General features: G+C 39.8%; 2 protein-coding genes and 1 non-coding gene across 4 annotated transcripts; 1 reads left to right on the top strand and 2 right to left on the bottom strand.

Annotated features, from left to right (window-relative positions):
- Nucleotides 1–65867: 65867 nt before the first annotated feature.
- 6030498E09Rikl (RIKEN cDNA 6030498E09 gene like) lies at nucleotides 65868–265002 on the bottom strand. Of its 2 annotated transcripts, XM_063280314.1 has the most exons (5): nucleotides 264798–264980; nucleotides 72254–72757; nucleotides 70069–70455; nucleotides 69032–69176; nucleotides 65868–66419 (listed from the first exon to the last, which is right to left on the bottom strand). In XM_063280314.1, the coding sequence occupies exons 3-4, from the start codon at nucleotides 70433–70435 to the stop codon at nucleotides 69061–69063; spliced, it is 483 nt and encodes a 160-aa protein (XP_063136384.1). In that variant the 5' UTR covers nucleotides 70436–70455; nucleotides 72254–72757; nucleotides 264798–264980; the 3' UTR covers nucleotides 65868–66419; nucleotides 69032–69060. The 2 variants fall into 2 exon arrangements, with proteins under 2 accessions (XP_063136384.1, NP_001103101.1); NM_001109631.1 differs by lacking the exon at nucleotides 72254–72757 and having other exon boundaries at nucleotides 65870–66419; nucleotides 264798–265002.
- Rpl10al2 (ribosomal protein L10A like 2) lies at nucleotides 200680–201399 on the top strand. Its single transcript, XM_039100209.2, has one exon. It carries the CDS (start codon nucleotides 200704–200706, stop codon nucleotides 201355–201357), a length of 654 nt encoding a protein of 217 aa, XP_038956137.1. The 5' UTR covers nucleotides 200680–200703; the 3' UTR covers nucleotides 201358–201399.
- Nucleotides 265003–272941: 7939 nt separating the features above from the next.
- On the bottom strand, nucleotides 272942–273073 carry LOC120099489 (small nucleolar RNA SNORA17). Its single transcript, XR_005498660.1, has one exon. It is a non-coding gene; the product is annotated as a small nucleolar RNA SNORA17 (small nucleolar RNA).
- Between the last annotated feature and the right edge of the window lie 15285 nt (nucleotides 273074–288358).

The following is a 288358-nucleotide window of genomic DNA, read 5'->3' as shown; positions in this document are numbered from 1 at the left end:
ATCATTCCTTCACATCAGAAGTGCCTCCTAGGTTGGAAGAATAACAATGGTAGAAAATATGCTTAGCATGCACAAAGTTCTAGGTTTAATAATCACAACGAGAAGAGAAGAGAAGAGAAGAGAAGAGAAGAGAAGAGAAGAGAAGAGAAGAGAAGAGAAGAGAAGAGAAGAGAAGAGAAGAGAAGAGAAGGGAAGGGAAGGGAAGGGGAGGGGAGGGGAAGGGAGGGGAGGGGAGGGGAAGGGAGGGGAAGAGAAGAGTAGAGAAGAGAAGAGAAGGGAAGGGAAAAGAAAGGAGGAAGAAAGGAAGAGACAAGGAAATGGAGAGAGAGAGAGAGAGAGAGAGAGAGAGAGAGAGAGAGAGAGAGACTATTATTACAAATTATTTGGTCTGGGTAAAGATCAACAATAAACTGTTAGCTTATTGTACATGAAGCATAGAGTTTGACCCTTAACACTGCAAAAAGTAACACTCAGTGTTAAATGATCCACTGCTAAATGTTAACCAATAATCATGCATCACTGTGATAGTTTGAATCTAGAACATCCCTCAAAGATTCATGTGCTGAAGGCTAAGTCCTAAGTACTGTTTGAAGGTGATAGAAATATTAGTAAATGGAGTCATTTAGGACATGCATTTAACACAGATATGGGGAATTTGACCCATCCTTGTCTCTCTTTTCTCCATGGCCACCATGGATTTGCTATCTCACACACTTATGGCATAACATTGTACCTTGGAACAAGCCCATAACAATGGAGCCAGTTGACCATGTGATCAAAGTTTTGAAATTATAAGCATCGACAAATCTTTGCTTTTAAAATCATTTTCTTCCTATATTCTGAGACAACAATGGAAAGCTGACCACCCATACCATCATTCATCTAAGGACAGATATAAACAAGAGAATCTTGAATTAAAAACAATGCAGAAAACAGAAACATGTTAATCTATTAACATCTTTAGAGTGTCAAGAGATGATATTCTACATACTAAACAAAAATACTGCTAAGAAAATAAGAAATAAAGAGAATGAGAAAGAGAACAGAATGAGATATGTACATCCATATAAATAGGTATTTATACATATTGGGAGAAAAGTTAAACTTTCCCTAGAAATCAAGACAAAAAGACAAAGAAATAAGCAATAACAGAGAAATAATAAAATATAAGGTCAAGCCAAGGCATTCAATAGCCACAGAGTAAGAAATAATGAGAAGGAAATTAAATAATTCAAAAAATAATGCTTTAATTTAGGAGTCATGTCATCACAGGTTTAAAAACACAGAGCAATGGTTAATGCAACATACAACAGGGCACCTCAAATGGAGTTTGAAACTGTCAAAGGGACAGAACATAAGACGCGCATTTGGACTATGAAAGCAAATAACAGAGCTTCTTGCCAGCAACACTAGAAAGTAAGAGAGGAGCAATACCTTCAAAATCCTGAGGCAAACCAGTTCTGGACCCAGAATTCCATTCTTCATGTCAAATGTGACAATAGACTAACGACACTTTTAGACATGCTAAGTAAGTCTCAAAGACTAATTAGCTCCATCAGAAAGAAGACAGAAAGCCAACAGACATGACACCATAGCATCCCGAAAGCAGAACCAGCAAAACTGAGAAGCCAAGACTGCTTGTGGTGAAGGGAAATGAAAAGAGGACTGCTACTCAGGTAACTTCACATACAATTTAGATTGAGCTGAGTGAACAGGAAATTCACGAGCAACTAATTGGCTGATGACTGGGTCTTGGTATCTGAAGAGCGTACTGCTTTAATAGAGTATAATAGATAAATAGAAAATGAAAGCAAATATAAAGTCATCATTAGTTCCAAATAAAACAGCACTTGTAAAGAAAAAATAGAGTCATACACAGCATAGTTCATAGTATTTGCCTTTCTATGCCATGAAACACTAAATATTGATTATTGGCATATTAAAATGCTAATAGTGTCTCAAAGTTCAAAACCAATAAAAATTAATTAAACATTTTTAGAAATATAAAAATAATGAAATACTTAAGCACAGGTATAGAAATCAGGGCAGGATGACTACTGCTTTCTCACATCTGTCTTATACTACAAGTCAACTTTTAAAGTTCTGACAATATATGACTTAGATTTAAAAAGCAAATTTAAAGATATATTCTTGTCACTGTTTCAAATTTTGCCTTAAATGCAATAATCCTAATGTAAAGAGTCCACGAGATAAAATTCAGTTCACTTAAGATGAATTCTTACCAGTGGTCCATCCTCAACCCTCATCCTGGATAAATCATTCAAAAGCTATGTCTTCAATCTCTCAGAGTCCTGAGTTAGACATGAGTTCAAATTCAAAATCTTAAGAAATCCAAATTTACCTTTCCCAAGAACAGAAGAAACTAAAACTTTATATCCATTGTTTTTACCAAGGTAGTCCATGGTCACTGAGTATCATAAAAGAAAAATATACAACATACGAATGTCCTGAATAAATGTTTTAACTTAGATGCTCTTTCCTGGTTACTTGATTATTTGTTTGCATGAACACACACACACACACACACACACACACACACACACACACACAAATGTATGTGTGTTATGTGCACCTCCATAGATAAAATAGAGCAATAATCTATCACTAAAATTGAGAGTAGATTTCTCAATTAATATGTTCTTTATTGTATGAAAAGGTTCTACATACAGGATAAGACTAGAGAATACTTAGAATTATCCAACAACTCCCATAGAAATTTGCCTCTGAACCGCAAACAAAAGGGGCGTTTTCATCCTCAGTAATCAAGTGAGTAATACCAGCTGTGGATTCAGGACCACTGGGACCAATGAAAATTCACATCTTCAGACAGCAGTGCTCAGAGAACCGATGTTAAAGTATTCGAAAGTGCTACAGTTGATAAAGAATCAATAGTATGTAGTACCCAAAGAAATATTTTAAGGTAAAACTAGACATTCAGCCATAAATATACACAATAGTTAACTATCAGTTAAAAATAACTTGGTTTTCAAAAAATACATGTATGCATTTATTAAAAAAAATCAATGAAAGAAAAAAGAGGCCATGAATTCTAAAGAGAAGAAGGGGGTGGGGAGTATATGTAATGGTTTGGAGGAAAAAAGAGAAGGAAGGAACGACGTGTTAATATTATTGTTTAAATCCTTATTTGGTTAAATTTCAAAAATGTATATGTATGTTTGTTGTGTATGTATTTGTGCATAAACATACATATCAATGCAACAATATTAATCAAAGAAAAAAGCTATAATTTCAGAGGATAGAGCATAGGAGGGGTTCAACTTCACTTCAGTATTCACTAATATCTAGGAGAGATTGAAGGGAATAAAAGAATGATGCAAATAATGTAGTTCTATTTCAATTAAAACATATTTTTAAAATATTCAGATATGTATCTTTGAGACTAAGCTGTATTTTTTAATGAGCTATCTCTCATCATTTTCAGGGTCTTTGCTATATGTTTTAAGCCTTAATTTTCCAGTGGAGTTGCTTCACCCCATCTCACAAATATATGCTTTCAGTTTGCACGCACACAGACACACTCACATTCACATACACGGTTAATTACTGAGCTCACCTCTCAAATACTCTACTTCCATGTTTTAGGTAATATATTCTATCTACTGCACTGGTAAATTCCTCTAAGACACTCTAAGTGGATTTGTGCCTGCCTCAAACAATTATATCCGTTTACTTGCTAGGTGTGATGGTGTGTTATGTGAACTTTACCTGAAAGATGTAAACAAACATCTACTTACCCTGGATGGGCCATCCCTGACAGGACATGCATGCTATAAGTCCCCCAAATTTTGACTTGGTGAACCAATTGCTTCATCTGGCTTATTAAGACAGTATGGGTGAGGGGTTTCTTTTGGGTGGCAGGGGATGGGGGGTTGGGAAACAACAAAACAGCTACACAAGCAAAGTCTTACCTCAGCATGGACTATGTTTTCCATGACCATAGCTGAGAGGAAGCCACACTGCCCTGCTTCAGTTAACCTTCTCCCATCTGTAATTCAGCATCTCTAGACTATGAACCCATGTATAATTTGGAGTGGGCAGAATTCTATAGCTGACAGGGGGCGTGCTGCAAGGGACTAGCTTACTTAGATCTCAGGTATGGATCTGCTTACCCTCCCATCCTTTTTTCCTGAGCAAATGTCAAGAGGCCAAATCTCAAGGCTGTCTTGCAAGTAGTCACAGCTGCTCTAATGAAGATAGCAGTGTCTGTTATGACCTGAGCACAGTGCTCTATAACACTTGTACCCACCTTTAAGTCTAGTACTTAGCAGCCTAAGCCAAAGGGATTGTGAATTTTAAGCCTGAGCTACACAGTATTTAAGTGTGACAACCCCACACACTTATATGTATGAGCTCTAGAGTGTCACAAACTAGGTCTACTTTCCCTTCTTGCTCTTGAAAAGCCTAAGTTTCCTCTCCACAAGAATTTTTCAACTATGTTTCATGTACAAATTCACTACAGAAAAGCTACTTTTAGTTTGGCTCTCCCTCTCAGAATATAAGTAGTTAATGGATTCTTTTTAACCAAATGCCATTATAACAAAAATATACTTACTTATCTTTTTATGGAGGTGGTCCTTCTACTGCAGTTATTTTCAGACTAATGGATCTAAAAAAATCTTCAAAGGTGCATCTAAAATGCATAGCCTAAGCTCTATGCCTCCTCCTACTCAGGAAGCTCTGAATGTAGCTTTATGGTGAAATCTAAATATCTACATTTTCTATAACACTGAGGTAATTCTAATCCTGGGGATAAAATAGACATTACTTCAAAATGCTATGCCTGTTAGCTTGTCAATACAGCCCACGTGTATCCACTTAAGTAACAAGAAATTCAGTGTTTGAAGACTATACATCTGAAAGCCTGCTTCTTTTCCTCTGATGGCATTAAATGCACAAGAAATCCAGAGTTAAACTGCTGTTGCTGTCTCTTTAAAGGGCATCATTACTCTGAAAATGAAATGTTTGCTTGCTTGCTTCACAAAGAAAAAGTTATGCTTGCTGTGGGAGTAAAAGGTGTTATGATTGCAAAATTTTCCTTCACCAGACAAATCCCAGTCTTTTCATATGGCTTTAGACAATGCTCTCTCCTAGCTGTTTGCACAGCACTTCAAAATCCTGAGGAGGTGGCTTCATTGTTATTTAGAGAACATACAGGCAGACTTCAAATTGCTCCAGGGGACAGAACAGTGGCCTCCAGAATGATGGTACTTGCACTTTCTGAAGTCACCATGGCACCCTAGAACCTCTCCTCAACTCTTGGTGAGTAAATTACGTTTCAAGTTCAATGAGGAGAATCAGGCCCAAACCACTCTGGGACAGGATCGCTATTCCCATAAGACACTAGGCAAGAGCAGCAATACGAAGATTCATTTTAACTTCTGACATTTTCCTAACATATTTTGCAAGTCATTTCACTCCTCCAAGCTTACAGAATTAAGATATCAATATTTACCTCACAAAGTGGTTGTGGAAATTGAGTTTCGTTTATGAAAGTATAAAGCACATCATCTGACTCACAATTTGGTTTAGAGTCAATGTCAAAACAATTCCTTAATAGCAATGAGAATATTCTCCAGCCATTCTTTTTTTTTTATTAACTTGAGTATTTCTTATATACATTTCGAGTGTTATTCCCTTTCCCGGTATCCGGGCAAACATCCCCCTACACCCTCCCTTCCATATGGGTGTTCCCCTCCCAACCCTCCCCCCATTGCCGCCCTCCCCCCACCAGTCTAGTTCACTGGGGGTTCAGTCTTAGCAGGACCCAGAGCTTCCCCGTCCACTGGTGCTCTTACTAGGATATTCATTGCTACCTATGAGGTCAGAGTCCAGGGTCAGTCCATGTATAGTCTTTAGGTATTGGCTTAGTCCCTGGAAGCTCTGGTTGCTTGGCATTGTTGTACATATGGGGTCTCGAGCCCCTTCAAGCTCTTCCAGTTCTTTCTCTGATTCCTTCAACGGGGGACCTATTCTCAGTTCAGTGGTTTGCTGCTGGCATTCGCCTCTGTATTTGCTGTATTCTGGCTGTGTCTCTCAGGAGCGATCTACATCCGGCTCCTGTCGGTCTGCACTTCTTTGCTTCATCCATCTTGTCTAATTGGGTGGCTATATATGTATGGGCCACATGTGGGGCAGGCTCTGAATGGGTGTTCCTTCAGTCTCTGTTTTAATCTTTGCCTCTCTCTTCCCTGCCAAGGGTATTCTTGTTCCCCTTTTATGGAAGGAGTGAAGCATTCACATTTTGATCATCTGTCTTGAGTTTCATTTGTCCTAGGCATCTAGGGTAATTCAAGCATTTGGGCTAATAGCCACTTATCAATGAGTGCATACCATGTATGTCTTTCTGTGATTGGGTTAGCTCACTCAGGATGATGTTTTCCAGTTCCAAACATTTGCCTACGATATTCATAAAGTCGTTGTTTTTGAGAGCTGAGTAATATTCCATTGTGTAGATGTACCACATTTTCTGTATCCATTCCTATGTTGAAGGGCATCTGGGTTCTTTCCAGCTTCTGGCTATTATAAATAAGGCTGCAATGAACATAGTGGAGCACGTGTCTTTTTTATATGTTGGGGCATCTTTTGGGTATATGCACAAGAGAGGTATAGCTAGATCCTCAGGCAGTTCAATGTCCAATTTTCTGAGGATTCTCCAGACTGATTTCCAGAATGGTTGTACCAGTTTGCAATCCCACCAACAATGGAGGAGTGTTCCTCTTCCTCCATATCCTGGCCAGCATCTGTTGTCCCCTGAGTTTTTGAACTTAGCCATTCTTACTGGTGTGAGGTGAAATCTCAGGGTTGTTTTGATTTGCATTTCCCTTATGACTAAAGATGTTGAACATTTCTTTAGGTGTTTCTCCGCCATTCGATATTCCTCAGCTGTGAATTCTTTGTTTAGCTCTGAACCCAATTTTTTTTTATTTTTATTTTTTTTTTAATTAACTTGAGTATTTCTTATATACATTTCAAGTGTTAATCCCTTTCCCGGTTTCCGGGCAAAATCCCCCTCCCCCCTCCCCTTCCTTATGGGTGTTCCCCTCCCAACTCTCCCCCCATTGCCGCCCTCCCCCCATAGTCTAGTTCACTGGGGGTTCAGTCTTAGCAGGACCCAGGGCTTCCCCTTCCACTGGTGCTCTTACTAGGATATTCATTGCTACCTATGGGGTCAGAGTCCAGGGTCAGTCCATGTATAGTCTTTAGGTAGTGGCTTAGTCCCTGGAAGCTCTGGTTGCTTGACATTGTTGTACTTTTGGGGTCTCGAGCCCCTTCAAGCTCTTCCAGTTCTTTCTCTGATTCCTTCAACGGGGGACCTATTCTCAGTTCAGTAGTTTGCTGCTGGCATTCGCCTCTGTATTTGCTGTATTCTGGCTGTGTCTCTCAGGAGCGATCTACATCCAGCTCCTGTCGGTCTGCACTTCTTTGCTTCATCCATCTTGTCTAATTGGGTGGCTGTATATGTATGGGCCACATGTGGGGCAGGCTCTGAATGGGTGTTCCTTCAGTCTCTGTTTTAATCTTTGCTTCTCCCTTCCCTGCCAAGGGTATTCTTTTTCCTCATTTAAAGAAGGAGTGAAGCATTCACATTTTGATCATCCGTCTTGAGTTTCCTTTGTTCTAGGGATCTAGGGTAATTCAAGCATTTGGGCTAATAGCCACTTATCAATGAGTGCATACCATGTATGTCTTTCTGTGATTGGGTTAGCTCACTCAGGATGATATTTTCCAGTTCCAACCATTTGCCTACGAATTTCATAAACTCGTTGTTTTTGATAGCTGAGTAATATTCCATTGTGTAGATGTACCACATTTTCTGTATCCATTCCTCTGTTGAAGGGCATCTGGGTTCTTTCCAGTTTCTGGCTATTATAAATAAGGCTGCGATGAACATAGTGGAGCACGTGTCTCTTTTATATGTTGAGGCATCTTTTGGGTATATGCTCAAGAGAGGTATAGCTGGATCCTCAGGCAGTTCAATGTCCAATTTTCTGAGGAACCTCCAGACTGATTTCCAGAATGGTTTTACCAGTCTGCAATCCCACCAACAATGGAGGAGTGTTCCTCTTTCTCCACATCCTCGCCAGCATCTGCTGTCACCTGAGTTTTTGATCTTAGCCATTCTCACTGGTGTGAGGTGAAATCTCAGGGTTGTTTTGATTTGCATTTCCCTTATGACTAAAGATGTTGAACATTTCTTTAGGTGTTTCTCAGCCATTCGGCATTCCTCAGCTGTGAATTCTTTGTTTAGCTCTGAACCCCATTTTTTAATAGGGTTATTTGTTTCCCTGCGGTCTAACTTCTTGAGTTCTTTGTATATTTTGGATATAAGGCCTCTATCTGTTGTAGGATTGGTAAAGATCTTTTCCCAATCTGTTGGTTGCCATTTTGTCCTAACCACCGTGTCCTTTGCCTTACAGAAGCTTTGCAGTTTTATGAGATCCCATTTGTCGATTCTTGATCTTAGAGCATAAGCCATTGGTGTTTTGTTCAGGAAATTTTTTCCAGTGCCCATGTGTTCCAGATGCTTCCCTAGTTTTTCTTCTATTAGTTTGAGTGTGTCTGGTTTGATGTGGAGGTCCTTGATCCACTTGGACTTACGCTTTGTACAGGGTGATAAGCATGGATCGATCTGCATTCTTCTACATGTTGCCCTCCAGTTGAACCAACACCACTTGCTGAAAATGCTATCTTTTTTCCATTTGATGGTTTTGGCTCCTTTGTCAAAAATCAAGTGACCATAGGTGTGTGGGTTCATTTCTGGGTCTTCAATTCTATTCCATTGGTCTATCTGTCTGTCTCTGTACCAATACCATGCAGTTTTTATCACTATTGCTCTGTAATACTGCTTGAGTTCAGGGATAGTGATTCCCCCTGAAGTCCTTTTATTGTTGAGGATAGCTTTAGCTATCCTGGGTTTTTTGTTATTCCAGATGAATTTGCAAATTGTTCTGTCTAACTCTTTGAAGAATTGGATTGGTATTTTGATGGGGATTGCATTGAATCTGTAGATTGCTTTTGGTAAAATGGCCATTTTTACTATATTAATCCTGCCAATCCATGAGCATGGGAGATCTTTCCATCTTCTGAGGTCTTCTTCAATTTCTTTCCTCAGTGTCTTGAAGTTCTTATTGTACAGATCTTTTACTTGCTTGGTTAAAGTCACACCGAGGTACTTTATATTATTTGGGTCTATTATGAAGGGTGTCGTTTCCCTAATTTCTTTCTCGGCTTGTTTCTCTTTTGTATAGAGGAAGGCAACTGATTTATTTGAGTTAATTTTATACCCAGCCACTTTGCTGAAGTTGTTTATCAGCTTTAGTAGTTCTCTGGTGGAACTTTGGGATCACTTAACTATACTATCATATCATCTGCAAACAGTGATATTTTGACTTCTTCTTTTCCGATCTGTATCTCCTTGACCTCCTTTTGTTGTCTGATTGCTCTGGCTAGAACTTCAAGAACTATATTGAATAAGTAGGGAGAGAGTGGGCAGCCTTGTCTAGTCCCTGATTTTAGTGGGATTGTTTCGAGTTTCACTCCATTTAGTTTAATGTTAGCAACTGGTTTGCTGTATATGGCTTTTACTATGTTCAGGTATGGGCCTTGAATTCCTATTCTTTCCAGGACTTTTATCATGAAGGGGTGTTGAATTTTGTCAAATGCTTTCTCAGCGTCTAATGAAATGATCATGTGGCTTTGATCTTTCAGTTTGTTTATATAATGGATCACGTTGATGGTTTTCCGTATATTAAACCATCCCTGCATGCCTGGGATGAAGCCTACTTGGTCATGCTGGATGATTGTTTTGATGTGCTCTTGGATTCGGTTTGCCAGAATTTTGTTGAGTATTTTTGCGTCGATATTCATAAGGGAAATTGGTCTGAAGTTCTCTTTCTTTGTTGTGTCTTTGTCTGGTTTAGGTATAAGAGTAATTGTGGCTTCGTAGAAGGTATTCGGTAGGGCTCCATCTGTTTCAATTTTGTGGAATAGTTTGGGTAATATTGGTATGAGGTCTTCTCTGAAGGTTTGGTAGAATTCTGCAGTAAACCCGTCTGGACCTGGGCTCTTTTTGGTTGGGAGACCTTTAATGACTGCTTCTATTTCCTTAGGAGTTATGGGGTTGTTTAACTGGTTTATCTGTTCCTGATTTAACTTCGATACCTGGTATCTGTCTAGGAAATTGTCCATTTCCTGAAGATTTTCAAGTTTTGTTGAATATAGGTTTTTATAGTAAGATCTGATGATTTTTTGAATTTCCTCTGAATCTGTAGTTATGTCTCCCTTTTCATTTCTAATTTTGTTAATTTGGACGCACTCTCTGTGTCCTCTCGTTAGTCTGGCTAAGGGTTTATCTATCCTGTTGATTTTCTCAAAGAACCAACTTTTGGTTCTGTTGATTCTTTCTATGGTCCTTTTTGTTTCTACTTGGTTGATTTCAGCTCTGAGTTTGATTATTTCCTGCCTTCTACTCCTCCTGGGTGTATTTGCTTCTTTTTGTTCTAGAGCTTTTAGGTGTGCTGTCAAGCTGCTGACATATGCTCTTTCCTGTTTCTTTCTGCAGGCACTCAGCGCTATGAGTTTTCCTCTTAGCACAGCTTTCATTGTGTCCCATAAGTTTGGGTATGTTGTACCTTCATTTTCATTAAATTCTAAAAAGTTTTTAATTTCTTTCTTTATTTCTTCCTTGACCAGGTTATCATTGAGTAGAGCATTGTTCAATTTCCAAGTATATGTGGACATTCTTCCTTGATTGTTATTGAAGACCAGTTTTAGGCCGTGGTGGTCTGATAGCACGCAAGGGATTATTTCTATCTTTCTGTACCTGTTGAGGCCGGTTTTTTGACCAATTATATGGTCAATTTTGGAGAAAGTACCATGAGGAGCTGAGAAGAAGGTATATCCTTTTGCTTTAGGATAGAATGTTCTATAAATATCCGTTAAGTCCATTTGGCTCATGACTTCTCTTAGTCTGTCTACATCTCTGTTCAATTTCTGTTTCCATGATCTGTCCATTGATGAGAGTGGGGTGTTGAAATCTCCCACTATTATTGTGTGAGGTGCAATGTGTGTTATGAGCTTTAGTAAGGTTTCTTTTACATATGTAGGTGCCCTTGTATTTGGGGCATAGATATTTAGGATTGAGAGTTCATCTTGGTGGATTTTTCCTTTGATGAATATGAAGTGTCCTTCCTTATCTTTTTTGATGAATTTTAATTGAAAATTGATTTTATTTGATATTAGAATGGCTACTCCAGCTTGCTTCTTCTGACCATTTGCTTGGAAAATTGTTTTCCAGCCTTTCACTCTGAGGTAATGTCTGTCTTTGTCTCTGAAGTGTGTTTCCTGTAGGCAGCAGAATGCAGGGTCCTCGTTGCGTATCCAGTTTGTTAATCTATATCTTTTTATTGGGGAGTTGAGGCCATTGATGTTGAGAGATATTAAGGAATAGTGATTATTGCTTCCCGTTATATTCATATTTGGATGTGAGGTTATGTTTGTGTGCTTTCATTCTCTTTGTTTTGTTGCCAAGACGATTAGTTTCTTGCTTCTTCTAGGGTATAGCTTGCCTCCTTATGTTGGGCTTTACCCTTTATTATCCTTTGTAGTGCTGGATTTGTAGAAAGATATTGTGTAAATTTGGTTTTGTCATGGAATATCTTGGTTTCTCCATCTATGTTAATTGAGAGTTTTGCAGGATACAGTAACCTGGGCTGGCATTTGTGTTCTCTTAGGGTCTGTATGACATCAGTCCAGGATCTTCTGGCCTTCATAGTTTCTGGCGAGAAGTCTGGTGTGATTCTGATAGGTCTGCCTTTATATGTTACTTGACCTTTTTCCCTTACTGCTTTTAATATTCTTTCTTTATTTTGTGCGTTTGGTGTTTTGACTATTATGTGACGGGAGGTGTTTCTTTTCTGGTCCAATCTATTTGGAGTTCTGTAGGCTTCTTGTATGCTTATGGGCATCAATTTCTTTAGGTTAGGGAAGTTTTCTTCTATGATTTTGTTGAAGATATTTACTGGTCCTTTGAGCTGGGAGTCTTCACTCTCTTCTATACCTATTATCCTTAGGTTTGATCTTCTCATTGAGTCCTGGATTTCCTGTATGTTTTGGACCAGTAGCTTTTTCCGCTTTACATTATCTTTGACAGTTGAGTCAATGATTTCTATGGAATCTTCTGCTCCTGAGATTCTCTCTTCCATCTCTTGTATTCTGTTGGTGAAGTTTGTATCTACAGCTCCTTGTCTCTTCTTTTTGTTTTCTATATCCAGGGTTGTTTCCATGTGTTCTTTCTTGATTGCTTCTATTTCCATTTTTAATTCCTTCAACTGTTTGATTGTGTTTTCCTGGAATTCTTTCAGGGATTTTTGCGATTCCTCTCTGTAGGCTTCTACTTGTTTATTAATGTTTTCCTGTGTTTCCCTAAGGGAGTTCTTCACGTCTTTCTTGAAGTCCTCCAGCATCATGATCAAATATGATTTTGAAACTAGATCTTGCTTTTCTGGTGTGTTTGGATATTCCATGTTTGTTTTTATGGGAGAATTGGGCTCCAATGGTGCCATGTAGTCTTCGTTTCTGTTGCTTGGGTTCCTGCGCTTGCCTCTCGCCATCAGATTATCTCTAGTGTTACTTTGTTCTGCTATTTCTGACAGTGGCTAGACTGTCCTATAAGCCTGTGTGTCAGGAGTGCTGTAGAACTGTTTTCCTCTCTTTCAGTCAGTTATGGGGACAGAGTGTTCTGCTTTCGGGCATGTAGTTTTTCCTCTCTACAGGTCTTCAGCTGTTCCTGTGGGCCTGTGTCTTGAGTTCACCAGGCAGCTTTCTTGCAGCAGAAAAGTTGGTCTTACCTGTGGTCCCGAGGCTCAAGTTCGCTCGTGGGGTGCTGCCCCCGGGCTCTCTGCAGCGGCAGCAACCAGGAAGACCTGTGCCGCCCCTTCCGGGAGCTTCAGTGCACCAGGGTTCCAGATGGCCTTTGTTGTTTTCCTCTGGCGTCCGAGATGTATGTACAGAGAGCAGTCTCTTCTGGTTTCCCAGGCTTGTCTGCCTCTCTGAAGGTTTAGCTCTCCCTCCCACAGGATTTGGGTGCAGAGAACTGTTTATCCGGTCTGTTTCCTTCAGGTTCTGGCGGTGTCTCAGGCAGGGGTCCTGCGGCTCCTGGGCCCTCCCCCACGGGAGCCCAGAGGCCTTATACAGTTTCCTCTTGGGCCAGGGATGTGGGCAGGGGTGAGCAGTGTTGGTGGTCTCTTCTGCTCTGCAGCCTTAGGAGTGCCCACCTGACCAGGCGGTTGGGTCTCTCTCTCACAGGGTCTGGGAGCAGAGAGCTGCTGCGTGCCAGGATCCGCGGGTCTCTCCAGCCATTCTTAAACTTGGGACTGCACCTTTTTCCAGTGAACACTCTGCCATTTAATGTCATTGGGTTTGGGGGCAGGTACAGTTAAACTGTGACCTGTCAGTTACCAGCATGATAAGCAGCAAGTAGGATGTGGATTTTAATACTAGTTACAATTCTAATCTAATCCATTTTTTTTGCAGTATTTCAATGGCATTTAAAGAGGAGGCACAGAAAAATTTAACTGATCAGATAAAGGGAGAACTCTCAAAGGTACAATGGAACCAGGACAGTTTTCTGAAGTGGGTGGTATAGCAAAAGCCAGCATGTGTAGCAAACACTGCATTACATTTACTAAGGTTCACAGGATCCTCAGACTCCGTCAGTGATATGATGCTTAGAACAGCTATAAGTATTTAGTCTAATCGTCCTGGGAGTTTGAGGCCAAGCCTGAACCTTCTTCTAACCCTGAAAATAGATAACATGAGTAAAGTGTTTTACAATCCCACTGAAGACTTGTATGGGCTCCTTTAAAATGCTTAGATTCTCAAAAAGAACTACATACAGTGTATGTCTGGGCAATGATAGTGTTGTCATGGTGAGGCAATTAAGAAATGAAATTTATAGAAGTTTAGTGAATCTGTTTTCCAGCTTCTCTGGGTCAGATTGAAGTAGAAATCAAGGCAGAGAAAATAGTCCAAGAAGACTGCATTTCCTCTGTGGGCATAACCAAATGTTATGAGCCATATCAGCCACATTGTTGAATGTGTCTTACAATTATGCTGAGAAATACTTGTGATCCACTGGTGGGAAATGCCTCTAAAACTGTCCCGTCCAATGAAGCGTTCAAAGTACATAATTCCAAATTATCTGATTCTTAGATACCAAGAATTGGTGAAAGATCTGTTTTGCAGATGGCAAGTAACTATAAGTGACCACATAGAGAAAATAACGAGAATTAGACAAGTAGAGGCGAGGCAACTTGTAAACTGTATTCCATTAGCTTATAAAAATTTTATAATTTTCATTGTAGGTATGCACCATTATTCATAATCCATCTGCCTCCCACAAAATGCTCAGTTGTAAGGGTCAGGGCCCGCCATTATTCAGATATAAACTAAGAGTCTCAGACTTCTCTCCAAAAAGTAGTGAATATAGTGTTGTTTCTCTATAAAACATAATCCCCACCCCACCCACTTTTGAGAGAAAGTTGATCAAGACAAGCATAAAAGCTACAATCAAGTAAAATGACATGTAACTGACATATACCACTTATGTGGTTTATATGCATGCCATTGAGTTCATTAAAAAAAATATTTGACCTTATCAGGTTCATCTGGAGAATCAAGAAACACAAAGTAGTATTTATTACTTTTTCTAAAGATAGATGCTCTCCAGGAGAAAATGAGGGTCATTATTTTAAGTTGTAAAGAAAATTAATGCTTCTGAAACTAAATGAGTAATTAATGAATTGATATAATCAAGAAGAGAGGTTAAAAGAGAACCTTACAGCTAAAAAATAAAGTAACAGAATTTATCTGGTTTTATTACTTAGAAAACATAGAAAATCTTTTTTTTTAATTCATTGCCTTCAGCAATGAGAAGCAGTGCCAATACCCAAATAGCAGTGGTACTCAGTAAATATAAAATCATCCATCAATAGGAAGGTTATGATTTAATGCTCTCATGGGTTGGTACTGCATTTTCTGCCCTTCTATGCCAAGTTCCATAGCTTTAATATAATCTATGTACCAAGTATTACCCATGTTTTCTCCAGGCCTAACCTCTCACAAGCATTTGGGCTAATAGCCACTTATCAATGAGTGCATACCATGTGTGTTTTTCTGTGATTGGGTTACCTCACTCAGGATATTTTCCAGTTCCATCCATTTGCCTATGAATTTCATAAAGTCATTGTCTTTGATATCTGAGTAATATTCCATTGTGTAGATGTACCACATTTTCTGTATCCATTCCTCTGTTGAAGGGCATCTGGGTTCTTTCCAGCTTCTGGCTATTATAAATAAGGCTGCGATGAACATAGTGGAGCACGTGTCTTTGTTATATGTTGGAGCATCTTTTGGGTATATGCCCAAAAGAGGTAGAGCTGGGTCCTCAGGTAGTTCAATGTCCAATTTTCTGAGGAACCTCCAGACTGATTTCCAGAATGGTTATACCAGTCTGCAATCCTACCAACAATGGAGGAGTGTTCCTCTTTCTCCACATCCTTGCCACCATCTGTTATCGCCAGAGTTTTTGATCTTAACCATTCTGACTGGTGTGAGGTGGAATCTTAGGGTTGTTTTGATTTGCATTTCCCTTATGACTAAAGATGTTGAACATTTCTTTAGGTGTTTCTCAGCCATTTGGCATTCCTCAGCTGTGAATTCTTTGTTTAGGTCTGAACCCCATTTTTATTAGGGTTATTTGTCTTCCTGCAGTCTAACTTCTTGAGTTCTTTGTATATTTTGGATATAAGCCCTCTATCAGTTGTAGGATTGGTAAAGATCTTTTCCCAATCTGTTGGTTGTCATTTTGTCCTAACAACAGTGTCCTTTGCCTTCACTCCTTCTTTAAATGAGGAAAAAGAATACCCTTGGCAGGGGATAGAGAGGCAAAGATTAAAACAGACACAGAAGGAACACCCATTCAGAGCCTGCCCCACATGTGGCCCATACATATACAACCACTCAATTAGACAAGATGGATGAAGCAAAGAAGTGCAGACCGACAGAAGCCGGATGCAGATCGCTCCTGAGAGACACAGCCAGAATACAACAAATACAGAGGCGAATGCCAGCAGCAAACCACTGAACTGAGAATAGGACCCCCGTTGAAGGAATCAGAGAAAGAACTGGAAGAGCTTGAAGGGGCTCGAGACCCCATATGTACAACAATGCCAAGCAACCAGAGCTTCCGGGGACTAAGCCACTACCTAAAGACTATACATGGACTGACCCTGGACTCTGACCTCATAGGTAGCAATGAATAGCCTAGTAAGATCACCAGTGGAAGGGGAAGCCCTTGGTCCTGCCAAGACTGAACCCCCAGTGAATGGGATTGTTGGGGGGAGGGCAGTAAGAGGGGGAAGATGGGATGGGAACACCCATATAGAAGGTGAGGGGGAGGGTTACGGAGGTGTAGGCATGGAAACCTGGAAAGGGAATAACATTTGAAATTTAAATAAGAAATACCCAATTTCATAAAGATGGGGGGAAAAGAAAGGATGCATTAGTGTAACAAGTTCTCAAATAACTTTCTAATTCAAATCCCAAATTTGTGCAAAAGTCAGCACAAATTCCTTGTACTGTATGAGCATACAACCTCATTCATAACCTTAATTTTCACTAACAATCCTGATGTAAACAAAAATAAGGCAAAGGTTGATAGGAGGATGGAAGCACAAGTAGCATGCTGAGGTTAGCTCAGGATATCTGAGTAGTCCTCCAGCCAAAGACTCTGAGAATATTCACAAAAGAAGGCTTTAATACAGAATTCATATCCAAGATATGGTCCATAAAATCTAAATTCTCCAGGAAGGGCGTAACACTGAAATTAAAATTGCTCTTCACAGGCCATAAGGGAGCAATTCTGTCTTATAAAAATGTCTACAGATGGGTATTAAGCTCAAGAATATGTCTAGCTATGTTTTTTGTTGTGGTAAGGTAATAACGAAAATTTATAACAAAAATAAATGCAAGTGAATGGAAAGTTCGCTTAAAACTAACTAAAAATCAAAGAAAGCTGCACATCTACCAGAAACACACACACACACACACACACACACACACACACACACACACACACACACACCCTGCATATGGTTAGAACAATGCAGGAATGATTAAAGAAATATTACACAGAGAGACATAACTTTGAGGATTTGTGTTAGAAATTCCCAAGCGTTGTTGTATGATAGAAACAGAAAATTTAAATTCCTAATATGTGGTGTGGACCTGTGCCCATTCCATCAGAATGGCTAAGGGTGGGAGCCAAGCATTTTTTAAATCCCCTGGTAGATTGTAATGTGAAGCGAGGCCTGGGAACTAGTGGTTTAACTGATCGATACAGAAATCACCATCTTTCCCTGAAGCCTCTGAAGAGGCATAAATGGCAAGGAAGCCTTTGAGCACCTGGGGTTATTTATTCAATCAATACTCAAGGTAAGATTCATGATCATTAGGATTCTTGAATCTTCCTTGCAATCATGGGCTTTGTTCTTCCCCGAGAAGCATCTCTTCATTATTTCATCATTATTTTATATTATTTCATCATATAAGAAATGTATGTTTCTGAAGAGAGGGAGAAGAGCGACTCCCAAACTTCTTTATTGGAGGAGACCTGGGAGGGGAGGGGTGGAGGTGGTGTTGACACAGTATATTGCAGCTGCACTGTAAAGCAGCACACAATACGTGGGCTGTGTTTGTTAGGATGATGACTGCAGGTTGTGAGGCAAGATGAAAGCCATCACTTGTTAGCACAGTGAGAGAGGAAGGAATGCACATTTCCTTTCTGGTTAAGGTGACTTTTAGCAAAAGAGGGAGAAAGGTGGGCGTTTCACTATATCTGAAGCTTCTTAGCACCATTTTCTCTATGCATTCATATGTTTGTCAGGCTAAAATATTGTAATTATATATTTGAAAATTACAATTATGTACTTATGTGTACAAAGTGATGATATAATTTTACCTACAATATTGAATGAATAAATAAGGGTAAATGTTCCTCATCTCAAACATCTATCTAATGTGTATCTGTGTTTGTGTGGGACAAGAACATCGGAAATTGACTTCTGAAATTGTAGCAACAGACCCCTTCAATGTTCCTTACTCCATTATTTGTTGCAATGACCACAATAGCAGTTCTCCTGAAGATCTAATCCATGCTTCCTGTGAGAGACTTCATAAGCATTAACTATCATCTCATTTTCTGGCCGCTCAATACCAGAAATATAAAAATACAATCTCTGCTTTTCAGATCCTTTTTTTTTCTACTTTCCACACATGCTTTAGAACACACAAAATGGACCTTTCCTTCCTGAGTCCTTTCAATTTGCCCAAATACTTCCATGTATTGTCATAAGTGGAAGATTTTTTTCTTTCATTTTAAAGACTGAATACTATTCCGTTGTGTACATAAACTTGTTCCTTCTCAGTTCATCCTTTGATAGACACATTGGTCGATGCTGTAATCATGTTGTTATGAACAGTACTTGAATTAACTTGAGAGTGGAGCTGTCTCTTTAGAAAAATTATTTCATTGCTTTTGAATATATACACTAAGATACGTTTAGAGTCATGTGAATAGTTAACTACATTAGTTTAAAAAGCTTAAATAGTTTAAGTATGAGGTTACATTTTTCATGCATGTAATCTTTCAAGTATTGTGTTTCTCTAAGCCACACCCCTTCTTCTCAAGTTCCTTCCTTCCTTCCTTCTTCCTTTCCTTACTTTTTCTTTCTTTACCATACTATTCCCTTATATAAAGGAACAGAGAATATATATACATATATATATACACAGACATAGACATAGACATAGACATAGACACACACACACACACACACACATATATATATATATATATATATATATATGAGAGAGAGAGAGAGAGAGAGAGAGAGAGAGAGAGAGAGAGAGAGAGAGAGAGAGACTGGCCTTTAGGATGTAGTCAAAGTATTTCACTAATAGCTATCTCATGATTTTAGACCCAAAATCTGATAGTAATTCATTTGTCACTAGAGTGTTGTGGATTCTTGGACAGCCACTAAAACTGGGCTATGCTACATTTCTGAAGACATTGAGTAGATAAACTTGTCTGTGAAAGTCAGGGCAAGGAAACCAAAAAAAAAAAAATTCTTTTTTTTTTCATTTTTTTAAACTGGGTATTTCTTAATTACATTTCAAATGTTATTCCCAGGGTGTTATCATGAAAGGGTGCTGAATTTTGTCAAATACTTTCTCAGCATCTAATGAAATGATCATGTAGCTTTTGTTCTTTCAGTTTTTTATATAGTGGATTACGTTGATGGTTTTCCCTATATTAAACCATCCCTGCATAACTGGGATGAAGCCTACTTGATCATGGTGGATGATTGTTTTGATGTGTTCTTGGATTCGGTTTGCAAGAATTTTATTGAGTATTTATGCATCGATATTGATAAGTGAAACTGGTCTGAAGATCTCTTTCTTTGTTGGGTATTTGTGTAGTTTAGGTATAAGAGTAATTGTGGCTTCATAGAAGGAATTCGGTAGTGCTCCATCTGTTTCAATTTTGTGGAATAGTTTGGATAGTATTGGTATGAGGTCTTCTACGAAGGTCTGATAGAATTCTGCACTAAACCCGTCTGGAGCTGGGCTCTTTTTGGTTGGGAGATTTTTAATGACTGCTTCTATTTCTTTAGGAGTTATGGGGTTGTTTAAATGGTTTATCTGTTCCTGATTTAACTTTGGTACCTGGTACCTGTCTAGGAAATTGTCCATTTCCTCAGAATTTCAAGTTTCGTTGAATATAGCCTTTTGTAGTAGGATCTGATGATTTTTTTGAATTTCCTCTGATTCTGTTGTTATGTCTCCCTTTTCACTTCTGATTTTGTTAATTTGGACACACTCTCTATGTCCTCTGGTTTGTCTGGCTAAGGGTTAATCTATCTTGTTGATTTTCTCAAAGAACCAACATTAGGTTCTGTTGATTTTTTTTTTAATTCAGGGATTTTTTTTTTTTATTAACTTGAGTATTTCTTATATACATTTCTAGTGTTATTCCCTTTCCCGGTTTCCAGGCAAACATCCCCCTAATCCCTCCCCCTCCCCTTCTTTATGGGTGTTCCCCTCCCCATCTCCTCCCATTGCCGCCCTCCCCCCAACAATCTAGTTCACTGGGGGTTCAGTCTTAGCAGGACCCAGGGCTTCCCCTTCCACTGGTGCTCTTACTAGGATATTCATTGCTACCTATGAGGTTGGAGCCCAGGGTCAGTCCATGTATAGTCTTTAGGTAGTGGCTTAGTCCCTGGAAGCTCTGGGTTCTGTTGATTTTTGTATGGTCCTTTTTGTTTCTATTTGTTTGATATCAGCTCTGAGTTTGATTATTTCCTGACTTCTACTACTCCTGGCTGTATTTGCTTCTTTTTGTTCTAGAGCTTTTAGGTGTGTTGTCAAGCTGCTAATATATGCTCTCTCCTGTTTCTTCCTGCAGGCTCTCAGAGCTATGAGTTTTCCTCTTAGCACAGTTTTCATTCTGTCCCATAAGTTTGAGTATGTTGTCCCTTCATTTTCATTAAATTCTAAGAAGTCTTTAATTTCTTCATTTCTTCCTTGACCAGGTTATCATTGAGTAGAGCATTGTTCAACTTCCAAGTATATGTGGGCATTCTTTCCTTATTCTTATTGAAGACCATCTTTATTCCGTGGTGGTCTGATAGGACGAATGGGATTATTTCTATCTTTCTGTATCTGTTGAGGCCTCTTTTACGACCAATTATATGGTCAATTTTGGAGAAAGTACCATGAGGTGGTGAGAAGAAGGTACATTCTTTTGTTTTAGGATAGAATGTTCTATAAAAATCTGTTAAGTCCATTTGGTTCATAACTTCTGCTTTCTGTCTATGTCTCTGTTTAATTTCTGTTTCCATGATCTGTCCATTGATGAGAGTGGGGTGTTGAAATCTTCTACTATTATTGTGTGAGGGGCAATACTTGCTTTGAGCTTTAGTAAAGTTTCTTTTTATGTATGAAGGTGCCCTAGTATTTGGAGCATAGATATTTGGGATGGAGAGTTCATCTTCGTGGATTTTCCTTTGATGAATATGAAGTGTCCTTCCTTATCTTTTTGGATGACTTTTGGTTGAAAATCGATTTTATTTGATACTAGAATGGCTACTCCAGCTTGCTTCTTCAGACCATTTGCTTGGAAAGTTGTTTTCTAGCCTTTTACTCTGAGGTAGTGTCTGTCTTTGTTTCTGAGGTGTGTTTCCTATAGGCAGCAAAATTCTGGGTCCTCATTACGTATCCAGATTGTTAATCTGTGTCTTTTTATTGGGGAATTGAGTCCATTGGTGTTGAGAGATGTTAAGGAATAATGATTGTTGCTTCCTGTTATCTTCACATTTGGAGGTGAGATCATGTTTGTGTGTTTGTCTTCTCTTTATTTTGTTGCAAGATGATTACTTTCTTGCTTTTTCTAGGGTGTAGCATGCCTCCTTGTGTTGGGTTTTTACCATTTATTATCCTTTGCAGGGCTGGATTTTTAGAAAGATATTGTGTGAATTTGGTTTTGTCATGGAATATCTTGGTTTCTCCATCTATGTTAATTGAGAGTTTTGCTGGATACAGTAACCTGGGCTGGCATTTGTGTTCTCTTAGGGTCTATATGACATCTGTCCAGGATCTTCTGGCTTTCACGGTCTCTGGTGAGAAGTCTGGTGTAATTCTTATAGATCTGCCTTTATATGTTACTTGACCTTTTTCCCTTACTGCTTTTAATATTCTTTCTTTGTTTTGTGCATTTGGTGTTTTGACTATTATGTGATGGGAGGAGTTTCTTTTCTGGTCCAATCTATTTGGAGTTCTGTAGGCTTCTTGTATGCTTATGGGCATCAATTTCTTTAGGTTAGGGAAGTTTTCTTCTATGATTTTGTTGAAGATATTTACTGGTCCTTTGAGCTGGGAGTCTTCACTCTCTTCTATACCTGTTATCCTTAGGTTTCATCTTCTCATTGTGTCCTTGATTTCCTGTATGTTTTGGGCCAGTAGCTTTTTCCGTTTTACATTATTTTTGACAGTTGTGTCAATGATTTCTATGAAATCTTCTCCTCCTGAGATTCTCTCTTCTATCTCTTGTATTCTGTTGGTGATGTTTGTATCTATGGCTCTTTGTCTCTTCCTTTGGTTTTCTATATCCAGGGTTTTTTCTCTTTGTGCTTTCTTTATTCTTTCTATTTCCATTTTCAATTCCTTCCTTTTTAATTGGGTTTTCCTGCAATTTTTTCAGGGGTTTTTGTGTTTCCTCTCTAAGGGCTTCTACGTGTTTACTTGTGTTTTCCTGCATTTCTCTAAGGGAATTCTTTATGTCTTTCTTAAGTCCTCCACCATCATTATCAAATGTGATTTAAAATCTAGATCTTTCTTTTCTGGTGTGCTTGGATAGTCACTGTTTGCTTTGATGGGAGAATTGGGCTCTGATGATGCCATGTAGTCTTGGTTTCTGTTGCTTGGGTTCCTGTGCTTGCCTCTCGCCATCAGGTTGTCTCTGGTGTTACCTTGTTCTGCTATTTCTGACATTGGCTTGACTGTCCTATAGGCCTGTGTATCAGGAGTGTTGTAGACCTCTTTTCCTGTTTTCTTTCAGCCAGCTATGGGAACAGCATGTTCATTCCACTGGCTTTCAGCTGTTCCTGTGGGCGTGTGTCCTGAGTCCACCAGGCAGGTCACTTGGAGCAGAAAAGTTGGTCTTACCTCCTGGGTTTCAGCTATCTGTGAAGGCAGCAACCAGAAGGACCTATCCCCCCTTCTCCTGGGTTCCTATGCACAGGGGGCCTACATGGTGCTAGGCATTTATCTCTAGAGTCAGAAATGTGGGCACAGTGTAGTCTCCTCTGGTTTCCCAGGCGTGTCTGCCCCTCTGAAGGTCTAGCTCTCCCTCCCACAGGATTTGGGTGCAGGGAGCTGTTTGACTGGGTCCATTCAGATCCGGGTGCAGTCTGGACCTTAGGGCTCCTGCAGTTTGCCTGCCCCTATCTTCCTGTGCCCAGAGGCCTTATACAGTTCCCTTTTGGGCCAGTGATGTGGACAAAGGTGGGCAGTACTGGTGCTCTCTCCTGCCCTGCAGTCTCAGGATTGCCCACACTTCTGGGCAATGAGCTCTCTCTCCCATGGGGTTTGAGAGCAGGGAGCTGTGGGCCAGCATCAGCAAGGAAAAAATCTTTCTTTAATCTACTTTTGTATAGGCTGCAACCAGAAGGTGCAGATCAGAGTTAGGGTGGGTCTTCCTGTTTTAAATAATCTCATTAAGAAAATACCTCACAGTAGTTTCCAGAAGCTTGGGTTTTATTAGATCCATGTATAGTCAGCTTGACAACCAAGATTAACTCTCAGGACCCTCTTTTTCTCCCTCACTTCCTCCTCCTTATTTTTCTCCTCTCCCTTCTTTTATCAATCTCCTTGCTATTGTGGGAAGAACTATTTGACACACAATTATTACATCACTTTATTATGTCCTCAGCTCAGATAGCTATCTTCTTGCTGTATTCTCACATGGCCAGTATACCAGAGCTACCCAGAGTCTTAGTATGAGAATATTTGTGGCCTTATCTAGTCACTTTTATATGCCTCCCCAACACACTTCCTAATATCATCTCACTGAAGGCTCAATTTCAGCAATATACTAGGATAGAAGCATAGTCACTCAATCATTAATACTTTATAATTGCTTGTGTGGTTCATCATACCACACAAGCCAGTTTACGTGCCAGTTTAGATGAGGTAAAGCTCACAAAGCTCCAAACCTAGATGAAAATGAAAAGTTACATGTAGTCAAGGGCTGCTGGCAGAGGAAAAATCAGTTATATCCAGGACAATCCCCTGACTGGTTATCCAATCTCATGTGGCCAGATCTAAACACACACACACACACACACACACACACACACACACACACACACACACACAGAGAGAGAGAGAGAGAGAGAGAGAGAGACAATGTTCTTAGTTCAACAACAATTATAGCAGAAGAAATTATGAATTCAAAACAAGGAGTACAGGGGGAAAGCTAGAAAGGGAAGGGAGAGGTGCCAATGATGTAAATACAGTGTACTTGTATATGAAGTTCTCAAAAAATTAAAAATTTATAGAGAGAACTCATTTCTGCACTAGCATCACTATTTAGCATTTCAAATGCAACAATTGAGGAGTACAAGATATTGAATAAATTTATTTCAAGCTGTCTCACATAGTCTCTTGGGTTTTGTCTTCTTGTCCAGGTTTATGCTTAATAGCAGGGCAATGTTTTCAGTCATCTTCTAATATATTCAGCATATTACACAGCCTGTAATCCTAAGACCCCAGCGAAGGTTAAAAATAAAAATCAGGATCCCTGCCCGCAGCAGCTTTCTGCTCCCAAACCCCGTGGGAGAGAGACCTCACCGCCTGGTCAGGTGGGCACTCCTGAGGCTGCAGAGCAGAAGAGACCACCAACACTGCCCACCCCTGCTCACATCCCTGGCCCAAGAGGAAACTGTATACGGCCTCTGGGTTCCCGTAGAGGAGGGCCCAGGAGCAGCAGGTCCGCTGCCTCTGAGACACCGCTAGAACATGAAGGGACCGACCGGATAAACAGTTCTCTGCACCCAAATCCCATGGGAGGGAGAGCTAAACCTTCAGAGAGGCAGACACGCCTGGGAAACCAGAAGAGACTGCACTCTGCACACATCTCTGACGCCAGAGGAAAACACCAAACGCCACCTGGAACTGTGGTGCACTGAAGCTCCCGGAAAGGGCGGCGCACATCTTCCTGGTTGCTGCTGCCACAGAGAGCCCATAAGCAACACCCCATGAGCAAACTTGAGCCTCGGGACCACAGGTAAAACCAACTTTTCTGCTGCAAGCGACCTGCCTGGTGAACTCAAGACACAGGCCCACAGGAACAGCTGAAGACCTGTAGATAGGAAAAACTACACAACCGAAAGCAGAACACTCTGTCCCCATAACTGGCTAAAAGAAAACGGGAAAACAGGTCTACAGCACTCCTGAAACACAGGCTTATAGGACACTCTAGCCACTGTCAGAAATAGCAGAACAAAGTAACACTAGAGATAATCTGATGGTGATAGGCAAGCACAGGAAACCAAGCAACAGAAACCAAGATTACAAGGCATCATCGGAGCCCAATTCTCCCACCAAAGCAAACACAGAATATCCAAACACACCAGAAAAGCAAGATCTAGTTTCAAAATCATATTTGATCATGATGCTGGAGGACTTTAAGAAAGACGTGAAGAACTCCATTAGAGAACAAGTAGAAGCCTACAGAGAGGAATCGAAAAATCCCTAAAAGAATTCCAGGAAAACATAAATAAACAAGTAGAAGCCCATAGAGAGGAGTCACAAAAATCCCTGAAAGAATTCCAGGAAAACACAATCAAACAGTTGAAGGAATTAAAAATGGAAATAGAAGCAATCAAGAAAGAACACATGGAAACGACCCTGGATATAGAAAACCAAAAGAAGAGACAAGGACTGTAGATACAAGCTTCACCAACAGAATACAAGAGATGGAAGAGAGAATCACAGGAGCAGAAGATTCCATAGAAATCATATATTCAACTGTCAAAGATAATGTAAAGCAAAAAAGCTACTGGTCCAAAACATACAGGAAATCCAGGACTCAATGAGAAGATCAAACCTAAGGATAATAGGTATAGAAGAGAGTGAAGACTCCCAGCTCAAAGGACCAGTAAATATCTTCAACAAAATCATAGAAGAAAACTTCCCTAACCTAAAAAAAGAGATACCCATAGACATACAAGAAGCCTACAGAACCCCAAATAGATTGGACCAGAAAAGAAACACCTCCCGTCACATAATTGTCAAAACACCAAACGCACAAAATAAAGAAAGAATATTAAAAGGAGTAAGGGAAAAAGGTCAAATAACATATAAAGGCAGACCTATCAGAATCACACCAGACTTCTCGCCAGAAACTATGAAGGCCAGAAGATCCTGGACTGATGTCATACAGACCCTAAGAGAACACAAATGCCAGCACAGGTTACTGTATCCTGCAAAACTCTCAATTAACATAGATGGAGAAACCAAGATATTCCATGACAAAATCAAATTTACACAATATCTTTCTAAAAATCCAGCCCGGCAAAGGATAATAAATGGTAAAGCCCAACATAAGGAGGCAAGCTATACCCTAGAAGAAGCAAGAAACTAATCGTCTTGGCAACAAAACAAAGAGAGTGAAAGCACACAAACATAACCTCACATCCAAATATGAATATAATGGGAAGCAATAATCACTATTCCTTAATATCTCTCAACATCAATGGCCTCAACTCCCCAATAAAAAAAAGAGATTAACAAACTGGATATGCAACGAGGACCCTGCATTCTGCTGCCTACAGTAAACACACCTCAAAGACAAAGACAGACACTACCTCAGAGTGAAAGGCTGGAAAACAACTTTCCAAGCAAATGATAAGAAGAAGCAAGCTGCAGTAGCCATTCTAATATCAAATAAAATCAATTTTCAACTAAAAGTCATCAAAAAAGATAAGGAAGGACACTTCATATTCATCAAAGGAAAAATCCACCAAGATGAACTCTCAATCCTAAATATCTATGAAACAAATACAAGGGCACCTAAAAACGTAAAAGAAACCTTACTAAAGCTCAAAACACACATTGCCCCTCACACAATAATAGTGGGAGATTTCAACACCCCACTCTCATCAATGGACAGATCATGGAAACAGAAATTAAACAGTGATGTCATGAGCCAAATGGACTTAACGGATATTTATAGAACATTCTATCCTAAAGCAAAAGGATATACCTTCTTCTCAACTCCTCATGGTACTTTCTCCAAAATTGACCATATAATTGGTCAAAAAACGGGCCTGAACAGGTACAGAAAGATAGAAATAATCCGATGCGTGCTATCAGACCACCACGGCCTAAAACTGGTCTTCAATAACAATAAGGGAAGAATGCCCACATATACGTGGAAATTGAACAATGCTCTACTCAATGATAACCTGGTCAAGGAAGAAATAAAGAAAGAAATTAAAAACTTTTTAGAATTTAATGAAAATGAAGGTACAACATACCCAAACTTATGGGACACAATGAAAGCTGTGCTAAGAGGAAAACTCATACCGCTGAGTGCCTGCAGAAAGAAACAGGAAAGAGCATATGTCAGCAGCTTGACAGCACACCTAAAAGCTCTAGAACAAAAAGAAGCAAATACACCCAGGAGGAGTAGAAGGCAGGAAATAATCAAACTCAGAGCTGAAATCAACCAAGTAGAAACAAAAAGGTCCATAGTAAAAATCAACAGAACCAAAAGTTGGTTCTTTGAGAAAATCAACAAGATAGATAAACCCTTAGCCAGACTAACGAGAGGACACAGAGAGTGCGTCCAAATTAACAAAATCGGAAAAGAAAAGGGAGACATAACTACAGATTCAGAGAAAATTCAAAAAATCATCAGATCTTACTATAAAAACCTATATTCAACAAAACTTGAAAATCTTCAGGAAATGGACAATTTCCTAGACAGATACCAGGTATCGAAGTTAAATCAGGAACAGATAAACCAGTTAAACAACCCCATAACTCCTAAGGAAATAGAAGCAGGCATTAAAGGTCTCCCAACAAAAAGGAGCCCAGGTCCAGACAGGTTTAGTGCAGAATTCTATCAAACCTTAATAGAAGACCTCATACCAATATTATCCAAACTATTCCACAAAATTGAAACAGATGGATCACTACCGAATACCTTCTGCGAAGCCAAAATTACTCTCATACCTAAACCACACAAAGACAGAACAAAGAAAGAGAACTTCAGGCCAATTTCCCTTATGAATATCAACGCAAAAATACTCAACAAAATTCTGGCAAACCGAATTCAAGAGCACATCAAAACAATCATCCACCACGATCCAGTAGACTTCATCCCAGGCATGCAGGGATGGTTTAATATACGGAAAACCAACAACGTGATCCATTATATAAACAAACTGAAAGAACAGAACCACATGATCATTTCATTAGATGCTGAGAAAGCATTTGACAAAAGTCAACACCCCTCCATGATAAAAGTCCTGGAAAGAATAGGAATTCAAGGCCCATACCTAAACATAGTAAAAGCCATATACAGCAAACCAGTTGCTAACATTAAACTAAATGGAGAGAAACTTGAAGCAATCCCACTAAAATCAGGGAGTAGACAAGGCTGCCCACTCTCTCCCTACTTATTCAATATAGTTCTTGAAGTTCCAGCCAGAGCAATCAGACAACAAAAGGAGATCAAGGGGATACAGATCGGAAAAGAAGAAGTCAAAATATCACTATTTGCAGATGATATGATAGTATATTTAAGTGATCCCAAAAGTTCCACCAGAGAACTACTAAAGCTGATAAACATCTTCAGCAAAGTGGCTGGGTATAAAATTAACTCAAATAAATCAGTTGCCTTCCTCTATACAAAAGAGAAACCAGCCGAGAAAGAAATTAGGGAAACGACACCCTTCATAATAGACCCAAATAATAAAAGTACCTCGGTGTGACTGTAACCAAGCACATAAAAGATCTGTACAATAACAACTTCAAGACACTGAGGAAAGAAATTGAAGAAGACCTCACAAGATGGAAAGATCTCCCATGCTCATGGATTGGCAGGATTAATATAGTAAAAATGGCCATTTTACCAAAAGCGATCTACAGATTCAATGCAATCCCCATCAAAATACCAATCCAATTCTTCAAAGAGTTAGACAGAACAATTTGCAAATTCATCTGGAATAACAAAAAACCCAGGATAGCTAAAGCTATCCTCAACAATAAAAGGACTTCAGGGGGAATCACTATCCCTGAACTCAAGCAATATTACAGAGCAATAGTGATAAAAACTGCATGGTATTGGTACAGAGACAGACAGATAGACCAATGGAATAGAATTGAAGACCCAGAAATGGACCCACACACCTATGGTCACTTGATTTTTGATAAAGGAGCCAAAACCATCCAATGGAAAAAGATAGCATTTTCAGCAAATGGTGCTGGTTCAACTGGAGGTCAACATGTAGAAGAACGCAGATCGATCCATGCTTATCACCCTGTACAATGCTTAAGTCCAAGTGGATCAAGGACCTGCACATCAAACCAGACACACTCAAACTAATAGAAGAAAAACTACGGAAGCATCTGGAACACATGGACACTGGAAAAAAATTTCCTGAACAAAACACCAATGGCTTATGCTCTAAGGTCAAGAATCGACAAATGGGATCTCATAAAACTGCAAAGCTTCTGTAAGGCAAAGGACACTGTGGTTAGGACCAAATGGCAACCCACAGATTGGGAAAAGATCTTTACCAATCCTATAACAGATAGAGGCCTTATATCCAAAATATACAAAGAACTCAAGAAGTTAGACCGCAGGGAAACAAATAACCCTATTAAAAAATGGGGTTCAGAGCTAAACAAAGAATTCACAGCTGAGGAATGCCAAATGGCTGAGAAACACCTAAAGAAATGTTCAACATCTTTAGTCATAAGGGAAATGCAAATCAAAACAACCCTGATATTTCACCTCACACCAGTGAGAATGGCTAGGATCAAAAACTCAGGTGACAGCAGATGCTGGCAAGGATGCAGAGAAAGAGGAACACTCCTCCATTGTTGGTGGGATTGTAGACTGGTACAACCATTCTGGAAATCAGTCTGGAGGTTCCTCAGAAAATTGGACATTGAACTGCCTGAGGATCCAGCTATACCTCTCTTGGGCATATACCCAAAAGATGCCCCAACATACAAAGAAGTCACATGCTCCACTATGTTCATAGCAGCCTTATTTATAATAGCCAGAAACTGGAAAGAACCCAGATGCCCTTCAACAGAGGAATGGATACAGAAAATGTGGTACATCAACACAATGGAATATTACTCAGCTATCAAAAACAATGACTTTATGAAATTCATAGGCAAATGGTTGGAACTGGAAAATATCCTGAGTGAGGTAACCCAATCACAGAAAAACACACATGGTATGCACTCATTGATAAGTGGCTATTAGCCCAAATGCTTGAATTACCCTAGATCCCTAGAACAAAGGAAACTCAAGACGGATGATCAAAATGTGAATGCTTCACTCCTTCTTTAAATGAGGAAAAAGAATACCCTTGGCAGGGAAGGGAGAGGCAAAGATTAAAACAGAGACTGAAGGAACACCCATTCTGAGCCTGCGCCACATGTGGCCCGTACATATACACCCACCCAAAAAGACAAGATGGATGAAGCAAAGAAGTGTAGACCGACAGGAGCCGGATGTAGATCGCTCCTGAGAGACAAGGTCAGAATACAGCAAATACAGAGGCGAATGCCAGCAGCAAACCACTGAACTGAGAATAGGTCCCCCGTTGAAGGAATCAGAGAAAGAACTGGAAGAGCTTGAAGGGGCTCGAGACCCCATATGTACAACAATGTCAAGCAACCAGAGCTTCCAGGGACTAAGCCACTACCTAAAGACTATACATGGACTTTCCCTGGACGCTGACCCCATAGGTAGCAATGAATATCCTAGTAAGAGCACCAGTGGAAGGGGAAGCCCTGGGTCCTGCTAAGACTGAACCCCCAGTGAACTAGACTATGGGGGGGAGGGCGGCAATGGGGGGAGGGTTGGGAGGGGAACACCCATAAGGAAGGGGAGGGGGGAGGGGGATGTTTGCCCGGAAACCGGGAAAGGGAATAACACTCGAAATGTATATAAGAAATACTCAAGTTAATAAAAAAAAAAAAGAAAGAAATCATCGACTCAACTGTCAAAGATAATGTAAAGCAGAAAAAGCTACTGGTCGAAAACATACAGGAAATCCAGGACACAATGAGAAGATCAAACCTAAGGATAATAGGTATAGAAGAGAGTGAAGACTCCCAGCTCAAAGGACCAGTAAATATCTTCAACAAAATCATAGAAGAAAACTTCCCTAACCTAAAGAAAGAGATACCCATAAGCATACAAGAAGCCTACAGAACTCCATATAGATTGGACCAGAAAAGAAACTCCTCCCATCACATAATAGTCAAAACACCAAATGCACAAAATAAAGAAAGAGTATTAAAAGCAGTAAGGGAAAAAAGTCAAGTAACATATAAAGGCACACCTATCATAATCACAACAGACTTTTCGCCAGAAACTATGAAAGCCAGAAGATCCTAGACAGATGTCATACAGACCCTAAGAGAACACAAATGCCAGTCCAGGTTACTGTATCCTGCAAAACTCTCAAATAACATAGAAGGAGAAACCAAGATATTCCATGACAAAATCAAATTTACACAATATCTTTCTAAAAATCCAGCCCTGCAAAGGATAATAAATGGTAAAGCCCAACATAAGGAGGCAAGCTATGGCCTAGAAGAAGCAAGAAACTAATCGTCTTGGCAACAAAACAAAGAGAAGAAAAGCACACAAACACAACCTCATATCCAAATATGAATATAACAGGAAGCAATAATCACTATTCCTTAATATCTCTCAACATCAATGGCCTCAACTCCCCAATAAAAAGACATAAATTAACAAACTGGATACACAACGAGGACCCTGCATTCTGCTGCCTACAGGAAACACATCTCAGAGACAAAGACAGACACTACCTCAGAGTGAAAGGCTGGAAAACAACTTTCCAAGCAAATGGTCTGAAGAAGCAAGCTGGAGTAGCCATTCTAATATCAAATAAAATCAATTTTCAACTAAAAGTCATAAAAAATGATAAGGAAGGACACTTCATATTCATCAAAGGAAAAATCCACCAAGATGAACTCTCAAGCCTAAATATCTATGTCCCAAATACAAGGGCACCTACATACATAAAAGAAACCTAACTAAAGCTCAAAACACACATTGCACTTCAGACAATAATAGTAGGAGATTTCAACACCACACTCTCATCAATGGACAGATCATGGAAACAGAAATTAAACAGAGACGTAGACAGACTAAGAGAAGTCATGAGCCAAATGGACTTAACGGATATTTATAGAACATTCTATCCTAAAGCAAAAGGATATACCTTCTTCTCAGCTCCTCATGGTACTTTCACCAAAATTGACCATATAATTGGTCAAAAAACGGGCCTCAACAGGTACAGAAAGATAGAAATAATCCCATGTGTGCTATCAGACTACCACGGCCTAAAGCTGGTCTTCAATAACAATAAGAGAAGAATGCCCACACATACGTGGAAATTGAACAATGCTCTACTCAATGATAACCTGGTCAAGGAAGAAATAAAGAAAGAAATTAAAGACTTTTTAGAATTTAATGAAAATGAAGGTACAACATACCCAAACTTATGGGATACAAGGAAAGCTGTGTTAAGAGGAAAACTCATAGCGCTGAGTGCCTGCAGAAAGAAACAGGAAAGAGCATATGTCACCTGCTTGACAACACACCTAAAAGCTCTAGAAAAAAAGAAGCAAATACACCCAGTAGGAGTAGAAGGCAGGAAATAATCAAACTCAGAGCTGAAATCAACCAAGTAGAAACAAAAAGGACGATGGAAAGAATCAACAGAACCAAAAGTTGTTTCTTTGAGAAAATCAACAAGATAGATAAACCCTTAGCCAGACTAACGAGAGGACACAGAGAGTGTCCAAATTAACAAAATCAGAAATGAAAAGGGAGACATAAATACAGATTCAGGGGAAATTAAAAAAAATCATCAGATCTTACAATAAAAGCCTATATTCAACAAAACCTGAAAATCTGCAGGAAATGGACAATTTCCTAGACAGATACCAGGTACCGAAGTTTAATCAGGAACAGATTAAACCAGTTAAACAACCCCATAACTCCTAAAGAAATACAAGAAGTCATTAAAGGTCTCCCAACCAAAAAGAGCCTAGGTCCAGACAGGTTTAGTGCAGAATTCTATCAGACCTTCATATAAGACCTCATACAAATACTATCCAAACTATTCCACAAAATTGAAACAGGTGGAGCACTACCAAATTCCTTCTATGAAGCCACAATTACTCTTATACCTAAACCACACAAAGACCCAACAAAGAAAGAGAACTTCAGACCAATTTCCCTTATGAATATCGACGCAAAAATACTCAATAAAATTCTGGCAAACCGAATCCAAGAGCACATCAAAACAATCATCCACCATGATCAAGTAGGCTTCATCCCAGGCATGCAGGGATGGTTTAATATACGGAAAACCATCAACGTGATCCATTATATAAACAAACTGAAAGAACAGAACCACATGATCATTTCATTAGATGCTGAGAAAGCATTTGACAAAAGTCAACACCCCTCCATGATAAAATCCTGGAAAAATAGGAATTCAAGGCCCATACCTAAACATAGTAAAAGCCATATACAGCAAACCAGTTGCTAACATTAAACTAAATGGAGAGAAACTTGAAGCAATCCCACTAAAATCAGGGACTAGACAAGGCTGCCGACTCTCTCCCTACTTATTCAATATAGTTCTTGAAGTTCTAGCCAGAGCAATCAGACAAAAGGAGGTCAAGGGGATACAGATTGGAAAAGAAGAGGTCAAAATATCACTATTTGCAGATGATATGATAGTATATTTAGTGATCCCAAAGGTTCCACCAGAGAACTACTAAAACTGATAAACAACTTCAGCAAAGTGGCTGGGTATAAAATTAACTCAAATAAATCAGTAGCCTTCCTCTACACAAAAGAGAAACCAGCCGAGAAAGAAATTAGGGAAACGACACACTTCATTATAGATCCAAATAATATAAAGTACTTCGGTGTGAATTTAACCAAGCAAGTAAAAGATGTGTACAATAACAACTTCATGACTCTGAAGAAAGAAATTGAAGAAGATCTCAGAAGATGGAAAGATCTCCCATGCTCATGGATTGGCAGGATTAATAGAGTAAAAATGGCCATTCTACCAAAAGCGATCTACAGATTCAATGCAATCCCCATCAAAGTACCAATCCAATTCTTCAAAGAGTTAGACAGAACAGTTTGCAAATTCATCTGGAATAACAAAAAACCCAGGATAGCTAAAACTATCCTCAACAATAAAAGGACTTCAGGGGGAATCACTATCCCTGAACTCAAGCAGTATTACAGAGCAATAGTGATAAAAACTGCATGGTATTGGTACAGAGACAGACAGATAGAACAATGGAACAGAATTGAAGACCCACAAATGAACCCACACACATATGGGCACTTGATTTTTGACAAAGGAGCCAAAACTATCAAATGGAAAAAAGATAGCATTTTCAGCAAATAGTGCTGGAAACTGGAGGTCAGCATGTAGAAGAATGTAGATCGATCTATTCTTATCACCCTGTACAAAGCTTAAGTCCAGGTGGATCAAGGACCTCCACATCAAACCAGACACACTCAAACTAATAGAAGAAAAACTAGGGAAGCATCTGGAACACATGGGCACTGGAAAAAAATTTCCTGAACAAAACACCAATGGCTTATGCTCTAAGGTCAAGAATCGACAAATGGGATCTCATAAAACTGCAAAGCTTCTGTAAGGCAAAGGACACTGTGGTTAGGACAAAACGGCAACCAACAGATTGGGAAAATATCTTTACCAATCCTACAACAGATAGAGGCCTTATATCCAAAATATACAAAGAACTCAAGAAGTTAGACTGCAGGGAGACAAATAACCCTATTAAAAAATGGGGTTCAGAGCTAAACAAAGAATTCACAGCTGAGGAATGCCGAATGGCTGAGAAACACCTAAAGAAATGTTCAACATCTTTAGTCATAAGGGAAATGCAAATCAAAACAACCCTGAGATTTCACCTCACACCAGTGAGAATGGCTAGGATCAAAAACTCAGGTGACAGCAGATGCTGGCGAGGATGCAGAGAAAGAGGAACACTCCTCCATTGTTGGTGGGATTGCAGACTGGTACAATCATTCTGGAAATCAGTCTGGAGGTTCCTCAGAAAATTGGACATTGAACTGCCTGAGGATCCAGCTTTACCTCTCTTGGGCATATAACCAAAAGATGCCCCAACATATAAAAAAGACATGTGCTCCACTATGTACATAGCAGCCTTATTTATAATAGCCAGAAGCTGGAAAGAACCCAGATGCCCTTCAACAGAGGAATGGATACAGAAAATGTGGTACATCTACACAATGGAATATTACTCAGCTATCAAAAACAGTGACTTTATGAAATTCGTAGGCAAATGGTTGGAACATGGAAAATATCATCCTGAGTGAGGTAACCCAATCACAGAAAAACACACATGGTATGCACTCATTGATAAGTGGCTATTAGCCCAAATGCTTGAATTACCCTAGATGCCTAGAACACATGAAACTCAAGACGTATGATCAAAATGTGAATGCTTCACTCCTTCTTTAAAAGGGGAACAAGAATACCCTTGGCAGGGAATAGAGAGGCAAAGATTAAAACAGACACAGAAGGAACACCCATTCAGAGCCTGCCCCCACATGTGGCCCATACATATACAGCCATCCAATTGGACAAGATGGATGAAGCAAAGAAGTGCAGGTAGACAGGAGCCGGATGTAGATCGCTCCTGAGAGACACAGCCAGAATACAGCAAATACAGAGGCGAATGCCAGCAGCAAACCACTGAACTGAGAACGGGACCCCCGTTGAAGGAATCAGAGAAAGAACTGGAAGAGCTTGAAGGAGCACGAGACCCCTTATGAACAACAATGCCAAGGAACCAGAGCTTCCAGGGACTAAGCCACTACCTAAGGACTATACATGGACTGACCCTGGACTCTGACCTCATAGGCAGCAATGAATATTCTAGTAAGATCACCAGTGGAAGGGGAAGCCCTTGGTCCTGCTAAGACTGAACCCCCAGTGAACGTGATTGTTGGGGGGAGGGCGGCAATGGCGGGAGATGGGGAGGGGAACACCCATAAGGAAGGGGAGAGGGAGGGATTAGGGGGAGGTTTCCCCAGAAACTGGGAAAGGGAATAACACTCGAAATGTAAATAAGAAACACTCAAGTTAATAAAATAACTAAATAAATAAAAATCAGCTGGGGCCAAGGTAGATGTATTTGTTTGGGTTAATGTTCTACTTGAGGAATGCCCTTTGGGAGGTAAAACAATGCACCATACATACAAATGGCACAAGTACCTTCCTAATTCACGAAGATAAATACCTCAGACTTAACTCATCCATCACTCACAGAACATATACTTGCTACATGCTACAAATTGTGGTTGGGACTGAAGACTCAAGATTCTCTCATGCAAAATTAGCAAAAGTTGGAATGCTTTAAAATACAGAGCAAGATACAGCACAGAGTGCTATAATATATGTAGCCAAGAGATAGTTTAGTGAAGAGAAGCTAATTGGTACTTATAAATGTACTTGTTCTAATTTGCTTTCTGTTGGTGTGATAAACACTACCCAAAAAAGCAACTTGGGTGGGGAAAGTGTTTATTTTACATTCCAACTCCAAGTAATTGTCCATTATTAAGGGAAGTTAGGAGAGAAATTCAAGCAGGAACAGTGATAGCAAACACAGAGGAACACTGCTTACTTTCTCCCCAGTCTTTGCTTAGCTAGCCATCTTATATAGTCCAGGAAACCCTGCCTAGGGATGGTACTGCCTACAGTGGGCTAGACCCTCCTATGTCAATTATCAATCAAAAATATCCCCACAAACAGGCCCACAGGCCAATCAGATGAAAGGAACCCCTTTTGAGTGTCTATCAGATAGTTCTGTGATGCCATTAACAGGTGATGCTAAGAGTACTCAGACAGTTTATCTGACTACTGGTAGAGCACTAGCTAGTTAACTAAGAGTAAAGGCATGGAAAGGAAGTAATTTTAGAGAAAGCAAACAATGTCAACATGGTTAGAAAATGACTGTATTTATACCAACATGGAGAAGGAAATGAGTAGAGTGTTAAGAAATGCCTATAATTGAGAATATCACCCAAGCATATCCCAGTGCTTACAATGAAAGTAGACCTTCTGATACCAAAATAGTTACTACTTTCTATTACCATTCCTGTCCCAACTGTTCCAGTCAGTGCCCACCCACGTCTTTATTTGTATCAAAAATCAATGAACTTAATCCATTCAACCATACATTTTATAGATACTAAGTTTGTTGTGTGTCTATGAAGGATCCAATATATGTCCACCAGAACTATCTTCTGTAACAGGCTTGTTTGACATGTGAAACCAAAGAGAGCATAACTTAAGTGCCTCATCATTCCCATCATTCCCATCATTCCCATTTCCTTCTGGGGTATCTGGACACAGCCTGGGTAATGTAATCCCTCCAAGATAGGTGTCATAACTGGTATATTTTCCAAGACCTTAATTTCTATTAGTCTTTAACTCTTTAATCATGTCCCAAGGTCATCAGTAGAGCTAAAACAAATCACAATGACTGCTGGTAACTTTGAACTCTTATCAGTGAGATACATGATTTAGTGTGGACGAAGGTGGGGCCATCCAATGTATTTCCTTCAGATCAAGCGGTTGTAAAGGAAAGAAGATAGTAAAGATGCTCCCTGAGTACACAGAGCCTTTATGTAGATAGAATTGTGAGAGCTAAAATTGACTATCACCTGGATTGCATTGAAACATGCCTAAAAGATTAATAAAACCAACCACTTTGCATGGGAAGATGATTTCAAAGGCAATTAGACCTGAAGAGTTCTGATATTCACAATGTTTAGATTATTTATAAGACCAAAATTATGGATATGGATGGTACAGTTATTAAAACATCTCCACTTTTATAAAGAAGTCAAGAATGCTGTACCTGGTCAATAGGATAAGTATCTTGAAAGCAGCCCAATAGTTGCCCACCACCATCCATTACAGTCTCCAGGGTATACAATTGTAAAGTCATTTAAAAGAGTTTTCTTTTCCTGTCAGAAGAGAGAAATACATGATGCCTGCTCACCAAAGTAAATCTACAGAATGGTTTAACCAGGTTTAATCATCCAGGGACTCACAAACTATTGTGCCATACATGGGATCATAGTCTCCTAAACTGAGATTGCCCAGGAAGCCTCAGAAGGCCACACAATGTATGACAGAGCAATGATCCTGCAAGAAGCCTCTGAGAGGGGCCATAAGTAAATATGAGAATCCAAGATGCTGAAAATGCCAAAAGCATGGATTATCTCTTGAGCAAAGTCACAGTTATGAGTGCAAGTAAATCAAGAGACAAACCACAGGAGTACATAGTTGGGAAGATGTAGGGGTGAGTATACTCAAGCTCAAGTAATACCAGTACATGCCCTGATACCTGACATGGACCCATGGGCTTTCCTGTTTTGTCTGCTGGGTTGCAGCCTTGCTTTGATTCTTTGCTTCCTTGCTGCCCTTTCATTCCTCTTTTTCTAGAATGAAAATATTATCCTCTGCCACTGCACATTACAAATATGTGAACAGTTCTTCAATTTTCAAAAGGCTGAAAACTAAGAGTTTGGGATCTGGGCTGGAATATTTGAAAAATGTTGAAGTGGTTAAATCCCTGGGGTCTCTTAGAGATGAATTTATCTTGGGAAGGTTACAACCTTTGGGGAATGGGATGTTAAAGATTGAATATGTGGAATGCCCTTCACAGTTGCTTATGTTGTATATTTAATCTACTATTTTGGGTATTTGTAAAAAGTTTGGAGGTCAAGGTATATTTGAGGAACAAATGCCATGGAGTATGTTTTCCAGGGAATGTCTTGTCTCTGGCACTTGACTGTATCTCTGCCTTTGTTTTCTGTCAACCAGAATATGGAATGTTCCGGCCATATACTCATGCCACCATGCTATTATGCCTTACAAACAGCCCCATGAAGACAGAGACAAGAGATCATGGACTGAGACCTCTGGAACAGAGAGACAAAGGCAATAATAGCTCACTCTAAATTGTTTCCACCAGATATTTTTGTAACAGAACTGTACAAACTAACAGCCCCTGAGAAATGAACTTTCTATCTATGAAAGAGTCAATATTAAAAATTGGTCTCTCTCATCTCTACAACCACACACATCAAAAGTTATTGGAATGGAAAGACTCCCCACCACTTCTCCTGTGAGTTTTTAACCCCAACCACAAGAAAGAGGGAAATCTAAAGGGAAAGGTCAGACAGCAAAAAGTCTTCATAAGAGGGCTGGTCATTGTAGTGGAATAGTCTGTGTCCTTCTTTACCATCCAGTTATACTTTTTATTTTGGTGACACTGTTCCAATAAAAACACCCAAAGTAGGAATTAAAATGTGCTGTCATTACGCATCAATGGATTCACTTTCCAAGAGACGACCATTTTAGAGTCTTATCCAGGTTCACTAAAAGTTCTCCTTTTATTCCATTCCTCAAGCTCACCAAACATAAAGGAAGAGCTTCCTTTCAATACATGGTCAGTACCTAGTTCATTTTTCTAGAGACACAAAAGGGTAGCTGTCCTTATCACGCAGCCTCCTCTTTGAACAGATATGCATCCCTGGACATCGAATTATGCCTTCACATTCATTCTTAGGGTAACTGCTCACAAAACCAGTGGCTGCTTGGTTTTGCTAACAGCAGTAGGACATGATGCACCCTACCACATGAGGCATTTTCTATTTCCAATATGAAATGTTTATTTTTCCTAGTATCATTTTTTTTGTCTTCTTGACAACATTTGCTTTGGCTTGGCTGGAATTTTATTTCTTTTCATTCCATTTGAAAAAACATCATTTGAATCAATGTCCTTTACCAGGTACACTTCATAAGGTAGATCTTGTGCTTTCCTCACTCCTTAGGTTCTTTCCCACTGAGAACTTGCCATTGAGAAATTTTGTGTAGTTAACAAGCTGTGTTTTATTATTTCTTTAAATAGTGTTTAGGCATGTATGTCTGTGTATACACATGAGTACAAATGACCATAGAGGCCAGAGGATTCCCTAGAATTGGATTAACAGACAATTGTGAGCCTCCAGATGTGGGTAACAGGAACTGAACTCAGATCCTGTACAAGAATAATGCACACTATTAACTGCTGAGCCATCTTTCCAGACCCAAAATCTGCTTTTTCAGATGAACGTTTAAGTTACATTTTTTTAAATTTTTTATTCCCCTACTCGAAACCCTCACCTTTAACCTTTGTTCCCCTTTTTTCAAATTACCCCATCCTCTCTCCCCTTAACCACTGAAAGGGTGCTCTCCAACATCTCCCTTCCCTGAATCATCAAGTCTTTACAGGTTTAGGGACATCATCTACCACTGAGGTCAGAAAAGGCAGTCTTCTGCTACATATGTAGTAGGGGCCATGGACCAGCCTTTGTATTCTCTTTGGTTGTTGGTTTAGTCCCTTGGAGGGCTGAGGAGTCCGGTTTAGTTGATGCTGTTGTTCTTCCTATGGGGCTGCAATCTCCTTCAGCTCCTTCAACCCATCCCCTAACTCTTCCGTAGGGATCCCTGACCTCAGTCCAATGGTTGGCTGTAAGTAGCTGTATCTGTCTCAGTCAACTAAAGCAATGGCAATACCCAGTTTTGTCAACAGAGGAATCATCATCTGCCTAGTGTCTTATTATTTTGAAATTTTATATAGATACACCAGTCAATACTTTATTTTCTGTTCTTGTTCCTAAAATAAATTGTCCATTCCCCATTTATAACTTTTAATTACCAGATAATGGCCTCACAGCTAACTCAGAAGGAATGTTTTCCCTGACTGTACAATTGTTCCAAGCCTGTTTTCTCATCTTAGTGAAATTAGCCCATGACACATGAAGCTTTATAGAGCCCTATTTGCAGTGTTTAGAGGGCTCAAATTTATTTGTATAAATTTAGGAATTTTATAAAATCATTATTAGGAATTATGAAATCATCAAGTCTACACAGCATTACTACATGAGAGTACATCTTCATGTTAAATCTGCCCAATAGTGTGGGCTAATGCCAAGGACTCATTAGCTTATGTAATAGTGACAGAAAAAAAACATACATATTGGCAGCAAGAAGGAACCTTGCCTCAGAGCTCACACATACCAGTACCTTCAAAATGGTGGGCCATCTCCAGAAAAGTCATGTGCATGCTGATAGCTTTTCCTTCATGGCTTCTGACAATTTTAGCAGGGGATAATATTTCAATTGATTGATAAACACCTTTTTATTTGACTTTCTTTTTCCATTACACATGTTCCTGCATGGTGACCCATTATGGGTTTAAAATGCTTAGTCACTGGGGCAGGTTGCACTCTTTGTATCTGGAGCAGATGTTTGTGGGGAAGATACCTGTTTGCCTCAAAAACAAATTCTACAGTAAACCTGAGTGTTTATTCAACCCCACTCTAGCAAGCCCTCTTGAAACAGCTAATCATTTGGAAGGCCCATTTGCTAAGAATCTGTTCTCTAACAAGTCATGAACCACAATGATATGCAGCATTCATTTGTGTGGGATATAAAACATTCATTTGTGCTTTACTTTCAGGTTTCCCTCTCTCTGCTAAACTCCCTTCTGAAGACCCACCATCATCATATGCAAGTTCATGCACTGAGACTATCTCTCAACAAACTCGGGTTGGTAGAAACAGTAAATATTTTCCCAAAACTGTAAGAGGTAATTATAAAACTTGGCTACATTATGTCATCGGGTAGAGATTCCATAGGCCCCATTTTCCTGTCAGAAACCAGCACTAAGCCACAATAGACTGCCTTAGTAGAGACTATAACCTTGCTTCTGCCTACACTATTAAGTGCAACTAATTTCCCTCTTCCTGCTGCTCCTTACCACCCTAAGTCACAGCAGTGATCTGTGGGTCACTTTAATTCCCATCTTCTTGTGTCCCTTCTTTTTGTATGTTCCTGCATCCCTTTTCTTCACCCCAATAGTCTCATCTGATACATCTGTCCTTTTCTCTTCCACCTGCACTGCACTCTCCACAGAATCCTCTGACATGGAAGCCTTGTCTCTAGTTTTTTGTACTCCTGGAACTGATAGGCATCCTTGGACAGATATAGCCCCAGATCGAGCCACAGAGCCAGGCCAAGGCCAGATCTAGGACAAAAATCATGCTAACAGTTAAATCCAGGCCCTGGTCCTAGCCTTCATATTTATAGAAAGCGCCTATTATACTTGTCTTCTAGAACATCTGGTACCAAATTGAGGGGTAACTCATTAGGAAACCAAATCAGGAGCTGCCATATAAAGTCAAGTTGAGATTTAGTCATTGACCTAGATGCAGTATATAATGGAGTGCATCAAATCCAGAAACTTGAAAGTAGAACCAAATATCCAGAACTAACATACTTCCAGTGCCATGTCCAGGATCATCACCAGATCCTGCCCATTCCCTTTATCCAATATCCAAGTCTGCCTTCAAATCCTCAAGCTACATGTCTCAAGACCAGATTGCTCACCAAACTCATTATACAGGTCTTTTCTTGGTCTATGACCTCTATCACCCCAGGTCACCAATGGCTTCTTACTCATGCCAACATCAGAACCTCAGTCGTTCCCATCACCAGTTCCAGCCACCCAATCAATTCCTATCAGATTAAGCTGACCATTCTGACCTTTCTGGTTCCTGTCTCAAACCCTTACAGCAGATAGGTAGGTTACCCCAGGCAATGTGAATGGATCAGGGAAATAACAAGCATGAAAGAGACAATTTCCACAGCTGAAATAACAGATGCTGATCTGGCTGCCTCTGAGAGGAAACTGGAGAGTGGGGACTGAAGTGTAGTAAGGGGCCTGGGGAGAATATGACAGCTGAGAGTGCAAGGGTGTATTCTGATAGTTAAGGAGTACCATGGAAAGAGCAAGGGCATGATCCTTAGTGTTACCACTCAGACTGGTCTGAGATGATCTGGGTCAGGCAAGAAAGGTACTGTGTGGCAGATAGTAGGGTGTGCATTGTGAAGGATCGGCCAACAAAGTCAGCAAGCTCAAAGCTGACTCGTTGAAAAGTCAAAATCAAGATTAGTATATTCAGTAGCCAATGGAAAAAATGTAATTGATAAATTGATATCTCCAGGTCCTTGCCATATAACAAGCTATAGTCTTCTTTGTTCGAAAGGAAGGATTTATATGTCTGCCATTCAATAAATAATCGAGGTTTGTAGAAGGTCACAGGACTTTCACTTAGTTGCCAGTGAAACCCTTTTGGTTCAAACCAGTCTTGCCTTTGTATTTTGTTTTTAATTTTCATTCATTGGTAAATTTATATTGCTTCATCATGAACACAGCCCTGCAGCATGAATAAAGTCAATTATTTGACAATATCCACATGGTAAAGGTTCTTGCAAGCAGAGTCATAAAAGTGTTATGTGAGGCTGCAAGATGGCTAAGCAGATTTAGGCTCATGCAACCAAGTCAGATGATCTTATTTCAATCCCTAAAATATATATAGTGGAGGGAGAAAATTGGCTCCCTTAAATTATATTCTGACTTCCATATGTGAACACACATAATAGATACATAGATAGATACATAGATTAGATAGATAGAAAGATAGATAGATAGATAGATAGATAGATAGATAGATAGATAGATAGATAGATAGATGGAATGTAATTTTCAAAAAGTGTTGTATCCATGTTCAAGTCACAATATCTGCCTTGGTATCCAGGCACACAGAAGCAGGAGTAGCCATTAATTCCATCCTGGCACACAACCCTAACCCTAACCCTAACCCTATCCCTAACCCTAACCTAACCCTAACCCTAACCCTAACCCTAACCCTAACCCTAACCCTAATCCTATCCCTAACCCTAACCTAACCCTAACCCTAACCCTATCCCTGAGCTATCAGAGTAGGATGGTACCCAGTGGAGTGGCCTTCCTCTTCTCAGAGGTGAAGGGAAGGGTTGGGGGAGGAGCTGTGTGAGATAGGAAATGAGGGGGGCTTCAATCAAGATGCAAAGGGGATAGATAAATAAGTAAATATAAATGGGTAAAGGAGAAAAATTAACCCTCCTATGACATCTATACTTGCTTAATTTTTGCTGAGTAGAAAATCTTATAAATTTTAGAAAATAAATGTAATTCCTTTGATTTAAAAAATATGTGGATGACTCAGACTTCAGCAATTGTGAAAGTCGGCCCTCCTGAAGACAATAAGCATTTAAATGCTTTGACATGGTTAAAGCTACCTAGAAAAGAATGGGTAGAGTTTAAATGGATGCGATCAGGACTGTTGAAAATGTAATAAATGCCATATCCTGGAAGGTAGTTAATTAATTCTGCCAAATTTTAAAACAAAATAAAGGCAGAGTGTTCTCAGAAGAGGAAACTATAATAGACATCAAATGGTCAGGGTTGCTAAAAAATATGTGGAGCAATATATCAAGACTTTGTGTTGATTCCAGTCAAAATTAATACTCAAATCTTTAGTCTGAGATGTATGGAGAAAGCCACTTCTATTTTATATCATCCTATAAAAAATTGTAACACTAAAATTAGCTTTTGAAAAATATACCAAGTAAAAGATTTTATATATTATGTTTAGGAAAGATAATACCATTAAATCCTATCAACTTAAGCAGGGAATATTTTCTCTCATTGACATAAACAAATTTAATATTTTTGTACTCTCTCTGGTGTCATTTCGAAAACTAAAACATTATGATATGATAATTCATTGATTTAAATCTATAACACAATGTAGAAAAATCTCAAAACCAAAATTTTTCAACAATTGCTATAAACTCATGGTAGAATTGCAATATGAGATGAGAGGTGACCTTAGCAATTATCCTCTGATGTGTTATGCGAGAGGTTACTCATGTATAGACCTCAGCTTTATCTTCTATGAAGTTAGGGAAATGATTAACTTGTCTCAAGGTTGCTTTTAGAATCAAATAAAATAATGGTGTGCAAACAGTACATTGTGAAATGTTATGCATGCATACTATTGTATCAATAATATTTCTTTCTCGATTTCTTGTCCTTGAATTATTGGAGTGACACTCTCCAGTAGTTTCATAGTCTTTCAGAGACCATTGTAATTTGCTTCTGAAAGAATAAGCTTTTTCCCCACCACATGAAATTAGAGATTGCCTCACTGTCAGAGTTTATAGTCTGTCTTCAGTCAGTTCAGGGAGATAGGTAGATGGAATAAGATTGTATTTATGGTTTTAACCCTGTGGAAATGTTATCCTACTTTTCTTTGACGTAATGTTTCTCGGTGCATCATTTTGAAATTTTATGTCTCAAAACTCTAACAATGCTTTCTTTGTCATGGTTTTTACTAGTGCATACTCATCATACACAGGAATGGCTTTCCTAAGGACATTTTCAAGCAGGTATACCACATAATTTGACCATGTTTCCCCCATAACTCTTCCTGCCTCCTTTGTTCTCACTTCCCCACTCCTGCTAGTCCTCTCCACTCCCCTAAATAGTTCCATTCTTATTTTTATATCATATATGCATACTTTATATATTTATACAAAACCTAAGATCCACAAATTAAAGTAAACATATAATATTTGTATGAGTCTGACTTAATTCACTTAGTATGAATGCCTTCAGTCGCATCCATTCTTTTTTCAAATGACACAGCATCTTTTTTCTTTGTGGCTTAAAAGAAATTCCTTTGTATATATGTACCAGACTTTTTTTTACCCATCTTCTGATGAACACTTGGTTGGCTCCATAACATAACTGTTGTATATAATGCTACAGCACACATTGATTTGCAAGTATCTCTCCAATAATATTGAGTTACAGAAACCCTCAATAAATATCTCTGAGCGGTATAGCTATGTAATGTAGTAGATCTATTTTTCATGGTTTGAAAACCTCTATACTGATTTCCACTATGGCAAGATTAATTCACATTCCTACCAGCAGTAAATAAGGATTCTCCTTTCCACAGGTGCTCAGCAGTATTTATTGCCATTTGTTTTGTTAATGACCACCACTCTGAATGGGGCAAGAGGCAGCCTCAATTGGTAGTTCTAATTTACATTACTATGGTTGCTCTCACCATTGGGTATTTTTCATATTGCTTGACCATTTGTATTTCATCTTTTGAGAGCTGGTTATGTCAATGTCCATCTGTTGATTGGGTTGCTTGAGTTCTTGGTATTGAGCATTCTGTACTCTTTATATATTTCAGATATTAATCCTCTGCAGAATACCTTCATTTCAACTTTGCAATATATTTTTCTTATCCATCCAGTAAGAATCTATTTGATATTTTGTTTGGGGGTGGCCTTTGAAAATTTTTACATTTAATTCCTTAATCCACAGCATGACAGTAAAGTTTCAGCTGATTTTTATTTTAAAAACTCACCTATAGCATCATTTGTTTGATCAAATCCCCCTGTATGTTGATATGTAGCCATGTTCTCTTCTGTATCTTCTATAAAGGCAGACGTTCATATTGTGCTCAAATTTCGGGGCTGAAAACAGTGTCTAGATATCTAATCTAAGCCCAATCTTTTTTTTATTTTCAAAGCTATACTACTTAATGAAAAATCAGTACTAAAACTGGTATGTATTCACCTTTAATCTAAAGTGGAGTCATCCCTGATTCTTGTACATAGAACATTAGCAGAGCCCTTGACAACCCAAGCTTATTTAACCAGAGAAGTAAGTGACCATGAATTCAGTGTCTAGTACTGGAGACCAGCCTTTCAGCATGGCTCCTGAATCAGTCAAAACTTTCTAAACAAATGCATGTAGCAGCTTGGACCAGACATCCCCAGAATATGCATGTAGCACTATTTTAGCTATAGCAAACTCAAAGTAATTAGAAGAACAAAACAAGAAGAAAAAGCAGCTTACGACATGCAGAACTAGGCTGGTATACACAGCTAGACCACCTCATTCTCCCAAAGTTGAAGACAAAACAACTTCATGGCATACTTACAGTAAGAGCACTCTGTATCCCTGAGAAGTGAACACTAAATAAAGGCCTTTATAATTCTACCTAAAGGAATTTTTAAAATGAGGTAAAGCCCTAAACGTCTTCATCTTTTGGCTAAAGTGTCTATATTTCTTTGTCACATATGACTATATCCTAGTTATTATCTTTCTCTATAAATAAAATTATTGAACTATCAATCAGAATTACCCTTACTTTCTGGAACCATTTCTTCTAAAACAAGAACATAGTATGTGTTCTCCCTTAAAGCAATGAGTAATAAATCCAAACTTAAACTACAGCTACAATACTGTTAGTCTTTGGCAGAAGGGCAATTATAAGGTAAACATTTCTGTTATTAGACTGTAACATATTGATTGATTCAGTCAAGTGAGTTAGGAAGCAGCACAATTGGTGAGCTATTCCTAGCACATGTTTCCCAGAGGATGGAGGACTTTTCAATGACCTTTTGATGCTTATACCATCACAGGTTGGTCCCAGAATAGTATGGCTTGATTTACCGTTTTTAAATTTATGGTGGTTAAAAAGTGGACACACCCGAGGATCCCGGCCCGCAGCAGCTCTCTGCTCCCAGACCCGGTGAGAGAGAGACCCAACCGCCTGGTCAGGTGGGCACTCCTGAGGCTGCAGAGCGGAAGAGACCACCAACACTGCTCACCCCTGCCCACATCCCTGGCCCAAGAGGAAACTGTATAAGGCCTCTGGGCTCCCGTGGGGGAGGGCCCAGGAGCGGCAGGACCCCTGACAGAGACACCGCCGGACCCTGAAGGAAACAGACCTGATAAACAGTTCTCTGCACCCAAATCCCGTGGGAGGGAGAGCTAAACCTTCAGAGAGGCAGACAAGCCTGGGAAACCAGAAGAGACTGCTCCCTGCACACACATCTCGGACGCCAGAGGAAAAAGCCAAAGACCATCTGGAACCCTGGTGCACTGAAGCTCCCGGAAGGGGCGGCACAGGACTTCCTGGTTGCTGCCGCTGCAGAGAGACCCTGGGCAGCACCCCACGAGCGAACCTGAGCCTCGGGACCACAGGTAAGACCAAATTTTCTGCTGCAAGAAAGCTGCCTGGTGAACTCAAGACACAGGCCCACAGGAACAGCTGAAGACCTGTAGAGAGGAAAAACTACACGCCCGAAAGCAGAACACTCTGTCCCCATAACTGACTGAAAGAGAGGAAAACAGGTCTACAGCACTCCTGACACACAGGCTTATAGGACAGTCTAGCCACTGTCAGAAATAGCAGAACAAAGTAACACTAGAGATAATCTGATGGCGAGAGGCAAGCGCAGGAACCCAAGCAACAGAAACCAAGACTACATGCCATCATCGGAGCCCAATTCTCCCACCAAAACAAACATGGAATATCCAAACACACCAGAAAAGCAAGATCTAGTTTCAAAATCATATTTGATCATGATGCTGGAGGACTTCAAGAAAGACATGAACACACTTAGGGAAGCACAGGAAAACATTAATAAACAAGTAAAAGCCTACAGAGAGGAATCGCAAAAATCCCTGAAAGAATTCCAGGAAAACACAAACAGTTGAAGGAATTAAAAATGGAAATAGAAGCAATCAAGAAAGAACACATGGAAACAACCCTGGATATAGAAAACCAAAAGAAGAGACAAGGAGCAGTAGATACAAGCTTCACCAACAGAATACAAGAGATGGAAGAGAGAATCTCAGGAGCAGAAGATTCCATAGAAATCATTGACTCAACTGTCAAAGATAATGTAAAGCGGAAAAAGCTACTGGTCCAAAACATACAGGAAATCCAGGACTCAATGAGAAGATCAAACCTAAGGATAATAGGTATAGAAGAGAGTGAAGACTACCAGCTCAAAGGACCAGTAAATATCTTCAACAAAATCATAGAAGAAAACTTCCCTAACCTAAAAAAAGAGATACCCATAGACATACAAGAAGCCTACAGAACTCCAAACAGATTGGACCAGAAAAGAAACACCTCCCGTCACATAATTGTCAAAACACCAAACGCACAAAATAAAGAAAGAATATTAAAAGCAGTAAGGGAAAAAGGTCAAGTAACATATAAAGGGAGACCTATCAGAATCACACCAGACTTCTCGCCAGAAACTATGAAGGCCAGAAGATCCTGGACTGATGTTATACAGACCCTAAGAGAACACAAATGCCAGCCCAGGTTACTGTATCCAGCAAAACTCTCAATTAACATTGATGGAGAAACCAAGATATTCCATGACAAAACCAAATTCACACAATATCTTTCTACAAATCCAGCACTACAAAGGATAATAAAGGGTAAAGCCCAACATAAGGAGGCAAGCTATACCCTAGAAGAAGCAAGAAACTAATCTTCTTGGCAACAAAACAAAGAGAATGAAAGCACACAAACATAACCTCACATCCAAATATGAATATAACGGGAAGCAATAATCACTATTCCTTAATATCTCTCAATATCAATGGCCTCAACTCCCCAATAAAAAGACATAGTTTAACAAACTGGATATGGAACGAGGACCCTGCATTCTGCTGCCTACAGGAAACACACCTCAGAGACAAAGACACACACTACCTCAGAGTGAAAGGCTGGAAAACAACTTTCCAAGCAAATGGTCAGAAGAAGCAAGCTGGAGTAGCCATTCTAATATCAAATAAAATCAATTTCCAACTAAAAGTCATCAAAAAAGATAAGGAAGGACACTTCATATTCATCAAAGGAAAAATCAACCAAGATGAACTCTCAATCCTAAATATCTATGCCCCAAGTACAAGGGCACCTACATACGTAAAAGAAACCTTACTAAAGCTCAAAACACACATTGCACCTCACACAATAATAGTGGGAGATTTCAACACCCCACTCTCATCAATGGACAGATCATGGAAACAGAAATTAAACAGTGATGTAGACAGACTAAGAGAAGTCATGAGCCAAATGGACTTAACGGATATTTATAGAACATTCTATCCTAAAGCAAAAGGATATACCTTCTTCTCAGCTCCTCATGGTACTTTCTCCAAAATTGACCATATAATTGGTCAAAAAACGGGCCTCAACAGGTACAGAAAGATAGAAATAATCCCATGCGTGCTATCGGACCACCACGGCCTAAAACTGGTCTTCAATAACAATAAGGGAAGAATGCCCACATATACGTGGAAATTGAACAATGCTCTACTCAATGATAACCTGGTCAAGGAAGAAATAAAGAAAGAAATTAAAAACTTTTTAGAATTTAATGAAAATGAAGATACAACATACTCAAACTTATGGGACACAATGAAAGCTGTGCTAAGAGGAAAACTCATAGCGCTGAGTGCCTGCAGAAAGAAACAGGAAAGAGCATATGTCAGCAGCTTGACAGCACACCTAAAAGCTCTAGAACAAAAAGAAGCAAATACACCCAGAAGGAGTAGAAGGCAGGAAATAATCAAACTCAGAGCTGAAATCAACCAAGTAGAAACAAAAAGGACCATAGAAAGAATCAACAGAACCAAAAGTTGGTTCTTTGAGAAAATCAACAAGATAGATAAACCCTTACCCAGACTAACGAGAGGACACAGAGAGTGTGTCCAAATTAACAAAATCAGAAATGAAAAGGGAGACATAACTACAGATTCGGAGGAAATTCAAAAAATCATCAGATCTTACTATAAAAACCTATATTCAACAAAATTTGAAAATCTTCAGGAAATGGACAATTTCCTAGACAGATACCAGGTATCGAGGTTAAATCAGGAACAGATAAACCAGTTAAACAACCCCATAACTCCTAAGGAAATAGAAGCAGTCATTAAAGGTCTCCCAACCAAAAAGAGCCCAGGTCCAGACGGGGTTAGTGCAGAATTCTATCAAACCTTCATAGAAGACCTCATACCAATATTATCCAAACTATTCCACAAAATTGAAACAGATGGAGCCCTACCGAATTCCTTCTACGAAGCCACAATTACTCTTATACCTAAACCACACAAAGACACAACAAAGAAAGAGAACTTCAGACCAATTTCCCTTATGAATATCGACGCAAAAATACTCAATAAAATTCTGGCAAACCGAATTCAAGAGCACATCAAAACAATCATCCACCATGATCAAGTAGGCTTCATCCCAGGCATGCAGGGATGGTTTAATATACGGAAAACCATCAACGTGATCCATCATATAAACAAACTGAAAGAACAGAACCACATGATCATTTCATTAGATGCTGAGAAAGCATTTGACAAAATTCAACACCCCTTCATGATAAAAGTCCTGGAAAGAATAGGAATTCAAGGCCCATACCTAAACATAGTAAAAGCCATATACAGCAAACCAGTTGCTAACATTAAACTAAATGGAGAGAAACTTGAAGCAATCCCACTAAAATCAGGTACTAGACAAGGCTGCCCACTCTCTCCCTACTTATTCAATATAGTTCTTGAAGTTCTAGCCAGAGCAATCAGACAACAAAAGGAGATCAAAGGGATACAGATCGGAAAGGAAGAGGTCAAAATATCACTATTTGCAGATGACATGATAGTATATTTAAGTGATCCCAAAAGTTCCACCAGAGAACTACTAAAGCTGATAAACAACTTCAGCAAAGTGGCTGGGTATAAAATTAACTCAAATAAATCAGTTGCCTTCCTCTATACAAAAGAGAAACAAGCCGAGAAAGAAATTAGGGAAACGACACCCTTCATAATAGACCCAAATAATATAAAGTACCTCGGTGTGACTTTAACCAAGCAAGTAAAAGATCTGTACAATAAGAACTTCAAGACACTGAGGAAAGAAATTGAAGAAGACCTCAGAAGATGGAAAGATCTCCCATGCTCATGGATTGGCAGGATTAATATAGTAAAAATGGCCATTTTACCAAAAGCGATCTACAGATTCAGTGCAATCCCCATCAAAATACCAATCCAATTCTTCAAAGAGTTAGACAGAACAATTTGCAAATTCATCTGGAATAACAAAAAACCCAGGATAGCTAAAGCTATCCTCAACAATAAAAGAACTTCAGGGGGAATCACTATCCCTGAACTCAAGCAGTATTACAGAGCAATAGTGATAAAAACTGCATGGTATTGGTACAGAGACAGACAGATAGACCAATGGAATAGAATTGAAGACCCAGAAATGAACCCACACACCTATGGTCACTTGATTTTTGACAAAGGAGCCAAAACCATCCAATGGAAAAAAGATAGCATTTTCAGCAAATGGTGCTGGTTCAACTGGAGGTCAACATGTAGAAGAATGCAGATCGATCCATGCTTATCACCCTGTACAAAGCTTAAGTCCAAGTGGATCAAGGACCTCCACATCAAACCAGACACTCAAACTAATAGAAGAAAAACTAGGGAAGCATCTGGAACACATGGGCACTGGAAAAAATTTCCTGAACAAAACACCAATGGCTCATGCTCTAAGATCAAGAATCGACAAATGGGATCTCATAAAACTGCAAAGCTTCTGTAAGGCAAAGGACACTGTGGTTAGGACAAAACGGCAACCAACAGATTGGGAAAAGATCTTTACCAATCCTACAACAGATAGAGGCCTTATATCCAAAATATACAAAGAACTCAAGAAGTTAGACCGCAGGGAAACAAATAACCCTATTAAAAAATGGGGTTCAGAGCTAAACAAAGAATTCACAGCTGAGGAATGCCGAATGGCTGAGAAACACCTAAAGAAATGTTCAACATCTTTAGTCATAAGGGAAATGCAAATCAAAACAACCCTGAGATTTCACCTCACACCAGTGCGATTGGCTAAGATCAAAAACTCAGGTGACAGCAGATGCTGGAGAGGATGTGGAGAAAGAGGAACACTCCTCCATTGTTGGTGGGATTGCAGACTGGTAAAACCATTCTGGAAATCAGTCTGGAGGTTCCTCAGAAAATTGGACATTGAACTGCCTGAGGATCCAGCTATACCTCTCTTGGGCATATACCCAAAAGATGCCTCAACATATAAAAGAGACACGTGCTCCACTATGTTCATCGCAGCCTTATTTATAATAGCCAGAAAATGGAAAGAACCGAGATGCCCTTCAACAGAGGAATGGATACAGAAAATGTGGTACATCTACACAATGGAATATTACTCAGCTATCAAAAACAACGACTTTATGAAATTCGTAGGCAAATGGCTGGAACTGGAAAATATCATCCTGAGTGAGCTAACCCAATCACAGAAAGACATACATGGTATGCACTCATTGATAAGTGGCTATTAGCCCAAATGCTTGAATTACCCTAGATGCCTAGAACAAAAGAAACTCAAGACGGATGATCAAAATGTGAATGCTTCACTCCTTCTTTAAAAGGGGAACAAGAATACCCTTGGCAGGGATGGGAGAGGCAAAGATTAAAACAGAGACTGAAGGAACACCCATTCAGAGCCTGCCCCACATGTGGCCCATACATATACAGCCACCCAATTAGACAAGATGGATGAAGCAAAGAAGTGCAGACCGACAGGAGCCGGATGTAGATCGCTCCTGAGAGACACAGCCAGAATACAGCAAATATAGAGGCGAATGCCAGCAGCAAACCACTGAACTGAGAATAGGTCCCCTATTGAAGGAATCAGAGAAAGAACTGGAAGAGCTTGAAGGGGCTCGAGACCCCAAAAGTACAACAATGCCAAGCAACCAGAGCTTCCAGGGACTAAGCCACTACCTAAAGACTATACATGGACTGACCCTGTACTCTGACCCCATAGGTAGCAATGAATATCCTAGTAAGAGCACCAGTGGAAGGGGAAGCCCTGGGTCCTGCTAAGACTGAACCCCCAGTGAACTAGTCTATGGGGGGAGGACGGCAATGGGGGGAGGGTTGGGAGGGGAACACCCATAAGGAAGGGGAGGGGGGAGGGGGATGTTTGCCCGGAAACCGGGAAAGGGAATAACACTCGAAATGTATATAAGAAATACTCAAGTTAATAAAAAAAAAAAAAGTGATGCATATTCAGAAGAAATAACTCTTTCCATTCTGAAATTTGACTTTCTTCTGTGCTGGTGAAGTGCAGTGGTAGATGTTCTCCATTTTGAGGGATGGAAGTGAACCACAGCTCTCAGTCAGTTGTGTGATCATGGTAGCAACACAAGAGATACTCTGAACTGCATTGGATGGCTAATCTATGGCTTCCATTACGCTGGTTTTTTTAAAGAACAAACTTGACTTACAATTTTTAGTTTATTGTAAGTTGAGTAAGACATAAACCCAATCTAAATAAAGAACTTCTGCATAATATGTCTTTTAAAATATCAAGATGAAATCAAACAGACTTAGTTACCTTTCAGAATTAGTAAGATAGACTTTGGTATAAGAAAACAAAAATTACTCTTAAAGTTCATGCTTGTAATTCCAGTATTTAGGAGGCTGAAAGAATAGTGTTGGCTGTAGAATGATACTCTAAGAAACAACAATAAGAATGTTGGAGAGACAACAGATACAGAAAGATAGAAATAACACCATGCATCCTATCAGACCACCACGGGCTAAAGCTGGGCTTCAATAACAATAAGGGAAGAATGCCCACATATATGTGGAAATTGAACAATGCTCTACTCAATGATAACCTGGTCAAGGAAGAAATAAAGAAAGAAATTAAAGACTTCTTAGAATTTAATGAAAATGAAGGGACAACATACCCAAACTTATGGGACACAATGAAAGCTGTGCTAAGAGGAAAACTCATAGCTCTGAGTGTCTGCAGAAACAAGAGAGAGCATATATCAGCAGCTTGACAGCACACCTAAAAGCTCTAGAACAAAAAGAAGCAAATACAGCCAGGAGGAGTAGAAGGAAGGAAATAATCAAACTCAGAGCTGAAATCAACCAAGTAGAAACAAAAAGGACCATAGAAAGAATCAACAGAACCAAAAGTTGGTTCTTTGAGAAAATCAACAAGATAGATAAACCCTTAGCCAGGTTAACTAGAGGACACAGAGAGTGTGTCCAAATTAAAAAAATGAGAATTGAAAAGGGAGGCATAACTACAGAATCAGAGGAAATTAAAAAAAAAATCAGATCCTACTACAAAAGCCTATATTCAACAAAACTTGAAAATCTGCAGGAAATGGACAATTTCCTAGACAGATACCAGGTACCAAAGCTAAATGAGGAACAGATGAACCATTTAAACAACCCCATAACTCCTAAAGAAATAGAAGCAGGGCTGGAGAGATGGCTCAGCCGTTAAAGGCTAGGCTCACAACCAAAAATATAAGAAATAGAAGCAGACATTAAAGGTCTCCCAACCAAAAAGAGCCCAGGCCCAGACGGGTTTAAGCAGAATTCTATCAGACCTTCATAGAAGACCTCATACCAATATTATCCAAACTATTCCACAAAATTGAAACAGATGGATCACTATCGAATTCCTTCTATGAAGCCACAATTACTCTTATACCTACACCACACAAAGACACAACAAAGAAAGAGAACTTCAGACCAACTTCCCTTATGAATATCGACACAAAAATACTCAATGAAATTCTGGCAAACCGAATCCAAGAGCACATCAAAACAATCATCCACCATGATCAAGTAGGCTTCATCCCAGGCATGCAGGGATGCTTTAATATACGGAAAACCATCAACGTGATCCATTATTTAAACAAACTGAAAGAACAAAACGACATGATCATTTCATTAGATGCTGAGAAAGCATTTGACAAAATTCAACACCCCTTCATGATAAAAGTCCTGGAAAGAATAGGAATTCAAGGCCCATACCTAAACATAGTAAAAACCATATACAGCAAACCAGTAGCTAACATTAAACTAAATGGAGAGAAACTTGAAGCAATCCCACTAAAATCAGGGACTAGACAAGGCTGCCCACTCTCTCCCTACTTATTCAATATAGTTCTTGAAGTTCTAGACACAGCAATCAGACGACAAAAGGAAATAAAAGGGATATAGATTGGAAAAGAAGAAGTCAAAATATCACTATTTGCAGATGATATGATAGTATATTTAAGTGATCCCAAAAGTTCCACCAGAGAACTACTAAACCTGATAAACATCTTCAGCAAAGTGGCTGGGTATAAAATTGATTCAAATAAATCAGTAGCCCTCCTCTACACAAAAGAGAAACAAGCCAAGAAAGAAATTAGGGAAAAGACACCCTTTATAATAGTCCTAAATAATATAAAAATACCTCGGTGTGACTTTAACCAAGCAAGTAAAAGATCTGTATGATAAGAACTTCAAGCCTCTGAAGAAAGAAATTGAAGATCTCAGAAGATGGAAAGATCTCCCATGCTCATGGATTTGCAGGATTAATATAGTAAAAATGGCTATTTTACCAAAAGCGATCTACAGATTCAATGCAATCCCCATCAAAATACCAATCCAATTCTTCAGAGAGTTAGACAGAACAATTTGAAAATTCATCTGGAATAACAAAAAACCCAGGATAGCTAAAACTATCCTCAACAATAAAAGGATTTCCGGGGGAATCACTATCCCTGAACTCAAGCAGTATTACAGAGCAATAGTGATAAAAAAAAGTGCATTGTATTGGTACAGAGACAGGCAGATAGAGACCAGTGGAATAGAATTGAAGACCCAGACATGGACCCACACAGCTATGGTCACTTGATTTTTGACAAAGGACCCAAAACCATCCAATGGAAAAAAGATAGCATTTTCAGCAAATGGTGCTGGTTCAACTGCAGGTCAGCATGTAGAAGAATTAAGATCGATCCATGCTTATCACCCTGTAAAAAGTTTAAGTCAAAGTGGATCAAGGACCTCCACATCAAACCAGATACCCTCAAACTAATAGAAGAAAAATTGGGGAAGCATGTCAAAAGCATGGGCGCTGGAAAAAATTTCCTGAACAAAACACCAATGGCTTATGCTCTAAGATCAAGAATCGACAAATGGGATCTCATAAAACTGCAAAGCTTCTGTAGGGCAAAGGACACGGTGGTTAGGACAAAACGGCAACCAACAGATTGGGAAAAGATCTTTACCAATCCTACAACAGATAGAGGCCTTATATCCAAAATATACAAAGAACTCAAGAAGTTAGACCGCAGGGAAACAAATAACCCTATTAAAAAATGGGGTTCAGAGCTAAACAAAGAATTCACAGCTGAGGAATGCCGAATGGCTGAGAAACACCTAAAGAAATGTTCAACATCTTTAGTCATAAGGGAAATGCAAATCAAAACAACCCTGAGATTTCACCTCACACCAGTGAGAATGGCTAAGATCAAAAACTCAGGTGACAGCAGATGCTGGCGAGGATGTGGAGAAAGAGGAACACTCCTCCATTGTTGGTGGGATTGCAGACTGGTAAAACCACTCTGGAAATCAGTCTGGAGGTTCCTCAGAAAATTGGACATTGAACTGCCTGAGGATCCAGTTATACCTCTCTTGGGCATATACCCAAAAGATGCCTCAACATATAAAAGAGACACGTGCTCCACTATGTTCATCGCAGCCTTATTTATAATAGCCAGAAAATGGAAAGAACCGAGATGCCCTTCAACAGAGGAATGGATACAGAAAATGTGGTACATCTACACAATGGAATATTACTCAGCTATCAAAAACAACGAGTCTATGAAATTCGTAGGCAAATGGTTGGAACTGGAAAATATCATCCTGAGTGAGCTAACCCAATCACAGAAAGACATACATGGTATGCACTCATTGATAAGTGGCTATTAGCCCAAATGCTTGAATTACCCTAGATCCCTAGAACAAACGAAACTCAAGACGGATGATCAAAATGTGAATGCTTCACTCCTTCTTTAAATGAGGAAAAAGAATACCCTTGGCTGGGAAGGGAGAGGCAAAGATTAAAACAGAGACTGAAGGAACACCCATTCAGAGCCTGCCCCACAGGTGGCCCATACATATACAGCCACTCAATTGGACAAGATGGATGAAGCAAAGAAGTGCAGACCGACAGGAGCCGGATGTAGATCGCTCCTGAGAGACACAGCCAGAATACAGCAAATACAGAGGCGAATGCCAGCAGCAAACCACTGAGCTGAGAATAGGTCCCCCGTTGAAGGAATCAGAGAAAGAACTGGAAGAGCTTGAAGGGGCTCGCGACCCCAAAAGTACAACAATGTCAAGCAACCAGAGCTTCCAGGGACTAAGCCACTACCTAAAGACTATATATGGACTGACCCTGGACTCTGACCCCATAGGTAGCAATGAATATCCTAGTAAGAGCACCAGTGGAAGGGGAAGCCCTGGGTCCTGCTAAGACTGAACCCCCAGTGAACTAGACTATGGGGGGAGGGCGGCAATGGGGGGAGGGTTGGGAGGGGAACACCCATAAGGAAGGGGAGGGGGGAGGGGGATTTTGCCCGGAAACCGGGAAAGGGAATAACACTTGAAATGTATATAAGAAATACTCAAGTTAATAAAAAAATAAAAAATAAAAAAAAATTAAAAAAAATTAAAAAGTAATAATAAAAAAAAAAAGAAAAGAAAAAAGATAGCATTTTCAGCAAATGGTGCTGGTTCAACTGCAGGTCAGCATGTAGAAGAATTAAGATCGATCCATGCTTATCACCCTGTAAAAAGTTTAAGTCAAAGTGGATCAAGGACCTCCACATCAAACCAGATACCCTCAAACTAATAGAAGAAAAATTGGGGAAGCATGTCAAAAGCATGGGCGCTGGAAAAAATTTCCTGAACAAAACACCAATGGCTTATGCTCTAAGATCAAGAATCGACAAATGGGATCTCATAAAGCTCCAAAGCTTCTGTAAGGCAAAGGACACTGTTGTTAGGACAAAACGGCAACCAACAGATTGGGAAAAGATCTTTACCAATCCTACAATAGATAGTGAGTTTGTATCCAAAATATTCAAAGAACTCATGAAGTTAGACCGCAGGAAGACAAATAACCCTTTTAAAAGATGAAGCAAAGAAGTGCAGACCGACAGGAGCCGGATGTAGATCGCTCCTGAGAGACACAGCCAGAATACAGCAAATACAGAGGCGAATGCCAGCAGCAAACCACTGAACTGAGAATAGGACCCCCGTTGAAGGAATCAGAGAAAGAACTGGAAGAGCTTGAAGGGGCTCGAGACCCCATATGTACAACAATGCCAAGCAACCAGAGCTTCCAGGGACTAAGCCCCTACCCAAAGACTATACATGGACTGACCCTGGACTCTGACCTCATAGGTAGCAATGCATATCCTAGTAAGAGCACCAGTGGAAGGGGAAGCCCTGGGTCCTGCTAAGACTGAACCCCCAGTGAACTAGACTGGTGGGGGGAGGGCGGCAATGGGGGGAGGGTTGGGAGGGGAACACCCATAAGGAAGGGGAGGGGGGAGAGGGATGTTTGCCCGGATACCGGGAAAGGGAATAACACTCGAAATGTATATAAGAAATACTCAAGTTAATAAAAAAAAAATTAATTGGCTCCATCCACATCCTTTATTCCTTTCACTTACCTAAAAAAAATGGGGTTCAGAGCTAAACAAAGAATTCACAGCTGAGCAATGTTGAATGGCTGAGAAGCACCTAAAAATGTTCAACATCTTCATTCATAAGGGAAATACAAATCAAAACAACCCTGAGATTCCACCTCACACCAGTCAGAATGGTTAAGATCAAAAACTCAGGTGACAACAGATGCTGTTGAGGATGTGGAGAAAAAGGAACACTCCTCCATTGTTGGTGGAATTGCAGACTGGTACAACCATTCTGGAAATCAGTCTGGAGGATCCTCAGAAAATTGGACATTGAACTACCTGAGGACCCAGCTATACCTCTTTTGGGCATATACCCAAAAGATGCCCAAACGTATAACAAAGACCCATGCTCCACTATGTTCATCGCAGCCTTCTTTATAATAGCCAGAAGCTGGAAAGAACCCAGATGCCCTTCAACAGAGGAATGGATACAGAAAATGTAGTACATCTACACAATGAAATACTGCTCGACTATCAAAAACAATGACTTTATGAAATTCATAGGCAAATGGATGGAACTAGAAAATATCATCCTGGGTGAGGTAACGCAATCACAGAAAAACACACAATGTATGCACCCATTGATAAATGGATATTAGCCCAAATGCTCGAATTACCATAAATTTACAGAACACATGAAACTCAAGAAGGATGACCAAAATGCGGATGCTTCACTCCTTCTTTAAAAGGGGGAAAAGAATAACCTTGGGAGGGGATAAGAAGGCAAAATTTAAAATAGAGCCTGAAAGAACACCAATTGTGATCCTGCCCCACATGTGGCCCATACATATACAGCCACCAATCTAGATAAGATGGATGAAGCAAAGAAGTTCAAGCTGAGGAGAACCAGATGTAGATCTCTCCTAACAGACACAGCCAGAATAGGGCAAATACAGAGGCGAATGCCAGCAGCAAACCACTAAACTGAGAACGGGACCCCCGTTGAAGGAATCAGAGAAAGGACTGAAAGAGCTTGAAGGGGCTTGAGACCCCATATGAACAACAATGCCAAGCAACCAGAGCTTCCAGGGACTAAGCCACTACCTAAAGACTATACATGGACTGACCCTGGACTCTGACCTCATAGGTAGCAATGAATATCCTAGTAAGAGCACCAGTGGAAGGGGAAGCCCTTGGTCCTGCTAAGACTGAACCCCCAGCGAACAGGATTGTTCGGGGGAAGGCGGTAATGGGGGGCAGGATGGGGAGGGAGCACCCATATAGAAGGGGAGGGGAGCAGTTAGTGGGATGATGGCCTGGATGTTGGCCTGGAAACTGGGAAAGGGAATAACAATTGTAATGTAAATAAGAAATACCCAATTTAATAAAGATGGAGAAAAAAAACCAGTGGTTCCTACTGTTTCAGAAAACTTGAACTCATGTACGGTAGCTCACAACTGACTCTAACTCCAACTACTAAAGATCTGATGCTGTCTTCTTGACTCTGTATGTATCTACATCTGTGGCACGCACTCATAAGCATATGATATATTCATTCTAGTATTTCTGTTCCTTTTGAGAATCCACACACATATATACATACACACAAACAAAAAAATGAAACATCCTGTTAAAAAATGAAGCAAGAAAAGACATCACCTTTAACCTCACTTTATTATACATGAATAATGTACATCAGTTGACATGTAACTGTATTTTCTTTTTCCATGTTGTTGGGAAATTGAAATTTTCTCTTGACAGAATACTTTTTTTTAAGACTGTATACATTCCATTTAGTGTATTATCTGTGTACAAATGGAAAAGACAGGTCTATAATTTCTTTAACATACAGCTATTAAATTTCTGTGCAATGCCAAAAGGAAAAGTGTAATATCCTCAGTATGGTTATTTCTATAAACCTCAAATTATATATGTAAATGCATTTATATTTACAGGTATATAAATTTTTTCTTTTTTTTTCTTTTTTCTTTTTTCGGAGCTGGGGACCGAACCCAGGGCCGTGCGCTTGCTAGGCAAGCGCTCTACCACTGAGCTAAATCCCCAACCCCAGGTATATAAATTTTTAATAAATGTTTTTATATAAAAAATCAGTAATAGTATGGTATATATCAATGTATCAATAGCTTTTGAGATTCTGAAATTATTGAAATATGTACCATCTGCATTCACATTAAAGTGCACATCTATAACCCCCATGCTGTTGAAACAGAACAGGCATATCTCCAGAGTTCACTGGCCAACTGGTCTATCTAAAACAATGTACACAAAGTTCAGTGAGATACTCTCTCAATATTTAAGTGAAGAATAACAAAGGGAGAACCCTCCATTCAACTCCTGTACTCTACATATACAAATATGTTCATGAACCCTCCAAATATACAGTTTTAAGAGTAAACATAAACAGATTTTTAAAGTTCTATTACTGTTATCATATCTGGCATTATAGTTAAACTAGCTTCTCAATTATCATGTAGAAAAAATCATACTACAGTAAATATTTAAAACAACTCTAAATAAGTCAGACATAGTGGTGCAGATTTTAATCCCAGCACTAGGAGATACAGGCAGACAGAACTCCGAGTTTGAGGTTAATCTGGTCTACAAAGTTAGTTCCAGGAGAACAAGAGCTGAAAAGAGAAATCCTGTCTAAAAAGAAACAAACAAACAAACAAACAACAAAAATAAACCTCTGATAAAGCAAGTCCCTATTATCTGTAACAAAATCAGTACAGAAGGTACAAAATATTTTACACCAACCCACATACCATATAGTATTATCCTACATACATAATTTTAAAAGGCAATATTTTAGAGTTGATTCTACTAGCAATTTGTAACACCACCACCGAGAAGTAAACTTTTTGCACCATGGAAATTTCAGTGTTGGGAAACAGTCTTCCCAACTCTCATTCCTAAAGGTGCATTCCTTCCAAAAGTTACTAGGATAGGGAGTGCCTCTCTCCCCATTGACGCACCTACTCACAAGTGAGCCAGGAGGCTCGAAGGGGAGAGTAGGAAAAGGGCAGTCATTATAAGAATGCTGCTTACTTGTGAGGGGAGGAGCAGTGGTCCAGTACATTCTGACCTCTCTCTTCCCATCTTTGATATCACCACCTCGACGTAGAACTCCCAGACTAGCAATTTAGATGTGGGCATCTTTGCAGCAGAGTTCCTCAAATGGCTTTCCAAAGTGCAGCCAAACTCCCCTGAAGTTTCACCCAGGTTCACTAGAATTTAGTAAATTCTTAAGTATGCTCCCTTCTTCATCCCATCCTTCAAGGCCAGCATTTGGTAAGCCAGAGCTTCTATATATTCCTGGACTGTAAACTTAGTCCATTTTCCTATTGACTCCAGAAAAATAGCTACTTCTGGTTTTTTGGGCCTAGTTTGCTTTAAACAAAAATGCCGCTCTGGACATCTTATTGGCCTTTATATTCTGAGAGGAACTGCTTGCAAGGGATGCTTGATTCTCTTGATAAGAGAATAAGATGTAACTAAACACATTTCAGTGCATATTTGCATGCAAAACATGTACTTTTACTAATGCCATAAATTTGCCTTTTGATAACTATATTTTGAGTTGACTTGATTTTATTCCACTTTTAATCCCACAGTGACCATTTCATTCAAATAGATGTTCTTTACCAGAGTATTGGTAGAAAAGCTATGCATATCTCCCCTTTGTCCTCTACCGAGTAATTCTTTTTGGTAACTTTCCATTGATAATTTATTGAGTAATTAACAAAACTCTGTTCCAGGATGAAGAGATTAAGTTCTATGTTTAATGTCCAGAGAAGCATTCTGGTGGAGTTTCAGCTTATTTGTAGCTTCCTTAAAGTTTAGAATATGAAAAATACGACAAACTTGTTCTATAGTTCATCTTAGCCTGTGACATTGGGAGGGACAGTAAAATAGGATAATGACAATGAAATAGGTTGTTGTTCTCTCTCATTCTATCCATCCATCCATCTATCTATCTATCTATCTATCTATCTATCTATCTATTTATCTATCTATCTATCTATCATCTATCTATCATGCTTGTGTGTGTGTTGATGCTAAAGCCAGAGGTCAGTCATGGGTATCATTCTTCAGACACCATATGACTTGGCTTTTTTTGAGTCAGGTTCTCTCACTAACCTGGAACTTGCCAAGTAGGTTTGGCTAGCTGGTCAATGAGTGTCAAGGATCCACTTGTCTCCACCTCTCTGAAACTGACATTAAAATTACATGCCACCACACCCAACTCTTTAAGTGTGCTCTGTGAATTGAACTCAGGTCCTCATCCTTACATGACAAATACATTACCCCTTTCTCTCTTCATCCCTCAAAACATGCTTAAGAGGTTGTTTTGTTCAGAAATGGCCCTCTAGAAGTGGACCTGGCCAAATTGCTAGTGTCTGTGTAGGTCCTGATATGGAGGTTACATATTATTCTGGATTAGTACTGGGGATCAGGAGACATGTGGTAGAAGGGATACAGCTAAATACAAACCAGTTGAAAGCAATCTCTATTGCAAACCTAGTCAATTTCAGAATCGTGGATCTACTGTGCTCAAGAAACAAGCTATGACACACAGTGAGAAAGGGAAAGGGGTAAGGGATAGATATTTAATTTAGTCAAGAAACATGTAACTGGGTTCAGAACCATAGTTCAGTTTAAGACCCTTGCTTATTTCAAACAATTCAATTGTGTTGTTTCACAGTTTATATTCTTCCATGACAAATCTTCATAATGGCAAATGATAGGTTTTGAATATTTGGACTCTTCTAAGATCTGCCCATACTCCAGGAAGAACTTTTCCTTCCTTGGTAGTATTTTTGAAACTATAGAAAGTACTACTAGATACATCTATATATTCATCACATAACTTTATAAATATATACCTTTACTACGTTACATTTCTAGGGATGCAGTCAGTCTGAGGGAGTAGTTTGTTTCATTAGATTTCATCTATGTGATGTCACATCTCTACTCTTTTGGAAACATGTAGTTTTCCACAGCCATGGTCAATCTTGGTCCAGCTGTGGCTGATTCCCCTTCCAGCCCTTGCCATCCCAATCAGTCTATTTGTAATAGTTTCAGGCCAGTAAAGTAAGCCTGGTCCTACTTTAGATGAGTTTCAGATGGTACTTTAAACCAGTGAGCCTCAAGACTTCATGTGCATAAAATCTTCTGGAGAGCTGGTTAAAACATGGGAGACTGGTCCACAGTCCCAGAGTAACTGATACAGTTGGCCTTGACCAGAGGCCAAGAAATCCCCCCAAGAAGTGCCTTTTAGATGCTAAGAAGTTAAACAAAATGGAAGGCCCAAATGGGGATGCTTAAATCCCATTTAGGGGAAACAAAATAATCACTGAGGGAGAGGGAGGGAGGGATTTGGGTGGGAGAGGGGAGGGGAAGTGGATAAAGTGATCAGGATCAGGTATGGGGAAGACAGGAAAGAGGCACAGAGGGCCAAGAGAATGAATGTAAATGTGCAGCTATCAGGCATGGGGATGGGGAAACCTCTAGAAAGTCCCAAAGATGGGCCCCCCAGGACTCAATGTAGGTGACCTTAGCTGAAATGCCCAACAGTGGAGATATAGAACTTAAAGAGACCACCTCTAGCAGTCAGACAGGACCCTCAGTGGAAGGATGGGGACACCAACCCACCTACAAAACTTTTGACCCAAAATTGCTCTTGTCTAAAAGAAATTCAGGGGCAAAAATGGAATAGAGACTAAAGGAATGGTCGACCAGGGACCAGCCCAACTTGGGATCCATCCCATGGGCAGGAATCAGTCCCTGACACTATTATTGATGCTATGTTGTGCTTGCAGACAGGAGCCTGGCATGGGTGTCCTCTGAGAGGCTCTACCAGCAGCTGGCTGAGACAGATGAAGATACAGCTAATTACTGGACAGAGGTTGGAAACACCTGTGGAAGGATTCATGAAATGATTGAAGGACCTGAAGTGGCTGGCAACTCCATAGGAAGACCAACAATGTTAACTAGCCTGGAGCCCTAGGAGCTCTCATATACTGAGCCACCAACCAAAGAGCATACATGGGCTAGTCTGAGGCCCCTAGCCCATATGTAGCAGAGCCTCATCTGGCCTCAGTGAGAGAGGACACCCCTAATTCTATAGAGACTTAATGTCCCAGGGTGGGGGGATAATGGGGGAGTACCCTCTCAGAGTAAAGAGGAAGGGGAGGATGGGCAGAAGGACTCTTTGAGGGGGGACCGGGAGGGTTGGCAACATTTGGAATGTAAATAAGTAAAATAATTAATAATAATAATAATAATAATAATAATAATGATGATGAACTAAGTCAAAGACTGTTGGTCTCAGCAGAACTGTGTGGCCTCCAGATAGCCTGGTCCACCCATAAAATTTTCTTTAAAAATATTCACTAGTGTAACATTGTACAGTGACATCTAATATGATTTACATATAGAAATATAACACTTTCCACATCAGTCCTAAGAAATAAAAGGAAACTGGAAACATTGTAATGCTGTATTTTTATTCTCTATATTTATTACTTTTTTGGCATGTCTAGAGTTTAATAACTTACAGTATTTTCACAACTCCAGTACATGTAAAATCAGACCAGCCATATTTGAAATGGTTAGGAGCTACAGGTGGTTAGTGACTAATGCAGTAAATACCACAGTTAGCAAGGCCTTTCACATCTCTCTCATAAGAAAACATATTTCAAATGTGGTATTATTTCTACGGATTTTAATGAATGACAAAATGATGTACAACAGGTTTACATTTCATTGAGGAAAAGTTTGTTAAATGGCTGAAAGATCTGTATCATGATTATTTAAGTAAAATCTCTATATTAATTAAATTATATTTTTAATATTGCCAAACATGGTCAAATGTGTTTGTAACAAAGAAAAGAAAGGGTGATTGTCTTTAGATACCCCTTTAGGTGTGATGAACTTCAGAATGATGTCAACATTAGAATTTCCAAGGCCTTCCAAGAAATGAAAACTTAGGACAGTGAACCACAGATTCCTCTTCATTCTCCTTCTTCTTTTCATTCCTTGTAACTGAATGATCAAATGAGAACAAAAGAGTGATTATACATTAATCAGTATCAGTGACTTTCTAAATGTAAGACAATAAGAAAATGTCCACATAGACATGTGTGCTGTGCAATTGTATAGTATATCTGAACCAATAAAAAACTTATAACTTGTGTGATTGAATATCCTTATGATGTCTTTATAGATATTAATCCTGTGGTCACAGCAACTTTTCTTCTACTTGGTAAGCACTAGAAAGCTCTTTATATATGTGAGCATGTGTTTGTGCATATGTGTGTTCATGCATGTGTATGTGTATGTATGTGTGTGTGTGTCCATACATGCACACACTGTGCTGTATGTTCACTTGAGAGATAATTCTGGCATTTAAAAAACAAGATTCTTGGTTGCCATATCTGCAATGTGAAAGGGAGGCTGTCATGAACTATATTGTTGTGAAAATGGAGAAAGAACAAATAACAAAATGCTGATTCTTTAAATCTGCTTAAAACCAAGATATACCTTAGGGCTTATTTGTAAATTTAAGTATAATCGTGCAATTTAAATAGCAAAAAAAGTTAAATTATTTGTATTTTCAGAAGATAGGATTATATAAATAAAAGACCCCAAAGATTGTTCCAGATTTCTGTTACTCCTGAATTTCTGAATGTATACATTCAGAAAATTTTCAAGATAGAAAGTCAACAGGGTCAAATCAGTTAGTTTTTTGTGTTAGTAAACAAACTTGCTGAGAAATTCAGAAAGCAATTGCATTCATAATAGCCTCAAATAAAAGTAACAAAACTACAAATAAATCTAAACAAGAAAGTGACTGACCTACAATTAAAACTACAAAAAAAAAAAAAAAAACTGAGGAGACTTAAGCAAACACTACAAAATAGAAGGATGTTCCATTTTCATAAATCGGCATAATTGAGACTGTGTTATGTTAACTGATCTGTAGACTCAATGCAATCCCCACAAATCCAATGATGTTCTTCATAAAACTAAAAAAAAAAAAAAAAAAAAAAAAAAAAAAAAAAAGAAAGAAATCCTAAAATTCTCAGGTTCACACGGAAGTACTAAAGAGCTACAATAATCCTAAGCAAAAAGCCTATTACTGGGAGTATCACAACCCCAGAACTCAAGGTATACTACAAAGACATAATAACAAACACAGAATGGTACTAGCACAGAAATGGACATGTAGGAGGGGAAACAAAACCTCAAACAACTATAGGCAGGTGATTTTCAATAAGGTTACCCAAAATAGTCATTGTAGAAACGACAGCCTCTTCAAAAATGGGTGCTGCAAACCTGGATATCCACATAGAGATGAATGAAGACAGATCCTTGTTTCACCCACTGGATGGAAATTAATTCCAAACATATCAAAAGGCATAGTGTCAGGGCTGAAAGTTTTAAATTGCAACAGGAAAACCCTCCAAGATAGAAGGATAGGCATGGACATTCCAAAACAGACTCACATCAATCAGGAAATAATACCAAGAACTGAAAAAAACTGGGTTTGCATAAAATTAAAAGCCTTCTGCACCACAAAGGAAGCAACAGAACAGAAAATAACCCTCGGAATGGGAGAAATTTTTTCCCTGAAATCACACCTGAAATGTGATTCATATTTAGAATATGTAAATGACTCAAGTACTGTGATATGCATATAACACAACACAAACCAACCAATCAAAGAGTTGGCAAGGGAGCTGGAAGGAAATTTTTCTTGTAAGAAGAAATACAAATGGCCTGTAAGCATAATGCAAAACTTCCTTATATCCTTAGTCAAGAGGAAAGTGCAAATCAAAACTATTATCAAATCACTGAGATTCCATCTTGCCCCTCCCTGCCCCAGTGCCAATGGCTATCCTCAAAAGAACAGATGCTGGGGAGAATTTTGAGAACAAAGAAGCCTTAAAACCCCTGTTGCTGGGGATTAAATCAGTGCCACCACTATGAACAGTGTGCAGGTCCCTCAAAATACAAATACAATGATCCAGAATAGGAAGGTGACCAGCAAGAGTGACTGAAAAGCATGAATATGAGAAAAGTATGAGGATGATGCACATGCACGAAAATACCAAAATGAAACCCATTATTTAGCATGCTATCTGGAAAGGTTAATTTAAAATATACAAACATCTACAACTAAAGACATACTTACTACCTATCAAATGTGCTTCTACTTAACATTCCAACATTTTTCCTATTTGACAGCACGCATTAGAGCCACTGTTTCTAGTTAATATGTGAGGCTGCACCTGAGACCTGGAACCACTGGCCCCACTTGTGCCTGCCCCAGCCATTTATGCTGTTGTTTTCAGTATCTGTTTTCTAAATAGGTCTTGGTGTATGTCTGATAGAGGTGCGGGGTCTATGGCATTTAGCATATTTAGTAGCCTAAGATTAGACGAAAAACAAACTTGGAAGAACCAATGTATTGGAACACAGCACAGTTTGTTTTACTATGCACATTAATATTCTGGAAACAATCTAGATTAACTTGAATTTCATTCTGCACATCAAAAATTTTCTTAATGTGCTTGAATTTAGTGAGTACTTATGCTCCAAGTAACAAGCAAATGCAGTAAGAATGAATACCACACAAAACAAAACACAGATACCTGGGCTGTGGCTGTCCTACTGGGTCTTCTCAGGCTGCTTTGGTCTGAGGATAATCTTGCCCACCGCCTGCTCCTTCTTTCACTAACTCATCTCCAGCAAATTCATGTATATCCTCCCAATTGTCATACTCATATTTACTGATTGCTGGAGTGACAAATTAGGCAAACATGGGGAGAGTCAGTCATGGACAAAATAACCTAATTCAAAGCTAGTAGCAGCATCCATACTCCACCCTCAGGAGAAGCAATGGGATAGAACTAAAAAGAACAGCGGAGCACCTTCCTGCTGTTGACATTACCTACTCTGCCTTTCACATTTCTGCTCCATGATCATTTCCATAGTTACGTTGCTCCCTGGGTCCCCATGAGTCTCCCAGTCAATACTATTGATAAACTTCTCCTTTGAGGAAGAAGGAAACAGAATCATTGGAGCTAGTGGTAACTTCTATACTTGGGCAGAGCATTGCAGGGAAGATAATTGTTTGCTTCAGACAAATTCTACAGTGAAGATGACTGTTTCCTCAAATTGCTGCTTATTCTCTTTCCATCAAATGCTCCCAAACCAGTTCATCATCGTTGGGTGAACTGACTTTCTGAGAACCTTTGCATTTCTTCTTTTGAAGTGCAAAAGTCATAAACCAAAGTGAAGCAAAAACAGTCTTATTTTCCTTGAGCTTTCCTTTCCTTTTCCTGCCAAGCTTTCTGCTACACACCAGCATCCCACTGACATTCATGTGTGGGCTCATGAGTTGCACTGAGAAACTCTGCTGTCTTATTAAGCATGGGTTGGTAGAGAGTAGCAGATGTTCCCTCAAAACTGCAAAGGTGTTTACTGAACTGAACTTTTACTCCAGCACATCCAGCCTTATATTGGAGGAGATCCCGCCACCAGTTCCCTATCTAAGAGCTACAGAAGCAACCTACAAAAACCTACAGTGTCCCTGCTTCTATGGAGCATCTTGTGAACTCATTTCCCTTTTCCCACCTCCTACCACTGCCTTCCACTTCCAAGGGGCAACTCCCCATGGATTACTTACCCCTTACGTCTGAGATCTGCCCCATGTTCTCATCCATCTCTTCCATGATAGATCCCACAGAATCGTCCTTAATGGCAATATTATCAGTTGACTCCTGGTGTACAGAATCCAAGGAGGTCATCTGGGACATGTCAAGGCTCCGACCTAATTTGAAGCTCAAGCCTGTACCCAGACCCAGGCCAAGGCTTAAACCAAAACCTGGGTTTAAACCCAGGCCCAAACCCAAGCCCAAGCCCAGGCCCAGGCCAAAGCACAAGATCAGATAAAGGCAGAGGCCATGGACATTGCTCTTCTGGGAAATAGCTTTCACTCTTCGCCTCGGGGAAAACCGGCTTGAGCCATTAGACGTATAGAAGCGGGGTCTCATAATGAGAGATCACTGTTGGGCTGAATCAGAATGGAGTAGTTGTCCAGATGCAATACAGAAGGTAGTTGACCAGATCCAGAAGCATGAAAAGAAACCAAACATGGAGAAATTACATCTATGTGAACCAGGTCCTGTTTATTATTGCCAGATCTCAACCCTTCTACTTCTTTGAGGGGCCTATCAAACCAGTCTTCCTCAGTATTACTGCCCTCATTGTCTCTGGTGAAGACTAAGATCGCTGACCTACTCCCTCCTTGAGCTATTACTTGGCCTCTGTGTTCTCCAACAGATAGAATTGGCTTCTCTGGCCACAGATGCTGCCTTGCACAACTACAGGCCATGAATTGCCCCATTTAAGATAAAGTCTCAAACTAGCCCACACCTTCTCCCTACACTACCTTTGCCCACTCACTACACCCAAGTTGATGATGGGCTCACCTGACCATTTTGACCCCATTGGTTTTTGTCTTGGTCCCATGAGTTAGACATGATGTCTGTGGGAAGATTCTGTAGCATCTATATGCTATCTCATGTAGAAGACTCAAATAGATTCTTCAACAGATCTGCAATTATGATTTGACAGCTAGGGCTATGACTAACAATACCCACTACTATTAAGATTGTGGACAGTGAGCTGCGTTAGAGAGCAGGTCAACACTCAGGCATAAGGAGAAGGAAAAACTCAAACAAGCTAAACAATGGAAGGTTAAGAGTGGTATCTGCAGAAGCAAAGGAAAAACAAAGGCCCAAGGTGGAACCTTTCAAGGGTTCTGTGTGGCAAGTGATGGAATAAGATCACAAAGATTCAACCAATACCTTTTATCCAAACCTACATTGCCCCTTGTGTTTACACCAGGCAGGGTCATCATAGCTACATGCAGCAAGCTCTTCTTTCCTCCAAAATCAAGACTGACATATGTAGCAACCAATAAATTACAAGGATACCAGGTTCTACTATGACTTAGAATCAACTACCTTTCCATTCAGGCCTTGGTTATCATCAGGTGTACTTTATAACCATCCTGCCATTTACTTATATTTACAGGCAAAAGCAGAGTGGTTCAAGGAAACCATGACCCCTTAAAGAATTCATCAACCAGTTGCCATATATCAATGGTTCCTGCAAGTAGGAATAGTCTTAAAAATATTGTGTGGCTCAAATCTCACCAGAAGCAAAATGTTACCAAGAAGAATTAGATTCTTATGATGTAACATACTTAAAGCCACTTTAAACAGAAAGGGCACAGTTGAGAGAACACTGAGACCTCAGTACTGAAGAGACAAATGATGACATACTGGAAGGTGTTCAGTGTTTAGCGAGTCCTGCCAGGTTCAGTCTATGCCTACAAAGACTGAAAGAAAGTTTGTTCTTAGCATCAAACAATGAACTAAAAACACATTCTATTGTGAAATGCTATGCCCATGTATTATTACACCAGTAGGAAAATTTTCTTATCCTTGAAGTTTTTTAAAGAAACTTTGAAGGAATTTTATGTAACTTCAGTGGACTCCATAATTTGGATCTTAAAAAATCATTTTTTAGAGACATGCAGAATTATATACCACTTCCACAGTGGAGTTTATGCCCAGTCACTTCAGGGAAATGAGTTGATAGAATGAAATGATATTTAAGATATTTGCCATCTGGTTTTATTTGACTTTTTAAAGTTGATTCTCCCTTACTGAATTGAATAACCAACCCAATTTATTCAACTGCAAGTATGTTTTCTGTAGGTATTGGATGGAAAACAATCACAAGGAAAGCATTTCTGTCTTTACCTCAGACAATGAGTCAGGAGATAGCACAAAAATACATACTCATTTCTCATGACCATCTTCACAGAGGAGGAAGGACCTGCAATCCAAAGAGGGATAATACATCCTCGCTGAGGACAATGACAGAGAAAAGCTGTTTTCTGTGCATAGTCTTTGTTGTAATACTCATGATCCCACAAAAACCTAACACTTGGGGGTAAGTGAAGGATACGACATTGACCTGGAACAGAAAGTAAAACAAGGGGATATAATAGAACTCCTCAGATAAGTAAGGTATCTAATAGTATACTGGTTCTTCCAACAAGGCTATATCTATACTTGCCTCTTTTTTAACTAAATATCCACAGAGCAAAGTTTAAATACGTCATGAGCGATCTTACTTTCTAAGGCTCCTTTCTGTCTCTATTCAAACATTCTTGTTTCACAAGTCTCAACAGTTTTACTAATATTCACTTACAGGAGTCAGCACGGTACAAAAAGTAAAAATTCCAAGCCCATACAAGCATGTTCCCACATCAAGAAGAGTTCAGCTCTCTCCACTTGAAGCTGTAAGATAAATTTTCCATGCTCTTGTCATCCACTCATTCACTGAGCACATACTGATCACTTTAAGTCTGGAGTAATGTTAGAGGATAGGAATTCAAACATACTTAAGATTCATGGCCTGTTCTAACTAGTCCATGCTCTAGAGAGTTATACAGACATTTGGATGACATTAAGTCATGTCTAACACACTAACTGAGAGGACGACAGTATGCTATGGGAACTCAAGAGAGAGAAAGGCCAGCTAAGGTGGGGAGAGTCTGCAAGGGAGATGCCTTGGTGTGTAGGAAAGCTGGAGACATGCTGCAGAAATAGAAGCTCAGCTGGCAATAGACAGAGGTGGCAGGTGGCTGTAGGTAAGAGAGCAGTATGAAAGTAGCAGGGGAGTGTGTGTTTGTGTGTGTGTGTGTGTGTGTGTGTGTGTGTGTGTGTGTGTGTGTAGGGGTTGTACAAGCATATATATTTGTCCAGGACAAAATATCTAAAGCATGTGGGAGAGTTTAGGGTGGGCCTTTAAATGCTTCATTAAAATCTTTGCTGAGAAAAGTAGATCTTCTTCCTTCAGAACAACTTTTGAGGTAGTAGCAGAATCGAAATAGTATGTGGTGATTTTATTTTATTTTTATTACATAAATGTATACTTACACTTTACGTTGTTTTAGTATGTATATTTTTGTACTTTATAAGTTCTTTTATTTGGGTTTTACACTGTATCTTGTTGGGAAGAGGTTTATATCTGATTTCGCTTTTCTCTAAATCTAATATTAAATATTTTATCTGTCTTTTCATAATCTAACTCTGTACTTTCCTTCCCATTCTTACTTTACTTCTTCTTCCCCCTTTCACATTTCCTCCTTACTTCACTAACTTAAACACTGATACCTTTAGCTCTTAAAAAAGGAGACTCTGAACTTTGCTTTCCCCAACCAGAGTACCTATTACTGTTGACTCTGAACTCAACTGGGAATACATAGTTAAGTGAACAAAATTTTTTTCCTGTAGCTAGCACTGAAACTGCTGCCAAACTATCACAGTTGTTACTGCAGCTGGCTTCCCCTTGAAAAATTAAAATTCAGAGGACATATGCATCCCAGCAGATGTACATAACACAACAAACAAATACAAAAAAGCCAAGAGACAGCATTCTACTATGACACCTCTACAAGGTGACAACTTCTCCATACTAGAAAAGAAAGATAAAGAGATAGCTGAAATGCAAGATAAACATGTTAGATTCCTGCCTTAAAAGGTACCAACATTCCATACAACACTCAAATAAACAGATATAGAAGGAAATTCAAGATGTAGACATGAAAGTTACTAAATAAATTCAGGACCTAGACAAGAAATTTACCAAAGCAGATGAAATAATCAGCAACTTGGAGGAAAATTTTTAATATATAGATGAACAATTCAGCAAGGAAACTGAGAATTTCTGTTCTGGAACTTGTCAAGAAAATAACACACACACACACACACACACACACACACATGTGCACACACACACACAGTTATAATTAATGAACATGAGCAAAATTTCTAAGAAGCTTTGGATTCAACATATTTAATAAAATTGTAGCAGAAATCCAAATCTAGAGAAAGAAATAAACACACAAACATGGTCAGCATTTAGAATCCCAAATGAATATGATCAGAGAAGAACATTTTTGATATGCCAGGCTATATCAATATCAAGATGTCAAAAATAAAAAGTAACAATATGATGGCATGGTGATATTCATAACTAATGAAGTAGACTTCAACAAAACGTGTCAAAAGAGATAAAGATTTTCAGTAAGTATTAAGAAAGAGAAAATGCATCAAAAATAGTTAAGTATTTCTTCACAGAATATTAGGGCTCCATATTTAATAAAGTGAATTTTAAAAGGTATAAAAATCCACATGGGACTTGACAAAATGATAGAGGAAGATTTCAATGTCTTACTTCACATTCACATAGGACTTTTGAAAATGAAAAGATCAGCAAAGAAACTTCAGATAAGAACTACAAAGCCTCTCCCCAGCATATGAAAACTTTGTATTTAATAACATTATAGACCAGAAGCAACCCCAAACATGCATAAGCAAATGGAAATAATTCTCTGCATCCTATCAGACCACTGGGGAGTAAAGCTAGAAAGCAGCATCAAAAATCTTCAGGAACTACACAAAGCTCAGGAGCATTATATACTTTTGAATGAACAAGGAGTTTGCACCCCATAGGAAGAACAACTATATCAACCAACCAGACCCACCAGAGCTCCTAGGGACTGAACCACCAATCAAAGAGTACGTATGGAGTGACCCACGACTCCAGCAGCATACGTAGCAGAGGATGCATTGTCTGGCATCCGCGATAGGAGGAGAAGCCCTTGTTCCCATGAAGGTTCATTTCCCCAGTATAGAGGAATACCAGGGCAGTAATGTGGGAGTGGGTGGGAGGGGTAGCACCCTCATAGAAGCATGGAGAGAGGGGATAGGATGGGGAGATTCTGGAGGGGAAGCCAGGAAAGGGGATAACATTTGAAATGGTAAATGTATAAAATATTCAATAAAAAAGAAAAGAAGAAACCAAGTAGGCAATTAAACAGTTTGTAGAATAAAATCAGACAAAGGTGCCCACACTTTCCACTCTTCCTTAGTATAGTGTTTGGAGACTTAGCTAAAGCAGTGAAAAAGATATAAAGAAGATGAAAATGAGTCAAATTATACCTAGCTGAAGATGTCATAAGTTTATACTTTAAAACCACAGTCTCTAACAAAAAACGTTTGCTTCTGATAAACAAATATTTACAGAAAAGGAACAAGGTTCAAATCAGCAGGTAAACTCAGTATTTTTATATACACCAATAACAAACTTCCTCAGAGAGAAGTTAAAAAAATCCCAGTTACAATAGCTCCGAAAATACCTAAGAATAAACATAATCGAGGAGGTAAAATACTTCTGCAATAAATTATTTTAGAGATTAAAGAAATTGGAAAAAACACTAAAAAAAATCTAGAAATCTGAACATCTCTCCATTCTCCGAAATTGGTAGAAGTAATACTGTAGATAATAATAAGCTACAGATTAACTGCAATGCTCATCAAAATTCCTGTGACATGCTTAACAGAAATTGGGGAGGAAATCATGTGGAAACACAAAATAGCCAAAGCAATCCTAAGGATAAAGAACACTGCTGAAGGTATCCCAATACTTGACCAAAAACTACATTACAGACTGATAGTGACAAAGATATCTAGGTACCAGCACAAAAACAACAGATGAGCAGAACAATAAAACAGAATAGAAGATCCAGAAACAGACAGACCTATGAACACCTAATTTTTGATAAATGTGTCTAAACTATACACTGCAAAATATTATACATTATTCAACAAATAATTTGGGAAAAATTATGTATCTACTAGCAAAAGAATGAACTTAGATCCCTGTCTCTAGCCATGCACAAAAATCAATTCAGTGTGGATCAAAGGTCTTAATTTAAAACATAGGATCTAGAGAAATAGCTCCATCAGTGAAGTATTATTCTCACAAGCATGAAGACCTTTCCAGCAAACACATAACATGTCAGGCAACACATTGAATGGACCTAATCTCAACACTGAGTATATGAAGATGGAGATCCCTGGAGCCTGGTAGCTAGCCAGACTAATTAGAGAACTTGTGGCCAAGGATAGACTTTGCCTCAAAGGAAGTGGAGGATATTCCTCGTATGATACCTGCTTTACCTTTCCATTGTCATGACAAAATTCTATGACCAAGACAACTCACAGAACACTTAATTTAGGAGCTCATGGTTTCAGAGAATAACTGTCATGGTAGAGAGCATGAGAGCAAGCAGGCAGGCAGGCATGGTGTTGAGACAGTTACTGGGAGCTTATGTGTAATCCATAAATACAAGGCCGGGGCAGGGGGAGGAAGGAGGAGAGAGTTGATTAGGGACGGAAATAGTGTACATTTTGAAACCTCAAAATCCACCCCTACTGACACACCTCCTCTAATAAGACAACACCTCCCCATCCTTCCCAAACAGTTCCAATAACTGCATTTAAATATAAAAGCCTATGGGAGATAATAAAACTACCACAACAATCAAGGTTGTCTTTGGCCTTAACATATGCATGTACACGTGCATGCATACCTACACACATAAACACACACACACACACACACACACACACATACACACACACACACACACACACACACACACACACACACATTTGAAAAGAACCTGTAAATGATAAAACATCTAGAGAAAAAAATATAGGGAAACATTTTAGGATATAGGTATAGATGAGAACTTTTTTTGTTGTTGTTGCTTTGTTTTTTATTGTGTCAATCCAGGAGAGGAAGAGAGGAAGAGAGGAAGAGAGAGAGAGAGAAAGAGCAGAAGGAAGAGTCAGAGTGAGGAAGAAGAGTGAGAGTCTCCTGTAGCTTTATTCACCACTTATATACCCAAGTCTCCAGGTAGAAAATAACTGGGAAGCACAGTGGGAAACCCTGGCTCCTGACTACCTGGCTTGTGACTTTGGTACCAAAAGACCGACTACTAAACCTCAATTAATTAGGGAGAAATCCGAGAAGACCAGCCTAAATCTCAAGGATAAAGGTTGAGGAAGCAAAAGGCAGAAGTAAATTGACCACCACCCAGGTGTGGTCCAGGTGTGTCGGTTCCACATGCATCAGCCGGGCTCAGCAGAGGTCATGCAGTGGAGACACTGGGTGTTACTACTTGGTCTTTTCTTCCTGTGCCGTAAATACATGGGAGAGGCCTCTGTCCAACAATCCCATGACTTTAACTGTGGCCATACAGTTACAAAGTGGCCAGGCCCAAATCCAATATGGCTCACTACATATCCCCCGTTATTCTTTTCTAAAAGACCATTAGGTGGAAGTAGTGGTCTGAGAGAGATCAGACATGCCTCACAAAGTGCCCAGCTCGGCCATAGCGAGCCACTCTTGCAGTTAGGACTGCACCCCAATGGCTAGGAATGAACTTATGCTGTAACACACCGTTCTGGGCTCTACGTGTGTGTTTATTGGGGGAGAAACTGGGCAGAGGAGCATTTGACCGGCCCGTACATTTAAACGGGGTGTAGCTACCTCTGTCTTAGGATCGACCTCTCAGACCCCAGCCTCTCTGTCATAGGACCACCTTGTCACCCTCAAGGTTCCATGTCTAGATTGGTCAAGGGTCAGAGGAAGTTGCCCGTCACTGAGGAAAGCTACATTAGATCATCTTCTCATTCCTCTTACTTGAGCCCAGGGGCGAAAAAGCAGGGGCCAGATGGCATTAATTTAAGAGATTGTGGAAGTTGAGCCTCTCCCGATAAGTAGTGGGCACCTCATCTGGTTCTCCTCAGCTGCTACCACCAAGGGCCGTAGTCAAGCCACTCCTATAATAAAATTTAGAATTCCCAATTGTTAGCAACTACTCCAGAAAGTTCACCCACTGTGCTTGCCTAACAATAGATTGGGGGAGGGTAACTCCAGACACTGCAGACACAATGGCTGCAGCAGTAATGGCTGCTACAATAGCAGTGAAAGTAACAAGGTCTTTCCCTGGACAGTTTAGGATTGGTCATTCTAGATGAGAACTTTTTAAAATATACCACCAGTAGCACAGGAAACATCTCCAAGAATTGATTCGTATGACTACATGAAAGTAAAGAGCTGCTGCACATCAAAGGAAACAGATGCCAAAACAGGATAATATTTTTGTTAGCTATACTTTAAATAATGTGGAAATATACAGAATATATAAATAGCTATAAAATTAAGCCCCATAGAAATCCAAAAGTGTCTATTAATAAATGGGCCAATAAACACAAGAAATACAAATGAACAAATACCTATATTTAAAGTGTTCATCATAGCCATTAGTGACATGCAAATGAAAACCACTCTGAGATTCCTTCTTCCCTTTCTCAGAATGTTAATCATCAAAATAAATAAATAAATAAATAAATAAATAAATAAATAAATAAATAGAAGTTCTAGCAAGTATGTGGGGAAGAAGAAAGCCTTATCTAGTGTTGCGGGGGCATGTAAACTGCTACATAGCCACTACAAAAATCAGTATGGAAATTTCTTAAAAATTAAACTGCCATATTATCTAGCAATTCAGAATATATACCCAAAGAACTCTATCACCTACTACAGAGATCCTTGGTCAACCATATTCATTGTTGCTCTATTCACAATATCCAGGAAATGGAAATAGTCTAGATGCCTATGAACTGATGCATGGATAACAAACATATGACACATATACACTATGACACCCTTGTGAGCTACAAAGAAAAATGAAATTGCTACAGTTGATGGAAAATGGGTAGAGCTGGAAATTATTAAGTGACATGACCCTAGTTCAGAAAGACAGAAACTTCATGTTCTCTCTTACATGAGCATCCTACTCTCTATTTTTATATATGTACGTTAATGGATCAGTTCGTATGAGTATAGGACATGAAACTAAAGAAAGGACCATGCAACAAAGAAAATGAGTTTAAGGAGTATGAGTACAGAGGGTATAACAGAATATACGTGACATAGAAGGCCAATACTGAGGATACAAATGGGGAGGGGTGCAATGAGATGGGTGAGGAACAGTAGATGGTCAGGATGAAATCAATCATACTGTTTTGAAAAATCCTTAAGGAAGTCTGCTACATTTTCTGATAATTTAATAATAAAAGTATTGTGAAGTTTAAAGAACTACCTAAGAGATTCCACTATAAATACTTGGAAAGGAGCTAATAGGTTGGGTAGATTTTGTTTGTTTCTTTGCTTTAGGTTTTGGTTTTTTATTGTTGTTGCTGTTGTATTTCTTTGTTTTGTTTTTTCATGCTAACAAGTAATTTTTAGAATCTCGAAATTGTCAATTTGGGATGAACATGATGTTATTTCTTAATAAGACATGGACTCTTGTTTCCATTAAGTTTGAATATTACACTCTGAGAGGAAATTAGGCAAGGACATGGCAAAATTCAGAAATTCAAGGCCAAATCTGTGCAGTGAACACCTTTGATTTTGTGCCTGTTTAAATTTTGATATTTATTTTCTAGCCCCAACATCCCTGTGATATTGAAACTGTTACAGAAAAATCTCCAATTTGCTATGGCTTGACTTCAGTTTCTCACTTTACAGTGGTAGAAATTTGATGCATAGTTAGAAAACTTTATATTCTGAATTTTGATGTTTTCCTGGGCTACTGAGGTGCGATATGCTTTCTCCATGCTGAGCCCTGGCAGTGGGCCACAGCTCTCAGGCATCCGTGAGATCAACATGATAAACAACACAAACTCTACAGAGCACTCTGTACGTTAAGGCCAGTTGGTGCACTCTTAATTACTCTCGATTTCTTATGGGTTTTTCTGTGTTCTTTTCTTTCGTGTGTTTTATTTTGTTTTGACTGGAGGGGATATCCCCTCCTAAGTTAAGAAGCATTTATACTAACTGTCTTTGCAAACAAGGAAACAAAAGGGGGGATTAATCTATTTTCTTGCATTTTTATTTTTACTGTATGTGTATGAGGGGTTTGCCCACGTGGATGTCAGTATGCCATGGGTATAGTGCAGGTAGAAGTCAGAAGAAGAAGAGTCTCTTTAGAACTGGAGTTGCAGATGGATGCAAGCTGCCATGTGGGTGCTGGAAACTAAACATGGTTACTCTGGAAGAGCAAATATTGCTCATACCACTGAGCCATCTCTCTAGACTGTTGGCAGTCTTTTTAACATCATATAACCAGTAAAGGATAGAACCTGATTTTTGTTAAATCACCTTGAATCGGGGAATAGAAATAGTCACTCTTGTTATTTGTTATATACCGATTTACATTTTTGCAGATGTTTAAGAAACTATAATTCTCGACTCATTGTTATCTACAAAATTAAAAAATGGTAGATTACCTTGCCTCATGTTTCAGAGGTTCCAGTCCATCATAGCTGGGGGTGGGGGGCAGGTGTGAGGGACCTGGAAGGGCAGTGAAGCTCACATCATGACAGCCAAAAATTAGGAAAACAGGGCAGAAAGGAGGAGGACTTAGATAAGATACCCCAAGAACTGAACTTGCTTTTAGTGACCTATTGCCTCCAACTAAGTAAACCCTGCCTCCTAATTCTTCAGCACCTCTCAAATAGCACCAAAAAAGATATTTCATTTTCAAAACAACAGTCAGCCTACCTGTGTTTGTCCCAGCACTGGTCACAACAGCCAAGTTACTGACTCAGCCTAGATTCCCACCAATTTTTAATAAAAGCAGGGAAATGAATGTTACTAGAGACTAACACCTTATTTAAAATAAATGAGACTTCAAAATCAGCTATCATTTTCTCTCCTGTGGAATCTAGGAAAAAGATTTGACAGTTGAAGAGACATTAAAGAAGAAAGGGACAGGTCCTTTCTGCAGGAACAGACTGCTAGTCTGCTCCCTGGAAGAGGATTTATCTTGAGATGTACCAGAGGTTCGACAACACTCAGCATTTTCAGCATTTGGTAAGACTATCCCCCAACATGAAGTACCACAGCAGCTGCTAGGGAGCAGTGGACTGAGGGACTCACCATCCCCCAAAACCGCACTTGCCAAATACCAATCCCCTTCTACCTGCTCCTTTCTGCTGGGACAGAGTGCTTGCTAGTCTGCTCCCCAGAAGACTCTATATCCTGAGGCATACCAGAGGATGCTCTGCACTCAGAACATTTAACTTCGTATCCTAAAGCATACCAGAAGAACCACTGCACTCAAAACATTGGATACCACACCCTGTGGCATCCAGGGAGACCTGCTTCCCAGGGCACATGACACCACAACCAGGAGATCCACTTCACTCAGGACACCACAGCTTGAAGGCATTCCGGAAGTTCCTCTGTACACAGGGTAACTAGGTAATTGACACCACAGTCCGAAGACCTCACAGGGGCTCTGTGGCATGCAGGGCAACTGATCCAAAAGACTAAAAGCCTCCCTGGAGTGTGGCTGCACACAAGAAAACAGAAACTATGGTCCATTGACACTCACTCCCTCCCGGAAAACAGCTTCACACAGGACAACAGGTTGACTGCTCCTCTGAAAACCCAACAGTCTGAAGGCCTCCCAGGAGATCTACTGCAGCCAGGGCAACAAAGCAGCAGCTTCTCTGCCCCTCTGAATAACCTGCAGGTGGAAGGATTCACAAGAGGTCTGCTACAGCCGGTGCCACAAGCCTACCGGGAAACCTGTTGCAACACAGTGACAAAAGAGGCAAACTCCACACAGAGTCACGCAGACCAGTAAACACTAGGGATAATCAGATGGCGAGAGGCAAGCACAACACCATAAGCAACAGAAACCAATATACATGAGCATCATTAGAATTCATTTCTCCCACCACAGCAAGCCCTGAATACACCAATACACCTGAAAATCAGGAAGCTGACTTAACATCCTATCTCATGAAGTTAATAGAGACCTTTAAGGAAGATATAAATAACTGACTGAACGAAAGAGAGGAAAATACAGGAAAACAGGTAAAAGCCCTTAAACAGGAAACAAATAAATCCCTTAAAGAAATACAGGAAAACACAATCAAACAGGTGAAGGAATTGCATAAAGCAGTCCAAGACCTAAAAGTGGAAGTAGAAACAATAAAGAAAACACAAATGGAGGCAAACCAGGAAATGAAAAACCTAGGAAAGAGGTCAGGATTTGCAGATGTAAGTATCATCAACAGAATACAAGAGATAGAAGAGAGAATCTCAGGTGTAGAAGATATTGTAGAAGAAATTGGTATAATGGTCAAAGAAAATTCAAAACCTAAAAATCTCCTAACCCAAAACATGCAGGAAATTCAGAACACAATGTAAAGACCAAATCTAAGAATAATTAGAATAGAGGAGAATGAAGATTCCCAGCTCAAAGAAACTGAAAAGATCTTCGAATCATATAATAAAACTTCCCCAACCCAAAGAAAGAGATGGCCATAAAGGTACAAGAAGCCTACAGAACACCAAAAATATGGGACCAGAAAAGAAAACCCTCCCATCACAAAATAGTCAAAACACTAAACTCACAGAACAAATAAAGAATATTAAAAGTTGCAAGGGAAAGGGGCCAAGTAACATACAAAGGCAGACCTATAAGAATTATACCAGACTTCTCAACAGAGACTTATGAAAGTCAGAAGAGCCTGGTCAGAGATCATGCAGACTCTTAGAGAACACAAATGGCAGCCCAGGCTACTCTACCCAGCAAAACTCTCAATCAACATAGATGATGTTATGTTATGGTGTCACAAAACAACCCTCAACTGATACAAGATTGAAATGATCCCACGCATCCTGTCAGAGCACCATGGCCTAAAGCTGGTCTTTAATAACAGCAAAAGCAACCGAAAACCCACATATATGTGGAAACTAAACAACTCTCTACTCAATGATAATTTGGCCAGGGATGAAATAAAGGAAGAAATTAAAGACTTCCTGGAATTTAATGAAAATGTTGACATACCATACCAAAACATATGGGACACAATGAAAGCAGTGCTGAGAGAAAAATTCATAGTGCACTGGTATAGAAACTGGAGAGATCTTACACTAGCACCTGAACAGCACACCTGAGAACTCTAGAACAAAAAGAAGCATATTCACCCAGGAGGATTAGAAGGCAGGAAATAGTCAAACTCAGGCTGAAATCAACCAAGTAGAAACAAAGAACAATACAAAGAATCAACAGAACCAGGAGCTGGTTCTTTGAGAGAATCAATAAGATAGATAAACCCTAACCAGAGGGCACAGAGACAGTATCCAAATCAACAAAATCAGAAATGAAAATGGAGACATAACAACAGAAACTGAGGCAATTCAGAAAATCATCAGATCCTACTAAAAAAGACTATACTCAACAACACTGGAAACGTAGGGGAAATGGATGGTTTTCTAGACAGATGCCATGTATCAAAGTTAAATCAGGAGCAGGTAAACTTTCTAAACAGGCCCATATCCCATAAGGAAAGAGAAGTCATTACAAACCTCCCAGCCAAAAACACCCATGGCCAGATGGATTCAGTTCAAAATTCTACCAGACCTTCAAAGAATACCTAATACCAATATTCCTCAAACTACTCCATAAATAGGAACAGAAGGAACATTGCCTAATTCATTCTACGAAGCCACAATTACTCTGATACCTAAACCACACAGGGACCCTACCAAAAAAGAGAACTTCAGAAGAATCTTGCTTATGAATATTGATGCAAAAATACTCAATAAAATTATTGCAAACTGAATCCAAGAACACATCAAACCATCATTCACCACGATCAAATAAACTTGATCCCAGGGATGAATATATGAAATCCATTAAAAAAATCACATGATCATCTCCTTAGATGCAGAAAAAGCATTTGACAAAATACAACACCTCTTTATGTTAAAAGTATGGAGCAGATCAGGAATTCAAGGCCCATATCTAACCATCATAAAAGCAATTTACTGCAAACCAAGGCTCGATGCCCCAGTGTAGGGGAATGCAGGGCAGGGAGGCAAGAAGGGGTAGGTAGGTGGGTGGAGGAAGACCCTCATAGAAGAAGGAAGAGGGGGATAGGATGGGGGTTTATGGAAAGGAAACCAGGAAAGGGGATAACATTCAAAATGTAAATAAAAAATATCCAAAGAAGAAGAATGGATTCTATTTTCACATGAAAAAATAAAGAAGCTAACCACCAAAAAAAAAAAGAAAGAAAGAAAGAAAAAAGAAACAAACAACCCAATCAAAAAATGGGGGATAAAAAATATACAAACAACTCAAGAAGTTAGACTGCAGGGAGACAAATAACCCTATTAAAAAATGGGGTTCAGAGCTAAACAAAGAATTCACAGCTGAGGAATGCCGAATGGCTGAGAAACACCTAAAGAAATGTTCAACATCTTTAGTCATAAGGGAAATGCAAATCAAAACAACCCTGAGATTTCACCTCACACCAGTGAGAATGGCTAAGATCAAAAACTCAGGTGACAGCAGATTTTGGCGAGGATGTGGAGAAAGAGGAACACTTCTCCATTGTTGGTGGGATTGCAGACTGGTACAACCATTCTGGAAATCAGTCCGGAGGTTCCTCAGAAAACTGGACATTGAACTGCCTGAGGATCCAGCTATACCTCTCTTGGGCATATACCCAAAAGATGCCCCAACATATAAAAAAGACACGTGCTCCACTATGTTCATAGCAGCCTTATTTATAATAGCCAGAAGCTGGAAAGAACCCAGATGCCCTTCAACAGAGGAATGGATACAGAAAATGTGGTACATCTACACAATGGAATATTACTCAGCTATCAAAAACAATGACTTTATGAAATTCGTAGGCAAATGGTCGGAACTGGAAAATATCATCCTGAGTGAGGTAAACCAGTCACAGAAAAACACACATGGTATGCACTCATTGATAAGTGGCTATTAGCCCAAATGCTTGAATTACCCTAGATGCCTAGAACAAATGAAACTCAAGACAGATGATCAAAATGTGAATGCTTCACTCCTTCGTTAAAAGGGGAACAGGAATACCCTTGGCAGGGAAGAGAGAGGCAAAGATTAAAACAGACACAGAAGGAACACCCATTCAGAGCCTGCCCCACATGTGGCCCATACATATACAGCTATCCAATTAGACAAGATGGATGAAGCAAAGAAGTGCAGGCCGACAGGAGCCAGATGTAGATCTCTCCTGAGAGACACAGCCAGAATACAGCAGACACAGAGGTGAATGCCAGCAGCAAACCACTGAACTGAGAATAGGACCCCCGTTGAAGGAATCAGAGAAAGAACTGGAAGAGCTTGAAGGGGCTCGAGACCCCATATGTACAACAATGCCAAGCAACCAGAGCTTCCAGGGACTAAGCCACTACCTAAAGACTATACATGGACTGACCCTGGACTCTGACCTCATAGGTAGCAGTGAATATCCTAGTAAGAGCACCAGTGGAAGGGGAAGCCCTGGGTCCTGCTAAGACTGAAGCCCCAGTGAACTAGATTGTTGGGGGGAGGGCGGCAATGGGGGGAGGATGGGGAGGGGAACACCCATAAAGGAGGGGAGGAGGGAGGGAGATGTTTGCCCGGAAATCGGGAAAGGGAATAACACTCGAAATGTATATAAGAAATACTCAAGTTAATAAACAAAAAAATGGGGGATAAATCTAAACCAAAAATTCAAAACAGAGGAATCTCAAATGGCTGAGAAGCACCTAAAGAAATGTTGAGGGTCCTTAGTGATGAGAGAAAGGCAAATCAAAATGACCCTGAGAGTCCACCTTACACCAGTCAGAATGACTAAGAATAAAAACTCAGGTGACAACACATGTTGGTGAGGATGTAGAGAAAGAGGAAGACTCCTCCATTCCTGGTAAGATTGGAAACTGGAAAATAATTTGGAGGTTCCTCAGAAAATTGGAAATAGACTTACCTAAAGACCCAGCAATACCACTCTTGGGATCAAAGGATGCAGGGGCACATGTTCCACTATGTTCATAATGGCCACATTTGTGATAGCCAGAAGCTGGAAACAACCCAGATGTCCCAGGACAGAAGAATGGATACAGAAAATGTGATTCATTTATACAACAGAATACTACTCAGCTATTGAGAACAATAACATCCTGAGTTTTGCTGATAAATGGATGGAACTAGAAAATATCATCCTGCTTCAGGTTTCTGCCTGAGTCCACGGCTGACCCTGTGACACAGTTCTCAGTTCTGGCCCAAGAGGAAACCATCTGGAACCCTCTGGACACAGGTGCCAAGGAGCAATCCTGGGACAGGATCCTTTCGGTTTCTGCCTGCACCATGAGCTGACCCTGGAATACAAATCTCTATACCCAGATCCTGCTGGAAGAAAGCTGGTCTCCAGAAGTGCTGACACACAGGCTTACAGGATGGTCAAAGCCACTCTCAGAGACAGCAAGACCAGCTAACCTCAGAGATAAGCAGATGGTGAGGGGCAAGCCCAGGAACCTAATCAACAGAAACCAAGGCCACATGGCATCATCAGAACCCAGTTCCCACACTACAGCAAGCCCTGGATACCCCAAAACACTAAAAAAAGGAAAAAATTTATTTAAAATCAAAATTCAGGATGATATTAGGGGAAAAAAGAAATATAGGACAAGGGGGAGAAAACTGGACTCTCAGAAGTGTGGACAATCCTGAGAGCTCAGGGGAGACCACCATTTCTGCTCACATTCCTGTCCAAAGAGGAAGCTGCCTAGTGCCCTCTGGATATGGGAAACTAGGAGTAACCAGGGGCAGGACACATCTGGTTTTTGCCTGCACCCAAAGCTGAAAGCCAATCACCAGGAGTGTGGACAAACCTGAGAGCAGAGGTAAGACCAATTCTTCTGCTCCAAGTGACCCGACTGAAAGCTTCAGGACACACAAACCCAGGAGCAGTCTGGGACAGAACCCTTCCCGTATCTGCCTGCACCTGGAGCTGACCCTGTCCCACAGCTCTCTGTTCCCAGATCCAGCAGAAAGAAAACAGGCCAACAGGAGTACTGACAAACAAGCTTACAGGAGGGTCAAGCCACTGTCAGAAACAGCATAACAAGCTAACACCAGATACAACCTGATGGAGAGAGGCAAGCACGGGAACCTAAGCAACAGAAATCAAGACTACTTGGCATCATCAGAGCCCAGTTCTCCCACCAAAGCAAGTACTGGATATACAAACACACTGGGGAAAGCAAGATTTGGATTTAAAATGATATCTCATGATGAGACTCAAAATATTAAGTGAAATGAGCGAGCTAAATGTAAAGAAAATGTGCTATTTAAGATTATAAGAAATCGGCTCTAGTAAATATATTGTGATTTAAACCTAAATCAAACTTTCTTCTTTATTTGGCATTGCTCATCACTTCTTTGCTGACTTGAACTGAGTCAGTAGGGAAAGGTGATGGGATACCATACCTTTGGTGTATTAATATTGCTGGCAAGGTACACAGAAAGCCTCTTCTCTAATGCAGAAATGGAACTGTGATACGAGATAAGGGAAATGGCAGCAGCTTGTACGTATTCAAGCATATTATGTATTTATGTCTAGAATTAGATTTCTCTCATACGGTTTTTGCTTTTCTCTCATTTGTTTTGCCAACTGAATGGGTGAGGGATTCAGCCTCCTATGTTATGGCTTCTCCTAAGGGATAGGGATGGCACACTTGCATTTTTATATAAATAGGATGATTTTTGGTTTCTCTAAACTTCCATTTTGTTCACTGAAACAAGAATGAAAGAAAGATACACTTGGTTAGGCCAATCTTTTCAGCATATGGTAGTGGACCAAAATTCACTCTGTATGCTTGCTTTCATGGTTATTTCCATTGATATGCATCATCCTTACTAAAAGGTGATGATAGCATGCGACCATTAGGTTTTAACTTGTAACAGTCATAAACATGTTATATATAATATAATCAATTAAATTATAAGTCTATGAAGTAGGTATACTTCTTTCTATTTTATTGTTTTTATTGGATATTTCATTTATTTATATTTCATACATTCCTGATCTCCCCTCCTCAAACCCCCTATCCTATATCCCCTCCCCCTGCTTCTATGAGGGTTCTCCCCCACCCACTCCCACCTCACCACCCTGGCATTCCCCTACACTGGGGCATCAAACCTTCAAAGGACCAAGGGCCTCTCCTCCTACTTATGCCAGTTAAGGCCATCCTCTGCTACATATGCAGCTGGAGCCAAGCAAACACCTTCAGCTCCTTTGGTCCTTTCCCTAACTCCTCCATTGGGGACCATTCTAAGTCCAATGATTGGCTGTGACCATTCTCCTCTGTATTTCTCAGACTCCAGCTGAACCTTTCAGGAGACAGCTATATCAGGCTCCTGTCAGCATGCACTTCTTGACATTTGCAATAGTGTCTGGGTTTGGTAACTGGATATGGGATGGATCCCTAGGTGGGGCAGTCTCTGAATGGCCTTTCCTTCAGTCTCTGCTCTACATTTTGTCCTCATATTTCCTTTAGACAGGAACAATTCTGGGTACTTTTTTTTCCTATTTTATAAAAATGAGGAAACAGCTTCAGAGTCCATAAGTTTGTTAAACTCTACTTTCTAACCACTGTGAAATACTGTCATATTGTTAAAAATTAAGAATTCACAAGTATGGTAGCCAAGATTTTTTTTTATTTTCATATAGGACGTGTAGTTTGAATATACTTGGTACAGGGAGTGGCAATGTTAGGAGATGTGACCTTGTTGGAAGAAGCATGACACTGTGGATGTGGGTAATAATACTGTCCTCATAACCATGTGAGAGTCAGTCTTCTCATACAAGCCTTCAGATGAAAATGTCAAATAGCTCCTCCTGCACCAAGCCTGCCTGGATGCTGTCCTGTCCCCACCCTGATGATAATGGACTAAACCTCTGAACCTGTAAGCCAGCCCCAGTTAAATGTTGTTCTTACAGGAGTTGCCTTGGTCATAGTGTCTTTTCACAGCAATGAAACTCTAAGACAGGACATAGGACAAACTTTCATTCATAGAATAAGACAAAAGAATGTTGAGATGGCATTCATATACATACTAGACTTGATAGGGGAGAAGAAAACAAAACTCAAAATTGTATGGGAAGGAAAAGAAAGTAGAGATGATTGATATGGAAGAAATTGATGGAGGGGTGACTATTTTCCAAACACAGTGTGTGAAATTCTAAAAGGATAAAAATACTGTTAAAAGACTATAATAATTTTAATATTGACTATGGATATAGTATATGTCAGCCAATTTTCTGTGCTACAATTTATTATAAGTCAGAAGTTTTCCTGAGTATGCACTTCAGTTCTTTGTTAATGTTGTTTACTGAAGGTCAGTAATAGAACTCTTGATGTCAAAAGCTGTGTTTCTCCTAAGGAGCTTGTATAAATTTCATTGTGTTTTTCTAATAGCTCTCAACTTCACATATAAATTAAATTACTAGTAGTATTGAAGAAAACAAATTCTTCTCTATCAAAAAAAGCTTCCTTCTCTATCAGGGCTATAGCTGTATGAGCAGATAAGGGAATGCTGTGGACAAATGGGTATTCATTTGTATATGCTTGTATGTATGATTGTTTCCCGAGAAAGTATATATACATATATTTGGTATATACTTTTTATAGAGAGGTCTGTTTCTATAAGAACATATATTAAAAATTAAATGTGATCATCTCTCATGTAGGGATCATTTTGAATTTTTCTATGAAAGCAATGAATTTTCCAATTTTTAATGAATGCTTATACTAAATGGAAGCAGCACAAATTAAAATTAGAGGAATATTTTTATCAGATTTTTATTGGGATGAGAAAAGTAGAGAGTCACCCACTGGCTAGAATCTAGGAATAGGAGAAACAGGCTGTTGGCGGGGAGAAGACTTTATAACAATTATGACAATTAGCAATATGGGGGTTGTTTTGCAATGTAGTGTTCTACAACTGTGAGGCCGGATATGGACTCTTGGAACAGGTTTCCTCTTCTAGCCATTATGATACTACTTTTGTCAGCAGATACAAATAGACACAAGAAGAAGAGGTTTGTGGTTCCTAGGTCCAGTGTACTGTGGTTGGCATCGTCCAAATAAAAGCTTCCTCAGGCCGCTCCCCTCTTAGGTGGCTGTGATGGTTTATATATGCTTAGCCCAGGGAGTTGCAATATAAGAGGCATGGTCTTAACTGCACAGAATTGTGTGGTTGATCACAAGTGAGCACAGGCATGTAGGCAGGAAGTCTGTCGGAATGCATGCCCATCCCTGATGAGAGGAAGGTGAGAACTATGCAGCCTTTTGGGTTTTATCATTATAAAGCCTTGGCTATTTAATCCAGCACCATACTCTGGGAAACCCAGAGAATGGACCCAGCTAATATCTATAATCCTGGCCAGTATTTAATAAAGCTTGCTTCAAATTTAAAAAAAAAAAAGAGGTGTGGTCTTGTTAGAGTAGGTGTAACCTTGTTGGAATAAGTGTGTCGCTATGGATATGGGATTTAAGACCCTCATCCCAGCTGCCTGAAATCCAGTCTTCTCTTGGCAACCTAAGATTAAGATATAAAACACTGACCTCCTCCTGCATCATGCCTGCCTGGACATTTCCATGCTCCCTCCTTGATGATAATGGAATGAAATTTTGAACCTGTAAGCCAGCCCCAATTAGAGTTGCCTTGGTCATGGTGTCTGTTCACAGTAGTAAAACCATAAGAGTGGTTTTGTGGTTAGTTTCTATAAAATGATATAACCCATGAAGCCCAGCAAAAGCATGCTTCTGGAAATGTTCAATGGGTGGTTTTCTGGCAAGTTTTATGAGTATAGCACTAAAGCAAATGTTTGTCTACCAGTTAGCCACAGCTAGACCTTTTCCATCATTATCAGAATCTCAGCTCTTTGCAGAAACAAAGGTGGAAGAAACTCTCCCTTTCACAACCTCTCAGCCCAATAGTTTGTGCATGTGTGCATGTGTGTGCATGACTTGTGTGTGTGCCTGTGTGAGTGTGTGAGTGTGTGTGTGTGAGTATGAGTGTGTAAGTGTGTGTATGTGTGTGTGTGTGTTTAAAAATATTGCATCACCTTCAACAGAGGAATGGATACAGAAAATGTGGTACATCTACACAATGGAATATTACTCAGCTATCAAAAACAATGACTTTATGAAATTCGTGGGCAAATGGTTGGATCTGGAAAATATCATCCTGAGTGAGGTAAACCAGTCACAGAAAAACACACATGGTATGCACTCATTGATAAGTGGCTATTAGCCCAAATGCTTGAATTACCCTAGATGCCTAGAACAAATGAAACTCAAGACGGATGATCAAAATGTGAATGCTTCACTCCTTCTTTAAAAGGGGAACAAGAATACCCTTGGCAGGGAAGAGAGAGGCAAAGATTAAAACAGACACAGAAGGAACACCCATTCAGAGCCTGCCCCACATGTGGCCCATACATATACAGCCATCCAATTAGACAAGATGGATGAAGCAAAGAAGTGCAGGCCGACAGGAACCAGATGTAGATCTCTCCTGAGAGACACAGCCAGAATACAGCAGACACAGAGGTGAATGCCAGCAGCAAACCACTGAACTGAGAATAGGACCCCCGTTGAAGGAATCAGAGAAAGAACTGGAAGAGCTTGAAGGGGCTCGAGACCCCATATGTACAACAATGCCAAGCAACCAGAGCTTCCAGGGACTAAGCCACTACCTAAAGACTATACATGGACTGACCCTGGACTCTGACCTCATAGGTAGCAATGAATATCCTAGTAAGAGCACCAGTGGAAGGGGAAGCCCTGGGTCCTGCTAAGACTGAACCCCCAGTGAACTAGATTGTTGGGGGGAGGGCGGCAATGGGGGGAGGATGGGGAGGGGAACATCCATAAAGGAGGGGTGGGGGAGGGATTAGGGGGATGTTTGCCCGGAAACCGGGAAAGGGAATAACACTCGAAATGTAAATAAGAAATACTCAAGTTAATAAAAAAAAATATTGCATCAATTATTTTGCCTAATTGGACTCAGACTGATACTGAAACCAGGATACTGAATCTGGATGCTTAGGTCTAACAACAGACAGGCCCTTCTTTGGCAACTAAAGAGAAGGAAACTACATTGGGAAGGTATGTATATACCTTTCTGACAGTTATGGAAGTACTGAAGCAAAAGTGGGTGCATAATCCAGAGTTAAATGTCACCATTCTCTTCTTAATGGCTCAATACACTACTCATTTCCTGAATCAATCAAATTTCCCTTTTATAAAGCAGAAGCTATAGAACCTATCCTACATTTTTCATAAGAATTAAGAACAATGAATATAAAGATCCCAGTACTCGGGTAAGGAAGAAGTACATGCTTCTAATCTCAGCCTTTGGAGTATCATGAGTTTGAGTCCAAACCAAGCCATTTCGAGTCTCTGTATCAAAATATAAAATCCTAATATAGTACTGCTCATGTAATTAAATAACAGTACACAATGATACACAGTGATATAACCTAATAGGAGGAGGGGAAGGAGGAGGAAGAAGGGGAGGAGAAATAGTATGTACAGAAGACTACACTCTGATAGATGTAAAAAAAAAACATGAAGAAGAAAGTTATAATCTTAAAGGTGAAACTACACACACCTGTTCGGATAGATATCAACATGACAGTATGTAAAACTTTCTCCTTTCAATCACAAAGACCCATTTCTGCAACTGTATTTGGGTGAGGAAGAGTCAGGATGGAGTCCAGACATAGGTGATGAAAACAGCACAGGTCCTGGTAACTCCTGACTGAATTTTCTGTGCTTATAGGTGAAAGAGACTAGATATAACTTAAAGGATAGCACTGTTGAAAATTCTTAGGGTAATGATCATATGGTGCTGGTAATTATGGCTCCTACTGCTCTGTGTCAGACTAAGACTAATTCAGTTTGCTTTCACTCTTAGGGACTTAAGAGAGTATTCATTTGCTCATTACTTAGCTTCCTTGTTCTCTCTCTCTCTCTCTCTCTCTCTCTCTCTCTCACACACACACACACACACACACACACACACACACACACTCACTAGCTTCTGCCTGGTACCATGACCTGGCTAAGCCTCTGCTGTGTCCCACCCGCCTCTCAGAGCATACTTATGAGTCTCTGCATTCATTAACATTCATCAGTGGGGAAAGGGCTGAAATGAGCATCCCTTCTGCAGTTGCAGTTCTGGTAATTACTTTGATCAGCTCTACCTTCAGTGTTTATGGCTAGATGGCTTGGCCTTCTACAGAGGTAGAACAGCATTGCCGTTTGAATTAAGTTACTGAAGACTCTTGTTAACATTTATTGGCCACTTGATCTGGTTAAGATTGTGTGAAAGATGATGTAAACATCTCATTTTAATCACCACAAAACGATGAGGCAGATCCAAGCATCTGGTTTAATAGATAAGACAATAGAGGCTTAGTTTAAGTTACTAATCCATGGTCACACAACTAATACATGGCCTTTAATCAGTCAATTAAACTTTTTTAACATCTATAGTGGCCCTGGTATTATTCCTAGAGGTAAGAATACAGCAAGAAACCATTGAAAATATCTCTGTCCTGATAGAGCTCACATTTCAAATGATAATGGACAAATAATTGATATTTAAGTAACATTCTATAGCAACAAGTGTTGAAAAAATATATAAAGCACAGATGAACAGAGAGCATATGTGTTGGATTATAATTTAGATGGGATGATAAGAAATGGCCTTACTGAGATATATGAAAATGTGCACAGAGAACATTCCAGTCAGAGAAATTAGAAATTGCAAAAGGCAAAATGTTTCAATGCACTGGATGTCTTCGATGAACTACAAAGAAGTTAGCAACATGAGCAGAGTAAGGCGATGTGAAAGGAGGTAAGAAAGATGACAAGAGTCCAATAGGTAGGATCTGTAGCTATCATAGGATTTTTTTGTTTTGGTCTTTACTTTTATTTTAGAGCTAAGAGTGAGGGGAGAACTCAAGTTGGTTGTGAAGGAAGGTGCTGAAGATCTGGGAGAAGTTGGAGAAGGGAAAACTATGATCAAAAAATACTAAATAAATTTAATTTAAAAATAAAGAAAACAAAAATAAAAGAGTGATTCTTATATTGGGGATACAGAATTTTAAAGAGGGCATCAGATCCCATTACAGACGCTTGAGCCACCATGTGGTTGCTGGGATTTGAACTCAGGACCTTTGGAAGAGCAGTCAGTGCTCTTAACCACTGAGCCATCTCTCCAGCTCCAATTCTTTTTTTGAAAGGGGGAAGATGGGGAAAACCTGCTTGTTACATTGAGAATATACCATGTTTGAAGGGGTTGTAACAAAGAAAAAGGATCCTTTAAGTAATTTCTTCAAAGATTGTCTTTGAGTTCAGTTCAGCAAACATTGAATGTAGAGAAGAATCCAATACCTGTGGCCTCTGAAGTAGTACTCTGTTTGAGATCCTTCTCAAGAATTCAAAACTAGGAATAAAAGTGAGTCTTTTTCCTTTTTCATTATTATATTTGGTGATAAGAATAATAAAATGTATTGTGCTGACATTTTGAATTTTAATTAAGTATGTGCATATTTGTAGTATATAATGTGAGATTTGATAGATTTATATAATATAGACTAGTTAGATTGAACTGATTAATATATAAACTACCTCATATATTTACATTGGGTGGTAAGAACACTGAGAATCTCAACTAAAAATTGTTTTTGAAATTTAATATTCTTCATACAACATCCCTCCCACCCACTAAGTTCAGCCTCTATTACATCCTACTTTATTTCTATGAGATTGGTTATCTGTTTGAAATATGCCTAACTGGAGGCTGGGAAGACTACTCAGTCTGTAAAATGCTTGGCAATCAAGTTGGAGGAATTGAGTATAGACTCCCTAGTATTTATTTTAAACATCAGACACCATGATATACATTGCCCTCCTATGTCAGGGCAATATATACAGAATAATTACTGAGGCTTATTGGCCACCCAGCCTAGCCAAATTAGCAAGGTTCCAATTCAGTGAGAAACCCTTTCTCAAAAAGTAATGTGGGTGTGTTTACAAGATGGCTGAGCAGTTGCAGCATGTCAGGAAGCCTGATGACCTAAGCTTGATCCCTGAGAACCACATGGTGAAATGAGAGAATTACCAAAAGTCTGACTTTCATATATGTGAAGCGACATGCTACATACAAATACATACATATATACATGCATGCATGCACACATACAATGTAATTTTAAAAGAATGAAGAAAAATGATTAAAGATATACCAGCTGGTGACCTTTGACCTCCAAATGCACCAACACCAAAAGCTCCTTAATGTGGGATATCATAGATCCATGTTAGTTATGATACTGACTTTTTGTGGTCATCTAATCTATTTTTCAACATAGATCATTCTAAACCTTTGTCCCCCAAATGCCTTACACATTCTTGACTTTGCTGGGCTTTTGCTAACTTTGCTCCATTTGGCTGCAATGCCCTATCTTGACCCTGTGCCTCTGAATGATGGCCCATCCTCAATTCTCAGCTTTTGTCTAGTTTCTTTCTTGATGACTTCCCTTACCAAACAGCCCATAGGGATCTTTCTACCTCCCCAGCTCCTACAGACCTCATCAGCAACCTTGTCATATTTATTGTATTCGTTTACCTCCCAGACATGTCTGTTAACAAAACAAAGAAATATCTCTGGGCAGGGTCAATTCCTTTAACTTTTTGTAGCCCTGAGGGTCTTGTCTAACACTACACAGGAAAACCATAGGAAGTGAGCCGAAAGTGTTTGCATTCAGAACGGGTTATATTTCTTTCCTTTTATGTTCTCATTTAGTAGAGTGTAACAAATTCCCAAACAATTGCTTTTCAATGAACAACATAGATTTGGTTCATAAATACCAGTTCCAAAAATACATTGAAAATAAAAACCTCTTTGTTTTGGATGCTCTTGTTGCAAGGAGGTATTCTATGATATACTACAGGATACTGGCTTGTATCCTAATAAATATTTTATGGATCTATTTATCTAGTACCATGACATATTTTCATCCAAGGTTATAGTTTATACTTTGTAGACTTAAAGGGAGTTTATTTGGGAAAGAAACATCACCACTAAATGTGGTTATCCATCAATATCTGTGGGTTCCATATTCGTGGGATCCATCAATCATATATAGAGAATATTTGAAAAACTATTTGTCTCATCGGGGGGGTTAGCTCAGTGCTACAGTGCTTGCCTAGCATGAACAAGGGTTTAAGGCCCTGGATTTGTTAACCCCTAGCACTGGAAAATAAAAAGAATATATGTGTCTATATGGACCATACTGAACATGTACAGACATTTTTCTTGCCATCATTCCCTAAATAATTTATATTACCTTTACATTGTAGTAGGCATGAAAATGATCTATAAATAACTTAAAGTACACAGAAATTACGCAAAGATTTAATGCACATACTGTGCCATTTTATAAAATGAATTTAAGGGCTAGGAAGTTTGAAGCACTGACTACTCTTTCAGAGAGCAGGAGATGAATTCCCAGTACCCACAGGGCAGCTTACAACTGTCTGTAACTCCATTTCCAAGGGAACCAATGCCCTCCTTTTGTCTCTGTGGGCACTGCATGCATATGATGCATGGACAAACGAGGAGGCAAAAATACCCATTTGAAAAGAAAAGAAGTAAAAATGAAACAATTCTTTTTGAAAAGAATTCCAGTACCTACAAATATCCTAAGAAATTTGTCAAAGATACTGGGGATCATATATATTACATTGGTGTTTGCTAATGACTATGATGTCATATTCACTAGGGACTAAGATAATATTCTAGAGTCAGTTTCATTAGGATGTTCAGGAAGAAATGACTAGTATGGAGTGTATGTGTACACACACACACACACACACACACACACACACACACACACACACCCCAAGGGAATAATTCAGCCATAAATGAAATAACCATGCCTACTAAGGAATGAGATTGTAACCTTGTTGTAGGTGGAAAAGATGAAGCTTTGAGTTTTTTTCTGTGACAGGCAGCTTAGTTTATAGTACAATGATTTTTAAAGTGTTTTCTAGGTCATGAGGCTTTATAGAGTTGCTTTGAGAGTTACTGTGAGCTAACAGGTTTGGTGGGTACTGTTGGCAATATGAGGAAGAAAGCAGTTTGGTTGAAATCCCATTTGCTTTTTATCTTTATAACAGAGAGCAAAATAAGCTATGGACCTTATGACCTCATCTTTTAGTCTAGACAATTTATATCCCACTAGCCTTATTCCAGATGGAATGAGTCCACTGCTGCTAGCAGTTCCTAGCTGCTTTAAACGTATCTACTCATCTGTAAAATGGAAAATGATATCAATTTTATAGTTTGGCAATGAATTTCAAATGGGATACAATAGTAAAATTCTATTTATTGACCATATAGTTGTGTATCAGCTTCCTTTCTATCACTTTCATACATTAATCCATTGTTTCCCAGCGAGGCATGGATTCAAGGAACTTGTCAGAACAAAGGAAGTAGCCGGTACTAGAGCACAGACTGAGAAATGGAGAACTTAGGACAAAGGTAAGATAGGAGCCATGGAGACCCTAGTTAGCACTGAAGAATTTATCAACTCAAGATCTATGTTTGAACCCGAGTCCTCCCACTGATATGTTGTATGACCTGCAAAGTAAATTGTTATCCCTGACTCTCACTCCCTGCATCTGAAAATTGAAGACATGGGTTATCTTTTAGAGAATACTATATTGGAAGAATTACATGAATTAATGAGTGTAAAAACTTTTGCCAGACAGTGGAATTTATAAAACAAACAAACATGGTTTTTAGCCAGGTCACAAAAGATTTTGCTTAGAGATTTTATTTAACACTCTGTAGAAATGAGGACAAGGGCAGGGGGTGGGGAGAAAAGTAAACAAAGAAAAGCAAGTGATGCTGCTTACCTCTAGTCCAGATGAGTCTATAAACTAAGCTTTGAGACACACTCCCAATTTCCACAAAACAGTGCTGATACAGAAGTTTTAGTTTTACTCTTTTGAATTTTCTATTAGAAATAAAGACTCACATGACACTTAATGAGGCTGTCCTGTTTTTGTTGTTGTTTGTTTGTTTAGGTTGGAATATTTTAACTACTGGTTTGATCTCATTGGATATTACACATCTCTAAATTGTTTACATCACCTTGATTTAACTTTTTAATTGTTTTTTATTTTTGTCTTATTTTATGTGTAGGAGTGTTTTGTCTCCATGCATGTCTTCAAGTTGGGTCTGCATGCACCATATTGTGCCTGGTACTCAAGAAGACAGAAGAGAGGGGTCAGACTCCCTAGAGCTGGACTTAAGCTGCTATGTGGGAATCAAATTCTCATCTTCTGGAAGAATAGCCAGGGCTGCTAAGCCAAACCTCCAGCCTTTTTTGGTTCAATTTTGATAAGCCATATATCTAGAGAGAAATTCAACTATGTCTTTTAAATTTTCCAGTGTGATAGAATAAAGACTTTTTTCTTTTTCTTTTTTTATTAACTTGAGTATTTCTTATTTACATTTCGAATGTTATTCCCTTTCCCAGTTTCCGGGCCAACATCCCCCTAGCCCCTTCCCCTCCCCTTCTAAATGGATGTTCCCCTCCCCATCCTCACCCCATTACTGCCCTCCCAACAATCATGTTCATGGGGAGGGGGTTCAGTCTTGGCAGGACCAAGGGCTTCCCCTTCCACTGGTGCTCTTACTAGGCTATTCATTGCTACCTATGAGGTTGGAGCCCAGGGTGAGTCCATGTATAGTCTTTAGGTAGTGGCTTAAAGTAAGTCTTCGAATCTCTGAATTTCCTCCATGTTGTTCCAACATCTTCCTTTGGCATAGCAAAGGGACTTTGTAATGTTCATCCCTAAATAAGACATCTTTATCACACCTCCCTGTCTCAATGCTCAGGGATCACTGAATAAGTTTGAAAAGTGCATAAGAGCCAGGGGCAATGGATGACCATAAGGAAGCAGTATGTTCCAGACACAGCATGGCACCTCACACATAAACTCATAGCAGTTGTGAGAGTGTACATGACTTGTGGTAAGCTCAAGCCAGACCAAACCAGAGTATTGAGAGCGGAGGTAGGCATGAAGTTCCACGCATAGACAAGGCGTTATTTACAATTGATAGCTGCTAAGAAATGTAGATTCAGTTTTCTTCAAAAGCCCATGGCAAACTTGCCACACTCTAGTGGAAGGTCAGGAATATGTGGGAAGCATAAATTGGACCTCAGGGGCTAAGGAAAAGGACATAAAGAGGGTGGCTCTGGGATGAGTTTAAGGAGGGTGATCAAATATGATCAAAACAAATTGTATAAAATTCTCAAAGAACCAGTAAAAATAATTTTAAGTTTAAAAAGGAAAGACTGATTAGATTTATCAACTAAAGAAAATTGTCACCAAGCCTAACAACCTGAGTTCATTCCCAAGGAACAATATGGTAGAAGGAGAGAACTGCAAGTTGTTGTCCTCTGATCTCCACATATGCAGCATGATGCATGTGCGCACACACACACACACACACACACACACACACACACACACACACTAAGATAAAATAAAAAGTGTTTTTAAAAACTATATACATAATCAATACAACAAAAAGTCTATCCTCTTGGAGTAATCCTACACAAAGGATGATGATCATTGCAGAAGCTGTAGGTTATGAAATAAAAATCTAAATGCCACATCTAGGATAACTTATTTCGAGTTATTGGTCATCGGTGTGCCATAGATCCTAAAACAAATACAGGCTATTGTCTGACTGTCTACCAAAACTTAACAGAAAGACCCGGGTGTTGAAGATACCATGTATCTCACAGAACACAGAGAGATCATGCTGGAAGCATGCTCCCTGCTTTCACAGTACCAGAAGCTGCTGCGTAGGCTTCTGGAATAAAAAGTCATGAACAGCCTTATTTGGGTGTAGATCCTGTGACTACAACAATGATAAAATGACGAAGTATGGCCAAAGTTGCAAGAGTGGCACGAGTGTTGTAGGGATAACCTACTGCTTTCTGATTGAATTTAAGACTACTACATAGAATGAAACACATGTGTGGTGCTGTGAATCTAGCCAACAGCTGATGGTTGGAAGACTGAGAAGAAGCCCCAACAGTGAGGAGTATCAAACTGCCTCTAAATGAATACCTCCGTACCCATCGAGTAGCACAGCTCTCAGACCTCATCAGAGTTTCACTCTACAGTGAGTAGTATTTAGCATAAAAATTCACAACTGATTCAAGTTCAGAGCGAATAAGAGACAATGGATTGTTAATCCCTAAATTAGACATCTATATTACTCTCTACCAAGGTGAGATAATCATGGGAGTAAAATATAGAAAGGTCGAAAGAAACAGGTTGGGGAAATAACTTCTGGATTTATAGGAAAGCTACAATCATGAATTATAGCAGCTGTGACTGCCTGCACAACAAGATCAAGTCAACAAACATTCCAGAAGGGATAGTGGAAAGACTCCTGATTCCTTACTTAAAAAATATTATTAGCTGTTAATGGCTTCTGAGAGATGAAGAATCAGTTTTTTTCTTCAAGCATGGGGTCTGATGGTCCAATGAGCTGGCATGAATGAAGGTAGGAGAGGGTGAGGGTAGGCCTGAGGGGAGTCAGGGTGATACGTGGGAGATGAATTGAATTGTATGAAATTCTCAAAGAATTAACAAATATTATTTGTGTGAAAAGATAAGATCAGCATAGCAAGTTATAGCCAAATTTGCCAAAAGAATGACAGAGACAACCCAAATTAATAAAGTATATGAAAGGGGAGATTTGAAATAGATTCTAAATAGATCCCGAGACTCATTGTAACATACTTTTCAAATATACTGTTTTTAAAGCTGGAAAATCTACGTTAAGAATATAATATGTAAAAAAGGGGGTTATCTATTAAGTCTTACATCTGCTTGCTCTCATGGGCAGTATCTGCGGCTTGTTTTTGCAGCATATGTAGGCTACATCTTGGATACCTTATAAATTTTTGTTGAAAATGAGACATTTTGAATAATACGTTCTAGCAGCTCTAGTTTCTGGTATTTTTTTTCTTTCCCCTGAGGGGGTTGTTATACTTATTTGCACATTTATTTGTTTGATAGCTAGCTGGATAATTTTAGTGAATTGTATTTGCTTCCCACAGTGTGAAGCCTCTGATATTTCTCAGAGGAAGCTGCTTGGCATGTACAAAGCCACTTGCAACAGGAATCAACATTGTTTTGGCAGGGGTCGCTTTCTCTTTCCCTTATCCTACCCTGCTATTGGGTCTGTTAATTGCTGCCTTATTGTTCCACTGTTTTCTCAATACTCTGGAGCATAAATTGTTCTATAGGCTGGTCCAATTAAATTCTGACTGTATGGTCATAAATTTTTGAGGGTTTTTTTTTGAGAGAGAGAGAGAATGTGTATGTGTATTGTGTGATGGCAAGTGTCTTAGTTTCATTTTCTGTTTCTATGATTAAAATACCCTGACAAAAGCAATGGGTTTAGGCCCCCTGGCAATGGGCGAACTGACACCTTGTTTGGTGGTGGTGTTCTTAGCAGGCAGGGGCAGAACATATGGCTGTCTTTTCTTCATCCTAGCTTGATGTCTGACTTGGTGGCCAAAGCTGTCTTAGGCCTAGGACTCATAAAACTCAACTCAAATCAAATCAAATCCAGGCAGCACAGCACAGAAGGAGGAAGACAAAAGATCTGTGGACCACCATGCCACCCATGGGCCTGCCCTCCAGTGCATGGCACAGGTGATCCATAGGTAGCCCATTAATGGCACGCCACACAGCATGGATAAAGGATGTCACCCAGGGACCTGCCAGCCACTTGGCCACTCCACAGCAAGAGCCACGACAATGTGCAGTATGTGTAGTTCAATGGGCGAAGAAGAGAAGTAGAAGAGCATGAGCGTTATGAAGAGAGATGGACCCGGGAACTCGGGGATAAAGAAGGATAGCGTGTTATGAGTGGCCAGCCCAGCTACCATTACCCAAGGCAATAATGAGGGCCTATCCCGAGCACACTGAAAGCCATGTCTGACTGTGACTACTCAATGCCAGGGGTCAATGTGGCTGTCCATAGCTCATATTACCACTAGAGAATATGGGGATGTATGTCCCTGTCCAGGGCCACCACTAGGGAGCAAATGGAAGTCCAGGGGCTATGCAAAACTGGCCCTGCCCATCGCTGGATGCAGTGCTCTAAAGAGTTGGCCCCATCTCTCCCCTGTGGCGGCACTTGGGCAAGCAGGCCCTGAGCCTTCCCCAGGAAGCACAGTAGAGCTGTCCCTGCTGGAGAGGGTGTGAATGAGCCAGCCCCAAGGGTATGAGTATGGGAGAGCTGACCCTGATACTCGTCTGCTGTGGAGTGGCATAGACACACAGGTGATGTACCCCCAGCCCCTCACCACCTTCAGCAGTCCGGAAAGCTGCAGACAAGGTTATGATTTTGCAGCACTCAGGAGAGCGAACCCTGAACTTTACCTAAACAAGCACAGCAGAGAAGACCCTGGTGGTGGAAGCACAGGTGGATCAGCCCTGATGGGGAGAGTACTCAGGGAAAGCAGGAGCCTGCACATCTCCTGGGAAGCACAGTAGTGCTTGATCTGGTTGAAGGGCCTGCAGATAAGCCAGCCCTAAGGACAAGAGTGAGGGAGAGTTGACACAGACACTAGTCTGTTGTGAGGTGGCAGTGGCATGGGTACAGGGATGATGCCCTACCTCCCCTCACCCCTCACCACCTGCAACAGTGAGAGAAGACAGTCAGGAGAGTTACCCAGCCCCATTACTGCCTAAAACATTCAGGAGAGTGGGCAACACATTGAAGCTGTCCCTAATGGTGAGGGCACGAATGAGCCAGTCCCGAAAGCATGAGAGCAAGAGTGCTAGGCTGCAGCACTTGGGAGAGTGGGCCTGTACTTTGGCCAGGCAACACAATGGAGCCAGCTCTGTAGGTGTGGATGTCAGTGATCCAGCCCCCAGTGTATGAAAGTGAGTAAGCCAGCCCCAAAAGCTTTAGAGCGGGAAAGCTGACCCCTGTCTCCTGCTAGTAGTGGCATTGGTGGCCTAGCCAGAGAAGTGCCGGCGGGCTCACCCTGGTGGTGTGGCAAAGGGAGAGCCAATAGGCTAACCAGCTATGCTACCACCCAGGACCAGATCCAGGGCTCTGAGCTGTCTCACACCAAAATCGATATTATCTGCTGAATGATTAGGACTGTGAAAGGGTGGGTCCCACTGACCCAAAGTTGCAGAATCTCCATGACTAAGGGCAACAACAGGATAACTATGAAGTGTCCTGATGAGGATCCAATATTGATGGAGTCACAGAAGCCAGAGATCTCGAACCAGACCAATGACTCACTGCAATAAACATTTGCAAGTGAAGATGCGTGAACAGAAGAATAAACCATGGGACACACTGTGACACACTGCAGCTTCTGCGGTGAGATGTTTCTATGCTTTGTTTATAGTTGTTTCTGTTTACCCTCTGGTCTTTTTATTCACTCTCATCTCTTCCATACCTTCTACCTGAGGAATGAACTTGAACTTAAATGATTACGAGTCCCAGCTTTCTCACTATATTCTGCTCAAGCGAGAGTCTCTGTCTCATAGGATGTGAGGAATCGAGCATCTGTCACTTGTCCACACCTGTCCTGAATGTAACTTCACTAACAGATAGCTAGAAGCAGGACAAGAAATGATGATATCATTCCCCTCCTCCCAAAGATACCACAGTCTTCAGTATTTGTCAGACTTCTGCTACTGCAGCAAAGTCCTCCACATAGTTAACTTAAACGAGTGAAGAGTTTTGCTTTGGTATGTTATCTTAGCCCATGCTTTCACAGTGCCACTGTTTTGAGCCTGTAACAAGGCAGTGTGTGTTGAAGGAGGGAAGCAGGCTGAGTCCACATGGAAGAGGATAGTGTGGTGGCAGAAGCTAAAGTTCTATTTCACAGTGGTCTGGGAGACAGGGTGCCTGTGTTCTAACACAGTGTCATGACAGAGGAAGCTAGTCACATAACGATGGCACAAAAGCACAGAAGAGGGAAAAGAAAGGAGCAGGTTCTCAATATCCCATTACAGAGCATGCTACAAATGACCTAAATTCTCTCCACTGTACTCCATCTCGTAAAGGTTCTACCACTTCCTAATGGAGACTTTAATGGCTGAGCTTTTTTAGAATAATCCATATATACATTGCATTGTCCTGAGAACTATGACCAAGATGAAATAGAAATGTCTATGATTTGAATACCACAAATACTAATAATTCTTACAAAGTTTTCCTATTTTTTCCTTATGAAGAAATATCTTTTTTCCCCATCTTTATTAACTTGGGTATTTCTTTTTTTCTTTTTTTTTTTTATTAACTTGAGTATTTCTTATATACATTTCGAGTGTTATTCCCTTTCCCGGTTTCCGGGCAAACATCCCCCTCCCCCCTCCCCTTCCTTATGGGTGTTCCCCTCCCCCCTCCCCCATTGCCGCCCTACCCCCAACAGTCTAGTTCACTGGGGGTTCAGTCTTAGCAGGACAACTTGGGTATTTCTTATTTACATTTCAATTATTATTACCTTTCCCAGTTTCTGGGCCAACATCCCCCTAACCCCTCCCCCTCCCCTTCTCTATGGGTGTTCCCCTCCCCATCCTCCACTCATTACCACCCTCCCCCCAACAATCACCTTCACTGGGGGTTCAGTCTTGGTAGGACCCAGGGCTTCCCCTTCCACTGGTGCTCTTACTAGGATATTCATTGCTACTTATGAGGTCAGAGTCCAGGGTCAGTCCATGTATAGTCTTTGGGTAGTGGCTTAGTCCCTGGAAGCTCTGCCTGGTTGGCATTGTTGTTCATATGGGGTCTCAAGCCCCTTCAAGTTATGAAGAAATATCTTAATTGCCATGTATCCTTATGATCATCTCCAGAGCATTTTAAAAACTTGTTTCCAATACTAAGGATTGAACCCAGAGACATGCTAGGTTCACATTACTACTAAACTATATCCTAGACCTAACTGCTGGGTGTTTTTAAACAAATCCCACCAACTTCCTGTGAGTCTATAAAGCTCTTGTTTATGTTAGAATTATAGCTGATAGCTATCTTTTTAGTCTATTTTTTATATATTATTTGTATGTCCAAATGTAATATTTGCAAGTATCAGCTTGTCAATTTCAACACTTTCCCAGTTTAAAGTATAAAAATCCTTCATATAGTCAAGTATTTTCACTCTCTTCGTTTATCGCACACTTTAATGAAGTACACATGACTACAAGCTGCGCTTCAACCATTAAATATGATTTGAAAAATCTCAAGAGGAAAAACAACCTAATGTGTTTACAAGAAACTGTATTTTTCTATTGTAGTTTCTTCTGTTTTCATGTTTCAAGTTCTTTCTTCTCTAATTTTCTTGCTGTTTACTGAGTTGTCTTTAGCCATTCTTTTAAGATTGCCTAACTGATAACAAACACTTTAATTCCTTCATTTGATGTTGCTGAGATTTCTTTCTTTTCCTGAAGAACATCTATAAGTATGTTTTATTTTTTATCTTAATTTTACATTATAATATACTTTGATGATATTCTTTTTCCTACCTCAACTCCTTCCAGATCTCCCCACCTCTATACCCACACAACTTCCAACACTGCCAATCTCTCTCTCTCTCTCTCTCTCTCTCTCTCTCTCTCTCTCTCTCTCTCTAAAATATAACATAAAAAGAAAGGCAAAGGTTAAAACAAACAAGCAAAAACTCAATAAGGCAAAAATATAACAAACCAAAAGGCACGGGGTCAAATTTGTATCTATCAACTAGTCTTGAACATGCTGGACATGGGTTCTACATTGGACTGTGGTTGATGAACTCAATGACACTCCATAGAAGAAAACTGAATTTTCTTTCCCAGCAGGTATCAATTCTAAATAGCTCCTTGATTAAGGTTGGGACTGTCTATCTACTTCTGCTTCTCAGTGCTGGGACTGTGTCTGCTTTGAACCTGTGCATGTCTTATGTGTGCTGTCACCTGTGCAGGTCTTATGTGTGCTGTCACCTTTGCAGGTCTTATGTGTGCTGTCACCTCTGCATGTCTTATGTGTGCTGTCACAGTCTCTGTGTGTTCATATGCGTATCAGTCCTGTTGTAACTGATAGATACTGTTGACTTCTAGTTACCTGCCACCTCTGGCTCTTACAACCTTCCCGCCTCCTCTTCCACATACATCCCGGAGTCTTAACAGGAGGAGTCTGATGAAGACATACCTAGGACTGAGTGCTCCAAAGCCTCTCGCTCTCTGCACACTGCTGCTGAAGGACATTTATAGTTCTTAGCATGCAGTGCACGCAAAGGTATGTACCTCCTTCTGACCCTCAGGATTTCTAATGGAAAATCTGTAGTGATTTGAGTCATTATCCCAAGTAAAGTGCCACTTTTCTCTCATTGCTTTTTAACTTTTGTTTGTCTTGAACTTTCAAGACTGATTATTATGTGTCACAGCATGAAGTTCTTTGATTCTGCCCTGCTTCAAATTTGGTTGGTGTTTTGTAGGATTATATTTTTTGCCAAATCTTGGGAAATTTTTTGCTATTATGTCTTTCAACATTACTTTAGCTCCACAATAGTGTAGTGTGTCAATCTGATTCTGTTTGTATACTATTGCTAAAACTGGTTCCTCAAGATAGGCTTGCCTCTGAGGAGCTGATGCTCATGTACTCAAGTGTCATGTGAACCTTCCTCCCAATTTAATTGGCCAATAAAAAGCTAGAGACTGTGATTGGGCAGTGGAGGGAGTAAAGTCAGATTGGAGGTTCAAGAGAAGGTCTCAGGTAGGAGAGGGAAAATGGCAGACAGAGAGAAGGAAGTCGCAATGGAACAGAACCACATGACCAGGAGAAACAGCAAATGGCTAGGACTTTATAAATGAGGAATAAGTTAGAATGCCCCTAGATATACCCAATCTAGGCATTTGGCTTATAAATAAAATATCTGGATTGTGTATCATTTCTACAGGGTTATTAGAACACTATTTCCAACACCACATTCTTTCTCCTCAATCAATGAGACATCAATGATCCAAATGTTACATCTTTTCTTATGTTCCACAAGTCCCTTGGTGCATCTCCATCCTCCAACTATTTTTCTGTGTTGTTCAGCCCATTCAATTTCTATTTTCCTAAATTCATAAATACCTTCTTCTGAAATTTTTAGTTACTCTGGCTTTTCATTTTGGTTGTGACTTTCAGTTCTAAAGCTTGGTATTTATCTATAATTTCATGTCTTTAATTTGTTTTCTATATCCTTTTTTGGAGCTGTCTCTTTTTTTTTTTGCATTAGCTTTTATATCACTGCTCAGTAACTCATTATGATAAATTCTTTAAAGTCCTTGTGAGACAATCTATTATTTGCCTCTTGTTTTGATTAGTATACATTTTTATTTTTTATTATATTTGTACATGCACGTCTGTGTGTGTGTGTGTGTGTGTGTGTGTGTGTGTGTGCCTGAGAATGAGTGTGTGCACGTGTGCGTGCCACAGATTGAACTCAGGTCATCAGCAAGCACCTTTAATCACTGACACCTATCACCAGGCCCTCTTTTTGTTCTTTGCTCATGCATGTTAAGATTTTCATGGTTCTAGAGTGCAGAAGGTTATATAGGAGGTTTTGAGGGAGGAAACGGGTAGGAGAAGGAGTGTTCTAGTCAGACTATGATCTCATAAGTTTTAAATGTATATGTGTCTGTATATGTGTATATTCCTGGTTCTTAATATCATGAGTGACTATTTTTGTTATGCTTTGGGAATTTGTGCCATCCACTAATTTTTTTCTTTATTTCACACTATGCTCAGAATAATAATACCAACAGTACTTTTAATGGTTGACTACTGAAAATAATTGATGAATATTTTCTACTTTGTATCTATTCTTATGTACTTGTAAGTTGTAATAAACATTCTGCTAGATAAATAGGATGAAACTGATGCATTTTAAACTTCTTTTAAATTTGTTGGTTAGCATATAAAATGGGTTTCTTTGTGACATTTTCATACATACATAGCTCTTCCTGTCTTTCCTTTCCCCTTCCTTTTCTCTTATCTCCCTATCTTACTGATCCCTTTCTTCTACCAAATGGCCCCTCTCTTTGATTTCATGACAGATATATCCCATTATCCTCTCTTGTCTCACCTCTTTTTAGACCTCTTCTTTCCCTTTCATACTCTCCTTTCTACCATTATCATACCATGTCATGTCACTGTATCTCCATGTCATGAGATCAGAACATTACCAGTATGGAACTTCAGCCTGGGAGAGCTTTAAGCACAAGAGTCAACCCCATGGGAGTTTCTGTAAGTCTCTTCCCAGTAAAGCCTTAGCTTCATTTCTCACACCAGTGTGTCAAAGAGTCAGGATATGATGTCATATCCTGTTGTCTGCTTTTTTTGAACATAATATATAGGATCATTTATGCTTTATTCTTTTTTGTTTTTACTTTTAGAATAGAATGCTTATCTTATGCCTATCTCAAAATTTATTTTTTGAAATATATTGTTTTGATTTCATAGACTCACAACCACAGGGGAATTTTCCTCAGAAAATATGGTACCTGAAGTCTTACCCAAGTAAAAATTAGTTTTAATTTTTAACTTTTGATTGGTTGTTGAATCCCAGCTAGAGTTTGGGAGGTATATTAATGAAATAAATACATCATGTATATGAGGAGAAGATAAGTTTGAAAAAATACAGAATCCATATGCATTTACTGATTTTTTTGTGAACAACTGTTTGCCACAGTGTGTATGAAGGTCAAAGGATAACGTTCAGGAGTAGGCTCTCTCTCTGTGTAAGTCCCAGAGATCAACCTGGTCCTAAGGAGAAATGGATTTACCTATTTATTGTATCACGGATGGAAATTAAAGAGGACGATTATAGCCATTTTAGGCACTGGAAACATCCTGATGAAACATTTTTCTTACAGCATCAGAACAATCACATTAAATAAAACATAAAGAATAGTCCCATTACTAGATATTGTACAGAGATTCATACCTCTCATATCACCTTAACATTGACCTCACTAGAAATGAGTAGTCCTTTCTCTCTATGAAAGAAACCTGCTTAAGATAAATATGTTTCGGTAATGCTTATAGAAGAGAATGTACATGTACGTTGAATCTTTTACCCTTTCTCTATTTTGGATGGAGCCCTTTAATGTCAGATATGATTACATAAGATGAAAAGATCCAATGTTTATATCAAGGTGGAAACAGAAACTGAAATTGGGAGCCTATACCATCCAATGAATGCTTTTAGTAGGTGAAAATAACTCTTGTACCTATTCTGAAGTGAACTTTTTTTTATTAAAGTAAAGAAACAATGATTAGCTTTGAGGTCAATAATAGTAAACTGTAGCCTCAGGGTACAAAATGATGTCATATCTTACAGAGTTTATGACCACATCAACTTATCCTAAGGGCAAGTGGTTTGCCACTTTCCTGGAAAAGCAATCACTGTTTTACTGCTCATAGGGCTTCCCCCAGCCCCTTATATTTCAACATGAAATAATAGATTTTGCTATCAGTATCTTAACTCCTACTTGCTGGGAATAGGTGTAGGACACAGAGTCCAGGATAGAGCTATCTAGAGTTGTTCACATTAACTGAGCCTACTGAGCGAACAATGATAGATAAGATAGATAGATAGATAGATAGATAGATAGATAGATAGATAGATAGATAGATAGATAGATAGATACAGAGATACAGAGATACAGAGATACAGAGATACAGAGATACAGAGATATATGTATATGCTATATAATCTATATCTCCTTTACAAATATTGTCACAGTCCATGAAGAGGACTTTTAGTGTTAAATGGCAATGATTAAGGGGAGCTCAGGCTGTTGGCTCAATAAATTTACTTGCAAATCATATTAATTTTGAAAGACAAATGAGTGTTGAGGTTAGATCTGCAATTGATTGTCTACTGTTCCAGTTGATTTTTCTTGGGTATCATATCTGCACTTGGAGTCAGACTCAATGCTTCAATTCCTGGCCTTACTATTAACTACTTGTGATAGATTAGGCAAGTTATGTTACTTTCCTTGGTTTTCAGAACCTTGGCTTCTTTAGTGGTAAAATAAGCAACCTGGAAACAACTGCCTCTAGCAGCATGCAATATTTAGATGCAATAAAATTACAATTATCTACAAAACTGTGGTCCATTTTAACTATCTACTATGTGTAAATTTAAATGGTAGTGATTTTTATAAGAGAATGAGTCTATCAATATGGAGAGATCACAACTCTTAATGGTGTTTAGTAGCACTTGCTTTCTTTACCTCTGAGCTCTCAGGAAAATGCAGAGCTGGGGTACTGCCCACCTCTACAGACATCACATTAATATAGAGGTTGTAACAAAATTTATGGTCCTATTTATTATGTCATCCAACTGTGGGTAACAATTTCCGAAATCTAAATGAGGTGAAAAACAGGCAAAACAAATTGAAAATCCCGTTAATGTGAAGGAATCAGTTTCCTCCTCATTTTAGTGGGTTTGGGGTCACCTGTGAGGATACATATTATGTACTGATATGCCTGGACTCATAAATGTCTGTCTTAAAATTCATGATGTCCTATCAGAGAATACAAATATCTACTTACTTCTATTTACCAACGCCTTCTAGAAAAACATATTCGTCATTATAGCTTTATAACCAAATAAAAGTATGAATAATGTGACATTTTATTATTTTCTAAAATAGATCATTGGTTTTATATTTACCAGTAATTATAAGATATTTTATGTTGAATTTCTAGGAAACATATTTTGCATTTTATTTGTGAAATTATCACTGACTTATGTTTTGTTTATTACCATATTAAAGTATACATTAATGGAGTTCAGTGTGATATTCACATACATTCATAAAATGTGAGGGAACCAAATCCAGCATTCACTTTTCTAACTGTTCCAATTTCCTACTCAACATCCAGTTAGCACATTTTTGACTTTTAAGTTAAATTTCACAGCATCTACATGTGAGAAAGAAGTTCTTGTTTTTCTAAGTCTTGATTGTTTAACTTAATATAATCACCCTCGGTTCCATACATTTGTCTAAAATGCAAGTTTCACTCTCTTTAATGGCTGAATAATACTCCATTGTTTATATATGCTATATTTTTATTCATTCATTTAGTAATAGTTACTCTCACAGTCAACAATGAAGTCTGAGTGACCTTTGGACAAGTCTGTAAGTAATCATCTTGATTGTTATTTAACGAGGCCCCAGTTCACTGTGGGTAGTACCTCCTCTGGTTCTTGGCCTGCATATGACAGCTAGTTGAGCATTGTACTGAGTGAGTCAGCATGACCACTACGTTTCTGCCCAAATTTCTGCCTTGAGTCCTCACAATGATGGACTGTAACCTAGAAATATAAGGAAAATAAACCCTTTCCTTTCCTCCACTAAGATACTTTCAGTCAGAATGCATTATCACAGCAACAGAATATATCTAGACCAGGCAACTAGGGTGACTCTGTGTCTTAGCTATTGTTAATAGTGTCACAATATACAAGGTTATGGAGATACCACTTTCATGCACTGGTTTGCTTTGTCTATCAAATGGGAGAGCAATATTATACAGCACATTTACTTCTAGTTTTTCTAGGTGATTCTATATTGTTACATGTCTACTGATTTAGATTCTGCTATATAAGAGTTCATTTTTCTTGCACCCAGTCCCACAACACCCAGAGGAAGACTGACTCTCAGGTGCTCTAACATGCCCAGGATCAGCGCTGAGGAGACCACAACATCTGCCCCAACATCCGAAGTAACTGGGTCCCCCAGGATCCAGGGACACAGAAACCCCTGCCCAGCCAGTGGCACAGGTTCCTTCTAGTCTGAACCAGTGCCCTAACAGACCTTGGGCACTGGCTCTGCACTCACTTCCACAAAAAACAGAGGAAGTTCAACTCCCAGGTGCTCTAACACACCCAGGATCAAAGATGCTCTGAAACACCCAAGATCACAGGATCACAGAGGAAGCTCAACTCCCAGGAGATCGGACACAATCAGGAGCACTGTACCTCTGACACATTCAAGATCACAGTGGAGACCACATCTTTCCAAACACAGAGCACAACTGGAACTCACACAGGAACCAGGGAAACCCAAACCATGCCAGCAAGAGGCACTGGTTCCTTCCAGCTTTCACCTGTACCCTGAGCACACCCAAGGTTCTAGCTCACTACCCACTCCTGCAATACCCTGAAAAAGCTTGACCCCCAAAAATCTCTGACACAACAGGATCTCAGGAGCTTTGTCACACCAGAATTTCAGGATCCCAGAGGCAGCAAGATTCTCAGGAGCATTGACACACTCAAAATCTCAGGAACACAGAACCCCAGAATCATTGGATCACAGAGACAGCTGGACTCAGAGGATAACAGTCATAATAGTCAAAACACTAAATGCACAAAACAAAAAAAGAATATTAAAAGCAGTAAGGGGAAAAGGTCAAGTAACATATAAAGGCAGACCTATCAGAATCACACCAGACTTCTCAACAGAGACTATGAAAGCCAGAAGATCCTGGACAGATGTCATACAGACCCTAAGACAACACAAATGCCAGCCCAGGTTACTGTATCCAGCAAAACTCTCAATTGCCATAGATGGAGAAACCAAGATATTCCATGACAAAACCAAATTTACCCAATACTGTTACGCAAATCCAGCCCTACAAAGGATGATAAATGAAAAATTCCAACACAAGAAAGGAAATTCTACCCTAGAAAAAGCAAGAAAGTAATCTTCTTACAACAAACCCAAAAGAAGAGAGACACACAAACATAATTCCACCTTAAACAACAAAAATAACTGGAGGCAAGAATCACTATTCCTTAATATCTCTTAACATCAATGGACTCAATTCCCTAATAGAAAGACAGAGACTGACCGACTGGATAGGTAAACAGAACCTCACATTTTGCTGCATACAGGAAACGCACCTCAGGGAAAAAGACAGACACTACCTCAGAGTAAAGGGCTGGAAAAATTTCCAGGCAAATGGTCCCAAGAATCAAGTTGGTGTAGCCATTCCAATGTTGAATAAAGTCAACTTTCAACAAACTGCTATCAAAAAAGATGTCAGAACACTTCATGCTCATCAAAGGAAAAACCTACCAAGATTAACTCTCAATTCAGAACACCTATGCTCCAAATGCAAAGGCACCTACATTCATAAAAGAAACTTTAATGAAGCTCAAAGCATACATTGTACTTCACACAATATTAGTAGGAGATTTTAACACACCACTCTCATCAATGGACAGATCATGGAAACAGAAATTAAGCAGAGAAACAGTGAAACTAGCAGAAGTTATCAACCAACAGGATTTAACAGATATCTAGACATTTTATCCTAAAACAAAATAATATACCTTTTTCTCAGCACCTCATGGTACCTTCTCCAAAATTAGCCATATACTTGGTCACAAAACAGGCCTCAACAAATACAAGAAATAAAATTAGCTCAAACAAATAAGTAGCCTTCCTCTACTCAAAGGATAAACAGGTTGAGAAAGAAATTAGGGAAATGACACCTTCACAATAGCCACAAATAATATAGAATACGTTGGTGTGACTCTAACCAAGCAAGTGAAAGATCTGTATGACAAGAACTTCAAGTCTCTGAGGAAAGAAATCTAAGAAGAGCTCAGAAGAAGGAATGATCTCTCAGGATCATTAAATGGCAGGATTAATACAGTAAAAATGGCCATCTTGCTGAACACACTCTACAGATTCAATACAGTCCCCACGAAAATTCTAACTCAATTCTTTATAGAATTAGAAAGAGCAATTTTCAAATTCATTTTGAATAACAAAAAATTCAGGATAGCAAATACTGTTCTCAACAATAAAAGAACTTCTGGGGAATCACCATCCCTAACCTCAAGCTGCATTACAAAGCAATAGTGATAAAAACTGTACAGTTTTGGTACAGAGACAGGCATGTAGATCAGTGGAATAGAATTGAAGACCCAAAAATGAACCCACTCACCTATGTTCACTTGATCTTGACAAAGGAGCTAAAACCATCCAGTGGGGAAAAAAAGACACCCTTTTCAATAAATGGTGCTGGTTCAACTGGAGGTCAGCATGTAGAAGAATGCTAATCAGCCCATTCTTATTCCTTGTACAATGCTCATGTCCAAGTGGATCAAGGACCTCCACATAAAATCAGACACACTAAAACTAATAGAAAAAAAATGGGGAAGAGATTCATGGCACATGGCACAAGGGAAAATTTCCTGAACAGAACACCAATGGCTTATGCTTTAAGATCAACAATAAGACAAGTGGGGCCTCATAAAATTTCGAAGCTTCTGTAAGGCAAAGGACACTGTCAATAGGACAAAATGGCAACCAACAGATTGGGAAAAGATCTTTACTAATCCTACATCGGATCAAGGGCTAATATCAAATATATAGAGAGAACTCAAGAAGTTAGACTCCAAATAATCAAATAAACCTATTAAAAATGGGCTACACAGAGAATGACCTTATTGGGCATCAATGAGAGGAGAGGCCCTTGGCTCTGTGATGGTTCAATGCCCCCATGTAGGGGAAGGCCAGGACGAGGAGATGGGAGGGAGTAGGAGGGTAGATGGGGGAACATTCTCATAAAGGAAGGGGGAGGGGGTAAGGGATGGGGGATCCCAGAGGGGTAATTGGGAAAGGAAATAACTTTTGAAATGTAAGTAAAGAAAACATACAATATAAAAAAATGGGCTACAGAGCTAAACAAAGAATTCTCACCTGAGGAAAACTGAATGTCTGAGAAGCCCTTAAAATGTTCAACATCCTTAGTCATCAAGGAAATGCAAATCAAAACATCCCTGAGATTCTACTTCACACCAGTCAGAATGGCTAAGATCAAAAACTCAGATGACGGGGTTGGGGATTTAGCTCAGTGGTAGAGCGCTTGCCTAGCAAGCGTGAGGCCCTGGGTTCGGTCCCCAGCTCCGGAAAAAAAAAAAAAAAAACTCAGATGACAACAGATGCTGGCAAGGATGTGGAGAAAGAGGAACACTCCTCCACTGTTAGTGAGATTGCAAGCTGGTACAACCATTCTGGAAATTAGTCTTCATGTTCTTCAGAAAGTTGGACATAGTATGACCTGAGTACACAGCTATACCACTCCTGGCCATACACCCAAAAGATGCTCTAATATATAACAAGGACACATTCTCCGCTGTGTTCATAGCAGTCTTATTTATAATAGTTAGAAGCTGGAAAAAAATCCAGATGTTGTTCAACAGAGGAATGGATACAGAAATGTGGTGCATTTACAAAATGGAGTACTACTCAGCTATTAAAAACAATGACTTCATTGGATGGAACTAGAAAACATCCTGAATGAGGTAACCCAATCACAAAAACACACATGGTATATACTTGCTGATAAATGGAACTTAACGGCAAGGCTCATGATATCCAATATACAATTACAGACCACGTGAAACTCAAGAGGAAAGACCAATGTGTGGATGTTTCAGTACTTCTTAGAAGGAGGATAAAATACTCACAGGAGGAAATATGGAGACAAAATGTGGAGCAGTGACTGAAGGAAAGGACATCCAGAGACTGACACCTATGGGAATCCATTCCACATGCAATCACCAAACCCAGTCACTATTGGGGATGCTAAGAAGTACATGCTGACAGGACCCTGATATAACTGTCTCCTGAGAGGCTCTTCCAGAGTCTGACACATACAGAGGCAGATGCTCTCAGCCAACCATTGGACTAAGAATGGAGTCCCCAGTGGAGGAGTTAGAGAAAGAACTGAGGAAGCTGAGGGGCTTTGCAACCCTATAGGAAGAACAACAATATCTACCAACAAGACACCCCAGAGCTCCTAGGGACTAAACCACCAACCAAAAATTACACAAGGAGTGAAGCATGGCTCCAGCAGCATATGTAGCATAGGATGGCTTTGTTGGGCATCACTGAGAGAGAGGCCCTTGGTCTTGTGAAGGCTTGATGCTTCATTGTAAGGGAATGCCAAAGTGGACAGGTGGGGTAGAGTGGGTGGTGGGTAGGGGATCACTGTCTTGGTGGCAGGAGGTGGGGGAATGTGATAAGGTGGGTTCAGAGGGGAAACCAGGAAAGGGGATAATATTTGAAATGTAGATAAAGAAAATATCCGATTAAAAATGAAAAAAGAGTTCATTTTTCTCTGTATTCTCTTCCGTGTACCTTTTGTCAATTCCAACTTATTGTGCTTTTGATTTTTATCTCCCTAATGGCTAATTATATTCAGCATTTACATGTATTTGTAGGTCATTTTTTGTTTCTCTTAATAAGTGCCTTTTTAGGTCATTTGCCTATATTTACTTGGATGGCTTGATTTTGTCAACTTTTTTAATTCTATATATAGTCTGTTAGATTAATAGTCAGAAAACTTTTATTCTTTGGAGTGTCTATTCATTTTCTTGATTATTTCTTTTGCACTATAAGATGTTTAGCTTGGTTTACTCACATTTGTCTACTTTTATCATCATGCTCTGTACCTTGGAGGTCACATCTAAAAAGTGGCTACCTGTGCTTATACCATAAAGTGTTTTCCCTAAACTTTTTTCTAGTGATTTCAGAGTTACAGATCTTACATTAAGGCTTTGATCCATTTTGAGTGGGATTTCGTTCAAGCTGAAGCATAGTAATTAATTATAAATATTTTTAAATATTAAAGGAGAATTGATACTGATTCAAGTGAATGTTTTCTCCAGGTACTGTCATATGTATCATTTATATCTACTCAAGAGGCTGAAGCAGGATAACTTAAACTATAAATTATAGACAAATATGGACAAGATAGCAAAAGAGAATTTTTACAAGAAGCATTTGAACTTCTAGAAGATGGCAGAGAACCCACAGGGCTGGTTATAACTTCCTAGACATAATCGTAGGAAAGCTGGATAGCAGTTATCCAAAGAAGTGCATGACACTGTAGTTTTAATGCAAAAATAAAGCAGGAAACAGGAAAAAACAGTTTGTTCACCAAGGACACTACTCTTTACTATAGAGAGATGTCATTACAAAAAATCACAACCAATCAAAATGCAGAGCTGCGGAACACAGTCCCAACTGATATGTAAAATACAATCCCAGCAACTAAGGCTCAAGTATCATTGTGGGAAAGGGGGTGGAAAGTTCATAAAAATCAGAGCAATAGGGAGTTTGTTATGAAATTATGTCTCCGGATAATATCAGAAACTACACCTATAAAGTCTCACCAATATGAATCCCTAAGCATGAGCTCAACAAAGACAAAAACAGTAGGCATGCTAACATGGATGAGGGTGCAGCACAGGAGACCTTTTACCCCCCCCACACACACACACACAACTACAAGCAGAGGAAGAACACTCAGAGCCAAAGAAATAGTCTTCTGCAGGGAAAAGAAGAGCACACTAATTGTTTATCTAATACCAAATGGTCAACTCTAAAAACAAACATACAATTAACATTATACAGAATGAACAGATGGTACTTATGTATTTAGGGCTGTGTGTGTGTGTGTGTGTGTGTGTGTGTGTGTGTGTGTGTGTGTGTGTAACAGACTAACAGTGATTAATGAAAACAACAGACTATGAATTTGAAAGAGAGCAAGGAACGGTATATTGGAGATTTTAAAGGGAAGAATGGGAAGTGGGAAATGATGTAATTCTATTACAACCTCAAAAACTAGAGGAAATAAATTTCCAAAAACCTTAACTGTCAAGTGACTCCCACACAGCAAAGAGGACATAACCAAATGAAAGTCAGAGTCAAGAGCTCAGGTTAAGCCTAAAACATTAAGACAAGATGACCATGTGATTGCAGCCATATAGTAGACATTCATCAGCTGGAAGGGAGGCTTTGTGCTCTTGATGGATCAAGATAAACATGGCTAAAAAAAAAGGAAGGGAGAACAGAGCCGAGGTGGATGGGGCAAAGACCAAGAGGAAGTTTATTTTCCATAAACTATCAAAAGGATGAGGTATTAATTTTAACTAAAAACTCGGACTAGAGAGATAGCTCAGTGGATAAGAGCACTGACTGCTCTTCCAGAGGTCCTGAGATCAAATTCCAGCAACCACGTGGTGGCTCACAACCATCTGTAATGAGGTCTGATCCCCTCTTCTGGTGTGTCTGAAGACAGCTACAGCGTACTATATATAATAAATAAATAAATAAATCTTTTTTAAAAAAATCAAAACTCTCAGCAAAATGATTTTAACATTTAAAAAAGACAGGAAAGTCCAGTCTGTCCAGAAAGGATTAGCTCAGTTTGAGGAGCTCCCTGTTCTCCAGGAAAAGGATCCCAAACAACAGGTAACATGGGGCCAAAACTTATGACAAATGGGCTTATAAAATTCATACTTTGATGCTTTCCTTGCTCCAAAACTTTCAGTAACAGGTATTTTTAACAAACAGAAAAAAAAAAGAAAAATAGAGGGAAGCCAGATAAAGGAGCAAGATGGCATGGGGAGAGGGAGGAGAGACTCTAGAGAACTACCCTTTTGAGGCACTAGATTTGACTGGACTAGCTTTGGAATACCAGGTGAGAAGACCAGACAGGCATCTATGACTCAACCTCACAAGTCATTGCTGTAGGCAGAGCGTGCACATGCGCAGATGTGTGAGGAGCATCTGTGACTCCTGTGAAGTCTGTATATGTGAAGAACTGGCTTCTCCCTTGACCAGCATCTCTCACCCCATCACCCGAAGTTCATCCTGGAGGTCATAGCAGAATTTGCAGCATGACATCAAGGAAGAAATGCCCAAATGGATGGCAAACACCCAAAAAATAAGGTCTGAAATTCTCAGAGACTCTTAACAGACCAGTTTACATCTGTACTCTACACATCCAATCTCCCTCTTCACATCTGCTCTTCCTTTATTTAATAACCAAGTCAATTTGCCCATAGCAGGGGAAGCTATGACTGCTCAGAGATATACCATTTGCAAGAAAATTGATGCAACTATATATTGAGTGGATTACATATATCTCCAACAAATATGTATTCTCTCATTTGTATATGTAATGTGAAAGTACAAGTGGAACTGTCTAAGGGATAAAAAGAGGGGATTAAGAAAGAAGAAGGACGTTCCAGTCTCCATCTGCACCCAGAGCTAAGGCTGTCCCAGAGTCCTTCGGACACAAAACATGCACACAGGGAGCTGGTTTGCCAGAAACGCATTTAATCCTAAGCCCATAGGTAGGAACCCAGTTCTCTCTATTGACTGTCGTAGGAGAAACACTCTAGGAGCACGAGGGACCTGGGAGACACAGGGCGGCCTGTGACAGGACCCTTCTGGTCTCCATCAGTACACAGAGGTAAGGATGTCCTACAGTCCTCAGGACCCAAAACCTTCCCTGAGAGAGCTAGTCTCCCAGGAGCTCTCTCACTCCTAAGATCACAGGCTCACAGACTCACAGGCCCACAGGCCCACAGGAGGGACAAGCTCCAGTCAGAGGCAGCAAGACCAGCTAACATCAGAGATAACCAGATGGCGAGAGACAAGCATAAGAATGTAAGCAACAGAAACCAAGACTACTTGTCATCCTCATAACCCAGTTCTCCAACCAGAGCAAATACTGGATATCCCAACAAACTGGAAAAGCAAGATTTATATTTAAAATCACATCTCATGATGATGATAGAGGATTTTAAGAAGGACATAAATAACTCCCTTAAAGAAATACAACACAGGTAAACAAGTAGAAGCCCTTAAAGAGGAAACACAAAAATCCCTCAAAGAGTTGCATGAAAGCACAATCAAACAGGTGAAGGAATTGACCAAAACCATCCAGTATCTAAAAATGGAAATAGAAAAATTAAAGAAATCACAAAGGGAGACAACCCTGGTGATAGAAAACCTAGGAAAAGGGTCAAAAGTCATAAACACAAGTATCACCAATATAATACAAGAGATTGAAGAGAATCTCATGGGCAGAAGATACCATAGAAAACATTGACACAATAGTCAAAGAAAATAAATGCAAAAAGCAAAAAGCAGTCAAAGAAAATGCAAAAAGCAAAAAGCTCCTAACCCAAAACATCCAGGAAATCCAGGACACAATGAGAAGACGGAACCTAAGGATAATAGGTATAGAAGAGAGTGAAGACTCCCAAATTAAAGGGCCAGTAAATATCGTCAACAAAGTTACAGAAGAAAACTTCTCTAACATAAAAAAAGAGATGCCCATAAGCATGCAAGAAGCCTACAGAACTCCAAACAAATTAGAACAGAAAAGAAATTCTTCCTGTCACATAATAGTCAAAACACCAAATGCACAAAACAAAGAAAGAATATTAAAAGCAGTAAGGGAAAAAGGTCAAGTAACATATAAAGGCAGACCTATCAGAATCACACCAGACTTCTCACTAGAAACTATGAAGGCCAGAAGATTCTGGGTAGATGTCATACAGACTCTAAGAGAATACAAATGCCAGCCCAGGTTACTATATCCAGCAAAACTCTCAATTAACATAGATAGAGAAACCAAGATATCCCATGACAAAACCAAATTTACACAGTATCTTTCTACAAATCCAGCCTTGCAAAGTATAATAGATGGAAAACTTGAACACAAGGAGGGAACTACACCCTAGAAAAGGCAAAAAAAATAATCTTCCTGCAACAAACCCAAAAGAAGATAGCCACACAAACATAATTCCACCTCTAACAACAAAAATAACAGGAAAAATCCCTATTCCTTAATATCTCTTAACATCAATGGACTCAATTCCCCCAATAAAAAGTCATAGACTGGGTTGGGGATTTAGCTCAGTGGTAGAGCGCTTACCTAGCAAGCACAAGGCCCTGGGTTCAATCCCCAGCTCCGAAAAAAAAAAAAAGAAAAGAAAAAAAAGTCATAGACTAACAGACTGGATATGTAAACAGGACCCATCATTTTGCTGCATGCAAGAAACACACCTCAGAACAAAACAGACACTCTCTAAGATTAAAAGGCTAGGGAAAAAGTTTTTCAAGCAAATGGTCCCAAGAAACAAGCTGGTGTAGCCATTCCAAAATCAAATAAAATCAGCTTTCAACCAAAATTATTAAAAAATAAAGACACTTAATACTCATCAAAGGAAAAATCTTGCAAAATTAACTCTCAATTCAGAATATCTATGCTCCAAATGAAAAGGCAGCAGCATTCATAAAAGAAACTTTACTGAAGCTCAAAGCATACATTGCACATCACATAGTAATAATGGGAGACTTGAACACACCACTTTCATCAATGGAAAGATCATGGTAACAGAAACTAAGCAGAGACACAGTGAAACTAACAGAAGTTATGGACCAACTGGATTTAACAGATATCTACAGAGCATTTCATCCTAAAACAAAATACTATACATTCTTCTCAGCACTGCATGGTACCTTATCTAAAATTGACCACATAATTGGTCACAAAACAGACCTCAATAGACACAAGAAGACTGAAATAATCCCATGCATCCTATCAGATCACTATGGACTAAGGCTGGTCTTCAATAACAACAAAAACAACAGAAAGCCCACATACACATGAAAGCTGAACAACACTTTACTCGATGACAACTTGGTCAAGGAAAAAAACAAAGAAAGAAATTACAGACTTCTTAGAATTTAATGAAAATGAAGGCACAACATACCCAAACTTAGGTGATACAATGAAAGCAGTGCTAAAAGGGAAACTCATAGCTCTGAGTGCCTCCAAAAAGAAACTGGAGAAAGCATACACTAACAAATAAACAAACAATTCACAGCTGAGGAATGTAGAATGCCTGAGAAGCACCTAAAGAAATGTTCAGCTTCCTGGTTGCTGCCGCTGCAGAGAGCCCCTGGGCAGCACCCCACGAGCAAACCTGAGCCTCGGGACCACAGGTAAGACCAAATTTTCTGCTGCAAGAAAGCTGCCTGGTGAGCTTGGGACACACGGAAGCAGAATTTCTCTAGGACCGGGCACGTTCTGTGTTTACCGGAAGTCCCACACCCGCGGATCCCGGCCCGCAGCAGCTCTCTGCTCCCAGACCCGGTGAGAGAGAGACCCAACCGCCTGGTCAGGTGGGCACTCCTGAGGCTGCAGAGCGGAAGAGACCACCAACACTGCTCACCCCTGCCCACATCCCTGGCCCAAGAGGAAACTGTATAAGGCCTCTGGGCTCCCGTGGGGGAGCGGCAGGACCCCTGCCAGAGACACCGCCGGACCCTGAAGGAAACAGACCGGATAAACAGTTCTCTGCACCCAAATCCCGTGGGAGGGAGAGCTAAACCTTCAGAGAGGCAGACAAGCCTGGGAAACCAGAAGAGACTGCTGCCCGCACACACATCTCGGACGCCAGAGGAAAAAGCCAAAGACCATCTGGAACCCTGGTGCACTGAAGCTCCCGGAAGGGGCGGCACAGGTCTTCCTGGTTGCTGCCGCTGCAGAGAGCCCCTGGACAGCACCCCACGAGCGAACTTCAGCCTCGGGACCACAGGTAAGACCAAATTTTCTGCTGCAAGAAAGCTGCCTGGTGAACTCAAGACACAGGCCCACAGGAACAGCTGAAGACCTGTAGAGAGGAAAAACTACACGCCCGAAAGCAGAACACTCTGTCCCCATAACTGACTGAAAGAGAGGAAAACAGGTCTACAGCACTCCTGACACACAGGCTTATAGGACAGTCTAGCCACTGTCAGAAATAGCAGAACAAAGTAACACTAGAGATAATCTGATGGCGAGAGGCAAGCGCAGGAACCCAAGCAACAGAAACCAAGACTACATGCCATCATCGGAGCCCAATTCTCCCACCAAAACAAACATGGAATATCCAAACACACCAGAAAAGCAAGATCTAGTTTCAAAATCATATTTGATCATGATGCTGGAGGACTTCAGGAAAGACCTGAACACACTTAGGGAAGCACAGGAAAACATTAATAAACAAGTAAAAGCCTACAGAGAGGAATCGCAAAAATCCCTGAAAGAATTCCAGGAAAACACAATCAAACAGTTGAAGGAATTAAAAATGGAAATAGAAGCAATCAAGAAAGAACACATGGAAACAACCCTGGATATAGAAAACCAAAAGAAGAGACAAGGAGCTGTAGATACAAGCTTCACCAACAGAATACAAGAGATGGAAGAGAGAATCTCAGGAGCAGAAGATTCCATAGAAATCATTGACTCAACTGTCAAAGATAATGTAAAGCGGAAAAAGCTACTGGTCCAAAACATACAGGAAATCCAGGACTCAATGAGAAGATCAAACCTAAGGATTATAGGTATAGAAGAGAGTGAAGACTCCCAGCTCAAAGGACCAGTAAATATCTTCAACAAAATCATAGAAGAAAACTTCCCTAACCTAAAAAAAGAGATACCCATAGACATACAGGAAGCCTACAGAACTCCAAATAGATTGGACCAGAAAAGAAACACCTCCCGTCACATAATTGTCAAAACACCAAACGCACAAAATAAAGAAAGAATATTAAAAGCAGTAAGGGAAAAAGGTCAAGTAACATATAAAGGCAGACCTATCAGAATCACACCAGACTTCTCGCCAGAAACTATGAAGGCCAGAAGATCCTGGACTGATGTTATACAGACCCTAAGAGAACACAAATGCCAGCCCAGATTACTGTATCCAGCAAAACTCTCAATTAACATTGATGGAGAAACCAAGATATTCCATGACAAAACCAAATTTACACAATATCTTTCTACAAATCCAGCACTACAAAGGATAATAAATGGTAAAGCCCAACATAAGGAGGCAAGCTATACCCTAGAAGAAGCAAGAAACTAATCGTCTTGGCAACAAAACAAAGAGAATGAAAGCACACAAACATAACCTCACATCAAATATGAATATAACGGGAAGCAATAATCACTATTCCTTAATATCTCTCAATATCAATGGCCTCAACTCCCCAATAAAAAGACATAGATTAACAAACTGGATACGCAACGAGGACCCTGCATTCTGCTGCCTACAGGAAACACACCTCAGAGACAAAGACAGACACTACCTCAGAGTGAAAGGCTGGAAAACAACTTTCCAAGCAAATGGTCAGAAGAAGCAAGCTGGAGTAGCCATTCTAATATCAAATAAAATCAATTTCCAACTAAAAGTCATCAAAAAAGATAAGGAAGGACACTTCATATTCATCAAAGGAAAAATCAACCAAGATGAACTCTCAATCCTAAATATCTATGCCCCAAATACAAGGGCACCTACATACGTAAAAGAAACCTTACTAAAGCTCAAAACACACATTGCACCTCACACAATAATAGTGGGAGATTTCAACACCCCACTCTCATCAATGGACAGATCATGGAAACAGAAATTAAACAGTGATGTAGACAGACTAAGAGAAGTCATGAGCCAAATGGACTTAACGGATATTTATAGAACATTCTATCCTAAAGCAAAAGGATATACCTTCTTCTCAGCTCCTCATGGTACTTTATCCAAAATTGACCATATAATTGGTCAAAAAACGGGCCTCAACAGGTACAGAAAGATAGAAATAATCCCATGCGTGCTATCGGACCACCACGGCCTAAAACTGGTCTTCAATAACAATAAGGGAAGAATGCCCACATATACGTGGAAATTGAACAATGCTCTACTCAATGATAACCTGGTCAAGGAAGAAATAAAGAAAGAAATTAAAAACTTTTTAGAATTTAATGAAAATGAAGATACAACATACTCAAACTTATGGGACACAATGAAAGCTGTGCTAAGAGGAAAACTCATAGCGCTGAGTGCCTGCAGAAAGAAACAGGAAAGAGCATATGTCAGCAGCTTGACAGCACACCTAAAAACTCTAGAACAAAAAGAAGCAAATACACCCAGGAGGAGTAGAAGGCAGGAAATAATCAAACTCAGAGCTGAAATCAACCAAGTAGAAACAAAAAGGACCATAGAAAGAATCAACAGAACCAAAAGTTGGTTCTTTGAGAAAATCAACAAGATAGATAAACCCTTAGCCAGACTAACGAGAGGACACAGAGAGTGTGTCCAAATTAACAAAATCAGAAATGAAAAGGGAGACATAACTACAGATTCAGAGGAAATTCAAAAAATCATCAGATCTTACTATAAAAACCTATATTCAACAAAATTTGAAAATCTTCAGGAAATGGACAATTTCCTAGACAGATACCAGGTATCGAAGTTAAATCAGGAACAGATAAACCAGTTAAACAACCCCATAACTCCTAAGGAAATAGAAGCAGTCATTAAAGGTCTCCCAACCAAAAAGAGCCCAGGTCCAGACGGGTTTAGTGCAGAATTCTATCAAACCTTCATAGAAGACCTCATACCAATATTATCCAAACTATTCCACAAAATTGAAACAGATGGAGCCCTACCGAATTCCTTCTACGAAGCCACAATTACTCTTATACCTAAACCACACAAAGACACAACAAAGAAAGAGAACTTCAGACCAATTTCCCTTATGAATATCGACGCAAAAATACTCAATAAAATTCTGGCAAACCGAATTCAAGAGCACATCAAAACAATCATCCACCATGATCAAGTAGGCTTCATCCCAGCCATGCAGGGATGGTTTAATATACGGAAAACCATCAACGTGATCCATTATATAAACAAACTGAAAGAACAGAACCACATGATCATTTCATTAGATGCTGAGAAAGCATTTGACAAAATTCAACACCCCTTCATGATAAAAGTCCTGGAAAGAATAGGAATTCAAGGCCCATACCTAAACATACTAAAAGCCATATACAGCAAACCAGTTGCTAACATTAAACTAAATGGAGAGAAACTTGAAGCAATCCCACTAAAATCAGGGACTAGACAAGGCTGCCCACTCTCTCCCTACTTATTCAATATAGTTCTTGAAGTTCTAGCCAGAGCAATCAGACAACAAAAGGAGATCAAAGGGATACAGATCGGAAAAGAAGAGGTCAAAATATCACTATTTGCAGATGACATGATAGTATATTTAAGTGATCCCAAAAGTTGCACCAGAGAACTACTAAAGCTGATAAACAACTTCAGCAAAGTGGCTGGGTATAAAATTAACTCAAATAAATCAGTTGCCTTCCTCTATACAAAAGAGAAACAAGCCGAGAAAGAAATTAGGGAAACGACACCCTTCATAATAGACCAAAATAATATAAAGTACCTCGGTGTGACTTTAACCAAGCAAGTAAAAGATCTGTACAATAAGAACTTCAAGACACTGAGGAAAGAAATTGAAGAAGACCTCAGAAGATGGAAAGATCTCCCATGCTCATGGATTGGCAGGATTAATATGGTAAAAATGGCCATTTTACCAAAAGCAATCTACAGATTCAATGCAATCCCCATCAAAATACCAATCCAATTCTTCAAAGAGTTAGACAGAACAATTTGCAAATTCATCTGGAATAACAAAAAACCCAGGATAGCTAAAGCTATCCTCAACAATAAAAGGACTTCAGGGGGAATCACTATCCCTGAACTCAAGCAGTATTACAGAGCAATAGTGATAAAAACTGCATGGTATTGGTACAGAGACAGACAGATAGACCAATGGAATAGAATTGAAGACCCAGAAATGAACCCACACACCTATGGTCACTTGATTTTTGACAAAGGAGCCAAAACCATCCAATGGAAAAAAGATAGCATTTTCAGCAAATGGTGCTGGTTCAACTGGAGGGCAACATGTAGAAGAATGCAGATCGATACATCCTTATCACCCTGTACAAAGCTTAAGTCCAAGTGGATCAAGGACCTCCACATCAAACCAGACACACTCAAACTAATAGAAGAAAAACTAGGGAAGCATCTGGAACACATGGGCACTGGAAAAAATTTCCTGAACAAAACACCAATGGCTTATGCTCTAAGATCTCATAAAACTGCAAAGCTTCTGTAAGGCAAAGGACACTGTGGTTAGGACAAAACGGCAACCAACAGATTGGGAAAAGATCTTTACCAATCCTACAACAGATAGAGGCCTTATTTCCAAAATATACAAAGAACTCAAGAAGTTAGACCGCAGGGAAACAAATAACCCTATTAAAAAATGGGGTTCAGAGCTAAACAAAGAATTCACAGCTGAGGAATGCCGAATGGCTGAGAAACACCTAAAGAAATGTTCAACATCTTTAGTCATAAGGGAAATGCAAATCAAAACAACCCTGAGATTTCACCTCACACCAGTGCGATTGGCTAAGATCAAAAACTCAGGTGACAGCAGATGCTGGCGAGGATGTGGAGAAAGAGGAACACTCCTCCATTGTTGGTGGGATTGCAGACTGGTAAAACCATTCTGGAAATCAGTCTGGAGGTTCCTCAGAAAATTGGACATTGAACTGCCTGAGGATCCAGCTATACCTCTCTTGGGCATATACCCAAAAGATGCCTCAACATATAAAAGAGACACGTGCTCCACTATGTTCATCGCAGCCTTATTTATAATAGCCAGAAAATGGAAAGAACCCAGATGCCCTTCAACAGAGGAATGGATACAGAAAATGTGGTACATCTACACAATGGAATATTACTCAGCTATCAAAAACAACGAGTTTATGAAATTCGTAGGCAAATGGTTGGAACTGGAAAATATCATCCTGAGTGAGCTAACCCAATCACAGAAAGACATACATGGTATGCACTCATTGATAAGTGGCTATTAGCCCAAATGCTTGAATTACCCTAGATCCCTAGAACAAACGAAACTCAAGACGGATGATCAAAATGTGAATGCTTCACTCCTTCTTTAAATGAGGAAAAAGAATACCCTTGGCAGGGAAGGGAGAGGCAAAGATTAAAACAGAGACTGAAGGAACACCCATTCAAAGCCTGCCCCACATGTGGCCCATACATATACAGCCACCCAATTAGACAAGATGGATGAAGCAAAGAAGTGCAGACCGACAGGAGCTGGATGTAGATCGCTCCTGAGAGACACAGCCAGAATACAGCAAATATAGAGGCGAATGCCAGCAGCAAACCACTGAACTGAGAATAGGTCCCCTATTGAAGGAATCAGAGAAAGAACTGGAAGAGCTTGAAGGGGCTCGAGACCCCAAAAGTACAACAATGCCAAGCAACCAGAGCTTCCAGGGACTAAGCCACTACCTAAAGACTATACATGGACTGACCCTGGACTCTGACCCCATAGGTAGCAATGAATATCCTAGTAAGAGCACCAGTGGAAGGGGAAGCCCTGGGTCCTGCTAAGACTGAACCCCCAGTGAACTAGTCTATGGGGGGAGGGCGGCAATGGGGGGAGGTTTGGGAGGGGAACACCCATAAGGAAGGGGATGGGGGAGGGGGATGTTTGCCCGGAAACCGGGAAAGGGAATAACACTCGAAATGTATATAAGAAATACTCAAGTTAATAAAAAAAAAAAAAAGAAATGTTCAACATTTTTAGTCATCAGAGAAATGCAAATCAAAACAACCCTGTGATTCCACCTCACACCAGTTAATGGCTAAGATCAGAAAGTCAGGTGACAACAAATGTTGTCTCAGATGTGGAGAAAGAGGAACACTCCTCCATTGTTGGTGGGATTGCAAGCTGGGACAACCACTATGGAAATCATTCTGGAGCTTCCTCAGAAAATTGGACATAGTACTACCTGAGGAACCAGCTATACCACTCCTGGTCATTCACCCAAAAGATGCTCCAACATATAACAAGGACACATGTTCTACTATGTTCACAGTAGCCTTATTTATAATAGCCAGAAGCCAGAAGGAACCCAAATGTCCTTCAACAGAGGAATGTATACAGAAAATGTGGTATATTTACACATTGGAATACTACTTAGCTATCAAGAACAATGACTACATAAAATTCATAGGCAAATGGTCAGAACTAGAAAATATCCTGAGTGAGGTAATCCAGTCACAAAAGAACATACAGGGTATGCACTCACTGATAAGTGGATATTAGCCTATGAGCTTGGAATACCTAAGAAAAAATTCACAGATCATATGAAGCTCAAGAAGAAGGAAGACCAAAATGTGGATGCTTCATTGCTTCTTAGAAGGGAAAACAAAATACTCATGGGAAGAAATACAGGGACAAATTGTGGAGCAGGGATGAAGAAAAGGTCATCCAGAGACTGCCCCGTGGTAGAATACATCCTATATGCAGCCACCAACCCAGTAACTATTGCTGATGCCAAGAAGTGCTTGCTGAGAGGAACTAGATATGGGTGTCCCCTGAGAGACTCTGCCAGAGCCCTACTGATACAGATGAGGATGCTTGCAACTAACCATTGGACTGAGCATGGGGACCCCAATGGAGGAGTTAGAGAAATGACTAAAGGAGCTGAAGGAGTTTGTAACCCCATAGGAAGAACAACAATATCAACCAACCAACCCCACCAGAGCTCCCAGGGACTAAACCACCAAACAATGGGTACACATGGAGGGACCCATGGCTGCTGACACATATGTTGCAGAGGATGGCATTGCCCAGCATTAATAGGAGAAAAAGCTCTTGGTCTGGGGAAGACTCATTTCCCCAAATGTAGGGGAATGCCAGGGCATTGAGGTGCGAGTGGGTGGGTGGGAGTGGGAACATCCTCATAGAAGCAGGGAGAGGGAGGAGGGGTATTGGACAGGGGGAAAGGGGGAAAGGGGTATAACTTCTGAAATGTAAATACATAAAATTTCCAAGAAAAATAAAATTACAAATGTTTTTTTTAAAAAAGAAAATTGGAAAGAGTTCTACCTGAAGACCCAGCTATACCACTCTTGAGCATGTACCCAAAAGACTCTCAACTATCTCACATAGACATATGTTCCACTATGTTCACAGCAGCCTTATTTGTTATAGCCAAAGCTGGAAAGAACCCAGATGTTCCCCAAACAAAGAATGGATACAGAAAATGTGTTTTATTTAAACAGTGGAATACTATTCAGCTATTAAAAATGAAGACATAATGAATTTTGAAGGCAAATGAAACTAGAAAATATCATCCTGAGTGAGTTAACTCTGACCCATAAGGACATTCATGGTATGAACTCATTGATAAGTGGATATTAGCCAAAAGGAACAGAATACCTAGGATACAACCCCCAGACCTTGAGAAGTTTAACAAGCAGGAAGGCCCAAGTGAAGATGCTTCAATTTCACTTAGAAAGTGGAAGGAAACAATCACAGAAGGCAGAGAGAGGGAGTGACCTGGATGGAAGAGGAGAGGGGGAGGAGAAAATGGGAAGAGGATCAGATGTGGTGGGAAGGGACAGGAGAGAAGCCCAGAGGGCCAAGAGGCTGGATGGAAATGAGCAGTCTCGGGAAGTGGAAGGTGGAGGGACCCTCTATAAAGTATCAGAGACCCAGGAGGTGAGACACTTTCAGGACTCATTGGGTGTGATCTTAGTCAAAATGCCCAATATTTGGGAAAGGGAACTTGAAGAGTCCACCTCCAGTAGATAGACAGGGCCTCAAGAGGAGGAACAGGGTTACTAACCCACAGTCAAAATTCTTGGCCCAGAATTGTCCCTGTCTAAAAGAACTGCAGGGACAAAAGTAAAGAAGATGCTGAAGGAAAGGCTGTCCAATAACCAGCCCAATTTGGGGGACAGCACCAAGATCTGACACTATGCTATGATGTGCTTACAGTCAGGAGCCTGGCATCACTGTCCTCTGAGAACCCCGATCAGCAGCTGACTGAGACAGAAGCAGATGCTCACACCAACCATTGGATTGAAGTCGGGGACCCCCATGGTTGAATTAGGGGAAGGTTTGAAGAAGCTGAAAGGGAGAGCGACCCCACAGGAAGACCAGCAGTCTCAACTAACCCAGATCCCAGGGAGCTCCCTGAGACTGAGCCACCAACCAAGAACATACATGGGCTGATTGGAGGCCATGGCACATATGTAGCAGAAGTCTGCCTGGTCTGCCCTCAGTGGGAGAAGACGTGCTTGATCCTCAAGAGCCTTGAGACCCCAGGGAATGGGGAAGCCTAATGAGCAGGAAGCACCCCCTCAGAGGCAATAGGGAGAAGGAGTGGGATGAGGAACTGTGGGAAGGAGGATTGAGGAGGGTAACAAGTGGATGTAAATAAATAAAATAATTTTTAAAATAACAAAAGAGGAAGGGGGAATGAAAGGAAAATCACACATGTGACATGGAGGAGGAGACTGGGAGAATGTAAAAGAAGAAGTTGGGGGTTTGGGGATTTAGCTCAGTGGTAGAGCGCTTGCCTAGGAAGCGCAAGGCCCTGGGTTTGGTCCCCAGCTCCGGAAAAAAAAGAACCAAAAAAAAAAGGGGGGGTTGGGGATTTAGCTCAGTGGTAGAGCGCTTGCCTAGGAAGCGCAAGGCCCTGGGTTCGGTCCCCAGCTCCGAAAAAAAGAACCAAAAAAACAAAAAAAAAAGAGGGAGTTGTGGGTGCTAAAGGAGTGAAAAGGTGAGTGGAGATAATCTACTAACGTTCACTTCCTTCAAAAATGCAAAAATGACAGGCTGGAGAGATGGCTCAGCACTGACTGCTCTTCCAGAGATCCTGAGTTCAAATCCCAGCAACCACATGGTGGCTCACAACCATCTGTGATGAGATCTGATGCCCTCTTCTGGTGTGTCTGAAGATGGTGTACTTGTATATATGCATATACATATGTGTGTGTGTGTGTGTGTATGCCTATACTTATGTGTATGTATATACTCATGTATATACAAATGCATGAAATAAATCTTAAAATTTCAAAAATGATATTAAATGCTTTGTGTGCTATGTTAAAATTTTAAAAATAAAATAAAATTGTGGGCAAGCCTATAGGAGATAACAAAGTATTGGTGCTTGCTAAAGAGAAACCTCCCTCTACTGCCATCAATCAGAATAGTAGTAAAGGTATCCTTATAGCAAGAACCCACAGAAAAAGGCTACAATCTGTGACAGTGTAAATTCATTTTAAGTGAAGAAGCCTGAGCTAAGAACACCACAGAAAATAAAAGGGTTCCCAGCTGGAAAATAAATCCCTAGGAAAGTTATTTTGCCTATCCAGCCACCAAGGTATACAGCAACAACTACAACTGTGACCTGACGCTAGCAACAGAACTTCTCAGCATTTTTCACACGGTGCTAGTTTGGGGGGCATGAAACATGCAAGTGTAAGGGTGTCATCGAGTCCTGCTCCATACTCTGAGAGCTGCTGAGACAAGGCAATGTGTGGTGGGGTTGGAGTACTTGAAAAGAGGCCCTGAGAAAGCACTTTATGAAGTGATGAAGGCGAAGCCTAAGTATGTAGGAGAGGCCAGGACTATAGGGCATTTGTTTAAAAAAAAAAAGCTGCAGACACAGTGCAGAGCTAGCCCAAGAAAGAGTCTGTGTGTTTCAGAAAGCAGAGTTGGAGGGGCAGAGCTAGCTAACAAAGCCTTTTGAATGAATGGAAAGTCGCAGAGAGGCACAGGACACATTCTTTAAATGACGTCACTCCAAGCACAGGGGATCGGGACCTTCTGATCTTCGTGTTATAACTCCAGGGTTCATGTACCCACAAGCTAGTTCTCAAAACTCATGCCTCAGCCCTTGTGGATCCCCATCTGTCAGAGCTAGGAACTCTTGGTGACTTTTTGAAACTCCTTCTGTGGCCTGACCCCGGGAGCTCTCCCAGCGTTGGCAACCTGTCTCCTGCAATTACAGCCCTCAGCCATCTTTTGCCTTCTCAGCCACTCACTGGGTCAGGTCTCCTCAGTTCTTCATGGTTTGGTTTCTCCTCATAGGCTTGGCTCCCAGCCCTTATACAGATCTCTTTAGCTGTCTTGGTGTTGCTAGCTGGCAGCCCAGCGAGTTGTCTGTTCTTCATGTATATCATCTATCATATGTATAGCACATATTACATATGGAATATGTAACAGGCTCCACCCCACAGCTACCTGGCAATAGCCAGGTGTGCTTGGCTCACTATAAAAGGAGCTGCTAAGTGTCATCAAAAGTTGCCACAGACAAAGCAAAGTCTCCAGAAACAGTCACGGTTTGGAGCATCAGCCACAATGGGGTCAAGAGGCTTTAGCATACCGACATCTTTGGGATATCATCAACACTCTGCAGCCTCTCCATTGGCAGCTGGATCAGAGCCTCTCTGAGTAAAGGTGAGCTTTTTTCCACACAGCCACAGATGTCTGTATAACAGCTTGAGGAACAGGCTGAGGGAGTAACTGCTTTGATTGACAACTCCCAGGAATCCTACCCACAGAGATGGCAGGCTGAAGGTGGGATGGTTGTTACTGGCTGTCGATGTGATGGGATCTGGGAGACAAACTTGAGGAATGTCCATCAGTCAGTTTCTAGATTGAGTCTACTGAGGTGGGAAGACTCACCCTAAATCGATATAGTTACTGAAATCCAATCCTGGACTGGATACAAAGAAAAGGTTGGGTGATATATTTGCTGCTCTTTGCTTTTGACTGTGGATACAATGTGACTAGCTGCCTTGTGTTGTGGTTTGCCCTGAAGTTATCTGTATTTTGATGCTAATTCCATTGCCCCAAGGACAGCTGCCTAGTCACTACACAGGAATCATGTGACTTCACCAGAACCTTCTCCCCACTGCATTTGTAAAGTACAGGTGAGGGACAGGTACAGGATAGAAGGAGGCCTGTCTTGGAGGAGAAGGAAGGATGGGTGGGAGAGAAGTTTGAAGAAAGAGGAGGCGACTGGACCAGGGAGAGGAGAGGAGAGAGGGAGAAGCCGTGGCAGGACGGTGGAGGCTGATGTAAAGATCTCGCTCTGTGTATTTACAGGTTGTTATTAATGTTCTCAAGGGATGTATGGTACCAGGCTTTGTATATTTAAGTGTGCAATTATATCTTACCAATTGGGTCAAAAAAAAAAAAAAAAAAGAAAGCCAGATGACTCTTTTATGAGCTCCCAGTGGCTAATGTGTAGCCACAAAACAAGCTATTTGCCCTCCTGGGTTTCAGTCATGCACTGATATGATCTTTCCCTTCTATGCCTCCATTCCTCTCTATCAGAAAAGTAGTATCTATTTTGTGACATTGATATTCAAGTTATATAACTTGTTGGGGTTTTTTTATTATTATATGGTGACACATAGTTAGAGATTGCCTTTATGACTTTTGTGCAATTCTCTATTGGCCTATTAAGTTTAATGATTTGTATGTGTAAAAGATTATTTTTGTACCTCTCTAAGCTTCTCTGATCAGCCAACCTGTTGGACAAAGAATATGCATCATTTTTATAAAGAAAAACAGTGTAAATACAGATGTTTCTTTGAAAGATCTTTGAGGCAGCTTAATAGACATTCTCTTTACCCTGCGTGATCTCTGTGTGTATGTGTGTATGTGTGCATGTGTGTGTGTGTGTTGTGTGTGTGATGTGGTGTGTGTGTGTGGTGTGGTGTGGTGTGGTGTGTGTGTGTGTGCATGTATATGTGTGTGTGGTGTGGTGTGTGTGTGTGTGCATGTATATGTGTGTGTGGTGTGGTGTGTGTGTGTGTGGTGTGGTGTGTGTGTGTATGTGCATGTATGTGTGTATGGTGTGGTGTGTGTGTGTGTGCATGTATGTGTGTGTGGTGTGTGGTGTGTGTGTGTATATGTGCATGTATGTGTGTGGTGTGTGGTGTGTGTGTGCATGTATGTGTGTGCGTGGTGTGGTGTGTGTGTGTTTGTGTGGTGTGTGTGTGTGTGTGTGTGTGTAAGAATGGAACATGGGATTTTGTCTGTACACCCCAGCTGTCATGTTTTAAATGCACCACACCCCCTTCTAACTCTGCTACTGCTACCCTCTCAGTGGTTGTTCATGAGGTAGATGATGTGTTTCTCAACAAGAAAAGCAAGTGAAGCATTCATGGCTTCATCTACTTCAAATGCTCATGACTCTACCAAAAGCTCCAGAATTTTGTTACTCTAGAGAACTAGATGCAAAGAAACATGCACTCACAAAGATGCACATACACATCTGCCATTCCATGTTATTTTCCTTACCTGAAGCTACATGATACCTTTCTTTACTGCCAGATATACTGTTAGATCACCCTGGAACACTTCTATAGGTACCAGCCACTTCCTTTGCAGTTCTGCTCACATTAACAGGTCATTATCTCTCCTGAACTCCACAGCACTCTGTATTCACCTCTTTAGAACATTGACTAGCATTCAGTAACAACAAAACCATAACTTCTCACATGGGGTGAGGAACTGCAAGGTATGAACATGTGGGTATGGAAATGTGCCAAAATGGGTCTTAAGTTGATCCTTCATGACCTTGACTCATAGACTTCTGGTTGGGATCACTTAGGATAAATTTGAGTTGTTCCCTCCTGAGGTGGGGCTCCTGGTTTTCCTCCATAGCATCAGAAGACATCACCAAGGTTCCACTGATCTCATTGATCAGCTTCTATGTAGTCCCCTTTTGTCAAGCATCAGTGCTAAGCTGTTCTCCATAGTGGTATTTAACTCAGTCACAATCCTTTTTTTTTTTTTTTTTTGAGCTGGGGACCGAACCCAGGGCCTTGCGCTTGCTAGGCAAGTGCTCTACCGCTGAGCTAAATCCCCAACCCCTCTCAGTCACAGTCTTAACAAAGGTCACTATCTTGGTTATGCCAACCAAATTACACCCTGGTAGAGAAATTTCTTATCATATTTTCCATAGGTGACCAAAACCAGGACCAAGACCCAGTAATTCAGAATAAATAAATATCACTAATAAAATGATTTTTTTCTGGGGCTGGAGAGATGGCTAAGTGGTTAGGAGCACTGACTGCTCTGCCGGAGGTCCTGAGTTCAATTCCCAGCAACCATATGGTAGCTCACAACCATCTGTGATTCCTTCTTCTGGTGTGTCTGAGGACACTGATGGCATGCTCACATACATTACTTTTTTAACAAATATTTCTTCTGGGGAGAAATGGAGCAGGCTTTGCCAGCTGTGCTATCTACATTTGTCAGTCATATGTGGCTGGTGAGGATTTAAAGTATGGTTAATCCGGTGCAATTTCCCTTTAAATCCCTATGCTATAAATGCTATAAATGTGAAGTGTAGGAAGAAGTGAAAATAAAGGGCTGGAACACAGGAAAAGAAGATGATGCAGAAGTTCATGTAAACTAGTTTGTGCACCTATGGAGACTGAGACCCTGGTCCAGGTTGTTGAACTGCATTCTACAGTCAGTAATTCATCTCAGTGATCTGGAACTTAACCAGCATCTGATTGCCAAAACCCCTCCTCCAAGAGACTGCCTTTCATGCAACCAAAGCACTCCCTATGGGCCTTAGATCTGTGGCATTCTGGACTAGTTCTGTTCTCAGCTATGACCAAGTGTAAACGATGCACAACAAACCATCTCTTTTGCTGCCTCCGCTGATGAATTAAAAATAAATAAATAAATATTGCCAATCTGATTTGATGTATGTGTCAAAATGATGCAGCATATCACACTGTCAATTTTATACTATAAACATAGTAAAATCCTAACGATAATAGATTAATACTTCATAAATATTTCATTTATTTCTTTGTATAGCTGAGGGAAGAGTTACATTTCTACATATGAATTACATTTGATACCTACTATACATTCTTCCTCTAGTAAATTATTTTAAAAGAAATTTTAAAGGTGGCCCAGCCTTTCTGGTAGCCACATTGCATTGCTAAGAACATGTGGAGACTTTGGTTTGGTCCAATAAATAGCACTATCACATTTCCTGGGATTTCTTAGTCTCCACCCCAAACATACTGAATCAGCCACTCTAGCAATAGGATGAAAGTTAAGGTTTTGATTATGAAAGGGAAAAAATCACTTTTTTGAGGAGGTAGATACTGGTGCCCCAACACAAGTCCCCATACTAATTTGTATATGGTCAGCACTAATTGACCTCAGGAGGCTATTAGTAGTAATTTAAAAGGAACTGATGAAGTCAGGAGGGAGGCAGGTTGCTGGGTCCTGAAAGGAGTTGAAGAGAGATAGTAGGTAGTAGATAAGATCAAAGTACATTGTATACACATCCAGACTTTACAAAGAAGCATAACTTCTAGGATCCACTTCTTCCCATAAAGCCCTACTTTCTTTTTTTGTTGTTGTTGTTTTGTTTTGTTTTGTTTTTCCATCTTTATTAACTTGAGTATTTCTTATTTACATTTCATTTGTTATTCCCCTTCCCGGTTTCCAGGCCAACATCCTCCTAACCCCTCACCCTCCCCTTCTCTATGGGTGTTCCCCTCCCCATCCTCCCCCCATTACAACCCTCCTGCAAACAATCACGTTCACTGGGGGTTCAGTCTTGGCAGGACCAAGAGCTTCCACTTCCACTGGTGCTCTTACTAGGCTATTCATTGCTACCTATGAGGTTGGAGCCCAGGATCCTACTTTCTATAGCTCCACCACCTCCCAATAGTCTATTCACTTTTACTTCCATAATTAAATTGAACTATTGAGCAATTCTGAGATCTCACAGTTTTATTGCCTCTGAAATTACCTGCAGAGTCACAAATAAATGTATGCTGTGAGAAGTGGATAAAGTCCTGAATAATTGGGCATTGTTAACAGGAGCAGGGCCATGTCAAGGACCCCAATACCTCAGGTCCATAGGAATGCCAAGGTCTTCCTTAGATCAGGCTCATGAAAATGGCAAGGACTTCACCAGGGAGAGCACGGATGTGGACAGTGTGTATAAATAATATCAACCGTAGCTTCCTCCTCCTACATGACAATAGCCTGAAGGTTTTTGCTTACAAAGATTAGATAGTCCACCTCCTCTTTCAACTGTATCTAATAAACATGCTGAGTTTCCGGGCTACTAGTCTATCTCTATCAAAGCACCCAGACCACCAAGTCCTAGCTTTTGTCGATGTGTGTCTGTCCTTCTATCATTTCCCATCATCCCAGTCAAATCACTCTCAATGTCATACAGCATGTTTTAGTTATGTCTTAAGAATTGCTCAATTCGGGAAGTCCCGCACCCGCGGATCCCGGCCCGCAGTAGCTCTCTGCTCCCAAACCCCGTGGGAGAGAGACCTCACCGCCTGGTCAGGTGGGCACTCCTGAGGCTGCAGAGCAGAGGAGACCACCAACACTGCCCACCCCTGCCCACATCCCTGGCCCAAGAGGCAACTGTATAAGGCCTCTGGGTTCCCGTAGGGGAGGGCCCAGGAGCGGCGGGACCCCTGCGCCTGAGACACCTCCGGAACCTGAAGGAAACAGTACTCTGCACCCAAATCCCGTGGGAGGGAGAGCTAAACGTTCAGAGAGGCAGACACGCCTGGGAAACCAGAAAAGACTGCACTCTGCGCACATCCAGACGCCAGAGGAAAACACCAAACGCCATCTGGTGCACGGAGGCTCCCGGAAAGAGCGGCGCAGATCTTCCCCGTTGCTGCCACCGCGGAGAGGACTTAGGCAGTACCCCACGAGCAAACTTGAGCCTTGGAACCACAGGTAGGACCAACTTTTCCCCTGCAAGAGACCTGTCTGGTGAACTCCAGACACAGGCCCACAGGAACAGCTGAAGACCTGTAGATAGGAAAAACTACATGCCCGAAAGCAGAACACTCTGTCCCCATAACTGCCTGAAAGAAAACAGGAAAACAGGTCTACAGCACTTCTGACACACAGGCTTATAGGACAGTCTAGCCACTGTCAGAAATAGCAGAACAAAGTAACACTAGAGATAATCTGATGGCGAGAGGCAAGCGCAGGATCCCAAGCAACAGAAACCAAGACTGCATGGCATCATCGGAGCCCAATTCTCCCACCAAAATAAACATGGAATATCCAAACACACCAGAAAAGCAAGATCTAGTTTCAAAATCATATTTAATCATGATGCTGGAGGACTTCAAGAAAGATGTGAAGAACTCCCTTAGAGAACAAGTAGAAGCCTACAGAGAGCAGTCACAAAAATCCCTGAAAGAATTCCAGGAAATCACAAATAAACAAGTAGAAGCCCATAGAGAGCAGTCACAAAAATCCCTGAAAGAATTCCAGGAAATCACAAATAAACAAGTAGAAGCCCATAGAGAGCAGTCACAAAAATCCCTGAAAGAATTCCAGGAAATCACAAATAAACAAGTAGAAGCCCATAGAGAGCAGTCACAAAAATCCCTGAAAGAATTCCAGGAAAACACAATCATACAGTTGAAGGAATTAAAAATGGAAATAGAAGCAATCAAGAAAGAACACATGGAAAAAATCCTGGATATAGAAAACCAAAAGAAATAATCCCATGCGTGCTATCAGACCACCACAGCCTAAAACTGGTCCTCAATAACAATAAGGGAAGAATGCCCACATATACGTGGAAGTTGAACAATGCTCTATTCAATGATAACCTGGTCAAGGAAGAAATAAAGAAAGAAATTAAAAACTTTTTAGAATTTAATGAAAATGAAGGTACAACATACCCAAACTTATGGGACACAATGAAAGCTGTGCTAAGAGGAAAACTCATAGCACTGAGTGCCTGCAGAAAGAAACAGGAAAGAGCATATGTCAGCAGCTTGACCGCACACCTAAAAGCTCTAGAACAAAAAGAAGCAAATACACCCAGGAGGAGTAGTAGAAGGCAGGAAATAATCAAACTCAGAGCTGAAATCAACCAAGTAGAAACAAAAAGGACCATAGAAAGAATCAACAGAACCAAAAGTTGGTTCTTTGAGAAAATCAACAAGATAGATAAACCCTTAGCCAGACTAACGAGAGGACACAGAGAGTGCATCCAAATTAACAAAATCAGAAATGAAAAGGGAGACATAACTACAGATTCAGAGGAAATTCAAAAAATCATCAGATCTTACTATAAAAGTCTATATTCAACAAAACTTGAAAATCTACAGGAAATGGACAATTTCCTAGACAAATACCAGGTACCGAAGTTAAATCAGGAACAGATAAACCAGTTAAACAACCCCATAACTCCTAAGGAAATAGAAGCAGTCATTAAAGGTCTCCCGACCAAAAAGAGCCCTGGTCCAGACGGGGTTAGTGCAGAATTCTATCAAACCTTCATAGAAGACCTCATACCAATATTATCCAAACTATTCCACAAAATTGAAACAGATGGAGCCCTACCGAATTCCTTCTATGAAGCCACAATTACTCTTATACCTAAACCACACAAAGACCCAACAAAGAAAGAGAACTTCAAACCAATTTCCCTTATGAATATCGACGCAAAAATACTTAATAAAATTCTGGCAAACCGAATCCAAGAGCACATCAAAACAATCATCCACCATGATCAAGTAGGCTTCATCCCAGGCATGCAGGGATGGTTTAATATACAGAAAACCATCAACGTGATCCATTATATAAACAAACTGAAAGAACAAAACCACATGATCATTTCATTAGATGCTGAGAAAGCATTTGACAAAATTCAACACCCCTTCATGATAAAAGTCCTGGAAAGAATAGGAATTCAAGGCCCATACCTAAACATAGTAAAAGCCATATACAGCAAACCAGTTGCTAACATTAAACTAAATGGAGAGAAACTTGAAGCAATCCCACTAAAATCAGGGACTAGACAAGGCTGCCCACTCTCTCCCTACTTATTCAATATAGTTCTTGAAGTTCTAGCCAGAGCAATCAGACAACAAAAGGAGGTCAAGGGGATACAGATCAGAAAAGAAGAAGTCAAAATATCACTATTTGCAGATGATATGATAGTTTATTTAAGTGATCCCAAAAGTTCCACCAGAAAACTACTAAAGCTGATAAACAACTTCAGCAAAGTGGCTGGGTATAAAATTAACTCAAATAAATCAGTAGCTTTCCTCTACACAAGAGAGAAACAAGCCGAGAAAGAAATTAGGGAAATGACACCCTTCATAATAGACCCAAATAATATAAAGTACCTCGGTGTGACTTTAACCAAGCAAGTAAAAGATCTGTACAATAAGAACTTCAAGACTCTGAAGAAAGAAATTGAAGAAGACCTCAGAAGATGGAAAGATCTCCCATGCTCATGGATTGGCAGGATTAATATAGAAAAATGGCCATTTTACCAAAAGCGATCTACAGATTCAATGCAATCCCCATCAAAATACCAATCCAATTCTTCAAAGAGTTAGACAGAACAATTTGCAAATTCATCTGGAATAACAAAAAACCCAGGATAGCTAAAACTATCCTCAACAATAAAAGGACTTCAGGGGAAATCACTATCCCTGAACTCAAGCAGTATTACAGAGCAATAGTGATAAAAACTGCATGGTATTGGTACAGAGACAGACAGATAGACCAATGGAATAGAATTGAAGACCCAGAAATGAACCAACACACCTATGGTCACTTGATTTTTGACAAAGGAGCCAAAACCATCCAATGGAAAAAAGATAGCATTTTCAGCAAATGGTGCTGGTTCAACTGGAGGTCAACATGTAGAAGAATGCAGATCGATCCATGCTTATCACTCTGTACAAAGCTTAAGTCCAAGTGGATCAAGGACCTCCACATCAAACCTGATACACTCAAACTAATAGAAGAAAAACTAGGGAAGCATCTGGAACACATGGGCACTGGAAAAAATTTCCTGAACAAAACACCAATGGCTTATGCTCTAAGATCAAGAATCGACAAATGGGATCTCATAAAACTGCAAAGCTTCTGTAAGGCAAAGGACACTGTGGTTAGGACAAAACGGCAACCAACAGATTGGGAAAAGATCTTTACCAATCCTACAACAGATAGAGGCCTTATATCCAAAATATACAAAGAACTCAAGAAGTTAGACCACAGGGAGACAAATAACCCTATTAAAAAATGGGGTTCAGAGCTAAACAAAGAATTCACAGCTGAGGAATGCCGAATGGCTGAGAAACACCTAAAGAAATGTTCAACATCTTTAGTCATAAGGGAAATGCAAATCAAAACAACCCTGAGATTTCACCTCACACCAGTGAGAATGGCTAAGATCAAAAACTCAGGTGACAGCAGATGCTGGCGAGGATGCGGAGAAAGAGGAACACTCCTCCATTGTTGGTGGGATTGCAGACTGGTACAACCATTCTGGAAATCAGTCTGGAGGTTCCTCAGAAAATTGGACATTGAACTGCCTGAGGATCCAGCTATACCTCTCTTGGGCATATACCCAAAAGATGCCCCAACATATAAAAAAGACACGTGCTCCACTATGTTCATCGCAGCCTTATTTATAATAGCCAGAAGCTGGAAAGAACCCAGATGCCCTTCAACAGAGGAATGGATACAGAAAATGTGGTACATCTACACAATGGAATATTACTCAGCTATCAAAAACAACGGCTTTATGAAATTCGTAGGCAAATGGTTGGAACTGGAAAATATCATCCTGAGTGAGCTAACCCAATCACAGAAAGACATACATGGTATGCACTCATTGATAAGTGGCTATTAGCCCAAATGCTTGAATTACCCTAGATGCCTAGAACAAACGAAACTCAAGAAGGATGATCAAAATGTGAATGCTTCACTCCTTCTTTAAATGAGGAAAAAGAATACCCTTGGCAGGGAAGGGAGAGGCAAAGATTAAAACAGAGACTGAAGGAACACCCATTCAGAGCCTGCCCCACAGGTGGCCCATACATATACAGCCACCCAGTTAGACAAGATGGATGAAGCAAAGAAGTGCAGACCAACAGGAGCCGGATGTAGATCGCTCCTGAGAGACACAGCCAGAATACAGCAAATACAGAGGCGAATGCCAGCAGCAAACCAATGAACTGAGAATAGGACCCCCATTGAAGGAATCAGAGAAAGAACTGGAAGAGCTTGAAGGGGCTCGAGACCCCATATGTACAACAATGCCAAGCAACCAGAGCTTCCAGGGACTAAACCACTACCTAAAGACTATACATGGACTGACCCTGGACTCTGACCTCATAGGTAGCAATGAATATCCTAGTAAGAGCACCAGTGGAAGGGGAAGCCCTTGGTCCTGCTAAGACTGAACCCCCAGTGAACTAGACTGTTGGGGGGAGGGCGGCAATGGGGGGAGGGTTGGGAGGGGAACACCCATAAGGAAGGGGAGGGGGGATGGGGATGTTTGCCCGGAAACCAAAGAATTATTATTAAGTATTAAATAAATTTTAAAAAAAAAGAATTGCTCAATTCATTCAAGTTGACAGTCAACAGAACTTTGAAGTTCTGTATGTGAGTTCTCTATTTTACTATGCGCCAAGATTTAAGTCATTGGAGATCATTTGGGATATATTGGAAGTCTTTAAGTGACTTTAAGCTGACTTGTCTTTGCAATACTTGGAACATTAAGCAATATGCGAATCATTTCACTAGGATCATTATACCTAAAAGATCATTCTTAGGTCAAAATATCTGGATCTTTCTATTAGAAATATTTATTTATTCAATAGAATCAATAACTTCTTAACCACTCCAAGGAATTTGAATTTTGGGTTCTCTTTTGTTACATTTTTATTCACTCATTTATTTAGTACTCATATTATGCACATGTGTTATATAGGGAAGGCATTAGTGTATAATCAGCACAGGTGTGGAGGTCAAAGGGAAAATTGCAATTATCCCCTTTCATCATGTGGGTTTCAGGCCAAGAAATTATTTTTAAGTGTTATTTCTAAAGAGAAAGATCTTACAAGTCTACATACCACCTTGAGTCAGTATCATAGCCCTACGAGGAAAATATAATGAAAGTAATGGGTATATATAAATAAGTAAGACCTAGTATATAGCCTAGAAACACCATTTCTGTGAAGTTACTTAAAATCTATGTGGTTTGGTTAATATTTCCAAAATACCTCCCTTGAGTCAGGAGTGATAAATGTCTCAAACTAGAGAAAGGGTTGGATACTCCCTATAAGGACTCCAGGCTTTCAAAGGAGCTGAACGATGTCTACATATATCACCATAATTCAGAATAACCAGAGGCAAGGTTGGTAGTGTGGAACAGTCAGGCATAGGAAGAAAGACTTTCTTGGAGATGTGTTTTGAACTAGGCTGTAAAGCAGAGCTTTGAACACATTGCCTCTCGATATGCCCTGCCATCTCTGGCTAAATAGAAATAACTTGTAATAGTGTAGCCTTAGAATCTTCCCTTTTCCTCCACTAATACTCATTATAGATTTGCAAATAAACAAATACTAGACCACTACTCCTGACTTAGAGAAGTAGGTTACAAAAATAGCACACATTTCCCTGACAAAGTCTAAGTGTTGCTAATTCCTAAATTGGAGAAAATCAAAAGTTTTCTTATAGGATGAAGACTCATCATGAACTTCATAGCAACAATAGGGACCATGACCATTTGAGTTTTCAGCTTGGTATAGGCTCAGAAAGATGACCAAGGTAATGTCATACTCTGAACTTGTTACTAGCCATGAAGAAAGCACCAATATAAGAGCTAGGAAGAAACACTGGGCTTTGCTTTAAGTATTTCATAAGGCATAACTGCTCATGATCTTTCTTTCTCCTTTATTTGCTAGTGTCTACAATTTCTCCCCCAGGCGATATGGCCAGTTCCAATCACCCAATGGGATCAATTGATACAACTGCAAAAGAAAAAGAAAGAAAGAAGGAAGGAAGAGAGAGAGAGGGAGAGAGAGAGAGAGGGAGAGAGAGAGAGAGAGAGAGAGAGAGAGAGAGAGAGAGAGAGACCACCACCACCAAAAACAACTCTCTTCTGTGAACTTACACCTTCACATCTGCTTAATCTGTAGCCAATTCAGTGGCCAACCCTCATCATGCACTTTATTGATGAGGACTTCAAATTTGACAATAGACTTTCTATCTTGTTCTAGACCTACTAATATCTGTAGTAGACAACAAGAGAATTAGATATTGAATGTCAACTAGGTTTTTGGCAAATATATCAGAGGACAACACTGTATGTATCCTGAAAGGATCATCATCTATAGGTCAGGAACAAATACCCAAGGGATACAGGGAGAAGAGGCAGTAGTAGTAAAGGAACCAGACAGGGGTGTCAGCAGTAGCAGCAGAACAGAAGGAAGGAAGAAAATAAAAAAGAAGGGGAAAAAGAAAAGGGAATGAAATTCAAAGAATAATTTCAATATTTGAAAGATCACCTATACAGAAAAAAAAGAAAGAAAACTGGACTTAAACAACACTTGGAACCAACAGAGTTTAAAATCCACATGAACCACACTCCACAAAAATCTCCCTTTGTATAGACATTCAAAGGCAATGAAATTGTTATGCCAAAGAAACACCTGAACTCTGAAGTTAACTGAAGTACTATTCACATCAGCCCATTTCTGTCAAAAGATGAATTAAAAAAGAAAATGTAAACACATAAAATGTAATACTATTCAGCCTTTAAAATGGAAAAAATATTCCTCAAGTGACAACAACATGGATAGATTTGGAGAACCTAGAAAGAAAGACATGGTCAATGGCTCCTATGTTGTTTGTGGAAACAAGAAAAAATGAACATGAAAATAGAAGGAACTGTAAGACTCTCAGAGAGAATCTTCCCTCAGGAGGGAGATCTTCGAGCCCAATGACCAGTCCGAGTCCACAGGCTGTAATCTGCAAGAGGATTTTTATTGATCAGGATACACAGGTATCTGTGGGCGTCCCAGTCAATTCGGAAGACTGGCGCGCCTAGCAGAACCAGGGACAGGTTTTTATAGTGTATTGGGAGCAGAAGCAGGCTTACAGAAGCAGATGCATGGTTACAGGGATGTGATTGGTGGAGTAAATGAGGCATACGTGTATGTTACTTATTTTGGCTATAATCATAACAGTGAGTTAGCAAAAAGTACATGGTGGTCAGGGCTTCCGGGGGGTCAGGGACTGTTTCTTTTTCCTGCCAGGTAGCCCACGGAGCAATGTCCATAATTTAGTCTGGTTTCTGTATTTTGTTTTCTTTTATGGTCTGTTTCGTCTAAATGATGGGTCAGCTTGTCCCACATATCTAAAAACTTACTTTTTACTTCTATAGTTGAGGGCCTTGGGCTTGTACAATTCCCTTTCTGGGAGGGGGTCTTTCAGAACGTTGTGGAAATCAGTGTGGCAGTTCTTTAGTAAGATGGGGCACAATCTACCTTAAGATCCAGCTACACCATTCTAGGGCATATAACCAAATAATTTTCATCCTACCAGAGACACAATTGCTCAACCATGTTCATTGCTGCTCTCTCTATTCATAACAAGAAATTGAAAAAAATCTAGATGTCCTTCAACAGAAGAATGGATAAAGGAAACTTGGTACACACAAAGAGATATTACTCAGGTGTTAAAAGTGGCATCATGAAATTTACAGGCAGATGGATGAAACTAGGGAAAAAACCTGAGTGAGGTAACTGAGACCCAGAAAGACAAATATCTTATGTAGTCACTTCCATGTTGATGTTACCTCATGCCATTGATAAGCTAAAATCCACTTAACCACAGAGGTAGTAGAGAGTAATGGACCAGGAGGAGGGATCTCCCTTAGAAGAGGAAATAAAATAGATGGTTATGAATGGATATGGCAGGGGAGCTGGAATTGGAGGATCAAATGAAGAAGGGGAAGGGAGATGGAGGTCAGAGAGGAAATATGGGGAGAGACAGCTAAAATTAAGGACTATCTGAAGGGTGGTATAGAGACCTGATATGGTAGAATCTTCCCAAAGTATATGCATATATGAAAGTGATCTAAATGAAATTGCTAAATAATGGGAAAGACAGAGCCCAACCTGGCCATCTCTCAGGCAAACTGATACCTACATAGAGCCTTCTCCCCACACAGGCTAGCATCTTTGGTACAGGAAGGTACTCTATATACTACCGTAAGAAAAATGAAAACACCAATCTAGCCATAAGCCCTTTGATCTACAAGACTTCCCTGCCTGCAAAATATGCTATGGCAACAGTGGTATAAAGCTTGCAGGAGTAACTAGCAGGTGTCTGATTTGACTTAAGGTCCACTCCATGTAGTAGAACCCATACCCAGCACTGCTTGAGTGACCAAGAACCACCAGAGATTAAATATCGCAGAGACCTAGGATAAAACTCAATACTACTGCTCCAAAAAATGTAGCCATCAGACGACTCCTAATGACATTAGGCTATATTTGTAAATCAGTGCCCTGATAAGTTACTTTATTTAGCTGTCACCATCTGAGAAACTTTCTTCTGCAGCAGATGGGAAAAAATACAGAAACCCACAGCCAGACATTATGCAGACAGTGGAAGACCTTGCAACACACACCTCTAAATGTCACAACTCCATCAAATTCTTCCCCTCAGAGCTCAGTTAATTTTTGCAGAAAAGGAGGCAGAAAAAGTGTAAGAATGGGAAATGAGCTGTTGGAATATAGAATGGGAGGAGGATAATGACTGCACTGTAAAAAGAAATGATTAAAGATAATAAAAAACACTATTCACTTAAATCAAATATTAATAATTTTTAAAAGAGTGTAAGAACCAGGGTGATGTAGTCCACAAAGAAAACAAGGCCCTCTGAATCGCCATGAGAAAAACTCATATGAACTCTCAGAGACTAAGGCATCATGCACACAGCCTGCATGGGTCTGAACCAGATCCTCTGTGTATACATTATAGTTTCCGGTTTAGTGTTTTTATGGGATTCCTAAATGAGTAAATGAGTTGGTCTCTAATTCTTGTGCATTCTCTTGGGTTCTTTTCCTCCTATTTTTTTGTTCAATTCCAATGTGTTAGTTTTTGTTTTATAGTGTATTGTACTGTACTGTATTGTGTTATACTGTACTATATTGTACTGTACTGTATTGTATTGTACTGTGTTGTATTGTATTGCATTATTATGCCTTAGAAGCCTGTTTGTTTTATCATGGGAAGCAAAAAACGGATAGATCCAGATGAAAGGGGAGGGAAGAAGGACTTAGGAGGAATAGAGGACGGGAAACTGTAATTAGGATATATTATGTGAAAAAATCTATTTTCAATAAAAGGGGAGAAAGGAAGAGGGTACATATTTATGTTTCTGTGAGTGAGGATAACAGGAAATGTGAAGATGTTAGTTAAATCTATGAAAGCTGTCATAGGAATCATGAATTAGAACTTAAGGTAAACTACTATCATGGTCACTGCAACTTATAAAGGAATGAGGACCCCATTGCAGCATCTGTCACTCAAGAGTCAAGTTCAGATGTTCTTTTCACTAAGAAATTGTTTGAGATAATGGATATTTGGCCTTATTCTTCCAATCAATATTATACCTAAAAAGTATGCCATCACATTGAAATATATAAATGCATTCCACAGTTAGCAAATATATAATTACAGTAAAACATGGTTTCAACCTGACCAATGTATGTATGCATGCATATAGGAAAATGGTGCTAAGAAGCTTCAGATATAGTGAAACGCCCACCTTTCTCCCTCTTTCCCTAAAAGTCACCTAAACCAGAAAGGAAATGTACATTCCTTCCTCTCTCACTGTGCTAACAAGTGATGGCTTTCATCTTGCCTCACAACCTGCAGTCATCATCCTAACAAACACAGCCCACGTATTGTGTGCTGCTTTACAGTGCAGCTGCAATATACTGTGTCAACACCACCTCCACCCCTCCCCTCCCAGGTCTCCTCCAATAAAGAAGTTTGGGAGTCGCTCTTCTCCCTCTCTTCAGAAATGTACATTTCTTATATGATGAAATAATATAAAATAATGATGAAATAATGAAGAGATGCTTCTCGGGGAAGAACAAAGCCCATGATTGCAAGGAAGATTCAAGAATCCTAATGATCATGAATCTTACCTTGAGTATTGATTGAATAAATAACCCCAGGTGCTCAAAGGCTTCCTTGCCATTTATGCCTCTTCAGAGGCTTCAGGGAAAGATGGTGATTTCTGTATCGATCAGTTAAACCACTAGTTCCCAGGTCTTGCTTCACATTACAATCTACCAGGGGATTTAAAAAATGCTTGGCTCCCACCCTTAGCCATTCTGATGGAATGGGCACAGGTCCACACCACATATTAGGAATTTAAATTTTCTGTTTCTATCATACAACAACGCTTGGGAATTTCTAACACAAATCCTCAAAGTTATGTCTCTCTGTGTAATATTTCTTTAATCATTCCTGCATTGTTCTCACCATATGCAGGGTGTGTGTGTGTGTGTGTGTGTGTGTGTGTGTGTGTGTGTGTGTGTGTGTTTGAGTGTGTATTCTTGTGCATGCATGGGTTCATGTGTGGACAGGGATTCTGGTAGATGCATAGCTTTCTTTGACTTATAATTAGCCTTATATCAATGTTCTATTCACTTTCATTTGTTTTGTTATAAATTTTAATTATTACCCTACACACAACAAAATCATAGCTAGATATATATCACTGAGAAAATTATCTATCCCAAGACATCGTTACAAGACACAATTGCTCCTCTGTGAGCTGTGAAGACCAATTTTAATTTTATTTTCAGTATTGTGCTCCTCTGTAAGGATGCAAGATTTTAGACTTATTTATTTTATTTTATGTTTTGCTTAAATGTATGTATGTATACCACATGCATGTCTGCTACCTACAGAGGACAGGAGAAAATGTCAGATCCCCAGGAACTGGAGTTACCAATGAGTTGTAAGCCACTATGTGGATGTTGGAAATTGAACCCCTGTCCACTGAAAAAGCAACAAACCATTTTAATTGCTGAGTCATCTCTCCAGCCCTAAGGATATACATTTTATGGAATACTTCTAGGATATGAATGCTGCTGTAAAACCATCTTTTGTGAGTATTTCTAATTCCCACACTTCTCAGAGCATTTGTCTGCAGGCATGTAATTTTATGATCAGCTTCCTTTCATATTTATGTTTTACAGCAAGGCTGTTACTTTCTGCAGGGTAACGGGTGCATATATTTTTATGCAGTGTAATGATTTTGTACTCATTTGTATACAGTCCTGGAACTGAGAGGACAATGGGTTTATGGAACTAATACTCCAGTCTATCACTCCCTTGTAAGATGAGGTTGGGCTGGAGAGATGCTCAGTAGTTAAGAGCACTGACTGCTCTTCCAGAGGTCCTGTGTTCAGTTCCCAGCAACCACATGGTGGTTCACAACCATCTGTAATGGGATCTGATGCTTTCTTTTGATGTGTCTAAAGAGAGAGACAGTGTACTCACATATATAAAATAAATACAAATTCTTAAAAAAAAAAAAAAAGATGAGAAGGCGAAGGCCCAGGGAGATGAATTAGCTTAATCACTGAGGCATTCAGTAAGTTTCTGAAGAACAGAAAGTATAATTCATACAAGTGTGCATGTCCTGCAACAACATTAGAATGGCTACTGTTCTCCTGTTTTCTAGCACTGCTCAGAACAGCAAGACAGTGCTTAAGAATATGGCCACTGAGTCATATTATTTTTCCTGAAAGAAAGTCAGCCTAGTGCTTGATAAGTCAGGCTGTGCCCATTGTTGTATACAATGTAGAGTTGGAGGGTCCGACAGAAACTAGTTTTTAAGGAATTCTAGCAGGAAAATGGTGTCTTAAGATGAACAGAAATATGGAATAAGCTCTAAGTAGTAAGCACTCGTAAGTCACTAGGGGGTCAACATTTAAGAGCAGCATTATCTCTTGTGTGCATAGACTTGTATCCTAGTGAAAACATAAAAGAATTTCATGGAAGAGCATGATGTTAGCAAGTTCATAGAACAGGACTTTCTAGAACTTGTTACCTTTCAGAGACACAAGTTTAGAAACCTTCTTAGACAGAATTGCTTCTCCAAGATCTAATCATAAAGTTAATGATTTCAAAATTTGGGTGGAAACAAAAATAATAACAGGCACATTGAAAAAGTTGCAACAGGTAACTCTGCATGCTCATGTCACCCCCACCTCAATAATTATCACACAGGAGGGATAGCTCAACATGTGAGAGAGTAAAGTGTGCAGATAATGTACCTTGTAGGCCACAGTGCCAGTCCTGCCCTGGTGACCTTAGAAATTAAGGCTCCAATGTCCAGGTAGCACTAAGACTGTTCCATGGACCTAAGTTCATGGACCTTTCTGAACACAGCAACTAGATAGTCACTTGCCCAGTTGATAGACCCACTCCAATGGAACCCAGTACTTGACTCCCACAACTAACTCAAATAGCAGACACCTGTGGACAAAGGGACCTGTGAGAGACTGAATGATAAGCCTGTCAATTGATACTGCCAGCTGGTACATCCAGAAGCCCTATACCCATCTGAATATTATTGGAAGGGACCATTTCTTTAAGCATGCAGACACCAATGCATAACTATAAGGATCATCATAAATAATCAGGAAAAGATGAGAGCACCAAAGGAGCAAAAAGTAGCATTCATCCCAGATGCTAATGAATGACAATCTATAACATGACCAAAAAATATATATAATCTGCTTCAAGAACCCAGGTTACTGCTGGAGAAAATAAAAACATAAATAAACAAAATTAGGAAACAATTCATGCACAAAAGAAGTTCAAAAATAAAAGAGAAACAACAAGAAGACAATAAAACAGAAACTAAAAGTGAAGGACAAATGTCTGAAATGGAAAATGTCATCAAGGTTGTTAACACAAGACATAATTTATCATAAGAACTGGTCATTTATCACAAATCCTGGGCCATTTGAAATGATTCATGGAAACACAAGGGGGGATAGAAGGGAAAAGATTCAGAAAAGCTTAGTATAAAAAAGCATCAAGCCAAGTCGTGTGCACATTAGAGGAGTGATGAAATTAGCATTAAAGAAAAAGAGGCAGCTCTGTCTAAGGTTTGGCTGTGGGTCTCTGCATCTGTTTCAGTCAGCTGCTGGGAGGAGCCTCTCAGAGGACAGTTATGCTAGATTTCTGTCTGCAAGCATAACAGAGTATCATTAATAGTGTCGGGGGTTGGCTCTCTCTGCTATGCTTGCAGACAGGAGCCTAACATAACTGTCTCCTGAGAGGCTTCATCCAGCAGCTGATGGAAACAGATGCAGAAACCCACAGCCAAACATTAGGCAGAGCTTGGGAAGTCTTGAAAGAGTGGGGAATACAATTGAGCAAGCAGGAGGGGTCAAGGACACCACAAGAGGTCCTACAGAGTCAACTAATCTGGGCCCATGGATACTCACAGAGGCTGAACCACCAACCAAAGTGTATGTAGGGGCTGGACCTGGGCTGCCTACACATTGGTAGCAGATGTGCAGCTTGGTCTTCAGGTGGGTCCCCTAACAAATGAAGCAGGGGCTGTCTCTGACTCTGTTGCCTGCCACTGGACCCACTTTCCCTACTTGGAATGCCAGTGGGAAGGAGGTGCTTAGTCCTGCTGAAACTTGATGTCCTAAGGCTGGTAGTACTCAAGGGAAGACTTCCCCTTCTCTGAAAAAGAAAGGAGGTAATGGGGAGAGGGATTTCCAACGGTGGGACTGGGAGGAGAGGAGGAAGCAGGGCTGCAAATGGGATATAATGTGAATAAAAAACTAAATCGTAGGAAAAAAGATAAGGAGGTAGAAGACTTATTAAATAAATGACAGAAAAAAATGCCAGAAAAATAACCATCTCCACTCTAGCCAAGGAATATCAAACATATTGAGTCTAAAGCTATTGTTACCAATAGACAAAATGAAAAAACATGAAAAAAGGCAAAACAATGAGGAAATCTTGAAGGCACCGAGATAGGAGCAGCTTATCACATTCAAAGGAACATTCAGAGTTACCTCTAAAGAAACCCTGAAAGCCAAGATAAAAGATGATATGCTATGATATATCCAAAGTTGTAAATTTTATAACGCAGCTAGGAAAGCTATACCTAACAAAGGAAAGAAATAAAAGGTGAAGGAGCCACTGGACTTGCCCTGTAAGAAATGTTAAAGAGAGCCCCTCAAATCCATAGCAAAGGATGAATAACAACATAAAGACGTATGATACTATAAACCATGCTATAAAGACAAAAATAGAGTAAAATCAAAATATTCGCATACCGTAAAGGCAGTGCGAAACTCCTCTTAACTTTGGGAGAAAGAATAAAAGGACTCTTTAAATAGAGTTCAGAGATTAAGAGTACCTGCTCCTCTTACAGAAGACCAGGATTTGGTTACCAGCATCCAAATCAGGAACCACACAACCCCTGGGATTCCAATACCCTCTTATGAATCTCCAAAGGTAACTGCCTGTATGTGTTGCACATACAGACAAGCAGGTACACTCACATACATGCTCTCAAATAAATCTAAACATTCTTAAAAGATTTATTCCCTTTTATTTCATGTGTAAATATGTTTTATTTGCATGTGTGTCTGTGAACCACGTATACCCAGTGCCCACAGAATCCAGAAGAGGGTGTCAGATAACCTGGTACTGGATTTACAGATGGCCGTTAGCTGGATTCTGAGAATCAAGCCCAGGTCCTCTAAAAGAGCAATCTGTGCTTTTAAGTGACGATCCATCTAATTTTTTAATATCCAGATAATTTTTACCATGAAAACACAACAGAATCTTAAAATAGTCATACTAGCAGTTTGTTGGTGGAATCAACGTCCATTAAAAGCATACAGTTTGAGTCAGGAGTGGTGGTGCACACCTATAATGCCAGCATTTGGCATATAGAGGCTGGGAGACCAGGAGATTAAGGACAGCCTCCACTGCATAATAAGTTGAGGGTAGTCTGAGCTTCACAAGGGCCTATCACTAAGAAAACAAAAGAAGGTATAAACTCTGACATCAGTAACACAAACTACAGAGAAAAGAGGACATAAAGTGCATGGTTATTATATGTGGTCAATATGCCATCATCTGTTGAAGATAAATTATTTCAAGACCAAAAGGATTTTTTAGTCTGGTGATAACCATAATTAGCAAATATATGATTGATATGCAGAAAATAAGGAAAAATCATACATCAGTAAACAATAGGACTTAGGAACTACAAACAGTTAAAAAGCAATGGGCAAATGGCACCAAGTCCTAATCTATAAGCAATGATTTAAGTATAAATGGATTAAGCTCTGGATCAGAGAAATGCCAGCTAGTTGGCTGAACAAGTAAAGGTGCTTGCTACCAAGCTTGATAACCTGAGTTCTTTCCCAAAAACCTACATGGTAAGAGAAAACTGACTCCTATAAGTTACCTTCTGCCTCAACATGCCATACACACACACACACACACACACACACACACACACACACACACACACACACACAAACATACACACACACATACACACACATACATACACACACATACACACACATACACACACGTACACACACACACATACACACACACACACAAAGATACACAATAAAAAATTTGGTTGGGGATTTAGCTCAGTGGTAGAGTGCTTGCCTAGCAAGCACAAGGTCCTGGGTTCGGTCCCCAGCTCCGAAAAAAAAAAATTTAAAGAGGTACAGGACCTGAACAATTTTTTTAAAGATTCAAATATATGTTGGATATACCATAGCATCACTTTAGCCTTAAGGAATGTTGAAGTTTCTCATGAAATGTTATATATGATGCATCTTTATTATTTGTAAGTTTAAAATAACAGGCTTTATTATGCTTTATATACAGGCTTTATATATATCACAGTACTTTACTCCTATTTGTTCCCAATTATCACGTACATATATGTCAGTTTATTTTGTTCTTATTAGCCCACCACTCTCTATTCACCCCATTCTCCTCTGTGCTTTTGAAGCTCAAGGACCATTTTATTAGAGTTTGAGATAATAACAGTCAGGCAAGCTGTAAATCTTGGCAGCTACTAGAAGAAGGAAGATACAGAAAAGAAGAAGAAGAAAAAAAGAAATCCATGTCTTTTGAGTTAGGTCAGCAATGGATGTTGGCAAGAAGCTGTAGGATGGGGGAGGGAGGTTGTATTCAAACAAAGCAGTGAGAAAGCCTCCAGTGCCTGCTTCCTTTGAGCTGGTTCCCTTCCTACACACACACACACACACACACACACACACACACACACACACACACACAAATAGTCTCTCAGTCTATTTTTACATCCCCTTGTATTCTGCTACCCATCCTCTCTCTTTTTATACCACTTAATTTAATTTATTTGTTTTTATTTTGTGACAAGGTCTTTGTATGCAGCTCAGGCTACCCTGGAACTCACTATATAAGTCTAGAACTCACAGTACTTCTCCTGCCTCAACCTCCCTAGTGTCAGCATTACAAGAAGAAGTCACTCCACCTGACTATGAATATAGTTTGATAGTGTCATAAATCATCGATGAGAATTGCCATTGCAGTTCTCAACAGAGAAAACTCCTGGCTTCTAAGTAGCTAGAAGCACCAAGGCTGCAGCTTCCAACATAAAAACTGAAGGCACACAAGAGACAGGCAGACGTGTAAAGACTGCTATGAACAGGGTACATGGAAGAAAGAATGGAGAAGAGAGAAATCTCATATGCCTGCTGTATAGTGTTCAAGCAGTGAGTTTACAAACAATGGAGATGAAATCCTCTTAGACAAAACATTTAGCACTAGGGTAATACTTGTCTCTGAGTTTCACAAGGCAGGATGAGAGAATTACCACACAGCTGTATCCTTGCAAGCAAAATGTCATCTGTGCATCCACCAGATAAATATTTACTTTGAACCTCCTCTCTGCCAGACACTGTAACATAAAAGGATGTTAAGTCCTTGGCCCCAAAAGGGTTGTGAAGCAGAGACACAAGTAGATGACATCAAACATGCAGCATAATGAATGATCTAGTTGCTAAAAATGAAACTTGAGGAGCTAAGTGGTAAGGAGATGGTCCAAGGTTCTTCAGACGAGACTCACAGAACACCTGTACTGCTAGTTACATGGTGCCTAAGACACTTGCTTCTATTCTAGAAACTTTAGGAGCTCACAGAAGACAGAACAGAAATGGAGCTCCACACCATCCCATAACTCAAAGCTGATCAGAGTGTATATTACAGTAGAAGCATGAAGAACAAAGGTCCAAATTCTGAATATTGGCAAACCTCTTTTTCATAGCCAAACTGCAATTCTATGACTACAGCAAAGCAAGTAACTTCCCATAGCACTGGCCTACCATACCCAAGATAAAGACTATTGTTATAGCTGGGCATAATGACTCATACTTTTAATCACAGCACTTGGAAGACAGAGGCAGGTAGATCTCTGGGTTCAAGTTCAACCTGGTCTACAGAGTGTGTTCTAGAACAGCCCAGCTATATAAAGAGACCATGTCTCAAAAAAACAAAAACAGACAACAACAACAACAACAAAACAAAAAACAAAAAACAAAAACAAGAACAAAAGACTCTTTTCAGGTCTTGATAGAGAAAGCTACTCATTGCCAAAGGGAGACCATATTGACTTCTGAACTCCTCCTATTCATTTCAATGTAAATGCTCCGATAAACACAATCCATTCCCAAATGCTTCTTTCCCTCTCCTCCAAAGCTGAGCTACTTACTTTTTATTTGGAAAACTAGGTTTATAGCTAAGAACCTGAAATAATTAATTAGTTCTGCTGGTATCTTATAGCTCACTGAAGAAGTAAAGCTAAAAATGACTCCATACTTGTGTTATAGACTACTAGCATAACTTGCATTGAGGTTCAATTCCAAATGTTGCAAAAACAAAACAGAGCCTCTCCTGAATGAGTTCTGGGAGACCTTCCATCAGTGATGCCCTCCATCGCACACAATAAGAAGACTCATTGAATTTAGAAGCAGCAAGCCCCACATCCAGGGAGCTTGAAGGAATCTTCGACATATGTAATGTATATCAACCACTTAACTTGACAGATAAGCAAATGAAGGAAAAAGGAAACTGCTGAGGACCCAACTAGTAATGGAGAGCAGTATTGGAGCTCCAACCTATGCTTCTAAACTAGAGTTAAAAACATAAGACTTAGGCCAATGTAGAGAGATAGTATGTCTCCCTGTGAGAGTATGTGAGTTGGTAATAGAAGAAAACTGAAGAGCTCTAAGATCCACCTGGCACACCTCCCCAACCACTGGAAATCCTCACTCTAACATCAACCCTGGAAAAAAGTTAGTTTTAGCTCATTAAAGTCACTCCCAGATGTTTTTAATGTTATTCCTTCAGTATCCGCCATAAACACATTAAAACTACCACCACCTCTGGTTTAGAAGTAATGTCAAACAATAGTGTTGGCTTGCTCTCTTTTTGAATAGTCCTGTTTAGTTAAATGGAAATAAAATATGTAAGGAATGAAACAGAACCAAAGATGAAGAGAAGCTCTACTTTTAGGGGCATATCCTTTAAATGAATGGGTCATATACCAGCAAAATACACTGATAGAGTACATACATACATATATATGTATATGTATATGTATATATCATCAGTTAATAAGTATTATTCCAAAGTAAATATGTCTTTTTTATTTGATTCTTTTGCTTTTGTTTAAAACAAAGTCTGTATATTGCCCAAGGTGGTCTTGAACTCCTGCTTCCCTACCTTGGCTTCCCCGGTGCTAAGATTATAGGTGTGTGCCACCACGCCTAGCTCCCAATGGTTTCCTGTATTTCAGAGGGCATAGACCACACCATGGTATGGAACAGGGGAGGATGGTTCATCCTGGATGGCCACAAAGCCCCTGTGGGGAGCAGACAGCATTTGAAGTAAGCAAATAAAAAAGTATGGAGATGAGGCATGACTTGATCCTCCTTCCAGGAACCCGAGGCAGCCTTGGGAAGTTGCCAGAAAATGAAGCTGAGGAATGAGAAGAGAAATTCTGTTTTGAACAATGAAGAGACAAGACTATTATATACCGAATTATGTCTTCACTCCGTCTTTCTATCTCCTGAAATAAGAATTCCCTGGATCTAAATACTTAATAATATCTTTTTAATACAGGAGACTAGTAGTAATGCAGTGACATGATAAAGCTCTCAAAGAGATTCTTTCAAACATGGGTTCAAAACCAATAGTTATTACTAGTCAAACTCAAAGGGGGAAAACCTTTTAAGCATTCTAGTTCAGAACTGCTCTTATCTCAAGACCTGCTCATTCAAACAGAAGGGAATTACATGCTCTTATTGATACCCTTGTCCTACTTCCAAATTCAGCCAGAATCAAATAGAGAAAAAGATGACAGAATAGAAAGCAGTGAAAAAAATTTATCTCCACAAAACAAAGGCCATACAGGGCCCTTTAAGAACCAATTTACACAGATGCTTCAGGATTCTTTTTTCACCTAGATCAGAGAATGCAGTTTTGAAAGTACTCAGTTTAATTGATTTGCAACCACACTAACTCAAACCCCAGGGACTCCAATTACACATTGCATCATAGCTAGGGCCTGTGGAAACCACACATCCCCTTGAGAATGCTAGATGCTTTTCACAGTCAAGTGTTATGATTAACTCCAAGTACTTCCTTCAAGAGAGATGGAGGATACCACATTTCTCTTTTCCTCTGTGCAGACTTGAGAAAAATAACTCCATTAAAAATGTGGTATAGCAGCCCATAATAGTGAGAGTGGCTGGAATTCTAGAGAAAGTCAATAAGCTGAAAACAATTCGCTTTTTTCCTCAATTGCCTTAGCCCAATATGCTAATCAGCTAAAAATGGGAGATTGCATTGTCTCTTCTACAGCCTACAAGTTAATTGCTTTGAAGCACCAGAGATAGGTCTCAGATAGACCAAGTGCTTATCCCAGAGATATAGAAATTTTTTAGGAGCCATGAAAACTTCAAGCACTTTCAAGTGGTTTCAAGCACATTAGTCCTGCTTTACACAAAGCATAATAAATCTGGTGGATGGTAAAAAATAATAACATTGTTAATCCCAACAGCTTGGATGAGAATCCTCCACAGCAGCAATCCAGATTGATTTAATGCCCTTTGGACAGTATGAGTCAGTTCTTTCCTAGAGTACTAATGGATAATCAGCATCTCATTTAGGCCCCATTCACTCTCCGCTTTGATTCTGCATGAAGAAAACAAGCAGATGGTTTCCTGGGATCCGGCCTGAAATAATGGCCTTAAGTGATTGTGCTCCCATTGAAAGGCCTTAGCTATTACAGAAAACCCAGGGCCGAGAATCCCTTTTACCTGATATTTATCAGATCTCTTTGGTAATTGATACAATCTTGAGAAAATAGCAAAGGGGTCAGTGAGAGCCAGAGAAAATCAAAATTTTGGCATAGTTTGAGGAAAACAGTGTTTATTTCTGCTTTCAAATAAAAACAACTCAACATTTGAGCATCGAGCCTATACTTAATAACTTGGATTGGAAATCTACCTTACATAATACAATCTTTACCCTTAATGCTGATTTATTTTTTAATAAATGTAAATCTATTTATATTTACTTGTTTTTGGAAAGCAACAACTGGATTCAAAATGCTTTAAGAAAATGTTATCTCAGAATCACACTGAGACAATAAGGAACTGTTTGCAATGGACAGATCATTTACAAATTGAAGGTGAGTATTCTATTTTAGAATAGTTTATTTAAGGACTGGGCAGTAAATAAATAATTCTATATCAAACTAATAAACTTTGAATGGATAAAAGCCTTCCTTCTAAGGACATAATAAATGTTGAAACTGGATGATTAGATACGCGAAGGTTCATTGTACTTTTCTTTATTCCTGTGAATATTTGAACAGTTTCCATACCATTCATTTTGTTTTGTTTTTCAAGACAGGGTTTCTCTGTGTAGCCGTGACTGTCTTGGAACTCACTTTTTGGATCAAGCTGACCTTAAACTCAGAGATCCACCTGTCTCTGCCTCCCCAGTGCTGCAACTAAAGGTGTGCACGGCCACCACCCAGGTAATAAATTTACTTTTTAAGACTTTGCATAACAAAGGTAACTTTTGGACCAGCCCTGTAAATTATTATTAATTTGAAATTACTAGCATTAATATTAAAGCATTGACTCTACTTAAAGTTTATTATTAACACTCTTAGACCCATGAACTTCCCAAACTCAGCCTGCCTATATTAAGCTAGGGGCAAGGGTAATTAGGATCCTATGAGGCCAAAATTTGCTCTGGTTCTAGTAAAAAAAATAACCAAGAGAGGGGAGGGGAGAGACTACTGGGGCAGGAGATAAAGGGCTAGCTTTGAAATCCACAGCTGTTTTGATGGCAACACCTGCTGTTAGTTTTCCATTTCCAGAGGGATTCATTATGGAAAGTGTCCTACATTCTCTTACTTTAGTTCTATCAACCACCATATAAACTAGGACACTTTCTCATGGTCAGAATAAGCTCAGCTAGATGGAGAAACCATGAGGAACTGTGGCTTTGGTCCACTGCTTTACCATAATGAGGGAAAGACTCTGGTTTTCAAGTAACTTGTACTGTGGAGCAATTCTCAGTTAATCACATCTCTCATTTGCCTTTGCTGTTCACAGAACATCTTGGAGGCCAAGTAAGGAAACTTAGATATTCTCCGGGACCTGATTTTTATTTTATTATTTTTTTAACAAAAGACTATTTTCAAGCAAGAAGCAAAGACTCATAGACGCAAACTGCACCCTTCCAATGATAAAAGATACCAAATAGAAGAATGAAAAATGTTCTACAAATTAATTCCTTTTAAATCATGTAGGGGATTTTTTTTCTTTTATAGAGACTTCTGAAATATTTACAAAAATGATGACATAAAGTGAAATGCTTCTGTGAAACAAAGGAAGCATTCACCAGACCAGAGAAGATAGCCCAACTGGAAAAGTATCTTTTCCGATGATATACTAGACAAGGGGTTAATATATACAATATAGACTGAACTTTAAAAATTAAACACAAGAAAACAAACCTTCTAGTCAATAAATGAAATAAATAGTTCTCAAAAGAAGAAATAGAAATGGGTCAAAAAATCCATTTTAATTATTCAATATCCTTAGCATCAAGGAACTATAAATAAAAATTGCTTTCAGATTTCACCTCACCCACACTCAGAATGGGTAACATCAAGAAAACAAGCAATAACAAATACTGTTGTGAATAAGGGAAAGTAGGTACCACTTTCTACCACTAGTGGGACTATGAACTGGTACAGTCAGTACCCAAGTAAGTTTAGATGTTCCTTAAACAACTCAAAATAGATTTGCCATATGAGTCAGTCTTACCATTCGTGTGTGTGTGTGTGTGTGTGTGTGTGTGTGTGTGTGTGTGTGTGTGCATTCAAAGGACTTTAAGTCAGCATATCACAAATATACCTATGCATTCACATTTATTGTACTACCAAAATAGTTAGGATATGACACCAGCCTGGATATGCATCAATATATGAATGAAAAAATAGAGTGCAAATATAAAAAGGAATTTCGTTGTTTAACATGTTTAGTCATAAGGGAAATGCAAATCAAAACAACCCTGAGATTTCACCTCACAACAGTGAGAATGGCTAAGATCAAATACTCTGGCGACAGTAGATGCTGGCGAGGATGTGGAGAAAGAGGAACACTCCTCCACTGTTGGTGGGATTGCAGACTGGTACAACCATTCTGGAAATCAGTCTGGAGGTTCCTCAGAAAATTGGACATTGAACTGCCTGAGGATCCAGCTATACCTCTCTTGGGCATATACCCAAAAGATGCCTCAACATATAAAAAAGACACGTGCTCCACTATGTTCATCGCAGCCTTATTTATAATAGCCAGAAGCTGGAAAGAACCCAGATGCCCTTCAACAGAGGAATGGATACAAAAAATGTGGTACATCTACACAATGGAATATTACTCAGCTATCAAAAACAATGACTTTATGAAATTCGTAGGCAAATGGTTGGAACTGGAAAATATCATCCTGAGTGAGGTAACCCAATCACAGAAAAACACACATGGTATGCACTCATTGATAAGTGGCTATTAGCCCAAATGCTTGAATTACCCTAGATGCCTAGAACAAATGAACCTCAAGACGGATGATCAAAATGTGAATGCTTCACTCCTTCTTTAAAAGGGGAACAAGAATACCCTTGGCAGGGAAGAAAGAGGCAAAGATTAAAACAGAGACTGAAGGAGCACCCATTCAGAGCCTGCCCCACATGTGGCCCATACATATACAGCCATCCAATTAGACAAGATGGATGAAGCAAAGAAGTGCAGACTGACAGGAGCCGGATGTAGATCGCTCCTGAGAGACACAGCCAGAATACAGCAAATACAGAGGCGAATGCCAGCAGCAAACCACTGAACTGAGAATAGGACCCCTGTTGAAGGAATCAGAGAAAGAACTGGAAGAGCTTGAAGGGGCTCGAGACCCCATATGTACAACAATGCCAAGCAACCAGAGCTTCCAGGGACTAAGCCACTACCTAAAGACTATACATGGACTGACACTGGACTCTGACCTCATAGGTAACAATGAACATCTTAGTAAGAGCACCAGTGGAAGGGGAAGCCCTGGGTCCTGCTAAGACTGAACCCCCAGTGAACTAGATTGTTGGGGGGAGGGCAGCAATGGTGGGAGGATAGGGAGGGGAACACCCGTAAAGAAGGGGAGGGGGAGGGACTAGGGGGATGTTTGCCCGGAAACAGGGAAAGGGAATAACAGGCGAAATGTATATAAGAAATACTCAAGTTAATAAAAAAAAAAGGAATTTCATTGAGTAACAAAGAAAAAGAAAATCATAACATTTACAGGACAGTGAACGTAACTGGAGATCACAATATTAAGAAAAAAATCTAGGAACCTGGCTGGTCCTGGCCCACAGCTCCCTGCTCCCAAACCCCATGGGAGAGAGCTAGACTTTTAGAGGGGCAGATACACCTAGGAAACCAGAGGAGACTACTCTCTGCCCACATTTCTGACTCTAGAGGAAAACACCTAGTGCCATCAGGGCACCTTGCACAAAGTTACCCAGAAGTGGGGGCAGGGCCTTCTGGTTGCTGCCTTCACTGAAACCTAAAACCCAGCCACGAGGGGTGACTTCAGGCCTGAGACCAGAGGTAAGACCAACTTTTCTACTCCAAGTGACCTGCCTGGTAGACTCAGGACACACACCCACAGGAACAGCTGAAAGGCAGTGGATGGGAATGACTGCATGCCTGAAAGCAGAACACTCTGTTCCCATAACTGGCTAAAAGAACAAAGGAAAATAGGTCTACAGCACTCCTGACACACAGGCCTATAGGACAGTCAAGCCACTGTCAGAAATAGCAGAAAAAGGAAACACCAGAGACAACCTGTTGGCGAGAGGTAAGCGCAGGAACACAAGCAACAGAAACCAAGAATACATGGCATCATCAGAGCCCTATTCCCCCACCAAAGCAAACACTGAATATCCAAACACACCAGAAAAGCAAGATCTAGATTTAAAATCACATTTGATCATGATGATGGAGGGCTTTAAGAAAGACATAAAGAACACCCTTAAAGAAATGTAGGAAAAGACAAGTAAACAAGCAGAAGCCCTTAGAGAGGAAACACAAAAATCCCTGAAAGAATTACAAGAAAGTACAACCAAACAGTTGAAGGAATTGAAAATGGAAATAGAAACAATAAAGAAAGCACAAAGGGAGACAACCATGGATATAGAAAACCAAAGGAAGAGACAAACAGCCGTAGATACAAGCATCACCAACAGAATAAAAGAGATAGAAGAGAGAATCTCAGGAGCAGAAGATTCCATAGAAATCATCGACACAACTGTCAAAGATGATGTGAAATGGAAAAACCTCCTGGCACAAAACATACAGGAAATCCAGGACACAGTAAGAAGATGAAATGTAAGGATAATAGGAATAGAAGAGAGTGAAGACTCCCAACTCAAAGGACAAGTAAATATCTTCAACAAAATCATAGAAGAAAACTTCCCTAACCTAAAGAAAGAGATACCCATAAGCATACAAGAAGCATACAGAACTCCAAATAGATTGGACAAGAAAAGAAACTCCTCCCATCACATAATAGTCAAAACACCAAATGCACAAAACAAAGAATATTAAAAGCAGTAAGGGAAAAGGGTCAAGTAACATATAAAGGCAGATCTATCAGAATTATACCAGACTTCTCAACAGAGACTATGAAAGCCAGAAGATCCTGGACAGATGTCATACAGACCCTAAGAGAACACAAATGCCATCCCAGTTTACTGTATCCAGCAAAAGTCTCAATTAACATAGATGGAGAAACCAAGACAATCCATGACAAAACCAAATTTACACAATCTTCTACAAATACAGACCTACAAAGGATAATAAATGGTAAAGCCCAACACAAAGAGGCAAGCTACACCCTAGAAAAAGGAAGAAACTAATTGTTTTGCAACAAAGATAAGACAAGCGCACAAACATAATCTCACCTCCTAAATACCAAGATAACAGGAAGCAACAATCACTATTACTTAATATCTCTCAACATCGATGGACTCAATTCCCCAATAAAAAGACACAGATTAACAAACTGGATACGCAATGAGGACCCTGCATTCTGCTGCCTACAGGAAACACACCTCAGAGATAAAGACAGACACTACCTCAGAGTGAAAGGCTGGAAAACAAATTTCCAAGCAAATGGTCTGAAGAAGCAAGCTGGAGTAGCTATCCTAATATCGAATAAAATCAATTTTCAACTAAAAGTCATCAAAAAAGATAAGGAAGGACATTTCATATTCATCAAAGGAAAAATCCACCAAGATGAACTCTCAATCCTAAATATCTATGCCACAAATACAAGGGCACCTACATACATAAAAGAAACATTACTACAGCTCAAAGCACACATTGCACCTCACACAATAATAGTAGGATTTCAACACCCCACTCTCATCAATGGACAGATCATGGAAACAGAAATTTAACAGAGACATAGAATAACAAAAGTTGTGCACCAAATGGACTTAACAGATATCTATAAAACACTCTATCCTAAAACAAAAGCACATACATTCTTCTCGCCACCTCATGGTACTTTCTCCAAAGTTGACCACATAATCAGACACAAAACAGGCCTCAACAGATGCAGAAAGATAGAAATAATCCCATGTGTCCTATCACACCACCATGGGCTGCAGCTGGTCTTAATAACAATAAAGAAAGAATGCCCATGTATACATGGAATTTGAACAATGATCTACTCAATGATAAACTGGTCAAGGGAGAAATAAAGAATGGAATTAAAAGACTTCTTAGAATTTAATGAAAATGAAGGTACAACATACCCAAACTTATTGGACACGATTAAAGCTGTGGTAAGAGGAAAACTCATAGCTCTGAGTGCCTGCAGAAAGAAACAGGAGAGAGCATATATTAGCAGCTTGACAGCACACCAAAAACTCTAGAACAAAAAGAAGTATATACACCCAGGAGGAGTAGAAGGCAGGAAATAATCAAACTCAGAGCTGAAATAAACCAAGTAGAAACAAAAAGGACTATACAAAGAATCAACAGAACCAAAAGCTGGTTCTTTGAGAAAATCAACGAGATAGATAAACCCTTAGCCAGACTAAAGAGAGGACACAGAGGGTGTGTCCATATTAAGAAAATCAGAAATGAAAAGGGGGACATAACAACAGTATCAGAGGAAATTCAAATAAATCATCAGATCCTACTACAAAAGTCTATATTCAACAAAACTTGAAAATATGGAGGAAATGGACAATTTCCTAGACAGATACCAGGTACCAAAGTTAAATCAAGAACAGATAAACCATTTAAACAACCTCAAAACTCCTAAAGAAATAGAAGCAGTCATTAAAAGTCTCCCAAACATAGGGAGGCAAAGTTTAGAACAGAGGCAGAAGGAGCACCCATTCAGAGCCTGCCCCACATGTGGCCCATACATATACAGCCACCAAACTACATAAGATGGATGAAGAAAAGAAGTGCAGGCCAAAAGGAACCGGATGTAGATCTCTCCTGAGAGACACAGCCAGAATACAGCAAATACAGAGGCGAATGCCAGCAGCAATCCACTAAACTGAGAACAGGACCGCCATTGAAGGAATCAGAGAAAGGACTGGAAGAACTTGAAGGGGCTCAAGACCCCATATGAACAAAAACGCCAACCAACCAGAGCTTCCAGGGACTAAGCCACTACCCAAAGACTATACATGGACTGACCCTGGGCTACAACCTTATAGGTAGCAATGAATAGCCTAGTAAGGGCACCAGTGGAAGGCGAAGCCCTTGGTCCTGCCAAGACTGAACTCCCAGTGAACTGGATTCTTGGGAGGAGGGCAATAATTGGGGGAGGATGGGGAGGGGATCAGCCATATAGAAGGGGAGGGGAAGGGGATAGGGGTATGTTGGCTCGGAAACCGGGAAGGTGAATAACAATCTAAATGTAAATACGAAATACTCAAGTTAATAAAGATAAAAAAAATCAAACTATGATGATTAAGTGAAGTGATTAACAGATGTTTGTTAATTTGATTAACTATGAGTAAAACCGAATGATATTCCTATGTTAGCATAGGAAAAAGTCACCCCGAGGCTGTATAAATGGATTCTTCCAATTTTCAAGTTTTCTTATTCATTTTTTAAAGCTTTTTTTTTAAATAAAAGGTTCAGGCAGACATGCCTGGGAAACCAGAAGAGACTGCACTGTGCACACATCTCAGACGCCAGAGGAAAACACCAAACGCCATCTGGAACCCTGGTGCACTGAAGCTCCTGGAAATGGCGGCGCAGATGTTCCTGGTTGCTGCCGCCTCAGAGAGCTCGTGGGCAGCACCCCGCGAGCGAACGTGAGCCTCAGGTCCACAGGTAAGACCAACCTTCCTGCTGCAAGTAACCTGCCTGGTGAATTCAAGACACAGGCCCACAGGAACAGCTGAAGACCTGTAGAGAGGAAAAACTACACGCCCAAAAGCAGAACACTCTGTCCCCATAACTGGCTGAAAGAAAACAGGAAAACAGGTCTACAGCACTCCTGACACACAGGCTTATAGGACAGTCTAGCCACTGTCAGAAATAGCAGAACAAAGTAACACTAGAGATAATCTGATGGCGAGAGGCAAGTGCAGGAACGCAAACAACAGAAACCAAGACTACATGGCACCATCGGAGCCCAATTCTCCCATCAAAACAAACATGGAATATCCAAACACACCAGAAAAGCAAGATCTAGTTTCAAAATCATATTTGATCATGATGCTGGAGGACTTCAAGAAAGACGTGAAGAACTCCCTTAGAGAACAAGTAGAAGCCTACAGAGAGGAATCGCAAAAATCCCTGAAAGAATTCCAGGAAATCACAAATAAACAAGTAGAAGCCCATAGAGAGCAGTCACAAAAATCCCTGAAAGAATTCCAGGAAAACACAATCATACAGTTGAAGGAATTAAAACTGGAAATAGAAGCAATCAAGAAAGAACACATGGAAACAACCCTGGATATAGAAAACCAAAAGAAATAATCTCATGCGTGCTATCAGACCACCACAGCCTAAAACTGGTCTTCAATAACAATAAGGGAAGAATGCCCACATATACGTGGAAGTTGAACAATGCTCTACTCAATCATAACCTGGTCAAGGAAGAAATAAAGAAAGAAATTAAAAACTTTTTAGAATTTAATGAAAATGAAGGTACAACATACCCAAACTTATGGGACACAATGAAAGCTGTGCTAAGAGGAAAACTCATAGCGCTGAGTTCCTGCAGAAAGAAACAGGAAAGAGCATATGTCAGCAGCTTGACAGCACACCTAAAAGCTCTAGAACAAAAAGAAGCAAATACACCCAGGAGGAGTAGAAGGCAGGAAATAATCAAACTCAGAGCTGAAATCAACCAAGTAGAAACAAAAGAGACGACAGAAAGAATGAACAGAACCAAAACTTGGTTCTTTGAGAAAATCAACAAGATAGATAAACGCATAGACAGACTAACGAGAGGACACAGAGAGTGTGTCCAAATTAACAAAATCAGAAATGAAAAGGGAGACATACCTACAGATTCACAGGAAATTAAATAAATCATCAGATCTTACTACAAAAGCCTATATTCAACAAACCTTGAAAATCTGGAGGAAATGGACAATTTCCTAGACAGATACCAGGTACCAAAGTTAAATCAGGAACTGATAAACCAGTTAAACAACCCCATAACTCCTAAGGAAATAGAAGCAGTCATTAAAGGTCTCCCAACCAAAAAGAGCCCAGGTCCAGACAGGTTTAGTGCAGAATTCTATCAAACCTTGATAGAAGACCTCATACCAATATTATCCAAACTATTCCACAAAATTGAAACAGATGGAGCACTACCGAATTCCTTCTATGAAGCCACAATTACTCTTATACCTAAACCACACAAAGACCCAACAAAGAAAGAGAACTTCAGACCAATTTCCCTTATGAATATCGACGCAAAAATACTCAACAAAATTCTGGCAAACCGAATTCAAGAGCACATCAAAACAATCATCCACCATGATCAAGTAGGCTTCATCCCAGGCATGCAAGGATGGTTTAATATACGGAAAACCATCAACGTGATCCATTATATAAACAAACTGAAAGAACAAAACCACATGATCATTTCATTAGATGCTGAGAAAGCATTTGACAAAATTCAACACCCCTTCATGATAAAAGTCCTGGAAAGAATAGGAATTCAAGGCCCATACCTAAACATAGTAAAAGCCATATACAGCAAACCAGTTGCTAACATCAAACTAAATGGAGAGAAACTTGAAGCAATCCCACTAAAATCAGGGACTAGACAAGGCTGCCCACTCTCTCCCTACTTATTCAATATAGTTCTTGAAGTTCTAGCCAGAGCAATCAGACAACAAAAGGAGATCAAGGGGATACAGATCGGAAAAGAAGAGGTCAAAATATCACTATTTGCAGATGACATGATAGTATATTTAAGTGATCCCAAAAGTTCCACCAGAGAACTACTAAAGCTGATAAACAACTTCAGCAAAGTGGCTGGGTATAAAATTAACTCAAATAAATCAGTAGCCTTCCTCTACACAAAAGAGAAACAAACTGAGAAAGAAATTAGGGAAACGACACCTTTCATAATAGACCCAAATAATATAAAGTACCTTGGTGTGACTTTAACCAAGCAAGTAAAAGATTTGTACAATAAGAACTTCAAGACTCTGAAGAAAGAAATTGAAGAAGACCTCAGAAGATGGAAAGATCTCCCATGCTCATGGATTGGCAGGATTAATATAGTAAAAATGGCCATTTTACCAACAGTGATCTACAGATTCAATGCATCAAAATTCCAAACCAATTCTTCATAGAGTTAGACAGAACAATTTGCAGATTCATTTGGAATAACAAAAAAACCAGGAGAGCTAAAAGTGTCCTCAACAATAAAAGGACTTCCAGGGGAATCACTATTCCTGAACTCAAGCAGTATTACAGAGCAATAGTGATAAAAAAAACTGCATGGTATTGGTACAGAGACGGACAGATAGACCAGTGGAATAGAACTGAAGACCCAGCAATGAACTCACACACCTATGGTCACTGGATCTTTGACAAAGTAGCCAAAACCATCCAATGGAAAAAAGATGCTAATGATGCTAGTTCAGCAAATGATGCTAGTTCAACTGGAGGTCAACATGTAGAAGAATGCAGATCGATCCCTGCTCATCACCCTGTACAAAGCTTAAGTCCAAGTGGATCAAGGACCTCCACATCAAACCAGACACACTCAAACTAATAGAAGAAAAACTAGGGAAGCATCTGGAACACATGGGCACTGAAAAAAATTTCCTGAACAAAACACCAATGGCTTATGCTCTAAGATCAAGAATCGACAAATGGGATCTCATAAAGCTACAAAGCTTCTGTAAGGCAAAGGACACTGTTGTTAGGACAAAATGGTAACCTACAGATTGGGAAAAAAATCTTTACCAATCCTACAACTAAAAGAGGGCTTATATCCAAAATATACAAAGAACTCACAAAGTTAGACTACAGGGAGACAAATAGCCTTATTAAAAATGGGGTTCAGACATTGGCAGTTACTATGTGTTAGTCTATAGACACAGGTGTTTCCACTTGCAACACAGTCCTCAAAATAAAACTCAGAGGCTTAATATTGTTTACTAATGCCTTGGCCATAAGCTAGAATAGTTCTCAGTCTAATTCTTAACTTATTATCTCTTTTATTACAATCTGAATTCAGCTAAATGACTAGTTTCCTCTTCCAGGTCTCCACCAGGTCATGGTTAAAAATACTTTCTCTCATTCTTTATAAGCAGAAGTCCCATCCAGAAATCCCAGGTAGAAGTCCCACTTTTCAATCTTGCCTCAGCTTATTAGTCATTAACTTTTTATTGGCAGATGATGTTCCACACAGAACAGAGGAATTATATGTACATTGATCAAAAAAATGGGGTTCAGAGCTAAACAAAGAATTCACAGCTGAGGAATGCCGAATGGCTGAGAAGCACCTAAAGAAAAGTTCAACATGTTTTGTCATAAGGGAAATGCAAATCAAAACAACCCTGAGATTTCACCTCACACCAGTAAGAATGGCTAAGATCAAATACTCTGGCAACAGCAGATGCTGGCAAGGATGTGGAGAAAGAGGAACACTCCTCCATTGTTGGTGGGATTGCAGACTGGTACAACCCTTCTGGAAATCAGTCTGGAGGTTCCTCAGAAAATTGGACCTGAGGACCCAGCTATACCTCTCTTTGGCATATACCCAAAAGATGCCCCAACATATAAAAAAGACATGTGCTCCACTATGTTCATAGCAGGCTTATTTATAATAGCCAGAAGCTGGAAAGAACCCAGATGCCCTTCAACAGAGGAATGGATACAGAAAATGTGGTACATCTACACAATGGAATATTACTCAGCTATCAAAAACAAAGACTTTATGAAATTCATAGGCAAATGGATGCAACTGGAAAATATCATGCTGAGTGAGGTAACCCAATATAGAAAAACACACATGGTATGCACTCATTGATAAGTGGCTATTAGCCCAAATGCTTGAACTATGCTAGATGCACAGAACACATGAACTCAAGAAGGATGACCAAAATGTGAATGCTTCACTCCTTCTTTAAAAGGGGAACAAGAAAACCCTTGGCAGGGAATAGGGAGGCAAAGTTTAGAACAGAGGCAGAATGAACACCCATTCGGAGCCTGCCCCACATGTGGCCCATACATATACAGCCACCCAATTAGATAATATGGATGAAGCAAAAAAGTGCAGGCCGACAGGAACCGGATGTAGATCTCTCCTGAGAGACACAGCCAGAATACAACAAATACAGAGGCGAATGCCAGCAGCAAAGGAATCAGAGAAAGGACTGAAAGAGCTGAAGGGGCTTGAAACCCCATATGAACAACAGTGCCAACCAACCAGAGCTTCCAGTGACTAAGTCACTACCCAAAGACTATAGGTGGACTGACCCTGGGCTACAACTGCATAGGTAGCAATGAATAGCCTAGTATGGGCACCAGTGGAAGGGGAAGCCCTGGGTCCTGCCAAGACTGAACCCCCAGTGAATGGAATTCTTGGGGGGAGGGCAGTAATGGAAGGAGAAATGGGAAGGGATCATCCATGTAGAATGGGAGGGGAGGGGTTAAGGGAATGTCGGCATGGAAACCGGGAAAAGGAATAACATTTGAAATGTAAATAAGAAATACTCAATTTAATAAAGATGGAAAAAATATAAAAACCGTTTATATGTATGTATGTGTGTGTGTGTATATATATATATATATATGTATATATATATATATATATATATATTTAGAAAGCAGTTTGACAGCATGGTCATTTAGAAAAATTATAGCAGTTACTTCTCTAGCCATGGGTTTTAACCATGTACCAGTACCAGACATGGATTCTCTCCTATAGCTCAATCCTTAGCTTGAAGAATGTGGTTGATTAACCCGATAAACAGTTTTACTACTAGTGCACATATTGCCTAGAAGGTCAGCTCTGTAGCATTCAGGGCATGGTGTTGAATAAGACTATTGATGTCTTCTTCCCAAGCAGCTTCTACATATCATCTTCTAGCACTATGAAAGGGAGAGTTACCTTGTCAGCTCAAGACTGGTTTCTCAATGTCCTGCAATCAAATAGGTGTTATCTTTAGTAATTGATTTTACCATTTAGTAAAGGTAGGAAACCAAGACCAACGATAATAGTTTTTATTATTTTGGGGGCCTATGGGGCCTCTCTGTCTAGTAACTCAAAGGGAAAAATGCCTAGCACTGAGATTTTAACTTACATAACCCATGACTTTTTGGAAGTGGTATTGTAATGTTCATGAAAATGGAGTTTATACCACAAATTTATCAACGTGACAGCAATTAATATACATCTAGCAAAACTAACTCTGAATATTTATGGGCCCCATAAGAGGACTCAGAATAGCAGATTGGATTAGAAAATATAATCTTTTGATTTTAATACCTCCAAGAAACATTTCCCACCATCAATGATAGACAGCATAATGTATTCCAAACAAACAGAACCAAGAAGCAATTGGGTATATCTATTTTAATATCCAACAAAAGATTTCAAATCAAAACTAGTCAAAGGAAAAAAGAAAAGTTCCTGCAACTTTATACTTGTTGCAGAAACAGTCAACAAAGAGGAAGTTAAAATTCTAAAACATTTATGAACCAAACACAGGTGCACCTGACTTCATAGAAAATATTTTAACCCTAATACCACAGATCAAACCCAACACAGTGATAGGATATGACTTTCAATCATCGAAAAAGGCAACCCAGACAAAAATTAAACAAAGACACATTGGAATAGAATAACATCACAAATCAAAAACAATCTAGCAGACATCTACCCACATTTTACCCAAACACTAAAAAATCCACATTCTTCTCAGAAGTCCACAGAACTTTCTTCAAAATTGATCACATTTTAGGACAGTAAGAAAATATCAACAAATAGCAAAAAGCAAAAAAAAAATCCTCTACTATTATTTGACCACAAAGGAATAAATGTAGATATTAATAACAATAGGAAATATAAAACATACATAAATTTAAGAAGACTAAACAATATATATTTGAAGGGTAACTGGATTAAGGAAGACATCAAGAAAATATTAACAAACCTTGAACTAAATGAAAAGGAAAACATACTATATAATAAAGTCTGTGGGGCACAATGAAAGGAGATCTAAGAGGTAATTTTATGGTGCAAAGTGCTTGCATAAAATATTGATAGGTCTCACATTAATAATTTAATGATCCACCTGAAGAAAGGCCATAGAAAAACAAGAACAAACCAAACCCTAAAAGCAGTAAATGAGAAGAGAGAATTAATATCAAGAATGAAATTAATAAAATAGCGATAAAAACAATACAAAGAGTGAATGATGCAAATATCTAGATCTTTATTTTATTCATAATTTTCCTTGGCTATTTGATTTCTTATACAATATATATTTTTTACTAATATTATTTTTGAGATTATAATATAATTACATTTTCCTTCTCTTTCCTCTTAGCAAACCATCTCATATACTCCTCCCTGCTCTTCTTCAGGTTCATGCCCCTTTTTTCTTTTTTTACTAATTGTTATTGTATTTATATATGTATATACATATGCACAATCATATGCACATGTACATGTATGTACATACGTATTCCTAAGTATAATCTGTTGACTCTATATGCTACTTGACATATAGTAAAGGTTGATCATATCTGTCTTCTCTTCCAGCTCTTCTCTGATCCTCCTAGTGTTTTGAAATGATAAACATGACTGACAATCTTTTATTCTTTTTTACCTCCCTACTGCAGTTTCCCCTTCCTCCTCTCCTTCCAGCCCCTCCCCCAACTCCCCCCTCTAACCCCTTCTATCTACTTCTCCATGGCAATTTGCAGTAAGTCTAGGCACCTCCCCTCATATTGATGCTGGACTGGGTGACTCAGTGGTAGGAAAAGGATCCAAAAAGCAGGCAAAAGAGTCAGAGACAGCCCCTACTCCCATTGTTAGGAGACTCACAAGAAGACTAAGCTGTGCAACTGTAACATATGTGCAAAGGTTCTAGGTCAGTTCCATGTAGGTTCCCTGCTTGTTGGTTCAGTCTCAGTGAGGTACTGTGAGCCCTGCTTAGTTGCTTCTGTGAGCCATGTTCTTTTGGTGTCCTTGACCCTTATGGCTCTTATAATCTTTCTTTCCCCCCCCCCCTTTCCACAGGATTCCCTGAGCTCTGCCTAATGTTTGGCTGTGGGTCTCTGCATCTGTTTCTATCAATTGCTGAGTAAAGCCTCTCTAATGGCAATTGGAGAGGCACCAGTCTATGAGTATAGCAGAATAGAATATGATTAAGAATAATTTTATATCCTAGGAAGATTGAAAAACTTGTAATCAACGTAATCAAAGAAGCAAATAGAAGAGCCAAATCAATAAAATTAGAAACAAAAAGGAGACATTACAATATGTAAAAATGAAATAAAATTCATAAGGACCTATTTTAAAATGTCTGCTTATTAATCATACATTTTGATATTAGGGCACAGATATGGACTACATGATATGTACAATATCTGGTTTAGTCCATCTGAAAAAGCAGTTTTCTTGACATTGACAAAAGAAGAGTTAATACAAAACATTAATGACATACTGGGTACAGATAGAAAAGAGTTCATATATTAATAATATAGCTTTATAAGATTTTATAAATCACAATCTCGGGATTATGAGAATTACTTGACTCAATTCATCCTAGAATATGGCCATGTTGTGGCATGTCATACCTAGCCCTGGAGTTCTAGGGTACTGTATAATTAAAATTGGATTTGTTTTCAGAAAGACAGATTTTTAACTTCTGAATTTACTACTATGTTGGCATGTTATACTTTAAAATATTTGTTTAAATTTAATTTTAAAAGTCTTTAAATGTAATTTTTGTCAATATTATACATGTAGGCAATGTATTGGGAATGCAGTCACTCCAATTATCTATTATTCTCCTTCCACTTCTATAATCCCCTTCTTTCCAATAAGGCTCCCTTAAATATCCCTTTTGTTGTTGCGTGTATATATGAGTATATGGGTGATCCCCTCCCCGTCCTCCCCCGATTACTTCCCTCCCCCCAAGAATCCAGTTCACTTGGAGTCCACTCTTGGCAGGACCAAGGGCTTCCCCTACCACTGGTGCTCTTACTAGGCTATTCATTGCTACCTATGAGGTTGGAGCCCAGGGTCAGTCCATGTATAGTCTTTAGGTAGTGGCTTAGTCCCTGGAAGCTCTGGTTGCTTGGCATTGTTGTTCATATGGGGTCTCGAGCCCCTTCAAGATCTTCCAGTTCTTTCTCTGATTCCTTCAACGGGGGTCCTATTCTCAGTTCAGTGGTTTGCTGCTGGCATTCACCTCTGTATTTGCTGTATTCTGGCTGTGTCTCTCAGGAGCGATCTACATCCGGCTCCTGTCGGTCTGCACTTCTTTGCTTCATCCATCTTGTCTAATTGGGTGGCTGTATATGTATGGGCCACATGTGGGGCAGGCTCTGAATGGGTGCTCCTTCAGTCTCTGTTTTAATCTTTGCCTCTCTCTTCCCTGCCAAGGGTATTCTTGTCCCCCTTTTAAAGAAGGAGTGAAGCATCCACATTTTGGTCATCCTTGAGTTTCATGTGTTCTGTGCATCTAGGGTAATTTGAGCACAAAATATTTATATTTATATCCATAGATTTGTGTTGCTTTCGACCGTGATCAGATAAGCTTCTTTCTTATTACTGTTGGGTAGTGGTTAGTGTGGAGATGCATTAGATCAAAGTGCTAAGAGTCAGTGACGGTGAGTGCTCATCCATAGATGGAGCATCTCTATCAATGCCCAGCCACCACCAACACTCCCACAACATCTCAGAAGAACAGGCTGAAATAATGTAAGAGCCAGAAAGTGGAGAGAGTACTGTGCAATGTTGCCATCTGGACATGAAGTCTGTTTTACATAGAAACTCCTAGTAGCTGTGGTTATTTAAATAAGACCTTCACAAAATCAAGTCAAATAAAAATTCCACCATGAAGGAGGGAGGGGCCTCAGTCTATTGACAGTTGATGGCTGCTGGGGGAAAGCGAATCATTTCTATTTAGGAGTATGGCCACTGATAATTTCCTCATGATGCAGTGAATGATTCTACTCCCATGTGCATATGTGCAGCGCTAACAAACCCAGTGAGTTAAAATGACCAAGCAAATAAATAAATAAAAGGACATGAACTTAGTAGGCAGATATGGTGGAGGTTCCTGCAAGGAATTGGAGGAGAGTCGGGGGTAGATAAGCTCAAGATCCATTGAATACATGTATGAATTTTTTAAAGAATAAAGTTTTAAAATAAAAAATAATAACAATGTAAAACTGAACGATTATAATTAATACTTCCTGAAAAAAATAGGTAGAGACAGGTAGAAGGGTACCTCAAACTCACTAGCCAGCTACTTTAGCCTAATTGGCATGCTCCAGACCAGTAAGATATCCTGTTAGTCTTAACTGTCAATTTGGCTGGGATCCAGAATTAATGACTAAGAAGGAAACCTTTGGGAACATCTGTGAGAGATGTTCTTGATTACTTTAATCGAAGGAGAATGATCAACCCTAAATGTGGGTGGTGCCGTCTATTGGCAGCCCAGACAAAAAGAAGTCTGAGTAACAAAATATTTTGCCTTTTTCCTGCTTGCCCTATGTTGTGCTGGCAAATGCATGTATCCTGTTGGAATCTTCTTTCTGCTGTTGCTACGGCTGACATTAGAAGAACCAACTTCTCCAGTTTGACAATGTGGAATGAAAACCAGAGCTCCAAGAATTCCCCAAGACATCAGTGCCAGTGTGGAACTGCTAACACATCCAGTGTCATGTACTTAGTAGCCTTCCAGTTCTCAGCCTTTCCTTCATTGGACTACCTAGGTCATAGTCACTAAGCCAGCCTAATAAACTTCCCTTTAACTTATGTTCATTCTTTTGGTTCTGTTCCTCTAAAGCAGTGGTTCTCAACCTTCCTAATGCTTCCACCCTTTAATACAGTTCCTCATGTTGTGGTAACCCCCAACCATAAAATTATCTCTGTTGCTACTTAACATCTGTGTTCTCTGATGGTCTTCAGTGAATGAGTCATTCAGTCACCCAAGGTGTCATGAACCTCTGCACTAGAGACTCCTGACTAATACAAAGATGTATGGTGTTTCTTAGAATGGACACCTGTGGCTTCCACACACACGTACATGTACACACACTCTCTCTCTCTCTCCTCTCTCTCTCTCTCTCTCTCTCTCTCTCTCTCTCTCTCTCAGTTATATATCTGCAACTCCTTAGACTTGGAGTTCTTAAAACCTCTCTCTTCCTCTATATTGCCATGTTTGCCTCTCTTCCTCTGTCTCTTCTCTCCCTCCCTCTCTGCTCTCCCCATCCCCCATCTATGCCCTTCCCCCACTTCTTCCCCCTCCTGTTCTGCTTCTCCTCCTCTTTCTTCTCTTCCTTTTCTTTCTCTCTTTACAAGGTTAGCAAATTCCTAATGCATTACTTACTCTGACCCAAAAAAGATAAAATGCTCTTACTGTAAATTGGACAGCTTAACGCCCCCAAAGCAGCACTTAATTTTAATGACCAAGTAGTTGTCAGCGTCAATCATTATAACTGATTTTATTATCATTCAAAAATCAGCAATTTAAGAACCCTGTGTAGTCTTCCAAATTGGCCAGTGGAATCCATGGCAATCAAGAAAAAGAAGAAAAGCATTTTCTCATATCCCATAGATCCATAGGGATAAAACACTGTGATAATTTAAATAAACTGCAATTTTTAGAGGACATAATTAATTTAAACAATAGAAGTGTCCTTTTCTGTTTGGCTGAGACAATGACACACCCCAAAAAGTCTCATTATTCCAGTGATAAGCTCTAATACATTACTGGCTGTGTTCTGCCATTACCTATCCTATACACATAATAGTTATTACTCTTTACAAATGAGCTTAGACACAAATTGATGTTCCTGAACACCAAGCCATGAAGAACTATTATCAATCAACCAGTGGTGATACAGAATTGAAATTCATTTTAATATCCCTGTTTTAGCTTTTCTTCATTTTTATAACATTCTTCATGTTCTAAAGGTTTCTCTTTGAAGCAATGAAGACATATCACTGTCTCTTTTCTAGATATTGGTTTACCTAAATCCAAAGAAAGAATTAACTTTATCAAAAGAACTTAACTCAAATTTGGTGCCATTCTATCCCTAATATAAAAAAAGGCCTTATTGAACTAGAAAAAATGGAATAAAATGTTTGCCTTTAAAGTGTCAACAGATAAATGTTATCTGTTTCAGTTTTCTTTATCCTTCTGCTGGCTAGAGCAACTTATTTGAAACAGCACAAGAATGAAGATGAACCAGAGATGTTTTTTAGTAACCTCTTAGTGCTCAATAGTTATTTCCAAACCAAGAAGAATGGAGTCTGAATCTCGAGATCACAATGAAATATTTCAAGCAGGTTAGTATATAAATGTGAAAGGAGAGTGACAAAAATCCCTAAAATCTGACCTATGGACACCTGGTCATAAATTCCTGGACATTTATGCTGCTTTAGTTTTAAAAATTGTTTTCTTGGACACATAAATGGATAGACGAATGTTGTTCAAATTACAGGATGAGTCATAGATACAGATAAAGCCAAATATTAAATGTTAAATGTTAAGTATTACACTAGAGATGAGAATATTTGATCCCAACTTGGTTTAAAGACTATCTAAACTCAAGTAATTATTTAATAAAAACTAGACTTAGACATATTCTACCTAACTCCCAGTCTAGTACTCTTCCCATTTTACTAATTAAATCACTACTTGATTACATGCCTGCTTATCATATGTGTATATCTTAAATAACATGAGAAGAAGTACCCTATTCCTGAGTAAAATATAAAACAAGATTTCATCATTTTTGTGGTCCTAATTCATTCCTCCAGTTGAGATTTAGATCCAAAACCATTTAAGAAATTCTAAGCTAGACATGATAGCACACACTTATATTCCCAGCACTTAGGGTCTGAAGCATGAGAATAATGGGTTTAAATATAGCTTCAACTACATAGTGAGATACAACTACCAAATGGAAAAGAAAACTGGAGAAATAAATGCTAGGCGTGGTGGTTTGGACCTGCGATTTTCAGCACTACAGTGGTGAAGTAAGAGAATCAAAAGTTCATGGGAAGTCTTGGCTGCATAGTGAATTTAATATCAGGTTGGGCTACATGACATCTGGTCCTCAAAAAAAGGGAAAAAGGAAGAAAGAAAGAGAGGGAAAGAAATAGAAGGAATAAAAGGAGAAAGAAAGGGAAGATAAAGTTACAAGAAGACTCTGGGAAAGAAACTAGCCAGTAAGAGGTCTAAAATGTTGATTTCCACAAATTACATTATCCAAATGCCTCAGTTTCTGTGTGTGTGTGGACTGCTAACAATATACAATAGTAACACAGCTTATTAGTGTCTCTAAATGCTTGAAACAATAAGAATACATTGGTTCTTAACTCGTACTTTATACACATTCAGATGGTCACTAAGTTCTCTAAACTGGATTAATGATGAACTGAATATCCCTTACCATTTAATTGCCTAGACTACTTCATCAGGTTTCTAACTACTATTCCTACTTGTAATCTCTCCTAGGCCAAAATATCCTCATTACTACCACCAAGGTAATATTCTGAAACCAACCTGGCTATGCCATGCTTGCTATAAATCAATTTCCTGTGTGATAAAAAACAAACACTCTTCGTGAAATTCAAAGAATGTTCTGCCTGGTTCTTATATGCTTCTTCATATACAACTTAATCTCAGCCACTTCTCTATTCACATGGTCCTCCAATATCTTAAATTTCTTGCCATTCTAGCATATTGTCAAATAATTTATTTTGCACATTCCATTTTTTCAACTTGACATACGCAATCCCCCTCTAAAAATTTCAATTGATCCCTTAAGATCCCTTAAGAATCAACTCCAATTTTACCTTCTTCATTATCTTTTCTCTATGCTTTCAATGAAAAAAAATCTCATTTATAATGCTGCAGCAACCTGGTTATATGATTATCATAGTGCCTATGTTACTTATGATGAAATACACAGAATTATCAGATCATTTTCTACTGAGTTTCTTGAAAGTTAGGCTGTTCCTTTTCCATATCAGTCTTCTAAATGTATAGAGTAGTGCCTGGCCCAATCTATTCCTCTGTAAATGTTTACTGAAGGACTGGCAAGATGGAACACTAAGGAAAGGAACTTGCCTCCAACCCAACATGGGTGTGAGGACATGCATGCCTGCATACACACACACACACACACACACACACACACACACACACACACACACACTGAATAAATAAATTTAATACAAATTAAAATGTTTGATGAATAAATGACTATGACCACTGTGCAATATATATATATATGTGTGTGTGTGTGTGTGTGTGTGTGTGTGTGTGTTTGTGTGTGTGTGTGTGATAAACAAGTGCCGTCTATCCAGGTTTCTTTCATTCTCCTATTTATTTGAAGCTTCTATCTAAAGATTTGGGAGATTTGCCATCTTGAAGAAATAAATGCCTTAAGTGTAGGTTTTGTGAGAGATGGCAACCACTCTGTGGATATGAGGGAAGAAGTCTGATCACCAAAATCTACTTTTTATTCTTTTGATAGCAATGAATCATTGCACCATTTCACTTCTAATTGTTATTTAAATTCCATGAGAGAGAGAAAAAAGGTCCTAAAAGTTAATTTCCCTTTTGTCTTATGCCCTGCACCAATTTTGTACCCATACAGAAGGGATGATTTCCACTGCCTACATTTAAATAAACTGCCAAACCATTATGCAATTCACACCAGAAGGTTGACAATAAAGTTAGACCTTCTCCAAGGTCATTCACATACTCACTAATATCTGGGAAAGTGCTGAGAGAAAAAATAGGTAGATAACTCAATCTGTCATGTGAATCTAAGGAGATTGTACAAATACCTCATTTCCATAACAACATTGTACTTGGTGTCCCAACATAATAAATGAATATGCTATGACTGAAGACTAAACAGAGGCTAATGGTAAATGCATTAATTAGCGAGCTGTTTACACTTCTCCTGGGAAGGACAGCCATTTGTTACAGCTGCTGTCATGCAAGAATACTGACTGCAGTTTCGCTTTCACTCTGGGAATGCATATAAATTTGTAAGAGTCTCCCACATTATCATTTGCTGACAGGCATCAATGACACTAATGAAGGCAGAAGAGCTTGATTCAAACACACAAATGATTAAAGTTGATAATAGATATGTGAACAGAGCCCTCATTAATGAATTTATTAATGATGCAGAGATGAAAGCTAAGGGGGGGTGTCTAGACATGTATTTATAGCTCCTCCACCTCCTTCAATCAAAGATAATTCTTCTAGTTCTTTGATTTATACAGCCTTTAGTTATATATCTAAGGAAGCAAAATATTCATGGTCTAAGAAACGGAATCCAGAGAAAAGAATAGATCCAATTCTATTAGGTTAATGACAATTATGAATAAGAATAGTGTTAGAAACAAAAGATTACCAGCCTTTGTCTTAGGGAACATGTAATGATGAATGCAAAATAGAGAATTTATTCAAAGCAGAAAGAACATTTACTAATTATGTCCAAGCCCAGTTAAAATCTTCACTTTTATGAAAATATGAATGTATTATCAATTTACTTCCTTTACTGTTGATATATTATGTAACCACATTCTTGACAAGTGGTAAGATTTTACTACTTGTGGGGAATACTATGGTTTGACAATACACTTTCATCTCTTCTTTTGTTTTGATTAAATGTCCAAACCATTCTGTTTCTGATCAAGAAAGGACAATAGAATCCCAATGCTGCATAGGATCATGCCTTATTTATTCAATTGTTCACACTCATGTAAAAACAAGTCTGACCATCTTATAGATGGGTTTTATCAGGGACCTAAATACAAAGATCCAAAATGCAGAAAACAATTTTAAAGAGCAAATTAGTATGTTCAGTATAAGAAGCAACTAAAAAAGTTAATCACATGATTAATTGAGTTTACTGACCACTGAGGGGAAGAAATGAGTTCAAGCAAAATGTTCAGTTAAGAGGTCTTGAATAGGTTAAAAAAAACATTCAACTGTGAACAGCATATTAGTTCTATCAAGTTACATGATTAAACTCTGGTTTCTCATGATTAAATTATAGATGTAACTATATATCCTGAAGGCTAAAATAAATAGGAAGATCTCTGCTATTTTCAATATTGTCTTAAAACTTCTAAAACTGTTTAATGCCACTTATGAGCCTCAAAGTAAAGGCATGGATATGGTATTTTAAGAGAAACCTAGGTGAAAAATCACTCTCTTTTAATAAGATTCTTGTTTGAATCATAAAGAGGGATAAATAACACTAAATATTTTTTAAAATATTCCTTTGGAATCTATTAATACTTTAGAAGCTTCCTAAATATATATATATGCATACATAATATATATGCATACATACATACCTATGCACACATAAATAATATATATATTTATATACATATATACATACACACAAACACACACACACAAACACACACACACACACACACACACACACACAAAAATATAATGAAGTTACCATACAATAGAGTAGCAATATCCTTACTAGATACCACAGACTAACAAATAAAAATCCACTACCAGGATTTCCTTTTTGGGAGATGTTGGCCAGGGAAATACCATAGACTCTCAAGAAACACAAGTTACTGAGCCTTGGAACCACAGGTAGGACCAACTTTTCCCCTGCAAGAAACCTGCCTGGTGAACTCAAGACACAGGCCCACAGGAACAGCTGAAGACCTGTAGAGAGGAAAAACTACACGCCCGAAAGCAGAACACTCTGTCCCCATAACTGGCTGAAAGAAAACAGGAAAACAGGTCTACAGCACTCCTGACACACAGGCTTATAGGACAGTCTAGCCACTGTCAGAAATAGCAGAACAAAGTAACACTAGAGATAATCTGATGGCGAGAGGCAAGCGCAGGAACCCAAGCAACAGAAACCAAGACTACATGGCATCATCGGAGCCCAATTCTCCCACCAAAGCAAACCCGGAATATCCAAACACACCAGAAAAGCAAGATCTAGTTTCAAAATCATATTTGATCATGATGCTGGAGGACTTCAAGAAAGACATAAAGAACTCCCTTAGAGAACAAGTAGAAGCCTACAGAGAGGAATCGCAAAAATCCCTGAAAGAATTCCAGGAAAACACAATCAAACAGTTGAAGGAATTAAAAATGGAAATAGAAGCAATCAAGAAAGAACACATGGAAACAACCCTGGACATAGAAAATCAAAAGAAAAGACAAGGAGCTGTAGATACAAGCTTCACCAACAGAATACAAGAGATGGAAGAGAGAATCTCGGGAGCAGAAGATTCCATAGAAATCATTGACTCAACTGTCAAAGATAATGTAAAGCGGAAAAAGCTACTGGTCCAAAACATACAGGAAATCCAGGACTCAATGAGAAGATCAAACCTAAGGATAATAGGTATAGAAGAGAGTGAAGACTCCCAGCTCAAAGGACCAGTAAATATCTTCAACAAAATCAAAGAAGAAAACTTCCCTAACCTAAAAAAAGAGATACCCATAGGCGTACAAGAAGCCTACAGAACTCCAAATAGATTGGACCAGAAAAGAAACACCTCCCGTCACATAATTGTCAAAACACCAAACGCACAAAATAAAGAAAGAATATTAAAAGCAGTAAGGGAAAAAGGTCAAGTAACATATAAAGGCAGACCTATCAGAATCACACCAGACTTTTCGCCAGAAACTATGAAGGCCAGAAGATCCTGGACAGATGTCATGCAGACCCTAAGAGAACACAAATGCCAGCCCAGGTTACTGTATCCTGCAAAACTCTCAATTAACATAGACGGAGAAACCAAGATATTCCATGACAAAACCAAATTTACACAATATCTTTCTACAAATCCAGCACTACAAAGGATAATAAATGGTAAAGCCCAACATAAGGAGGCAAGCTATACCCTAGAAGAAGCAAGAAACTAATCGTCTTGGCAACAAAACAAAGAGAATGAAAGCACACAAACATAACCTCACATCCAAATATGAATATAACAGGAAGCAATAATCACTATTCCTTAATATCTCTCAACATCAATGGCCTCAACTCCCCAATAAAAAGACATAGATTAACAAACTGGATACGCAATGAGGACCCTGCATTCTGCTGCCTACAGGAAACACACCTCAGAGACAAAGACAGACACTACCTCAGAGTGAAAGGCTGGAAAACAACTTTCCAAGCAAATGGTCAGAAGAAGCAAGCTGGAGTAGCCATTCTAATATCAAATAAAATCAATTTTCAATTAAAAGTCATCAAAAAAGATAAGGAAGGACACTTCATATTCAGCAAAGGAAAAATCCACCAAGATGAACTCTCAATCCTCATCTTCGATTGGTTTATATACAAGTGTGCAATTTCTAGGCTTGAAAGTAAAATGATGCTATCTGGTGCTGGATAGAGGAGCCTTATTTTTTATTATGGCAGCTTGCTATTTTTGTAACATGGTGATTTGGTTGAACACAATAAAGTACAGTAGTAACTGATCTCCCCCTCTTCCTGGATGAGTGAGGAGATGATTAAATGTTGATGTCAGCATCCATGAGCATATTCAGATGAGCTTCTGCTTCTGTTGAAAAGGATGCTGTGTTTGATTGTGGTCCGAAGCTTTGAAGCACTACTTGGCATCTCCTTCCTTGGAGGTCTCACTGTTTCAACATAACAGATTTGATAGCTTGTTGGTAAGGTGAGGTCCAGCTTGTCTCCACTAGGTCATCTTCATGTGAATCCGGTGGTTATACGGTTTTGTTCTAGGGATATTTCATTTTTTTAATAACGGTTTTAGCTGACATTCATGGAGAGAATGAATCCTTAGAAGTGTGCCACTAGTGAAAGGAAATCCTGTCTAGAGTATGTTTCTTTACAAAGCTGTGTCACACCATCCTTTGGGCCCTCTGCTGGAAAAGTAGAATCAAGTCTCAAATAATGCCTTTTAAATTGTATCCTCTAGTATTATAGATGTAGGACAGTACTGTATCATACCTCTGTGGATGTAAAATAGCTTGTACCTGCTTTATGATACGTAGTAGTGACCGTGCTTTATCAGAGCTGTTTTTAATGATGTTGCTCAGAATGTTTTCTTTCCAGATGATGATTGAGAAGCTAATTTAAAAAAAATGGTGCCAGGTACCACAAGAGTAACAGAACTGTGCTGTTTTCTCGGGTTTTGTTTTTTTACTTTTTTTTCTTTAATGGAGTGTGCTGGATGTCTCTACAGTTTTGTTCAGATGACTGCAGAACCTGGAAAAGCTGTTGCTGCTGTTGATGCATAACACACTGCTATTATTGGTCTTTTTATATAAATATAAATATATTTATACAGATATATAATTTGAATTTTTTGAAACTTTACCTGTGCTGTCAACTTTCGAAAAAAGTATCCCCGTTTACTGTGTTGAGTTGGCACTGTACAGAAATTAACAGCCATATTGGTCTAGAAATGTTGAACTTAAGTTTTTTCCATTTGTACAGGGGTAACACACTGTATTAAATATGTAAGGTCTTATATACGTGGGTTTGATTACAAAAACTAATAAAGTATTCTCTAAATTTAAAAAAAAAAAGAATTACAAGTTACTGTCCATGCTATTGATACACTCCAGAACTTGATGATAAGATCCTATTGCTAAAGACACTACATACTTGAGTCTTATAACATGGAAATATCAACATGGAAGCCTCATTCCTACTGGCTAACTTTCATAGTGTTGAAGGTACCACGTATACTACTAGAGAAGAAAAGTGATTATCAATCCTATCATGATATAAATCTTGTAAGTTACAATCATTACTGCCCTGGCAAGGTAGAATAACTGGTGCAAAAATGGCAAGAGTGTAATGGAATGTAATGGAAACCATTTTCTTAAGACTTATTTTTATACCCATACATTAATACACTTCTCAGTCTTCATCACAGAAGCTTCTATTTGCAGTAGATGGTAGGGGGACACAAATATAAACCATCAATATACAGAGAATAGGAGACTTTGGAATACCCATTTCTAAATAGAACATATATATCACATTCCCTCCTTAAAGCTCAAGGGAGAAAAGGTAGAAAGAGTGTAAGAACAAGAAGTGGTGGATACAGACCACATGAAGCTCAAGAAGAAGGACAACCAAAGTGCAGATGCTTCAGTCCTTCTTAGAAGGGGGAGCAAAAATATTCACAAGAGGAAGTATGGAATCAGTTTGGAACAGAAACTGAATGAATGGCAATTCAGAGACTGCCTCACCTGGAGATCCAGCCCATATACATCCACCAAACCCAGACAATACTGCTGATGCCAAGAAGTGCATGCTAACAGGAGTCTGATATAGCTGTCTCCTGAGAAGCTCTGACAGTACATGACAAATACAGAGGGTGAATGCTAGCAGCCAACCATTGAACTGAGAATGGGGTCCCCATTGGAGGAGTTAGAGAAAGGATTGGAGGAGATGAAGGGGTTTGCAACCCCATAAGAACAACAATACCAACCAACCAGAGCTCCCAGAGACTAAACCACCAACCAAAGAGTACACATGGACAGACTCATGGCTCCAGCTGCATATGTACCAGAGGATGGCCTTGTTGAGCACCAATGGGAGGAGAGGCCCTTGGCCCTGCCAAGGCTCAATGTGATGCTTCTGTGTAGGGGAATGCCAGGACAGGGAGGCTGGAAAGGGTGCGTGGGTGGGGGAAAACCCTCATAGAAGCAGGGGGAGGGGGCTGAGATAGGGGGTTTATAGAGTGGAAACCAGTAAAGGGGATAACATTTAAAATGTAAATAAAAATATCCAATAAAATAAAAAGAGTGGTGGATAATTATAAGGAGAAAATAAGTCAATGCATATGAACTCACAGTGGTTGTGGTAGCATGTTCAAGACCTGTGCAAGATCAAGTCAGACCAAATTATAACATGGAAAAGTGAATGGACATGAAGACCCATCGCTATTGAAGGGGGGCTGTTGGCAATGGACAGCTACTGGTAGATAGTTAGTTTAAGAGTTTGGCCCTTGGGGGTTGGGGATTTAGCTCAGTAGTAGAGCGCTTGCCTAGGAAGCGCAAGACCCTGGGTTCGGTCCCCAGCTCCGAAAAAAAAAAAAAGAACCAAAAAAAAAAAAAAAGAGTTTGGCCCTTGGTAAGGCAACACATCCAAGAAAATATAGGAATCCCAAATCAGACTCCATGAGTATTAATAAAAGAATACACAAAGTTGGGTGGGTAGGTAGTGGGAGTTGATCTGGCAAGAGTTGGGGGAGGGATGAATATGATGAAAACATATTGTGTGACACTCTCAAAGAACTAATTAACATAAATGTTTAAAAGAGTAAAACAAAGGTATAGCACATAAAAGGCCTAATGCAAGTTCTGAGTTTGAGCTCATGACTAAGAGACAGATGGCTTCTGCTATAGTTTGAATTTGAAATGTCCACCATATGCTCATGTCTTTGAATTCTTAGTTCTCTAGCTGTTCTCATTATTTAGGAAGGTTAGAGAATTTTCAAGAGGTGAATCCTTAATAGAGGAAACATATGACTAAGTACCTGCTGGTTTTATAAAGCGGTCCCACTCACTATTCTTTCTCTGCTTTCTGAGTCCAGATGCAATGTGATCAAGTAGCTCCTGGCTCCTATGGCCATGCATTCCCTGCCTGGACCCATGTCTTCCCCACTACTGTGGTTTGAATGAAAGAAGAATGTCCACACGGAGCTCATGTATTTAAACACTTGGTCCCCAGTTGGTGAATATGTCTGGAGATGCTATTGAAATTTTTAGAAGTAGAAGAAGTATATAATTGATAAATGAGCTGAGCTTTGATGATTTATAGCATTGCCCTACTTCCTGTTTCCTCTCTCTCTCTCTCTCTCTCTCTCTCTCTCTAATATATAGATAGAATGTGATATTTCTGCTTCCTGACTGCCAGGCCTGCTTCATGGTCTATCTGCCATTCTTTTCCTGGCATTATGGATTCTATCCTTCAAGGTCTGTAAGCTACAATAAACTTTTTTAATTCAAGTTGCTTTTTGTCATGCTACTCTATCACAGCAACAGAAAAATAACTAATACACTTTACAAAGTTGACCATGTCCCTCTGGAACTATAAGCTAATATAAATACTTTCTCCATTAATTTGGGGATTAGTGTATTTATCTCAACAATAGAAAACAGCCTAATTCACCTGTCCATTACTTCTCAGAAGATCTTATAAGTATTTCAATAATTTCATTATGCCATGATGCTGAATGCTTTATGATTACATCATACAAAGGCAAGTATGAATGGTTCTTAGTAGTTTGTATTGCCTATGTGTTATAGATATACAATCTCAACTTATAGACTTCATAGAATCTGAACTAGCATTAATTTTATTCATAGTAGTCTTGTTATAGCTCGGCCTATACAGTCACAAGTCACCAGATGGCACATAGAGTACAGCCACAGTGGATCTTGGGCACAGAACCAGATCACCAAGGCTACAGACTAAAGCTGATAATGTACACAAAGGATAGTTAGGCACAACTCTGATTGCCCAGACTGCTGGCATCACACAGAAACAATCTGTTACTATTTCCAAAATAATGCCTTGTAACTATTCAGCTAGTTATTAATCAGATACTTCAGGCCACGCAGGCATACTTGAAATGGAACACAGGTCAAGCTTATTGATATATTCACATTTTTATTAATGTAAGAAGCATGTATGCCCTCTCCTTTACCTTCATCAGACTCCTGAACCATACAGGTAAACTTCCCTTCCACCCCGCCCCATCCATCTTTCCTATTCTCTAAGCTCTCTGGACCAAGCCATGCTACCCTGAGCAGCCTGCTAGCCCAGGGAGACCTCCATTCTCCTGCCACCTCTCCACCTACCTTTATCAACTATGAGGCTCCTGAACCATATAGAACTGCTGGTCTGGAACCATATAGAGCAAGGATACTTATCAGTGGTCTACCATACCAGAACCATCATGGCTCATCCACTCCCAATACCTACTACAACAAACATGCAGGGACCAAAACCACCCAGATGGCTAAAGGTCCTTGAAAAAACACAATCAGAAAAAGACATGGCAATATGAGACTCCCAAAGCATACTTACCCCCACTACAGCAAGCCCTGGATATCATAACACAACCAAAACACAAGAAAATGACATTAAATCAATCTTATGAAGATGATGCAGGCCTTTAAAGAGGAAATGGATAAATCCCTTAAAGAAATAGAGGAAAATTAATAAAATTGTGCCAGACCTGAAAGTGGAAATAGAAGCAATAAAAGAAACATAAACTGAGAAAATTCTGGAAATGGAAAACCTAGGGAACAACAGATGCAAGTATCACCAACAGAATACAGGAGATGGAAGAAAGAATCTCATTCATAGAAAATACAATAGAATAAATTGATGCATCAGTAAAAGAAAATATTAAAGCTAAAACATTACTGACACAAAGCATCCCAGAAATTTGGAATTATGAAAAGACCTAACCTAAGAATAATAGGAATAGAAGAAGTTGAAAAGTCACAGTTTCAAGGCAAAGAAATATTCTCAGCTATATCATAGAAGAAAACTTTCCCAACCTAAAGAGATGCCTATAAGCATACAAGAAGCTTATAGAACACCAATTAGACTGATAATCTTCTAGGCACATAATAATCAAAACATAAACACAACAAAAAAAGAATATTAAAAATAAACAAGGGAAAAAAGCCAGGTAACATGCAAATTCAGACCTATCAGAATTACACCCCACTTATCAACAGAGACTCTAAAAGTTAGAAGGGTCTGGACAAATATCTTTCAACCTCTTAAAAACCACAGGTGCCTGCTGTCCACCTTGATGGGACCCCTAATTATTCTTCTCCTAATCCTCCTTTTTGGCCCTTGCATCTTAAATGGGTTGGTACAGTTTATGAAAGATAGGTTCGGATCCCGGCCCGCAGCAGCTCTCTGCTCCCAGACCCGGTGAGAGACAGACCCAACCGCCTGGTCAGGTGGGCACTCCTGAGGCTGCAGAGCGGAAGAGACCACCAACACTGCTCACCCCTGCCCACATACCTGGCCCAAGAGGAAACTGTATAAGGCCTCTGGGCTCCCGTGGGGGAGGGCCCAGGAGCAGCAGGACACCTGCCAGAGACACCGCCAGAACCTGAAGGAAAGAGACCGGATAAACAGTTCTCTGCACCCAAATCCCATGGGAGGGAGAGCTAAACCTTCAGAGAGGCAGACAAGCCTGGGAAACCAGAAGAGACTGCTCCCTGCACACACATCTCGGACGCCAGAGGAAAAAGCCAAAGACCATCTGGAACCCTGGTGCACTGAAGCTCCCGGAAGGGGCGGCACAGGTCTTCCTGGTTGCTGCCGCTGCAGAGAGCCCGTGGGGAGCACCCCACGAGTGAACTTGAGCCTCAGGACCACAGGTAAGACCAAATTTTCTGCTGCAAGAAAGCTGCATGGTGAACTCAAGACACAGGACCACAGGAACAGCTGAAGACCTGTAGAGAGGAAAAACTACACGCCAGAAAGCAGAACACTCTGTCCACATAACTGACTGAAAGAGGGGAAAACAGGTCTACAGCACTCCTGACACACAGGCTTATAGGACAGTCTAGCCACTGTCAGAAATAGCAGAACAAAGTAACACTAGAGATAATCTGATGGCGAGAGGCAAGCGCAGGAACCCAAGCAACAGAAACCAAGACTACATGCCATCATCGGAGCCCAATTCTCCCACCAAAACAAACATGGAATATCCAAACACACCAGAAAAGCAAGATCTAGTTACAAAATCATATTTGATCATGATGCTAGAGGACTTCAAGAAAGACATGAACACACTTAGGGAAGCACAGAAAAACATTAATAAACAAGTAAAAGCCTACAGAGAGGAATCGCAAAAATCCCTGAAAAAATTCCAGGAAAACACAATCAAACAGTTGAAGGAATTAAAAATGGAAATAGAAGCAATCAAGAAAGAACACATGGAAACAACCCTGGATATAGAAAACCAAAAGAAGAGACAAGGAGCTGTAGATACAAGCCTCACCAACAGAATTCAAGAGATGGAAGAGAGAATCTCAGGAGCAGAAGATTCCATAGAAATCATTGACTCAACTGTCAAAAATAATGTAAAGCGGAAAAAGCTACTGGTCCAAAACATACAGGAAATCCAGGACGCAATGAGAAGATCAAACCTAAGGATAATAGGTATAGAAGAGAGTGAAGACTCCCAGCTCAAAGGACCAGTAAATATCTTCAACAAAATCATAGAAGAAAACTTCCCTAACCTAAAAAAAGAGATACCCATAGACATACAAGAAGCCTACAGAACTCCAAATAGATTGGACCAGAAAAGAAACACCTCCCGTCACATAATTGTCAAAACACCAAACGCACAAAATAAAGAAAGAATATTAAAAGCAGTAAGGGAAAAAGGTCAAGTAACATATAAAGGCAGACCTATCAGAATCACACCAGACTTTTCGCCAGAAACTATGAAGGCCAGAAGATCCTGGACTGATGTCATACAGACCCTAAGAGAACACAAATGCCAGCCCAGGTTACTGTATCCAGCAAAACTCTCAATTAACATTGATGGAGAAACCAAGATATTCCATGACAAAACCAAATTTACACAATATCTTTCTACAAATCCAGCACTACAAAGGATAATAAATGGTAAAGCCCAACATAAGGAGGCAAGCTATACCCTAGAAGAAGCAAGAAACTAATCGTCTTGGCAACAAAACAAAGAGAATGAAAGCACACAAACATAACCTCACATCCAAATATGAATATAAAGGGAAGCAATAATCACTATTCCTTAATATCTCTCAATATCAATGGCCTCAACTCCCCAAAAAAAGACATAGATTAACAAACTGGATACGCAATGAGGACCCTGCATTCTGCTGCCTACAGGAAACACACCTCAGAGACAAAGACAGACACTACCTCAGAGTGAAAGGCTGGAAAACAACTTTCCAAGCAAATGGTCAGAAGAAGCAAGCTGGAGTAGCCATTCTAATATCAAATAAAATCAATTTCCAACTAAAAGTCATCAAAAAAGATAAGGAAGGACACTTCATATTCATCAAAGGAAAAATCCACCAAGATGAACTCTCAATCCTAAATATCTATGCCCCAAATACAAGGGCACCTACATACGTAAAAGAAACCTTACTAAAGCTCAAAACACACATTGCACCTCACACAATAATAGTGGGAGACTTCAACACCCCACTCTCATCAATGGACAGATCATGGAAACAGAAATTAAACAGTGATGTCGACAGACTAAGAGAAGTCATGAGCCAAATGGACTTAACGGATATTTATAGAACATTCTATCCTAAAGCAAAAGGATATACCTTCTTCTCAGCTCCTCATGGTACTTTCTCCAAAATTGACCATATAATTGGTCAAAAAATGGGCCTCAACAGGTACAGAAAGATAGAGATAATCCCATGCATGCTATCGGACCACCACGGCCTAAAACTGGTCTTCAATAACAATAAGGGAAGAATGCCCACATATACGTGGAAATTGAACAATGCTCTACTCAATGATAACCTGGTCAAGGAAGAAATAAAGAAAGAAATTAAAAACTTTTTAGAATATAATGAAAATGAAGATACAACATACCCAAACTTATGGGACACAATGAAAGCTGTGCTAAGAGGAAAACTCATAGCGCTGAGTGCCTGCAGAAAGAAACAGGAAAGAGCATATGTCAGCAGCTTGACAGAACACCTAAAAGCTCTAGAACAAAAAGAAGCAAATACACCCAGGAGGAGTAGAAGGCAGGAAATAATCAAACTCAGAGCTGAAATCAACCAAGTAGAAACAAAAAGGACCATAGAAAGAATCAACAGAACCAAAAGTTGGTTCTTTGAGAAAATCAACAAGATAGATAAACCCTTAACCAGACTAACGAGAGGACACAGAGAGTGTGTCCGAATTAACAAAATTAGAAATGAAAAGGGAGACATAACTACAGATTCAGAGGAAATTCAAAAAATCATCAGATCTTACTACAAAAACCTATATTCAACAAAATTTGAAAATCTTCAGGAAATGGACAATTTCCTAGACAGATACCAGGTATCGAAGTTAAATCAGGAACAGATAAACCAGTTAAACAACCCCATAACTCCTAAGGAAATAGAAGCAGTCATTAAAGGTCTTCCAACCAAAAAGAGCCCAGGTCCAGACGGGTTTACTGCAGAATTCTATCAAACCTTCATAGAAGACCTCATACCAATATTATCCAAACTATTCCACAAAATTGAAACAGATGGAGCACTACCGAATTCCTTCTACGAAGCCACAATTACTCTTATACCTAAACCACACAAAGACACAACAAAGAAAGAGAACTTCAGACCGATTTCCCTTATGAATATCGACGCAAAAATACTCAATAAAATTCTGGCAAACCGAATTCAAGAGCACATCAAAACAATCATCCACCATGATCAAGTAGGCTTTATCCCAGGCATGCAGGGATGGTTTAATATATGGAAAACCATCAACGTGATCCATCATATAAACAAACTGAAAGAACAAAACCACATGATCATTTCATTAGATGCTGAGAAAGCATTTGACAAAATTCAACACCCCTTCATGATAAAAGTCCTGGAAAGAATAGGAATTCAAGGCCCATACCTAAACATAGTAAAAGCCATATACAGCAAACCAGTTGCTAACATTAAACTAAATGGAGAGAAACTCGAAGCAATCCCACTAAAATCAGGGACTAGACAAGGCTGCCCACTCTCTCCCTACTTATTCAATATAGTTCTTGAAGTTCTAGCCAGAGCAATCAGACAACAAAAGGAGATCAAGGGGATACAGATCGGAAAAGAAGAAGTCAAAATATCACTATTTGCAGATGACATGATAGTATATTTAAGTGATCCCAAAAGTTCCACCAGAGAACTACTAAAGCTGATAAACAACTTCAGCAAAGTGGCTGGGTATAAAATTAACTCAAATAAATCAGTTGCCTTCCTCTATACAACAGAGAAACAAGCCAAGAAAGAAATTAGGGAAACGACACCCTTCATAATAGACCCAAATAATATAAAGTACCTCGGTGTGACTTTAACCAAGCAAGTAAAAGATCTGTACAATAAGAACTTCAAGACACTGAGGAAAGAAATTGAAGAAGACCTCAGAAGATGGAAAGATCTCCCATGCTCATGGATTGGCAGGATTAATATAGTAAAAATGGCCATTTTTACCAAAAGCAATCTACAGATTCAATGCAATCCCCATCAAAATACCAATCCAATTCTTCAAAGAGTTAGACAGAACAATTTGCAAATTCATCTGGAATAACAAAAAACCCAGGATAGCTAAAGCTATCCTCAACAATAAAAGGACTTCAGGGGGAATCACTATCCCTGAACTCAAGCAGTATTACAGAGCAATAGTGATAAAAACTGCATGGTATTGGTACAGAGACAGACAGATAGACCAATGGAATAGAATTGAAGACCCAGAAATGTACCCACACACCTATGGTCACTTGATTTTTGACAAAGGAGCCAAAACCATCCAAGGGAAAAAAGATAGCATTTTCAGCAAATGGTGCTGGTTCAACTAGAGGGCAACATGTAGAAGAATGCAGATCGATCCATGCTTATCACCCTGTACAAAGCTTAAGTCCAAGTGGATCAAGGACCTCCACATCAAACCAGACACACTCAAACTAATAGAAGAAAAACTAGAAAGCATCTGGAACACATGGGCACTGGAAAAAATTTCCTGAACAAAACACCAATGGCTTATGCTCTAAGATCAAGAATCGACAAATGGGATCTCATAAAACTGCAAAGCTTCTGTAAGGCAAAGGACACGGTGGTTAGGACAAAACGGCAACCAACAGATTGGGAAAAGATCTTTACCAATCCTACAACAGATAGAGGCCTTATATCCAAAATATACAAAGAACTCAAGAAGTTAGACCGCAGGGAAACAAATAACCCTATTAAAAAATGGGGTTCAGAGCTAAACAAAGAATTCACAGCTGAGGAATGCCGAATGGCTGAGAAACACCTAAAGAAATGTTCAACATCTTTAGTCATAAGGGAAATGCAAATCAAAACAACCCTGAGATGTCACCTCACACCAGTGAGAATGGCTAAGATCAGAAACTCAGGTGACAGCAGATGCTGGCGAGGATGTGGAGAAAGAGGAACACTCCTTCATTGTTGGTGGGATTGCAGACTGGTAAAACCACTCTGGAAATCAGTCTGGAGGTTCCTCAGAAAATTGGACATTGAACTGCCTGAGGATCCAGCTATACCTCTCTTGGGCATATACCCAAAAGATGCCTCAACATATAAAAGAGACACGTGCTCCACTATGTTCATCGCAGCCTTATTTATAATAGCCAGAAACTGGAAAGAACCGAGATGCCCTTCAACAGAGGAATGGATACAGAAAATGTGGTACATCTACACAATGGAATATTACTCAGCTATCAAAAACAACGAGTCTATGAAATTCGTAGGCAAATGGTTGGAACTGGAAAATATCATCCTGAGTGAGCTAACCCAATCACAGAAAGACATACATGGTATGCACTCATTGATAAGTGGCTATTAGCCCAAATGCTTGAATTACCCTAGATCCCTAGAACAAAGGAAACTCAAGACGGATGATCAAAATGTGAATGCTTCACTCCTTCTTTAAATGAGGAAAAAGAATACCCTTGGCAGGGAAGGGAGAGGCAAAGATTAAAACAGAGACTGAAGGAACACCCATTCAGAGCCTGCCCCACAGGTGGCCCATACATATACAGCCACCCAATTGGACAAGATGGATGAAGCAAAGAAGTGCAGACCGACAGGAGCCGGATGTAGATCGCTCCTGAGAGACACAGCCAGAATACAGCAAATACAGAGGCGAATGCCAGCAGCAAACCACTGAGCTGAGAATAGGTCCCCTGTTGAAGGAATCAGAGAAAGAACTGGAAGAGCTTGAAGGGGCTCGAGACCCCAAAAGTACAACAATGTCAAGCAACCAGAGCTTCCAGGGACTAAGCCACTACCTAAAGACTATATATGGACTGACCCTGGACTCTGACCCCATAGGTAGCAATGAATATCCTAGTAAGAGCACCAGTGGATGGGGAAGCCCTGGGTCCTGCTAAGACTGAACCCCCAGTGAACTAGACTATGGGGGGAGGGCGGCAATGGGGGGAGGGTTGGGAGGGGAACACCCATAAGGAAGGGGAGGGGGGAGGGGGATTTTGCCCGGAAACCGGGAAAGGGAATAACACTTGAAATGTATATAAGAAATACTCAAGTTAATAAAAAAAAAAAAGAAAGATAGGTTCTCTGTTATCCAGACTCTTGTATTAACCCAGCAATACCAAAGGTTGAGAAAACAGGAAACAGAGATTCCTTAACCAAATTGAGTAAAAGATTTCACTCAATGCTAAAAGAAAATGGGGGAATGAAAGACCACCCCCCATAAAAGGAAAATTGTATGAGCTTAAGGTCCACAACTATAAAAGTAAAAAGTAAGTTTTAAGATCCACAGACTCAGAGCTGAAACAGGCCCGGGCGAGCCCAGGCATGCCCAGGCCCTGTGGAGCCTGCCCCACCGTTAAAACTGACAGACCACTCTCTGCACCCAAATCCCATGGGAGGGAGAGCTAAACCTTCAGAGAGGCAGACAAGCCTGGGAAACCAGAAGAGACTGCTCCCTGCACACACATCTCGGACGCCAGAGGAAAAAGCCAAAGACCATCTGGAACCCTGGTGCACTGAAGCTCCCGGAAGGGGCGGCACAGGTCTTCCTGGTTGCAGCCGCTGCAGAGAGCCCGTGGGCAGCACCCCACGAGTGAACTTGAGCCTCAGGACCACAGGTAAGACCAAATTTTCTGCTGCAAGAAAGCTGCCTGGTGAACTCAAGACACAGGACCACAGGAACAGCTGAAGACCTGTAGAGAGGAAAAACTACACGCCAGAAAGCAGAACACTCTGTCCACATAACTGACTGAAAGAGGGGAAAACAGGTCTACAGCACTCCTGACACACAGGCTTATAGGACAGTCTAGCCACTGTCAGAAATAGCAGAACAAAGTAACACTAGAGATAATCTGATGGCGAGAGGCAAGCGCAGGAACCCAAGAAACAGAAACCAAGACTACATGGCACCATCGGAGCCCAATTCTCCCATCAAAACAAACATGCAATATCCAAACACACCAGCAAAGCAAGATCTAGTTTCAAAATCATTTTTGATCATGATGCTGGAGGACTTCAAGAAAGACGTGAAGAACTCCCTTAGAGAACAAGTAGAAGCCTACAGAGAGGAATCGCAAAAATGCCTGAAAGAATTCCATGAAAACATAAATAAAAAAGCAGAAGCCCATAGAGAGGAGACACAAAAATCCCTGAAAGAATTCCAGGAAAACACAATCAAACAGTTGAAGGAATTGAGGATGGAAATAGAAGCAATCAAGAAAGAACACAGGGAAACAGCCCTGGATATAGAAAACCAAAAGAAGAGACAAGGAGCTGTAGATACAAGCTTCACCAACAGAATACAAGAGATGGAAGAGAGAATCTCAGGAGCAGAAGATTCCATAGAGATCATTGACTCAACTGTCAAGGATAATGTAAAGCGGAAAAAGCTACTGGTCCAAAACATACAGAAAATCCAGGACTCAATGAGAAGATCAAACCTAAGGATAATAGGTATAGAAGAGAGTGAAGACTCCCAGCTCAAAGGACCAGTAAATATCTTCAACAAAATCATAGAGGAAACTTCCCTAACCTAAAAAAAGAGATACCCATAGACATACAAGAAGCCTACAGAACTCCAAATAGATTGGACCAGAAAAGAAACACCTCCCGTCACATAATTGTCAAAACACCAAACGCACAAAATAAAGAAAGAATATTAAAAGCAGTAAGGGAAAAAGGTCAAGTAACATATAAAGGCAGACCTATCAGAATCACACCAGACTTCTCGCCAGAAACTATGAAGGCCAGAAGATCCTGGACTGATGTCATACAGACCCTAAGAGAACATAAATGCCAGCCCAGGTTACTGTATCCAGCAAAACTCTCAATTAACATTGATGGAGAAACCAAGATATTCCATGACAAAACCAAATTTACACAATATCTTTCTACAAATCCAGCACTACAAAGGATAATAAATGGTAAAGCCCAACATAAGGAGGCAAGCTATACCCTAGAAGAAGCAAGAAACTAATCGTCTTGGCAAAAAAACAAAGAGAATGAAAGCACACAAACATAATCTTACATCCAAATATGAATATAATGGGAAGCAATAATCACTATTCCTTAATATCTCTCAATATCAATGGCCTCAACTCCCCAATAAAAAGACATAGATTAACAAACTGGATACGCAACGAGGACCCTGCATTCTGCTGCCTACAGGAAACACACCTCAGAGACAAAGACAGTCACTACCTCAGAGTGAAAGGCTGGAAAACAACTTTCCAAGCAAATGGTCAGAAGAAGCAAGCTGGAGTAGCCATTCTAATATCAAATAAAATCAATTTCCAACTAAAAGTCATCAAAAAAATAAGGAAGGACACTTCATATTCATCAAAGGAAAAATCCACCAAGATGAACTCTCAATCCTAAATATCTATGCCCCAAATACAAGGGCACCTACATACGTAAAAGAAACCTTACTAAAGCTCAAAACACACATTGCACCTCACACAATAATAGTGGGAGATTTCAACACCCCACTCTCATCAATGGACAGATCATGGAAACAGAAATTAAACAGTGATGTCGACAGACTAAGAGAAGTCATGAGCCAAATGGACTTAACGGATATTTATAGAACATTCTATCCTAAAGCAAAAGGATATACCTTCTTCTCAGCTCCTCATGGTACTTTCTCCAAAATTGACCATATAATTGGTCAAAAAACGGGCCTCAACAGGTACAGAAAGATAGAAATAATCCCATGTGTGCTATCGGACCACCACGGCCTAAAACTGGTCTTCAATAACAATAAGGGAAGAATGCCCACATATACGTGGAAATTGATCAATGCTCTACTCAATGATAACCTGGTCAAGGAAGAAATAAAGAAAGAAATTAAAAACTTTTTAGAATTTAATGAAAATGAAGGTACAACATACCCAAACTTATGGGACACAATGAAATCTGTGCTAAGAGGAAAACTCATAGCGCTGAGTGCCTGCAGAAAGAAACAGGAAAGAGCATATGTCAGCAGCTTGACAGCACACCTAAAAGCTCTAGAACAAAAAGAAGCAAATACACCCAGGAGGAGTAGAAGGCAGGAAATAATCAAACTCAGAGCTGAAATCAACCAAGTAGAAACAAAAAGGACCATAGAAAGAATCAACAGAACCAAAAGCTGGTTCTTTGAGAAAATCAACAAGATAGATAAACCCTTAGCCAGACTAACGAGAGGACACAGAGAGTGCGTCCAAACTAACAAAATCAGAAATGAAAAGGGAGACATAACTACAGATTCAGAGGAAATTCAAAAAATCATCCGATCTTACTATAAAAACCTATATTCAACAAAACTTGAAAATCTTCAGGAAATGGACAATTTCCTAGACAGATACCAGGTATCGAAGTTAAATCAGGAACAGATAAACCAGTTAAACAACCCCATAACTCCTAAGGAAATAGAAGCAGTCATTAAAGGTTTCCCAACCAAAAAGAGCCCAGGTCCAGACGGGTTTAGTGCAGAATTCTATCAAACCTTCATAGAAGACCTCATACCAATATTATCCAAACTATTCCACAAAATTGAAACAGATGGAGCACTACCGAATTCCTTCTACGAAGCCACAATTACTCTTATACCTAAACCACACAAAGACACAACAAAGAAAGAGAACTTCAGACCAATTTTCCTTATGAATATCGACGCAAAAATACTCAACAAAATTCTGGCAAACCGAATTCAAGAGCACATCAAAACAATCATCCACCATGATCAAGTAGGCTTCATCCCAGGCATGCAGGGATGGTTTAATATATGGAAAACCATCAACGTGATCCATTATATAAACAAACTGAAAGAACAGAACCACATGATCATTTCATTAGATGCTGAGAAAGCATTTGACAAAATTCAACACCCCTTCATGATAAAAGTCCTGGAAAGAATAGGAATTCAAGGCCCATACCTAAACATAGTAAAAGCCATATACAGCAAACCAGTTGCTAACATTAAACTAAATGGAGAGAAACTGGAAGCAATCCCACTAAAATCCGGGACTAGACAATGCTGCCCACTCTCTCCCTACTTATTCAATATAGTTCTTGAAGTTCTAGCCAGAGCAATCAGACAACGAAAGGAGGTCAAGGGGATACAGATTGGAAAAGAAGAGGTCAAAATATCACTATTTGCAGATGACATGATAGTATATTTAAGTGATCCCAAAAGTTCCACCAGAGAACTACTAAAGCTGATAAACAACTTCAGCAAAGTGGCTGGGTATAAAATTAACTCAAATAGCTTCTTTTCCGGTTCCCGCAGCCGCAGCCATGAGCAGCAAAGTTTCACGAGACACCCTCTACGAGGCGGTGTGGGAAGTCCTACACGGGAACCAGCGTAAGCGCCGCAAGTTTCTGGAGACGGTGGAGCTGCAGATCAGCCTGAAGAACTACGACCCTCAGAAGGAAAAACACTTCTCGGGCACCGTCAGGCTTAAGTCCACCCCTCGCCCCAAGTTCTCCGTGTGCGTCCTGGGAGACCAGCAGCACTGTGATGAAGCCAAGGCCGTTGATATCCCCGACATGGACATCGAGGCGCTCAAGAAGCTTAACAAGAACAAGAAGTTGGTCAAAAAGCTGGCCAAGAAGTATGATGCCTTTTTGGCCTCCGAGTCTCTGATCAAGCAAATCCCACGTATCCTGGGCCCACGCCTAAACAAGGCGGGCAAGTTCCCCTCCCTGCTGACACATAATGAAAACATGGGGGCCAAAGTGGATGAGGTGAAATCCACAATCAAGTTCCAGATGAAGAAGGTGCTGTGTCTGGCCGTTGCCGTCGGCCACGTGAAGATGACCGATGATGAGCTAGTCTACAACATCCACCTGGCTGTCAACTTCTTGGTGTCCTTACTCAAGAAAAACTGGCAGAACGTCCGGGCTCTGTACATCAAGAGCACCATGGGCAAGCCCCAGCGTCTGTATTAGGACGCTCCAATAAACCTCGTTGCTGCCTTCAAAAAAAAAAAATTAACTCAAATAAATCAGTTGCCTTCCTCTATACAAAAGAGAAACAAGCCGAGAAAGAAATTAGGGAAACGACACCCTTCATAATAGACCCAAATAATATAAAGTACCTCGGTGTGACTTTAACCAAGCAAGTAAAAGATCTGTACAATAAGAACTTCAAGACACTGAGGAAAGAAATTGAAGAAGACCTCACAAGATGGAAAGATCTCCCATGCTCATGGATTGGCAGGATTAATATAGTAAAAATGGCCATTTTACCAAAAGCAATCTACAGATTCAATGCAATCCCCATCAAAATACCAATCCAATTCTTCAAAGAGTTAGACAGAACAATTTGCAAATTCATCTGGAATAACAAAAAACCCAGGATAGCTAAAGCTATCCTCAACAATAAAAGGACTTCAGGGGGAATTACTATCCCTGAACTCAAGCAGTATTACAGAGCAATAGTGATAAAAAACTGCATGGTATTGGTACAGAGACAGACAGATAGACCAATGTAATAGAATTGAAGACCCAGAAATGAACCCACACACCTATGGTCACTTGATTTTTGACAAAGGAGCCAAAACCATCCAATGGAAAAAAGATAGCATTTTCAGCAAATGGTGCTGGTTCAACTGGAGGGCAACATGTAGAAGAATGCAGATCGATCCATCCTTATCACCCTGTACAAAGCTTAAGTCCAAGTGGATCAAGGACCTCCACATCAAACCAGACACACTCAAACTAATAGAAGAAAAACTAGGGAAGCATCTGGAACACATGGGCACTGGAAAAAATTTCCTGAACAAAACACCAATGGCTTATGCTCTAAGATCAAGAATCGACAAATGGGATCTCATAAAACTTCAAAGCTTCTGTAAGGCAAAGGACACGGTGGTTAGGACAAAACGGCAACCAACAGATTGGGAAAAGATCTTTACCAATCCTACAACAGATAGAGGCCTTATATCCAAAATATACAAAGAACTCAAGAAGTTAGACCGCAGGGAAACAAATAACCCTATTAAAAAATGGGGTTCAGAGCTAAACAAAGAATTCACAGCTGAGGAATGCCGAATGGCTGAGAAACACCTAAAGAAATGTTCAACATCTTTAGTCATAAGGGAAATGCAAATCAAAACAACCCTGAGATTTCACCTCACACCAGTGAGAATGGCTAAGATCAAAAACTCAGGTGACAGCAGATGCTGGCGAGGATGTGGAGAAAGAGGAACACTCCTCCATTGTTGGTGGGATTGCAGACTGGTACAACCATTCTGGAAATCAGTCTGGAGGTTCCTCAGAAAATTGGACATTGAACTGCCTGAGGATCCAGCTATACCTCTCTTGGGCATATACCCAAATGATTCCTCAACATACAAAAGAGACACGTGCTCCACTATGTTCATCGCAGCCTTATTTATAATAGCCAGAAACTGGAAAGAACCCAGATGCCCTTCAACAGAGGAATGGATTCAGAAAATGTGGTACATCTACACAATGGAATATTACTCAGCTATCAAAAACAACGAGTTTATCAAATTCGTAGGCAAATGGTTGGAACTGGAAAATATCATCCTGAGTGAGCTAACCCAATCACAGAAAGACATACATGGTATGCACTCATTGATAAGTGGCTATTAGCCCAAATGCTTGAATTACCCTAGATCCCTAGAACAAACGAAACTCAAGACGGATGATCAAAATGTGAATGCTTCACTCCTTCTTTAAATGAGGAAAAAGAATACCCTTGGCAGGGAAGGGAGAGGCAAAGATTAAAACAAAGACTGAAGGAACACCCATTCAGAGCCTGCCCCACATATGACCCATACATATACAGCCACCCAATTAGAGAAGATGGACGAAGCAAAGAAGTGCAGGCCTACAGGAACCGGATGTAGATCTCTCCTGAGAGACACAGCCAGAATACAGCAAATACAGAGGCGAATGCCAGCAGCAAACCACTGAACTGAGAATAGGCCCCCGTTGAAGGAATCAGAGAAAGAACTGGAAGAGCTTGAAGGGGCTCGAAACCCCAAAAGTACAACAATGTCAAGCAATCAGAGCTTCCAGGGACTAAGCCACTACCTAAAGACTATACATGGACTGACCCTGGACTCTGACCCCATAGGTAGCAATGAATATCCTAGTAAGAGCACCAGTGGAAGGGGAAGCCCTGGGTCCTGCTAAGACTGAACCCCCAGTGAACTAGACTATGGGGGGAGGGCGGCAATGGGGGGAGGGTTGGGAGGGGAACACCCATAAGGAAAGAGAGGGGGGAGGGGGATGTTTGCCTGGAAACCGGGAAAGGGAATAACACTTGAAATGTATATAAGAAATACTCAAGTTAATAAAAAAAAAAAAACTAAAAACTGACAGACCACAAAGATAAGGAAGAAGGAATGCAGAACCAGCCTGAGGTAGCGGAACTGACTCATAGGCCATCGGGCAGGAAGGGATAAGTCCCTAGCATCTGACATTCCGGACGCCCCAGCCTGCACGTACTCTTTTGCTGTGTTTTAACCTCATTTGAATATGTTTGAAATAGCCAATTGTGTAACCATACCTCTGCGCCTCATTTGAATATGTTTGAAATAGCCAATTGGGTGTAACCATGCATCTGAGCCTCATTGAATCCACCAATCAAGTCCCTGTAACCATGTGTCTGCTTCTGTATGCCTGCTTCTGCTCCCCAGAACCCTATAAAAACCTGTCCCTGGTTCTGCTGGGTGCGCCAGTCCTTCCGACCTGACTGAGATGCCTGCAGGTACCTGTGTAGACGTCTGCAGGTATCCTGACAATAAACCCTCTTGCTGATTGAAAAAAACAAAACAAAACAAAACAAAGCAAAACAAAACAAAACCACAGGTGCCAATGTACCAAGCAAAACTCTCAATCACCATAGATGGAGGAAACAAGATACTTCAAGACAAATCCAAATTTAAACAGTATATAGCCACAAATAACCCAACCCTACAGAAAATACTAGAAGGATAACTACATCCAAGAAAACACAGGAAATAAGTAGTCCCATACCAGCAAAAACAGGGAAATCGCACACACACACACACACACACACACACACACACACACATAAGCACTAACCCCATTGACACCAAAATGACTGGAAATGACAATCACTTGCCATCAACATCAATGGACTCAATTCCACAATGAGTACAAAAAGGAGGCTAACAGAATGGATGCAAAAACAGGATCCATCATTCTGCTGCATACAAGAAACACACCTCAGCAACAAAGATAATCATTATCTCAGAGTAAAGGATTAGAAAAAAGTTTTCCAAGCAAATGGACCAAAGAAGCAAGCTAAAGTCCCCATTCTATTATCTAATAAAATAGTCTGTCAACTAAAACTAATCAAAAGAGACAGAAAAGGAAACTTCATGCTCATCAAAGGAAAAATCCACCATGATGATATCTCAATTCTGAACATCTATGTCAAAAACACAAGGACACCCTCATTTGTAAAAGAAGCACTGCTAAATCACACATCAAACCCCACACATTAATACTGTGAGACTTCAACAACCCACTCTCATCCATTGACAGGATATCCAAACAAAAACTGAACAGAGTAGTAATGAAACTAACACACTATGAATCAAAAGGACCTAACAGACATCTATAGACTATTTCACACAAACACAAAGTATATACCTTCTTCTCAGCACCTGATGGAGCATTTTCCAAAATTGACCATATAGTTGGTCAGAAAGCAAGCCTCAATAGATACAAGAAGATTAAAATAACACCTTGAGTCTTATAACACCACCAGGGATTAAAGCTAGACTTCAACAACAGTAACACTGGAAACCCTACACACTCATGGAAATTAAACAACTCCCTACTCAATGATCTCTAGCTGAGAAAAGAGTTAAGGAAAGAAATTAAAGTCTTTTTAGAATCCATGGAAATGAAGGCACAACATACCCAAATTTTGGGGTCACAATGAAAGCAGTGATAAGATGAAAGTTTATAGTACTAAATGCCTCTATAAAGAAACTAGAAAGTTTGCATATAAGCAATTTGAAAGCACACCTGAAAGCTCTAAAAAGAAAAAGAAAAGAAGCAAGCACACCAAAAGGGGTAAAAAGCAGGAAATGATCAAAATCAGGGCTGAAATGGATCCAGTAAAAACAAAGAAGACAATACAAATAATCAGTGAAACCAAGAGCTGGTTCTTTGAGAAAATCAACAAGATAGACAAACTCTTAGCCAAACAAACAAAGAGACAGAGAGACATATCCAAATAAACAAAATTAGTAATGAAAGGGGAGGCATACAACTGACAATGAGTAAATTGAAAGAATCATTAGATCTTGGTGCAAAACCCTGTACTCAAAAAAATTAGAAAATCTTTTTTTTTTATTTAAAGATTATTACTCTCTCCTTTTTTTTTTTTTATTAACTTGAGTATTTCTTATATACATTTCGAGTGTTATTCCCTTTCCCGGTTTCCAGGCAAACATCCCCCTTCCCCCTCCCCTTCCTTATGGGTGTTCCCCTCCCAACCCTCCCCCCATTGCCGCCCTCCCCCCATAGACTAGTTCACTGGGGGTTCAGTCTTAGCAGGACCCAGGGCTTCCCCTTCCACTGGTGCTCTTACTAGGATATTCATTGCTACCTATGGGGTCAGAGTCCAGGGTCAGTCCATGTATAGTCTTTAGGTAGTGGCTTAGTCCCTAGAAGCTCTGGTTGCTTGGCATTGTTGTACATATGGGGCCTCGAGCCCCTTCAAGCTCTTCCAGTTCTTTCTCTGATTCCTTCAAGAGGGGACCTATTCTCAGTTCAGTGGTTTGCTGCTGGCATTCGCCTCTATATTTGCTGTATTCTGGCTGTGTCTCTCAGGAGCGATCTCCATCCGGCTCCTGTCGGTCTGCACTTCTTTGCTTCATCCATCTTGTCTAATTGGGTGGCTGTATATGTATGGGCCACATGTGGGGCAGGCTCTGAATGGGTGTTCCTTCAGTCTCTGTTTTAATCTTTGCCTCTCCCTTCCCTGCCAAGGGTATTCTTTTTCCTCATTTAAAGAAGGAGTGAAGCATTCACATTTTGATCATCCGTCTTGAGTTTCCTTTGTTCTAGGGATCTAGGGTAATTCAAGCATTTGGGCTAATAGCCACTTATCAATGAGTGCATACCATGTATGTCTTTCTGTGATTGGGTTAGCTCACTCAGGATGATATTTTCCAGTTCCAACCATTTGCCTACGAATTTCATAAACTCGTTGTTTTTGATAGCTGAGTAATATTCCATTGTGTAGATGTACCACATTTTCTGTATCCATTCCTCTGTTGAAGGGCATCTGGGTTCTTTCCAGTTTCTGGCTATTATAAATAAGGCTGCGATGAACATAGTGGAGCACGTGTCTCTTTTATAAGTTGAGGCATCTTTTGGGTATATGCCCAAGAGAGGTATAGCTGGATCCTCAGGCAGTTCAATGTCCAATTTTCTGAGGAACCTCCAGACTGATTTCCAGAATGGTTGTACCAGTCTGCAATCCCACCAACAATGGAGGAGTGTTCCTCTTTCTCCACATCCTCGCCAGCATCTGCTGTCACCTGAGTTTTTGATCTTAGCCAATCGCACTGGTGTGAGGTGAAATCTCAGGGTTGTTTTGATTTGCATTTCCCTTATGACTAAAGATGTTGAACATTTCTTTAGGTGTTTCTCAGCCATTCGGCATTCCTCAGCTGTGAATTCTTTGTTTAGCTCTGAACCCCATTTTTTAATAGGGTTATTTGTTTCCCTGCGGTCTAACTTCTTGAGTTCTTTGTATATTTTGGATATAAGGCCTCTATCTGTTGTAGGATTGGTAAAGATCTTTTCCCAATCTGTTGGTTGCCGTTTTGTCCTAACCACAGTGTCCTTTGCCTTACAGAAGCTTTGCAGTTTTATGAGATCCCATTTGTCGATTCTTGATCCTAGAGCATAAGCCATTGGTGTTTTGTTCAGGAAATTTTTTCCAGTGCCCATGTGTTCCAGATGCTTCCCTAGTTTTTCTTCTATTAGTTTGAGTGTGTCTGGTTTGATGTGGAGGTCCTTGATCCACTTGGACTTAAGTTTGTACAGGGTGATAAGGATGGATCGATCTGCATTCTTCTACATGTTGCCCTCCAGTTGAACCAGCACCATTTGCTGAAAATGCTATCTTTTTTCCATTGGATGGTTTTGGCTCCTTTGTCAAAAATCAAGTGACCATATGTGTGTGGGTTCATTTCTGGGTCTTCAATTCTATTCCATTGGTCTATCTGTCTGTCTCTGTACCAATACCATGCAGTTTTTATCACTATTGCTCTGTAATACTGCTTGAGTTCAGGGATAGTAATTCCCCCTGAAGTCCTTTTATTGTTGAGGATAGCTTTAGCTATCCTGGGTGTTTTTTATACCAGATGAATTTGCAAATTGTTCTGTCTAACTCTTTGAAGAATTGGATTGGTATTTTGATGGGGATTGCATTGAATCTGTAGATTGCTTTTGGTAAAATGGCCATTTTTACTATATTAATCCTGCCAATCCATGAGCATGGGAGATCTTTCCATCTTCTGAGGTCTTCTTCAATTTCTTTCCTCAGTGTCTTGAAGTTCTTATTGTACAGATCTTTTACTTGCTTGGTTAAAGTCACACCGAGGTACTTTATATTATTTGGGTCTATTATGAAGGGTGTCGTTTCCCTAATTTCTTTCTTGGCTTGTTTCTCTGTTGTATAGAGGAAGGCAACTGATTTATTTGAGTTAATTTTATACCCAGCCACTTTGCTGAAGTTGTTTATCAGCTTTAGTAGTTCTCTGGTGGAACTTTTGGGATCACTTAAATATACTATCATGTCATCTGCAAATAGTGATATTTTGACCTCTTATTTTCCGATCTGTATCCCTTTGATCTCCTTTTGTTGTCTGATTGCTCTGGCTAGAACTTCAAGAACTATATTGAATAAGTAGGGAGAGAGTGGGCAGCCTTGTCTAGTCCCTGATTTTAGTGGGATTGCTTCAAGTTTCTCTCCATTTAGTTTAATGTTAGCAACTGGTTTGCTGTATATGGCTTTTACTATGTTTAGGTATGGGCCTTGAATTCCTATTCTTTCCAGGACTTTTATCATGAAGGGGTGTTGAATTTTGTCAAATGCTTTCTCAGCATCTAATGAAATGATCATGTGGTTCTGTTCTTTCAGTTTGTTTATATAATGGATCACGTTGATGGTTTTCCATATATTAAACCATCCCTGCATGCCTGGGATGAAGCCTACTTGATCATGGTGGATGATTGTTTTGATGTGCTCTTGAATTCGGTTTGCCAGAATTTTATTGAGTATTTTTGCGTCGATATTCATAAGGGAAATTGGTCTGAAGTTTTCTTTCTTTTTTGTGTCTTTGTGTGGTTTAGGTATAAGAGTAATTGTGGCTTCGTAGAAGGAATTCGGTAGGGCTCCATCTGTTTCAATTTTGTGGAATAGTTTGGATAATATTGGTATGAGGTCTTCTATGAAGGTTTGATAGAATTCTGCAGTAAACCCGTCTGGACCTGGGCTCTTTTTGGTTGGGAGACCTTTAATGACTGCTTCTATTTCCTTAGGAGTTATGGGGTTGTTTAACTGGTTTATCTGTTCCTGATTTACCTTCGATACCTGGTATCTGTCTAGGAAATTGTCCATTTCGTGAAGATTTTCAAATTTTGTTGAATATAGGTTTTTATAGTAAGATCTGATGATTTTTTGAATTTCCTCCGAATCTGTAGTTATGTCTCCCTTTTCATTTCTGATTTTGTTAATTTGGACACACTCTTTGGGTCCTCTCGTTAGTCTGGCTAAGGGTTTATCTATCTTGATTTTCTCAAAGAACCAACTTTTGGTTCTGTTGATTCTTTCTAAGGTCCTTTTTGTTTCTACTTGGTTGATTTCAGCTCTGAGTTTGATTATTTCCTGCCTTCTACTCCTCCTGGGTGTATTTGCTTCTTTTTGTTCTAGAGCTTTTAGGTGTGCTGTCAAGCTGCTGACATATGCTCTTTCCTGTTTCTTTCTGCAGGCACTCAGCGCTATGAGTTTTCCTCTTAGCACAGCTTTCATTGTGTCCCATAAGTTTGAGTATGTTGTATCTTCATTTTCATTAAAGTCTAAAAAGTTTTTAATTTCTTTCTTTATTTCTTCCTTGACCAGGTTATCATTGAGTAGAGCATTGTTCAATTTCCACGTATATGTGGGCATTCTTCCCTTATTGTTATTGAAGACCAGTTTTAGGCCATGGTGGTCCGATAGCACGCATGGGATTATTTCTATCTTTCTGTACCTGTTGAGGCCCGTTTTTTGACCAATTATATGGTCAATTTTGGAGAAAGTACCATGAGGAGCTGAGAAGAAGGTATATCCTTTTGCTTTAGGATAGAATGTTCTATAAATATCCGTTAAGTCCATTTGGCTCATGACTTCTCTTAGTCTGTCGACATCACTGTTTAATTTCTGTTTCCATGATCTGTCCATTGATGAGAGTGGGGTGTTGAAATCTCCCACTATTATTGTGTGAGGTGCAATGTGTGTTTTGAGCTTTAGTAAGGTTTCTTTTACTTATGTAGGTGCCCTTGTATTTGGGGCATAGATATTTAGGTTGAGAGTTCATCTTGGTGGATTTTTCCTTTGCTGAATATGAAGTGTCCTTCCTTATCTTTTTTGATGACTTTTAATTGAAAATTGATTTTATTTGATATTAGAATGGCTACTCCAGCTTGCTTCTTCTGACCATTTGCTTGGAAAGTTGTTTTCCAGCCTTTCACTCTGAGGTAGTGTCTGTCTTTGTCTCTGAGGTGTGTTTCCTGTAGGCAGCAGAATGCAGGGTCCTCGTTGCGTATCCAGTTTGTTAATCTATGTCTTTTTATTGGGGAGTTGAGGCCATTGATATTGAGAGATATTAAGGAATAGTGATTATTGCTTCCCGTTATATTCATATTTGGATGTGAGGTTATGTTTGTGTTCTTTCATTCTCTTTGTTTTGTTGCCAAGACGATTAGTTTCTTGCTTCTTCTAGGGTATAGCTTGCCTCCTTATGTTGGGCTTTACCATTTATTATCCTTTGTACTGCTGGATTTGTAGAAAGATATTGTGTAAATTTGGTTTTGTCATGGAATATCTTGGTTTCTCCATCAATGTTAATTGAGAGTTTTGCTGGATACAGTAATCTGGGCTGGCATTTGTGTTCTCTTAGGGTCTGTATAACATCAGTCCAGGATCTTCTGGCCTTCATAGTTTCTGGCGAGAAGTCTGGTGTGATTCTGATAGGTCTCCCTTTATATGTTACTTGACCTTTTTCCCTTACTGCTTTTAATATTCTTTCTTTATTTTGTGCGTTTGGTGTTTTGACAATTATGTGACAGGTGGTGTTTCTTTTCTGGTCCAATCTATTTGGAGTTCTGTAGGCTTCTTGTATGTCTATGGGTATCTCTTTTTTTAGGTTAGGGAAGTTTTCTTCTATGATTTTGTTGAAGATATTTACTGGTCCTTTGAGCTGGGAGTCTTCACTCTCTTCTATACCTATTATCCTTAGGTTTGATCTTCTCATTGAGTCCTGGATTTCCTGTATGTTTTGGACCAGTAGCTTTTTCCGATTTACATTATCTTTGACAGTTGAGTCAATGATTTCTATGGAATCTTCTGCTCCTGAGATTCTCTCTTCCATCTCTTGTATTCTGTTGGTGAAGCTTGTATCTACAGCTCCATGTCTCTTCTTTTGGTTTTCTATATCCAGGGTTGTTTCCATGTGTTCTTTCTTTTTTTTTTTTTTCTTTTTTTTTTTTTTTATTAACTTGAGTATTTCTTATATACATTTCAAGTGTTATTCCCTTTCCCGGTTTCCGGACAAACATCACCCTACCCCCTCCCCTTCCTTATGGGTGTTCCCCTCCCAAACCTCCCCCCATTGCCACCCTCCCCGCATAGTCTAGTTCACTGGTGGTTCAGTCTTAGCAGGACCCAGGGCTTCCCCTTCCACTGGTGCTCTTACTAGGATATTCATTGCTACCTATGGGGACAGAGTCCAGGGTCAGTCCATGTATAGTCTTTAGGTAGTGGCTTAGTCCCTGGAAGCTCTGGTTGCTTGACATTGTTGTACTTTTGGGGTCTCGAGCACCTTCAAGCTCTTCCAGTTCTTTCTCTGATTCCTTCAACGGGGGACCTATTCTCAGTTCAGTGGTTTGCTGCTGGCATTCGCCTCTGTATTTGCTGTATTCTGGCTGTGTCTCTCAGGAGCGATCTACATCCGGCTCCTGTCGGTCTGCACTTCTTTGCTTCATCCATCTTGTCCAATTGGGTGGCTGTATATGTATGGGCCACCTGTGGGGCAGGCTCTGAATGGGTGTTCCTTCAGTCTCTGTTTTAATCTTTGCCTCTCCCTTCCCTGCCAAGGGTATTCTTTTTCCTCATTTAAAGAAGGAGTGAAGCATTCACATTTTGATCATCCGTCTTGAGTTTCCTTTGTTCTAGGGATCTAGGGTAATTCAAGCATTTGGGCTAATAGCCACTTATCAATGAGTGCATACCATGTATGTCTTTCTGTGAGTGGGTTAGCTCACTCAGGATGATATTTTCCAGTTCCAACCATTTGCCTACGAATTTGATAAACTCGTTGTTTTTGATAGCTGAGTAATATTCCATTGTGTAGATGTACCACATTTTCTGTATCCATTCCTCTGTTGAAGGGCATCTGGGTTCTTTCCAGTTTCTGGCTATTATAAATAAGGCTGCGATGAACATAGTGGAGCACGTGTCTCTTTTATATGTTGAGGCATCTTTAAGGTATATGCCCAAGAGAGGTATGGCTGTATCCTCAGGCAGTTCAATGTCCAATTTTCTGAGGAACCTCCAGACTGATTTCCAGAATGGTTTTACCAGTCTGCAATCCCACCAACAATGGAGGAGTGTTCCTCTTTCTCCACATCCTCGCCAGCATCTGCTGTCACCTGAGTTTTTGATCTTAGCCAATCGCACTGGTGTGAGGTGAAATCTCAGGGTTGTTTTGATTTGCATTTCCCTTATGACTAAAGATGTTGAACATTTCTTTAGGTGTTTCTCAGCCATTCGGCATTCCTCAGCTGTGAATTCTTTGTTTAGCTCTGAACCCCATTTTTTAATAGGGTTATTTGTTTCCCTGCGGTCTAACTTCTTGAGTTCTTTGTATATTTTGGATATAAGGCCTCTATCTGTTATAGGATTGGTAAAGATCTTTTCCCAATCTGTTGGTTGCCGTTTTGTCCTAACCACAGTGTCCTTTGCCTTACAGAAGCTTTGAAGTTTTATGAGATCCCATTTGTCGATTCTTGATCTTAGAGCATAAGCCATTGGTGTTTTGTTCAGGAAATTTTTTCCAGTGCCCATGTGTTCCAGATGCTTCCCTAGTTTTTCTTCTATTAGTTTGAGTGTGTCTGGTTTGATGTGGAGGTCCTTGATCCACTTGGACTTAAGCTTTGTACAGGGTGATAAGCATGGATCGATCTGCATTCTTCTACATGTTGCCCTCCAGTTGAACCAGCACCATTTGCTGAAAATGCTATCTTTTTTCCATTGGATGGTTTTGGCTCCTTTGTCAAAAATCAAGTGACCATAGGTGTGTGGGTTCATTTCTGGGTCTTCAATTCTATTACATTGGTCTATCTGTCTGTCTCTGTACCAATACCATGCAGTTTTTATCACTATTGCTCTGTAATACTGCTTGAGTTCAGGGATAGTGATTCCCCCTGAAGTCCTCTTATTGTTGAGGATAGCTTTAGCTATCCTGGGTTTTTTGTTATTCCAGATGAATTTGCAAATTGTTCTGTCTAACTCTTTGAAGAATTGGATTGGTATTTTGATGGGGATTGCATTGAATCTGTAGATTGCTTTTGGTAAAATGGCCATTTTTACTATATTAATCCTGCCAATCCATGAGCATGGGAGATCTTTCCATTTTCTGAGGTCTTCTTCAATTTCTTTCCTCAGTGTCTTGAAGTTCTTATTGTACAGATCTTTTACTTGCTTGGTTAAAGTCACACCGAGGTACTTTATATTATTTGGGTCTCTTATGAAGGGTGTCGTTTCCCTAATTTCTTTCTCGGCTTGTTTCTCTTTCGTATAGAGGAAGGCAACTGATTTATTTGAGTTAATTTTATACCCAGCCACTTTGCTGAAGTTGTTTATCAGCTTTAGTAGTTCTCTGGTGGAACTTTTGGAATCACTTAAATATACTATCATGTCGTCTGCAAATAGTGATATTTTGACCTCTTCTTTTCCGATCTGTATCCACTTGATCTCCTTTTGTTGTCTGATTGCTCTGGCTAGAACTTCAAGAACTATATTGAATAAGTAGGGAGAGAGTGGGCAGCCTTGTCTAGTCCCTGATTTTAGTGGGATTGCTTCAAGTTTCTCTCCATTTAGTTTAATGTTAGCAACTGGTTTGCTGTATATGGCTTTTACTATGTTTAGGTATGGGCCTTGAATACCTATTCTTTCAAGGACTTTTATCATGAAGGGGTGTTGAATTTTGTCAAATGCTTTCTCAGCATCTAATGAAATGATCATGTGGTTCTGTTCTTTCAGTTTGTTTATATGATGGATCACGTTGATGGTTTTCCTTATATTAAACCATCCCTGCATGCCTGGGATGAAGCCTACTTGATCATGGTGGATGATTGTATTGATGTGCTCTTGAATTCGGTTTGCCAGAATTTTATTGAGTATTTTTGCGTCGATATTCATAAGGGAAATTGGTCTGAAGTTCTCTTTCTTTGTTGGGTCTTTGTGTGGTTTAGGTATAAGAGTAATTGTGGCTTCATAGAAGGAATTCGGTAGGGCTCCATCTGTTTCAATTTTGTGGAATAGTTTGGATAATATTGGTATAAGGTCTTCTATGAAGGTTTGATAGAATTCTGCACTAAACCCGTCTGGACCTGGGCTCTTTTTGGTTGGGAGACCTTTAATGACTGCTTCTATTTCCTTAGGAGTTATGGGGTTGTTTAACTGGTTTATCTGTTCCTGATTTAACTTCGATACCTGGTATCTGTCTAGGAAATTGTCCATTTCCTGAAGATTTTCAAGTTTTGTTGAATATAGGTTTTTATAGTAAGATCTGATGATTTTTTGAATTTCCTCTGAATCTGTAGTTATGTCTCCCTTTTCATTTCTGATTTTGTTAATTTGGACGCACTCTCTGTGTCCTCTCGTTAGTCTGGCTAAGGGTTTATCTATCTTGTTGATTTTCTCAAAGAACCAACTTTTGGTTCTGTTGATTCTTTCTATGGTCCTTTTTGTTTCTACTTGGTTGATTTCAGCTCTGAGTTTGATTATTTCCTGCCTTCTACTCCTCCTGGGTGTATTTGCTTCTTTTTGTTTTAGAGCTTTTAGGTGTGCTGTCAAGCTGCTGACATATGCTCTTTCCTGTTTCTTTCTGCAGGCACTCAGCGCTATGAGTTTTCCTCTTAGCACAGCTTTCATTGTGTCCCATAAGTTTGGGTATGTTGTACCTTCATTTTCATTAAATTCTAAAAAGTTTTTAATTTCTTTCTTTATTTCTTCCTTGACCAGGTTATCATTGAGTAGAGCATTGTTCAATTTCCACGTATATGTGGGCATTCTTCCCTTATTGTTATTGAAGACCAGTTTTAGGCCATGGTGGTCCGATAGCACGCATGGGATTATTTCTATCTTTCTGTACCTGTTGAGGCCCGTTTTTTGACCAATTATATGGTCAATTTTGGAGAAAGTACCATGAGGAGCTGAGAAGAAGGTATATCCTTTTGCTTTAGGATAGAATGTTCTATAAATATCCGTTAAGTCCATTTGGCTCATGACTTCTCTTAGTCTGTCTACATCTCTGTTTAATTTCTGTTTCCATGATCTGTCCATTGATGAGAGTGGGGTGTTGAAATCTCCCACTATTATTGTGTGAGGTGCAATGTGTGTTTTGAGCTTTAGTAAGGTTTCTTTTACATATGTAGGTGCCCTTGTATTTGGGGCATAGATATTTAGGATTGAGAGTTCATCTTGGTGGATTTTTCCTTTGATGAATATGAAGTGTCCTTCCTTATCTTTTTTGATGACTTTTAGTTGAAAATTGATTTTATTTGATATTAGAATGGCTACTCCAGCTTTCTTCTTCTGATCATTTGCTTGGAAAATTGTTTTCCAGCCTTTCACTCTGAGGTAATGTCTGTCTTTGTCTCTGAGGTGTGTTTCCTGTAGGCAGCAGAATGCAGGGTCCTCGTTGCGTATCCAGTTTGTTAATCTATGTCTTTTTATTGGGGAGTTGAGGCCATTGATATTGAGAGATATTAAGGAATAGTGATTATTGCTTCCCGTTATATTCATATTTGGAAGTGAGGTTATGATTGTGTGCTTTCATTCTCTTTGTTTTGTTGCCAAGATGATTAGTTTCTTGCTTCTAGGGTATAGCTTGCCTCCTTATGTTGGGCTTTACCCTTTATTATCCTTTTTAGTGCTGGATTTGTAGAAAGATATTGTGTAAATTTGGTTTTGTCATGGAATATCTTGGTTTCTCCATCTATGTTAATTGAGAGTTTTGCAGGATACAGTAACCTGGGCTGGCATTTGTGTTCTCTTAGGGTCTGTATGACATCTGTCCAGGATCTTCTGGCCTTCATAGTTTCTGGCTAAAAGTCTGGTGTGATTCTGATAGGTCTCCCTTTATATGTTACTTGACCTTTTTCCCTTACTGCTTTTAATATTCTTTCTTTATTTTGTGCGTTTGGTGTTTTGACAATTATGTGACGGGAGGTGTTTCTTTTCTGGTCCAATCTATTTGGAGTTCTGTAGGCTTCTTGTATGCCTATGGGTATCTCTTTTTTTAGGTTAGGGAAGTTTTCTTCTATGATTTTGTTGAAGATATTTACTGGTCCTTTGAGCTGGGAGTCTTCACTCTCTTCTATACCTATTATCCTTAGGTTTGATCTTCTCATTGAGTCCTGGATTTCCTATATGTTTTGGACCAGTAGCTTTTTCCGCTTTACATTATCTTTGACAGTTGAGTCAATGATTTCTATGGAATCTTCTGCTCCCGAGATTCTCTCTTCCATCTCTTGAATTCTGTTGGTGAAGCTTGTATCTACAGCTCCTTGTCTTTTCTTTTGATTTTCTATGTCCAGGGTTGTTTCCATGTGTTCTTTCTTGCTTGCTTCTATTTCCATTTTTAATTCCTTCAACTGTTTGATTGTGTTTTCCTGGAATTCTTTCAGGGATTTTTGCGATTCCTCTCTGTAGGCTTCTACTTGTTCTCTAACGGAGTTCTTTATGTCTTTCTTGAAGTCCTCCAGCATCATGATCAAATATGATTTTGAAACTAGGTCTTGCTTTTCTGGTGTGTTTGGATATTCTGTGTTTGCTTTGGTGGGAGAATTGGGCTCCGATGATGCCATGTAGTCTTGGTTTCTGTTGCTTGGGTTCCTGCGCTTGCCTCTCGCCATCAGATTATCTCTAGTGTTACTTTGTTCTGCTATTTCTGACTGTGGCTAGATTGTCCTATAACCTGTGTGTCAGGAGTGCTGTAGACCTGTTTTCCTGTTTTCTTTCAGCCAGTTATGGGGACAGAGTGTTCTGCTTTCTGGCGTGTAGTTTTTCCTCTCTACAGGTCTTCAGCTGTTCCTGTGGGCCTGTGTCTTGAGTTCACCAGGCAGGTTTCTTGCAGGGGAAAAATTGGTCCTACCTGTGGTTCCAAGGCTCAAGTTTGCTCGTGGGGTACTGCCTAAGTCCTCTCTGCTGTGGCAGCAACCGGGAAAATCTGTGCCGCTCCTTCCGGGAGCCTCCGTGCACCAGGGTTTCAGATGACGTTTGGTGTTTTCCTCTGGCGCCTGGATGTGCACAGAGTGCAGTCTCTTCTGGTTTCCCAGGCGTGTCCGCCTCTCTGAAGGTTCAGCTCTCCCTCCCACGGGATTTGGGTGCAGAGAACTGTTTATCCGGTCTGTTTCCTTCAGGTTCCGGCAGTGTCTCAGGCGCAGGGATCCTGCCGCTCCCGGGCCCTCCCCTACGGGAACCCAGAGGCCTTATACAGTTGCCTCTTGGGCCAGGGATGTGGGCAGGGGTGGGCAGTGTTGGTGGTCTCCTCCGCTCTGCAGCCTCAGGAGTGCCCACCTGATCAGGCGGTGGGGTCTCTCTCCCACGGGGTTTGGGAGCAGAGAGCTGCTGCGGTCCGGGATCCGCCGGTGTGGGACTTCCGGTAAACACAGGAAGTGCCCGGCCTTAGAGGAATTTTGCCTCTGTGTGTCCTGAGTTCACCAGGCAGGTTTCTTGCAAGGGAAAAGTTGGTCCTACCTGCAGTTCCAAGGCTCAAGTTTGCTCGTGGGGTACTGCCTAAGTCCTCTCCGCTGTGGCAGCAACTGGGAAGATCTGCGCCGCTCTTTCCGGGAGCCTCCGTGCACCATGGTTTAGATGGCGTTTGGTGTTTTCCTCTGGCGCCTGGATGTGCACAGAGTGCAGTCTCTTCTGGTTCCCCAGGCGTGTCCGCCTCTCTGAAGGTTCAGCTCTCCCTCCCTCGGGATTTGGGTGCAGAGAACTGTTTATCCGGTCTGTTTCCTTCAGGTTCCGGCAGTGTCTCAGGCGCAGGGGTCCTGCCGCTCCCGGGCCCTCCCCTAGGGGAACCCAGAGGCCTTATACAGTTGCCTCTTGGGCCAGGGATGTGGGCAGGGGTGGGCAGTGTTGGTGGTCTCCTCCGCTCTGCAGCCTCAGGAGTGCCCACCTGATCAGGCGGTGAGGTCTCTCTCCCACGGGGTTTGGGAGCAGAGAGCTGCTGCGGTCCGGGATCCGCCGGTGTGGGACTTCCCATGTGTTCTTTCTTGATTGCTTCTATTTCCATTTTTAATTCCTTCAACTGTTTGATTGTGTTTTCCTGGAATTCTTTCAGGGATTTTTGCGATTCCTCTCTGTAGGCTTTTACTTGTTTATTAATGTTTTCCTGTGCTTCCCTAAGTGTGTTCATGTCTTTCTTGAAGTCCTCCAGCATCATGATCAAATATGATTTTGAAACTAGATCTTTCTTTTCTGGTGTGTTTGGATATTCCATGTTTGTTTTGGTGGGAGAATTGGGCTCCGATGATGGCATGTAGTCTTGGTTTCTGTTGCTTGGGTTCCTGCGCTTGCCTCTCGCCATCAGATTATCTCTAGTGTTACTTTGTTCTGCTATTTCTGACAGTGGCTAGACTGTCCTATAAGCCTGTGTGTCAGGAGTGCTGTAGACCTGTTTTCCTCTCTTTCAGTCAGTTATGGGGACAGAGTGTTCTGCTTTCGGGCGTGTAGTTTTTCCTCTCTACAGGTCTTCAGCTGTTCCTGTGGGCCTGTGTCTTGAGTTCACCAGGCAGCTTTATTGCAGCAGAAAATTTGGTCTTACCTGTGGTCCCGAGGCTCAGGTTTGCTCATGGGGTGCTGCCCAGGGGCTCTCTGCAGCGGCAGCAACCAGGAAGACCTGTGCCGCCCCTTCCGGGAGCTTCAGTGCACCAGGGTTCCAGATGGTCTTTGGCTTTTTCCTCTGGTGTCCGAGATGTGTGTGCAGGGAGCAGTCTCTTCTGGTTTCCCAGGCTTGTCTGCCTCTCTGAAGGTTTAGCTCTCCCTCCCACGGGATTTGGGTGCAGAGAACTGTTTATCCGGCCTGTTTTCTTCAGGGTCCGGCGGTGTCTCTGGCAGGGGTCCTGCCGCTCCTGGGCCCTCCCCCACGGGAGCCCAGAGGCCTTATACAGTTTCCTCTTGGGCCAGGGATGTGGGCAGGGGTGAGCAGTGTTGGTGGTCTCTTCCGCTCTGCAGCCTCAGGAGTGCCCACCTGACCAGGCGGTTGGGTCTCTCTGTCACCGGGTCTGGGAGCAGAGAGCTGCTGCGGGCCGGGATCCGCGGGTCAAAATTAGAAAATCTTAATGAAATAGATGGCTTTCTCCACAGATATGACTTACCAAAGTTAAATCAAGATAAGGTAGACTATTGAAATATCCCTATATCCCCTAAAGAAATAAAAGCAGTCATTAAAAACCTCCCAACCAAAAAAAAAAAAGCCCGGGGCCAGATGGTTTTAGTACCAAATTATACCAAACATTCAAAGAAGAGCAAATACCAATATTCCTCAAACTATTCCACAAAATAGAAACAGAATGAACACTGCCAAACTCCTTTTATGAGGCCACAGTTGCCCTGATACCTATACCACACAAAGACTCAACAAAGAAACAGAATTTCCAACTGATTTCTCTTTTAAACATTGAGGCAAAAATATTCAATATAATACTTGCAAACTGAATCCAGGAACATATCAAAGATAACATCATCCATCAAGATCAAGTAGGCTTCATCCCAGGGATGCAGGTTCAATATATAAAAATCCATCAACCTAATCCAGCATTAAAAAAAACTGAAATAAAAAAATCACATGATTATCTCATGAGGCACTGAAAAAGCCTTTGATAAAATCCAACACCCTTTTATGTTAAATGTATTAGAGAAATCAGGGATGCAGGGCACATACCTAAACATAATCAAAGCAATATACAGCAAGCCAATGGCCAACATCAAACTAAATGGAGAGAAACTTGAAGTAATACCACTAAAATTGGAGACAAAGTTGCCCATTCCCTCCCTATCTATCAGTATAGTTCTTTCAAGTTCTAGCCATAGCAATAAGAGAACTAAAGGAAATTAAAGGGATACAAATTGGAAAGAAAGACATCAAAGTACAGCTATCTTCAGATGATATGATAGCATCCATAAGCTTTAATCAATGGGATCCAATCAAATACCCAAAAATAAACTCAGATACCTATACACATTTTATTTTGGATGAAGATGTCAAAACCATACAATGGAAAAATGAAAGCATCTTCAAATATTTGTGCTGGACTAACTAGATGTCTACATGTAAAAAAATGAAAATCGATCCATACTTATCACCGTGCACAAAAGTCAAGTCCATGTGGATCAAGGATCTCAACATAAAATGGGATTAAATCTATAAGATAATGGATGGGAAACTGGGAAAGGGGACAACATTTGAAATGTAAATAAAAAGTCCAATATTAATTAATTAATTAATCTAGAGTACAAAGCCTTGAACTCATTGGTGCAGAAGACAATTTCCTGAACAGAATACCAATGGCTCAGGCTCTAAAACCAATAATCAATAAATGAGACCTCATGAAACAGCAAAACTTACAGCAAAGGACACTGTCAGTTGGGCACATTGGCAGGCTACAGACTGGGAAAGTATCTTCACCAACCTTAAATTTGACAGAGAGCTAATATGAAATATTTACAAATAACTGAAGAAGTTTGGCACTAATGACCCAAATAACCAAATTAAAATGGGGTGCAGAACTAAACAAAATTCTCAACAGTGGAATCTTGAATGGCCAATAAGCACTTAAATAAATGTTCAAAGTCCTTTGTCATCTAGGAAATGCAAACCAAAATAACTCTGAGGTTCCATTTTACACCCATCAGTAAGTCTAAGATCAAAAATTCCAGAGATAGTACATGCTAGCAATAGTGTGGAACAAGAACACTTCTTCGTTGCTGGTGGGAGTGCAAAATTGTATAACCACTTTGGAAATAAATTTGGTGGTTTCTCAGAAAACTGGGACTAATTCTACTTCAAGAACCAGCTATAACCAAAAGAAGCTCCACCACCCCACAAAGACACTTGCTCAACTATGTTCATAGCAGCTTTATTCATAATAACCACAAACTAGAAACAACCTAGATCCCCATCAACTGAAGAATGGATAAAGAAAATGTGACACATCTACACAACGGAGTACTATTTTGCTATTTTAAAAAGAAATCATGAACTTTGCAGGCAAATGGAGGCAAGTTGAGGATTTCATCTTGATTGAGGTAACCCAATCTCAAAAGGACATATGTACTCATTTATAAATGGATATTAGCCATAAAACACAGGTAGCACACAGATCCAAAGAAGCTATACATGAAGGAAGCTCCAAGTGAGGAAGCTTGAATCTCACTTAGAAAGGGAATAAAATAGTCATGAGATGCAGACAGAGGGAAGGAACTGGGAGGGAGGGAGGATGGGGAGGGGAATGTGAGATTCAGTATCAGGTATGAGGTAAGACAGGAGAAATGGCTAGATGGCCATGAAAATAATGGAAGTCTGCAAATAATAGGGGTTAGGAGATTGTGGGGTACATCTCCAAGAGGAGACAGAGACCTGAGTGAGATAAGGGAGGCACCCAAGAATCAATGGGAGTAACCTTATCTGTAACTCACTGCATTGAGGATATGGAACCTGAAGAGTCCACCTCCTGTAGCCAGGCAGGAACCCAGATGGAGCAATAAAGACACCAAACCACCCACCAAACTTTCAACCCAAAATTTATCCTACATGCAATAAATGCAGGCATGGAGGATGGAGCAGAGACTGAGGGAATGCCAACCAATAACTGGCCCAACCTGAGACCCATGGACCAGCACTAATCCCTAACACTATTAATGATACTCTTGTTATGCCTACAGACAAGAGCAAGATGTCCTCTGAGAAGCTCCCCCCAGCAGCTGACTCAGACAGATGCAGATACCCACAGCCAAACAGTGAATGGAGATCGGGACTCTTATGGAAGAATAGGAGGAAGGATTGTGGACCCCAAAAAGGTCCTAGCAAACTCTACAGGAAGACCAACAGAGTCAACTAACCTGAACCTTTGGAGCTCTCAGAAACTGAACCACCAACCGAAGAACTACACAGGATGATGGATCTAGACCTCCTGGCACCTATGTAGCAGATGTGCAACTTGGTCTTCATGTGGGTCCTGAACAACTGAAAAGAGAACTCTCCTGAAAGATGTTGCCTGTGTGTGGAATATGGTATCATAGCTGGGCTGCCTTGTCTGGCCTCAATGGAAAAAAAAAGTGCCTAGCCTTGCAGAGACTTGAAGGACCATGGAGGAGAATATGAGGGGGGGCCACCCACTCAGAGGAGAAGGGGAGCAGGGGAAGGGGCAAGGATTGTGGGAGGGGGTACCCAGGAGTGAGTAGGATGTAAAGTGAATAAAACATTTTAAATTTAATTTTAAAAGAAGTATTTATTAGATAACTTTTTTGTATCAAGCATGTGAGAGGTATTCCAGCATAAAAGACAGACATGGTTCTTTATTTCATAGTGTTCATTTAGTATCAAGTAGAGTTATTAGAGTGTAAATATTGAAGACTCTGCCTTCAAACTACATACTATACAAATTGTGGCTCTTCTATTGCTAGCTTTATAACTTTGTCAAACCATTTACATTCTTTGGGTATCTTGATTATCCTCATCTGGAAAGCTAAAATAATTTACTCATTGAGTTAGCCCAAGAATTAAATGGTTATGAACAAAATGAATGAACTTAGAGCAATGTATTTAAGAAAATAAGCACTATGTAAGTGAATGTTCTTGTTAACTATACTCAGAGCACCACTGACCATTCTAGAAAAAGGAGTCCACAATCCAGGAATTACTTTTTTAAGATACATCATGGCTTCTATTATTCTCTAACAGTGAGACTCTCCCACCTCTTAGGTAAATAGGTCATTCATAAAATTCTAAAGAAAATCTCTGCCATCATTTGCCATATCTGTAAATGAGAGCTCACAGTTGGTTGATGCGGTAATACTAATTAAAAGGACTAAATTTACTATACATAGTAGACCATGCTTACTAACCCACCAGTGAGGCTGAGGCAGAAAAAAGATTAAAAGTTTAAGGCTATCATATGCTACATACATATCAAGACCTTGCCAAAACAAAATAACCAAAGTTTGAATCCTGGCTTTACTACATAATAGCTCTGTGGAGGAAAAGTCTTAACAGAGACTTTTATTTTGAATACTATGCAATTTCAATATATCTTATAGCAGGTTTATTTTTATTTATTTTATTCAGGACTTATGTTTTCTTAATATAAGAAAATTACTCATCAACTTAATAAAATTCTGCTATTATCTTTTACTTTTTATCTAAGTGGGAGTTTATTTCTATAATATTTAAAGAACCTACACAATTTGTGTGTGTGTGTGTGTGTGTATATATATATATATATATATACATATACACACACATATATATGTATATATATGTATATATATAATGTCAAAGAACCTAATTAATAATGGCTAAAACACTTGTTTACCTAAAAAATTAAAACTAAGCCATCAAGTCCATGAAGAAATATTTTACATCACTAATTATTACAAAAATTCAAATAAAACCTGTGTTTGTGTATATGTGTGTGTGTGTGTGTGTGAGAGAGAGAGAGAGAGAGAGAGAGAGAGAGAGAGAGAGAGAGAGAGAGAAACAGAGAAAGAGACAGAGACAGAAAGAGAGAGAGAGTAAGACAGACTCAAAAACTGAGATGGGTTGGAAATGTAGCTCATTGGTAGACTGTCTGCCTCCATATATGTGGTCCTTGGGTAATCCCCAAGCAGTGCAAAATGTAAATTAAAAATACCTTTAAAAGCAAAATATGTTTGTGAAGGTGGGAAGAATGGGAAATCTTCTACATTTGGGGGGAATGTAAATTATGACAAGTTCAGTCATGCAGAGAATAGTTTGGATATTTCTCAAAAATTATATTATCCCAAAACTGCATTCCTAGATATATATCCACAATAAAGGCATTTGGGATTTTAGAAATAAATCCTCTCATGTGTTCATTGTGACAGAATTCACAATGGTGAAGATAGGAAATACAAACAATGTGAGAATCTATAGATGGATAAATGAAGAAGAAAACATATGTATATATATACACATACATTATATGGCATGATATATACATACATACACACATTTGTGTAGTATTATATGAACACAAAATTAAGCAGTATTCCATATGTAAAACTTAATGTGCCTGGAAGACATCATTTGAAGTAAAATAAACCAAATACAGAAAGACAAATACTGCCTGTCCTATATGAGAAAAAAATTTAAATCTAGAGTGAAGCAATTATTACCAAAGAGTAGAGTAGAATGAAAGAAATGGTGATATGTTGGCCAAAGAGTAGATGTTTTTATTTTTAAGATAAAAATACCTGGAATTAATGTTTAGACTGGGAGTTGATGGGTTCTATTTCTTTCCCTTCAGTTGCAGCTAATCATTCCTTTCAGAATTAATTTTAGTTTATATTGAACTTTTTTCTGATCCATGTCTCTTCACTTCTCTTCCAGGTTCTCAAGCGGTGGTTAAAACAGAAATCATACAATGTCAAGATTTAGTTTCTCAGTAACCTTAATTTCAAAAGCCTAGTCAACTGACTTAATCAAACAAACAACTTAGTCAAATAGTGTGCCTACTTTCTAAAACTTGACTAGCTATCTAACTATATACTGGTTTTCTCAAAATGAAGAATAGCCTTGGACCTAAGAATAATTCTCTCCCAGGTTCTTAAGCAGTGGTTGAAATATAAATCCTACAATATCAAGATTTAGAGCATAAAGAATAATAGCAAGATAGAAATTTCCAAAGTTATTCTCAGGTTCAAGGCTATTGTTCATTGAAAATATAAGTAAATCAGAGTGGCTTTTAGTTAGGATAACTCATCTCCCAAATGAGAAGGTATTTGCTAAAACATTTAGAAAGGAATTTCTACCAATGTTAGCATGCTAAAAAGGAGAGCCAATGATATTTTACAGTTAGGTATTTGCTTTCAAAATATTTTCCAATTGTCAAACTTAATCAAGACTTCAGTTTAGTCTACACCAGTTTGCTCCCTTCCTACAATGTGCCTCATTCTCTGCATGGTTCTGAGACCACATTACAAATCAAGCACATGGCCCTCCAGTATTTTTAGTCTCCCTGGGAAAATACAAGCTAATGGTGTGAAATAAGGAAAAACAAAGAGGAAAATACTTCTCCCTAGCATCCAGTATGTGTTAGGTATATTCATATTTAATCATTACCACATTCCTACAGGAGGTGCTACTTATATTTTCACCCATTCTCTTAAATGAAATGGGTATATCCAAGGTCATGTCACTAGCAAAAGAACAATTTCAGAATCATGTCTAAATTCTAGAGCCATTTCCACACATTAGCACATTGCCAAATATTTAATTAAATCATACAGATGAAGAGTAAATAAAGCAAACTGACAAGAAAGGCAGTATAGCATATGGTTGAATTCATGGAATTTATAGTCACACTGACCTGAGTTCAAATACCATCTGGGTACTTTGAACAAGCTACTTAACTTTTTTGAGCCTTTTTCCTTATCTATAGCATAATAGTTAAACAAAATAATGTACCTAAAGGATTTTAAATAATGCTTTCTATAGTAAACAATACATAGCAGGTATTATTATAACACTGATTTTAAATGTTATTCTTTAATTTTGGCATTATGAGGGAGTATATGCCTCCTCATAAAGACTGATGGCAATATAAAAGAATTCATTTCATGGCCTCTGCCAGTTATTTTATACTACAAAAGTAATAGGTTTTAGAAAAGATTCACTAATATACATAAAAGATACTTTGGATATGTAAAAGGAGGCCCTGGGCACTAAGAGGTAGAAAACCATATTATTTTCAGTGATTTGATAAAACGAATCCTCATCAACCCCAAGGTGACATCGGGATAACATAAAGAAGGTCTTTGGAAGGTCAAAGATGGCAAGGTAAGATGGGTGGTTGTCTGTGCTACACCACTTTATTGCTACTGATTTGCCTTCAGCCAACTTGGCTGAACAAGGGGGACTTCCTACTGTCTCCATTGTTTCGTGGGCTTTGCTTTCAGATCTTGCCAAATTATTGATGGTTCTAGTTTCTACCATCAAGGATCAGGAAAAATCTGAGGCTTCCTCCTAGAACTTCAGAACAAACTATTCAGAAGAGACTAGACCATCGAAGAGGGTTGTGTAAAGGAAATGGATTTGGGTGTGAGTGTACTGTCAGAGTGTACTGGTTTCAGTGTGCCTTGAAATGTAAGAAAGATTCCTGTTAAGTCTGGAAAAAGTCTTCCTTGGATAAAATGGGGGAGGGGCTGGAAGACTGCCTCATAAATACAAGCATCAAGGTACCTGGTTGATTTCCACACAGAGAACATGGTTAATGACCAAACAACTCTGGTTTGAGTTGCAAGGGTGTGAGAGCAGAACTGAGATTTAAAAGGGATGTGTCACCACAAATGGAAACCTGACACAGCCCCTCATACAAGATCACAAACTAGCCCACACAAGTGATAACTAGCAACTGTTCCCTCTCCCAAATCCAGCATTCTGAGTCTTAAAGGCTAAGAACACTTAATCTCCAAACTGTAAAGTGTCCAACTTAATAAATTAGTCAGAAACAAGTTTGACTTCACACAGCAACAGCATTGTCTTAAACAAGATGGAAATTCTTCACTACAATCTCGAGGTAGTAGAGTACATTCCCAATGGACCCTTAGTTCCTACTCTTCAAGTTCTCCACTGATCAGATAAGACCTACCTACCCACATTATACTGGTTTGTTTTATACAAATTAAACTAATGACAGTGCTTAATCACATTTACAAAATACCTTAACTAGGGTTGGGGATTTAGCTCAGTGGTAGAGCGCTTGCCTAGGAAGCGCAAGGCCCTGGGTTCGGTCCCCAGCTCCGAAAAAAAGAACCAAAAAAAAAAAAAAAAAAAAAAAAGAAATGTAGTTCAAAATACCTTAACTGCAATAAATACCAAACTGTTATTTGAGTAAAACATCCCACACCATAGCTTACATGACTTTAAATTAGCACATTAAACTGATCATCACAGGTATTACTGACACTTGTAAATCAGATGATGTATCAAGGGGGCTACTCTCTCCAACCCTACCCTTAAACTTCTGGCTGACTCCTCCATATGTTCAGGTTTCCAGGACACTTTTCTAAATGTAAAATGATCGTTGGATAGCAGGTGATGCTTGGAAGAAGGTGAGCTTTTTCTAGGACTACATAAGGCAAAGACCACAAACCTGACCATAGCTGTAGCTTGTGAACCTGCCTCTGAGCCCTCTTCTTTACAAGGCTACCTTAATCCTACATCCTGGTGGCAAGAAACCATATAGCCCTCAATATCTCTTTTTATTCTCTAGTGAGTCTCTTGAGGAACCAAAAAGGGCTTTAAAGCTTGCTTACATTTATATTCATAATCCATGAGTCTGTGTAAAGCTATATTCATTTAGAGAAAGTACCTGCTTTGCTCTGCTCAGAAACTAGAAAATCAATCGTTTCTCAAGTTTACAAAAAAAAAAATTTAACAATGCTTTCCTTTAAAGAAATCATGCCCTCAAACCTCTTAGGTTTAATGTATAAATGCAAAGCTTCTCTGATTTTAAAAGGTTCTCCTTCCTCAACTTAACTTGTTTCCTTATTCATCACATCTCCTTGGGGACTCTTAGGAGAGAATCTTAGTCTCCTTAGTATTTTCCAGAAGGAAGTCCAAAAATTCGAAAAGCAATGGGAAAAACTCTACCTATTTACCCAGATGGGCATAGACACAGAGAAGCACTATTGCATTGAGGCACAAGCTTAACTCTGAAAACTCCTAATCCTTTTATCTATGATCTCAAATGATAATACCTTTCTCAAATAATTATTGATGGGATTATATATATATCATCCCATGTATTTAATATTCTATGGAAGCTAGTTACCATTGACTACAAAAAATACTTTAGAAATCAAGGTTTATCTGAGTGTAATATGATGTCCTTTGAGCTGTCCCCGATGACTAAGAAACATTCCGTAACTATAGCATTTAAATTTCCAAATTGCTTTAAAGGGGAAGCTGCCCAGCTCAGCCACTTCCTCCTGATTTGTATGTCTAAAACAAAACTACATTAAGCTCAATAAGCTTGTCTGTGTTAGTTGATTTTCTGGCACATTTTTCTCCATCTGAAGAAACCGATCAGCTGAAGGAGGCTAAATAAATTGTGGAAAAACAGATTACAAAAATTTAAAGAGATGACTCCATGGTAAGACTTATCAGAGCTATTACATAAATAATGAATTTCCAAAAGGGCATGGTAGCATGCAGCATCAGAAACTTACTTAACAACGAAATGCTCTTTAGTAAAGCCACACTTTTGTAGAACAGATGGGGAGCACAATTTGGCAAGTGCCACTTCACAGAAATGCATAACACAGAGGAATTTTATTATTACCATTTATTAAAATGTTCTATAATTTCTGCCTCACTTATTGTTAATCCTAAAAGAGGCAGAAATCTCTATAGAATGCTTCACAGGGTGCCGTTAGAGAATTTCACCAAGTGTCACATGACCTTTCTTTTAATATTAACCAGTTGTAATCATACTAGACAAATTTAAAGCTGAAATGCTTCAATAAAAAACAGGGCACACAACTAGACACGGTGGCATATAACACTGCATTCACTAAGCTTGAGGCAAGAAGATTGTAAATTTGAGGCCAGCCTGAACTACATAGCTTGAAATTGTCCCCAAAAGACAGGATGTAGTTATATGACTCAATAAGCAGGGGCTAGGGAGATGATACAATGAGTGAAGTGCTTGTTATGCAAGGACGAAGACCTAAGTCAGATCCCCAGCACTCATAGAAAGCCAGGCACAGTAGTGTGTGTGTGTGTGTGTGTGTGTGTGTGTGTGTGTGTGTGTGTGTGTGTGTGTGTCTGGAGAGGTAGAGACAAGAGGATCTCTTTTCAAAGAAAATAAGGTAAAAAGTGATTTTCAAAGATAGCTATATTGTCCTCTTTTCTCCATACACAGGGTGGAGGACCAACTAAGAGTTTCTTGACAAAGAGTCCTTCTACAATAATGTACTTATACTTCTCATGAAGTATATGTGCAAGCATGGAAAGGATATAGCCTTGGAGCTTCTTTAGAAACAATACCTGTGTCAATATAAATCACCTAGATGTCTAAATAAAGCTGTGTGTCAGGCAAAAACTGTGTCCTAACCTGATCACATTAGAGGTCTATGGAACTATACCTCTTTTACTTTTTTTGAGAAGCAGTCTCCCTGTCACTCAATCTAAGAGGCTTTCAGGGCACTTGGACCAACCAAGTGAGACTCACAATTATTCTTTCAATGATAAATTTAGCAAATATTTACTGAGAACCAACAATGTGTCTTACATGTTACTAAACATTAAAGATAGAATTGTGGTTGAAAAACCAAAGTTATTCCCTTCATGTAACTTAATATTTTAATGTGGAGAGCACACAAGCAACAACAAAAAAACCCAATATTTAGAAAGAATTTGAAAGGCTATAGCACGAGGATCATGGATTTGAGACCAGCCTTGACTGCCTAGAAAGTACATAGAAGTACTATAGAAGGACTATGTAGAATGTCCAGGCTCGGCAACATACATAGAAAGAAAGAGTGCAGTAAGATGATACAAAAGGGGCACCTAACCGAGATTTGAAAGTGAGAGTAGATATTTGAGGCATCCTGAAAATGAAGTAATGCCGAGAGAGCAGAAAGAATGATATTTTAAAGCATTAAAATAATTTGAGTATAACTCAAAGACAGCTCTCATGATGGGGTGGAGGGTATGGTAGGATAAACAATGGGAAAAGGTAGAAAGTGGTTCCTGTTTTCTCACCCCATTCTGTACCCATGTGAGCTTTAGAGAAAACAAGTTGGGGTAATAACTTGGTCTTGTCCTGCCTCTCGTGTCCCTCTTTTGATAAACCATTCTTCTTTCTTTCCAGTATCTAAATGTGGTCCAAATAAATCATGGTTGCCATCCTTTTCACATGATTCTACATCCCCAAACAGAGTATTTGATAAAGCAAGCATTTGTAAAGGGTCCATACTACTAACAGTGATGATTATTAGTCTGTTACTTGTCATATGACTCAAGACAAAACAATCTAGCCTCTTTTCCAAGTCTTCTTAAACTGGGGCTGCCCAAAAGGAACATCCTCCTTCTTGGGTATGAGGAAGTAAGCGCAGACTAGCAACAGCTATGCCCACCACCACAGAGAGGATCTGCCTCCTCTGATATAAGGATGAAGCAGAGACAAAAGGACTGAGAGAATCAGGAAAGAGAAAGATTTAACAGCTTTAAAACCACCAGCTTACAGCCATGATAGAAATATAAACATTTCAAGGAACAAATATAAACAAAACAAACATTTCCCAGATTCCTGTCCTCTAAAAGATCTGGTTGTTCAATTCTTTCTGCAAGCTTTTGAGCTAACAGGAAGGCTTTCTGTAAAATCTCTTTTAACCTGAGATAATTTGAAGTTGGCACCCATTAAATGCTTGCAGGCTTTTTACATAGCACTCTCCTCAGAACTGCTTTTCTCAAAGTGACAGTGAAAAAGCCATAAATGCATAGATTATTCCGAATTTGCTCAAGATGGTTTCTCTAATTCTTCACGTCACTCCTTTACATCTTTGAGCCTTGTCTCTTTTCTGAAGACTTCAAAATCAGTTTCCATAACAGAATCTAGTTCCTACAGGACGGACCAAGCCTCCAAACATTTGTCCCTCCTGGCAACAACTGTTGAAGCATGGGAGCAAATAGCTATGTGAGGATGAAAATAAAACATAAAATTCCCTTCTAAGAATTTATTTGCACAACTTTCCATCTCTGTCTTAAATTTTTCTAGACACTAAGTTAGTTTATAGACAGAGAGAAGGTCACAGTGCAAACAGCAAGAAAAATCCGTAGGACCCAATTGTTGCTTCACTAAACTTGCTAAATAGAACTCACTTTCCCTCCCAAACTAACTCCGAGTCATGAATGCTTCTCATTTTCCTTGCTATTCTGACATTCATCTACCCTTATAATTATGGGAATTTACATTAATTCCTTATTAACTCCTAGCCAGTAAAATCTGATTCCTGCCAAGTTGTTTTTCCTTAATGTTTCATTTTCCATTATCCCTACCTAAGCTCATAGGAAGGATCCGTCATATCCTCCATAATTTACCTCTTTATATTTTAAAATATTTAATTAACATATATTAATACTATTCAATGTGATTACTTGATAGACATGTGAATTATATAACGATTATCAAAATCATCGCTGCCTAGACTACCTAGCACTGCATTAGAGAGTCCCAGCACTTACTCATATAACTAAATTTGTCCCCTTTGGTTTCACATCTATCCATCCTACCTGCATCCCAACCCCTATCACTACTGTTCTCTGGATTTTATTGATTACTACTTTTTCAGATTCTACATTTAATGAAAATTATATAGTACTTGTCATTCTGTACTTGGCTTGTGTTATTTAGCATAATGTTCTCCAGTGATCTCATGCCACAAATGGTATGGTTTCCTTGTTTGGAAGTGGGGGTATCTGAATAGCAACGTATTATATATAGATCCACATTTCTTTATCTAGCCATCCGATCTGTGGAGACTCTGTAAAATGATAGCTAATGAGAAGACTGCACTAATGAGACTCGTGCTGAGAGATAGCCCTTGGGATAATATCACAAGGGAAAATCTCAGCTCAATGGGAGGTTGCTACTGTCAGCAACATTTCCATCCCATGGCTCTTGTTCTTGCAAACAGTAGTATAATCAATTCATGGATGAAGTTGTCCTCTTTGACAAACTTTTTCTTTTGCCCTACACAGTTGTTAATGAGATTAAAATCACCTGATGGCTCTATTTTCAATATTTGAGGGCAGTTTTTACTGTTTTTCATGATAGCTGTACTAATTAAAATTCCCTACCAACAATGTAATAGAGTTGCTTCAACTCCACATCTTGACTAGCATTTACTGTTATTTTTTATTTACTTGCCATCTTAAGACATATAAGGTGATACCTCATGTAGCTTTGATTTGCATTTCCCTGATGATTACTGCCACTAATCAACTTTTCATGTAACTACTGGCACTTTGTATGCACGGCTCTTATGTGGTCTCTCTGCTATTATCTCCTGCCACTACTTCATGCACACTTCAAAGGACCAACTTTAGGACCCTGATTTAAGGGTCACCTATGGACAGTGCGAACACTGATCTAAAATAGTATCAGCTCCAAAACTATGAGCTAGGATGATCAAGCTCTCTCTCAGGAATTTTCCCTAAAACGAGAGAGGGAGAAGGAAATAAAGGAAGATATAGATAAAAGAAAAGAGAGAAAAATTCAAAAAGAGAGATGGATGGTGGACAATTGGAAGAGGAGGAAGAGAGTACAGGACAAAGAAGAGGTAACGATGCATGAGAACAAGTCAAAACTGTAAGGAATGGGATAGGAAAGAATCTGACGAAGACTCATATGAAACAACTGTATATGGAAACGGAAACGATAAGGAGAGCAGCAGCTAAGAATCATGGGAAAGATAAACTGAGTAGACAGAAAACTTAAGCCTGTCAGCACTGAGGAGAAAAAGAGCTGAATCATGTGTGTATAAAACACTAAGGGGGTGGGGATAAACTCAAAATCCTTCTGCTGAGGTCCATGGTGTATGGATCCAACCTCCTTTCCATGATGTCACAATACTCTCCGCTTTCTGATCTTGATTCCCCTGAAATCTCTTGCTACCTTATCACTTTCCTCAGGAGGGGATATAAGATAAGCCTTTATTATTTTCTTCAAATTATATAAAAAATGGATTTTGTGTGAAGTTCTCTAGCAGTACAAAATTAAACATTTTAGAAAGTATAACATTTTCCATAATTCATTCCTTGGAGAAAACTAATATAAACAAAGGTTTAGTGTGTGTCCTTCCAGAAACCTTTATATGCATACATATTTCATTACGTGAGTGCATTCAAGCCTTACAGAATTAGATTGCAACTTATTTATTTCTCTTTAATTCTCTTCTGCCACCCCTTTACTTAAGATAATCTAAAAAAATATTTATCACTTGTGAAGTGGAGTCTAAGAAAATCAGTTCAAATCTTGTCTGGATTCTGAGATGCTCATTCTATGGCTTTACTATGCTAGTCCAGCTTTTTGGACCTATAATCCCTAAAAAATTCCCCACTTCAGGGAGACCGACATTGCTGGGTGGTAACTGCCTCCCCCCACTTCAATCAGTAACATCGCCATAGGTTGTCTTGTTCTTCTGCCTCAATGTAATTGCCTCTCTTTACCTTAGTTAAAGAGAGTCATCCTTTAAGAATGTAGCCTCTAGAACATTGGTTCTCAACCTATAGGTCTCAGATATTTACCTTACAATTAATAACAGTAGCAAAATTACAGATAAAGCAGCAATGAAAATAATTTTATGGCTGGGGGTCAGCACACCCCGAGGAACTGTATTAAAGGGTCACAGCATTGGAAAGGTTGAGAACCAGTAATCTAGAAAAACTTCCCTTTCTCTGCTGCCCACATGATTTCTCCCTCCTTCTCCTCCAAACCTCATAATTTAAATCACTTAATCTATCACCCCATTTTAGGATGGTCTTTTTTGTTTATGGTAGCTTTCTTGACTCGCCAACTCATGAGGAGCAAGAACATATTTCATATCATTTTCAGGCAATATCCTTAATTCCTGAACCCGGAGGATAGGCGTTTGTTGTTTGAATTGTACCTACATTGAGCATTTACATTCCGTGGAGGAATGTCTCTAATGTAAAGCAACAACTGATGAGAGGACTGCTCTAATGGGACCCATCCTGACAGTCTCTTTAGTTGTCAAAATAGTATCATAAGAGAAGGGTTCCTATCAAGGGGAGGTTGATGCGATAGATCCATGGGTCTTATGAAAGAACTACATTTTTTTTACTTCCCATAGCAAAAAGAATAGGAAAGGCCTAAGCCCTGGATTGTCACCTAACTGCTAAATGTCATGTGATAACTTCCAACCCTCTCTAAAAAAAAAGCATACAACTCTAATCCTATACTCATTTCAGAACAAGCAACGTAAGACAAAAAGTTGGGGAAATGCCAATAATTTTCTCCATCCATCCTGGTAGAATACATTCATACATGGCCTCCTTGTCCATAGACCTTGTCCAGTAGGCTAAGTTTAAGTCACTTTTAAGAAAGACTACCATTCAATATGGGACTTTGAATATCAAGGGATGCTTAACAGTCCAGAAAACAAGAACTTCCCTTTAGTTCCATTTTGATGCAAGAAGAAATCTGGCTCCCCCTGATGTCATTTCCAAAACTGATAAGGGACTCATACATCAGCAGTGCTATTTTGACACTCCACTATGAGTCATAAAAATTTCTATTCAACACCTACTCTCTGAGCCCAGGGTATTATTTATTCCAAGGGTTTGGTAAGAGGTCTCAACTAAGTGCGGGATAATCTGCTTCTGAAAGCCATAGTTAAGAAAAGGGCAAGTTTCTTGTCATCCTCAGAAACCGATATGCAAAAAATAAATCTGACTAAGAACATGTGGGCGGGAAGGTGCATGGGAAAGAGGTTTTAAGAAAAACTTCTCTCATGTTACACATTCCGAAGCAACTGCTATGCTGGGCTTTTATGTTTTTCCTGTTTTTGCTTACAGCTGATAAAAAAAAAGAAGAAGAAAAAAAAAAAAACTTGGTGGCAAAGATTTTAATCTTCTTTGTCAACCTTCCAAGCTCACAGTGGGAGGGGAAGGTTAAGAATCATTGCTGTCTTCAGGCAAGAAACCAAAGTTCAAGAAAATGGGCTCAGGCAGCAGATGAAAACTGCGGATGCCCTCCCATGGGCAGCTATGCAGACATCTGGAACACTTCCAGATCTTGGACAGGGATGGCACGTTAGTCAGGAATCTACTTAAGTGTTCGACACACTCTCTGACACTGTGGATCTGAAAGATGGAGAGTTAAGGTGGGCACAGAGATACAGAGTGGGGCTATTTCCCTAGCAAGCCCAGGGTTTGAAATGCCAAAGGTTTGATTACTCTTTCCCTAAATTTGTTACTTGATCCTTGCAATTTTCTCTAAAAGGCAAATAGCCATGGGAAGCCTGAAATACAGTCAGTAACATTTTAGTAAGACCTTAATGTGGATTAATGTGTCAAAAAATTTCCACGGAGAGAAACTCACATGTTAAAAGCTTCCCTAACTCCTAAAATGGATTCACAATCATCTCTGTCAAGTTATGAATATCAAAACAGATGTCAGAGACTGACAATCTCACTTCCAGTCTTCTTTTTTTCATTTTTTGGATTAAGAAAGGTTTATTATTTTTACTATAAAGAGATTTAAAAAATATGCACGCACTTTTTTTATTTAAATTTTTCTTCTCAAGAAATGGACCTAAAAGATATTGGGTCATTATATATTTAGAAGGCTATAGATGGAAGTGCAATTGAGAGTCCACAATGTGCAGCCTCCTTTTTCTCTCTGAAATTCATTACCATATTCCTTTATAAAGGTTCTCTGAGCCATTTGTCTGTATTTCTGCTTTTTCAGTCTAGAACGCCAAGTCCCTGTTCACTGCCTAAGTACTAGCTATTCCTTCAAATAAGAATGGTGTCCCTCCTCATATTTGTGAAATTAACATATCTCTTTCTCAAAAAGGGCTTCCTTATTTAGTGCATGTCTGCCATAGCACATTTCCAATTTGCTTTCTTCATAACATTTGTGAACACCTGGTTTCATCTGATTATTCTCGTGTGTTTACTTTTTAAATGGTTTCCTTCATCTCTCAACCTTCAAGGAGAATTGCATCAGGACACAAACCATATGTGTTTTGTTCACAGATGGGTCTAGAACACTCTCTGGCTCATAAAAATCACTCAGTACATATTTTATGAATAAAGTGAATGAATAGATGAACGAGTCTGTCCTTCCTTGCTACCTACTCTCACCCAAACTGGGCACCCTATGAGCATCTTTAAAATACTTCTCAGGGGCTGAGGATACATCTCAGTGGTAGAGAACTTAGCTAACATGAGCCATGCATAGGTTTAATCTCCACCACCACCTGTTTCAGTTTCCTTTCTGTTGCTGAGATACAAAACATTCTGAAAAGAAGCTTGGGGAGGAGGAGTAATTTCCACTTACAATTACATATCAGGGGGCTGGAGAGATGGCTCAGCGGTTAAGAGCACTGACTGCTCTTCCAGAGGTTCATGAGTTCAAATCCCAGCAACCACATGGTGGCTCACAACCATTTGTCATGGGATCCCATGCCCTCTTCTGCTGTGTCTGAAGACAGCTACAGTATACTTATATATAATAAATAAATAAATCTTTAAAAAATTAAGAAGAGCCATTTTTTTAAAAATACATATCAGAGTCAATCATGAAAAGAAGTCAAGGCAAGAAGTCAAGTCAGGACCTTGAGAACAGGACTGCTTGCTATTCCATACACCGTTACCTCTGATGAAGGAACTCACTTCACAGCCACATATGTGCAACAGGATCCATGGAGAATGCTATTCTGTGCCTCACCTGCAGACTCATGCTTACCTAGCTTTTTTTCCATTTATACAGTCCAGTGCCACCTATCACGAGATGGCACTGTCCACAGTATGTCGTGTATTTGTATATCAAATAAAAATTAAGGTACTACCCTACAGCCATCTCCACAGGCCAACCTGACCTGGGCAATTCTTCAGTGGAATTTCTCCCCTCAGATGTCTCTAGATTGTGTCAAATTGACAGTTAAAGGTAACCAGGACACTACTTGAATAAATACTTGAAAATTTTCAAACTATTTTACTTTTAAAGGGAAATTACTATATCAAGACTCCTCATAAATCAAGTCATTTACAGTAGGAGGAACACTTACCCTGATTCTCCCAGTAGTGTTAATCTCAGTTCAACCTCCAAAGGAACATAGCTGCAACAAGCTCTACTGAGTTTCTGTAGCATCAAGTGCAATGTTCAACAGAAAGAAGAAACACATGACATGACACCAGAGGCAGAATGGAGCCCTTATGACTAGGCACTAAACACAGACTGAGCCCTGTAGGGAGACCAGCTAGTAAACCCAGGGACCTTATCCACATATAATTAGAGCACACAGATAAAGCCTTGAACAGCAGCCCAGTTCTTAGTAGACTGACTGCCAAACACTGTCCTGGATCACAAATGACTAGAAGCCTTTAAGGACGTTCTAGAAGGTGGTCACGCAGTTGCCTCCCAACCTCTCCTAGAAGATGACATAAAACAGTTCTTTATCAGCTCTCGAGTTCCAGTAAGCTCTGGGCTTTCTGCTAGATTCTTTCAGGAAAATAAAACTGTTTATGTATAATATATAACACACCAATATTAATTTAAATTCACAAAGTATAAATAAAATTTATTAATATAAACTTATGTAAATACACACTCTGCAGAGCACAAGGCTGTTAAGCAGCAGCTTAGAATGAGCTACTTAGCAACATGGCATCCGCAACCATTCACATTACAACAATCCAGTCCCTTTTGTTTCCCTGCCATCCCTTTTAGTGTGGACAAGGACCACACAGAGCTGGCACTTTAGTCTCATTCTTCTTTTGGCTGCCTGGGTAAGTGATACACTGTCGAAATCTAGAAATGACTCACTGGATCTTTAGCAGTTGAATCGGTCTGACCTTGGCCTTGTGCTGTATATGTAAGATTGATGGGCTTTAGACAGAAAGAAAGCATCCTTCTCATTTATACCACAATGTGTTGTAAAGATTTCCCCTGCTGGAGAGTTTAAATTAAAATACTGAGACATGAGAGCTGGAATGTAGCTCAGTAGGACATTTGCCTAGAATATATAAAGCCCTGAGTTCCATCCATAGCACCGCAAAAATGTTAAAATATGTATATAATTTTTTCTTTCAAAAACAATTCTCCAACACAGTCAAAATGCTCTGCTACAACCCTACCTAGCCGTTCTGGCACATGGAAAATTGAAGCCATTGACCATTTGTTGCAGGACATCCTAGAAGTACTGTGGTCTCAGCCACTGTGTACCCAAAATCACCAATTCATTTGACCATGTTTTTATTTCAGGAAAGTTTCCACTTCCCTCAGTTCAATAAGGACTGACCTATTCACAAAGATTTCTAAAAATGATCTATCACATCTTCCATCAGTTACCACCATCTTCTATTTACCAGAGTATTCTTACATCCTCTGACTTTTCTGTTGACCAGCAAAGTCTCTCTGTGGGATTTAGTAAATAATATACTGAAGCTGAGAACCGGGCACTGGGCACCCTGGGCACCTGCAGTCTGCTTAGGAGATAGTCACATAGCTCCTGATCTCCAAGAAATTGTATTATAAGAAGAAAGTCAAACTGAAAACAAACAAAAAATTCAAGTGTAAAATATATAGAGCTATATAATAAAAGATGTTCCAAGCCAGAGGTTATATAAATGAAAAAGTAATACTATGGGGATTAGCATGTCATTATGGCAAATGTGACATTTGAAGTAGAAAAACAGGGTCACAGTTTCAGTAATGCAAGAAGCAAGTATAATTGAACAATGAGAATAAACAAAAATAAAAAGAGACCTCAGACTATAAATAATTCTAAGAGGAAATGAGATTTATTTTAGTCCATTATCTATCTCTAGAACTGTTTAAGGTTACCTTTGCATCCATAACACGTGGTCAGGGTACTGCAAGCCAAAAAAGAAAAAGAGAGAACAAAAAAAAAAAAAAACAATTAGGACTCATGCTATAGTTGACAAAAAAAAGGACATGGATATTGAGTACATATGAAAATAAGCAAATGTAAAGATAGCCCCATCATTAGAAATACTCAAGACTTAAAGGGAAGAGAATGAAAGGTAGACAAGCAGTCAGTTAGCATAACGGTATCAGCAGTATTAACAGCAGCAGCTACAGATTGCTTGGGTTCTTTAAGGTGCTAGTGCAGTGGTTCTCAACCTGTGGGTCAAGACTGTCTTGGCAAATCTCTATCTCCAAAATTATTTGCATAAAGTTTCCTATCAGTAGCATAATTACAGTTAAGAAGTAACAATAAAACAATGCTATGGTGGGGGGGGGGGTCACCACAACACAAGGAACTATAAGTAAAGGATCACAGCATTAGGAAGGTTGAGAACCAATGGGCTAGTTGCTTCACTCATTGAGTTCTCTCAGCCCGCACAAGACACAGCAAGGTGAGAACTGCACAGGATGTATAACAAACAGTGATGCAGTGTATTCCAAAATGTCTGAGAGTTGATGTTAAGTGGTATTAGCATGAAGAAAAAGAAGTATGTTGGGTGATGGATTTAGTAGTTAGCATAACAGATCTGTCCACAACACAACCATATATAGAAGCATCACGTTGTACCCTGCAATTATGACACAGTGTTATTGTCTGTATTAAAAATAAAATACCACTACCCTTAATTATGCCTTGCAGGAACACAGAAAGGAAGCCATAAGGAGAGAAAAATTGAAGATGTTGGACGAAAAGCTGGAGTGTATGATGACAGGGACACTCAGGGGTTAAGAAGGGATAAGTGCTCAAGAATAAATTGAAATCAAAGTAAGAAATTATCAGCCTTTAGGAGAATAAGGGGACTTGCTTTCCCCCAAGACTGTGAACAATGCAGAGAAGAGGCCTAGGAGGTGGAGACATAGTGGTGAGATAGTAGACATACACCGGATCCAAGAGGACCTTGAAACGGATGCCAAGTCTGCCTCCAAGAGCAAGCTGCTTATGTTTGATGACTCATTCCCCAGGATAAAGGCAGTTCTTGGCCAGCCACCAGGAAGGATGCTGTAGCAGGGTACTGGTAAGTGCTGTCACATCCGGACTACCTCCACCAGTCTCCAGGAAGCATGACCAAATTCTAAAGGCACTGTGACTGTTCGTCATTAAACCATTTATTCCATCTGAGCAAGGGCAAAAGGGATGAGAACAAACCACAAAAATGCTCTCTAAATGCATCCGAGCGGCTTCGTTATGAAGGGAAATAAGGGTGCCCTGAAGGTTAATACTGACTGTCGACAAGATATGAGCTGAAGTCACCTAGGAGACAAGCCTCCTAGCCTGCCTATAAGGATAGTCTTGATTAAGTTAATTGAGGTGAGAAGACATGCTCTAAAGGAGGATGGCACATTCTGAGGTTGAGTTCCTGCACTGCTGAAAAATTAAGAGGCTAGCTGACATGAGTGTCCAGTAGTCTCTGCTTCCTTACTGAGGACACAGTATGATGACCTGCCTTAAGCTCCTGGTACCATGACTTTCCAGCCGTGTTAAACTGTACATCAGAACTGGAACCCAAAATTAACTCTTTAAGTTACCTTTGTCAGTTATCTTGTCATATGAACAAAGCCAATGACTAATGTGTACATGCACACACACTTGTGAACACACACACACACACACACACACACACGCACGCACACACGCACACGCACATGCACGCACCTGACTACTTAACCCTTAAAAACTCACCAAGGACACCCCTGCGAGTCTGATCTCAAAAACCTGAAGGAGGCAAGAAGCCTTTTCAAAGAACCAAGCTGATTTTGTCCACAGTTGCAGTCTAAATGTGCCACAGACTTCCTCCTTGATCCAGGAGGATGCTAAGAAATGAACATACTAGAAACGCGTCTTCCCCCAGGAAAAAGGTGAGCTGCTCTGAGTGCAGCACATACAGCTGGAAACAAGTTGCATGGCTTTTGGGAGCCTCCCAGTGAACGCGTAAAATGAAACGGGTTGCTTGACACAGCTATAATATGAGCTGTTTTACTTTTTCTTCTTTAAATGACACACCAAGTACCTGCCAATGTTTAGAAAATGGTGATTTCACTAAACAATCTGAGTGTCATTCTATAGCAAAAGATACAAAGAAAGAAAGAAAAGAAAAGAATGAAAGCGCTTTTTCCCAGAACTCATAGAACCTAAAACCAAAATGGCAGTATTTCCTGTTAGACTTGATTAACGTTACACAAAGGGTAGGACAGGAAGGTTGATCTGGGGGAAAAAAAGAAGCATCTTTGTGAAGAACAAGAATGTGGCCTTCAGGGAGCTAAGCACATGTTTAATTTTGCGTTTTAAACTCCTCAGCAGACTGCAGATCTATAAAGGGAATCACTGAGAGTGAAGATAACGGCGACTTACCCAGAGCATCAGGCTGTTTTTTACAAGATGGGGTAAGAAGCGAGAAAGCAAAATCTTAGCTTCCCTCACACAAACTCTCCCTCCTTTGCAGAGAAACTTGAGAGCTGAAATGGAGCCAGATGCTAATGCAGAGCCTCTGTAAGAAGCTCTGGGCTTGTCAAATACTGACATCTACTGGTCCATTTGAAATGTAGCCTCCTTGTGAAAGCGATCTATTCGCCGTACCAGATACATTTTGCTGTGCTTTTTCTTGTGGGAGACATTTCTTCTTTGGCCTTTGAAAAATACCAACCCAAAGCTACATTGTACTTTTGTAAAATGTATAGTTGTTTCATTTATACTTTCTTTAAGTTGTAAGTTATTAAGCAGGATGGATGGGGGAAGCACAGTATCTCTAATCAAAATTCATTGGGTAAAATACTCATCCCTTATGTCCATAAAGCAATAGCCGATCTCCAAATCATGACCAGTTATATTATCTCATCGTATATTCAACAGACCCTGAATACAAAATATCAGAACTAGTCTATCTTACATGAAAAAACACAAAGGTCCAGAAAATCTACTTCATAATCCAAGGTCGTAGAGCAATTGAGAGGTGATGCTGATAACAGAACCACAGTTTTCCAATTTACTGGCCAGGACTTTTATCATGCAGGTACACTTTCCTTTGTGGAAAGAAATAAATTACTCTCAGCTGGTGAATGTAGAGGAAAAGGCAAATGGGGACACATAAACACACATCCCCTTTCTTTTCTCTGTACCGTTAAAGCCCTGACATTAACTAATGAGCAGAGGGAGAAAGCCGCTGTGGGTGATAGCGGCACTCCATTTTAGTACATCAAGAAAGACTCAGCTAAGGCTAATGAACCCACTGGGCGTCATTAACCTTTCCCTCCAGCATACCAGAATCAGCCGCCACAATGAGGTATAGAGGTTGATCTTTTAAGACACACTGGACTGTCATTCAGAGAGACTGAGGACCAGTTACCTGATGTCCAGATTTATCTGCCTTCTTTCCTTTAACTAGAGCAGAGTTGCATGCTGGGGATGCTAACAAGCCTCCTAATTGTCATCAAATTTAGGGGTACATAAGGAAACTTGGGAAAAGGAAGGCACCCCTGAGGATATAATCAATGGATTAACAACTCACTCAATTTCTCTATTTTGTACGCAATTTACCAAAGGTGTCAAAATTTTAAATTAGAACCTTTCTTTCCCCCCAGAATTAGCTGTGAATATGTTTTTAATGTATGAGAGTATGGAAACTGTAGGATAAATGGGTGCTTCATAGATGAGCAGTGGAATGAAAAATGTTGCATGAGACTCCTGCATGGGGCATGAGGCATCTGTCTTAGAAAATTATGCTAGGAGAGGAAGGAAAATTCAAGCATTTTGCAGGTAGAAGTGGTGATAAGTCAGGAGTGACCTGTCGTAGTATAGGAGTGCAGATCACCTCTCAGGATTTTGGTATCTGAAGTAGTTCTACCTCCAGGAAGCCAAGGTACTTTCCTTTGGTATGTATTCAAAAGATTCAAAGTCAGCTTACTACACAGCACATTGATCTTTATGACTGCACTATTCACAATAGTTAAGTTTCAGAATTAGCCTGGCTTACCATTGACAGAATAATTAAAGATAAAATAATTAAAGATAAAATATTATATATACTTATAATATACAATTAGATTATTTAGCCCTAATAAATGATGATGAATGATGTCATTCACAGAAATTTGAGTAAAACTAGAGATACTCATCTTAAGTGTGATAAGTCAGACTTAGAAATACAAATGGAATCTAGGAAGAAGAGAAAAGAAATGAAAGCAAAAAGGAGCCTATTAGAACTATGGAAGAGAGAAAGGAAAAAGGATAAGACAGAGTAATAATGAGATCAAATATGTTCAAAGACATTATATACATGTATGGAAATGTTAAAATTAAACTCAATGTGTTGTGTATTAACACAAAATAAGAAAACAAGGCAAAATAAAATATCAGATTACATTTTTCAAGATCACTACAGGATGGGATTATGGAAGTTCTCATAACAAAAAAAAAAATTACAGATGTTCAAGGTACTAGAAATGCTAATTACCCAGATTGGATCATTACACAATGACTCTGTGTATCAAAACATCAGTGCATAGCATTATACCCCATTAATGTGTTCAATTCTAAGTTGTTAAATAAAACAAACAAAATATGAAAGACAAAATCATGGCATCTAATTCCACCACTAATGTTCCTTTTAAAATACAAAGGAAAAATGATGCACAATGACATAGTAATGGGTCTCTCCACTTTTAGCAATACCACCCCAACTCAGGGACAAGATAGGACTGATTCCCCCAAGGATATTTCTCTTACTTTACAAATGCATAGGTGGAAACACAAAGAATTAGTAACTGAAATGCAATTATACAAATTACATTTTTTTATAGTGATGAGGCTAGAATTTAAATTCAAATGTGCTGGTTTGCTGTCCCCACTCCACTTCTATAAAGCAATGGTTCTCAATTTACCATGCCTGGGCCAGAACCATATATTATCTAGGACAATGTGTTTCTAACAGACCTCAAACAAAAATTAGGGAGTTAAGGTTTCATGGAGGGTTTTTTTGGCATTTTCTTTTTTTATTACTTATTTATTTTTACATTCCAGATTTTATTCCCTTCCTGGTCCACCCTCTGACTGTTCCACATCCCATACCTCCTCCCTACCCCATCCCCATCTCCATGAGGATGTCCCCACCACACTCACCCCACCAGACTATGGAAGGCTTTTTAAAAAACTCGGCTTTCAACGGGGGAGGTGGATGGGGACGGGATCACCCTTATAGAAAAAGGGGAGGTAGAGGGAATAGGGGGCTTATGGAGAGGGAAAGGGAATAACATTTGAAATATAAATAAAGAAAAATCCAATTTAAAAAAAAACACTTTGACTTTCAAGGCTGGATCCCCCAGTGTAAGGAATGTCAAGACAGGGATGTGGGAAGGAGGTGTGGTTGGGGAGGGTGAACATGCCTATAGAAGAAAGGGGAGGAGATGGAATAGGGGGCTTATGAACAGGAAACCTGCAAAGGGAATAACATTTGAAATGTAAATAAAATATAACCAATTAAAAAAAAACCTGGCTTTCAAACACAAGTTATTTTGCTGTACACATTTGCTTTAGAACTCATGCTGTATTTTCTATCACCTGTTTCTAAAAGGTAATTGGAGGTGTAGGACTTTCAGCCAATCTAGTCTCTTTACTTAAGACATACAAATTCATAGATGCATATGATAACAACTGAGGAAAACAAGAGGAGAAGGGAGGAAGATATGGGAAGTTTTGGAGGGAGGAGAGGGGAGGGAGACATGTTGGAATTAAAATACAATCTCAAAATTAAACAACACCCAAAAAAGATCCTGCATCAAATAAAACAAAGTGGATGCTACTTTCATAAACCAATATAATTTCTAGCCTTGTTATAAATACTTAGAACTTTATACCCATAGATAAGTGTGTTTCTTATCCCTCATCAAAACAGCTTCTTTATGCAACTAATAGAATCTCTTACAGAGATCTACAACAAGTTAAAATGCAGAGAAGAAGGGGCTGTGTGGTGTCAAAAACCAATTTATATGTTGGCAACATAAGCCCTACACCTAAGGCTCAGGGAAAACCATGGAAGAGGAGACAGAAAGATTGGAAGAACCAAAGGTCCAGAACATCTGTTATTAGATTGTGTTCTCTGGGCATGACAAGAATTGATGCACCCATGAAATCTCAACAAGACAGTTGCCTGAATAAGATTCGCATTATGACACAAGTTGGCATGCCAAAATGGAGAGAGAAAATTACACATGTACCCATCCTTAGACAACAAGCTACAGCTAGCCAGTGGCTGCTGGGAGAGAGAAACAGTCTCCTCCGGAGAAAAGCTCCTGCACAGAATGTCCAGTCTCAAGTAATTAACCCTGAATATTTGTATACATAAGTAATTCTGAACAAAGCCAAAGGCGGTACATGCATATGTTCATACACACACCTGTATTTATATGTAACAATGGTAATTAGAGAGTGTGATTTAGGAGGAGGAACATGGGAGGTTTCTGAGATGGGGAGAGGAGTGAAGGAGTGGTTGAGTGATATAGATAAGGTACTCACATCTGAAGTTCTCAAACTAAATACACAAACTAATATATGAATATGTATAAAGTGTACAGGCAGTTAAAGACGATGCTCAGTATTGTCTTTGTCAGTATGTGTGTACACATGCACACATGCATACGCACTCAAACACACACATAAGAAAGCTCTATATACAATCATACCATCCATTGAGAAATCCTGTGGTAAAGCAACGATTACCTTGAAAAATTCAGTAACTTCCAAACTTACTTTATCATGAACTCTGCTTTATATAACATTGATAACTTGTCGGGAACAAATGATCTTAGAAATACATTTACAAAACCTGGTTGGCCTAAGACCAACTATGTTGCCCAGTCTTTAAGCCACTGTGAGAAGGAAGATGAAGTAATAGGGAAATGTGTCTCAGAACACTGCTTAAACAGAACATAAGGGTCACATAAGTACTTTGTTGTTGCTGTTGGTAGTGGAAGCATCATGCTTGACACACCTAATACTTTTACTGCATCTTTGGCTAACCATGAAGACCCAGAAAGATAATTAGGTAATCATGATAAAAGACAAGCCAATTTTTCTTAGAATAGACTCATACAATTTGTATCATTGACTTCAACAGTATCATGCCATCATTTTATACATTGCACAGGCAAGCCTTATAAGAAAAAAGTCAAGCAAGCTACCAAATGGTTAGCAATCCTTAGTATACTGTTATGACCAGTCAACTTTTCTACTCTGAGCTCCGTCTCCCAGAAAACCTAAAGTAGCTATTACCTTCATCAAACGCATCCTGGCTGTTTTAGAATATTCTCAAAAGTCGGTTGGAGCCTTGGTACAGCATTCAGCAGCATGCCTCCAATTGCTGTACTAGGAGAATGATAACAGATAGCAGGGCCTACTGAACTTGTGCTGAGGTAAAACTGGAAATAGAGACATGAAAACTTTCTCTCCTAATGGAATGAGGAGCTTGGAGAACCTCAAATTGCAGGGTAAACTGTGATGAATATGGCCCTATGGCAGGATGCTAACAGGCTACAAGAAAAAGCCAGAGCACTTCTGTGCTTTCATCCAGAGCTGTCATTATAGGATCTTGAGCACTCCCCCTTATTTCTCATAATCCCATGCATGGCCTTTCTCGGGGCTATTCCTCTGCTTCATAGATCTCACAGGCCTCTGCTACCTATAGAAATTTAGAAACCGCATTACAGGCAACCCCCTTACCACTGCTGTCAGCATTCCATGATAAATGAAGATGTGAAGTCCACATTCTTCTCAAGGTAAATCAGTCAAATGCAATATAAAAATATCTACTTTTTAAGTAGTATGGCTTCAAGCTCATTGGCCCAGAAGTTTAGGAGAATCAGTAGTTGTTGAAGGCCACAGAAGATAGGCAGTCCATGTAGATACTCCTCTAGGTCTTAATGTTTAAAATCATATCTTTCATTCAAGCTAAGTTCCTCAATAATTGTAAGCTTTAGTCATGTTACTTTTACTTTTAGAGTTGTTATCAACAAATTTCTGGCATTTTATCCTAATTTGGTATTGAGAAATTCTATTAAAAAAACAGTCATGTGCAATTATGGCACAAACTTTAGAGATGTTATAGACTATAATATATGCTCTACTGTGTAAAAAGGGTGGTATTGCCTTTGGTATTACTTTTCCAGAGCACATGGGCTGTTTTTAAACCTGTCACTGATAATAGTGTTTTGTTGCTGTTGTTTGCTTGTTTTCTTTTGTTCCCAGTATATTTTCAAATAAAACAACACATTATCTTTAAAAAGAAATGAAGGCACTCAAGTTAATATTGAGTATGGACTTCCTCCTGCTCCCCAAGCCTCCAGAGCCACATCAAGCTATTGGTGCTGGCTGGTGCTGTTCATGAACCAACCAAAATGGCCCCAGGTGCCAGTTCCTGGGGCTGAATAGCATCTGCAGCTCTATGCATCACACTTGGCACTGATCAAGTGCCTCCCAAGTGCAAAAACTGATTTACATTCCTTGGAAATTCCATGTGCCAAAATTCTCTTAGCTCTGATCTAATTGTCTATCAGTTAGTTATCTCTTTTATAATACCACTTCCTAGTGCATTCATGTAGTGGCTGTGAGGATTCAAAATTTTATAGGTTTTAAACTAAGGGTCTTTGCAGGCTATTCCTTAGGGAACCATCTGCAGTTCCTTGTCAAAACTGGCACTACTCTAACATCCATCAAAGTCAATGATAGAGTCAACAGGACAAACAGAAGTGACAGTCTTATATTCTAGTATCAAAATTATGGCCCAGGATTTTTGCTGCATTCTATTTCTTTTTTTCTTTCTTTTTTTTCTTTATTTATTTTATTGGATAATTTTTTAATTTTTATTAGGTATATTTCTTTACTTACATTTCAAACATTATTCCCCTTCCCGGTTTCCTGTCCATAAGCCCTCATTCCCTTCCCCCCCCATACTACATTTCAAATGTTATTCCCTTTCTCAGTTTCCTATCCATAAGCCCCCTATCCTATCCCCTGTCCCACTTCTTCTACGAGGGTGTTCCCCCTCCCCAACCACCCTCCCCTTCCTACCTCCCTGCCCTGACATTCCTCTACAGTGAGGCTTCCACCCTTGGCAGGACCAAGGGCTTCTCTTCCCATTAGTGCCCAACAAGGCCATCCTGTGCTACATATGTTGCTGGAGCCATGGGTTTGTCCATGTGTACTCAATAGTCCCTGGGAGCTCTGGTTGGTTGGCATTGTTGTTCTTATGGAGTTGCAATCCCCTTCAGCTCCTTCAGTCCTTTCTCTAACTCCTTCAATGGGCACCCCATTCTCAGTTCATTGGTTTGGCTACCAGCTTTCACCTCTGTATTCAAAACTAGTTGTTAGGTCAAGCTTGCATTTATAGAGAATTACACCAAGTATGAATACTGTGTGGAGTGGACCTGAAACAACCTTAAAGAGTCAGTCAACTACACTCAAGTAGGTAACAAATTTAAAAGTCAAATTTTCTTGAGGAAATATGTTAGTTCTGATTTCAACAGAACATCAAAATATCACAAATTAGCTCATAAATGAGTACCTTTTGTTTATTGAGTTAAATATTTTAAGTAATATCTACTGGACCTCAGAACATAAATCTAAAATGTAAAGCTATAGATTCATAAAGTCATATGCACAAATGAATGAAAGTGAAGAAGAAATTATCTAGGAACACACAATGAGAGGGGTGTGTCTGAAAAGAGGAGAGGAGCCATCTGGAATAGAGTATGCTCGACTTACAGTATATATTCTCATATAACCCAGTATAATAGTAAATAATTATATTCCTGTGTGTTTGGTAGGCTCTGTTTGTCTCAATAATAAAAGGATTGTGTCCTTTGATAACAATTTAGTTTTATTACATTCATTTTATATAATAAGATTTTAATCAGTGGTCATAATTATTTTGCAGATGAGAAATTGTAGCTTAGAGAAGTTAAATACCTTGCTCAAGGTACCAACAAGCAAAGTATCATCTGAATCCAAATCTGCATGGCTGTTAAATTTCTACTTTTTATACAGTAGCAGGTCTGACATGCAAGCACATATATACAGACACAATTTCACAAATTAGTGTGAATTTTCCAGTTAGTATTTGTGTTTTAGTATTTTTCTCTTTTGTCTTTTCCTTTATTTTTTATTTTATGTGTATGAATGTTTTAAAGCCTAAATGTATGTCTGTGCACTTTATATATGCTATGCCTATAGAAGCCGAAAGAGAGCAACTAATCTCCCCCATACTGGAGTTACTGACTAATGTGAGCCACCATATGGGTGCTGGGAATTGAACCTGGGTCCTCTGAAAAAGCAGGAAGTGCTCCTAATCACTCAGCCATTTCTCCAGCTTTGTTATAGTTTTTTTTAACCCTTATTTTGTTTTAATTAAACACAGATATTCTTGTCTTTTCCCCACTTTGCCCTAATCCTTGCCATAAACTCTGCCCCTTCTAAAACTGGTAATAGTAGTGATTTAGAAATTTTTAAAGTGTTAATTCATTATTTATTTAATACATGTAAAGACTTACCTACATGTGTTTCTATGCACCTCCTGCATGTGTGACACTTATAAAGGCCAGAAAAGGACATCAAATTCTGTAGACCTGAAGTTACAGATGACTACGAACCACCATAGAGGTACTGAAAACTGAACTTGAGTTCTCTGTAAGAACAGCAAGTGATCTTAACTGCTGAGCCATCTCTTTAGGCCCAGTTGTCTAGAAATCTAACACCAATTATTTATAACTGGTAGAAAAATTATTTCCTTTGTTCTTCAGTAAGTGGGTACTTTGTTGTTTTCTGATAGTCTTCAAGGGCTAAATGTAATGTTAGATAAATACTAGTCAGGGTCTCTTCTGTATACCATGTTTATCTATACTAGTAACCGTTGTCAGTGTTCAAAAAGCTAGGATTTCAGAATGACTTAAAGTTTTTACATGTTAAGAATATATATATATATATATATAAAGAGAATATATATTAAGATGATATAAGAGATTGTATAAGAATATATATATATATATATTCTTCAGAATAGAGGGCAACATGAATAAATGGGAATGACATAGGAATCACCTTCATACCATTACAAATATTAGTTCTTACATCAAACAAAACAGAAAATTTGTGGGCATCTGTATAATCACCACCAAGCATCCAATGCACACACATGGAAAATTAAGCCCATGAGATACTAAGTGGGATGCATTTTATGAGACATAAGAGAGCTGTGCATTCAGGGAGCAATGCCATATAGCACACACCCAAGTGAGCATAAGCTCTTCCAAGCAGACACTGCCAGATGGACTCACTTCCGATCCAGACTAACTGCTTGACACTACAGAATGAATTCTGTACTACATCAGGCTTTTCATGGGCATATAAAAATCATATCCATCCTGTCCTCATCTGTGGTTTGGCTGGTAGGCTTGTTTTGGATCTTGAAGGTATGTTATTTGCCAAGGCAGGATTTCTGAATTTGACTGGAAACATCAGCATTTATAATATATTTCTGCCTATATTTTAAGGCTGTATATTTTAAGGTGGACATAATATGACAGTATACGCGTATGCTATTTTTGAAAGGATGTATAAAAAATAGTAGATAACTCTCTAGGGAAGGGAACTGGAATACTAGAAACTATGGGACTGAGATACATGGGAGACTGATTTCATTCTAAAGCCTCGGGTATGATTTTAGTATACTGGGTTTGTTTAACACGTTTTTACTTAAATAATTATTAAGTATTTAGCAAACAAATACAGGGTTCTTAGTCATGTATATGCACTACAGTTTCTTACAGACTCTTTTGTCAAGATGGAGGGAGTTTAAATGAATATCTATAGCTCTGGAGTCAGATGCCGTGGGTCTAGCCTGCCGCTATCATGTAAGCAACAATAATGTCATCAAACTCAGCATGTAGCACAACCACTTGCAAATATAAAAACAAGCACCTAATTATCAAACTTCTTATTCAAGGAAAGCATATATATATATATATATATATATATATATATATATATATATATATATAATTTGGATTCTGTAGTTCTGGCTAACTGTCCTTTTTAACTAAAAGTATGCCCATCCGGAATATGGTATTTGTGCTTAAAAGATCACCCTCAATATAGATAAGGCCTATACTGGGATTCAAAATGCTCAATATAGTCTCTAAATAACCAATAAATAATTTTTATTGACTTAAAAAAAAAAGAAATGTCTAAGAAGTGTAAAAACGGGCTGGAGAGATGGCTCAGTGGTTAGGAGCACTGGCTGCTCTTCCAACGGACCTGAGTTTGATTCTCAGCAAGCACGTGGTGGCTCAGAATCATCTATAATGGGATCTGATGCCCTCTTCCGGTGTGTCTGAAGATTGCAACAGTGTACTCATATACATATAATAAATAAATCTTTTTTTTAAAGTGTAAAAATAAGTTTTTGAGTCTTCAAAGCCTCACTCTCATATGAAAATGAAGGCTCTAGTCTGTAACCTGTGTAGCTAAGTTATATAATGAAAAAGGAGGCCTTTTCGGGCACTAGTACTTGCTGGGACTTGAGTCAAGTGGCAACGTACAGGAAAAGATGAGCCAATCTACCATCTCACATTTCCAGCTGGGAATAAGAGAAAATGATTGAAATTAACAAGGGCATTAAACATTATGTATTTCCCAGAGGCCTATCACCCACAGCAGTTCCTATCACCCTTATTTTGTTTTAAAATTGGCCCCATGTATGACTCAAAGAGGAAAAGTTGTCTTTTAGACCTTACTAGACATTTGATGGTAATGGCCTGCTGTGGAAGCCTTTTTTGTCTTTCATTGTTGGAAATCAAGAAGACTGTTTACCTTTCTGACATAATATCAGGATATCACAGTAGAATGTGCTTAGCCTTGAGCAGTCCTCAAGTTGTACAACTGGCAGAGTCCTAGGTGCAGAGTCAATATTTCTGCTCCTCTTTTTATTCTCCAAGTAGAGGACACTAAAACTAATGCACATGTCTCACCATTCTCCACATCTTTCACTCCCTCTCTCCAGCTATAGCATACCTACTTTCCTCTTATTATAAAGAGGATAAAAAACAGTTAAGAAGATGAAGTAATTGGATGTTTCTAGAATAAAAGACAACAGACTCTGGTTATCAATAAAAGGCAATCTCACTAAGAGAATTATTTCAACTTGGTTCAAGAAGATAGATGCTATTGGTATTTAAATGGACATACTCCTTAATCTAGAACAGCATAAATTTCCATAGATAAAATAAATCTCTAAATGGCAGACTCCAGGATCTTGTTCTTATTCAAATTTGCGGTTCTCTGGCATTACTTACTCTATTAATAATCTCTAGTTGCTAGGTGTTGTGGTTTAGGTAATCCCAGTGCTCAGAGGGAGGTGCTGAAGCACAGTGACCACTACAAAGGTAAGGCCAGTCTGGTCATCCTCACCTATATAGCAGGAGTCTTTCTCCAATGATAAAAACAGTAAAAGGAAAACAAAGAGAGAAGGAGGAAAAGAGGAGAGCAGAGAAGAGAACAGAAGAGAGGAAGGGGAAGGGAGAGGAGAGGAGAGAAGAGACAAGACAAGATAAGAAGAGAACTCACTAGTTACCAAGGGAAACAATGTATTAACCAGAACTAGATAGACTGTAGTGGCTTGTGAAAGTAAATGAGACTTGATTGCACTAGGGAAACAGAGTCAGGTGGATTTCTGTGAGTTTGAGGCAACCTTGGACTACATAAAGAATAACAAGCCAGTCAGGGTTACATACTGAGACCACATGTAGAAAACAGAGAAAAGGAAAAGAAAATAGGGAAAAGAGAAATGATCACATCAGAAATATGTATTACTTACTATCCACATTTAAGACTTAGGAATTAAAGAGATTTTTTAAAAAGTCTAGGGGCTTTTAGTCCCACACATCTTGTCCCAGTACTGGGGAGGCAGAGGCAAGAGGATCTCTGTGAGTTTGAAGTTATCATGGTCTACAGAGCTAGTTCGAGAACACAAAGAAATCATGTCTTGAAAGAAAATGAGAGAGACAGACAGACAGAGACAGATAGAAACAGAGAGAGACAGAGACAGAAACAAAGACAGAGACAGACCGAGAGAGGCTGATTTAAAAGTAAGATCCCTAAGCTTCTCCTTAAGTCTACTGAATTAAAATCTCATATTGATTGTGAATTTGCTAATATATGCTGGAAACTGTCAAGTACTTTATATGCCTTAATCTCATTTAAATTTAACCTTCACATGTTTTAAATAGTACTATTACATGATTTGTGAAGATCCTGGATTATATTCAATACTCTCCTTGGGACATATTGTTCTTCATTATTCTTCCTTGGTCCAAAGCTCTTAGGGGTGGCTCAAATTGTTTGGGGATTCCGCCTCAAACTTCTTTCTATTAGAGCAGGGCTTCCATGATAGAGATAAAAATCTCAGCTAAATCCAGGCAAGATCAAAGCCTACACTCCTCCTTGCTCCTCCTTTTCTCTCCTGCTTGCTTAATGACCTATAGAATACACAGTAAGACTACTTAGAAACTTAGATCTGGGTGTGGGGAAGAAATCAGAGGAACAAGACAGAATGATGGAAATATAAAACAACAGACATTACTTGTGTGCTCTCTTATATGGATGTGTGTGTGTGTGTGTGTGTGTGTGTGTGTGTGTGTGTGTGTGTGTGTGTAAAGCAGAATCAGGATTACTTTTGAGGAAAGAAGGTAACTAGTGGGAGAAACAAAAGGGAACAATGGAAAGTGATGGAAGGCAAACATGAGTGAAACAAAACATGAAAAATACTCAATAGAAAAAATGTCAGCGATCATTAAGACTCTTTCAAAGGCACAGGGTGTTCTTGGTTTTAAAAATAACAATCTATGTCAACTGTTACTTAATCATCAATAGAACTCTGTAAGGTAAAGAGTGAAATTTGACCTCTGAGAAATCACTAGTTAAACTAGGTAAACATTAGTGTTATCCTCCATTAAGCATTATAAGGTGAAGACAAATGGTGTGTATTTTCACTCACATAGAATCTCATTTAAGTCTATATGTTACATGAAGTAGATATGGCCAATTTAGAAGGCAGGAAGACCTCTAAAGAGGGGGGAAAGAATAAGGGGTCAGTATTGGAATATTTATTATGAGAACAGTAGAGGGAGACTCTTTGGGGATAGGAAAGCAAGAAGAGCCAGGGAACAGGGAATGGCAGCAAGGGTTTGATGAGAACAAAGTACAATGATATAGATTCATAAAGATGTCAGAATCAGATCAATTTTAGTATGCAAACTAAAAATTATTTTTTTAAAAGAAATATATCTCAAACTACACTTTAAGTCCAATTAAGGGCAAAGCCTTTCTGACAACCATAATCAAACTACTGTGAGAAGCCTTTGTCAATACATGCTGCTGTTTGTGGAGAATTCAGAAGCCCAAAATCTGTCCCATTGGAGCTCATAATTGAGTTCCTGGAGAGGAAGCACAGATGTGTCCTCTGTGAGACCAAAGAGACAGAGACAGAGCTCAGCAGGGCAGAAACACCTCATTCAGGCTGTTACCACCTGTCCTTCTAGTGGCTGCAGTACGAGAGGTAGGAAGGGAGGTAGAAAGTGAACTCCAACTTCCTCAACAATTGGAGAAATTATGACCCATTATAGCCAAATACTTCAGTACCATCTCCATCTTGGTCTGTCACTTTGCAACGTTGTCCCTCACCTGTTTGGTATCTCTTGAAATGCATAGGGAAATATATATCCTAACACACACATATCCGCACACTAACAGGTATAGACACACCATCTTTACCTGATTCACTCTGTGCAACTACAAAAGAACAGAGATACAGGCTTCCATTTGAGTACTGAATCAGTTGTAGTTATCTATAAATATGCATACACACACACACACACACACACACACACACACACACTTTCTATAAGCACACATTTCATTTCTTACCTAAATATGCACCTGAAAATTTAGTAAATATCAAAATGAGTACCAAAATTACAGGAAAACCAAGCTAAGCTCAAATTCAGATGACTTAAACTAAATTATTGCCACACCTGAGAGCACTTACTAGTATAAATACTAATAAATAATTTTGACAGTACACACAAATGTTATCATTAGTCATTGACCTAGTGGAGTTGCTAATGGATATGATTGAAAGAGGCTCTACTGCGAGCCATCTTTATAGCATGATAAATTCTTCCTTAGTGTAAACATTTATACAAATGGACTGTAATATGTTTGGTATTAATGTTTCTTACATTAGAACAAACCTATTTACATAAGATTGAGATTGTGCTTCGCTTCTATTACATCCACATTAGACTATAAATTCTTAAAGTAACATGGTGTGTGGCACTGCGAGTCAGGGTGCTGAATGATGTGTTTTAATTCTTCATCTGTACAAAAATGGCTACTTTTCATTGTTCTAATTTCCTCACATATATTAATACCATCTTGTCTAGTTAATATGGCTAATGAAAAAGATAAAAATGAAGCCTAATATGTGAAGATAAAGTTCTACAAATCATAAGGCAATGCAATAGGCAGAATTGTATGTAGGTCTCCAGCCCCTCCCAAATTAAATTGGGAATTTTAACTGCACCTGAAGTCCGGACATTAGTATTTTGAATATTGGTTGGCAAGCATCATCATCATCATCATCACCATCATCACCACCATCATCACCATCACCATCACCATCATCACCATCATCACCATCATCATCATCACCACCACCACCACCATCATCATCATCATCTTAGCTTTGTATTGCTGAATAACCAAATTACCACAAACTTAGCAACATAAAACACTACATATGTCTAGGAACCCTGAACTCCTACATGTTTTATGATGTGAGGTTTGTTGTTTTTGGTCAGTAGTTCTGACCCATTTGCCAACCATGCATATAAACCTGCTAGATTAGGAGTTTGAAGATCTGGGATTAAAGCCTGCACTTTATGGGCTCTGCCCCGGGCACATCATTTCATCTCTCTTATTCTTGATTTTGCTCACTTGTAGGACACAGATAATAATCTGTATTTCACAGGATTGCATGGGGATGGAGGTGATGTGAAAATGTGTCCCTAAAAAAAATGCTAAGTGAATCTCAGAAAGTCAGAATACTATAACAGGGATAGGGGGGTGTATCAGCAATTTCTATACAGAATTGGGATCCATATGGTAGGAAGCCACAGATGATATTCTGGAAAGAAAGAAATTTGATCAAACTGGGATTTAAGTGCTAGTCCTCAGTTCAGTTCTGTAGTGAGTCTTCACTTGCAGTTTAAAGATCTTGTTCTCCGTTTGATGTTGGACTAAGTGCATTTTTCATTATGATATGGCTGGGGTGTTTGAACTCATAGACTCATGTGTACAAGCCTATGAAGGTCAGGGAGTGGAATATAGTGGATTGAACAGGTTTGGCCCCCATAGACTCAAGTGTTTGAATGCTTGGTCCACACAGAAGTAGCATTATTTCGAGATGTGACATTGTTGGAATAAGTGTAGCCTTATGGGAGGAAGTGTGTAACTGTGGAGGAAAGTTTTGACATCCTATGCTCAAGCTCTACCCAATACGGAAAAGAACTTCTGCTGGCTGCCTGCAGAAGAGAGTTTCCTACTGATTGCCTTTGGATCAAGATGTAGAACTCTCAGCTCCTTTTCCAGCACCATGTCTGCCTGGATGCTGCCATGCTTCCTGCCATGATGAAAATGGACTGAGCATCTGAAACTGTAAGCCAGCCAATTAAATGTTTGTCCTTGCTAAGAGCTACCCCGATCATAGTGTTTCTTCATAGCAATAAAACTCTAATTAAGACAGCAAAAAAAAATATCAATTGCTGGGCAGGAGAAATGGCTTAGAGGTACAAGTACATAGCGCTCTTGCAGAGGACCGAAGTTGGTTCTCAGTATCCACACTGGGAAACTCATAACCACGTATAATTCCACCTCCAAGGGATACACCACTTTCTTCTGGAATCTCTGGGCATTTGTACTCACATGTGCACTCACAAAGAGAGATAAACATATACACATAATTTAAAAATAAATAGACAAATAAATAAAATGTCAATTGCTCCTCACTCTACCAAGAGATTAGGGTTTAATTCACCTGCATTGTGGCTTAGTCACAGAACATCCTCTGAAAAACAGAGTATGTGTAAAAATCCCAAAGTATTGTACAGGAGAGAGGTTCCATAATTTACCTTTAAGTTCTTTGTAGGTAGTTTGGGTGACATATTCAACTAATACAAAACCTGACTAATAAGAGAAAAACTTTAAAATGTTAGTAATTATCCATGTACTGCAGAGATTATCCTGAGAGGTAAGTCCCACTTCTTAAGCAAAGAACGATAAATCTGTGAATTAACATGACAGTTTGATACACAGATGAAGGTAGTGAGTTCTGAAGATGCCACACAAGAAATATGGTGAGGTAACAGACATTAGTGGAAGATAAAACATACCTCAAGGAATTTCTTTATTCACATTCGCTGCAGCTTTAATGACCAGTATCTGGTGAAGAAGACCACCTCTCTCAAAAGAATTATGTCTTGATTCATATAGGAAAACACAAGCTAAATGGCCCTTTTTGAAGTTATTCTGCCTGAGATTATTTCCCCATGAAATCACCCATATGCTAATTTGGCATTGCTTAACTGCATCCATCAGAAAACTACAAAGTTTCTACCCTACAATAGCTAAGAATGTGTGTATCAAGAAAAAGTGGTACACAATTTTAAAGAGGCGTCAGATCATCTTGGATCCGGCAAGATTAAGAGTTTGGAATGAGAAAGAAGAGAGAGGGAGGGAGAGATGGAAAGAGACAAGGAGGGAGGGAGGGAGGGAGGGAGGGAGGGAGGGAGGGAGGGAGGGAGAAGACAGAGGTCTACAAGTGGGAAGATTGATTCTAAAATATATTAAAATAGTAAAACCCAAAAGATTTGGAGACTAACAATGTCAAAGATGGAGGAGAGGACACATAAGTCTAACTATGGTGGTGGAGTATCCAGATTGACCATAGACTATACTGGGATACAGAAATATCTAGGTATAGCTAATAAATTAATGCAGCCAAGCATCAGTCTCCTGGGGACCCATGTTTAAAAAATGTGATTTACAGATATTGATATGAACTCTGTGTTCATATCTGGCCAATGAAAAATCTATTGTCCTTGAAAGGTCAGGTGTTCATCCTCAATTCACTAAGGAAAAACAGATCTGACACCTACTCAAAAAGGAAAAAATAGATGCTTTAAAAGAAATCTTAGTGACCAATAATAAATGGCTTACCAGTTTCTTCCTCAACTATATCATACTCTAGCATGAAAATTGGAGTGGACTGGGGAGGAACATGATGGCATGTGTCTACAATCCCAGTACCCAGGAACAGGAGCTAGGAGGACTGAAGCTTCAAGGCCAGCCTGGGCACTATCCTGTCTTAAAACTAAGTGAACATTGTCAAAAACTGAACGTTTCAGACAAAACTAAAGAAAGTGTGAGAAAAAGCACTTTACAGGCTATGATAACAGCTCCTCACAGCTACAGCGAGCCATGAACGCTGAAATTTCACAGTATGCCAGATCTGCCCTGAAGGAATGAATCATTCTTCAATCCACTTTTTTTATCTAACCAAGAAATAACAAAAACAACCACCAGCAAACCAAATGAAAAAATACCTGGTCTTGTCAACAAAATTTCTTCTTCGGGGAATACAGACAGAAACACACACTCTCTCTCTCTCTCTCTCTCTCTCTCTCTCTCTCTCTCTCTCTCTCTCTCTCTCTCTCACACACACACACACACACACACACACACACACACACACACACACACACATACTTAAATCCCTTACTTGCAACTTTCCAAAGTGAAAGAAATCTACAAACTTGCATTGTAGGAAACTTTCTTGTTTTTAATTAAATTCCGTTTTTAAAAAGTTAAAATATACCATTTTCAGTAAATATGAAAATACCATAGACATATATGTATTGCAAATAGAAGATTACATGTAATTATTACTTTTTCCCATTTGTCATTAATTTTTTAAAATGAAGTCTTCTGAAAGAAAGGAGGAGAAATGTAATTAATGTAATTCTGTAACAAGATAGTAATAAGGAGCTGGAGAGATGACTCAACCGCTATGAATATTTGCTGCTCTTGTAGAGGACCTGAGTTCAGCTCACAGAACCCACAGGGCCGCTTACAACCCTCCCTAGATGCAGTTCCACGTATTCTGGCTCCCTCTTCTGGCCATTATGGGTACTGCATGTGCATACAGACAAAACAGTAAAAATAAGTCTCTTTGAAAGGGGGTTAATACTAAATAACATCCTCTTTCTTTGGGACTCCAGGATTGTAATGTGAAAATTAGTTTGAAGACTTGCATTTCCATAAGTACAAACATATACAGGTAGTGTACACTTAGCTAGGAAACTGCATTCTGTAGTCATTTCAGTGTAAAGAGGCTTTGCCATACAAGTTTTAAATGAATAAAGGGTGAACTTACACCAGCTTGATTTATATAATCATGAATTGTCTGATGCTTAACTTGTGGATGATCACTATTATCAGCTATTCACTCACAATCTTAAAGACTTCATTTCCTATAAGAAGTTCTGAGTCTCAAAATTCTAAAGGAAACCCAGGAGAATTTGTGTTCTCAGGCTTTTAGGCACTATCTAAAAAGACACAATAAAGGTTATTCTTATGTTAAATGGTGCTTTATACAAACATCATAAGCTAAGTCCTTCTAGAACAAGAAGTTAGTCTTCTACAAATGAGGGTAACAATTCATTGTCCCATCGACATAAACCTGACAAATTTAAAGTCATGGCCAACCTGTCTATTCACTTGAATATTTTGGTAACAACTGAGAAAGGATTTGGGAGATGGGTTTTTATTTGCTTTTTGTTTGGGGACTTTTGTTTGTCTGTTTCCCGGGTTTGTTTTGTTTGCTTTGAGACAGGGTTTCTCTGTGTAGTCCTGACTGTCCTGGAACTCACTCTGGAGACCAGGCTGGTCTCAATCTCACAGAGATCCGCCTGTCTCTGCCTCCCGAGTGCTGGGATTAAAGGCATGTGCATTTCATGTGCCTGGCATGAAATGTTATTTTTATTATGTAAAAGTAGGAACTTTGTTACAATCCTACAATACAAAAATATCCCTAATAAGTTTTCTAAAAATTATTTACCTTCATCTATCTAAACGTTTGGCTGTTAGCTTTTGTTACTCCCAAAACTCTGTGTTAGTTTTTATTCATTCAGAATCCATATTTGTTTGACCTAAATAGCAATGGAGCTCACCTCACTGCTTTCTTGGAGGAAGATTTATTAAGCAAATAATAAGTAATGCATATAGCACTTTCCAATTTAGAAGTCATTCTTCACATACATCTAATTTTTATCTTTATAACCACACTGTGATATAGACATTATTGTCCTTACTACACAGACGAGAAAACCAGAGCTCAAAAAGCTCGGGTGACTTTCTCAAGGTGACACAAATTGAGTTGCAAGTGAAGGTAGCTCATTCTAGTTTATTGTTATGAACAACAGAAGGATTTAGAATCTATTGGCCAAAGGTATGTAACCCATGCTCGCTTAACTATTTTACACGTATTATCATATTTAATTTACATAATCAGCCTATACATTTATCATTCTCACTTCATAGATGAAAATATTTTACCTCACATAGCTAAAGTGCCTTGTGGAAGACCACACAGCTAATAAATAATGTTGGAGTAAATTTAAGCTAAGAAAACAAACTATATTTTAGAATTTTAGAAAATTAACTTATGCAAACAAATATTTATCAAGAGGATTCTTGATCCTGCTATAGCGATTCGTGCACTTCCATGCTTCTTCCGGCTCTTTTCACAACAGCAAGAAAATGAAATTATAGAGAGATCAACAGATAAATGGATAATAAATGTGATATATATATAATGAAATTTTATTCAGCTGTAAAGAAAAATGAATTATGAAATTTACAAGAAAATGAATAGAACTAAAAAAGTATTATGCTGAGGTACCCCAGTTTCAGAAAGCCAAGAACCATGGGTGGATCCTAGATTATAAGTTTTCCTTTTATTGAAGACAGATTTTTTTCACATATGTTTCCTGACGACCCTTCTCTCTACTCCTTTCCATTCCTCCCCACTTCCCTTCCACCTAGACCCACCACCTTTCTGACTCTCATTGGAAAACAAACAGGCTTCTAATGGGTGGGAATAAAATAAGATATAAAATAAGACAAAAATTAACTCATTGCAGTCAAACAAACAAAAAAAAAAACAAATAGAAGGGAAAGAGCCCAAGAGAAAGCATAAGAAATAGCCCCACTCATTGACACACTTGGAATTTCATAAAAACACTACACTGGTCATGCTGCCTCACTCTCTGTGCACTCATGAGTTTTGATCATATTGGTTTACAGGGCCTTGTTTTCCCAGTGTCCTCCATTTCCTCTGGCTGTTACACTCTTTCTGCCTGCTCTTTTGTGGGGTCTCCTGAGCCCTGAGAAGAGAAGTTTAATACAGACATCCCATTTAGGGCTGAGTCTTCCAATCTCTGTCCCTGTCTGTATAATGTTTGGCTGTGGGTCTCTATATTTGTTCCCATTTGCTTCAGGAAGACTAGATTCTTTATATATATAGAGAGAGGGGGGGGTATGTGGAGAGGACAAGAAATTAGAAAGGAGCATATGAGAGGGGAAATAGGGTATTTAAAGGATGGCTGGAGAAGGTAGTGTGACTTTAAAGTAAAAAGAGGAATAGCACGCGTGGAAGGATTCAAGAGGTTGGAGGGGGAGAATCCACTGAAACCAAGTATGGGTGAAAGGGCCCTAAAGAAATCTGTTTCTTCCCATGTTGACTTAACAATAAAAGAATTTTTTATTTGAGAGCATTGTAGTTGGAATGTTATTGATAGTCAAAGTAACCATGAACAACCAATAAATTTTAATCACCTTTTCAGATTTCTCTATTGTAGATTTGGGGATTTTAAGAAGATGAGAAATGTATCTAAATGTATTGTTGTTTGCTGCTGCTGCTGCTGCTGCTGCTGCTGCTGCTGCTGCTGCTGCTGCTGCTGCTGCTGCTGCTGTAACTTTTCGAGACAGAGTTTCTCTACACATCCGTGACTTTCCTGAAATTTACTCTGTCGACCAGAGATTTGTCTGTCTCTGACTCTCAAACTCTGGGATTAAAAGTGTGGCTGTCATGGCCAACCTCCAAATGTATATCTTGAGAACAGTATTGTTGTAGTGGATTTGGTTTGCTTTTCCTTATAACTTTTATATCAAAATTTCAAACTGCATAAGCAAGAAGGTGTGAGCTTTTGTATGTAATCAAGAGGTAGCAAAAGTTATCAATACTATAGCTGATTCTCTTCTCCAATATTTATATACATGGATGGAGAGAGACAGAAAGACAAAGAGACAGCTAGAGATACAGAGATGGGGGAGAAAGAGAGAGAGCTACAGATCTGAGCTTTAAAATTCTCAACGAGAGACCAGTGAGATGGCTCATTAAGTAAAAAGAAGTGTAAGGACCTGAGCTGGAATCCTCAAAACGTATATTTAAAAGTATCTGTAAAGGTTCCCACCAGCATCTAATGGTGGTACAGAGACCCACAGCCAAACATTTGGTACTGAGAGAGCCCAAATTGGAGTGCTGCATCAGGTCCTTCTCCTTGGAGCTCAGGGAAGCCCCTGGGAGAGCAGGAAGAAGAATTGTAGGAGTAAGAGGGAATGGAACACCACAGCAGGAGAAGGTGGCCCATGGACATCAACTAAGCAGGGCTCATAGGGGCTCATGGAGACTGAAGTGGCACCCCCAGAGCCTTCAGGGCACCAGATCCTCTACATATATTTTGGGATTGTTAGCTTGGTGCTATTGTGGGACTCCAAACTCTTTTGCTGCTCTTGGGATCTGTAAGGGTTTGCACATGCTAGACCCAGAGAGTGGGACTATTTGAAGTGTGGGTCTGTTGCAGTAAATGTGGCCTTGTTTGATTAGGTGTGTCACTGTGGGTATGAGCTTTAATACCCTTTTCCTAGCTGCCTGGAAGTCAGTATTCTGCTAGCAGCCTTCAGATGAAGATGTAGATCTCTCAGCTCCTCCTGTACCATGCCTGCCTGGATGCGGCCATGTTCCTGCCCTGATGATAATGGACTGAACCTCTGAACCTGTAAGCCAGCCACAGTTGAATGTTGTCCTTTATAAGATTTGCATTGGTCATGGTGTCTGTTCACGGCAATAAAACCCTAACCAAAACAGTATCCTTATGCTCCTATTGGGTTGCCTCCTCACCTGGCCTTGACTTGAGGACATGTGTCTAGTCTTTTTGTATCTTGTTATGCAGTCTTCAATTGATAACCCTGGGAGGCCTGTTCTTTTCTCAAGGGAAAGGAGGAGGAGTGGATCTGGGGGAGAGGAAGGGTGGGGACAGGGCTTGGAGGAGTGGAAGGAGGGCAAAGTTGAAGGCTTCTGGTGGCTGGAGACTACATTTAGGAACTATCCACTGGGAGTTTGACCATGCTCCAATGAGTATATGGGCAAGATAAATTAGAATTGATGTATTTTCCCATAAGGAAGGGGAGGGGGGAGGGGGAGGGGGATGTTTGCCCGGAAACCAGGAAAGGGAATAACACTCGAAATGTATATAAGAAATACTCAAGTTAATTAAAAAAAAAAGAATTGATGTATTTTTACTTCTTTTAGGGGAGAGGACACAAAAATGGGGGTGGGAAGTGAGTGTGATCAGGGTACATTGTGTAAAATTCCCAAATAATCAATAAAAATATTGTTATTAAAAATAAAGAAAAAACAACAATAAACAGGACCTACCTATTTGATGTTTTAAGAGATTAAATAAAATACTTCAGCACTTTTTAAAAAGTGTCTGTAGTCCCAGGCCTCATAGTAGGAGACAGTGGGTTGAGATAAGAACCAACACCTGCTGGGGTAAAACAACTAAGAGACACTGAGTCAAATCAGGTGGAGGCTGACCTCTAGCCTCCCTACAGGCACAGTGAAGCACATGCTCCCACATTCACACAGCAAAACATACATCTTATCCAAGCAAACAGAATTCACATCAATACTGATAGGATGATACACACAGTTCTACAGCTAGGCAATGATAGAATGATGCACACAGTTATAGAGCTAGGCAATGATGGTAAGTCCTATTAAGTATCCACCCCACTCCCAGCACAGGAAAAACCATAGGCACCATGTTATACAGGAAGTGGGACCCAGCTTGATTCCTTTCAGGAAACTGTTAATAACACTTTGGCTGGAACCTGAGACTATGATTTCCTTGAGTCTGGTTTTCAAATAAAGACCTAAGGAAACATGAAGGAGAGCAATGAGATGAAGACATGATCAAGCAGAATCCCTTGAGTGTCACTACATACCAAGGCATGTACAGAAGGCAGTAAAAAAATGCTTCTCCCTTCCTCCATCCCCTTCACTGCAGATGGAAAATACACAGTGCTAAGCCTGTATATCTGTCCTAGCAGGTAGGGAACTGATGCCATTTACCCTTACATTGCATAGCAAAAAAAAGTGTTTTCCCGTTGTAAACTCCCAGAACTGAGCTAAACTTCAGATAGAAAATCCTTCAAGCTGCCAGAGTTACCTACTATGCACATGGAAGGATGTTAAGAGACCAGGTACACGAGTCACAAAGATGTGCTATACAAATCCAACTTTGAAAAATAACGTCCACCCAGCTGTGGGACAACATGGAGTTTTCAGTTCATTTAGGGTCTGCCTCAATTGCAAAGAACTGCCTCAACTGAGCTCATGCCCCACCTAGGGTGGCCAGAATTCAAAGACTGAACAAAGACTTACCCAAGACAGCTCTGATGAATAGTGCTTGCTCCACAGTCTATTTGCTAAGCCGGCCAAGCTTCTTCCTCTGCTTGATTCTGCTTCCTCTCCTTTGGGTTCTGTGGTGTTGAGTTCCTAGATATCAACTGCTGTCTCAGCACCTGCTCTCTGACAAGCCCGACTTATCGGCGCAGATAAGGCCTGTTCAGCGACAGAACCAAGTATGCTGGGAAGAGAAAAGGGCACGTGATTTCAGCTTGGATGATCCCCAAGTGGCAGAAGTTTGATTTACTCTGGCCATAATACACTGACACCGAGAACAACATAGCATTGTTCAGTCTCCTGAGAGTGAAGGAAAACCTGATGGCAAAAGGGCAGCAAGGGAGATCAGGTCCTTGGGAAGAAGTAGCCAACAATGTAACGGACTACTTAAAAGAATTACAGTGGGGGGTTGGGGATTTGGCTCAGTGGTAGAGCGCTTGCCTAACAAGCGCAAGGCCCTGGGTTCGATCCCCAGCTCCGGAAAAAAAAATTACAGTGCATCATTGTACTACAATAATCCATAGCTTTATAAAAGAAAGAGATAAAGTGCATTGGCTATATGAGAGAATGTCCAAAATATGTAGTCTGAATTTTATAAAGAAAATTTGGGGCTGGATTTTATTTGACCTGACCCCCTTTTGTAAAGTTAACACAATATGATATTTTAAATAAATTTGAATTTTTATAATATGAAATATTATGTTTTCAGCCTGGGCTTATGTACTGTTAAATACTGCAAGTCTCCCTAAATTTAAATACCACCATGGAGCTTGAAAGCTCAACAGCCAAGTGAATCATAAGCTATGTTTATGCTCTGGCCACATGGTGGCACCGCTTTAGCTGATAGGAATTCTGGCCTTCCTTTGCCAAGACTGGTCTGGAATTGGGCAAATTCTACTTATGGGGAGCCCCTGGAGATATACTTCTCACATGAACCACAGATGTCCTGAATATTGTCAAGAAGACTCAGGGGTAAAAAGGACCAAAGTTAATTCTGATTATTTCTGGAGAGTTCAGAGAAAGATGCTTATAAACTGTTTCATACTTGTGATTTATAATTTTAATTTTCTGCTTTTACATTCAGTAAGAAAATGTACAATATAAAATTACTTCTGATTACACACACACACACACACACACACACACACACACACACACACTGCCTTCTTTGAATTCTTGGTAAAATCCCAAGGTGCTTCAAATGCAAGAGAGATGACAGAGAGCTCACACTAGGTGGGGTAAGGGCAGGACATCCTCTGGTCATGTATCTTGGAGTGTTCCAAACATAAAGGAGCCAAAGCCAGAAGAATGTGAATGAACAGCGCTCTGACCCTAATGAAGTCTCTACTGCATCCAAGGTTTCCGTTTCCTCCATGCTTCCTGTGCACAGCACTCTCAAGCTCGGCGGGCAACCAAAAACACAGATACCCTCATCCTTGCTCCTCTTGTGAAGCTGGACCTTTCACCAGGCTCAGGATAGGCAAAAGCCTAGGGAGAAAGAGGACTGCTGGGATTGATAAGAAGCCCCAGCGGAGCTCAGAAGCTCCAGGCCACAGTGGCCTCATATGGATGAGGCTGCTCAAAGGGCTAACAGCAGCTGCTGTTGGTTGTTTTACCACACGTCAACAAAGCTAAGCATAAAAGTAAACTGAAAACTAATTAGTTGAGTCATTTGATGAGGATTTAGAGGGCTAGAGGTGCAGCTCAGTGGTAGAGCACGAAGCAAGAAAGATTCTAGGATGGAGCTCCAGCTCTAGCACTAAACAAAGAAGGAGGGGCAGGAAGAGGAAGAGGAGGAGGAGGAAAGAAAGAAACTACACATGAGAAATCACATTTCATAACCAGACAGTAGTGATGCATGCCTTTGGGAAGCAGAGGCAGGTGGGTCTCTGTGAGTTTGAGACCAGCCTGATCTACAAAGCAAGTTCCAGGACAGTCAGGCCTACACAGAGAAACCCTGTCTTAGAAAAAAAGAAGAGGAAAGGAAATCACATTCCATTCCATAGTTATATTTCCTACAAGAAAACGTGGTACATCTACACAATGGAGTACTACTCAGCTATTAAAAACAAGGACTTCATGAAATTCCTAGGCAAATGGATGGAACTAGAAAATATCATCCTGAGTGAGGTAACCTAATCCCAAAATACTCACATGGTATGCACTCACTGATAAGTGACTATTATCCCAAATGTTCAGATTACCCATGATACAATCCACAGACCTCATGAAGCTCAAGAAGATGGATGACCAAAGTGTGGATGCTTCAGTCCTTCTTAGGAGAGGGAACAAAAATATTCACAGGACGGGATATGAAGGCAAAGTTTGGAGCAGAGACTGAAGGAAAGGCCATCCAGAGACTGCCCTACCTGGGGATCCAGCCCATATAAATACTTTCAACAAACCCAGACAATATTGCTGATTCCAAGAACTGAATGCTGACAGGAGCCGGATATAGCTATCTCCTGAGAGGCTCAGCCAGAGCATGACAAATACAGAGGCAATTACTAGCAGCAAACCATTGAAATAAGAACAGGGTCGCCATTGGAGGAGTTAGAGAAAGGACTGAAGGAGCTGAAGGGGCTTGCAACCCCATAAGAACAACAACAGCAACCAACCAGAGCTCCTAGGGACTAAATCACCATCCAAAGAGTACACATGGACAGACCCATGGCTCCAGCTACATATGTAACAGAGGATGGCCTTGTTGGTCACCAATGGAAGGAGAAGCCCTTGGTCCTGCCAAGGCCGGACCCTCCAGTGTAGGGGAATATCAGAGCTGGGTGGCAGGAAGGGGTGGGTGGTTGGGTGAGGGAAAGGCAATAACATTTGAAATGTAAATTAAAAATATCCAAAAAAAAGAAGAAAATGGGCGACATCTTCTGCTTATAACTAACTGCTAATCAACTACCATAACAACCCCTAGAATATATTCATCTCATAAGGACTGATTGAATGTGCAATGACAGATTTCAAATACATATGTAGCAGCTTCCAGTTTGCCGCTGCTCTGGTTCCACATATATTTAAACTATCAAGAGAAAATGCTTTTGGATGTCTTAAAGACATAATTTGGGTGAAGAGAGGGTGGTATGTCTTCTTTGCTCAATAGCTTTCTTCTTTGCGCAATAGCATTGCAAATTATGTTCATATTTAGATTTTTGAATGTCAGCTTAAAGTATCAATCCAGGGGAGCGGATATGCATATACAGGCATGTGTGTACATGCAGACTGAGGAGCATTGCGTGGCATGCATATGGAAGATGGGATAACTGTGTCAGTCCTCAGGAGCTCTCAGTCTTTGGTTTGTGATTGGGTCTCTCGCTGGCCGGGAACTTTATTTATTAAGTAGGCTAGGCTAGCTGGCTCGCAAGTTTCCATGGCTCCACCTGGCTCTGTCTTGCACCTCTTTCCTGGGATTCCAGGTACTCATCACTATACCCAGTTCTTTAGAAGGGGTTCTGGGTATGTGCATTGAGATTCCCGCACTTGCAAGGCTGCAAGGCAAACACTTTACTGCCTAAGGCGTCTCACCAACCCTGATTCAGTTTTGTTTTCCTTTGCTTTGTTTTTTGTTTGTTTGTTGTTTGTTGTTGTTTTGTTTTTGTTTAAAACATTCTCATCCTGAAGCTCAATACCAGCCTGGAACTCCAAGTGTAGTCCAGGCTGGCCTCAAACACTTGATAATTCTCTTACCATAACGTCTCAGGTCCAGGGAGTAAAAGCAGCCACCACTCTACCTGCTTTCAGTTACACCTTGATTTTCACTGCTACATCATCTTTTTCCTCTGAGTCCATTGTGAATGCGCATGTCTTTTCTGCATTTGCCCATCTACAAACTGCATCAATTCAATTTTGGGGTGGAAACACTGTAAAAGATTAAATAATGTATTCCTGTGTGTTCCAGATAAGGGTCAGAAGGTCAGAAAATATTATCTAACTGAGCCCCTCCTACACAATGACTATGTAACATAACTACATTTCTTTAAAACGGGAACAAGAATACCCTTGGAGGGAATAGGGAGGCAAAGTTTAGAAGAGAGGCAGAAGGAACACCCATTCAGAGTCTGCCCCACATGTGGCCCATACATATACAGCCACCCAATTAGACAAGATGGATGAAGCAAAGAAGGGCAGGCTGACAGGAACCGGATGTAGATCTCTCCTGAGAGACACAGCCAGAATACAGCAAATACATAGGCGAATGCCAGCAGCAAACCACTGAACTGAGAACAGGACCCCCATTGAAGGAATCAGAGAAAGGACTGGAAGAGCTGAAGGGGCTCGAGACCCCATATGAACAACAATGACAAGCAACCAGAGCTTCCAGGGACTAAGCCACTACCCAAAGACTATACATGGACTGACCCTGGACTCTGACCTCATAGGTAGCAATGAATAGCCTAGTAAGAGCATCAGTGGAAGGGGAAGCCCTTGGTCCTGCTAAGACTGAACGCCCAGTGAATGTGATTGTTGTGGGGAGGGCGGTAATGGGGGGAGGATGGGGAGGGGAACACCCATATAGAAGGAGAGGGGGAGGGGTTAGGGGGATGTTGGCCTGGAAACTGGGAAAGGGAATAACAATTGAAATGTAAATAAGAAATACCCAAGTTAATAAAGATGGGGAAAAAAACAAAGGAGAGACTTAAAAGACCATCAAAAAATAAAACTTTTTATCAGAATAAATGAGAAATGAAGTCAACAAGGAAAAAGAGAGCCAAAGTATGAATGATCTTGAGTAAGGATCCTTACTTATTATATTAACATGCCTTACAGTTTGATAGCCTCTTAAATACTGACTTCATTTATCTTTCGATAGCCCTAGAAAATTGGCAGTGCAGACAGATGAAGAAGTAGATTTGCTGACCCATCAAGTAACTAGTATAAGGACACACTTCTAATTAGAAATGGAGGTGTTTGGACTCCTAGTTCAGTTCTCTTTTATATGAGTGTTTCTATAAGCTGAGGCATTCGAATATTAACCAGTGGGTGAACACAATAATCTCTGAGTACAGGATTGTCAAAATAAAATAATTGTTTTCCCAATCCTTACCTAGAACATAATAGGTATTAAACTTGTATTAGTAACATTCCTTGTGGCTGTGACACTATAACTATCAGAAGCAACTTAAGAGAGGAAGGATTTGTTTTAGCTTGAAGTGTCCTTGAACACCGTCCAGGGTGGCAGGGACAACATAGAGCTTTGTCCCTAAGGAAATGGAAACTTTGTGTCAGAAGTAGGGTCTGACTACATCCTTCAAGGCCCACTCCTAGCCTGCTACATTCTACCTCCCAAAGGTTCTACAATCTTAAAAAACAATGCTACCATTTGGGAAACCAGTGTTCAGATGCATGACTCTGTAGGACATATTTCAGAACAAACTATAACAATTCTTGATACTGATAATAAAATCTGGATATAGTCATATAAGTAAGACAAATACAAGACTATATCTAATCCCAGTACTTTCCAGCGTTATCTCCTGAATTCTCCGAGAGTTGGAACGGTTGTGAGGCAGCTCAAAATGCATCTTTAGATAGTGTGATTTATCTCCTTCAAAATAATCTAGGAAGTACAGAATAGGTACAGTCAGATGAAATAAGAGTGACCATGAGTTGATAATTATTAAGGAAGGAAATTGGTATCAAAAGTCTCAAATACAACCTTTGAGTAAAACTCAGTCAAAGGAAATGACCCAAGCATACTATGAACAAAATCAGCCTTGACTAGAAATTTCCTGATACAGTTACATAAGCACCAGTTTAAACTAAAAGGCCCAAGTTCTAATTCTGCCTAATTCTGTCTCCTGTTTATTTATTTAACTTTTTATTGGTTCTTTGTGAATTTCATATCATGCACCCCAATCCCAGACACCTTCCCCTCCCCTCATATCTGCCCTCCACTCTTGCAACCTCTCCTGCAAGAGGAAGTGGGTGGAGATTTTGCTGTGGAAATAGTAGTGTATCACAGTATGTCCCACAGTATACACTTTTGTCCATATTTTGCTTATAAATGTTCATTACAATGATTGATTGGTCTGATATTAGCCCTCTGGCTTCTGCTACTCCATCAATACCGGATCCTCTCTGGTACTCCTCTCAGATATCCTGTTCTTGCCCTGTGTCATGGAGATCCTGTAGTTTTAGATCTGTACCTTCATGCACTCCAGCAGCTCATCAAAGGGGTAGATTTTGGGTGGGCCAATTCAAAGCCCTGCTTCTGGACCTAAGAGGTATCTGAGCTGGTCTGAAGTGGAAATTTCTGAATTCTTTAACAACTCAGTTGTGTCATGTGATGTTTTTCTAGAAGCTGCCTATGAGAAAGCATGAGATATTTTGCTGAAGACAGACACTTGAGAGGGTGTGTGATGCTTAGAAAGGATATAAATAGAACCCCACAAGCAGTGAGAGGATGCTCTTCCATTGCTATGGTGTGCAATGCTTCACTGGTCTTCGCTTTGTAGAGAGAAGTGTGCCAAAGATTCTGGTATTCTGGCTGATTCTGGTCACTTCAGCTGACTTATACTAATTCAACTGACTCATACTAATTCAGAGGAGCCTTGCTGTTTCTGCTGGGTCTTGTTGCCACAACTGATTCATATTTGGTGTTTGCTATTGAATTGTACTGGTGGCATCCTGACAACAAAAGGTGGAACTACTTCTAAACAGGTCTACAACACTTTTTCTATTAACCTTTCTCTCCTATCTCTGGTTGATGGGCTAGAAAGGAGGTTGAAGTGTTTAAGAAGCCTAAATAAAGTAGGTTTTGAAAACTCTAGGCCTACACTGGTCAGCTCACCAGCTCTCCTATACATGGGGTTGGCTCACAAGCAACAGGGCCAGCTATACCCTGTTGCCCAGGTGAAGTGCAGAACCTGCTCTCCTGAGTGTTGCAGCTGTTGAGAGACATAGCCAGTTCCCCTACTCTCGTGACCCATTTCAGGGCCAGCTCTCTCGCCTGCCATAGATGATGGGGAGAAAGGAGGGAAGGAGGGTGTCTCTCCCTTGTCCTTGCCACCTCCAAGCAAACAAGAGGCAGGGCCAGCTTTCCTGCACTCACACACTCCCAGACCAATTTTATGTGCAGCCACCACATCCAGAGCCAGCTCTGTTGCGCTCTCTAGGCAAGATGCAGGGCCTGCTCTCCCAAGTGCTACAGCAGGTAAGGGGAAAGGCTTGTTCTCCTGGTCTTATGACCCCTTCAGGGCCAGCTTTCCTGCCTGCCACTGATGTCCAAAGCAAAAGAAAGGGGAGGGGAATCTCTCCCTTGCCCATGTCACTACATAGCAGACAAGAGGCAGGACCAGCTCTCCCACACTCATGGCCTCAAGGGCCGGCTTACCACAACTCCTGCAACGTGCAGCCTGCTCTCCCGATACTACAGCTAGCTAGGGATGGAATCAGTTCTCCTATTCTCATTCCCCCAAAACCAGCTCTCCCACAATGTCCAGGTGAGGGTTGGAGCCAATTCTGCACAGCCTTCAGATGTCCACATGCCTCTGAGCAGTAGTCCGGACAAGGGATGTCTGCCTGGCCTTTGGTGGCAACATAACCCTGCTGCTACAGGGCCATGGATATAGCCCCCAGTGACAGCACAGGCTAGGATACCACCATGGTCCCAAGTGGCCTCATTGATCACTCACATATACTGTTCCTCAATACCCTCTAGTTTCCAGTTCTGCCTCTCTTCATCGTACCCGCATCCTTCTGTGTCTCTTTCTCTTCCATTTTGCCACCACTTACTTGTTCCTCTTAGTGGCACCTGGAGTCTCTGAGTGTCAGGGTGGTCTCAGGAGTACCACGCCACACTTGTGCATGATGGTGCCAGATAGAGGTCCTCTCAGGCATGGTCTCTCCCTTCCCCAGACCTGCATGGTGACAGACTGATGGTCATCTCGGGGCAGCTCCCTGTCAGGGTTCCATAGTGCCAGTCTGGTGGTCATCTCAAGCTGCCTCTTCACCCAACCCACCCAGGTAGTCATCTGTCTTGGGCTCATTACTGCTCGGAGATTGTGATCTCAGGCAGGGTTCTTCTAGTCTCCAGCTTGCCCCCAATCCTGGGAGCCCACCTGGACCTGTCTGGTGACAAACTGGTGGTTGTCTCAAGCTTGGTTTTCTCAGGGAATGATAGGTTACTAATCATTCAGGTGGTCACGGGTCAGAACACTGAGGGAAGACATAGCCTCTGTCCTCTCTGCCACCTACTGATACATGTGTGACGTGGCAGCCATACTGGCAATGCCTCAAGGGACAGGCTGCCTCCTACTGAGAACTAGGATTCTTGTATTTATAGTGTCAATGAGCCTCTGTTTGCTCTGTCAAATAAGGCCTGTTTTGGCCACCTCACAAGATTTTGTGAACATTTAATTAAATCATGAATATTAGCACAACTATAACCAGAAGATGATGGTGGCATGCCTTTAATCCCAGCACGCAGGAGACAGAGGAAGGTGGATCTCTGAATTTGAGGCCAGCCTGGTCTACAGAGCAAATTCCAGGACAGCCAGGGCTACACAGAGAAATCCTGCCTCCAAAAAAAGAAAGAAAAAGAAAAAGACAAGAAGAATCAACCATATTTCATAAATTAGACATAAATTATAATTATTTTGTTATTAGCAAATACATATTCCACAACCAACTCAGATTTCTTCATTTCATTGTTCACATTTTTCTCTTAAAATATCCTAACTTTACCTTAGATGCATGTGGAAATAAGAGAGGGTAGTTGTCTCATTCAAGATTGATAAATCTGATGAATCTGTGTTGAATTCAATAAGGAAAAGGGAGCAGGGAATGCCTGTGAACCCCTTTCACCTGAACCACTCTCTCAAAGAAGAATATTTACAACATGATAATTCTAGCAGCTATTACTTCCTGACTGCTAACTGTGTCAGGCTCGGTTCTGTCTGCTTTACTTAACTCTTTAACCTTCATCTTTATAAAATAGGTATTATTACTAGCTGCATTTTACACATAAAGAAACACAGAAACAAACTGGTTAAGTGACTCTCTCAGGGTTACACAGCTAAGTGGCAGAGCTGCAATTTGACAAGAACAGTCTGACTCTAGAGTCCAAAGGTCGTCACCCTAAACTATATTGAAATCCACTCATCTATCTACTCTCATCCCATATCCCACCTAATGTTTGTCTCTGAAGAGCTGGGAGATAGCTCAGAGGGTAAAGTCATTGCCGAACAAGCATGAGAACCTTAGTTCATAGCCCAGAACCTACACAAAAGCCAAGTGCAGCATCACACATCTACCTATATACCTCTGACCTATACAACACACACACACACACACACACACACACACACACACACACACAATTTGTCTTACAATTGAAGTGAATAGATAATGGAGAATGTTCTTTGCATAACAGAGAAGGCACTTATATTTCTGCCATGAGACTGTATCTGCCCATTATAAGTATTACGTTCTTACCCTGGAAAACAGAAATGGCTGCTGGGATCACAACCTGTCTAGTTCAGAATCCAGTACTCATTCCCTGCACCCGAGCAGAGTCTTGTCCTGATCTGAATTCTGCACCCCAGTTAGGATCTGGGGCTCATACTAGTCAGTGACACTGTGTCTACAGACTCATATAATACTAGGACTTCATCACCACATCCTTTTAGTTAATCTAAAATCTTACATCTGAATACTTCCTTGGTCCTCTGTCTTAATCCAAATATCCACTTGTTCCCTAATCTTGGAAATGAATTTCTATATGTGAAGCCTATCTCTCTCAAGTTTGAGGTCTTATGGTAATAACCAGTTAAAAACCAAAATAAAGACATGACATACTGCTCCTGTCAACCTATATACAGTACTTTCCCAATTTTGTCAGAATAGACCTAAACTCATTTACAACAGTCTCTAAAGCCCTCAAGGTATACCATATTCTCTCTGACCCCAGCTTTTGTTTCAACTTCATTCATTCTTATATGGTTTTTCCAATGTTCCAGATATATTCCTGATACAGAACCTTGAAAAAAAGAGAAAGAGAGACGCCTTTAAAAAAAAAAAAGCCTTTTGTCAAGAGAAGTAAGCCTTATTTCCATGTGTCTCAAATTAAGCGTGTCAGCTAGTTGCTTTAAGGGGATTAGTCAGAGACCCAGTCCCATATCCTCATCTGATTCCTCTGACTACTCCTTGGCTTCAGCTTTGTCTGGGACAGCAGTGGTGGCAGCAGCCACAGAGGCAGCAGCCACAAATGCAGATAGATCATCCACAATCACTTTGACCTTTTCAGCAAGTGGATAGGTATACTCAGTCTCCACAGACCAAGCTAAGACCAGCTTGTGTCCACTGATGACAGAGTGCAGCACTGAGGCAACAGTCAGGTAACCAGTCTGCAGACAGATGCTGGCCATATTGCGGACTTCTCCAGGAAGCTGGATTCCAGAGTCTGCTACATGCAAAGCCTTTTTATCATTACTGTGCCTTTACTCAGAAAACTTTAGCAAAAAATTAATTTATCGCTTTCTTTTTTTAAGATTTATGTGAGCATACTGTTACTGTCTTCAGACACATCAGAAGAGGGCACCAGATCCCATTACAGATGGCTGTGAGCCACCATGTGGTTGCTGGGATTTGAACTCAGGACCTCTGGAGGAGCAGTCGGTGCTCTTAACCACTGAACCATCTCTCCAGCCCTAATTTAATGCTTTCAATGGAGAAATTGTAAACAGACAGTAGAACATCTAGAAAACACATCAACAAGGATATCAAAATTAACATTGTCACTAAAGACAAAAAGGGATATTATCATACTTCTGTGACATCCTGAGCTGTGCACAACATCACTTTCACTATTTTTTTTTTACCTTTTTCTGATATCTTTTTTTTTATTAACTTGAGTATTTCTTATATACATTTCGAGTGTTATTCCCTTTCCCGGTTTCCGGGCAAACATCCCCCTCCCCCCTCCCCTTCCTTATGGGTGTTCCCCTCCCAACCCTCCCCCCATTGCCGCCCTCCCCCCATAGACTAGTTCACTGGGGGTTCAGTCTTAGCAGGACCCAGGGCTTCCCCTTCCACTGGTGCTCTTACTAGGATATTCATTGCTACCTATGGGGTCAGAGTCCAGGGTCAGTCCATGTATAGTCTTTAGGTAGTGGCTTAGTCCCTGGAAGCTCTGGTTGCTTGGCATTGTTGTACTTTTGGGGTCTCGAGCCCCTTCAAGCTCTTCCAGTTCTTTCTCTGATTAATTCAATAGGGGACCTATTCTCAGTTCAGTGGTTTGCTGCTGGCATTCGCCTCTATATTTGCTGTATTCTGGCTGTGTCTCTCAGGAACGATCTACATCCGGCTCCTGTCGGTCTGCACTTCTTTGCTTCATCCATCTTGTCTAATTGGGTGGCTGTATATGTATGGGCCACATGTGGGGCAGGCTCTGAATGGGTGTTCCTTCAGTCTCTGTTTTAATCTTTGCCTCTCCCTTCCCAGCCAAGGGTATTCTTTTTCCTCATTTAAAGAAGGAGTGAAGCATTCACATTTTGATCATCCGTCTTGAGTTTCGTTTGTTCTAGGGATCTAGGGTAATTCAAGCATTTGGGCTAATAGCCACTTATCAATGAGTGCATACCATGTATGTCTTTCTGTGATTGGGTTAGCTCACTCAGGATGATATTTTCCAGTTCCAACCATTTGCCTACAAATTTCATAAACTCGTTGTTTTTGATAGCTGAGTAATATTCCATTGTGTAGATGTACCACATTTTCTGTATCCATTCCTCTGTTGAAGGGCATCTGGGTTCTTTCCATTTTCTGGCTATTATAAATAAGGCTGCGATGAACATAGTGGAGCACGTGTCTCTTTTATATGTTGAGGCATCTTTTGGGTATCTGCCCAAGAGAGGTATAGCTGGATCCTCAGGCAGTTCAATGTCCAATTTTCTGAGGAACCTCCAGACTGATTTCCAGAATGGTTGTACCAGTCTGCAATCCAACCAACAATGGAGGAGTGTTCCTCTTTCTCCACATCCTCGCCAGCATCTGCTGTCACCTGAGTTTTTGATCTTAGCCAATCGCACTGGTGTGAGGTGAAATCTCAGGGTTGTTTTGATTTGCATTTCCCTTATGACTAAAGATGTTGAACATTTCTTTAGGTGTTTCTCAGCCATTTAGCATTCCTCAGCTGTGAATTCTTTGTTTAGCTCTGAACCCCATTTTTTAATAGGGTTATTTGTTTCCCTGCGGTCAAACTTCTTGAGTTCTTTGTATATTTTGGATATAAGGCCTCTATCTGTTGTAGGATTGGTAAAGATCTTTCCCCAATCTGTTGGTTGCCGTTTTGTCCTAACCACAGTGTCCTTTGCCTTACAGAAGCTTTGCAGTTTTATGAGATCCCATTTGTCGATTCTTGATCTTAGAGCGTAAGCCATTGGTGTTTTGTTCAGGAAATTTTTTCCAGTGCCCATGTGTTCCAGATGCTTCCCTAGTTTTTCTTCTATTAGTTTGAGTGTGTCTGGTTTGATGTGGAGGTCCTTGATCCACTTGGACTTAAGCTTTGTACAGGGTGATAAGCATGGATCGATCTGCATTCTTCTACATGTTGCCCTCCAGTTGAACCAGCACCATTTGCTGAAAATGCTATCTTTTTTCCATTGGATGGTTTTGGCTCCTTTGTCAAAAATCAAGTGACCATACGTGTGTGGGTTCGTTTCTGGGTCTTCAATTCTATTCCATTGGTCTATCTGTCTGTCTCTGTACCAATACCATGCAGTTTTTATCACTATTGCTCTGTAATACTGCTTGAGTTCAGGGATAGTGATTCCCCCTGAAGTCCTTTTATTGTTGAGGATAGCTTTAGCTATCCTGGGTTTTTTGTTATTCCAGATGAATTTGCAAATTGTTCTGTCTAACTCTTTGAAGAATTGGATTGGTATTTTGATGGGGATTGCATTGAATCTGTAGATTGCTTTTGGTAAAATGGCCATTTTTACTATATTAATCCTGCCAATCCATGAGCATGGGAGATCTTTCCATCTTCTGAGGTCTTCTTCAATTTCTTTCCTCAGTGTCTTGAAGTTATTATTGTACAGATCTTTTACTTGCTTGGTTAAAGTCACACCGAGGTACTTTATATTATTTGGGTCTATTATGAAGGGTGTCGTTTCCCTAATTTCTTTCTCGGCTTGTTTCTCTTTTGTATAGAGGAAGGCAACTGATTTATTTGAGTTAATTTTATACTCAGCCACTTTGCTTAAGTTGTTTATCAGCTTTAGTAGTTCTCTGGTGGAACTTTTGGGATCACTTAAATATACTATCATGTCATCTGCAAATAGTGATATTTTGACCTCTTCTTTTCCGATCTGTATCCCTTTGATCTCCTTTTGTTGTCTGATTGCTCTGGCTAGAACTTCAAGAACTATATTGAATAAGTAGGGAGAGAGTGGGCAGCCTTGTCTAGTCCCTGATTTTAGTGGGATTGCTTCAAGTTTCTCTCCATTTAGTTTAATGTTAGCAACTGGTTTGCTGTATATGGCTTTTACTATGTTTAGGTATGGGCCTTGAATTCCTATTCTTTCCAGGACTTTTATCATGAAGGGGTGTTGAATTTTCTCAAATGCTTTCTCAGCATCTAATGAAATGATCATGTGGTTCTGTTCTTTCAGTTTGTTTATATAATGGATCACGTTGATGGTTTTCCGTATATTAAACCATCCCTGCATGCCTGGGATGAAGCCTACTTGATCATGGTGGATGATTGTTTTGATGTGCTCTTGAATTCGGTTTGCCAGAATTTTATTGAGTATTTTTGCGTCGATATTCATAAGGGAAATTGGTCTGAAGTTCTCTTTCTTTGTTGTGTCTTTGTGTGGTTTAGGTATACGAGTAATTGTGGCTTCGTAGAAGGAATTCGGTAGGGGCCCATCTGTTTCAATTTTGTGGAATAGTTTGGATAATATTGGTATGAGGTCTTCTATGAAGGTTTGATAGAATTCTGCACTAAACCCGTCTGGACCTGGGCTCTTTTTGGTTGGGAGACCTTTAATGACTGCTTCTATTTCCTTAGGAGTTATGGGGTTGTTTAACTGGTTTATCTGTTCCTGATTTAACTTCGATACCTGGTATCTGTCTAGGAAATTGTCCATTTCCTGAAGATTTTCAAGTTTTGTTGAATATAGGTTTTTATAGTAAGATCTGATGATTTTTTGAATTTCCTCTGAATCTGTAGTTATGTCTCCCTTTTCATTTCTGATTTTGTTAATTTGGACGCACTCTCTGTGTCCTCTCGTTAGTCTGGCTAAGGGTTTATCTATCTTGTTGATTTTCTCAAAGAACCAACTTTTGGTTCTGTTGATTCTTTCTATGGTCCTTTTTGTTTCTACTTGGTTGATTTCAGCTCTGAGTTTGATTATTTCCTGCCTTCTACTCCTCCTGGGTGTATTTGCTTCTTTTTGTTCTAGAGCTTTTAGGTGTGCTGTCAAGCTGCTGACATATGCTCTTTCCTGTTTCTTTCTGCAGGCACTCAGCGCTATGAGTTTTCCTCTTAGCACAGCTTTCATTGTGTCCCATAAGTTTGGGTATGTTGTACCTTCATTTTCATTAAATTCTAAAAAGTTTTTAATTTCTTTCTTTATTTCTTCCTTGACCAGGTTATCATTGAGTAGAGCATTGTTCAATTTCCACGTATATGTGGGCATTCTTCCCTTATTGTTATTGAAGACCAGTTTTAGGCCATGGTGGTCCGATAGCACGCATGGGATTATTTCTATCTTTCTGTACCTGTTGAGGCCCGTTTTTTGACCAATTATATGGTCAATTTTGGAGAAAGTACCATGAGGAGCTGAGAAGAAGGTATATCCTTTTGCTTTAGGATAGAATGTTCTATAAATATCCGTTAAGTCCATTTGGCTCATGACTTCTCTTAGTCTGTCGACATCACTGTTTAATTTCTGTTTCCATGATCTGTCCATTGATGAGAGTGGGGTGTTGAAATCTCCCAGTATTATTGTGTGAGGTGCAATGTGTGTTTTGAGCTTTAGTAAGGTTTCTTTTACGTATGTAGGTGCCCTTGTATTTGGGGCATAGATATTTAGGATTGAGAGTTCATCTTGGTTGATTTTTCCTTTGATGAATATGAAGTGTCCTTCCTTATCTTTTTTGATGACTTTTAGTTGGAAATTGATTTTATTTGATATTAGAATGGCTACTCCAGCTTGCTTCTTCTGACCATTTGCTTGGAAAGTTGTTTTCCAGCCTTTCACTCTGAGGTAGTGTCTGTCTTTGTCTCTGAGGTGTGTTTCCTGTAGGCAGCAGAATGCAGGGTCCTCGTTGCGTATCCAGTTTGTTAATCTATGTCTTTTTATTGGGGAGTTGAGGCCATTGATATTGAGAGATATTAAGGAATAGTGATTATTGCTTCCCGTTATATTCATATTTGGATGTGAGGTTATGTTTGTGTGCTTTCATTCTCTTTGTTTTGTTGCCAAGACGATTAGTTTCTTGCTTCTTCTAGGGTATAGCTTGCCTCCTTATGTTGGGCTTTACCATTTATTATCCTTTGTAGTGCTGGATTTGTAGAAAGATATTGTGTAAATTTGGTTTTGTCATGGAATATCTTGGTTTCTCCATCAATGTTAATTGAGAGTTTTGCTGGATACAGTAATCTGGGCTGGCATTTGTGTTCTCTTAGGGTCTGTATAACATCAGTCCAGGATCTTCTGGCCTTCATAGTTTCTGGCGAGAAGTCTGGTGTGATTCTGATAGGTCTCCCTTTATATGTTACTTGACCTTTTTCCCTTACTGCTTTTAATATTCTTTCTTTATTTTGTGCGTTTGGTGTTTTGACAATTATGTGACGGGAGGTGTTTCTTTTCTGGTCCAATCTATTTGGAGTTCTGTAGGCTTCTTGTATGTCTATGGGTATCTCTTTTTTTAGGTTAGGGAAGTTTTCTTCTATGATTTTGTTGAAGATATTTACTGGTCCTTTGAGCTGGGAGTCTTCACTCTCTTCTATACCTATTATCCTTAGGTTTGATCTTCTCATTGAGTCCTGGATTTCCTGTATGTTTTGGACCAGTAGCTTTTTCCACTTTACATTATCTTTGACAGTTGAGTCAATGATTTCTGTGGAATCTTCTGCTCCTGAGATTCTCTCTTCCATCTCTTGTATTCTGTTGGTGAAGCTTGTATCTACAGCTCCTTGTCTCTTCTTTTGGTTTTCTATATCCAGGGTTGTTTCCATGTGTTCTTTCTTGATTGCTTCTATTTCCATTTTTAATTCCTTCAACTGTTTGATTGTGTTTTCCTGGAATTCTTTCAGGGATTTTTGCGATTCCTCTCTGTAGGCTTTTACTTGTTTATTAATGTTTTCCTGTGCTTCCCTAAGTGGGTTCATGTCTTTCTTGAAGTCCTCCAGCATCATGATCAAATATGATTTTGAAACTAGATCTTGCTTTTCTGGTGTGTTTGGATATTCCATGTTTGTTTTGGTGGGAGAATTGGGCTCCGATGATGGCATGTAGTCTTGGTTTCTGTTGCTTGGGTTCCTGCGCTTGCCTCTCGCCATCAGATTATCTCTAGTGTTACTTTGTTCTGCTATTTCTGACAGTGGCTAGACTGTCCTATAAGCCTGTGTGTCAGGAGTGCTGTAGACCTGTTTTCCTCTCTTTCAGTCAGTTATGGGGACAGAGTGTTCTGCTTTCGGGCGTGTAGTTTTTCCTCTCTACAGGTCTTCAGCTGTTCCTGTGGGCCTGTGTCTTGAGTTCACCAGGCAGCTTTCTTGCAGCAGAAAAGTTGGTCTTACCTGTGGTCCCGAGGCTCAGGTTCGCTCGTGGGGTGCTGCCCAGGGGCTCTCTGCAGCGGCAGCAACCAGGAAGACCTGTGCCGCCCCTTCCGGGAGCTTCAGTGCACCAGGGTTCCAGATGGTCTTTGGCTTTTTCCTCTGGCGTCCGAGATGTGTGTGCAGGGAGCAGTCTCTTCTGGTTTCCCAGGCTTGTCTGCCTCTCTGAAGGTTTAGCTCTCCCTCCCACGGGATTTGGGTGCAGAGAACTGTTTATCTGGTCTGTTTCCTTCAGGGTCCGGCGGTGTCTCTGGCAGGGGTCCTGCCGCTCCTGGGCCCTCCCCCACGGGAGCCCAGAGGCCTTATACAGTTTCCTCTTGAGCCAGGGATGTGGGCAGGGGTGAGCAGTGTTGGTGGTCTCTTCCGCTCTGCAGCCTCAGGAGTGCCCACCTGACCAGGCGGTTGGGTCTCTCTCTCACCGGGTCTGGGAGCAGAGAGCTGCTGAGGGCTGGGATCCGCGGGTGTGGGACTTCCGGTAAACACAGAACGTGCCCGGTCCTAGAGAAATTCTGCTTCCGTGTGTCCCAAGCTCACCAGGCAGCTTTCTTGCAGCAGAAAATTTGGTCTTACCTGTGGTCCCGAGGCTCAGGTTCGCTCGTGGGGTGCTGCCCAGGGGCTCTCTGCAGCGGCAGCAACCAGGAAGACCTGTGCCGCCCCTTCCGGGAGCTTCAGTGCACCAGGGTTCCAGATGGTCTTTGGCTTTTTCCTCTGGCGTCCGAGATGTGTGTGCAGGGAGCAGTCTCTTCTGGTTTCCCAGGCTTGTCTGCCTCTCTGAAGGTTTAGCTCTCCCTCCCACGGGATTTGGGTGCAGAGAACTGTTTATCCGGTCTGTTTCCTTCAGGGTCCGGCGGTGTCCACTTTCACTATTTTTTTAGCACAGGAGGAATCAGACAAGCCAAAATGAGAATGGTTCAATTTTAAAAATCTCTACCACTGAGCTAAATCCCCAACCCCCTTCTCAACTCATTCTTATACTTGAATTCCTATTCTGAATTTTTGGCTTCCCCTCCTATATACCTTCCTTGTTGTTTTCTGATTCTCTTTATCCAGCCGTAATTATGACACATTTAGTGCTCTACATTGATGAGACTGAACAATCTTTCTGTGAATGGGATCAAGAACTGAAGTGTTCAACATGACCTTGACCATCTTACACAACCAGGTTTCAAAGAAGATAGATTAATCAAGGTTGATTTGAGCATGCTGCCCCCCTGTCAGAAAAGGTAAAGCCAATCTGCTAACTGCAGTTCTCCACAGAGGCTGTCAGGGATGGAGACTAAAGATGCTCGAGTGCTCTTTACTTCCTTCCAGCCATCAAAGAGCAATTTTCAGTAATGTTAGAACAGATTACATTAAAATTGTACAAAAGAAAGACATGACCTCCTTTTTCTCAACTAATACTTACAAGGGCTATGAAGGTGCTCGTTCCCACCAGAAATCCCCAGCCAAGGCTGACTTGGCACATTTAAAGTTCAGTCTGTTAGATAGAAAAGAAGGATGCTCACTTTGGACCACCATAGTCCATTATCATTGGTTTGCTCATTAAACCTTGATTTTGCAGCCTTTTCTAGAAGAGACTAGTTCACAGCAGAGTTCCTGATAATATGGCTCTTAGAACATCACAGGGTCTCTTCAAAAATATTCCCTGAGCCAAGGATGTACAAGCTATGATGTAGATGTACCTGAGGAGCTGGGATTCCCATGATCTGTTGGTCTCTGCTTTGTGTCCAGTTGTGGTTTTTTATGAAGCTATCAGTCTTCATCAAAGAGCCTCTTATTATGGCAAAACAGGTTATTTTAGTCCTTTCAGGCTGCTATGAAACAAATATAATAAACTGAAAATTTTATAAGCAGAAATGTTTTTCTCAACTCTCTGGAGACTAGGAGCTCCAAAAGCATAAGGTGCTGGCAGATCCAATAGATATCCACTGCAAGCTAACTATGGCACTACTGATATGTTCTGGCTGTGCCCTTAAAATGTAAGTAGACCATTCTACCTAGTTCTCTAGGACCTTTTGATAATGGTACCAGACAAACTCATGGGGATTACACCCTCATGACCTAATAATTTTCCTGCTAAGACCTACCTCTTGGGAATTAAATCACATCAGCAATATATGAATTTGGAGAAAACAAAAACATTTAGACCATAATAGAAACAATATAATACACTCAAACTAATCGAAGAAAAAGTGAGGAAGAATCTTGAACACATGGGGAAAATTTCCTGAACAAAACACCCATGGCTTATGCTCTAAGATCAAGAATCCACAAATGGAATCCCATAAAGCTACAAAGCTTCTGTAAGGCAAAGGACACTGTTGTTAGGACAAAATGGCAACCAACAGTTTGGGAAAACATCTTTACCAATCCTACAACTGATAGAGGGCTAATATCCAAAATATACAAAGAACTCATAAGGTTAGACTGCAGAGAGACAAATAACCTTATTAAAAATGGGGTACAGAGCTAAACAAAGAATTCACAGCTGAGGAATATCGAATGGCTGAGAAGCACCTAAAGAAATGTTCAACAACTTTAGTCATCAGGGAAATGCAAATCAAAACAACCCTGAGATTCCACCTCACACCAGTCAGAATGGCTAAGATAAAAAACTCAGGTGACAGAAGATGCTGGCCAGGATGTGGAGAAAGAGGAACACTCCTCCATTGTTGGTGGGATTAGAGACTGGTACAACCATTCTGGAAATCAGTCTGGAGGTTCCTCAGAAAATTGGACACTGTACTACCTGAGGTCCCAGCTATATCTATCTTGGGCATATACCCAAAATATGCTCCAACATACAACAAAGACACATGCTCCACTATGTTCATAGCAGCCTTATTTATAATAGCCAGAAGCTGGAAAGATCCCAGATGCCCTTCAACAGAGGGATGGATGCAGAAAATGTGGTACATCTAAACAATGGAGCTATCAAAAACAATATCTTCATGAAATTCATAGGCAAATGGATGGAACTAGAAAATTTCATCCTGAGTGAGGTAATCCAATCACACAAAAACACACATGGCATGCACTCATTGATAAGTGGGTATTAGTCCAAATGCTTGAATTACCCAAGATGCACAGACCACATGACACTCAAGAAGGATGACCTAATGCAGATGCTTCACTCCTTCTTTAAATAGGGGACAAAAATACGCATAGGAGAGGATAGGGAGGCAAAGTTTAGAACAAAGGCAGAAGGAACACCCATTCAGAGCCTGTCCCACATGTGGACCATACATATACAGCCATCCAATTAGACAAGATGGATGAAGCAAAGAAGTGCAGGCTGACAGGAGCCGGATGTAGATCGCTCCTGAGAGACACAGCCAGAATACAGCAAACACAGAGGCGAATGCCAGCAGCAAACCACTGAACTGAGAACAGGACCCCCGTTGAAGGAATCAGAGAAAGAACTGCAAGAGCTTGAAGGGGCTCGAGACCCCATATGAACAACAATGCCAAGCAACCAGAGCTTCCACGGACTAAGCCACTACCTAAAGACTATACATGGACTGACCCTGGACTCTGACCTCATAGGTAGCATTGAATATCCTAGTAAGAGCACCAGTGGAAGGGGAAGCCCTGGGTCCTGCTAAGACTGAACCTCCAGTGAACGTGATTGTTGGCGGGGAGGGCAGCAATGGGGGGAGGATGGGGAGGGGAACACCAATAGAGAAGGGGAGGGGGAGGGGTAAGGGGACTGATGGCCTGGAGACTGAGAAAGGGAATAACTTTTTTTTTCTTTTTTTTTTTTTTTATAACTTGAGTATTTCTTATATACATTTCAAGTGTTATTCCCTTTCCCGGTTTCCGGGCAAACATCCCCCTCCCCCCTCCCTTTCCTTATGGGTGTTCCCCTCCCAACCCTCCCCCCATTGCCGCCCTCCCCCCATAGTCTAGTTCACTGGGGGTTCAGTCTTAGCAGGACCCAGGGCTTCCCCTTCCACTGGTGCTCTTACTAGGATATTCATTGCTACCTATGAGGTCAGAGTCCACGGTCAGTCCATGTATAGTCTTTAGGTAGTGGCTTAGTCCCTGGAAGCTCTGGTTGCTTGACATTCTTGTACTTTTGGGGTCTCGAGCCCCTTCAAGCTCTTCCAGTTCTTTCTCTGATTCCTTCACCGGGGGACCTATTCTCAGTTCACTGGTTTGCTGCTGGCATTGGCCTCTGTATTTGCTGTATTCTGGCTGTGTCTCTCAGGAGCGATCTACATCCGGCTCCTGTCGGTCTGCACTTCTTTGCTTCGTCCATCTTGTCTAATTGGGTGGCTGTATATGTATGGGTCATATGTGGGGCAGGCTCTGAATGGGTGTTCCTTCAGTCTCTGTTTTAATCTTTGCCTCTCCCTTCCCTGCCAAGGGTATTCTTTTTCCTCATTTAAAGAAGGAGTGAAGCATTCACATTTTGATCATCCGTCTTGAGTTTCGTTTGTTCTAGGGATCTAGGGTAATTCAAGCATTTGGGCTAATAGCCACTTATCAATGAGTGCATACCATGTATGTCTTTCTGTGAATGGGTTAGCTCACTCAGGATGATATTTTCCAGTTCCAACCATTTGCCTACGAATTTCATAAAGTCGTTGTTTTTGATAGCTGAGTAATATTCCATTGTGTAGATGTACAACATTTTCTGAATCCATTCCTCTGTTGGAGGGCATCTGGGTTCTTCCCAGTTTCTGGCTATTATAAATAAGGCTGCGATGAACATAGTGGAGCACATGTCTATTTTGTATGTTGAGGAATCTTTTGGGTTTATGCCCAAGAGAGGTATAGCTGGATCCTCAGGCAGTTCAATGTCCAATTTTCTGAGGAACCTCCAGAATGATTTCCAGAATGGTTGTACCAGTCTGCAATCCCACCAACAATGGAGGAGTGTTCCTCTTTCGCCACATCCTCGCCAGCATCTGCTGTCACCTGAGTTTTTGATCTTAGCCATTCTCACTGGTGTGAGGTGAAATCTCAGGGTTGTTTTGATTTGCATTTCCCTTATGACTAAAGATGTTAAACATTTCTTTAGGTGTTTCTCAGCCATTCGGCATTCCTCACCTGTGAATTCTTTGTTTAGCTCTGAACCCCATTTTTAATAGGGTTATTTGTTTCCCTGCGGTCTAACTTCTTGAGTTCTTTGTATATTTTGGATATAAGGCCTCTATCTGTTGTAGGATTGGTAAAGATCTTTTCCCAATCTGTTGGTTGTCGTTTTGTCCTAACCACAGTGTCCTTTGCCTTACAGAAGCTTTGCAGTTTTATGAGATCCCATTTGTCGATTCTTGATCTTAGAGCGTAAGCCATTGGTGTTTTGTTCAGGAAATTTTTTCCAGTGCCCATGTGTTCCAGATGCTTCCCTAGTTTTTCTTCCATTAGTTTGAGTGTGTCTGGTTTGATGTGGAGGTCCTTGATCCACTTGGACTTAAGCTTTGTACAGGGTGATAAGGATGGATCGATCTGCATTCTTCAACATGTTGCCTTCCAGTTGAACCAGCACCATTTGCTGAAAATGCTATCTTTTTCCATTGGATGGTTTTGGCCCCTTTGTCAAAAATCAAGTGACCATAGGTGTGTGCGTTCATTTCTGGGTCTTCAATTCTATTCCATTGGTCTATCTGTCTGTCTCTCTACCAATGCCATGCAGTTTTTATCACTATTGCTCTGTAATACTGCTTGAGTTCAGGGACAGTGATTCCCCCTGACGTCCTTTTATTGTTGACGATAGCTTTAGCTATCCTGGGTTTTTTGTTATTCCAGATGAATTTGCAAATTGTTCTGTCTAACTCTTTGAAGAATTGGATTGGTATTTTGATGGGGATTGCATTGAATCTGTAGATTGCTTTTGGTAAAATGGCCATTTTTACTATATTAATCCTGCCAATCCATGAGCATGGGAGATCTTTCCATCTTCTGAGGTCTTCTTCAATTTCTTTCCTCAGTGTCTTGAAGTTCTTATTGTACAGATCTTTTACTTGCTTGGTTAAAGTCACACCGAGGTACTTTATATTATTTGGGTCTATTATGAAGGGTGTCGTTTCCCTAATTTCTTTCTCGGCTTGTTTCTCTTTTGTATAGAGGAAGGCAACTGATTTATTTGAGTTAATTTTATACCCAGCCACTTTGCTGAAGTTGTTTATCAGCTTTAGTAGTTCTCTGGTGGAACTTTTGGGATCACTTAAATATACTATCATGTCATCTGCAAATAGTGATATTTTGACCTCTTCTTTTCCGATCTGTATCCCCTTGATCTCCTTTTGTTGTCTGATTGCTCTGGCTAGAACTTCAAGAACTATATTGAATAAGTAGGGAGAGAGTGGGCAGCCTTGTCTAGTCCCGGATTTTAGTGGGATTGCTTCAAGTTTCTCTCCATTTAGTTTAATGTTAGCAACTGGTTTGCTGTATATGGCTTTTACTATGTTTAGGTATGGGCCTTGAATTCCTATTCTTTCCAGGACTTTTATCATGAAGGAGTGTTGAATTTTTCAAATGCTTTTGCAGCATCTAATGAAATGATCATGTGGTTCTGTTCTTTCAGTTTGTTTATATAATGGATCACGTTGATGGTTTTCCGTATATTAAACCATCCCTGCATGCCTGGGATGAAGCCTACTTGATCATGGTGGATGATTGTTTTGATGTGCTCTTGAATTCGGTTTGCCAGAATTTTATTGAGTATTTTTGCGTCGATATTCATAAGGGAAATTGGTCTGAAGTTCTCTTTCTTTGTTGTGTCTTTGTGTGGTTTAGG

The sequence above is a fragment of the Rattus norvegicus genome, chromosome X, assembly GCF_036323735.1.
Source record: "Rattus norvegicus strain BN/NHsdMcwi chromosome X, GRCr8, whole genome shotgun sequence".
NCBI lineage: Eukaryota > Metazoa > Chordata > Mammalia > Rodentia > Muridae > Rattus > Rattus norvegicus.
This window is presented reverse-complemented; position numbering and strand designations above follow the sequence as displayed.

Bases quoted from the DNA above. Each gene is read 5' to 3' on its own strand.
- 6030498E09Rikl (NM_001109631.1), bottom strand. From the start codon at position 70,435: ATGAGACCCCGCTTCTATACGTCTAATGGCTCAAGCCGGTTTTCCCCG. The intron at 69,177-70,068 runs GTAAGTAATCCA...TTGTCACTCCAG, and splicing joins GCAGATCTCAGACGTAAGGG to CAATCAGTAAATATGAGTAT.
- Rpl10al2 (XM_039100209.2), top strand. From the start codon at position 200,704: ATGAGCAGCAAAGTTTCACGAGACACCCTCTACGAGGCGGTGTGGGAA.